This window comes from Lynx rufus, unplaced genomic scaffold (assembly GCF_022079265.1).
Source record: "Lynx rufus isolate CCGP_SWC_20201006 ecotype Redwood Valley unplaced genomic scaffold, mLynRuf1.p SCAF_22, whole genome shotgun sequence".
Taxonomy (NCBI): Eukaryota; Metazoa; Chordata; class Mammalia; order Carnivora; family Felidae; genus Lynx; species Lynx rufus.
This window is the reverse complement of record NW_025814837.1, coordinates 9,522,337-9,766,129: the sequence shown is the minus strand read 5'-3', so window position 1 is coordinate 9,766,129 and position 243,793 is coordinate 9,522,337. Positions and strand designations below refer to the sequence as shown.

The following is a 243,793-nucleotide window of genomic DNA, read 5'->3' as shown; positions in this document are numbered from 1 at the left end:
GGTGACTCAGTCAGTTAAACATCCAACTCTTGATTTTGGCTCAGGTCATGATCTCATGGTTCATGGGATAGGGCCTGGCGTCAGGCTCTGTGCTAAGCGTGGGGTTTACCTGGGGTTCTCTCTCTCCCTCTCTCCCTCTGCCCCTCACCCCTGCTTGTGCTCTCTCTTTCTAAAATTAAAAAACAAACAAACCCAAAAAACCCACAGTGTATCTCTAAAACACAGTGCAATATGAAAAAAAAGAAATAGGAGATTTAAGACAGTACAATTTATTTAAGTTTAAAATATTTGCACACAAAACATTGCAGTGTTGGAAGAACACATCCAAAGTTAAAAGGCACAATAAGGACATTTAAATAACTGCATATGGGAAGGTGGGAGGGTAATGCACTACCAGGATGAAACAGAATAAAATAAAATCCTCCCCCACACATTTATTTCTAAAGAGGAAACTCTTATCATGAGTATTTTAAACATTTATTTAATGTATCAGAAAGGGAAGAAAAATGAGTGAAGGAGGGTAAAAGGTAGGAAGAAGGGAAAATTTTGAGTTTTCTTATAGGCCAAGCATTGGGTTTGGCCAACAAGTTAAAATATTCTTTCTTGAAACAACAGCTGCCTTCCAGCGCTCTCTTCAAAATTCCAGACAGGCCCCCACAGGGATATACTCTGACATCACTACAGCCTCCCCTTTGAAGAGAATGGGAAATATCTCCCAACCTAACCAAGTGCTTTAGTTCACAAAAAGTCTATTATTTTATCATTTCCACCAAATTAATGCCATATAGAAAACTTTAGCTCCCGCCCCCCCCCCATTGTATTCCATTCACTTTGGGGGTAGAACATTTCTTCCTCACGTTTAAAAAGATGAAGAATGGTTTTGGAGTTAACCCTTCTTGTATTATAGTGTTCTCTATACCAACAGGAGCTTCTCAACTGGTTTCAGAAGCTGTGAAGAGTTTAACACCACTCTGCATTTACCATGGATTCCTCATCAAAACGAGAGATGACTAGTCCTGTGGAAGTAAGTGAAAATCGATTGGAACAGCTTTCAGGGATGCATCCAAATGTATATTACACAACACTGTGTAAAAATACAAATGTGGGCAAAATCGTGGATTTATAATCTCACTGTGGAAGCAAAATATTAATGTATGAAATAAGAAAATAGAGCAACACATCATTACATTCTAAAGGAGTCACATAAACTATTTGTTCTCCAATGGGTATGCATCCAAATCACCTGCAGGGCTTGATAAAACACGGAGTGCAGGGCCCCACCCCAGTCTTGGATTCAGTGGGTGTGCAGTGGGGATTAAGACTCAAGTTTCTAAGGACTTTCCAGCTGATAATGCTACTGCTGTGCCCACCCCGAGAATTCCGTAACGGCTTATAAGAGAACTGGCACAAACGAGGAGAAGAGACAGATCACAATGGCACTGTTGGGACAGAGGAGAAACTGGGACACGAGGGACACCCTGAAGGTGGGCTGGGCTGTGGACTATTAGAAAATGTGGAGGTGGGGGGCGCCTGGGTGGCTCAGTCGGTTGAGCATCCGACTTCAGCTCAGGTCATGATCTCACAGTTCGTGAGTTCGAGCCCCGCGTCGGGCTCTGTGCTGACAGCTCAGAGCCTGGAGCCTGCTTCTGCTTCTGTGTCTCCCTCTCTCTCTGACCCTCCCCTGTTCATGCTCTGTCTCTCTTTGTCTCAAAAATAAATAAACGTTAAAAAAAAATTAAAAAAAAAAAGAAAATGTGGAGGTGGGAGAGTGAGGAGGCAAAAAGGGAGGTGACGAGAGTACCTGAGTGCAGGTAGAGCCGTGGGAGGAAATGACAAGCAGCAGGGACAGCCTGATGGGCTTGGTGACAGGCAGGAAGGCAGGTGGGTGAACTCAGTCTACTGAAACATTGTGATCAGAGGACTGACACGAACAAACCATTGCCCTGGACAGCCCTCCTGCCCACTGGGTACCCACCGTGTCCAGCTGCTACCCTCAGATGTGAAGCTGGGGGACAGGACAGCTAAGAGCCCCCACCAGTGAGGGCTGCAGCCCGTGTGCAATGCTTTTGTAGCACTTACCACAATTCTGATCAAATAATTATAAACTTTTTTCATGTTTATTTATTATTTTTGTGAGAGACAGAACATTAGCAGGGAAGGGGCAGAAAAAAAGAGAGACACAGAATCTGAAGCAGGCTCCAGGATCCGAGCTGTCAGCACAGAGCCTGATGCGGGGCCTGAACCCATGAACTGCGAGGTCAAGACCTGAGCTGAAGTTGGATGCCCAACCGACTGAGCCATCCAGGCACCCTTCTAATTATTAATTCATAAAAGGAGTTGTATAAAGCATATTTCTCTCAATCATATGTGGGAGCTGCAGTATTTCTGGCATGTTACCCTGCACAGCTTTGCACAGTAAATACATATTGAATGAATGAACATGCATGCTGGACCTCAGACCCAAGCTAGTCAGGGCACAACAAACTCTTCCTGGCTCCCTCTATGGCTCTCCTTTAGAACTCAGTGCCAAAGCCTATGCTAAACCTTGTAATTCTCACCCCACCTTGGGCAGAGCCAAAGGTGCAGGGTGCAGGGAAGGCACACCAGAACCAAGTCTTACCACTCCAAAAAGGGGGAAGAAAAAAGCGAGGGAAGGAAGGTACTTGAGTCCCCAGTCATAAAATCCTCAAGGCGCCTGGGTGGCTCAGTCAGTTAAGTGTCCAACTCTTGATCTTGGCTCAGGTCACGATCTCAAGATTCATGAGATCAAGTCCCACATCAGGCTCTGTGCTGACAGTCTGGAGCCTGCCTGGGATTCTCTCTCTGCCCCTCCCCCGCTCGCACATGCACACTCTTTTTCTCTCTCAAAATAAGTAATATTAAACTTAAAAAAAAATCCCCAAGGGAGTTGCCCCCCATTACGCAACCTAGATGGCTAATCCATTCATTCCTCCATTCTGAAGTCTGCATCAGTCCTGTGATGTCTGGGAAGGAGGAGGGGAAAGAGTGACGGCTGTTCCTATCTCTGAATAGAGCACAGTTCTCTCTATGGGCCACCTGACGGGAAGCTGTGAGGAATAAGTGGCTGAGCGCAATACTTGGCACTCAATGCTTCACACACGGCCACTACTAAGTCTAAGCTCTTAATGCTGTCCACTTGTACCTGAGCCCTGGAAGGCTGTTTGGGCCTTTGTCTGAGAATACTGGAATGAAAGAGGATGAGTCATCAATATGGTGTAGGACATGGACTGAAATGACAATGTCAAAAACAGACACAGCAGGAGAAGGATCTGGATTAGAGGGTAAAAAATTGTTTTCTCTTTGAAGAATCTGTGGCTGAGATGATAATACGACAGCAGAAGTGCATTCAGGAGGCAGCTGAACTTGGCCATGGGAGAAGTCAAGAAGGGAAACCTACAGGAGGTACCAGCGCACGTTGCTAGAGTTAGGTTTTCTGCAGAGATGAGGAGACAGGACAGGCACTGACTCTTACGGTCAACATAAGTAGGGGTGAGCCAAAAGGACAAAGGACTGAGAAGATGGAGGGAAGTGGGCCATCAGGAAGCGTGGTTAGAGTTTCAAGGACAGCTCCCACTACTGCCTGCTGTTGCAGAGTCAAAGAGCAGAAATGGGAAAGACCGTGGTTCTGACAACTGGAAGTCACTGCGACTTCAGGAGCCAGGGTTCAAGGGGGAAGTGCCGAGTGAGAAGACCAATGCACCTACAGAAGGCTGTGATCCACTCTCTACGTTAGAACTTCTAGAGTTCTTGAGTAACTTACCTTATTTCTCAGTCTAGGTATACAAACTCCAATAAAGTGGAAACCTAGCCTACTCTTTTTCATTCGAAAGAGCCCGCAATACTGCAAGCCTATGTGATTTCCTGTGAAGAGGCAGCTGGCTCACGGCATTAGATCTCATCCTCTGCATCATTAGCTGCTCCGAATACTCTTCCTGGCTGGCAATAACACTTGACCTGGTGTTGATTTTTTTTTTTTTTAACTTTAGAAATTACTTCTAGGTGATCATCAATGGTGTAAATAATGTGGGGGGAGGGGGTGCACGGGGAACAGTGGTGCACTGGAAAAAGACTCCGATCTCTACGCAGGCTGTTGTGTGATTTGCAGACAGAAGAGCGAAGTCTATTTCTGTGCCACATGAGCATGAAGCCATAACCACACAGGCCAGCCCCTGCGGTGCTCAGGAGGATGATTCAGGGCAGGATTCATCAGGGATGCTAAGGACCATATTGTGCACTGAGCAGTTAAGAACATAGTGAAATTACAGTTAGAAAGAAGCAGGTGTCTGGAGACAGGGAGAAAGAGCAAAAACCCACACAGACTGTAACCAAGCCAAATACTTCAATTCCCAATCTAATTTAGCCACCTTCCCATCAGAAAAATCTATAAGAGAAGAGAGAGTTTTATAGAGGGTTTAGTCAGTCAGACCCCAGGGGGTGCAAATTTCCGAGGCAGCTCTGATGAGTGATGAGAAAGCCCAGTGGTATATTTAGACTCCACTGGGAACAGCTTTGAGACAGATGACACCCTGAGATGTCACAATTGTTATTTCTGTGGGAAAAAAAACCTGCTGCCAAGTTTTTATTTACCAAACTTCTCACCTTAAAGGAAAAATAAATGGAAAGTTGTAATTACACCAGAACAGTCCCATTTTGGCGGGAGAATGGAAAAGTGAAAGCAAGAATGGTCTTGATATTTTTCCAGCCTGATTAACATATGCAGAAGGAAGCTCCAACCTCATGAGGCAGGAGGCAGTTCCCCCTGAGTGAGGTTCCACTTGGAAAGAGGGTGACAAAGGAGGTAGGAAAATGGTAAACATGGAGTCGTTTCAAAGGGCACAGGCCGTCCTGACAGGGGATAATCTATTACTGGTATTTTTGGCTGGTATTCTGGTCTATCATCAATGTTAACTTTGACAAAAACTAACGATATCCCAATCTTGTCTTCGTCCCTCAGAATATCTCCCTTGAGCTAACCGGGGGAATATGATGTCTACTAGACTCACGTCTCTGCTCCTTCTCAGTGACAATCGTGTAATTCTATTTCCTTCCTCTCGGTGGAGGTGGGAACAGGATTGGGTAGGAGATATGTGGGAACTAGCCGGAGAACGACAGGGACACTGGAGACCATTGCAACAGGAGAGGGTGGCTGACAGCACCCTTTTGCCACTAATGCCCCCTCACACTGGGGAGCTTTTAGGAACGCCCTTTTCGCCCACTCCTTCCTCCCTCCTCAAATATAGCCACCTCCCCCCTACTGGCAATTTTCAAATTGGCACAATGATTAATGACCCAGGCAAGAACTTAATTTCCTGTCCAGTAGTACAAGGCTGATTTCCAATAAAAGAACTCACTCAAGACAACGATTTCCTCTCCACAGTTTCTAATCTTTTATTCAATTGTGGGCATTCTTCCCTCTCAGTGTGAAAGCAGAATCAATTTTTGAACTTCCATTTGGTGAATATTCCAAAGAATCACAGAATGCTAAAGCTGGAAGGGACCTTAGAGGCAATGTAATTCGACCTCCTCTTTTCTTGCTATTCAAGCAGGACTTAAGATGAAGGCTTTGACTCACATCTTCTGTGTGCACATGGTCAAGCTGCAAGCAGAGAGGGAATTACTATCATTAAAGCACACAGCTTGGGTCCTCATTGGTCTCATTATGGAGTTACCTTTAATGAAACAGTCTATTTTAAATTGGGAACTAATCACCATGGGAGAATATTTCTGCAATTATGGGCTCAGGCAAAACACAAACAAAAACAAGTGTCAGTGAAACCCTTCAGACACAGCAACACAATTACCATGTTCAATTATCTCAGGACTCCTTAAATACCCATTGCAGATGTAATGACTTGTCCTGATTTGAACTACATGTATCCATCTCTCGTCTTTATTTCTCAGAAATGCTTGATAGATAACTCCATTGCTTTCTGTGAAATTAATTCTGAAAAACAGAGGTTCCTAAACAAGATGCTAATGACGGCATAATATAGTACCTTCTTTAGATGCATGATTCCCCATAGACAAATCTAGTTGCAATTCAGGAAATGCTCTCTGGGTTTCTGCCTAAGTTATCTGAAATTCACAAGTGAGGGTATGCAAATGTCAAGGACTGGGTTGGGCTGGTGGTGGGTTGAGGGATAGCAGAGTGACCACAGTAGCAACAGAGCGTGTTGTAAGCAGGGAGCATTAACACTGGACAAACAGTAATGGACAGGAAGGTAAAAGATCTCAGTGCATATCCTGCTCTGCTTATAGCTGTGTACTCTTCCCTGAGGACTGTATTCTTTTTGAGGCTCAGTTTCCTTATCTGTAAATAAGCAATAATTGAGGCCTGCTGGAATGTTATAAAAATCATATTAAATAAGTATGTATGAAAGCACCAATCACATCACCTAGCAAATACTGGTGCTCTAAAAATAGTTGTTGAATTCAAATATTTTAATCTCCTCATGTTATACTTCCTTCTTAGCTGAAACATCTTCATCGCCATAAAAAATACACACACAGGGATTTATTGCACTTCATTATTAAAGTTAGCATATAGCAACCACAGGATCCGACAAATCAAATTCGCATTGGCTCTGATCGATTTTCCACTCAGATACTCTGATGAACTAAAAATCAAGTATGGGTCATACATGATCACAGAACTTAACGACATCACTGTGAACACTGTAATGAAGCGAAGCCTGAAGACTAGAAAAAGCGTGGGCTTTTTCTATAGGAGTTTCACTAGCCGGCAGCAAGACCCTGGATAGATGACTTAACTTCTCAGAAACTTACCTTCTTCATCTATAAAGTGAGAACCCTGCCAGCAACTTCACAGGTAGTTATGAGGATTAAATAGCATTAGCAGATGTATGCAATGCAGCCAGCTGGAATCAGTGCCCTGACTCAACGCAGGTGACTAAAAATGGAACTGCTAAAAATATACCGTCCAGGGGGTCTTTATGGGAATGCTGTTCCCCTGATTCTACTTCTTTTATAAAGCGGTAATGACACCAGCTGTTGCACCTACTATACAGACTTGTTATGAAAATCCAATGAGACAATCTAGGGGGAAGTTCAAACCTATGACACATTAAAAACCGACTCTATAGTCAAGGCAGAAATTTTTACATTTTGGTATTGTCTTTGGGAAATTAATCCCTGGAAAACATTTTTAATGGCCTGGTTTTTAGCTCCAAAAAGTTCAAAAAGGTGCCAAAATGAAACTAACGCAGCCACGTGTAATTTGTCGTGTAAGACCAAACGGAGCTCTGGCTATAAACTTAACCTTCATTCATACAAACCAAGGTAGATGATGTACACAAGGAAAATTTTTGAAAACTTACGACAGGAATGTAGGTATGGCCAATGAATACACATTTTGTACTACAACTCGGTATCTGGTTTACAAGCTTGAGAGGGGTAACTCAGGACAATTCTGTAGGCCTGTGTGCTAGGACTCAGCTTATCCACTTACGGGTGAGACTGCGGCCCGAGGCTCACTGCTTCCCATCGACATTAGTCATAGGAAAGAAAGACAACTTCGCTTTTATAACCTTTGAGATCCAGATGATCTAAGGTAGGAAGTTACATTTTCAAAACTAAAGTCTTTACCACACTTATTATGAGAATGAGCAGGGACATGAACCTTCAAAATGGCCAAGAGCTAGACAGCCAGAAGATATTTCCAAGGGTTATAGAATTTCTTAGCAGGATGTTATTTTCTATTGAAAACTCATTCTGTGTTCCAAGCGTCCCCGGCCTAAAATTAGTGGGTGGCTCAATCATCACCCAGAGAACTCAGCCAGTCTGCCACTCTTAAGTTGGACGGCACTTCTACCCTAGCTGGCTCTCTTAGAGGCAGTATTTTCAACTTCCTTGGTTGAATGCAAAACACATTAGCTAACTAAGCAAACAAACTGGAAGGAGGCATAACACGAGACTCAAACCTGGCGGACTCGAGGACTGTGAAAACACGCTCTGATGCTACGGGGCAGTGGGCAGGATGACCCAGAGAGTGAAGGAGGTGGTTTCTTTACAGTTTCAACCTTATTCATCCGCAAAGATAGTCACCAAAAATGCAGAATTAGAAAGAAATGAACTGCAAACCTAAACTCTTCTAAAGTGAAATACCCACAACCCCAGAGGGACCAAGTAAGGCATATAATCTGGTAAAATTGTTTTCCCTCCTACTGTGAATTCAGGTAAGAGTTCTGTCAATATTCATTCTCATACTCATTCATGTTCTCTGTGCTCACTTTTCTTTCCCCTTAGAAATAAGTTTTGGGGGTGGGAGGTGTGAGGGGGGAAACATTCAATTTTAAGTGAAATGGCCTGGGTTCAACCCAGCCACTTAATAGCCACCCATGTGGCAGGGAACCTAATGTCGCCAGTCTCAGTTTTCTTATCTGTAAAATGGAAAACCACATGAACTACTGATTTCTATGCATGAGTGTATGTGCTTTCCTTTCGAGAGGCAATGCAAACTGCAAAACAGAACAAGGAAACTTTGATGCTTAAATACCTCTAAAGCAACAGCAAAGCTCCTGAACTGGGATAAGTAACAAAAGGCCTCTGGTTCTTTAAGGATCTCAAAATGTTGAATGTTTTGGGCACTTCACATTTAAGCTCTGGGTGATCATGCTAAAGTCTGAACCTCCCACAAAGGGAGGATCTGCAGTATTCCACAGCTTTCCTGCAGCAGGTTAATGGCACAGGAAGGACAGCTTAATAGGTGTGATGGCCAATTTTGTGCCAACTTGGCTCAACCATGATTCCCAGTTATTTGGTCAAAGACCATTCTAAGTATTTCTGTGAAGGTATTTTCTGGGATACTATTAACATTGAAATCAGCAGACTAGGAGTAAAGCAGACTGCACCCCATCCCCAACACTGTGGTCAGGCCTCATCCAATCAGTTGAAGGCCTTAAGAAAAGATTGAGGTTCCTTGAGGAGATTCTCCCAACAGACTGTCTCTGGTCTTTTTTTAAAGTTTTGTGTTTTTTTTTTTTTATGTTTATTTATTTTTGAGAGCTAGAGACCGAGCACGAGTGGGGAAGGTGCAGAGAGGGAGACACAGAATCCGAAGCAGGCTCCAGGCTCTGAGCTGTCAGCACAGAGCCTGACATGGGGTTCGAACCCACAAACTATGAGATCATGACCTGAGCCGAAGTCAGATGCTTAACTGACCGAGCCACCCAGGGGCCCTGACTGCCTCTGGTCTTAAACTGCTTCTCTTCTCTGTATCTTCAGTCTGCTGGCCTACCCTGAAGGACTTGCCAGCCTCTGCAAATGTATGAGCCAATTCCTTGAAATCAATCTATCTGCCTCCCTCTCTCTCTCTACACACACATACACACCCCACTGCTGTTTCTCTGGAGAAGCCTAATATATTGAGTTTCACCCTTCTTGGTTTTAACACTAAACCATAAAAATTTATTTCAGACTGTCCTTTGCTTCCACTCCAATTGTTGAAGTAAATGCCCATGATGAACGGCTGAAGAAGCATGGCTACTATGTAGGATTCATGTACATCTATTCTGTGAAGCCACGGGCCCAGTGTTGCAGGGAGATCGCTGAGGGCAGAAACGGCATCGTTGTATATGACACATTCTCCACAGGCCTCTAAGAAAAGCTTCTGAAATGAAAAAGTCTTAAGGAGCTAGATTTGGGGCACATAAAACTTATGAAATATCTACAGCCCGAGTCAGTATTTCCTACACTACACAATTTAGGCAAAACAGGCAGAAGGACTGGAATCCCTGGAGACGGAAGTTTTCTTCACAGAAGACGATGGGCTTGGGCTTGGGCTTGGGCTGAGCCCATGCGGAGGGCTGCTGCTTGAACTACCCCATCTACACCTTCAGCATCTACCTGGTACAGACCTGTATCTTCTCAATCTCTCCCTCGAGCCCAGTCTGCCCTCAGCCTCCCCTGGACAATCCCTTGAGGATGCCTCACATACAATTAACATATACAAATCTCATTGTACAGAATTTCTCTCTAAATCTGATTTTTACCCCGTTTCTTCTCAAATGAAAGTCAAAATCCATAAAGGAGGGGCGCCTGGGTGGCGCAGTCGGTTAAGCGTCCGACTTCAGCCAGGTCACGATCTCGCGGTCCGGGAGTTCGAGCCCCGCGTCAGGCTCTGGGCTGATGGCTCAGAGCCTGGAGCCTGTTTCCGATTCTGTGTCTCCCTCTCTCTCTGCCCCTCCCCCGTTCATGCTCTGTCTCTCTCTGTCCCAAAAATAAATAAACGTTGAAAAAAAAAATCCATAAAGGAATACAAACCAGGAATCGAGAGGTCACCTTCGTCCATCACCACATGGCTCCACATCTACGCCATCACACAGTAGTATTACTTGTTCTTATGAATATTTCTTGAAGCCTCTCTCTGCTGCCTAAGTTCTGCCTCTCGATGATTTTCATCTCTAGTGACTCCAGACTCCACCCACGCATCCATCTACCACACTGATGCTGGAGTAAGAGCTCTAAAATGCAATCTAATGCTATAGTCATGGCTCTGGCTAAAATCCTTGACAAGCTCCTCAAAGATACCTGCATACAATTCAAAATCCTTGCCAGAAATGACACTATCCTCCAAAATGTAACAGCTCCCTCCTCTCCAGCATCACTTCTACCAAGTTTTGATAGAGCCCAGAGTCTCTCCACACCTGCCTGCAGTCTTGGTTCTGTGGACACCCTTTTCCTTCTCAGTTTGGCAAAATGCTGTGCTAAGTACTGGGGACAGAACGGTGAGTCATATAGACAGTGTTGGCCCTTTAGACGTTTTAGCCAAGTGATGCGGGTGGACAGGGTGTCGGTTTTTAAACAATGACCCAAAGAAATACAGAATTACAACTGGGATAAATGCTGTAAAGAAAAAGTGCTAGGAGGTCAGCGGCATCTGACCTTGTTTCGGGGGCTCAGAAAAAGGGTGCAGAGGAAGTGGAAGAAAAGTAGAACAAGATGGAAGTTACTAATACGCAAGTGCCTGTCACTCATAGCCTTGCAGGCAGAAATGTGAATTTCACCCAGATATTTTTGACCCTCTTCATTCCCCTTTTCTTTAAACCTTTAAAATTTTTAAATTCATTGTAAAAGCAAAGTACGTTTATTTGAACATCTCAACAATGGAGAGAAAAATAAATAACCGCAGCAAACACATAGTACTTACTAGTTGCTGGGCACTTTCCAAGCGCTTTCTTGCTCTTATCCATTACATAACACCCATAACAAGGTACAAAAAGGTTAAGTTTAAGTAACCAAGGTCATACACTTAGCACATGAGTGCTGGATAGGGATTCAAGTCGTCTAGACCCAGAGTCCAGCTCTTAGCCACTGTGCTAAGGGCACCACTTGGCCCATCTCCAATCCTACTCCCTTAAAGGATTGATGTAAAGTGTTTTACATACCCTTGCATAAGTTCTTTTGTGCACAAATACATAAAAGCAAGTAGATTAAAGAGAATCAACATATATTTGAATTTTTTTTTTCCTCCATAAAGGGAAATTTTGATCAGTTGCTTTAAGGGCAATAGGAAACCACTTGAGTTTGTTTCTTTCATCACAGAAGGAACGCCATTAGATTTGTGTTTTAAATTCTCTGGGCATACTGTTGCATATTGCAGGATTTCCTTTATCCACTTATCAATGGACATTTAGGCTGTTTCTATATCTTGTCTATTGTGAACAGTACTCCAACGAACACTGGAGTGCTAGTATCTCTTCAAGATCCTCACTTCAATTTTTTTGGATAAATACCCAGAAGTGGTACTGCTGGAGCATATGGTAATGCTATTTTTCACTTTTTGAGGAATCTCCACACTATTTTCCATAGTGGCTGCACCATCTGAGTTTCCACCAACAGTGTACAAGGGTTCTAAAAATTTCTCCACATCCTTACCAAGACTTGTTGTTTATTTATTTATTTGATAATGACCATCTGAACAGGTGTGAGGTGATTTCTCATCATGGATTTGATTTGTAGCTCTCTGATCTGTAACACCGTGTATGTTTTCATATACCTGTTGGACTTCTGTATGTCTCCTTTGGAGAAATGTCTATTCAAGTCTTTAGCTCATTTTTAATTGGGTGTTTTTGCTATTGAGTTGTAAGACTTCTTTGTATACTTTGGAAATGAATCCTTTATCTGATACATGGTTTGCAAATGTTTTCTCCCATTCTGTGGGCTGCCATTTCACTCTGTTGGCTTCCTTTGCCATGTAGAAGTTTTTAATTTGATATAGTCCCACTCGTCTATTTTTGCCTCTGTTATCTATGCTTTTGGTGTCGTATCCATGAAATCACTGCCCAGGAGCTTTGCCTCTGTATTCCTTCTAGGAGTTTTAGTTTCAGGTCTTGTGTTTAAATTAAGTCTTCAGTCCATTTTGAGTTGTGCTCTGGGTATGGTATAAGGGTACACTTTCATTATTTTGCTGGTATGCCTAGTTTTCCCAGCACTATTTGTTGAAGAGAGTGTCCTTCCTCCATTGTACTCTTGGTACCCTTGTCAAAGATCAACTGACTGTCTATGTGTGACTTTATTTCTGGGCTCTCTATTCTGTTCTACTGGTCTATATGTCTATCCTTGTGCCGGTACCAAACTATTTTAATTATTGTGGCTTTTTAGTGAAATCAGAAGTGTGATACACCTTCCGTTTTGTTGTTCCTTCTTAAGGCTTATTTGGCTATTGACTGTCCTCTGTGGTTCCATACGAAGTTCAGAATCTTTCACAAGAGTACTTTTAAACCAAGCTAGTTAAAAGAAAACCAAAGCAAACCTGTGCTTCATTATAATCAATGTCATAGGTTCCAGATTATTACATATTCTAGTGTAACGTATTACCATTTCCCGAACACGCATTTACATCATCTCCATAGGAAACAGTAGTTGCCAACTTCAGCGCTATCTAGATCCGTTTCCGCTTAGAATGACATCCAGTGTCAGCAAGCCACCCACCCCTCAGCAGCCTGCTGGGGGCAGCAGTCCAGGATATTCACGGGTACCTCCCACTCGTAGTTCTTCTGCCCAATGCCTGCATCCAGAGCTGTTGCCTGGTTCCCTTCCATTCCAAGCACTGGGCCAGGGGGTTTCTCCAATTCCTTCCTGGGCACAAAGGCAGTCTTTGGATCATCTCTCACTGTTTCTGGCAGGGTTCAGGTCACCAGGGGCCTGTGTGCATCCTGTTCTGGTCTTCTCACATCCTACCTTGGAGGAAGTCTTGGAAATGCCTTTTGGTAACTGGTATTAATATCACCTCTGTATTATAGTCACACGACTAGGCTGCCTCCCCCATCCCACCTCCAGACCCCATCTGTCAGGCTTTGTTTCTCTTGGATTTGATCTCTTTTTGGACCCAGATATCCAACTAGACTTAGGCTAGAAAGGCTACATTCTTGTTAAAACCTGGGCCTGTACTGCTGACGTCTTCACAGACATTATCAATAATTATGTCTAATCATGCTAAATGGAAAAAAAAGCAACCACTTTTCATTCTGAATAAACAGCAATTTACTATATCTAGAAATGTCTAATTACTTGAATAATTTTTTGGAAATTAAATTAAATGGGTAAAAATTAAGCTTAAAGATTTCTTTAAAAATTATTTTTTATTTGAGACAGAAAGCGATCAGGGGAGAGGGGCAAAGGAAGGGAAGGAGGGAGGGGAAGACAGAGAGAGAGAGGGAGACAGAGAGAGAATTTCAAGCAAGCTCTACATTTAGTGCTAAGCCCCATGCAAGGTTCCCTCCCATAACCCTGGGATCATGACCTGAGCCAAAATCAAGAATTGTATGCTCAACCAACTGAGCCACCCAGGCGCCTCTAAGCTCAAAGATTAAAAATAAATTTTTCTTTGAAGTTTATTTTTGAGAGAGAGAGAGAGAGAGAGAGCATGAGCAGGGGAGGGGCAGACAGAGGGAGACACAGAATCCAAAGCAGGCTCCAAGCTCTGAGCAGTCAGCACAGAGCCTGATGTGGGGCTAGAGCCCATGAACTGTGAAATCATGATCAAATGATAAAACACATGCACATATTTATGCATAAATCGTAGTAATGAAATGGCAGGTCAGAGAGCTAGTAAATGGTCTACAGTAAAATGATAATCTGTAGTCTTATAAGCAAACCAGACCAGAAAAATGTATAAGCAAATCAAATATATGCATGGAGGACAGTTAACTTTTGATTATCTAGGGACAAACCAAATGCAAAGTCATGGCATTTGTGAAAAGGTTAAAATGAAAACAAATTAGTGAAATGTCTGTGTACTAGAAGACCACTGCTGGGAATCCAGTATTACTACCATAGCACAGGGAGTCTTATCCATCAATAATATTTCATCTAATTAAATTGTTAAAATCTGAACCAACACTAAAATCTCACACGTTTTTAAACTGACAATTAGAAATAGCATTCAATGGTAAACCAGTAAAACAAAAAAAAAATCTTGATATGGAAAAGATAAAGGACAAATAATTTCATTTTAATCTATATGGAGTTCTTCAAGAGAATGGAAATAAGGAAACCTTTAAGAAGTCTCTCACTACAACCTTAATAAGGCAATGCTAATTTCGTTAAATTGGCAATGAGCACAGGAAATAGCAGTTTCTGGTTAAATTTGCTCAAATAAGCAAAGGCTTATTTAACTCTCAAGATGAAAAGTAATTGATGAATTTCTGGCTGGGATTTACTTGCCAAGTTGATGAAAATGACATTGGGGGCAACTTGACCTGGGTCTCAGATTCAGGTGATGATGGCACTGTTGACTTAGGTAGTCAGAGGAAGGGTCCAGCCAGCCAAAAGCAGACCACGTGTGGTCCAGTGGTTAATCTTCTCAAGGGTCTAAACATTGGATGTGCTTCCCACTAAGATTATATAAAGTTTACTACCCTCTAGGCTGGTTTTATTTGAACTCTGACTTAGGTTAAAGTCTGGGAGTCCCCACATAAATTGCCATGTTTATCGAACGTTGACAATATCAGCATCAACATATTGCTTAATCATAAACATAACTGAAAAAGCAAAGTCAGGCAAGTATAGAACTTTGTTTTATTTTATTTTTAATGTTTATTTCTTTGAAAGAGAGAGCGAGCAGGGAAGAGCCGAAAGAGAGAGAAAGAGAGAGAGAGAGAGAGAGAGAGAGAGAGCGCGCGCATGCATGAGTGGGGGAGGGGCAGAGAGAGAGAGGGAGAGAAAGAGAATCCCAAGCAGCTCCCACACAATGTTAGCACAAAGCCTGACATGGGGCTTGACCCACAAACTGAGATCATGACCTGCGCCAAAAATCAAGAGCCAGATGCTTAACCAACTGAGTCACCCAGGTGCCTCAAGTATAGAATTTTATTTTTTATTTTTTAATTTTTTTAATGTTTATTTTTGAGAGACAGAGAGACAGAACATGAGCAGGGGAGGGGCAGAGAGACAGGGAGACACAGAATCTGAAGCAGGCTCCAGGCTCTGAGCTGTCAGCACAGAGCCCAACATGGGGCTTGAGCCATGAGATCATGACCTGAGCCAAAGTCAGACGCTTAACCAACTGACCCACCCAGGTGCCCCTAGAATTTTAAATATAGCAATAAGATACCAACATTCCCACAAAACAAAATGACCGACTTAACTGGCTTAGATCTATCCATACAAACTCCCAATACAATTGGACCATTTTTTAATGAGAAATCATTTATGTATCCTGCAATGCTTCATCACTATAAAGCATCAATATAAAGCAAATCCTCTCATAAAAATGGATATCATTAGAGCTAACTCGCTATACGAAGAATGCGTCCAAGCCCTGGTTGATGGTTCTTTGTTTCAGACCATACACAGAAATAAAAGTCCAATAAAATCAAAGGAACTGGATTCTCCTTTGGTGGCAGGAGAACAAATGGTTTATTGTTCTGGTTATTTTGTTGTTGTTGTGTTAGTGTTATGGGAATCAGCAAAATGATCAACTTATTATTCCTGGTTGTTTTGGACAACCAGGTGAAAAGTGAAAGGACATGGCATCATTTGATCTTGGAGAACTTAACAGCATCTGATTCAAGAATAAGGTTCCCCAAACACAAACTTAACATCAGAAGAATGTTTATAAAGCAGAGTGGAACTGCAGGGGAGAAAAGGCCTCACAGAAGGCAGCAGATCTGAAAAGAACTTCCCACAACAGGGAAGGAGGTCATCACCAGGGTTAAAAAGAAGGGAGGAGACAGGGGGTCGGTGTCGGCAGCGTCTCAGTTCAATTTGATCTCAGTCTCCGCTTTGTTTACACTATATTTCTATTTGGAAATAGAATGTGGTGAAGTTTGAACATAAACCCGCCCTGAGAGAGCCGGGTCTGAAGCCTTCAATTTATAGCAATATGCATACCCTGTGTCTCCAGCTGCTGGCAATGTCCATACAATAATAAAAGATGAAGTGATTTTCAGACAGAGATAAAAAGAATAGGACAGTTGAGACAACATAGGATTAAAGGTTAGTAACAAGAACATTACAACAAACACGTGGTTGCAGCTTTGGTCTACGGAATGCATTGCTCTACAAAGAAGGAAGCCTCCTGTCCTTCTTGAGCAAGGATCTCCCAGGACTCCACTGGCTGCTTGTAAACAGCAGGAAGGAAAAAAGGAGCTCATATTGTAAATAAGGCAGCGAGAAATAGTAAATGGAACCAAGTTTAGCAGAACAATCTCTTCAAATGTGAACTGAGGGAACTGTACTAACTGGACAATAGAGAATGAGTTTGTATCAATTTGGGAAGACTTCTTGAGGAAGAAAGGGAATCTTTCTTCTTTAGGAAGTGCCTTGAGTGGTACAGAATAAACAACTGCTTTAACTCAAAATCACAGATAAACCAAATCAAGGTCAATGAAAAAAATTTATGTACTTTGTACAATATGTAAAAGTGGGAAAAGGGAGTATAATAGGGTTTACAAGACAGTTCTTGCCCGCAAACAATAGTAATATCTAACAAACAACAACCTGTGCATCTTAGTGGAGACAAACCCAGCTTTTTACGCCATGTAACTATCTCATTTGTTTAAAGACCTCTATGGTATTCCACTATTTAAATATACCTTAAGCGCGCACTAATTTTGAGCTGTCACTGTCATGAGTTAATTTCAGGGAAGGTAAGATCTGGAAGTCTGACATTGCTGGGCTTCAGGTCCCTTTCTCGCTCTGCAAATTCACTCTTGAAACTCCAAGATTCTAAGACAGGAGTAAAACATTGGTAGAGGCTTCCTTCCTAATTTGAAAACTACTTTTGGAATCTGCAACTATTTCTTAGAATAGAGATTTAAAAAATCTCTGAATTCATGCTAGATTTTAATTTATCTAGTTTAAGCCTCTTTTGAAACTTTTGTAAAAAGCCACAAGGGAATGCTGTACAAATAAATTATCAAAAGGATATATTCTATTGCTCAATGAGAACAGAGAGGAGAGAGCCAGGGTGGTAACTATGATTAACAATACCTGTCTTAGTTTTGGCTAGTAAATCTATCTCAAGAAGTTCTATTATTTTGAATGAATCAAAATTTGGTGACTGAAAGAAAACTATACCTCACACTGCCATAAGAGAGATGAGTGGTGGTTAATATCCAACATCAGCCTAGAACGTCAACCAAAACTCAATTTAAACATTAATATTCAAGGCCTTCTTCCTTCCCCAAGTGTAAATATGTAATTTACCAACTCACACGAGAGGCTATAAAAGAAATCAAATATGTGTATATCAATAACTATTAACTGGCATCTTATTTTTTAGGATAATTAGGTCATTAACTCTAAGAAAGTCATATAAACATCATCACTTTGGTATTTACAAAGAATTGTGTCTGAGGACAAACGTTATTTCACAGAATTGATCATATTTATTTCAGCTGTCCTAATGTAGAAACCAAGTAAGCTAACCAATAACAAAGACGTATCAGAAGATACCTGAAAATTCTGTACCATGAGCAACTTCTAAGTATTTGTTTCCAAAAATAGCTATAGATGCCATTGTTATTGATAAAACGTAAAATTCAATAAGTAACAATACAAAAATATATTATAAACATAGATATAAAATATTTGCTGAATGAGGGAATTCTATAAATTAATACAATTTCCATTTATTAGATTAACAAGTCTTGCTGGTTCTACCACCCAATAAACTTTTGGCCATTCTGTGTTTCCTTAATCAACAGATACAGAATGTATCGTATGGGCCTGTTAACTGTCATGTGGTTCAAAACGGATCCTTGATCTGAAAAAGGTAGAATCAAGTATTGCAAACAATGCATGCTTTTCAAATCTAACCCTAAAACTTCAATGAGCTCAAAAAGGACATTTGCTCCAGTCCAGGGAATGTGAGCACAGCATGAGAAATGTGAACATTCTTGGTAAGCTGACATCATCACGACAACTTTGGCAGGGCTCCAAGTGTCTGAAGCAGAACCCAACGAGTCTTGTTTATGAAGCGGGAGAAAGAAACTTGGACTTTCAGATTTACACCTTGGCAACAAGGAGAGATAGTTAAAAGAAAGGGAACACTTTTTATGTATGGTATCTGGCAACATTCAGTGAAGAAATGAAAAGAAAGAAAGCTATTTGAAAAGTTAAAGACTAGCCCCCCCCCAACCCCCGGCTGCCCCGTTCAGAATGAGTCATTCAGAGTCTCTCTCCTCCCTAAATATATATACACATGGAGACATAAAAAAAGTCTATTTATGAAAGTAATATAACCACTTTACAGTTTGGAAAGTAAGAAATAAAATAAACCCATAACAGCTCAAACTCAATAGAACTACTATTACATTATACTGATTAGGATTTTGGCTAATATTAGAACATTCTTGCCCCAAGTCCTTTAAAAATAGAGCCATGGTCTTTAAAGATATTAAAAAATGGACCCAAAGACATTTAAATTAGGTTTAAGGAAGGACAAACATTTCTACTCAAACTTGTGGATGTCAATATTTCTGACTATAGATGTGGTCCAGCTAAACACAAGACCCCTTCACTCTAGGAAATTTGAAAACAGCATTGAAATGCAGTTTTAAAAACAGCTTTATGTGTCAGATCAACTCTTGTAGGTTGTGGGATCACTTTTTAAAGTTCTTACTTGGACGTCTGTCCTTCATTATTTAGCAAACTATAACTTGAAGAGTTTTCATTTCTAATTTATGCAATAAAAGGATAACATGAGTTATAAAAACATCAAAATTCATACTGTAGAAACAAATCTAGCAAGGGCCTACTGGTTTCACAATCCACATGAAATCCAACTAGTCAAGGTTTTACATTTCTGTTCCACATTAAGTTTTATGGCACATCAGGAATGTAAAGCATGATGTTTTAATAAAATTACAATTTATTAGATAAGTTCCTACTTTCTGATAAACATACTATGTTTTTGAATGGTATGCCTAGTTTCAACTGGAAAGAGAGCAAACATCAGCAAAACAGTCAGTGAGGAAGTGAACACCAACATTTACATAGGTGTCTGTATCTTAAATTAATTTCTTTGTCTTTTGGCTAAACTTGTGGTACTCTGTCTTCTCAACTTTTAACTTTTATGGTGCACTGTTGTATTTCCATACATCATTAAAAAAAAAAAACACTGAAAGTAATCAATGATGCTATTTTAAACATAACTAAGAAGTAATTTTCATTCAGTTGCATTCAACTGGAAAGCAGCTCCCAAGCACCATGGGCGCCTTCGTCACATATCCTTTTAAATCACAATTATATATTCACTTTCTTGGCTCTCCAACGGTTTTAGAAAGGTTATCTTTAGATTTATTACTCATTAATCTGACTCAAATTTTTCAGTGGAGAAGACTTATGTAAAACTCTTGATGCAAGTAAGAGAACAACAATGACAGTTTTGGGGCCTAATTTACCCCAGATATAAATAATATGATAATAAAGGTTCAGATATTTTCCACAAAAAGCTTTACAGTGTGGATTAAAGGGCCTGTATGACACAAGTTTCATACAATTCAACCAAGTTGATGAAGACACCCTTCATTTAGCAAGTTTAAGCAAGAAAAGTGTGGAGATTACTTCAAGGATGACCGTGAACATTCAGTGGCCTAGAAACCTGGGTAATAAATATTTTAGTATCTTGAAAACTGAAAATGTAAGTGTTTCTGAAGCAATACTTTCCCTTTTTATCAGGCCTCTTACTTAAACAGAAAACATCAGTGACACAAAACCCCCAAATTCTGCTCAGCATGACTCAATAGATACCACAGTTGACGTCGCCCCAGCTACTCCATGTTAAAAGTCTCAGTACTTTCTTTGAAAAGATGGATTAAAATATTAGTTTCCATGCCATGAAGAAATGCCTGTGGAAAAGAATCTTTTCCTCAGTGTAGGTACACAGCTGTTGATATGTAGAGTTATGGAATTATATGTATCTGAAATAACATATTTTTCTCTGCAAATTGCATTATGTCTAAAATACCCAAGCTTCAATGGAGAAATAATATAAATTAAGATGATTCAAAAGTGCCTTTAGAGCTAAATATTCTCAATGTTAAAACCAACGACCCCCTTCTCCCTTTCGACCCCCACCCCGAACAAAGCCCTTTTGAGCAGCTGCAGGGTACACGCTTATCAGAAAACAGGCAGGCACCAATTTACAAACTTATGGTATGCCAAAAGTTCATTTATTAGTCAGTTCTTCAAAACTCTATCATTTTCCCAGGGAAACAAGATTACAATTGGGGATGAAGTCGCCAGATCAGCACACAACACCCGATTAAAGCTTGATAATACTAAGGCAGGGTCAAGAGTTCTAGGACACTGGGAAAATGCATTCCAGGACAATCCCACATGGGGTGGAAGGAGCCCATCTCCCCGTGTTGCCACACTGACCTGTCAGTAGGAATCCTGACCTCCTCACTGCCGGTCACTGTTGGAGGATTTGTGGGTGGAGGCTCCATAAGGCAGGGCTGGGGAGTGGCCTTAAGAGGGCCATAGTTTCAGGAGATGAGGGGCAGAGCTGGGGGTTTGGGATGACAAGCTGAATGGGAACATGGAGGGATGTAGAGAGGGGGAAAGCGGTGAGAAGTGGAAAGTGGAACAGAAAGAGTAGGGTGGGGTCTCAGGACAGGCCAGTGAGGACTGACGTGAGCCAAAGTTCACCTCCCTCCTTCTTTCTGTGGATCTACATCCTCCTTCTCCAGGATCAGATTAAACAGACCAGACCTGTGAACACCTGTGATTATGGGAGAAGGCAAGAATCTCCATGGAAAAAGGGTTTGGAAGGAGGGGTGTGAGAGAGACATCCAGGCTGAGCTGGGGTCTGTAGAAGCCAAAAACTCCCAGGTGTGGCTGTGGGATACAAGACTTCCCAACTACCTCCTTTCTGGAGCTGCTATTAATATAAAATGGTATAAACTGAGAACACAAAGGTAATTAAAATATTTTAAGTACCAAAGCGGTTCAATGAATTTTGTTGTTGTTGTTAGTAACAGACCAACTCACACTAATCTTTCAACAATACATTTCCAGAAGCCAACTAGATCATCTGTTGTTTTTGACAGAATACTGAGTATTTAGAAGAGTCAGATGTTAATACGGAAATAGAAGTTACTTCAGTTTCTATTTGGAATGAGAACCTATATGTCCATCTTTCTTCACTCACTTTTATTCCACTTATGTTGACTTAATATTTTTAAATGTCCCCACATAAAGAAATGGACAGGGGCACCTGGGTGGCTCAGTTGGTTAAGTGTCCAACTTTAGCTCAGGTCATAATCTCTCGGTTCATGGGTTCGAGCGCCGTGTTGGGCTCTGTGCTAACAGCTCAGAGCCTGAAGCCTGCTTCAGATTCTGTGTCTCCCTCTCCCTGCCCATCCCCTGCTTACACTCTCTCTCTTTCTCTCTCAAAAAACAAAAAACAAAAAAAAGAAATGGACAAAAAAAGTTCTAATCAGATACTGATAAAAGTCAGAAGATTCGTGTTTTTCAACAAATATCTTTTGAGGACCTACTGTATACCAGGTATTTTCTCAGTGTAGGGATAGAGCAGTGTTGGGTCAGAAAAGTTCTTTTTTTTTTTTCCTATTTAAATCCAAGTTAGTTAACATATAGTGCAATAATGGTTTCAGGAGTAGAATTTAGTGATTCCTCCCTTAACACCCAGTGCTCATCCCAACAAGCACCCTCCTTAATGCCCATCAGCCATTTAGCCCATCCCCCCACCCCCACCTCCTCCCCTCCAGCAACCCTCAGTTTGTTTGGGTCAGGGAAGTTGTAAGTGCTACTTTTATTTCTTAGTGACAATGCTGCCACAAAGGAGGTATCTCAACTTGCAGCTGGTCTTTGAGAACCACTATTTCTTTACATAATCGCCGTTTCATTCATGTATGGCCAACTTTTTTGACCTTGGCCCAACTATAAAGGTTGAAAGAATTTGTTATACTTTGGTAAGTTCTCAAGTCACTGGTACAGTTTACTGAATTTCTTTCTTTGATTACATCAGGATCTTCAACTCTCCTCTTTAACTTCGGAGTTACATTAGGTAAAAGTACATCAGAAGGAACAGAAAGTTTACCAACAGATTAGGAATAGGCAGACAAAGACGAGTCACGGAAGGAGAAAGTGACTCATCAACTTGACCACTTTACACTGAAATCGTATCACCTTTGGCAAGTGGATTCTGAAGTGTTTTCGTTTTTTATTTTAATGTTTATCTCAAAAAAAAACATTTTGAGAGGGAGTACGAGTGCATGCGTGTGCTAGCCTGAGTGGGGGGAGGGAGAGAGAGAATCCCAAGCGGGCTCCACGCTGTCAGTTGCAAAGCCCCAAACAGGGCTTGTTCTCACAAACCATGAGATCATGACTCGGGCGGAAATCAAGAGTCAGATGCTTAACCGGCTCTCTGATAGTGAATGGGTTCTATGCTGTTCTTTGAGTGTGTGATAATACTGGCCAGTGGAAACTGGACCTTTAGGATTTAGAACTGTTAGTAGGCTAGGGAGAGCTTAATAGAGGGAGAAGGGGGAGTAATGGAATTTGGGGAGGGGTGGGGAAGAAGGGACAACTAAAACTCTCCAAAGCCAAGGAAACAAAGTTCTAACCTTAGAAAGATTATACAATTTTTATTAATACATCGACTAGTTAGAAATAAATGATTACAGGGGCGCCTGGGTGGCGCAGTCGGTTAAGCGTCCAACTTCAGCCAGGTCACGATCTCGCGGTCCGTGAGTTCGAGCCCCGCGTCGGGCTCTGGGCTGATGGCTCAGAGCCTGGAGCCTGTTTCCGATTCTGTGTCTCCCTCTCTCTCTGCCCCTCCCCCGTTCATGCTCTGTCTCTCTCTGTCCCAAAAATAAATAAACGTTGAAAAAAAAAAAAAGAAAGAAATGATTACAAAGAGAAGATGTCCTGTATGAGTCTATGTTAAGAAATTGATAATTATCAGCGAAGCCAAAGGAACCACAGATAACAGGGTGTAAACCATCTTATAATCAAAACCGACAAATTCATCAGCATTATAAGGCTGCAGTAAAAAAGAATCATTTCATACCAGAGGTTATGCCTTTTCTGCTCCACATTTATATTGTATGCTCCCTATACTGAAATTCCTATTAGTGATGAAAATATTATTTGACAATATAAGCAAAACAAAATTAGCAAAGGATTATGTGAGTTTCATAGACTTTGTGCACCCCTCTAAATATGAATAGCATAGTCTGAAAGTATGAAAAAAAATCATTAAAATACATATATTTGCCAAGTTTAAAACACCTGTATTATATAATACATTCTATTTTGTATTAGAATGGCTGGCACATTAGGTCAATAAATATTTGTTACACGGCAATGAGTGTGAGACAAAGGCGAGATCGCTATAGCCAGAAAAATTGCAGTTTTCATCTGGGAGAGTCCAGAATTAACTAGAATTGCCATCAGCACTACCTCCACATGAAAACTTGTTTCTTTTCTACTTACTGCAAATTTAAGACTTTAATAACACATTGTAGCTAAGAGAGAAACAAGCTACAGTTCTCTCTAAACCTCCACAAAATCAGGATTGATATTCTAATCAATCCCAGAATGGGCTCTGAAGATACCTCAGTTAGCAAAGTCCAAGTCTTTCAATTCATTGCTCAGACTTGGCCCAGAGAGGTTAAATGATTTGCTTGAGGTCACACAGCAGAGCAGTAATTACAATTCTACTCCTGATGACTTCCATCCAGGATTTTGTCTCATGAATGTTTCATGAGACACCAGAAGTCACAGGCAAGATATGAGGGAATGAGAGAAGAAACTACTCTATTCGCCTGACGATAAATTTACCACAGCGATCACTGTTTCAAAAAAACTCGGTTCCAGAAAACTCCACAAACAAAATTGTCTTTATAGGCCATTAAAAGAATGAAAATTTGGCCTCAGAGATGGAAGAAAAAAATTTTAAGAGAAGACAGCGTCAGGATCTTTATATTGAAGGGCTCACGTCTAACCATGGTATTCTATGTTTTTTCCAAAACTACTGATCAGTTATCCAATTTTACAGATCTACATCGAATTCCTTTAAAAAAAAAACAAACTCTCAAAACAAGAAGCCTATGATGAAGGAAAAAATAGCGCAACTTAGAACTGTATCTCTGGATAAATAAAAATGCCTTATTTTGCATCTTTGGAATAGATAAACTTTAGGCATGGCTGTTTTATCTGGATTTCTGTGCATAATAATTATTCATAAATTCTGCTTTAAGAAATCAAGAATAGAGAGAAAAGTGGCCAAAATTACTAGCTTTACTCTCTTGTTTTGAAGCATTACACTCAACATTTCAAGTCACTAACAGTCAGAGGAAATAAATTTAAAAACCATACAAACATATTAGAAATTTTTTATTTCATGTTTACCTTTTTAAATACTAACAACTAAAAATCACTGATTTCATCCTGATACTTATAAATATGGGGGAACAAAGGACTTTTTTCCTAGTATCTTGTCACTCTTAAGTTTGATCTAAATTCACAGAAAGAAAAAGAGGGTGTTAACAGGTAAAAAATATTCCATAAAATGAATGGAGGATTTTTAAGCAAACAGAAGCACTTAAAAGGTTATAAGCCTACCAAACCGAATATGACTTAAGTCCACACAATTGTTGAAAAAAAAAAAGAACACTCAGAACAGTGAACAGGAAAATTCCACACCGACTTACTATTAGAGAAGGCTTATTTTTGAAAATGAATGTATCTGTAAGTGCTCTTTGTTGCTATGAGCAACATTCTTACAACAACCGCATTCTATTGAATCAGGTCATGATTACCTTTAAAGAGACCCTGCCATTCTAGAAAAGCCCTTTTTCTTTCATTCAGGATTTCTAAGGAAATGGTTTTCATCTTCGGCAACTAAACATCTGGCTTCTTGGTTTGTTTTAAGGAGCAGAATGGGAAAAGAATGAATCACCATGAAGCAGGCCAGGTTAGCAATTCTTTCCTATTTCAAAAAAAAAAAGTTATAGTCTCCAAAAATTTTTCCGTGAGAAAATGAGTAATTCAAAATGCACTGGTAATTACAGATCAGGGATTTTCAAATATGTCTAATGACCATTCACACAAAATCTCTCATGTTTGCTTTCTAACCTCTTACATACGAGCTGTTTAATTAACTATGATTCCACAAAGTAAAAATGCCAGGACGAGAACTAGTAGGAATTATTCAGGTTCCACCACCAGGCTTTCTGAGTTTTCCTATCACAAAGGCAATTAAATAAATGTTAATGTGTGTGGGGGGGGGTTCCTCTCTTTGATTCTTGGAACAGACTCTTCTATTTATCCCTATCCTACTTACTGGCCAAAGAGTTTAATTATTTATTCCTTTGCCCCTCTGCTCACTTACACTGGTTTCCTTAAATACATCCTAACAAGAAAGAAGACTACTATTAATTCCATTACCACTAGATATTGAGAGCTTATTAGAGGTCAGATACTGTACACATGCCTTGCATGTCTTTCAAACTCTACTATGGTATTTGGTATTATCATGTCAATTTTACAAGTGAGAAACTGAGGCCACAGAGCTAGCAAAGAGCAAACCCAGGATTTGAACCCAGGTTTATCTGACGAAGCCTAAAATCTCCACCAAGGTGTGAAAACTACCCTTATTTACCCTTTGGATGTATGATGATCCAAAACGTCTAGTTTCACCGTTCCCCATGTATTAATGGCTTCCATTGTATCTATAATTTTAAAACGAACACATTGCTGGAGCCTTTGGTCATGGCTGTGTGTGGCCCCTCCCTGCCTTCGCAGTTTGACCCTATGCTATTCTACGCCTTCCTTTCTGAGCTCTGGAGATACTGACCTTCTTTGGATTCATTTCACACAAAGGGCTTACTCCTGCTTCAAGCGCTTCGCACATTCTGTTCCCTGTGCTGGCAATACTCTTTCTCCTAACTCATCCTTTAGCTTACAAGTCATTGCCTGAACTCAACCTAAATTAGCTCTTCCTTTTCAGCTCTCAAGACATCCTGAACTTTTTATTTATAGGCTTTATCTCCATGTGTAATGATTAGCATCTCTCTCTCCCTGGACTGTGAACTCTCCCAAGACAGAGACTGACTTTATCCCATCCAACCTGCATCTCCTGCGTCTAGCACAGTGTCAGGCACGTGACCTAAACAGATATCCAGAAAAGCCCCTACAGACTGGGAAGAAGAAAGGCCTCTGATGATTTTGTCATCTTCACCTAATATTATTCCCAGGCGTGTCCGAGTGAATGTTACCTGCGTGGGAGCTGTCGCCCTTTAAAAAAACTGTTTTCCACAAAATGTAAAGAGAGATGATTTCAGCTAAGCCACAAGTCACAAACATCTCTTTATACTAAACACAGCTACCTCTAGAACACTGCAATTTTAAATAATTTTAACAATAAATAAGATACAACCGCAAATAAATCCTTTGAAGAAACACAGCAGAACACATATATCCAAATCAGCTGCCTTTCGAATACATCGTTCCGGGGGCTGTGCCATGGCTGCCTTAACACTACAACTGCTCTAGACATTGCCAAAGCTCCTCTCTGCTAACTGCCTTTAAAATCAATTTACTAACCAAACAAGAAATTCTGCCTCCTCACTTCATGGTGACAAGTCATTATCCCTTAGTTGGCACTGTCTGCCCCCTGCTCCCATGCAGGCGTGACACCCTCAGCTTAGCCCCCACCACTGAGCTTGAATGATTCCCATCCCCCAACGCATGGGCATTTGGCCAGGAGCATAAAGACTCGAGGCAGATCTGACAGGTTCGGTCGGCCTATGGAGGAAGGGGACAGAAGAGACCCTTTCAGAGACCGCACCAGACTGAGTTCTTCCCCAAACTGGCATTGTCAAGGACACAGGTGGGGCACACACGCTGCCATTAGTGACCAGCCAGGAAATGGGAACTGACTGCAGAGGGTGTTGCTCCTTACAGGAAGCCAAGTGAGGTCTCCGCATCGGCCAAAAGGGGCCAGATTTCAGTCCTCTCTGTGTCCTCCTTGCTTGGTGGGAGTCCTTTCACACCTCGGAGTTTCCATACATGTCTTTCTCCCCAAATGGAGCAAGCATAGCTTCTCACCGCTCTGCTGGGGGACACTGATTTTCTTTCCTACGAAACCCACTGTACTCAGTGCGTACTTCAGAATTAAAAATGATCGGGGCTGGGGGGAGGGAGGGAGGCACACAGAGAGCAAAAAGGATTCTTAGGACAGTGAGACTACTCTGTATGATTTATAATGATGGGTAGATGTCATTATAAAGTTGCCCAAACCCACAGCATGTACAATCTCCTATAGACTGAATGTCTGTGTTCCCCCAACATTCCTGTGTTGAGACAGAATCCCCAACGTGATGGTATTTGGAGGTGGGGGCTTTATGAAGTGCTTACATCATAATCCCTCACAAATGGGATTAGTGCCCGTATAAAAAAGACCCTAGAGACTTCCCTTACCCTCTCAGACATGTGGGGACACAGACCAATGCCTTGATCTTGGATTTCCCATCCTGAACCGTGAGAAATAAATTTCTGTTGTTGATAAGCCATTCAATCTATGGTATTGTTATAACAGGCAGAACTCACTAATACAATGACCAAAAGTGTGTCCTATTGTAAACTATGGACTCCAGAGGTAATAATAATATATCACTATAGGTTCATCAATTGTTATCACTCTGGTGGGGGATGTTGATAATTGGGTAGGCTATGCATATGCTGGGACAGGGGGTCCCAGGGGGTCCCTGGGAAGGGAAATCTTTATCCCTTCCTCTCAGCTTTGCTATAAACCTAGAAACATTCTAAAAAATAAGTTCTATTAGCAAAATCCCCTGTGTCAAAGGTCTTATTTAAAAGAACAAAGATGAGGACACCTGAGTGGCTCAGTTAGTTAAGTGTTCAACTCTTGGTTTTGGCTCAGGTCATGATCTCACGGTTCGTGCGTGTGAGCACCACATAGGAGCCTCCTTGAGATTCTGTCTCCCTCTCTCTGCCCCTTCCCCGCTTGTTCTCTCAAAATAAATAATAAAAGAACAAAAAATGAACTTAAAGATGACAGAAGAATTTTCTGGGGTGTCACGTAATATACGACTTCCAAATAACCTTGTGAGAAATGTCTATTTACTCCATTCCCTGTGGCCTGTCATGACTGGGTTCTGAAAACAACAGGCCCTAGAAGGTCAGGGTCAAAGGAAGTAGTTGCAACCTCAGTCAGTCGAGAATTCAAACAATGTATCTATTTGAAGCAGGTCTGGCTACACAATTTGTGCAAAACGAAAATGTGGGGCCCCCTGTCCCTAAATTACTAAGAATTTGAAACAGTGAGGGCAGAACCTTAAACCAAACGTGGGGCCTCTGTGACGGCACAGGATGCAAGTCCCCGAAGCCAGACCTGAGATGAACCAGATAAACATCCCCAAACTTCCCGCGTGCATTCGGTTCGCATTCTTCCTACTGAAACATTTATGTATTGTGTCAAAACTGTATGTGGTAGGCTGTTGCAAAAACAAACCAACCATCCCCTTTGCCTCTTTCTTTAATTTTTTAACCAAAGTAAAAACATGCTCATCGTTTTAACAGTCAGATGGTACGGAGTGTCGTTTAATGGAAAAAGAAACACAGCAGTCCCTCCTGCCCCACGTCTCCCAACTGGCTTCCTACTTCCCACCAGAGGTGTACGTTTTTAACTGAGCAGTTTCTTCTGACATTTGTCTCCGGGATTCTAAATACGTATGACTTGTGTGTATCATTTATTGATTTCCTGTTATGTGGGAGGCATATTACGCCACCTTTACTCATATCACATCCTCCCCTCGCCAATTTGGTTCCATGTCTGTTTGGGGATTGTAATCAATATTCAATGCATATATGATTCAGTCCACAGAGGAGCCAAATGGATCACATATCTTTTCCTATGCAACGTTTCATATCCCCCCCCCCCCCGGGGGATGACCGCCTCATTTCTACAGACGCTTTGGTTTTTAAGTAACTATCACTAGCTCTTGTTAATCCAAAGTATGAAAACTCTTCCCATATATGGTTAAACACATCAGGTAATCAATCAGTTCTCTCTTGAAAAAAAAAATGCTTAAGATCATGTCCACCCATTCCTTTTCTGTAACACCTGTTATTCAACCACTGAGTCTTGTGGAGGGAGACATTCTCTAATTTCTTTTCTGCTCTATCTTACACTCCTCTTCTTTAGATAATTTTACTTTTTCGGAAAATTCCTCATATTTAGTTATCCAATCATTCCACTACATTTCTTTATTTGAAGGATATTTTTATTTTATTATTTTCATTATTATTATTATTATTTTTGGTGTTTATTTTTGAGAGACAGAGCATGATCGAGGGAGGGGCAGAGAGACAGAGAGAGAGAGAGAGAGAGGGAGACACAGAATCTGAAGCAGACTCCAGGCTCTGAGCTGTCAGCACACAGGGCTCAAACTCATGAGCTGTGAGATCATGACCCGAGCTGAAGTCAGACACTTAACCAACTGAGCCATCAGGCGCCCCTATTTTATTTTTCTAAAGTAAGCTCTATGCCTAGTGTGGGGCCTGAACTCACGACCCTAAGATCAAGACTCACATGTTCTACTGACTGAGCCAGCCAGGTGCCCCTATTTTGGTATGTTTTTAATTTCCCAAAGAACTTGCTTATTCTGACTGCTTCTTAAAAAAATATATCCTGTTTTTTTCTTAATAAATCCCCTCTACATGCTCATCTCTTTGAGGCACTTAAGGAACTTTTCTTCTGATTCCTGGAAGGTATTTCTTCCAAGATTCTTTTTTCTCAAGATGGTCACGTTGCAGACATTCCTCACAGGCCTAATGCTACTGTTTGCCATTTGTACTTATGAGGGAGGCACTAAAACTCAAATGGGAAGTTTTGTGTGCAGCAAAGGGCTTGCTGACTGGTTAATTCCACTGACTGGTGATCAGCTCAAGACCTGTATTTCATTAGGGGACCAAATGTTAATATCCATAGACCCTTCTGGGGGAAATCACTTTCCAACAAAACAAAACAAAACAAAACAAAACAAAACAAAACAAAACAAAACAACAAACAAAGCAAAACTCTCCTGCCTGGAAGAATTATATCTGACCAGTAAACTGCAAAGCCAAGTGGCAGAGGGGTCTGCCTGGGAGTTACAGCGAGTGGTTTGACTTCAACAGAACTGTTTTTAGTACACTTCACTATGAGCCCATTCCACTGAAAATTTGGTAGGTTATGGGTGGAATTTCCTTAACTTATTCTAGAGATTTGTTAATGTCTCTCATTCTGTTACATCCTTTCCTTTTGTGTTTGTTCCTAAGGGTCTATATGTGTTCCTTTACTTCATTTTCCCGTGTTTGGGGAGAGAGCAAATACTAAATACCCATGCTGACTCTGCACCTTTCAACAGAGTTGTCCCTTTATTTCAGACTTTACTGTTTGCTTCTATATATATTTCCTTTGAGAGAGAGAGGGCGCAAGTGAGCAAGGGGCAGAGAGAGAGAGAGAGAGAGAGAGAATCCCAGGAAGGGAAGAGGAAAAGAGGTGTGGGAGGAGAGAGAGAGAAGCAGGGCTCACCCGATGTGGGACTTGAACTCATGAACTGTGAGATCATGACCTGAGCTGAAGTCAGATGCTTAACAACTGAGTCACCCAGGCGCCCTGAATATTACTTTTAAAATACTAAAATGCTCACAGATGACAGGCTTCTGATTTTTTAAATCTAATTGTTTGATCCTGCTGCGAAACCGTAAGAAAAAAAGGCACAGTCCTGTGAGGTCTTCTTGGGCAGGGGAGCTTTTCTTTCCTCTCTGTCACTGCCACCTTCATTAACTCATACAGTAATGTGTTCATACACAGATGACCTACTTTGAAGGTCACCTACAGATAATCTCAAAATCTCAAGATCCTAGATACCCCCATGACTGCATATAACTGGCCTACTTCCTCATTTACTTTTTGTTGGCACAAGTCTAAGGACTCTGGCTACTTTTCATGTTAGAACCATCCAACTGTGGTGAGAAAGGCAAATCTGTTGTAAAAATCAATCAAAAATATAAAAATATCCTCAAATTCAGTTAAAATATTTTCAGATATTTGTTTCCCTGCAATGAAATTAAGAAAGGAGAATCAACAAAAATACTACCTTCTGGGTGCACCTGGCAGGCTCAGTCAATGGGGAACACAACTCTTGATCTTGGGTTTATGAGCTTGAGCCCCACTCTGGGCATAGAGATGACTTAAAAATAAAATGTTAAAAAATAAAATAAAAAGTAAATAAAACAAAACAAAACACTACCTTTGAACAATTGGATCTTACAAACTTTAATAGTAATGATTACTTGAAAATTTATTTGGGTACACAGGAAACCTCTTTAGGTTCTGAGTTTAGATAGAAAATGATTTTCAAGCAAGAGTATTTGAAAATTTGACTCTCCTCTGCCCTCAACAAACGGGGAATGGAATTAAGACATTCTATGAAAGACTTTACATCCATATTTTATAACTTCCCAGTATCATGTTTAAGTCAATTAGTTTAGAAAAATTTATAAATTGTTTTTATTCTTCAGTAGAATTTATAAAATATACTATGTTTACCTCACATAAAATCAAGAAGTGGAATCAAAAGGTAGAAAATGGAATGGAATCATCTCTCTTTTGAGTCTATTCATCTGTCTTTTGAAGGCATGTGTCAGGTTAGTAATTAAGATGTTGAGTACAGTGCATATCTTTCCATTAGTGTATATCTCTCCATTTTAGGTATAATCACCTATTACATTAAAAAATGACTACTATCAAGCAATGGTACAAAAATGAAAGTTTATTAACCATTTCTACCACCTCAACACCTAATAGAAATGACTACAACTGGAATGGCAAGAGTGGGGGGAAAAAGGCAGAAGGCAGAGGTACAATAATTATGCAAATCCTCAATATTTGACTACGTAGCTATGATCTTCAGTATCTCCCAAACCTCCCAAATTCTTGGTTCCAAGAATTCCTATTGCAGGACACAGTCTTTCATTCATTCATCTTGGCATCAGTATTCACTATTCACACTTCCTTTCCGTTCTGGTACATTTACCCTTTGGGTACTCAAAAAGATCTCTCTGGAACCTGTCACTTTCTAAGTTAAGACATGTCCTTTGTAAAAAACCTTTTAAAGAATTTTAGTGGGTTAATGATCTAACATCCACTGCAATGTACTGTAAACTATTAATAATATTTGAAACTGTATTCTTTCACTTATAATATAAATATGTAATATAAATATATGTAGGGGAAATATATGTAGCTAATCAATAATTGAAAAACTGACTGTGTGATTTTCTCGGTTTTTCATAATCAGCTGATAAAGGCCAATTACAGAACAGAAAAATTACTTGGGAACATGAAACAGTCAAATATAAATCAACCGAAAGAGACCAATTTACATGGTTTGACCAAATGATGGCCAAGCTAGTGCTTACTGGCATAAAGCACACTGCCCAAGACATCACAAGGATAGCCTAACCATCTATTTATACTCTAATCCGCTCTTCCAGTGTCAATTTCAAAAGGCCAAATTCAAAATACTTTCAACTATCAAAACAAAAGTGTATTCTAATGAGTGAAGAGGTATTTATCAGCAGAGATTGCATTTTTAAAATAGTAATATCCCACTGATTGTACAGTTGCCCATTTGTGTACCTCTCTGTAACACTGTAAGGTTGTACCTATACTGAATCACTTTTATACTGACTAGCCAAGATTGCTCTTCCAGAGAATCCTTTGGCAAATATGTCACGTGTATAACCATTTAGTTTAAACACCTCTATATCTGGATTCACGTATTAAATTTGCTTAAATTGTGGAGGTAAACTGGAATCGTGGAATACAATTACTTTGTCAATAAAGTATATGAGGGGTTTGGTTTTGAATCAAAATTGATGGGCTTGTCTTAATAAATATAAATACTCCTGAAAAGTTGGATATACCACAATTTTCCTCATGATTATCACAACAATATACCTAAGCTGCTTCTATTTATTTATTTATTTATTTATTTATTTACTGTGTGTGTGTGTGTGTGTGTGTGTGTTTGTGTGTGTGTGTGTGTGTGTGTTTGTGTGTGTGTGTGTGTGTGTGTGTGTGTGTTTGCAAGCAGGAGAGGGACAGAGAGAGAGGGGGCGGGGGGAGAAAGAGTGAGAGAGAACCTCAAGTAGGCTCCATACTGCTAATGCAGAGCCCAATGCAGGGCTCTAACTCACAAACTAGGAGATCATGACCTGAGCCAAAATCAAGCCTTGGATGCTTAACCAGCTCAGCCACCCATGTGCCCCACAAAAGTATACCTATGTTTTTTAAGGAAAAAAAATAAATTCCTGTCTCTAGGCAAAACAATCTTACTTGAGGACATAGCAAATCTTTAAAACACCAATTATTTTAAGGTTATTAAAAACAATTGCCTAGGGGCGCCTGCGTGGCTCAGTCGGTTGGGCGGCCGACTTCGGCTCAGGTCATGATCTCGCGGTCTGCGAGTTCGAGCCCCGCGTCGGGCTCTGTGCTGACAGCTCAGAGCCTGTTTCAGATTCTGTGTCTCCCTCTCTCTGACCCTCCCCCGTTCATGCTCTGTCTCTGCCTCAAAAATAAATAAACGTTAAAAAAAATAAAAAAAAAAAAAACAATTGCCTAACCACTCGCCATTAACTTTTCATCCATGGCTCCATTCCTTTGCAAAGATAAATGTTACTTTTTGAACATTACTTTGCCAATTTTTTTAATGTTTATTTATTTTTTAAAGACAATGAGAGACAGAGCATGAGCAGGTGAGAAGAGAGACAGGGAGACAGAATCCGAAGCAGGCTCCAGGCTCTGAGTTGTTAGCACAGAGTCCGATGTGGGGCTCGAACCCATGAACTGTGAGATCATGACCTGAGCAAAAGTTTGATGCCCAACCGACTGAGCCACCCAGGTGCCCTGCCATTGTTTCTTTATAAAATGAACATGGTGCTAAAACTGCATAGTTAACCATCTTGGTTAGAATTATCAGTGATCATCTATATATTATTTGTAGGAGGTAAAAGTGACATAAGTAAAATTGTTTTAGAATTTCCTTGATTTAATAAGATTTTCAATTCTTGGTGGGAGATCCCTTTTGATTCAGGCACTGAAAGCCTGCGTCTCAGTCTTCATTCCTAACAAATCAGGCTTAAATAAAAGATTTGAAAATTTTGCATATTTTCAAGCACAAGTGTAAGAAAAAGCTTAAAGAGCTAACCCAATGCCCCTATTCCCACTCTAGGAACATTGGAACATCCTGAACTTTCAAAAGAGACAAAGCCTCACAGTGGGTGGATTTCCAGTCACAACATGTAGAAAGGAGGGTCATTTTAAAGAGGCTCAGGTATTCTTCCTGAAACTTTCTGAAATAACCAAAGGAGAAGCCCTTGCCAGATCTGACTTTAAGGTATACTCTGATCAAGGTTATCATTCTGGTACCACAAAAGTATAACTTCAACATTCCACTTCCATAAGCATTTATCCTAGGCCTCTCCTTCTCAACATAGAGCATGCAACACAGAAACAGTATGTGTGATAGAAAAACAAAATCTAAAAGCAAGAACATTATATTTATTGATTAAAAAATATTTATTTATTTTTGGGAGAGTACAGGTGGGGTAGGGGCAGAGAGAGGGGGACAGAGGATCCAAAGCAGGCTCTGTGCTGACAGGCTGATAGCAGCGAGCCCGATATGTACCGCGAGATCATGATCTGAGCCCAAGTCAGATGCTTAACTGACTGAGCCACCAAGGTGTCCCAATATTTATTGAATTTTTAAAAGTCTGGTATGCTAGTGTTACCAAACATTCTAGCTCACGAATACATTAATGTTAGTAAAATATATCTTAGCTCACAAGACTGATGTAAAGAAAACTACTTTATAAACACAAAGCAAATATTAACAGAAGCAGAAAAACATAAGTACACCGGGAGATGAAGAAAATCAGATCAAAATTTTTAAATGTGAAAATATACCATGTGCCAGTCACATATAGGAGCACAAAAAACATCAAGCCCTTTACATATATTATTTTTTTTGAAGAAAATTAAAGAGGAAACTGATTTCCAGAGCATTAACTTAATGAAACCACAGAGTAGTGAATGGCAAAGCAAAAACTCACACCCAAGACTACTTAAAATCTGTGTCCTTAAGTCGTTTATAGGAGTTTTTAAAAATAGGCAAAGGGCAATGAGATGGAATTGCTTTTACGTCCCAGCCTTCAGGAAGAATGTTGGTTCAAAACAATAATTTCAAATATAAACAGAATCTTTATAGATACAAAATTAATTTTATTTTCATTGGGAAACAACAAACATCATTTCAGTTGGCTTTAACTTTGATGTTCTACCATTTTGGCAATGAGAGATATTTTAGTTTATTCAACTGGAAAAAAAAATATGAGCCATTCACATCATCACAAAATACTGTCATTCCACACCCACAGCTACACTAAAGTAACAGAAACCATCTTGATTTCAAGTATTCTGGTCACTGTACAAACGTATCAATGGAGATTTTTCTGTAAATCCAGTAGTTAAGGATCCAAATCTCTTACAGGAGGTGGCACAAAATTTTGTTATAAGATCATGGTTTCAATTTTTAGTTCAAAAAATATGGACACTATACACAAATATTATATATAAGATAAATGTCCTTTATATATAATGATGGGGAAATGGGAAGTGTAAATGAGGAGGCAGGTTGATCAAAACCTCCCCAAATCTCATTGCTTCATACTCCAATTGCCTTTGGGCTATCTACCACCCATGCCACCAAAGTCCCTCATCCAAAGGTCTTCTTCTCAACATGAATCCTAAATTCCCTCAGGCTCATTTTGGAAGGAAAGCAACACCATTAAGATAATGCAAAAAGAAGTGTAATTTTTTTTTCAGTAGGAGTTAAACGTATGGATATAATGCAATTTCATAAGTAAAAGTTAAAAGAGGAATTTCAGTGTAAGGCAGGGAAGGATTTATGGAGGTGGCTGAAGACTTCCAGAATCCCTTCAAATAATATTCCTCAGATGTTGCTGAAAGTCTTAGTAAATCATGTATGGTCCTCCAGATCACCCTCCTGTTTACCAATTCAGCTCCACCTCCCCATTTTTCCATCTTTAAATTATTGACTCCAGTAATTTCAAATGTACAAGTTTATTTCATTGAAATATACCGCTATCTCTCCCTATCTGTAATAATCCTCTCCCCTTGCTATCCTGTGACCCAGCAGGAACATCACCCTGTAGTTACACCAATTCTACTCTAGTTTAGTTAGAAGCCTTTTCTAGATGGTCCTGTAACACCTGTGTTTGTCTCTCTAGTGCTCCGTATTACCTTACATTGTAATAGTATTTCAGGCAAGCTTAGGATTTCCTTGTGCTTCAGTGACTAGCACAGTGTTTGGCATAAAAGAGTCCTCGATAAATATTTGCTGCACAGATGAATTTATAAATAAAGTTATGGCAAGGGCTACTCCAAGAGAAGGCAAGAAAGAGATATGTCTTTATTTTATTTTATTTTTTAATGTTTATCTATTTTTGAGAGAAAAAGAGAGAGAGACAGAGACAGAGAGACAGAGGACCCGAAGCAGGCTCTGCACTGACAGCACAGAGCCCGATGCGGACTCAAACTCACAAACCACGGGATTGTGACCTGAGTTAAAATCAGATGCCAAAGATATGTCTTAAAAGTATACTATGTTTTTGGGGCGCCCGGGTGGCTCAGTCAGTCAAGTGTCTGACTTCGGCTCAGGTCATGACCTCACGGTTTATGAGTTTGAGCCCCACGCAGGGCTCTGTGCTGACAGCTCAGAGCCTACAGCGTGCTTCAGATTCTGTGTCTCCCTCTCTATCCCTCCCCTGTTTGCTCTCTCTTTCTCAAAAATAAACATTAAAAATTTTTAAATAAACATTTTTATATATTTATAGGAAGGGACTTGCATCTAACAGAGAAACATTCTTATTCACTGAGATCTATCCATTCAAAAACCTAAAGGGCTGGTAGACTAGAAAGCTGTGGCAATGAAGCTTTTCATCATCTTCCCTATCCATTTTTATAAGAAAGTCCATAAACTTTGGTTAAAACTATTAACTAAAACTAAGTACCAGAGTCAACTGGCAGTTATGCAACAAAGAAGAGTGATTGAAATTATATTTTGCTTCCGGCTAGCTGGGAGGTCTACATACCAAAACTGGGTTGGCAGCTTTTAGTTGTTGAGAAAGTCCTACAAATATTCTGGAAAAACCAGTGGGTGGAATTCAGGTCCTCGGTAACACAGCTTTTACTGTCAACAGGTGAAACGCAAAGTTGAGAAACCAAGTATCATCATACTGGAGTCATGTGCTTCACACTCAATACCCTGAATTTAAAAGAAGGAAAAAAAAAGCACGGAATCCTAATAGCCCTATTTAAACTTTTAAAAGGAAAAAAAAATGGAGTGAAGTTATTGATGTCAGTTAGGTTACATGGAAAGGGCAAGGCAGGAATCTACTTAACCATCTTAATCTCCCCTAAGCCTTCCCTACTCCTACAGCCATCTAGCAATGCTAATGTTCTTAATTTATAAACTTGCATTTCACATTTTCAAATGGATCCATGTCAAATAAAACCAGTAACAATAATAACAACAAAAAAAGCCGACTTTCTTTTATAATGTATCTATGTAAATCCCTTCATTTTCTGCAAAGCCCCAGGAAGTAGTCTCCATTTAAGTGAAACTGATCAACTACTGTTTTCAAACAGTATTTAAAAAAGAATACCATTAACCATTAACTAGCAGCAGAAACATCAGATACTGATTTCTGACTGGTAAAGGAACCTGCTTAGTAGATAAGCATATAATACCAGCTGATATGGGTAAAAGCATGTGTTTTCTTACTATAAATTCAGAGGCAATCAATTGGTTGTCTAAAACTAAGACTATAACTTTGAATCTAAGATGTAGACTATGCCTTTTTCTTCTCCTAAGATAGTTTCATAGTATCTAGAAATAACCCAAATTCCAAGGATTTACAGAAAACATACTCCTTTGAGAAATTTCTTACACTTCATCTAGTTTCGAAATTACCTGACAAGACAAAACAGGAAGACCAATCTATGAATAAGGTCCTCATGGCCAAAGTCCAAATTTTGTTTTGTTTTGTTATCAAGTATCTCCAAGCTGGGCACTCTTCCTAGGCGTGGGGGATACAAGGATGATGTTCAGGGTCCAGTCCCAATGCTGAGCAAGCCAGGAGGACACAAATGAAATGTAATAACCATATGAAGTAAAAGGCTAGGTGGCAGTAAGCAGAAGGAATTCACTTACCGGAGGGATAACCAACTGCTTAGGGGAGCCAGACAGCGTTCTGCATGGGAAGTGACATTAATTGGGGCTCAAGGATGCATAGCGAGAAGGGCATTTCTGGCAGAGCCACAGAGACTTGACATGTTTGAGGTGTTTTCTTCTACACTAATCTCCCACTCCACACAAATCACAGCCACTTACTTTTTACGTCTTTTAAGATTTTATTTTCTTAGAACAGTTTTAAGTTCATAGCAAAATTGAGAAGTACAGACAGTTCCCATATACCCTCTGCCCCCACACAAACATAGCCTCCCACGTTACCAACATCCCCCACCAGAGTGGGACATTTGTTAACCTACAATGACACATCATAATCACCCCAAGTCCACAGTTTGCACTAAGGTTCACTCTTAGTGTCGTACATTCCATGAGTCTGGACAAACATATGCTGACAAGTATGAACCACTATAGTATCACACAGGGTATTTTCACTGCCTCCCATCATCCTCCTCATATCACCACTGCTTGGCCCTCCACGGGAAAAAAATTGCTTAAGAAATGTATGCAGCCAATGAGGACCAATGATCAATACTGAGCTATTTATTATTTCAAAATTTGACCAAACTTCTATTAACCAATGGATCTTCATATCTGTTAGCAATGTGTCAGAGGTGGTCAAGTAATTTTCATGGACTATCAGGCAAAAAAAAAAAAAAAAAAAAAAAGCTACTTAGTAGAATTGAAAGAGAGGTCTCCATGAATTTCCTCGTTAGTAAAAACACCATTTTCCTTTTATATTCTGAGTCATTGTTCCCACTGCCTTACTGATAACCTCTAGATTGCAGGAACTCTGTCTTTTATATATTAAGGTCATAGAATCTCTACAGACCCTGATGCTAAGTACCAAGTGATTAAATTATTCATTTTAATGAATGGAAGTGGATCCATAAAGACCCTTCCCAACCCAGCCCTAGTTATTACCTTCCTAACTCATTCCTGGTCATTTCTTTTCTCCTCCTTTCACATACTTCTCTCCTCTTCCCCTCCTCCTTCCCCTTCCTTCCCTCTCTCCCACATATGCACACACAATATGCATGTGGCTTTTCAAAAACAGGCTGTGCATTTTGATCAAGAGTCTGAGAAACCTAGTTCCCCAGCAATAATAAAGAACAGTGAAATTACACAAACAAAAGGCATTGCTCAGCACTTTCATTTAAATATAGCCAACCAAGAAAAATCCACTTGGGGATTCAACATAAAATATAGTAACTGTCCTTCCAGAAGGTGACAATTAGTCTGCATGTGATCTGAATGGTATACCTATGCCACTGCTCTCAGTGAAGACAGATCGGCACAGGCATCTGAATGTTACTTTTATTACACTGCCTTTCCAACAAATAAGTTTTAGGGATGATTATATTCCAGCATAGCTCTAAGTTATCAGACATCCTGAGAATGAATGAGTGGAAGTCAAAACTAATTCCGAGAGTACATTCACATTTTAGGGCCATATGCTTCTTTACAAGATGCAGAATGGCTTTCACATCATCAATTTGGACAATGAACCAAATTAGTTAAAGTATGCATTTGTTAAGCAAATGACTGTATACTTTACATATATACTTTTTAAGTATTTTTATACTTTAAAGAAAAGATAGTTAGAAATTGGCCTTGTAGAGAATTTTTTTAAAGCCTACCAGTTTACAGATCTGGAACTCTTTCTTTCCACTTTCAGAACTAATAAAGAGAGGTACTTTGTTGACAATGTTATTTGTTGCAGGTTAAATATACATATACATATATATGATATATATGTATGATATATACATATATATGATACATATATATGATATATATGTATATATATGATACATATATATGGTATATATGTATGATATATATATATGATATATATATATACATATGACATATATATATCTCTTTTAAAATGACAGAATGGTTAAGTGTATGGCTGTTGATAAAACTTTCGGTTGAAAACAAAATTTTTTTGTGGGGTTGGGTGTTGGGTCAGGTATCATTTCAAATAAGGACTTCTTATTTAATTTCTTCCTGATTAACTACACCACATCACGGGGCACCTCGTGTGTTTTAAATACCAAGGACCTTTCTGGCTACTGTGTGGGTAGCAAATTTGGGGGAATAAAACTGGAGGCAGTTCAAAGGCCACTGTGAATGAAAAAGGAAGAGGGTTTGAATGAGGGCAGCAGGAATTTTTTTTTTTTTAAGGATACATTTGATATGCAGAGTAGATAGAATCAGTGGACTTTTAATCACAGGATGTGGGGGATGAAGTCGTGGGCAGACTACCAAATTTCTGGCTTGGGTGGTGGTGCTACCAAACAGGATACAGGAAGAAGAGCAGGTTGAAGGGCGAGTTGATGGAGATGCTCCTAAAGACAAATGTCAGGGAGGGAGAGGAGTGGGCCAGGATGGCACTCTGGGCGACACCAAATACCAGGTGTGGGGGCTGAGAGTGAGAGCTCGGAGAGGAGCCAGGAGTGGGTGGTGACGTCCCGGCAGCCTGGAGGTCCGGAATTCCAAGGAGCAAAACAAACAATAGTCTTCAATGTGGTAGAAACGTCCAGCCACCAAAGAACTGGAAAATGTCCGGTAAGTAGAAAGTAGGATGCACTAAGGATCTTTGTAAAGGCCACTTCAATAAAGTTATAAGAACAAAAGCCAGAGCACGAGTTATGAGGTAAATGAGAGATGAAGGGTAAAGATGCTTGGTGGAGGAGTATGAAACAGAGAAACAGAGTTAAAGAAGGGGTTTGGGTTGGTTGGTTTTTAAAATCGGGTGGTATCTTACCACGAGAGATGGCCAATATTGACATCTGGGTGACCATCCTTTCAAACATTCCTCTGTGTGTGTCTATAGGTGTGTGCATATGTGTATGTAAAATACATATAAAAATACATATAGACATACACATATATGCACAGAATGCAGACATAAAGAATATTTATTGTTGACAAGATTATTAGATACTGATAAAACAAATCATATCTTTATATTTAAACCACCTTTTAAGTTATGAGAATCACCAATACATACACAAAAGGAAGTACAGTCTCCTTGCTAAATCAAAACACAAGTCCTCTATGTGACGCACTCTACCCTTTGACAAAACAAATGTTCCTTACTTCTGAGAAACATAGGAAATGGACACACCCAATCCTATTGATTTTTAGAAGATAGGGAGCCATTACCCACTTGGAATGTTTCCAGGGGATTAAAGATACAATCTTAGAAGTAGAGCCCTAGGAGCTCTACCTCTGTGGGCAAACAACCTCCTAGCAAGGGGGTACTGATAATATACACCCAAAGAGTGACACCCAGTGAGTCATCAGAGAGGGGCAAGTTCCACCCTGTGAAGCTTCCACACCTGCCTCTGTCTCACCATGACAAAAAAGAATAACACACAGAGCTCTCTGCTGTGGTGTTGCAATGTCAACAAAGCTGGGAATACTGGTTAAACTGGCCCAGTTGGCTGAAGAGCCACTGGATTTGGCTTGGGTTCACTCTACCAGGAAATGGAACTAGAGGTCAGAATTAGAACATAAAAAAGGTAGCCCCCAAGGACATCCAGAGAAGAAAGCAGGACATGGGTTGTTACTGCAGAAAGCTGAGCGCTGTGCCAGTTTTTAGGACAGGACACGGCCTCCTAGCAGTTTCATTTTGGTTAGAGTTCTGTCCCCTCTCCCTTTCACTCCTACACTTACTGCTCGCATGCCAATTTCCCTCCTGTAGAAGTTTTCCTAGCGGTTATCAGAAGGAACAGGTCTGATAAAGCTTTCTGTATTACTTACTCTCTCTAGTCTGTATACAGCACAAAGACTTAAAAGCATTAATGAATGGTACATCTCCCTAAACAGTAGATAAATATCTGAATTTTTACTTTTAATTAGAGAATGAAAAACCAAACCATCAAATAGCTTAGCTGGAGGAGACATGCAAAATTGCTCTATCAACTTGGAAGATAATACTGTTTCTTACCTATAATGTCAAAACTCAACTCTTTCTGGACATGTTTTAATAAAAGGGCATTTTATCTACTTAGGTAAAAACTAGGTTCCATTTGTGCGGAGAGGGCATTTCTTTCTACCACCTTGGAACAGAGACAGGAATCAAGTCAATCGAACCCTGGGATACAGTAGACAAGACTGGGTGGAACTCAAAGCCCAAAACATGTTCTTGCGGGAGGGGGCATGAAGCGAAGGGGACAGTGAATCACAGGCACTTCCTGCTGGGCACATCACTTCCTATTCTCGCTGGCAGATCACAGAATTCAGGGAACAGCAGAACTCGCAGGTGCCCATGTCCCTCACCTACCTTCACTCACAGACACAAGTGGAAAATGGTGTAAAACATAAACTGAGCTTTCTCTCTTCAGGTAACAAGTACTTGATGTCATCTTCTGGTTTGGTCAGATTATTAAAAAAAAAGAAAGGAAGAAAAGGAAAAAAAAACACCTATATTTTTCTCTTCCTGCACATTTTCTGCAGGAAAAGACGACTCTGACAAGAAACAGTGATGACATGAAGTTTCAAGTCTTCAGGGTATATCCTTTACCTGAAGTAAAGCCACCTGAAACTAAGGCATCCAGAAGAAGACACCAAAATGCCACATAATACGTTTGCTGCCCACAAATATCCCCATAAGATTGCTAAGGTCGGTCACTGTGTGTTGTTCTGTTTTTCAACCCTCAGAGATAGAAGAACGTGGTAATTTTCCATCATGTGCTTTAAAGTGGATCAGATTTACTGTCCATGGTGTCCATTTATGGGAAGTCTCTTATAATTACTTTTGTAAATTAGTCTTCAAGGCCTTATAAAACTGCAGACAAGAATTTCGAGAAAAATAAACCTTAAAATGATACCACTGGGATTCACCCTAAATAAACTATGAAAACACAGTGTTCATGATTGATGGAGAATGTGCTCATGGATTTCATTTTGCCAATAAACTGATTTGCTTAAGCCAAGTGTGTGATTTCAGCTGTTCTCATTAATAACAGAGACAAGATTGGTTTGAGTTCTTATACGTGAAATGCTTCAGCTCCCGCTGAAGAATATGAACCCAGTGTTCACACTACTTATTTCCTATCAAATGTTTCAAACGTGATCTTAAAAGACATAAGACATAAGAGTCTTGATCTTGGCTCAGGTCATGATCTCACGGTTTGTGACACTAAGGCCTGAGGCCAGCATTGGGATTCTCTCTCTCTGTCCCTCCTCCACTCATGCTCACTCTCTCTTGCTCTCAAAATAAATAAATAAACTTAAAAAAAGGCATAGGAAACATTCAAGTCAATTTTAGAAAGATGACACTCTGCTGAAGGTAAAGGGAGGTCACACGGTCATCTTTTCTAGACAGTTGGCCAATTTCATACAGTGTATTCACTTATTACACACCACTCTACTTCTTGCTCTGTATGATAATTAGAGTGCTTCCTTTAATTTGCAGGTTGGTTTTCTAAATACAAGTTTATGTGTTCTTGGATCAATGACTTAACTCTCCACCTACCCTGCAAGTGATATTTCCCTTGTGTGCACATGCCCATACGATAACGTTCTACCTCCAAATACAAAGAACTAATAATACTCCCCTTATGCTAGACTCTTTCTTAATATTCAAGCAAAACAATATAGCTCCAACAAAAGTAAACTGAGCACTAGTTTTAAGCAGTACCTCTGGAGAAATATATATATATATATATATATGTATATATATATATATATATATTTATATATACAAATAAATCATATATCGTAAGGGAAGACAGAAAAGTAAAGGATGAAAGATGAAAAGAAAATACTTGGATGATTCTAAAAATAAAAATTTTTGTAAAACATTTGCCTTTGAGAACAACTCTAAATGGTAAATAAGACATGTAGCAATCTAATACTTGTTCACATATTCATTTGTTCAACCATTTAAACATCTACTATGTACCTAGCAAACTGCACGGGACTATGAAGAATGCAAAGAAAAACGAACTACCATATTCAAGAGCTTATAATAAAGTAGCCAGTACAGGTAAAAGGCATTGTATACCCTGGAGCACCAGACACGGTTTCAATAAAGTGCTATGAGACTTACAAGAAGAAACAGCTTTCCTCTCAAAAACAGCATTTGAGGTGAGGGCATTTAAAAGGGCTTAAAAATCAGGTACCATTTATTCTAAGCACAAAAGACACGCATTTTTCCTAAAGAAGGTGCTAAGTATATGGAAAACCAGGAAAATCTAGTTCTACAAAAAGTAATGCTTTACAAAAGTATGGTTCATTATAGTTTGCAGAACTTTTATATGTAATACGTTTAATATCATAAATATTATTATCATTCTTTAAAATTTGGGACCTGAGAAAGGATGAAGATACTTTTTTGATGTTACAGATCATTAATATAAATTACAGAGGTAAGCACTAGAAGGTATGGCTTCTGATTCCAACTTTAAAACCCACTGCACCTCACACAGTCACCCAAGTGTCTGCACACTTGAAAGAGCAATTCTATTTTCATTTATTTATTTATTTATTTATTTATTTATTTATTTATTTATAGCGAGTGAGTGGGAGGGGCAGAGAGAAGGAGAGAGAGAGAGAGAGAGAGAGAGAGAGAGAGAGAGAGAGAGAATCCTAAGCAGGCTTCACACTGTCAGTACAAAGCCAGATGCAGGGCTTGAACTCATGAACCATGAGATCTTGACCTGAGCCAAAACCAAGAGTTGGACCCTCAACTGACTCAGCCACCCAGGTGCCTGGAAAGAGCGATTCTAAACAATGGTGGAAATGCAAATCCTAAACTATATGGGTTTTTTCACAGATCTGTCTGACTTTGGGGAACCTCCCTATCTTACTCATTCAGACCAGTTAAACTGAGTCAAGAATCACTTGGGAAACTCAATCCATTCAAAAGCTGCCAAATGGAGTAATATTTTCCTTCAATTAGATTTCCTGTAGGCACAGCATAATCATGCTAAATATCCTGCCTATCCTTATAGGTGGTCAAACTGGAAATCATTTCATTAAAGGCAATAGTTAGATCCAGTGATTTAGAATTGATTCTAACAGTGAATAGATTTGTGGCACGAGTCTGGCTCGTCAATCCAATTTACATGTAGTTTTTGGGAAAATGATCAAATAGATTTTGTTAAGATTCAGTACTGACTTCATACAGCCATCCCAGAGTAAGGCCATAATCACTACTGTGTAGCCACATGTGGATTGTCAGGAACCTTAATTTCTACCTATACTTAATGGAATTAAAAAAAAATATGGCCAATGGGGCGCCTGAGTGGCTCAGTCGGTTAAGCGTCCGACTTCAGCTCAGGTCATGATCTCACAGTTCGTGAGATCGAGCCCCGCGTTAGGCTCTGTGCTGACAGCTCAGAGCCTGGAGCCCGCTTCGGATTCTGTGTCTCCCTCTGTCTGCCCCTCCGCTGCTTGCACTCTGTCTCTTGCATTGTCTCAAAAATAAATAAACATTAAAAAAAAAATCTGGCCAATAATCTAAAGAAGTGGTCTCATCATACCTCACCATGTTCAGACAAATGGCTGAATTAGAAGTATGGCACAAACTAATCAGGGTATCTAAAAATAGGTTATTTGGAAGAAATCTGTAAATAAGATCCTTCAGGTAAAGGTAGGAAGGATATTTTAAATATTAAAACAAATCTATACATAACATTTAACATGTTTTCACATGCCAACAAAGAATCACTTGTCTTAATAATGGATGTGTCGACATTTCAAGGCTTAACCTTAAATCTTCATTTAGATCAGGCAAAGATCTCTTACAATGGAAACAATAAGGTGTTCTGGATGCTGTTCTGTACTACTTTGCAAAAAAACACATTTTCCACTTGGTTATTTCTCGAATATTAGAAATGTTATGGATTTTTATAACTTAATCTTATACTTGACCACTAAATTCTGCTATTAATGATAATCTTTGGTTCAGTTGATTTACTGGGATTTCCTAGGAAGACAATCCTAAAATATCTTCCTCTTCCTTTCCAACGTTTGGAATCTTGTTTCCTTTGTGTCTAACAATATAAACTACAAAGTAACGGCAACAGCAGCAGAAACTAATCAGAGAGAGACACTCGGGATATGCCAGGTGCTCTTCTAAACTTGTTAGCTACATATATATATATATATATATATATATATATATATATGCTCAATTGGGCCTCACAGGAAGTAAATGAAATAGGTATTAGTATCCCTATTTTATAAATGATGAAATTGAGGCACAGAAAGTTTAGGTAACCTATATAAAAGATCGCATAGCCTCTAAGCAGTTGAACCAGGTCAATGAACCACCTTTCTACATTGTTATTTTGGTATGTACAGAACTACTCTAGTTGGGGGGAAAGTTACAAGTTGGTCAGGCCATGGCTATGAACTACCTTTCATACCTTGAAATCCTAAAGCCCAATGTGTTGGTACTAGAAAGTAGGGCCTTTGGGAGGTGCTTAGGCCATGAAATGCTCTTAGAAGAGACCCCAAGGAGCTCCCTAGCCCCTTCCACCATGTGCAGACACGGTGTGCCCAGCCAGCTGCAGCTCAGAAGAGGGCCTTTGCCACAACCTGGCACACAGATCTTAGCCTTCTCAGCCTCCAGAACTGTGAGAAGTAAATTCCTATTGTCTATAAGCCACACAATGTGTCGTATTTTGTTACAGCAGCCCCAAAAGACCAAGACAGCCACAAAAGTAGATGTGAAAGTGGGAACCCTCATCTCATTCCTGCTTCCATACTGCTGTTTTTGCTGCAAGGAAAGAAGCGATAAACTTGAGTCTGCCAGGAATCACAGAGCTGCTGATCCACAGGTGATCCACCTCAACACCTTGCAGCCCGCATCATTCAAGGTCTAGTGTGACTACTGAATCACAGTGTGGCACTGTCTGGCTGGTCAAGCGTGAAGACAGTGGTCCAGGGATGACTGGAGACCAGCAGCAAGTGGGTACTGTTTCTCCAAACAGCAACACGCTCATTGGGAATGACAAAACTCACCAGGAACACAGTATCAAAGAGAAGATCATTTCTGTTCTTTAAAAAAAAATTTTTCTTTAATATTCATTGATCTTTGAGAGAGAGAGAGAGAGAGAGAGAGAGAGAGAGAGTGTGAGTGGGTGAGGAGCAGAGAGAGAGGCAGACACAGAATCGGAAGCAGGCTCCAGACTCTGAACTGTCAAGCACAGAGCCCAACATGGGGCTCGAACTCATGAATTGTGAGATCATGACCTGAGCTGAAGTCGGACGCTCAACTGACTGAGCCACCCAGGCGCCCCAAAGAGAACATAATTTCTTAATAGTTCCAGCAACAGGTAAAACGCATCATCTGGCTTTCCCTCTATCACTTGACAAAAAAAGACTACTCAGTCGCTACGTAACAACATATGAATATATGTGAACTCAGGAAGAGAGCAGGACAGAGGTGAAGTGAAGTTATATGTGCCAGGAAGTCTGTAGTTCAGTTTAAATGTCTTTATTCTTTCAGTTTCTGTAGTTGTCTGCCCTATTAATCCAGACGTGGAGTTTTGCTCACACGAAAGGACTGCTCTTTCCCCAGGAGTTTACACCCTGGGAACACACAGAAGACGGTTCTGCGTGGTGCGCCAATGGGAGAGAGGAACAAAAAGTCCTCGAATCCATGAGCTTTTCCTGCTAGACAAGCAGAAGGAAGAGACTAGATGAGGGGAAGAACAGTGTGTAGGTCTGCTGGCTGACAAGAAGCTTTGTTAAAGGTAAAGGAAAGAGAAAAACACAAAAAGAACAATTACAGCCTCAATCAAAATGCTTTCTCATACCTGAGATTATATCCTCTTCATGATTCACCCAGCCTGCCCGAGAGACTTAGGAGCAGTCCCAAAGAACAATGGAACGTATTATTTGCTATTTCCACCTTCCTTATGCAATTTGCGAGTCACAATGGGCCACCCCCCACTTGCTGCCAAAGAGTTATCTCTAAAACACAAATATAATATCACGGGAGTGAGCTCACTGCTGACAAGACACAATCCAAACCCAGAAGGTTCAGAACTTTGTGATCTACCCACTGTGGCAGGAGGCAGGTTGAGTACTCAGGCTTCACAGGCTGATGGCTTTGGGTTTGAATCTCAACTTCACCTACTGAATGTAGGACCTTGGCTGAGATCCCAAAGCCTTGGTTTCCTCATCTAGAAAGGGACAGCTTTTATGATTAAATGTGTGATGCCCCGGCCCAGCAACCACACAGTGGGGGTCCCTGTGCGCTCACTGTTGTGGGTCTTAAGAGCCACAACGCTCCCTCCTTCCCAGTGGTCTCTCTTCTCTCTGCACCCATTGCCCAGTGGGTAATAGGTATTCAGTTATTCAGTCAATATCCAAAAATCTCCACAGACCTGCTCCAACAGCACTGCTTCAATGTCTCCCCCCTATATCTGAATTCTAAATGTGTTGCCGGGACGTAATAAGAAGATGCTGCTGTTAAAATGTAGAGAAGGGAGAAGATATAGCAATAAAAGAAAAATGGTGATACATTTCCATTTAGAGAGTTTGGGAGAGGGGCCCCCAGATCTTGACCCCACACAGATACACTGTATTAAATTCTTAATTTCAACAGCATTTATTCACTCTATTTTTTTTAAGTTTTACGTATTTATTTTGACAGAGAGAGAGAGAGAGCACGTCTATGAGTGAACACAAGTGGGGGAAGGGCAGAGAGAGAGAGAAAGAGAGAGAGAAAGAGAGAGAGAGAGAGAGAGAGAAAGAAGGAGAGAATCCCAAGCAGGCTCTGTGCTGTCAGCAAGGAGCCGAACACGGGGCTGGATCCCACGAACTGTGAGATCATGACCTGAGCCTAAATCAAGAGTCGGACACTTAGTCAACTGAGCCACGCAGGCACCCCAGTTTCAACATCATTTTAAGAACCATATGCTATAAGGATGTATACCGCAATCTAAAGCAGGAACATCAGGTTTTACAATGTTGTTTTATTTCTGTTTACTCCAGGCATTTACAGATATACCCATTTTTAATACAAAAGAAGGAAAGAGCCAGAGTAGTGTGGAGGATAAACAAAGCTTTGCAACTAATGAGATTGCGCCTTTGCTGCCCCCTGAATTTTTCTGCCATGACGCACACAGTTCCTGTTGGTCTGATGCACCGTATGCAGAAAGTAATGTCTATTCACAAAGCGTGTAACATGTTTGTTTGTTTTTTACATTTTACTCCGGGCAACGCTGTGTTAGGTTTTAGAAATTAACTCTGACACTGGCTTTCTAGACAACGTTTGTCTGGCGACCTCTGTACAAATAGTGAGAATTTTTGATACTGATTACCAGGAGAAAAATAATAGTAAGACTAATAATCTCTGGGTTTCTCCATCTTGACACCAGTGACATTTTGGGCTGAAAGCTTTGTTATGGCAGCTGTCCTGTGCATTACAGAATGTTCCGCAGCATCCTTAGTGTCTACCTACAGATGATAGCAGCTTCCCTCCCCTCAGTGCGACAACCAAACATGTCTCTAGACATTGTCAGATGTCCCAGAGATGAAGAGGTGCAAACTCTCCACTTGGTTGAGAACCACTGGTCTACCGTAAAGAAAGAAAACAATCATTTGTCTTCTTAAAGAAGTAACAGAGTCATTAAGAACTGTGATCAATTCCATAATAGAAGTTTTGATCTTAACAAGTCAACCTACAATTTGGAGTAAGACTCCAAACATACTTTGCTGTGGGATTATCTCTGCTGTACCTGGCATCAGAACGAAAAGGACAAGAGATTCTTCCCCATTAGGAGGAAGCTCAGCACCTGAGATGAGGAGAATCTTCTGCTAGAAAGTACCAAATCTTTACTTTCCTACTCTCTTTATTTTTAGAAAGAACATGAAAGATTTTTTTGTTGTTGCCAACACCTATTTTAAGGGAAAAGGGTTTTAGCAAAAAAGAGAACAATAGAAATAAATTAAACCCATTAAGAAAAAGTGTGCACAACCAAATGCCGATGCCTGGGAGGTCAAAAAATTTAAAAGGTCTGTTTCCTTAGAAATGGGACCCCCCCCAAACAAAATCTCAGAATTATGTGTCTCCTGTTATCTTGTTCCCTGCAACAAGGTATCAACTTCTAGCTCATCAGCATTTCCCCCAGCCTACTTCAGGGCTTCATTATCTTTCATCAGGTCTATTTCAACAACTTCCTTATCTGGTTTTCTCTCACCTTCTCATCCTTCTTTCTGGATCAGTGGGGTAGGTGGTGGAGTGTGGGGGAAGGCAGCCTCTCGGAATCTTTTAGAAACCGATTCTGTGAGTGCTCCCCAGGCACAGAGGTGACGGCTCCCAATATTCCAGAATTCAAACCCCTTCGCCACCTGTTCTAAACTTATTTCCCAAGTACTCCTTCTCTCTCTTCCCACAAAGTCCTGAGATCACTTTCACTCTTGCCCACAATCCAAACCTTTGTTCAAGCTGGTATGTCCAGAATGCACTTTTCTCCCAGGTTCACGTGAAGGCCCTCACCTGCCACTCCCAGACAGCATGGATATCCCCTTATTCAACAGCCCATCACCATTTGTTTGTGCCTCTAGTAGGGCAAATGCTTACTGTCTTCCTCTAACCATGTAGGGGCGTAGCGTTCTATCTGCCTGCTCCAAGGGAATATGAGACTAGACCAGTTCTTCAGCATCTTCTGTCAACCTGAAGAGAAAAGTTTGTCCTTTAAAGACGAATCCATTTCAGTTAGGTCAAAAATATTTAGTTCAGCCCTTGAAGTTTCAAGCTTGTGATATGACAGCCAGGATTGTCCTCAAGAAGCTGTCAGCAGAGAGGAGAGTAAGGGCAGGACAAAAACACTCTTGGGCACAAACTGTTAAAGATGGAAACACTATTTGGCATGAACTGTTACAGGGATTCCAAAGTGGAAGGAAGAGGAAGTCCCTTATCCAGATACCTGGTGTGGAAAATTAGGGAAAGCTTCTTGACGAAGGTGGTGTTTGAGGCAGGTTTTCACAGTTGGGTGGTGACTCTGATGGGCGAGCCCCCCACGTACTAGATACAGAAAGGGGGGCAAGGCCAGGCAGGTGGGGCCAGGGGAACAACGAACAGCACAGGGGAGTTGGTACCCAGTGTGGTGTCTAGTGGGTAGTAGGGTCCTTAGTCCAATGGACACCAGGCCTCAGAAAGGCTCTGTGTTACACAAGAGTCTGCACCCACGTGGGGACACCTCTGCCAAGTCCTAGCCAGCGAGCAACAGAGCCACGATGGAGGCACAAGAAGCTGGCAATAGCACCGAAGATTGACTGGAAGAGGAGAGGGGACTCTCGGGTCTTCAGAGCAGGTGAGACCCAGTGAGGATAGCTGGGAAGTGAGAGCAGCTTTGACAGGGACTGAAGAGATAGCATCCACAAGACGTGACACACACTAACTTCAGAGATAAGAGGTGGATGAGAACTAAAATTCCCACCCAAGATGACTAGCTTATTGAAGTAAGAAAGCCAAGATGATGAAAGGGTGTGAAGAGCTGTAAGGAAAAAAATAATTGCCACTGGGCATTAAACTCATGTAATATTTCAAGTGTTTATGTACCCACAGCATTTCATTTACCTACAATGATTTCTTTTTTTTAAATTTTTCGTTTATTTTTTTTGGGGGGAGGGGCAGAGAGAGAGGGAGACACAGAATCCGAAGCAGGCTCCAGGCTCTGAGCTGTCAGCACAGAGCCTGATGGCGGGGCTCAAACTCACGAGCTGTGAGATCATGACCTGAGCCGAAGTCGGACGCTTAACCGACTGAGCCCCCCAGGCACCCCTACCTACAATGATTTCTAACACCTAGAAAATAAAATCTCTGTGTTTATTTTCCTTGTCTCACGCTCACTCACTGGCTTGACTCACTCTTGGGGACAAACCCCATGATGTTCTATAAACCAGTCCCAACAAGTTGGAGGCCCTGCTAATGCAGACTTCACTAAAAACACACATGAATGCGTCTGAATCATCTCTCCTCTTGCCCTAATGTCAAAAAAGCCGGCCTGGACCCCGCGGTTCGTTGTTTTTCTGTGTCCAGGATGCCTGACAACAGATGGGGAAGCCGTTTACCAGAAGGCCAGCACTCAGCCTCATGGAGAGGGAGTCCAAAAGGTAAGTGATTCCAGTTCTAAGCAACAGAGTGGAGTGACTTCCGGAAGTTTTACCAGCACTGCAATCAGTTTTGGAACGTTAATATTATTAAGTCTGTTTTCTGTAAAGAAAAAAAAAAACTCAAAACAATTCCTAAAAGCTGAAAAGGAACCTTTCAAAAGGTCAATTTTTAAAAAAAGATCTGTACTCATTTAGAGGTACAAATCCAACATGGAAATCAAATTATGAAGTGAGACTAGTCCATCCCTAGTGCTATAAACACTCCATTAACAGTGTGGTTTGAGGCAACTTGTTCAAACTTTCCACCTGATGTTAATCGCATTATCTCATAGGTTAAGTTATACTTGAACTGGAGGTATCCCGTTCAAGTACCAACTTTCCACTCAGCACCAACATACAAGTAGAAAAAATGTAGAAAACAGCAGTCTAGAGTTGTAAACCCCAAAGCCCATCCCGGTTTTGCGCCTGAGTTTTTAATTTTTTTGATCCTAGATTTTCTGCTGGTAGAGTCAGTGTATGATTTATAAGGAGAGTCAACGGGCTGAAATGTGAAAATAGCAATCGAGGGATTCTCAAGGTTTTATTAAAGTCATTTTACTAGCATTTATAGATCAAGAGAAGCCACACCACATACCTCTCCATGAAGTTGCTCATACATTTCCCCTTTCCCTATCTCCCATAAGGCTCTTAAGAAGAAACTAATAAGATATTTTTCCTTTCTTCCCAAATCTTACACACATCCCTTTTGCCCCTTCCCTTAAATCACCACCATGAACTGGGGTACCCCCTGGAAGCTAGCCCATGCTGAGAGCAATCCTTTCCTCTTAGGAAGGCAGTCACTGGATGGTGCTACCATGCTATAAAGATGGAATCATTTCTTCCCGAGTTCATCTTTCACTGGGTTGTTTTGACAAACACTCAGCACTGGAACAAAACCACCCAGTGGACGGTGAACTCTCACTCCTAACAGAAATTACTTAAGACTATAAATAAGACTCAAGGATTGAGGCAGAGTGGTTTGGTGAGACCACCACTTAAGAGTTTTATATTACCATTAACTTTGCTGCTGGTTGGTAAGTCAAGGTTCCCCCCTTTTTTTTTCTTAATTACAAAAATTTCCAAACAGAAAATTAGGATAATGAACACCCCATCTATCCTTCACCAAAATTTAACAACTTTAAGAGCTTGTCTTACATTCATCTATTTTTATGTTTGTTTTTGCTGAAGCATTTTATAAACTATAATCACATTCCCCCCTAAGTAATTCAGTAAGCACCTCTAAGAAACAAAGATATTTTCTTCATAATTATAAAACTAGTATCACCCCTAACAAAAATCAAAATATTTCCCTAATATCATCTCATCACAAAGGTCACTCATATTCAAACTTCCTTGGGGTTATTGTTCTTAAGCGTTCAGAAGAGACACTAGAAAGCTATACCAAAGGATGGCGAAAATGCTTGAGTCATAGTTCTACCAAAGGTAGATGTTTACATGATTTCTTTATCCTTGCTTTGGATTAAAGTGTCAGGGTAAATGCTGAAGTGTAGAAGATACATCCTCCTAAACTTCCGACTATGAATCTAGGTTATAACAGCTACAGCGATGAGTTCCTGAAGTAAAGGAGGGGAGGGAAAGAGGGAACAGACAACTTTCAAGAGACAAAAATGGCAATGACAATTTTCCAGACACTAGGCTATGATATTACCTAAATAGTCTCCCCCTCTTTTCTCTTCTGATTCATTCCCCCTAGCCTAGAAAGATTCTTCAGACTCCATTATTCTTAAAAATGAGTATTAGAAACGTTCTGTTTTTATGTCCTCTCTCTTGGCTTCTTTGTAACCCATCTTGACAAGAGTAATCGCTCCAAGCTTACTCTTCCTTCCACTCATTTTTACTCCCCCTTTGTTATCTAATTGCCTTGCTCTTACTCACTGAGACCCACCTTGTAGAGACTGACAATTTCCTTATCCACATTTAAAACATGCTTTCCCCAGGCCTCAACTTGCCTATTCCCAGCAGGCTCCCCACACATCGCCCTCTCCACCCTCTCCAAGTCCAAGGGGCTCCCTGGGAAGCTCTTCTGTCTTTGCTTCTTCCTGGTAATTTATGAGAATGTCACTTGTTTGCGGATGACTTATAAATCTGGAAAAGGTCAAGATAAATATATATTTACTTAATTTCCCCCTAGAGTCAGAATACAGTTAGTGAACTGTGTGTGAAAGGCAAGGAAAGTGAAAGCATTCTTCACCTTACTGGCTGATTCTTTCTCTCTCTCCACTTTTTTAAGTTGATTTATTTATTTTGAGAGAGAGTGCGCGCACATGCAAAGGGGTTGCAGGGGGAAGGACAGAGACAGAGAGAAACACAGAATCCCAAGCAGGCTTGCGCTGTCAGTGCAGAGCCCGACATGGGGCTCAGTCTCACGAAGTGTGAGATCATGACCTGAGCTGAGATCAAGAGTCGGACACTTAACTGAGCCACTCAGGCACCCCCTTACTGGCTGATTCTAATAGATCTCTCTTCTGTACAATGGTTAGAATGCCTTATGTGTGGACAGTGCCTTCTAGCACTTTCCAGGCAATAATAGTGAGGAAGCATGCTCTGGAGTCACATATCCTGGGTTCAAATCACACTTAGGAGGTGTGATAAGATACTCAACATCTTTGAACTTCAATTTGTACTTGTGAAAAATGCAGATAATAATAGAACCCACTTCCTGGCTTTGTTGTGAAAGTTCCATGAAGAAATCAAAGTAAAATGTTGAGTTAACAAAGTGTCTAGAAAATAGCACTGAATGACTTTTAGTGATTTCAAACTGTGACCTAAAGATTCAAATATGAAAAGTGGTTACTCTTTAAGTATAAATAAATCTAGTATTTATTACTGGAAAAACTGGGGGGGGGGATAATGTTTCTTGTTATACTCTTATTAGTCCATAGGTCGTTTTGAAAGAAAGTTTGGTTATTCCCATTTTAACACATGAGCTATATCTCATGTAATACAGAAAGTACACAAAGTGTTGTTCAATGCTAGCATTTACTTTTGTAAATGGATGATTCATGCTAATTAAACTTGCAACCCGGGAGAATAAAATTAGCTTGTTTCGACATTTCCTTTTGTTCAGTAATTACACTCCAAGGTTATGTAGATACCACATTACTATAATTTTGCCTGAGAGACAGACTGCACACCCACATTTTTAAAAACAGGCATTGCTGATAGCAACCCAGGTGCTTGCTGAGTAAGAGCCCTGCAGACTTCCTAAGCAAATCTTACACTAACCTTATGCTCCAGTGTCACTTATTTCTGTGCATACTGTAGCTAGTAAGGAAGTAATGAGATCATTTTTGCTTGTTATAGATTCACCGGATTTGCAGGAGGATGAGAATTTAAAAATAGAAGCCAAACGTGGCTGCCGTTTATCTCTGATGCTTATGTTCAAGTAGCAATCTGTTCACCCATGATGACGGCAAGCATTCCATTAAATGATTTAAATTTTCACAAACCCTCTCAGAATCCTACTACTTCTCAAATTGGTAGACCAGAGACACACAGAGACGTCACATTCTGACCCATTTGGTTTCTCAAAGCTTTGTCTTTACAGACAGCTATTCTGGGTCGGTTTTCATGAGACAGGTGATAATGAGGAGGTAACATTTATTTAGTACTCATTACTGTGCCAGGCACAGCGTTGAGTCATTTACACACATTAGATCATAAAGAATCTTTGTGACATTTTCTAAGTAAATCTCCTTTCTACAGATTGGAAAGTCGGAGCCTTAGGAAGATAAATTAAATTCCAGAGGCAATGGCATATCCAGGTTTTTGTGGAGCCTGAAGTTTATATTAGTTTTAAAGGAAAAAAAAAGTCAAATTGTGAGTACTAAATTTGGTTTAATGCCCTAAAGGGGTCAGCATAAATAAGGAATCCTGATGTATGAGCTTCAGCAGTAACCAACTTGTGTCTGCTTGACTGACCACTCCAAGCTGTAGAGACAAAGGAATCTGATGAACAGAAACGTGAATTGTAAAATGAAAATCATTCACCTTTAGAAAATCTTGGCTATAATGCAGTTCACTAGGTTTAAAAAAAATTTTTTTGAATAGATTTGTTTTTCAGTTCAGTATGTCAGGAGAGACAGGGCAGCGAAAGGGGTGGGGGGGGTGGCACATGCAGGGTGAATGAGCGGGCTTTGATAAAGTGCCAAGCAGTAGCTTACATGGTCTGAGAATGCAGAAAAATTCTGAGTTCTGCATTGCATGTTCCTTAGGAAATCTTTGCCCTCTTGGGAGCAGTGAGAACTTAGAAAGTTTAGATACAATTTATTTGTGATGCCTTCTGAATAAAACTTGTGTGAAAGCAGCAATCGCTTTTCTAAACACTATGCCAATTTTTCTTGAGTGGTTTCTCCGCTGTTAGCAAAATATGTGATGCTGACTGAACACATTCTCTCTGTTGGAATCAATTATTTGTTATACCAAGAAAACTCTTTCTTATCCAAAATGAAAAACTTATTTTGCCAGAATGAGGGAGGTCTTTATTTTTTCTCCCCCAAAGCACATCTAATAATTTTAGAATTCAGAATAAGGCAACTCTCCTTACCATCCATAGTGCTGTTCTGAGGAGTTCAAGTCCTATTTATCTTTTCTCAATTTTATTAAATTATTTCTTTTCACATGAGGAATTTCATGAAAATTTCTGATGAAGGGTATGGGAAAGGCAGTCTGAATCGTGATTTCCTTAAAATGCTGAGTTTTACTATATTCTAGAATATATGTGAGTAGAGCTGCATACAGCTGCCCAGGCTGTGCACTACACAACTCCAAAGGACGCTATTTACACACAGTGAGGAGCAATGCCTAGAACATGACAGTGCAGTGGCCTCAAATGAAGAGCACACTGACTGAAATGAATGGTTGCTATATAGGCCAGAAAATAAGTACATGCTTGAAAAGACGAAGGGGGCACAGGTCACAGAAATACATGGGTTAGCTGTCCCCCAATGGCTAACTTTAGGACAATATGAACATCAAAATAAATAAGAAATGTATTATAACCCACTGAATGAAGTTAGAATCCATAATTCCATAATAGGTGAGTAAGTAAACAAATGGCAGAAAGACAACTAACAAGTAGAGCAAGTAACAGTGGGGTTCCAACTCGATTTTGGCTCAGATCATGATCCCAGAGTTGTGGAATCAAGCCCTATGTTGGGCTCTGCACTGAGCATGGAGTCTGCTTAAGATTCTCTCTCTCTGCCTCTCTCCATCTGCCCCTGTTCCCTGCTCGTGCTCTCCCTCTCTCTCTCAAAAAAAGAAGAAGAAGAAGAAGATGAAGAAGAAGACAAAGAAGAAGAAGAAGAAGAAGAAGAAGAAGAAGAAGAAGGAGGAGAAGGAGAAGGAGAAGGAGAAGAAGAAGAAGAAGAAGGAGAAGGAGACGATGAAGGAGAAGGAGAAGAAGGAGAAGAAGAAGAAGAAGAAGAAGACGACAAAGAAGAAGGAGAAGAAGAAAGAGGAGGAGGAACAGCGGAGTTAAATTAGAAATGTACCATTTTCTCACCTTCATGGTAACAACCAGATCAGACAGAAATCAATAGCTGCGCAAGTGGGGATGGGGTGATTTAGAGAAAGACCACTCCTCTTTTCAAATGTCCTAGTAATCACAAAGTAATCCTCATGAATGGGAATAGTGCCCTTAACAGAAGAGGCAGGAGAGAGATGGTGGAATTCTCACTCCACCAAGAGAGGACACAGCGAGAAGACCACCACCTACAAAGGACAAAACGACCCTCACCAGACACTGGATCTTTCCTGCCTCCAGAATTGGGAGAACTGAACTGTTCATAATCTACCCCAACTATCTGTTATAGCAGCCTGAACTAAGACAGTCCTATTTCAAGGTTTTTTTTCCTTTAATGTATTTTTTTTCCTTTTGTGTAAAGTGGTATGATCTTAGAGTCCATGGCACCTCAAATTTTCATTTAAAAAAAGTATCGTTTTGGGGCGCCTGGGTGGCGCAGTCGGTTAAGCGTCCGACTTCAGCCAGGTCACGATCTCGCGGTCCGTGAGTTCGAGCCCCGCATCAGGCTCTGGGCTGATGGCTCAGAGCCTGGAGCCTGTTTCCCATTCTGTGTCTCCCTCTCTCTCTGCCCCTCCCCCGTTCATGCTCTGTCTCTCTCTGTCCCAAAAATAAATAAATGTTGAAAAAAAAAATTAAAAAAAAAAAGTATCGTTTTCTTTTTTTTTATAAATTAGGTTTTTATTTAAATTAGGTTTACTGTAATTCCAGTACAGTTAACATACAGTATTATATTAGTTTCAGGTGTACAACAGAGTGATTTAACATACCCTGTGCTCATCGTGACAAGTGCACTCCTTAATTGATCCCCATCACCTATCTCATCCATCACCCACCTACCTTCCCTCCGGTGCCTGGATTCCCAGTTAAGTGTACTGTCATCTTCCTTATAGATAGAGAGTGGGCTATGGAACATACCATATCTTTCTTCCCAGTGGAAGCTGAATGGCTGTTAATTAATTAATTAATTTTTTTTAACGTTTATTCATTTTTGAGACAGAGAGAGACAGAGCATGAATGGGGGAAGGTCAGAGAGAGAGGGAGACACAGAATCTGAAACAGGCTCCAGGCTCTGAGCTGTCAGCACAGAGCCCGATGCGGGGCACGAACCCACAGACCGCGAGATGATGACCCTAGCCGAAGTCGGACGCCCAACCGACTGAACCACCCAGGCGCCCCGGCTGTTAATTTAAAAACAATGTTCAAAACAATAAAACATTTACAGATACTTGGGGAAATCTTTTCTTCTGACACTGTGAATGCCCATCCCAGAGCAATGGGTCCCAACCTTGGCTGCATAATTTAACCATAGAATTCAAAATTCTGATGCCCAACCCACACTCACAACCAACTGAAGCAGAACCTCTGGAGATGGGACCTGGGCACTGGTCATTTTTAAAGCTCTCCAGGTCATTCCATTGCGTAGGTAAGTATGAGATCCCTAGATCAAGCATCTACAGCCGTAAAGAACTGTATCTTTTATGTACGGATCCAAAGGATTCACAAAGGAGTTTCAGAACTGGTTTCACTGCCTTGGGGTGCTTGGGTGGCTTAGTCACTTAAAGCGTCCGACTCTTGATTTCCGCTCAGGTCATGATCTGGCGGTTTGTGAGTTTAAGCCCTACTTTGGGCTCTGTGCTGACAGTGCAGAGCCTGCTTGGGATCCTCTCTCTCCCTCTCTGTCCCTCCTCTGCTCACACTCTCTTTCTCTCAAAATAAATAAATAGACTTAAAAAAAAAAAGAATTGGTTTCACTGCCTTAACTATAGAGAATAAACAGATGGTTACCAGAGGGGAAGGGGGTGGGGGGAATGGGTAAAATGGGTGAAGGGAATTAAGACTACACTTATCTTGATGAGCACTGAGCAATGTATGGAATTGTTGAATCATTATATTGTACACCTGAAACTAATATAAGGCTATATATTAACTAGGCTGGAATTAAATTTTTTTTTTGAAGTTAAAAAAGAAGAATTGGTCTCACTTGTTGAGGAATATACAGTCTCAACTGGCAAATGAAGATATGTGTGTATCTATGAATGAAGACTGGGGGCATGTGCTTAATGAATGTCATACACAAGAAATGTGGAGGCCATATAGGCACAGTAGGGATGCCCATACCCTCCTGATGCACGGACAGGCTCTGATAAGAGCAAAGCTGAGGAAGCCTAACTCTGGCTGGGGAATGGTATAAATGGAAAAGTACCCGGTATGTCCAGGAAATAGTGAGGGGACCAATCTAGCTGGATGGAAGGTTCCCTCTTCCGAGTAGAAAAGGTTAAGTTTGGAGAAGCAGATTAGACCCAGCCCCTGAGGGCTTTGAGAAACAAGCCAAGAAGTCTGGTGGCAGTTTGGGGTCTCTAAGGAGATTTGAGTCAAGGACCAAATGCAAGCATTCCTTGGGGAAGACTGCTTTGATGGGCTACTCACAGTGCGGTCAGGGGAAAGACTAAAACTCAATCTACTATGAGAAGAACGTGTACATTAGACCAAACTGTATATGTGATGAAGCACAATCTTATACCTTCCTTTTCAGTTTTCCACAAGAGACCAGGAGTTTGGGCTTCCTAGAAACTGCACGGATCCCACCTGTAGTGGGACCCCTTGGCAGGAGAGAGTGGACAGGATGCAGGGTTGGTCTTGTCTCTGTCCCTTTGGCCTGGCTCCAAATTTCACAGTCGTAGTACTTTCTGCTGCTACGTATTCCTCCTTTTTTCATGAAGGCTACTCTTATGGCCAGGAAATAAAGTTCTAGGGGACAAAGTTTCAGGCTAGAGAAATTCTTTCTTATAATTTTTTTTTTAATAGGAGTATCTGAGAAGCTGAGTGATCCTGAGGTCATACGGGCAACTGGAAGACTCCTAGGAACAAAAGAAGGGGCCAAACTATTCATTTACTCAATAAATATTGAACACTTACCATTTGCTGCCATTCTAGACAATGGAACTACAGCAAGGTCCCTTTTCCTGATAGGCAACTCTCTGGGCATTGTAGAGGTTTCACTCAAAAACAAAAAGGCAGCCTTGTAAAGCCTTTGAAAGGCTTTTGTAAAGCCAGTCACAAAAGCAACATTTAAGTTGTACCCAGGGTTACTCAGAGACACCAGAGCTCAGAGGCTGTCTACACATATTGACTGCCATCCCAAGACCACGGAGACGTTCTTTGTATTTGTAAAGTTTTCATTTTATAAATAGCTGATAAGAATCCACATGTGACTACATGCGTTGATTAGAAGTACTTAGGACAAAATGAAACTGAGCTTTCACTGATAAAGTCACCACAAAAAGTGTTTGATTCTTCTTTTTCTATGTCATTATATTCCAGTTTATAGACAAGTCCTATTTTCTCACTGTGGAGGAAAAAGTTAGCATATGCAAGTCCCCTTCTTCTGCCTTTTCTTGCCCCTCGAGAGAAGTTTTACCTGCATAATGTACCGGAATCTCTATCTTTGGCCCAATGACGTAGTGCCCCTCCTCCAGGCTGTGGGCAGTGATAGTGGTCCACTGACGGCACGAATGAATCAGAAGGTAGTCATTTTCCCGCAGCCCTTCTATGCATTCTCCTAGAAAAGATAATTTTATAGGAGAAACTTAGAATTAGCATCTGCTTACTCCACACTCTGCAGTGAAATTTCATGGGTTAAAACTGCACTATTGAGGAACTTGGCAGTTCATCCTAATATGACATAAGTTTGCTTCTGAATTAGCAGTAAGAAGGCATTCCACAACAAGCTGACAGTTGTACACAGGATTCCATAAAAATGTTTCCCACTTATCTGCAAAGATATTTTCAAAACCTCATTTTATCTCAATGACTGTTCGCAAGGATACTAAAAGTTATTAAGTGCCAACAAAGCGTTAGGCACTATTTAGATGCTCTGCACATATTATTTCATGTGATACAATAATATTATGAGGTAGATATTGTCCCCTCTCTACAGGTGGGAAAAAAATCAAGATTCAGAATGTTAAGTGATATGTCTAAGCTCACAGATTTAATAAGCAGAAAAGTGAGGATTCGGGGCTAGGTCAGACTGATTCTAAAGCTTATGCTCTTAATCGCTAAAATACAACCACCAAAATACATAATAAACCTATCTCTCTGTTGAAATACTGGTTGAAATTAGATGCCAGAATCTCCTTGTAAATTTTGTGTGTTTTGCCAGTTCTCTCTGGCCCCCTACCAAATTTCCCAATCAATTAAAAATAATGAAGCTTTATAGAATGCAAATGAAATTATTTTTCATTTTGATATCTTCTGAGGTACATTTTTAGCATTTGAACCAATGACAAGTTATTTCAAAAGAAAAATCCATCCCCTGAAACTTAAAAGACATTTTTTAAGACGCTGAAATGATCCATCTCATGAATCCTGGTTTAGTAATTCTAAGTGCTCAGATAATGCCTGAAAAGGCTAATTTCTTTATTTTTTTTTTTTTTTTAAATTTTTTTTTTTTTTCAACGTCTTTATTTATTTTTGGGACAGAGAGAGACAGAGCATGAACGGGGGAGGGGCAGAGAGAGAGGGAGACACAGAATCGGAAACAGGCTCCAGGCTCTGAGCCATCAGCCCAGAGCCTGACGCGGGGCTCGAACTCACGGACCGTGAGATCGTGACCTGGCTGAAGTCTGACGCTTAACCGACTGCGCCACCCAGGCGCCCCAAGGCTAATTTCTTTATACAGAAAATAATTAGCCTTTTTTATTTTTGATGCTTATTATATTGTAATAATCAAGAGTCAGTGATATAATTGTATGTTTTGAAATGGAATTTATAGCTCACTTAAAAATTCTTAAAAGTTTCACAGCTTCTATAATAAAAAAAAAGTAGAGGAGGCTGTAATGATCAATTTGGTTACCACAATCATAAGCCATCAAATTTGTTTCCAATCCAGTAAGGCCACAGTCTTTAAAAAAAAGTCTTCATACAAGAATACTCTATTGTTGTTGCAGGAGATACAAATGGGATGGGAGAAGAAGAAACAGATCTGGAAACAGAGGTATCCTAGTAGGAATGAGAAGGCCCAATTCACCAGGGGGAACTTTCCAAACCAGATTCCCCTGCCCCTCTCACTTTGGGGGACCAGGTTCATAAAGACAGCTCTCGAGGAGACTGCTGGTACTTATGAGCCCGTTGTGTCCCCCTCAAGCATGTTAGGGCAGGAAAGAAAGATCTGGAATTGCTGCTCCATAGGAGCAATCGTACGGCCACCCTTAAGGCTCCCCACCAGGAGGCAGGCAGGTGGGAAAGGCACACAGACATCAGGCAGGCATTATAAGTACAGGCCTTGAAGCCCAACAGATCTGGTCTAGTCAAAGCTCTGCTCCTCACCACTCTGTGGTCTTGGGTAGAAACCCTCCTACTTCAGAGTGGTTGTGAAGATACACAGTGACAGACATGGAAAATGTGTAGCACCAAATCTATCACATTATGTTAGGAGTGGTTAGGAAACATCGGCTATTAATCTCATTTACTGTAAGCTTTTTCTCCCTAGAATTAACACTCTAATTCAGGTCGTGTTATCCCCTTACAGGTGAGGAAATGACCTTCAGAGCAAGTCAGGAAACTTGCCTATCACTTTGTAGCAGAAACGGACTTTGGGGTTCCTCTACCTCTCTCCCTGTTCTTTCCACACCACATGGACTTTTGCCTTGAAAACTGCCAACGATAATCCAAAAAACAGGGAGAAACTGACCCTCAGCTCCAAGTCTCACTCATTCACTCAATCAGTATGACAGGCACTGTTCCCAGCACCTGGGAAACATTTGTGAACAAACAGAGATCCCTGCCATCCAGGATGCTTACGATCCAAGGAAGAAGGGAGACGGTATCAGCAACAAAAATGAATAATTAAATTATGAATTCATTAGAAAGTGAAAGGTGCTATGGGAAATGGAAAAAGTGAAGGGTAAGAGAATCAGGACTACTGTATATAAGAAAGAAGAGTTTTGCACGGTTATCATTTTGAGATATTTTTCATTCATTTACCCAACAAACATGTCTCTGCTTATTTGTTTAGCTTTTTCTAAACACAGCTTGAGGAATAACTAATATACAAAGAACCGCACATATTTAATGTGTACGATCAGATGACTGTCAAACATTTATTTATGGAGGCTCTTTCATGCACAAAACACTGGAAGAGTGGGCCAAAATGTAAAGACAGGGTGGTCTGTGCATTTGAGAAGCTGACATTCTCTTGGTGAGATGTATTCACACGTAATTTTACGTAAGGTAGGACAGGCTGGGTGCTACGCAAGAGAAACAAGAAATCTGGAGTGGAGACGGGGACTTTAGCAGAGAAGACCAAGAAAATGTCAAGAGGAATATATAGTTTTGGGGCTCGTCCTTCCTTCATGGATGAGCTGGGCTCAGAAAGGAGGTGGGCAGTGGGGAGTCAGAGAAGGGGCTGGGATAAGAGAACGGCCAAAGCTCCGCTTTAGGAAAATTAACCTGGCAACACTACAAAAGCTGGATCGGAGAAGGGAGAAAACAGAGCCACGGGGTGTATGCAGGAAAGTCAGAGGGAAAACACACCACCATTCAGGGAAAAAAGAAAAATGTCGTTTTCCGCAACTAAACAGTTATATCATACAACTGTTTTAATTTTATTCCGCAGTGGGCTCTAAAGAGGCAGCCAAGAAACAATTGCAGTCAAGTTAATCAAAATGAAAATTTAATGTTAAATCCTACTGCTAGCTGCTAGTAAACAGTCTGTCAAGAGGATTCAGAATGATTTTCAAAGCTATAAAGTAGTAAGAAACCAGGGCCTGTTTTTGAGCTTATGTCTTTTTTGTTTTTTTTAACAACTGCCTGCTTCAGGCAAAATAAGTTTCACAAAAATTGTCTAGAAGTAAAACTTAATATAATCACTTAAAATGTCCTAGGGGAGGCCACTAATAGAGGCACTACATTAAATGAATTCATAAAGTAAACATTTTTGTGACATAATTAGCCTGTTGCTTAACTACTATATATAACATGCTAAAACTTATATATTTAGCTCAAAGATGTAGTGACAAGAAGTCTAAAAGCAATGTGTGTTAAATTCCAAAATATGTTACTGCCATCCTGAAACTTCCCCACATCTAGCATGCTTCTGGGATATGCTCTATTTGCCTGGTTTGACCTTGATCCCCTCAACATTAAGTCTTACACACCTATTTAAATTATTTTTAATGCTAGGAAAACTAGAATCCATGAATCCTTCTAAGTATGCTTTAAAGGGGCGCCTGGGTGGCGCAGTCGGTTAAGCGTCCGACTTCAGCCGGGTCACGATCTCGCGGTCCGTGAGTTCGAGCCCCGCGTCAGGCTCTGGGCTGATGGCTCAGAACCTGGAGCCTGTTTCCAATTCTGTGTCTCCCTCTCTCTCTGCCCCTCCCCCGTTCATGCTTTGTCTCTCTGTGTCCCAAAAATAAATAAAAATGTTAAAAAAAATAAATAAATAAAATAAAATTTGTAAGTATGCTTTAAAACAACCAAATTAAAAATTATAAATAAGTATTTATAAGCTGGAAACACACAAATTCTCCTCCTGTGGCTGGTGGCCTTTATAATCTCCTGATGCACCTTTCTGATTTCTCCTTGTTACCTTTTACACATTAGCTATAACTAATGGTCCCCCCCCCCCTTTTACACATTAGCTATAACTGTAGGAGTTAATCAAGTTCACCATTTCTCTTTCCTTCACAATCTTACACACCCCGCACGGACTCAATTAGTTACGGACAACTCGCAAATGCATGCTCTCAGTTACCAACTTGTATGCAGCGCTCTTTGTCCAGGCTTTATCTTCTACACTTTTCTACCTGGATGTCCCCATGCTAATTCATTCAGCCATCCTACATTCATCCAACAAACACGTACTGAGCACCAGCTATGTTCTAGAACCTGGAGATACAGTATTGAGCTAAGTACCTGCTCTCATGGAGTTGACCTCTTGGCTGGACTTTCAATCACCGTTTTTCACTCTTTCAATTCATTTAAATATTGCTGTAGATTAAACTTCCAAGAATACAGCACGGCTCATCAGACTGATTCTTCTACTTACATCTGCCTTTAGTGGTTCTCATTCATACAGAATGAGGCCTGAATTCCTTGGCTCAATACTCAAGGTCCTCATGATTGTAGATCATCAAAATATTGGGAGATCATCAGAATAGAAGACCTATATCCCCACACCATACGCTAGAGCCCAAAGGACCTGTTCTCTGTGCCACACACACAGTGCAGTCTCACTCACCTGGGCCCCCTCGCTTTCTTTCCTTGGTCTGAGCCTTATCTCCAATCCTCAGTTACTCGCTAGTCATGATATTCATTTTTGAAAGACCAGCTCAAATGCCACCTTCATGAAGGCATTCCTGATACGAATCCTAATATTTTCCATTTAAAATGCAGCGATTTTGTAATTTTGCTAATATTCTATGCCGAATTTATAAACTTATGACATTTTAATGTTTATGTATATTTAAATGGCATAATAAAAATAATTTAACTATATAGGAATTATAGGCATTTTTTTCCTTTTGAAATTGGTCTATATACATTTCGTCAATTTTGAGAACCACGGTTATAAGGACTAAGAACAAGGACAATTCAAGACTATAAAGACTGATAGACAAGATCCTCTCTTAACTTCCTGGTCTTACTAGCATCCACAGCAATGCCATGGAGTGGCCCAGATTCACTGCCCCACGGTTCTATTTTGCTTTTTATTTTTTTTTATTTTTTTTAATTTTTTTTTCAACGTTTATTTATTTTTGGGACAGAGAGAGACAGAGCACGAATGGGGGAGGGGCAGAGAGAGAGGGAGACACAGAATCGGAAACAGGCTCCAGGCTCCGAGCCATCAGCCCAGAGCCCGACGCGGGGCTCGAACTCACGGACCGCGAGATCGTGACCTGGCTGAAGTCGGATGCTTAACCGACTGCGCCACCCAGGCGCCCCAGTCTATTTTGCTTTTTAAACATTCAGATATAATGTTTAGATTTATTTAGAGTATTTTCCCCCACAGGGCGTCTGGGTGGCTCAGTCAGTTAAGTGTCCAACTTTTGCTCAGGTCACGATCTCACGGTTCACAGGTCCGAGCCCTGCATCAGGCTCTGCGCTGACAGCTCAGAGCCTGTAGCCTGCTTCAGATTTCTGTATCTCCCTCTCTCTCTGTCTCTCGCCCACTCACACTCTGTCTCTCTTGCTCTCAAAAATAAAGAACATTAAAAAAAATTTTAGAATATTTTCCCATAGACACTGAATCTTATGTTTTTATGAAGCTTGTACCTATTCTAGCATTGTTTAAATTGTAATTAAATTGATTATATTTGAATATGCTGAATCAGTATATGACTATAGTGCCTTTATATATGAATTACATAGAATATATCTCAATCAATTCAAACAGTTGTATAATGTCTATAACAGTAGAATCCAAATTTCTATTAAATGCTTTTTTATTTTTAAATATGAAGCACAGTGTACTTGGATGACAATGTATAATGTTTTAATATTAAATCTGTCAATTTGCTGCTGATGGGTTTTCTGTTAAAGTTGGGCTGAGAACAACACAGACACATACCCACGTTGGTTTGGTGTTTTGCTATCCTCATGGCACAAAGAACAAATGTGTGATTTTACACAATTCTCTAAGTTGTGTTGTGATTTTGGCAGCTCTTATATTAAAGTGTTTTTTTTTTTTTTTTTTTTTAATTTTCCACATTTGTCTCTCTTTTTCTTAGTGTTGGCATCTCACACCAGAGTAACACGTTTGGTCAGCAATTTGGGGCTGTATCTCCACAGAAGGCATGCACTTTTAATCCATTCAACTCTCAGAATACCCGACTTTCCAATTTGCATGGCAAATATATAATCTTATATTGCTGATTATCTTTCTTTTTGAACTATGGCTTTATCCTCATTTAGCATGGTCTTTTCTCAGCATGTGAGGAGAATCGTGTCTGTGGTGGATATTCATGTATTTGTTGACTGATTAATGAGGCCCCATTGAAATAATCTGATTTGTTAATACACGTGTAATGAGAATCAGATTTACTGAACTTGGGATCGTTTTTATCTGTTTGGACATAAACTGCTCCTTATGTTGTAGCTAAATCTATCAACAATGGGTAAATTAATAGGTTTTATGGTATCTGTTACTATTTACTACAAATCTAATTTAGCAGTGGTGCATTGTTTTATTTTACTAATGTTAAAAGAAAAGCTGGTCAAGTGACAACAGAGCACTTTACCTCCTCATTGTTAACAAATAGTGTTTAATTTTTTGTGTGTTTATTTTTGAGAGAGATGGAGACAGAGCGCAAGTGGGGGAGGGGCAGAGAGAAAGAGGGAGAGAGACAGAATCTGAAGAGGCTCTGGGCTCCGAGATGTCAGCACAGAGTCCAACCTGGGGCTCAAACTCACGGACCGCGAGATCATGACCTGAGCCGAAGTCAGACGCTTAACCGACTGAGCCACCCAGGCGCGCCCCGTACAGTGTTGTTTAATTTTAATTATGTGTTTACTTGATCTTATAATCCTTTTCATGTAGACAGGAACCCTACTGAGTCAGTCATACACTCAAACCACTACATTTCTCTTGCAACTTAAACTCTTTTTTTAAAGTTTTATTGAAAAATAATTGACACACATCACTATGTAAGTTTAAGGTGTACAGACTGATGTCTGATGTACATAAATTGTGAAATGACCGTTAACATCCATCATCTCATGTAGATACAATAAAAAGAAAAAACGTTTCTTCCTGTGTTAACAACTTCCCTGTTGTTAATGACATCCCTAGCACTGATTTTTCTTATAACTGGAAGTGTGTACCTTCTGACCACCTTCCTCCAATCCCCCCTCCCCATTCCATCAAAAAAAAAAAAATACCTTCAACAGCAGGGGCTGAGTACCAGCCAGGTTTCCTCTTCTTCTGACTCCTCCTGTAGTTAAGGGGTGCCATGTCCCTGTGTGAGCAGAAATGACATTTTCCACTTTCTGTCCCTACCCGTGAAAAATGCCTACAAACCATCCTCTATGCTCTTTTCTCAGGCAAGGGCTGACTATTGATTACAAGGAAGACCTCGGAGCGAGCTGAAGATAGCAGAGCTGCCGGCAGTATGGGCTCCTGAATTGACACACAGTGGAGCCAACCACCTGCCCGTGCCCTCACTGCACCCTGAGCCGGGATGTGAGAAATAAACTTCGACTGGGACGTCGTGGCAGTGATGTGTTGTAGTTCTCCTTTTTCGTTTCAGTGGTTAGACTACATTAACTAAAACATCTACATGCATGACCTTCGACACCAGCAAAGACTCCCGATTATAGTGATCACAAAGGTTTTGTTACAGAGGCTATTCCTTCTAAGTCCTCTTCAGAAATACAAACTTGAATTTGCCAAGGTGGCTTGGACGTAGACTAAAAATTCCTTTCCTCATTCTTTTAGTTACATCTTATCCCATAAGCTGAGGGATATAATTTAATGCTGCTTACTTAGCATCCTCAAACACTGTCAGTATGTAAAGTCTTAGGTGTTTTTTCCAAACAAGCAATATTTACTGTGAGAAGAGAACATGGCACTATGATAATGTTTCTTTGTCCCAGGGGCACCTGGGTGGCTCAGTCGGTTAAGCGTCCGACTTCGGCTCAGGTCACGATCTCACGGTTCATGAGTTCGAGCCCCACGTCGGGCTCTGTACTGACAGCTCAGAGCCTGGAGCCTGCTTCGGATTCTGTGACTCCCTCTCTCTGCGCCTCCCTTGCTCACACTCTGTCTCTCTCTCTCTCTCGAAAATAAACATTAAAAAAAAATTAAAAAAAGAATTCTTTGTCCCAAAGAACTACAATCCAAATGACATGACATGGTAAGTAAAAAAAGAATATGGGGGGTGGGGGTGGGGAGGTAAAGGAGGAAGAAGAGATGATGTCATAGCAAATTGCTTTAAGACAGTTAAAGAACAATCATGAAACCATGAAATTAAAATGTTGTCTGCAATGAAAAAGCAGTAAGGTGTTCCAAAGAGAAAGTAATAGAAGGGAAGGAAAATCCTAAAAGAATTAACTAATTAGTAACTAATCAAGAGACAGAAAATATAAAGGGGTCAGGGAGGATGTGGTTATTTTATGTGCTTTATTACTAAAGCACAGGTAATAATTTTGAAATCTGTGGAAAAGAAAGCTCTAGGAAGAAAAGAAACTGTTTTTAGCCTAATGGCTGAAGTATTTATAAGAAAGAGAAGGACAGGACAGGAAGGATCAGGCATAGGTATTAATCAAATACAGGTATCTGAAGTCACTTGATAAGAGCTTCTCAAAACTCATAGAAAAGAGTAAACAAAAATAAAGCTGGCACAGACACCAAGAACACAAAGGACAATGGGTGTCGTACCCCTGGGCAGGCACAATGAATAATTTTAGCCACCTGTAACCGTCCCCTACTCCAAATACTGAACAACAGAACGATCCTCCGATGACGGGCACACACCTGCATCTCCACATTCATCCGCTTCAACAGGACAGTCCTTTTCTAGGCGATGGCATCTTATGACCGCTAAGATGCATCTTGTGGAACAGAGAAAAGCCTTGTGGATGGATGTGGGGTGGGAACAGTAGACAACAGCATTACTTGAGCTTAGCTGCTGTCCAGTTCTAAACACTTCTCAACTGAGAGCATGTCTGCTTCTCTAGTCCTGCCTCTGTGTGTCAGGGGAGGAACCTGCAGCCCTGAGGAAGACATTGGCTCTGACCCTGGGCCACACAGCCCTTGTAATCTTCTGGGGACCTGTAAAAACTCTAGTGGCCGGGAGGGGAAGGGCAACACATCGACCACTGAAACCAGAATCTCTCAGTGAAGTCCAGAGACCTGCATGTCCTGAAATTTCCTTGGGTATCCTATTGTGCAGCCCAGGCTCAGAGCACAACCAAGGCAGTTAAGTGCACAGGCCCTGGGGAGACATCACCCACCGGGGACTCCTTTCTTGCACCTATTGTGAGAAGGGGGCAAGATAAAACTTATCAGGTGCTACAAAGCATTAGCCACATAGTAAGCTCTCCAAAAGTGTGATTACTATTATTATCCTCAGATACCTAACGTTACAGGATTTTCTCTGGCTATGACACTTGCATAGCATGTATTGTCTGCTTTTTTATATAGTTTTTGCATTTTGCAGTAATTAAAAAGTAGCCTGTGTTATTTAGCATTTTATGGATATACATTGTATTTCTCCAATTAGACTGTGACATTTTTGGGTGGCAAGGACTTTTCTTGTTTTCTTACCAGCCCAGGGTCATACACCCAGCTGGTATCAGTAAAAGCATCACTGATGATTATTTGACATGGTCATTTAACTATTAAGTTCCCACAAATTGACACATTGAGCTATCAGATGAAATTAAAGGTATTTTCCTCTTTGTCTTCATTTCACCATAAAGAATTAAGGGCAATTCTATTTTCTCAGACTTCATTTTGTATTTAAGCTTTTTTGAAAAACCAGGTTATTATTGGGGCGCCTGGGTGGCTCTGTCGATTGAGCATCTGACTTCGGCTCTGGTCAAATCCCATGTCGGGCTCTGTGCTGACAGCTCAGAGTCTGGAGCCTGCTTCGGATTCTGTGTCTCCCTCTCTCTCTGTCCCTCCCCTGCTTGCGTGCTGTCTCTCTCTCAAAAATAAGTAAACATTAAAAAATTTTTTTAAAAACCCAGGTTATTATTTCAGGCTACTAGGAAGCTTTTCATCAAGAATGTTGACTTAATGAGAAGAACTTGTAGCAGTTTTTCTGTCACGATTCAACTCTAATTAGAAAGTGGCAGAAATTACTAGATATCCACCAATATTTCACTCACTCCTTGTCCTTGGTAATAATCCCCTTATATTAGCTGGGCACATGGCTGCCTAGAATACAGAATACTGTTCCCACCTGCATAGCAAGTAGGTATAACACTGTTAACTAAGTAATAGTCAATAGGATATAGTGGAAATGTGCAACTTCCAAGATGTATTTTTTAAAAATCGCTTTCATATACCAGAAAATTCACTAACTAAAATTTATAATTCAATGGCTTCAGTATATTCACAGTTGTGCGAACACTACAATCTAATTATAGACTATGTCTATCACCCCAAAAGAAACCTCATATCCATTACGTCATTTCCTACTCCCCCAGCCCAGCCTGAGGCAACCACTAATCTATTCTTTGTCTATAAATTTACCCATTCTGGACATTTCATATAAATGGAATTATAAAACGTGACCTTTTGTGCCCAGCTTCTTAGCATAATGTTTCCAAGGTACATCTATGTTGTAGCATATATCAGCACTTCATTCCTTTTTGGCCAAATAGTATTTGATTGTATGGATGTATCATGTTTTATTTATCCGCTCATCAGATGATGGACATTTGGACAGTTTACAGTTTTGGTAGTTAGAGCATGCTGCTGATATGGACATGGGTGTACAAGTTTTTGTGTGGACGTGTTTTCATTTCTCTTGGAAATATACCTAGTGGTAGAACTGCTAGGTCACGTGGTAACTCTATATTTAACTTTTTTGAGAACTCCCAGACTGTTTTCCAAATTGGCTGCACCATTTTACATTCTCACCAGCAAAGAATGAGGATTCCAATTTCTCCACATACTCTCCCACACTTAATGGTATTACCCATCTTTTTATTATAGCCATCTTAGTGGTTGTGACGTATGTCTCACTGTCCTTTCGATTTGTGTTTACCAAATGATGAGCGATGCTGAGCCTCTTTTCACGTGCTTATTGGCCACTCCTCTATCTTTTTTGGAAAAAATGTTTATTCAAATCCTTCGCCCAAGTTTAAATTTGTTTATTTATCTTTACTGTTGAATTCTTAATAGTTTTCTGTATAATCTGCATACAAGTTCCTTATCAGATACATGATTTGCCAACATTTTCTCTCATTACAGGGACTGTCCTTTCACTTTCTTGCTAGTGTCCTTTGGACCACAACATTAAAAAATTTTTGAAGTCTTTTTCTTTTTTTTGGTCATTTGTGTTTTTGGTGTCTGATGTGAAAAAGTGTTGCCTTGAACTAAGGTCATGAAGATTTATGCCCACATTTTATGGGCTTTAGTTCTTACATATTTACGTTTGTGACCCATTTTGAGTTAATTTTTGTGCATGTTGTGAGTAGGCATCCATCTTCATTCCTTCGAATGTAGATACCCGGTTGTCTGAGCACCAATTGAAAACTTTCTTCATTGAACTGTCTTGTCTCCTTGTCGAAAAATCAATTGACCGTAAGTGTAAGGGTTTATTTCTAAATGTAAGGGTTTATTTCATCTTAAATGTAAGGGTATTTCTATCCTCATGCCAGTACCAGAATGTCTTAATTACTGTAGCTTTGTAATAAGTTTTAAAATTGGGAATGTGAGTCTTCCAACTTTGTTCTTCAAGACTGTTGTGGCTTTTCTGGGTCCTTTGTATTTCCATATGAACTTTATGGATCAGCCTGTCAAATTTTTGGCCCTAAAAAACCACGCTGGGATATTTTGATAGTAACTGTGTTCAACCTATCAATTTGGGGAGGATTATCATCTTAACAATATTAACTCTTTTGATCCATGAACATGGAATGTCTTTGCATTTATTTAGATCTTTATTTCAATGAGGTTTTGTAGTTTTCGGTGTGCAAGGCATGCATTTCTTTTGTTAAATTTATTCCTAAGTATTTCATTCTTTTTGATGGTATTACAAATAAAACTTTTTAAATTTCATTTTTGGAGTATTCATTGCTAGTGTCAAGAAGCACAATTAATTTCTGTATATTAATCCTTTATAACCTGAAATCTTACTGAACTTGTTCATTAGTTCTAATAGCTTTTGTTTGTTTATTTATTTATTGTAGATTCCTTAGGATTTTCTATATACAAGTTCATGTCATCTGCAAAGAAAGTTTACTTCTTCCTTTCCAATCTGGATGCTATGTTTTTTTTCTTTTGCTTACGTAATGACTTTGGCTAGAATCTCCAGCACAACGCTGAAGTGGCAACCATGATGTATGTTTGGAGAGGATGTGCCCTTCTCTTCCCTTTATTCTTCCTGATAGATGGACTGTGGATGTGATTACTGGAGCTGGAATGGTACGACCATTTGGGACTTTGAAGGGAACTTAGGACCAGAACTGAATCCATGACATAGCAACAATTGAAAAGAAACCTGGGTCCCTGCCACCCTGGGCAACATGCCAACCTATGGTTTTTGTTTTTGGGTCTCTGTGATTTACAGCCAAACCCAAGCCCAAATTGATACAGGGGTATTAGAATAAAGTAAGAATTGTGGTGCCTGCATTATTCAATCAAAATATATGGACTAGTTTCAAAAAAGAAAAGAATTTTTGATTTTTTAGAAAAAACCAATAGTATTAAAGGTGGCTATATAAGGAAGTACTGTCTAAGCCTGGCTCCTGGTTGTAAAATCTGAACAATGTCTGGTATCTTTTCTTGTTGTTGTTTTAACTTCAAAATAATGCCACAGAGTTTAGAGGAATAGCATTCCTCAATATTATGCTTCTGATAATTTCTTTCAAGCTTCCTAACTCTGTGATTGTAGGGGCTATATTACCAACCACTCAAGTTTACTTCATAATTATTACTCAAAAATCACTAAAAAGGGGCACCTGGGTGGCTCAGTTGGTTAGGCAACTGACTTCGGCTCAGGTCATGATCTCACAGTTCGTGAGTTCAAGCCCCGCGTCGGACTCTGTGCTGACGGCTCAGAGCCTGCAGCCTACTTCAGATTCTGTGTCTTCTCCTCTCTCTACCCCTCCCCTGCTCATGCTCTGTGTCTCTCTGTCTCTCAATAATAAATAAATGTTAAAAAAAATTAAAAAAAAACACTAAAAACATTATCACCCATTTAATAGACCTCTTTATTTGTATCTAATTACAGATAGGAATGATATATTAACTCACATTTGGATGGTTACATTAACATAGATTATGAGCTTTGGCTTTAAATTATTTATGAAACCAAATCAGGGACATGGCTCTAAGGTGAGCATCCCAGTGCAGAGAGAAAAATAACGTGTTTTTAGATTAATGGCAAAAAAAAAAAAGATTATGAGGAATACAGATGAAACAACTTCCCTGGAATTTACCATCAATAGGAGAATTAGCATCAGCATTAAGTACTTCAGTGATATCACAAGGAGAGTACCACAGAAAGGAAATCACTCCACAGCCTGCCAGTTTTGTATCCAGTTGACCATTACTACGAATAAAGATCCAGTAACTACCTCTCAACTCCTTCCCTTGCGTCTCACTTTGGCTATGAACCTGCAGCACAGAAACTCTAGTTATTTCTGCTAAGTAGCTGCTTGTCTTCTGAAAATGTGTACGAATGTAAAAGAAAGCAACTTAATTCTTTGAATCATAATCTACAATAATATGCCAACTCAATCAGAGAGGTTTTCTTTCCTTTGAAGCCTCCAGGATATTTTTATTTTGGGAAAATATTCTGATTAAGTTAAAACAAATATGTGCTGTCATACCATGTTGACTAATGCAAAAGGTTTCCAGTTCCTTTACTGACTAAAAGTATCAAAAGTTCAGAAAGATAAAACAAATGCTAAGTATTTAAATCCCCTTAGCAACTCTTTCCTTTCTCGCTCTCAGCCATTTTGGCAGCTGCTTTAGGTTGACGCTGTTTGGAACCTAAGGCAGGAAGGAACATGGTATGGTGACCACAAAGAAGGGGAAAAAGTTTCTAGAGTCGATCAACTCTAGCCTCCAACTCATTATGAAAAGTGGATAGCACAGACTTTGAAAATGAGCAAACACGGCAAAGCAAACCTAGTGTCCTCACCAACAACCATCCAGCCTTGAGGAAATCTTAAATAGAATACTACACCATGTCGGCCAAAACTGGTGTCCATTACTACAGTGTAACACTGAACAGGGCACAGCATGTGGGAAATACTGAAGAGTATGCACACATATAGAGTATGCTATCATTGATCCGGGTGATTCAGATATCATTAGAAGCATGCCAACACAGACTGGTGAAAAGTGAATCATGCAAAAGTTTTCTTTAATAAAACTGGCCGGAGCTGAATTTTTTAAAAAATAAATAAATCTCCATAACACCTGTCTTCACCTGAGTGCTATGCATGGAACAGCTAGGTCACCTTCTCGTCTCCCCAACTAGATCATGTTTACATTCCAAAGGACTGATGGGCATAGACCAGGTCTATAATAAGTGCTTTATGAATGAACAGTCTTGGGTAGAAAATGGAGAGCATTCACATCAAATACGTGTAAGTATAAATTAAGCATTCAGATTTTATTTAACATTTAAACACTTTGAGGAAAGCAGAGTATTTAGAAAAGACTATTTTTTTTAGTATCTCCTATTGATCTCTTCCTACCCTACACAAACATCCAGAAATCTACATTGCCTAAGATCCCATCTTTAGATGAATATTCTATTCGAAGGCCCAAAGACTGTAGTCTTGGGTTCTAAGCAAGTGAAGGAGTTGTTGTATTTTATGCTTTATGGTTTACTATGAAATCCCAACAAGAAGAAAAGGAACTAGAGATTAATTTAGACAAAGTACTAAGTGCTAATGATGTCAAAGAACTTCATGAGGAAATCTAAGCAAAAAGGAATGCATGAAACAAAAGAGAAAGATGTTTAAAACGAGAAAGAGAGATTAGGGATATATTATTACCTTTTTTTCCAATGAACCCTTGGACAAAGGATTCCTTTTTCAACAGATTGACCAGGAATAATAGACCCCTGCTGTATGAAACAGAAGTATGCCTACTTAGGTCAAATCTGAAATGTTATGCTCTGAAATGGTGAAACGAACCTAACACTTGAAAGATAAGAATTCTATGCCAAGTGATTTTTGGAAAAACAGGTGAGCAATTGTAGTATTTCCTCAAACGTTTAAAATACATGAAATCTAGCATGGTGCCTGGGCACATACCATGGAATCACATTTCTGGCAGGCAAGGAAGGGGACTCAGATTTACATCAGAAAGCCGACACGGGAGAACTACTGTTGGGCAATCCATAAAAGACGATAACTGACATTCCTCTCTCAATAAGTCTCACACATCCAGTGTGTCCTCCAGTGTTGGACAGTGAATGTAGGATGATGCATTTGGTTGGTGTGATGTATGTACTTATCGCGCTGTGTGTGTGAGGAGATGTTCACACCAAAAAAAGGCACTGAGAGAACCAGACAAGCAAGGCAAGCATTGTTTCGGGATCTCCCCAGACATCAAGCTACCTGAGAGGGCAAAGGCCAAATCACCAGGCACGTTTCTCCCCTTCACTGTCCCCAGCCTTCTGCTTCCACTTATTTAAATGAATTTATAATATGTTAAGTGGGAGGCAGTGTGAAATCTCAAAGACAGCCTCAAGTTTGGAACCAGATTTAGGTAATTGTGGTTCTAATACTCACGAACCGTATGACCATGAGCAAATTACCTTATTTCTTTGAGCAACGGTGTTCTCACATTTACGATGATAGCAATAATACTAAGTAAGTTGAAATGATTGAAGGGGAATAAATATAAAGAACTCGGGATAGTACCCTGTAGATAAAAGGCTCAGGAAAAATATGACTTTGGTTTTATTTTCTTCTTCAGTAAGTGTCCTTTCCCTCATTAGCCTCACTCAGGTACACAAATACAGTTTCTTTGTCCAATGAGAAAATACTCCGTGATGTACAATCATTTGTACTTTATGCTTCACTTCTACTTCAACAAAATAAAGGGATGGTATTCACCATGTAAATATAATGTTAAAGCTAACAATTTTATTTCAGAGGATAAACTGAGCCATGGGTCAACTTAATGGGATTTTCATTGTCATTTTTTAGTTTCAAATTTGATTTAGATCCCCTTGAATTTTATTATGTGACAAATAAAACATACAATATTAAAGAATCAAATTTAAAAATGATTCACTGCCATAGAAATTACACCAGAAGATATATTCTTTTTTTAAAAGTTTATTTTGAGAGAGAGAGAAACCTTGTGCACAGCATGGAACCTGACGCGGGGCTCAAACCCATGAACCATGAGATCATGACCTGAGCAGAAACCATAGTCAGACTTCCTAACTGACTGAGTCACTCAGGCACCACAGAAGATATATTCTTAAGAAAAAAATCTGAATGACGTATTTGGCAATTTTTAGAACTTTCTCATATTAAGGGATTTCCAAAAATCCCGCACAGCCTTAAAACAAAAAACCAAACAGGATTTTGGAAAAAGAGAAACAAAGATTTACACATATGCCACTGCTGATATTCTCATCATGTTTCTAGTATCAGTACACAAAAACAGTGAATTTTAATATTCTCTGTACAAATCAAAGAGAGTTAATAAGAAAAATACAGATAACACCCGAGGTTTTAGTTTTTCCAGGTAAGTTGCCCTGAAGGCAAGAGCCACACCATACTTTGCCTCTATCACTTCAATATACAAACAGAAAAAACTTCAATATGAAAGAACACTCCCATTAAAATACTAGACGTAAACAAAGACTTAAGAAAAATCAGCTGATAAGCAAGGTGCAACTTCTCAAAATAGAACTGGAAAACAAAATTTTAAAAATCTGTTCTTTCAAAAAATGTCAAGAAAACCTCAAAACCCCAAACACCAGTAGTTTACAGACACTGACCTGAAGACGTCATCAATTAAATTGGTACTGTGGTTACCTACATCCCCTAACCAACTATACTGCTTACAGATAAATTATTAATATAATTTTCCATGGGAAAATGTAACAAAGAAAACTACCTTGACATCGAATCCTCTGTATACAGGGCCATCTAAATACATAATGTGAGACATGGAATATTTAGCTGACTTGAACAGAGGCAAGATACAGTTGCAAGAGTTCAAGTGTATCACCTATACTTTTTAAAAATAAAAAATTTGGGGCGCCTGGGTGGCGCAGTCGGTTAAGCGTCCGACTTCAGCCAGGTCACGATCTCGCGGTCCATGAGTTCGAGCCCCGCGTCGGGCTCTGGGCTGATGGCTCAGAGCCTGGAGCCTGTTTCCGATTCTGTGTCTCCCTTTCTCTCTGCCCCTCCCCCGTTCATGCTCTGTCTCTCTCTGTCCCAAAAATAAATAAATGTTGAAAAAAAAAATTAAAAAAAAAAATAAATAAAAATAAAAAATAAAAAATTTTAGTGGACCAGAATTATGTTGGCAGTTATAGATTAAAAAAAGTCTGTGCTTGCAAAGTTTAAATTATGCAAATTTAATAACATCTTAAAAAGGTTTTCCCAGACATTGACAAGTAAGGGATAGAACAGCCTCAACACATGGGCAGGGGGCAGGGACAGGGTGTCCCTGACCAAGGTCTGACAGCGAGCCACTATGTGAAAGTGACCAAAATGAGTCAAAGTGTTATAAGCTTGCCCAGATAGACAGATAATTGGAATCCATTGCAGCGTATGTAAATATATTAGATTTTTCTCAGATAAGGGGAAACCTAATTAAAGAAATTTACCTCAATAATGTGGATACATTAAAAATGAATAAAAAAAGCCTGCTACTCCATCTCCTTCTCCCTTCAGGTCTAAGAAATTTAAAAAAACAAAACAAAACTTTTTTTGTTTTTGTTTTTGTTGTTGTTTTTTTACAAATTATCCAGTAGACCAGCACCCAGAATGTTATTTCATGACTTATTAAAACGAGAGACTATTTCCTTCCATTTCAATGTTTTTTTCTAGATGCAAGAGAAATACTAGGTAGAGGATCCAAATGTAACCAAAGAGACTAAAATAGAACTATCACACACATATAATCTGTTCTTTTCCCCAACGTGAGACTGTCACATTGAGATGCTTTCTTCTTGGCATGCTTACAGACTTCACTGGTGAGATTCCAATATCCATGACCAGTCAACTGTCCCTTGTTGCTGTGTACTACAAACACCCACCGGCACATTCCACACATCTCCTTCTATTCTAGGTCCCAATTCCACCTCTGCTATGGCAGAGCCACATACAGCTCTTTTGCTTACTTTCTATATGTGAAATGGGAACAGACCCAGTCCAATGGATAACACGAGAAACATCTACAGTATAACATCAGCAAGAATTACGTCATTAAAATGAAAAGGAGCAGAAACTTTAAGCATGATACTTGAACAGTATAAACATGGAGAGATTAAAGCCTTCCCTACTTCCCTCCCAGAGGATGAAATCTATACCAAGAATCCCAGTAAGACAGAACCAGTAAGACTGGGCTCAGGTTTTAAAAGAGAAAAGGAGAAAAGAAATTGGAGTCTCCTTAATTCAATGCAATATTGGCTATTAGGAGAACAAATGGAAAACATACCAATGCAAGCTTGAGAGACGGTAACGCTGCAACTCTGAAGACTAATAATTAGCATCAGTAGAGAGAAATGGAGCAAGGGAGAAGTATTAGTTTTCTATTGCTACATAACAAATTACCACAAATTTAGCAGCTTAAAAATTGCACAGAAATCTTGCATTGCATGGCTGGGTTCTCTGCTTAAGCTGAAATCAACTGTTGGCTGTCCAGGTTGTCATCTGGAGCCCAGGGTCCTCATCTAAGCTCATTCATGTTGTTGGCAGAATTCAGTTGCAGTTGTAAAACTGAAGTTGTGTTCTTGTTGGTTTTTGACTGGAGACTGACCTCAATTTCTAAGGGCACTCACAGGTCCTTGCCTACGGTTCCCTCCTTTTCTGAGCAATGGAGAACCTGTCTCACATTTGAATCCCTTTCATGCTTTGAAATATCTCTGACCTCACTTCTGTAACCAGCCAGAAAAAAACTCTCAGTTTTCAAGGGCTTGTCTGATTAGTTTGGGTTCACCAGGGATAATCAAGTCAACTGATTAGGGACCTTAATTACATCTGCAAATGCCCTTTGCCACATAACATGACATAAACTAGTATAACACCAGGGGGTGGCAATCAAGGGGCCATCTTAGAATCGTGTCTACCACAGAAGGGAATATAGAAAGGAAGCCAGTTATTCCAGGAGAGAACAGATACAGAATTTAAGTTGAGTGTTATGGGCAGACTTTGTGTTTAAACATTAAATTCCAAACAGATTTTATAGCTAAAAGCAATCAAAACTTACACTTTGAGATAACAGGTATGAAAACAGTTGTTACCTTGCCCCAAGCGAGTGGAAGAGCCAAATAAGAGTGCAATTCAGCTTTATTTTTAACATCTCAAGTAGGCCACAAGCACACAGTTCACTTAGACTTGAGATAAACAGAATCTTACAATCAGATAAGTTTCATTGAAAAAAAGAATATAGCAAAAACTTATCAGTCTATACATAAGAACAGAGTTTTAAGTAATTTCCAACAATTTTACTTGGCTTTTAATCTTTTTTAATTTATTTTATTATTGTTTTTTATGTTTTATTTTTCTATTTTTTTATTTTGAGAGAGAGAGACAGAGTGTGAGTGGGGAAGGGGCAGAGAGACAGGAAGACACAGAATCTGAAGTAGGCTCCAGGCTCTGAGCCCTCAGCACAGAGCCTGACCCGGGGCTCGAACTCACAGACCGTGAGATCATGACCTGAGCCAAAGCCGGATGCCCAACCGACCGAGCCACCCAGGTGCCCCTACTTGGCTTTTTAAAGTTAACTGAACATAACTGTCAGAGGTTTAAATAGTTTCAAAATTAATACTCTGTGTATGATGTTTAGGTCTCCACACTTCTTTGCTATGCTTCTTTGGCTGTATTTTTAAACCCTAGATTAGAGGGGGGAAAGAAGAGAGGGAGTTCTTTTTTCTGAAAAGGAAGTGCTTATTACTGACAAGAGGGGAAACATGTACTTCCATTTAAACTCCTGGGCCTCCCTACCTCTTAGGATGATGCCTCCTGCTACCAGTGGGCATGGGCTCCCAGTGACTCCTCTGTTCTTTGGATCCCATGTTCCTGATCATGTCACCCTGGCTAGGGTTGAAACCACCATCTTGTTCATCCAATTCAAAGGACCATCAGGCAACCACACTCTTGGAAAAGATAGGCAGAGAACATTTCTATTTTAATTGTAAATAAAATGGAATGCAAAGTTGGATGCAAGAGAGATGCTAGTATTTAATCACTCCCGTTTTGTAAACGTGGATGTTATATGCTGTGGAGCTGTCTTCATTACAAAAAATCCAACAACTTTGGGGTTCCTTGGACTATTCCCACTCACGCTGATAAAGGAGTTCCTTCCCCAATATATGTGCTGCATGTACCTATACAGAGATGCAGAATGGGTATAAAGTTCTACCCAGCCCTTCAGATAGAGGATGATGATGAAAGGGTCACTTGAAACAAATTCAGCTTTGCCAATTCACCAGTTTGTCCTAATAAAACTAGTTGTAGTTAGCGTTATACATCACTGCCAAGCACAGACCCATCCTGAGCTCCAAGTCCATAGTCGACCCTTGAAGGGTTAACTGATAGGGTCAGAGATGACCCTTGAAGAACACAGGTTTGAGCTGTGCGGGCCCATATATAGGTGGATTTTTTAACAGTATGGTACTATAAATGTATTTTCGTTATGATTTTCTTTTTTTTTAATGTTTTTATTTATTTTTGAGAGAGAGAGAGAGAGAGAGAGAGAGCGCGCATGAGCAGGGGAGGGCAAAGAGAGAGAGAGAGAGGCAGAAGATCTGAAGTGGGCTCTGCGCTGACAGCAGACACCCCAATGGGGGGCTCAAACTCACAAACCATGAGATCATGACCTGGGCCGAAGTCAGATGCTTCACTGACTTAGCTTTGTGATTTGAATAACATTTTTTCTTTAGGTTACTTTATTATAAAAATACAGTAAATAATACATATAACCCACAGAGTATGTGCTAGTCAACTATGTTATTGGTAAGGCTTCCAGTCAACAGTGGGCTATTAGCAGTTAAGTTTTTGAGGACTCAAAAGTTTTGAGGACTCAAAACTCAAGGTGTTTTGACTGCACGGTGAGGGATCAGTGCCCCTAACCCTCAGGTTGTTCAAGGATCAGTGGTATATCCAAATGCCTTCTGGATGCTACCAGCTGAATGCCCCACAAGAACCTGGAAACTTGGTATTTTCCCAAAATTATCATTCCACCAGATGCCTCTGGTCCTCCTATCTCAGTGAGTGGTATCTCCAACCTCCTGGTCAACCTAGCAGTCATCATCGATGGCTCTTCTCCCTTCATCACCTACATCCAACTCTTCACCACATCTTACAGATGCTTACTGATTCAGAGGCAAGACAATATGGCGATTACAAAGCATGGACTCTAGAAATAGATTGCCTTGGTTCACATTCCCAAACTGCCCTCACTGGCACCAGGTTATTTAATGTCTCTGTGCTTCAGTTCTCTCATCTATAAATACAGATAATAATAACAGTGCCCACTTCATGGGGCTGTTGTGAGGATTCAATGAGTTAGTAAATATAAGGAACTTAAACCAGACATCTGGTACCCTCAATAAATCTCAGCTAATATCATTGTTGTCATTATTGGAACTCAGTGACTCTCAGCTCCATCCCCTTCTCTACATCCCTTCTGCTCTGGGCTTAATATAGGTTCCCACAGTCCTCAGTAGTAGTATTGTGAGGGTCTCTGCCAAGATCCTGGGCCCTGTAATCTAGCTTCCATTCTGTTGCCATTAGAGTCTTACAGAAGCAAATCTGCTGTCATTATTATTCTGCTTGGAAACCTTAATGGTTCTTCACTGCTCAGAGAAAAAGACCAAACTCCATAGGATACAGTATGAAACCCTCCCTGGGCTTCCACAGCAATTACACAAGGAAAGTCTGAGGGCCAAAGAAGGGCCGACAAATGAAGAACAGCACAATCCCCTTTACTCTCTATCTTGGCTCTTCGTGGTTTTGTCCTCACTCTTGTCTTGTTGCCTACAACGCCCTTTCTCCATGGTGTTCAAACTAGAAATTTGAGAGTCTAACACTGCCTCTTCTGCCTCTTTGCAAGGGAGCTGCTCTTCCTTACTTTCTTAAAATGTCTCCTTAATGCTTAGGATGGTCTCAAGTCCATACAGACTTTCCCAAGCTAGATACACATTACTTCAGCGTGTCATCTGCCTCTAATAGGTGACATAAACAGAACTACCAGAGATTCTCTGCAGCAATCTCCTCAAGGTTTCTGTCCGTTCCTCGGTATATGCTTCCTTGTACATAAAATGGCCATACCATCATCCGATAAGTAGGAAGGACATAAATCCTACTCCTTCCCAGCCAATGAGCAGTTGGAGTAGGTTGTTAGCGGTAACTAAGATTATTATAGTAATTAGGAATATAAGGAGGTCTTTAAAAAATCGGTTAATGTATGGATCTGCGTGTATGTATCATATTGAAAATTCTATGACTGATCATGTAACGAAGAGTGCTGCGGGTACAAAAAGTCTTGAAGTCTTTCCTGGTGCATCTCTTCTATTTTCCATTCCACAGAGGCAACTGCTTCTGTTACCCTCTTGGCACTCTGCACACATCTTTCCCAGGGTCCTTCTAATTACAGTGACATTTCAATATTTGTGTGTCTGCCTTCCATGCTAAGCTGGGAGCTCAAGGTCTTGGCAGCCCAAGTACTTAATACTGATGCTCAGTTTACATTTGCTGAATGAACTCCTGTGTAACTGGCATTCTGTTGTCATTTTCCACTCTTCAAATTCAGGACGAGTGTCTTACCATGTGACACTATTTCTTACAGAACAGATTTTGGCATATAAAAAGTTTTCTCAGAGTCACAACAAAGGGATTCTGCTGCTACACTATCCAAATCTCAAAGCTTATCAATTCCTGGCACAGACTGTTAGGAGAAACTTAGTGCAAAAATATGGACTAATCATGTGAGGCAAACCACTTTTTTAAAACAACAATTTTGAGTGGAAGAGTAATAATTAAAATTGAAATCAAAGAATTTTAGAACTAAAAGGAGTCTGGAGAACCTAATAGCCAATTGCCTTCACTTTCTAATTGAGGAAATGTACACAGGGTCCCCAATCAGGTATCAACATAAGAGTAGAAGCAGACTTCCTGTTTTAGTCTTAAGCCACTCTACCCCTCTTGCCAGATGTAAAGGAAAACTGTGTTGCCTATTCTACAAATGTGATGCTCGGATTTCACACAAACACATATGCAGTTCACCTAAATTATGTGTCTCAGCATAGTTTTAAAGCAAACCCAGCTTAGACGAATTCTGTGAAACAACAGAAAGACAGACAGCTGGTTCACTCAGATCAATGGAACAGAATAGAGAATCCAGAAATGGACCCACAAATATATGGCCAACTAATCTTTGACAAAGCAGGAAAGAATATTCAATGGAATGAAGACAGTCTCTTCAGCAAGTGGTACTGGGAAAACTGGACAGCAACATGCAGAAAAAGGAACCTGAGACCACTTTCTTACACCATACACAAAAATAAACTCAAAATGGATGAAAGACCTAAATGTAAGACAGGAAGTCATCAAAATCCTCGAGGACAAAGCAGGCAAAAACCTTTTTGACTTTGGCGACAGCAACTTCTTACTCAACACATCTCTGGAGGCAAGGAAAACAAAAGCAAAAATGAAGTATTGGGACCTCATCAAAATAAAAAGCTTCGGCACAGTGAAGGAAACAATCTGTAAAACTAAAAGACAACCGACAGAATGGGAGAAGATATTTGCAAATGACGTATCAGATAAAGGGTTAGTATCCAAAATCTATGAAGAACTTACCAAACTCAACATCCAAAAAGCAAATAATCCAGTGAAGAAATGGGCAAAAGACATGAACAGACACTTCTCCAAGGAAGACATCCAGATGGCCAACCGACACATGAAAAAATGCTCAACATCACTCATCATCAGGGAAATACAAATCAAAACCACAATGAGATACCACCTCACACCTGTCAGTATGGCTAACATTAACAACTCAGGCAATGACAGATTATTGGTGAGGATGTGGAGAAAGAGGATCTCATTCGCACTGATGGTGGGAATGCAAGCTGGTGCAGCCACTCTAGAAAACAATACGGAAGTTCCTCAAAAAATTAAAAATAGAACCACTCTACACCCAGCAATTGCACTGCTAGGTATTTTCCCAAGCGATAGAGGTATGCTGTTTTGAAGGGGCACATGCACCCCATTGTTTATAGCAGCACTATCAACAATAGTCCAAGTATGGAAAGAGCCCAAATGTCCATCAGTGGATGAACGGATAAAGAAGATGTGGTATATATATACAATAGAGTATTACTCGGCAATCAAAAAGTATGAAATCTTGCTATTTGGAACTACATGGATGGAACTAGAGGGTTTTATGCTAAGCAAAATTAGTCAGTCAGAGAAAGACAAATATCACATGACTTCACTCATATGAGAACTTTAAGATACAAAACAGATGAACATAAGGGAAGGGAAGCAAAAGTAATATAAAAACAGGGATGGGACAAAATTATAAGAGACTCTTAAATATGGAGAACGAACTGAGGGTTACTGGAGGGGGTGTGGGAGGGGGGATGGGTTAAATGGGTAAGGGGCACTAAGGCATCTACTCCTGAAATCATTGTTGCACTATATGCTAACTTGGATGTAAATTTAAGAAATAAATTAAATAAAAATTTAAAAAAAAGAGGCAGACAGCTGGTTTTGAGGTCTGAATGCAGAGTGTGAATCCTGCCACAGCACAAGTTGTGTGATCCTAGTTAACTCACATTAATCTCGAAGGTAGTTTTCATACTCAAATGCGAACAATGGTGCCTGTTTCATAAATTGTTGTGAGGATTAAATTAGAACATCGATGAGTGCATTCCATGAATCATAAATGCCACACAATTGCTATATATTAATAAAATGAAAGGTTAGGTATTAGTTTACACTGCATTTGTTTTTTAGCACTGAAAACTCATCATGAGTTAATTATTGTTTATCCTTATGCCTTATATCCTCTCTTTTTTTTACTCTGGCACTTGCTCTGCTCCTTAGAACTGCACTAGCTCCTAAGTAAGAAAGGAAAGGTAGGTATTACCTGAATATGCAAAAATTCAGGTTTTTCCCTAGGCTCTACTGGCAGTGACAAAATACAAGTATCTTTTTAAAATAAAGCCACAAGTATATAAATAGTCAAAACTGTGTAACACAGATTGCTACTTATATTCAGACAGACTAAAGGTCTCACACAACTTCGATGTCAGTGAAGACTAGAATCATCAGGGTATCAATGCAAGGGGCATTAGGAAATCATCTAAACCCTATCTTTTCTTTAAAGCATATTTAAGTGAGAAGCCTAACTAGAATAAAAATCATAAATTACACTATTTTACATTTCAACACATGTTAATTATTTTATAGGTTGTACCTGACTATAGATTATATTTGTCTATTATTAAGTAGAACTATGTTTGGATGTCCCATGGAACATTCATATGCTAACTTCATAGGTTTCATATGCTAAAATCTATGACAAATTAAACTTGAGATAAATACTTAGCTTGTGACTTTGAAATAGTACTATAAAAGTTTTCGCCAGTTATTTTTCCCTTTGGACATTAAATCTCACTGACCTTTATTATATTTGCCTATGTATAGATACATAAACCTATAAACACACAGTATAACTTCCACTTGGATTCCATTTTTAGGGGGGGGAAAACATAGTTACTTAAGATTATAAACTAAGATAAGATACTGGGATAAGATCAAAGCCGAGAAAAGGAAGTAATTGTGAATGCGTCCCATGTTACATATCAGCATTGCATGAATTTGGTTAATATAAATCAAATTACCAGGGCCTGATACATTTCAAACCAACAAGGCAAAAAATTGGATTCTGAAATAGCACCCACGATATATGTATTTGAAACCAGATAACATTATTTTCTCTCAGAATACATATTCATACATACCGACTAAAATTTTAAAAATAAAGTTTTAAGCATGCCTTTATACTGCTATCAAGTTACATATAAATAGAACTTGTAAACATCAGATGTTTTACCCACTTTCCTTTGTGAAACATCCTTATAACATTCCCTTAATTCAGCATGTTGTCAAATAGTACTTATTAAGCACTATTCTCAGTAAATGAAACAGAACAGTCCCTTGTTCTGTGTCGTAATTTGGCACAGACAACGTCCACACAGGCCAGCCTTCCAAAGGGTATATCAGAACTGTTCTAAAGAAAGATCACAACAGTAAGGCCCAAGAAAAAGGCACTTAAAATTCTGTACCAGTCCCAATTTAGTGTTTGTGATTGAGTAAAGTGTCAACCAAATGATCACTCAGCTCCTCCACTCCCCTATTTTTACCCTACTGGATTGGCATACGTTAATTAGTTACTACTCACTTATACATTCCACTACAAATGTGCTTAGGAGTTTCTATATATTTCGCTTTTAAACTCTATCAACTCGGCAGCTCCTACCTTTTTTTAAAAAGAGAACTTTCCCCATATTTAGTGATAGGAAACAGTTACTATACCAATTTACTACACTATATCATGGCACAACATTTTTTTTGGAGACTTTTCCCATTAACAACTGTGAAAACTTCCCCAAGAAAAGAATTTCTATTTTTAAATGGAATTTTCTTCTGTTTGAAGCGATGATGATTCCAAGTGATGATGATTCTGATTAAACACTGGGGGGAAAAAAGTCTGCCTGAGTAGTCTGCTAATTGCTCAGGGCTAACAGTCTCTTTCAGTGGCTACAAGAGTTTGTTTTGTGTTCTGTACTACCTTATAATTTGGAGAAGAAAGAAGAGAGTTGGGGAAGCAAAAGAGAGAGACTAACACCCATCCATCCATCCATCCATCCATCCATCCATCCATTGTATCCAAGAAATAGAGAGTACCATGTAAAGTGCTACTTTAGGGCTGAGATTTTAAGTCAGAGATGTTCAGGGAAGGCATGTAGCCGACTTCATAAGGACACAGCGAGCCAAGAACCCCGGGCTGTCGAGTCCAGTCAAAGATGTATAGAACAGCAGGTCTGACCACAGATTTCGCGCCTTGCTCTCCTTTGCAAGAAGTACTTCTAAGTCTCTGTGAACCATTTCCCTTCAGTTCGCAGTGAGAAAGGACACAACTGCTCAGCATCCTCGTCAGTACAACCCTTCACATATTCGAAGACAGTTACTAAGTGGCCTCTTGAACTTCTCTTCAAATGAAAGATTCACAACTCCTTTACCCCTTCCTCATGGGCCTTAATTTTTAATAGTCCTTTGGTTCCTTCCATTGCTCTTCTCTGGATCCTTTCCAGTTTCTGTTCTTTAATGGTGGAGTTCAAAAGAGAAAATAAAATGTTCTACTAATGGCTTGGCCCACAAGGGGCAAAGCAGGATTATTTTACTATTCTTACCACACTGTATTCTTTTATTGATATTGAAATGTGAGTCCCAGGACCTAAGGTAGAACACACACGACTGCAATTCTCACTTCAACCTCTACTTCACTTTATTGTATGCAAGTTTGTTTTCTTGACTTCCTCCTATGTCATGGATAAATGCATCACTATTTTCTTTTTTTTTTATAAGGAATTTATCTTTTAATTCTACTTAGAGCTTTCACAATTTAATCAACTCAATTCAATAATACCTGAATAGCTATTGATCTTGCCACTTATTCAATCAGTTCACTTCTAAGTCTGTTACCCTCACTGACCCAACTTCCCAGGAGAGTTCCTGGGAACTACAAGTTTTGGAGAGCCATATACAATTGCCTCTGCAAAGCAACAAAGTAGGTATCAAATAAAGTAGGATAGGGGCTTTTCATTGGTGAAGAAATTAAAAATTTCTTTATTAAAAATTCCTTTATTAAAAATTAGTACTAATTACCATGTGAGCAATGATTATTTTCCAGGAACTATGATAAGTATCGTTTTTAAAGACCAGTAGCTCTATAAGCTCTTTTCTCTGAATATACAGAGGAGAAAGACTACAGCTCAAATTAGTGAAATAATTAGCCCAGGGTCACCTTGTTCGTAAATGACAGAGCTGGAGAGAGAATCAATAGTGCCTGCCTTCCAGAGTTGGACATGGAAATCAAGAGCTCAGTCCTCAGTTGGTGATATGGAAGGTAGCTGTGGTCTGGGTGTTAACACCAATACCACCAGAAGAATAAACAGAAAAACTGATAGAAGCAGCATGCTTTCCACTCATAACCACACATGGAAATTTCTACTCCAAAGCGCTGTAGTATTATATTCTGTCATGTCACAAAAATTAAAGTCAGGCATATGGAAGTAAGTGATACTCTGCATTTAAATGAAGCATCTAACCTTACAGAAAAACTGGCATTAAACTCACTTAGACAACTAAAATGACTCACAAATATTTCCGATTTTCTTTCCAACCATAAAAAATGTGACCTTTCAAAAATGCCACATCATTTACTGATACATTAAAGTTATATTTTCTAAATTTGAAAATTAAATTTCTTAGGTCTTAAAAAAATTTCAACACACAACAGCATGAGGAAAGGGAAGGAAAGGAGTCCAGTACAATTAAAAAAGTTACATGAAAGATTATGACTATACATGGAGGGAAAGTATATTAAAGAGTTCTAAAAATGGTGATGGATTATGTAAGAGGAAAAGGAAATCATCCCTTTAAAAAAAATAATATCATTAGAAATGCAGTGATCTCTGAGATACAGAGCAGTCACCGGGAGGAAAATTGTTAGAACAGTACGATAGCTTGAGAATGAAAACGGTTGAAAAACTTATCATACTTGCAATTTGATGAATTTTGTAACATTCCTAAAGGCCACACACCATTAGAGGTTTTAATTATAATAAGGAGGCAAATTTAAACATCGTTTTATAATAGATCACTTTGGGGGAGTTGTCTAGTTTAACCCCTCACCTTTAAATATCACTCTTCCTCCACAGAGGAAGAACCCTAGACGTGACATTTGGACTCCATGCCCAACTTCCCAGATACAGCTGATTGGCTCATGGGTGGATACATCACTCAAGATGAACCAATCAGAACATTTCCCATCTTTTCAATTCAGCCCTTTCCTGCATTCCTACCTTTGGATTCCATGAGACTCTTGTATTCTTTTCTGATAAAACATGTTGAATTTGTTTTTATCATTTGCAAAGCCTGGCAAAATTTTACATTTTCAAAACCATTTATACAACAAATTTTGTCTCTTTGTGCACTGCCCCATCCCCTGAAAAAAATAACTCTCAAAAAACGAAGACTGCAATGATCACTTCCTTTCATTAGAGGGGAAAAACAGAACAAGGTCAAGTTTGGGGATCTCGAATCTAGTGACCATATTGCCATTAACGATCTCCATGAAAGAATAAAGGGAAATGCCCCAGTTCAAATTTGTATTCACCATTAAGCTTTACGTACACAGTAACAATGAAGTTAATTAAAACAATATATCATTCTATACTAGCTATGAGAAATTTATTCCTCTTGGACCTCCCCAGTGATATTCCAAGTCATTTAGTGATTTTGACAGCAATGATCAACCACTTAGGATTATTTCTATCATGAGCACCATCATATAAATAACAACTTCAGCATTCTGGATAATAATGTTCACCTGCCCAGAATCACTGTTACCAGCACTCAATGACCAAGCCTAAACCTTTCTTCCTAACAAAACAAATCCTTTCATCAAAGGTAGACAGTCACCTCAAAAGGAGAGGTCGCATGCCATTCTGAATTCTGGTGCTGCCATGATATGTTTGAACCTTGCAACACAGTACTGTCAAATTCTAAAAGTGAATTCAAGCTGTAAAGATAGGAGTTGAGAGAAGCCAGAGAGTGCTTCAGCTCACCAGCTGTGTTTCCAGCCTGGGTTCTTGATAACATTTTAATCTATGCTGATAAAGGACAAGTTACATCTTTAATGAAAAGCACTGATCCAACCAGAGGTCAACTTTAATTCTAAACGAACATCCTTTCCAGTTCACCCTTTTTTGGTGTGAGGGAAGAATGATATTCTTTAATTTTTACTGCTGTTGGCCTAGAGTATGCATGGAAGAAAGCAAGAAAAAAAAAAAAGATACATACTTGGCCACTTTCTGCATACCAGGATTGGTTAAAATATTCATAAAAGACCCAAAATCATGGTTTGCCATGGATGTTCCAGTAACATCCAACTGAGGAACATGGTAAAGCAAGAATTTCATTCCAAAAACCGTGTCACAGTATATCTTCATCTGAACTCTGAGGTACAGTAGATGTCATATGAAATTTTAAAACGCCTGGTGCTCTTCTGTTGGCAAAAACATCATAGGCCAGATGTCACAGCGTAATCACCAATCGAGTCCTAGAATACCGTTTACATACCAGTACTACAGTACTCCCATCAGAATGGATAACAGTTGCTGCTGAGTGAGGTCAAACTCGAGAGGAGGGTAGTTAACTGGAAGAAACAAGGAACACTGAGGTATAACTTTCCATGCCTTCACACCCAGGACACAGACCCAAGACAGCCATGTTGGAGTGTGCTGGTATTTCAGGGTCTCTTAAAAATGTGAAATCCAACCTTTAAAATGTTGTCTTAACAAATGAATCTGACTATATTACAAATGAATGGTATATATAAATGCAGTGAAGGCATGTAAGGAGCTGACCCAGGTAGCTTTGGAGGCAGTGTTTCTGACTTGGTATTATAATGTTAAATAAAAAAAGACCTATACACAAATATTGTACTCTAACGGCAAAATCTGTTTCTCACAGGAATGTGGGCTTAGAAACTCCTCTTTCTCGCTTCTCCACACACACACACACACACACACACACACACACACACACACACAGGTTGAACAAGCAAGGGGGCCTTAGCCTCACTGGGACTCTCAGAAGAGCCACAGCCTTCCTGGATTCCAAGTAAGATAGAGTAAGAAATGCCACTCTGTATCTCCGCTGAATCCAATTACAAATCTTGGACAGAATACACAGAACAGGATTCTAAGGACTTTGAAAAATAAGTGATCAACAGGCGGACTGGAGAAGGGGACACGATTTTGACACAGCAGAACACCGAGGCTTCAAGCAGACTAACGGCAGTGGCAGTGGTAGCAGGAGCTGGGCAGGTCCCTGAAATTCTGAGGAGCGGAATCTTCTCCCACCAGAGAAGTGGTGATCCCAAGAGGATGGGCAAATCCTTGCTGCTTTTTTGTTTCCCTACCCTCTTGCAACATGGGCAACTGGGTACAGGTGCAATCCTGAGAAGTGCAGGGCTGACAGGAAACACTAGAGTTTGGAATTTTGGGGCTAGTAGACTGGGAAGAGTGCCCCCAGGAGCCAGAACATGGCAGTGGGATCACAGAGGGAAGGGGGCTCAAGAGAGCCATTCCATAAAGTTGTAAGAACTCACGGGCTTACCTCCCAGCTGCACGTGATCTGAATTTCAACAAACTACCAACGCCTTGAGAAATGAACTGGCTAAGGGGTGGGGCATAAGAGGTCAGATCCAATTATCACAGCAAAGGCTGTGAAAACTGAACTGACATTGGAACCACAGCCCACAAAGGCAGGTTGAAACCTGTTACCTGAACCCAATGTGTTGAATGCCTGCTAACACAGAGCGAAACAAAAATCCATTTTCTGCTTAAAATTTAAACAAGACCCTGAGTTTCAGAACAGAACACCTAACAAGTCCAGATTAAAACCAAAATTACTTGGCATACAAACAACCAGGAAAATTTCAACTTCCAAGGGAGAAGACAGATACCAATTCAAATACTGGAATTATGAGACAAAGACTTTTAAAGCAGCTGTTAAAACTATCGTTTAAGAAGTAACAGTGAACACTCATTAAACAAATAGGTAAAAAGTCTCTGCTCTCCCCCTAAAAAAAAATAGAAAGATGGAACAAACAGAAACCTTGGAACTGAAAACACAGTAACTAAAATCAAATATTAACTGGTAGATTCAATAGCAGAATGGAGATGACAGAAAAAAAAATCATGTAAATCTGTAGATAAATTAATAAAAACTATCCAACAGAAAAGGGAAAAAAAGACTGAAAAAAAAAGAACACATTCTCAATACCAAAATGTCTAATAACTTATGTCATCAGTCTCAGAAGGAGAGGAGAAAGAGAATGATGCCGAAAAAGAAATGTTTGAAAAATGGCTGAAAAGTTTCAAAATCTTGTAGATATAAATTTACAGATTCCAAAACCTCAGCAAATACCACACAGGATAAGCTCAAAAAAATCCATGCCCTGACACATACCAACTGCCAAACACTTAAGAGAGACAGAAATCCTGACAGCAGATCAATTATAATGACACACTACCTAAAAACACAATGGCTAAAATGGTTACTTACTTTTCATTAGAAATCATGGAGACCAGAAAGAGAGCAATATTTTTCAAGTCCTAAAAGAACTGCCACCCAATGAATTCTACATCCAGTGAAAATACTCTTGACAAATGAAGATGAAATAAAGACATTCTCAGAAAAACTAAGAGAAAATTTGTTGCCAGCAGATTTACTCTTAAAAAAAAAAAAAAAAGGTAAATAAAGTTCTAAACAGAAGGGAAATGGTACCAGAAGGAAACCTGGAACATCAGGAATGAAGGAAAGCAACAAAAATGGTAAAAATTAGGTAATTATAATAACTATTGTTCTCCTCTTAATTTTTGTAAAATATGTCTGATGGCTAAGTGAGCAAAAAATTATAACAATGTGTTTTGAAAATCTCACTGTATGTTGAGCTGCTACTACAGCAGTGATTAGTAACGGTAATTAAAAAGCAGAGTGAGATAAACCCAAAACAATCAGAAGGAAGGAAATAAGAACAGAAAATTTTAAAATGTTAAAAAGAGGAAGGAAATTAGAGCAGAAATCAGTGAAATTAAAAACAGAGAAACAGAGGGGGGAGAAACCAATGAAACCTAAACCTAGTTCTTTGAGAAAGATCAATAAAATTGATAAATTCTAGCCAGACTGACTGGAAAAAAGACAAAAATTATCAGTATCAGACAAGGACGTACCAATAAGACCCAGCAGACATGAAACGGAAAAAGTAACACTTAAAAACGATTCTACACGTGTAAATTCAACAACTTAGATGAAATGGACTAATTTCTCAAAAATCACAAACTACTGAAGGAAAACAGATGACCTGATTAGTCTTCTGTTAAATAAATTAAACTTGTAGTGAGAAAAATCTTTCTCGAAAATAAATCCCAAAGTCCGGATAGTTTCATTGCAAATTCTACCAAACATTTAAAGAAGAAATAACTCCAATTCTATAATTCCTTTGAGAAAACAGAGGAGAAGGATACTTCCTAACTCATTCTATGGGGCCAGAATTACCATGATACCAGAACAAGACAAAGAGAGTACAGGAAAAGAGAATTACACCAATATCCTTCATCGACCTAGAATTTAAAATCCTCAATAAAACATTAACATTAACATTAACAGAAACACACTACTTCCAACTGGAGTTTATGCTGAGAATACATGCCTAGGTTAATATTTGAAGTCAACAATAGGGCACCTGGGTGGTTCAGTGGGTTAAGCATCCAACAACTCTTGGTTTTGGCTCAGGTCATGATCTCACGGTTTGTGAGTTTGAGCTCCGCATCAGGCTCCATGCTGCCGGTGTGGAGCCTGCTTGGGATTCTCTCTCTCCCTTTCTCTCCGCCCCTCCCCAGCTTGCTCTGTTTCTCTCTCTTTCAAAATAAATAAATAAACTTTAAAAAGGTTAAAAAAATATTTGAAGTCAACTAATATAATTCAGCATATCAATACACTGTAAAAATATACAACCCACACGATTATTTTAACTGATATAAAAAAAGCATTTCACAAGATTCAACACTCATTCATGATAAAAACTTTCAGCAAACTAGGAAAAGAAGACAATCTTTCTAACCTGATAAAGGACATCTATAAAGAAAATCCAGAGCTAATATCATACGTCATAGTGAAAGAATACATGGTTTCCCTCTAAAATCCATTGAGTACAAGGTGAGGAATCAGTTCTACCTACTTTTATTCAACATAATATTGGAAGTTCTAACCACTGCAATTAAGGTATGAAAAAGAAATAAAAAGCATACAGATTGGAAAGGAAGAAATAAAATTGCTCCTAATTGCAGAGAACAAATAACTACACAGATAAAGAATCCACAAAGGTTCTTAGAATAAGAAAGGTTGAAGAATATTGTTAACTCAAAAGTCAATCACATTTCTGTATTGTAGCAATGGACACATTGGAAACAGAAATTTTAAAGTATAATATCACTTTCAATAGCTCCCCCCCCAAAAAAACTTCACTTAAATATAAATCTAATAAAACATGTACAGGATTTCTATATTGAAAGCTACAAAACCTTTGAAGGAAATAAAAAGAAGACGTAAATAAATGGAGAGACATAGCAGGTTCTTGGATTACAAGACTCATTATAGTTAAGAATATCAATTCCCCCCAAAATGATTTATAGACTTACAATTACAATCAAAATCCTGGCAAAAGTTTGGTTTTTGTTTGGTAAATACAGACAAGCCGATTCTAATATTTATAGGGGAAGACAAAGGAATTAGAACAGACAAAACAATTTGAAGTAAAAAAATATATTGGGAGTCTCACTACCTGATGTAAGACTTACTATCAATCATGACTGTGGTATTGGTGAATGGACAGATACAAAGATGAGTAGAACAGAACAGAAAACCCAAAAATAGACAGATATGGTCAACTGGTTCTTGATAATGAGAGGTAGTTTCTATATTGGAAAAACAAGCCACAAATAAGCAAAAGAGGGAGGTTAAAATGAACCTTGTGCTGGAGATCAAGCAGAGGTTATACAAATGGACTCCCCAGGTCATATGCAGATAGATATGGAAGTATGTAGAGATGTATGTGTGCACACATTTGTTTACATACAAATATTTCTAAACTCTATCTGCTGAGAGACGTGGAAGCAGCGACACTTCCAGCAGCAACACACATACCTTCATTAAAATGAACTAGGGCTCCTTGGAGAACTGGATTCCAAGGCTGAGGCAGAGAAAATAGAAAATGAGTCTGGAACATCTTGTAAGTGTCAGAAAGTAAGAAATGCCTTAAAAAAAACATGGAGGCACACTGAAGGACACAGAAGCCAACATGAGAACTCCCTATGGCCAAAGTTAGAAAAATTTGGGCAACAAAGTAAATAGCAACAATACGGGATCATAACACAAAGGATAAAACAAATATCTGAGTCCACGCTGATATAAATTAATGACCATATATAAATAAATGAGAGAAGAAGAATCCTTACAGAAGAATTCTAACTCATAAATGTAGAAGTGATGAGGGAAATAGGAAACCACCATTAAAACACCACTGTAACATTGCTGCTCACAAGATCCACAGATCTAAAATGAGTGCGTAATGTGGAGAAAAGGGAACCTTCTTGCACTATTGGTGGGAATATAAACTGGTGCAACCACTTTGGAAAAAAAAAACAATATGGAGAGTCCTCAAAAAATTAAAAATAAAAATGTTCTACAACCCAGTAATTCCACCAATGGATATTTACCCAAACAAAATGGAAACACTAATTCAGAAAGATACATGCACCTCTATGTTTACAGCAACATTATTTACAGTAACCATGGTATGGAAGCAAACCAAGTGTCCATTAGTAGATGAATGGTTAAAGAAGGTGTAGTGTGTGTGTGTGTGTGTGTGTGTGTGTGTGTGTGTGTATTTACAGTGGAATATTACTCAGCCATAAAACAGAATGAAATCTTGCCATTTGCAACAACATGGGTGGACCTAAATAGTATTATGCTAAGTGAAATGTCAGAGAAAAACACCATATGATTTCACTAACATGTGGAATCTAAAAAACAAAACAGAAGAACAAACAAAAAAACAGAATCAAGGGGCACCTGGGTGGCTCAGTTGGTTGAGCGTCTGACTTCAGCTCAGGTCATGATCTCACGGTTTGTGAGTTCAAGCCCCACATCAGGCTCACTGCTGTCAGTCAGCACAGAGCCTTCTTCGGATCCTCTATCCCCCTTTTCTTTCTGCCCTTTCCCCATTTATGCGTGCACTCTTTCTCTCTCTCTCTCAGAAATAAATAAACATTAAAAAAAAAAAAACAACAAACAGAGTCAAATACAGAAACCCAAACTATGGTTGCTAAAAGAAGGTGGATGGGGGCAAGGGCAAAATGGGTAAAGGGGATTAAGAGGTATACACTTCCAGTTACAAAATAAGTAAGTCACAGAGATAAAAAGTACAACACAGGGCATATACTCAATAACATTATAATAGCGTTGTTTGGTGACAGATTACTGAGTGATGCACAGAATTGTCCAATCACTATGCTGTCCACCTGAAACTAACACAACACAGTATGTGAACTATACTTCAATTTAAAAAAAATGAGTGGGCAAAAAGAGAAAGAAGATATATGCACAGTCTCAAAGCATTTCCACCCAAATATTTATTCATTACACAGGGAATGATAGTAACTTTATAATGCAGAACCCTGGGAAACACCACTTTCCCCAAGTGATGAAGGTTAGCATCACCTGTAATTAGCTATATCCACATCATGTACCTCTGACATAACATATTGAGAACACCATCTCCGCAATACACTCAACTAATCAATCTAATCAAAAGAAAATATCAGACAAACCCAAACCGAGAAGCATGCTACACAATAAATGACCAGTAGTCTTCCAAAGTGTTAAGGTCATGAAAGACAAGGAAAGACCAAGAAACTGTCACAAATCAGAGAAGCCAAGGGGACAGAACAACTGAATGTAATGTTTTAAAAAAAATTTTTTTTAAGTTTATTTATTTTTGAAAGAGACAGAGAGAGAGACAGAGTGCGAGTGGGGGAGGAGCAGAGAGAGGGAGACACAGAATCTGAAGCAGACTCCAGGCTTGAACTCACAAACCATGAGATCACGACTTGAGCCAAAGTCAGATACTTAACCAACTGAGGCACCCAGCCACCCCCACTGAATGTAACGTTGGATCCTAGATTAAATCTTGGAATGGAAAAAGGACAACAGTGAAAAAAAAACAGGTGAAATCCAAATGAAGGCTGTAGTTTAATTAATAGTATTGAACTAATGTTAATTCTGTAGTTTTGGTAATTGCACTATAATAATTAGGGGAAGATGAGCTAAGGGTATATGGGAACCCACAATACTATTTTTGTAATTCCTATGAATCTAAACTTACTTGAAAACACAAAGTTAAAAAACAAGGCAGCAGTTTTGTTTCTAACATTTGTAGAAACATTTCACAGGCTTACAGGATATCCCACAAAGTCTATTTAACCAATAATGGATTTTTTTTTTTAATATATGAGGAGAAATCAGTGTAGTTATAATGGGAGTAATTAAAGATAATGGTAACACAGGAGCACTTGGGTGGCTCAGTCAGTTGGGCGTCCGACTTCAGCTCAGATCATGATCTCACAGTTCGTGAGTTCAAGCCCCATGTCGGGCTCCGTGCTGATAGCTCAGAGCCTGGAGCCTGCTTCAGATTCTGTGTCTCCCTCTCTCTCTGCCCCTCCCCGCCGCTCACGTTCTGTCTATCTCTCAAAAATAAGTAAACATTAAAAAAATTTTTTTTAAAGATAATGGTGACACAAACTAAAAAACTGTTTAACATGTTGCTACATAATGAGAAGCAGTACATTTAAAGAGACAGATGTTGTTATAGATGTACAACTTCATGAAAGCATTTAAGAGTTAATGTGCCCTTGGAGCGCCTGAATGGCTCAGTTGGTTAAGCATCCTACTTCAGCCTAAGTCATGATGTCACAGTTCGTGGGTTCGAGCCCGGTGTTGGGCTCTGTGCTGACTGCTCAGTGCCTGGAGCCTGCTTCAGATTCTGTGTCTCTGTCTCTCTCTTTCCCTCCCCTGCTCATGCTCTGTCTCTCTCTCTCTCAAAAATAAATAAACATTAAAAAAATTTAAAAAAAGAAAGAGATAATGTGCCCAACTTCACAAAGGAACCTGGAAGGGAGAGAAAGACAGGGATGAGTGAGGAGTGTCAAGTCCGAATTCCTAGGGTGTACCAAGCCCAGTTTTACGTGCTTTTCATGCATGAGTTTAGACAATCTTTCTTACTACCTTGTGAGGAAGGTATTGCTGGCCCTGTTTCACACATTAAAAAAAAAAGGTCACTGAGGTCTTGTGGCTAAGGAAGTGGCAGAACCAAGTTTTGGTCTCAGGTCTGATAAATTTCAATGGCCCTTTCTCTGAATGTACTGCATCTAATGAAAACGTAGTAAGGCTCTTCCGATAAAGGGCACGTCTTCAGCGGCTGAGAAGGAAAGGCACCAAAGGAGCTGAGGATCATAAAAGAATCAAGACAGAACGAGTCAAGTGTTAACTGATAAAAGAAGGATGCTAGGAGTGGAAGAGGTTTTAGATTTGCACCACCCACATGAAAGCCACAGGTTTGGGGGACGGTAAGGGATGTCATAGATGCCGTGCAGAACAAGCCTGCAGAAGAGCTGTTCTCCAGAGAACCTCTGAAGGTCAAGGAAGTAGAGCAACATGGAACATGGAGCTTTACACTCTCGCAGTTCCTGTCGCTCTGCTTTCCTATTCATTCAGCGTATGCGTATGCGTGTGTGTGTGTGTGTGTGTGTGTGTGTGTAACTTTGATTGTTTTATACCCCAGTAAGAATATGCCATATATTTACTTACTTCTTTCTAACATAATACTTCAAATTAACAGCTGGAACATAAATTCTGAGTAAAGGTTTATAAAATTAAAGCAAGGTCTCTTTTTTTTTAGCCAAATATCCATGTCATTTCTTATCCAACCAGTTAACCTGATGAAGCAGCTAAAGTCCAGTGTGATTTCTGGAACTTCAAACTGCTTTCATTATTAGGACCATTTAAATGCATCACCTTAACACATTTCAACAGCTTCCCTTGAAATTTATTTTTAAATTAAAGCAGAGCAGGAAGATAACAGTTTAAGAAAAACCCATTATTCTGATGAGACACTTTCAGATTTATAATTGATGAAATCTCAGATGCGAGGACTTTTATTAGGCTGAATATGTAACTGTGGGGTACTGAAAGGGCAGAGATTTGGAAGACAGAGAAACAGTTTCAAATCCTAGCTGTGGGCCTTTAAGCAAGATGTCTTTTGAGCCAAGAGATGTGAAGCCTACTTTGAAGGTCCTCATGGAATTAACCAGAAATACCGTGTATATCTCAACCCTGCATCTGCATGTAGCAAGCCTTTGAAAGAAAAGTAACCGTATCACGTGCTTCTTCATTTCACACGTGGGCTTTAAACCATTATAATGATATACAATCATTCAAATGACAAAAGTGACAGCTGGGCAACAAACACGTTGAACCAACCAAAGCAATCCGTTCTGGTTAAAATAGCACCAGACAGAGGCGGGAGACATGGGCTTTAGTTATATTTCAACTACTGCTCAGCCAGTGACCTCGAGGTGAGTATGCAACCTCTTGCACCAGCCTCCTCTTGCTGTCTCCTCCATCATATGAAGGGGACAGGTTGGGACAGTCCTGGCACTTCCTCCTAGCATCAAAGTCCATGCAATACTCTACTGGCAGGCTTGGAAAAGAGTTGAGTGAGAGAAAGGGATAAAAACTGACAGATGTGAGTTCTATAGGGAAAGGAAGAAGGAGGAAGCAATTTGCCTGTCTGCAAGCATTCCACAGGTTACCCCACGCTCTTTGGGTCTAAAACTCCACAATCAAAGATGCTGGTGAAAATAGACTTTCCAGTAGTTATAGGCCAAGAAGAGAGCGAGCATCAGAGATCACGAAGGTTCATGATGATCTCACCTTCAAACAGGTTGCCGGGTGGAATGTTCCAGAAAAGTCGAGGCCATCCCACCTCTGTGGTGGGTGAGGACAGATTTACCGATAGTCAGACAGCAAATGGGGGTGGGGGTGGGGGTTACACAGGAAAGTAGGAAAAAGAATGATACTTCAGTTGCTATATTTGTTTCCATCTTAAAAATTAAATACAAATAATCAAACAGATGTTTTAAAGAACGTTTCAGTTTTAAATTTGGGAATGCACTTTTATTCAGTTCCTGTGCTCTTCGCATTCTTAAACTAGGCAAACTGAACTTACTTTTACCCAGTGTTTATTACCTTCATGCTTCATCTAAAATTGACTGGATTGGTCTCTTTAAAATAGTAAACTAAGGTCCAATAGATCGAAACAACCAAAATTCAGCAGTCTTAAAGCCTAGAATAAAACAGTTTATTGAACAAACTGCTGCTTCTACCAAAAATGTGAGGAACATGTACCGACCCCTTCCGTCCCCTATTTCTATATTCTTTCTTTCTTGCTTGGAAAGGAATGAACTTCAGCTGCCATTTCTACACACGAAAAAAAATAAGGAAGAAGGCCTATAACATACAATGAAATAAGAGACAAAAATAAACATGCTTTATCTGGCACAGAAAGTCTGTTTGCTCTGGTCTAGGCTCACGTGCAAGCCAGCAGTCTTGGGATGGCCACCTGCCCTGTGCATTTAAGGGCTCCATCAGTGAACTTCCTTCCACGGTCTAGCTATGCCCTCACACTCTCCTCACTTTGGCCCCCTGCCTGGCTCCCTGATGACTGCTGGCTAGTGCTCCTCCAAGAGGCCCCTTCTGCCCTAGAGGCAGCTGAACCCCTTAACAAACTCACTCTTCCCCTCAGGGAGCCTGACCTCCAGCTGAGAAAGAGGGTCTGAAACAGTGACAGCCCTCCATTCTTTACTGGACCTGGAACAAAAGAGTATCAGGAACAAAAGCCCATCAAATCCTCATCCTGATAAGTGACACTGAAACATGACAAGGAACTGACTGTGAAGGATTTGTACGTTTAAAATGGAAATTATCTTTTATCTTTGGGCAATTATCTAACTACTGAATCTTAGTTTTCTTATCTGTGAAGTGAAAACCAGAACAGGGCCATCTTACAAGATGGCTTTCGAGATCTATATGGCTACTAGTAAGAATCTAGAAGTAATTATCACTGGGGCGCCTGGGTGGCTCAGTGAGTTAAGCGGCCAACTTCGGCTCAGGTCATGATCTCATGGTTCATGAGTTCAGGTCCCGTGCTGGGCTCTGTGCTGACAGCGCAAAGCCTAGAGCCTACTTCAGAGTCTCTCTCTCTCTCTCTCTCTCTGCCCCTCCCCCTGCTCTTTCTCTCAAAAGTAAATAAACATTAAAAAAAAATTTAAGACATGAACAGACACTTCTCTAAAGAAGACATCCGGATGGCCAACAGGCACATGAAAAGATGCTCAACGTTGCTCCTTATCAGGGAAATACAAATCAAAACCACACTCAGATATCACCTCACGCCAGTCAGAGTGGCCAAAATGAACAAATCAGGAGACTATAGATGCTGGTGAGGATGTGGAGAAACGGGAACCCTCTTGCACTGTTGGTGGGAATGCAAATTGGTGCAGCCACTCTGGAAAACAGTGTGGAGGTTCCTCAGAAAATTAAAAATAGACCTACCCTATGACCCAGCAACAGCACTGCTAGGAATTTACCCAAGGGATACAGGAGTACTGATGCATAGGGGCACTCATACCCCAATGTTTATAGCAGCACTCTCAACAATAGCCAAATTATGGAAAGAGCCTAAATGTCCATCAACGGATGAATGGATAAAGAAATTGTGCTTTATATACACAATGGAGTACTACGTGGCAATGAGAAAGAATGAAATATGGCCCTTTGTAGCAACGTGGATGGAACTGGAGAGTGTGATGCTAAGTGAAATAAGCCATACAGAGGAAGACAGATACCATATGTTTTCACTCTTATGTGGATCCTGAGAAACTTAACAGAAACCCATGGGGGAGGGGAAGTAAAAAAAAAAAAAAGAGGTTAGAGTGGGAGAGCGCCAAAGCATAAGAGACTCTTAAAAATTGAGAACAAACTGAGGGTTGATGGGGGGTGGGAGGGAGGGGGGGTGGGTGATGGATATTGAGGAGGGCACCTTTTGGGATGAGCACTGGGTGTTGTATGGAAACCAATTTGACAATAATTTCATATATTGGAAAAAAAATAAAAAAATAAAAAAAAATTTAAGAAATTATCAATAAAGTAAGTGTTAAGCTTCACAAAGTGACTAATCTGGAGGCACAATGTCCCCCAAGCTTGAGCTTCAGGATGGAGGACAGAAAGAGAAAAAGCATGGCTCTGACTTTTGTCCCCCACCCAACACACTCCCATTACGTAAGGACTCTTGGTGGGGTGGGGATGGTGAGGATATATTGTGTGGGAAATGCCCCCAGCTGATCCCTAATCCCACACTCAACCCTGCTTTACACAAAGGTGGGATATCTAAATGTGACTAACTTTTGGCAACTTTATGGAACAGACACTATTATTTGCAAGACCACGAGTTTAAGCTACAGGACTGCCGAGAATCCTTCTACAGCTCTCTGGAGGAAATACCAGTACTCCTATTTGAGAGACAACAAAACAGGCTCTGGAAGATTGCCAGGCACTGGAAAGCAAGTCCACAGAATCCTAAAGCCCACTTTCTTTGCCCCATGGTGACAACTTCTGTTATTGAACATGAGGAGTTGTAGAGGAGTAGAGTTCTTCCTCCAAAAGGACACGGAAGAAGAATGTAGAATTATATGAAATAAGAGCCTTGGTTCTGCCCTAGGCTGATAGCAGATAAGCACGGAATTGGCTCACAGATCAAGAACCCAAAGAAGGAAAACCGCGAAAGGAGAAATTCCATGACTGTTGAGGTAAATTTACTTCTGATAAGGCGATGCATCAGGTTTCCCCAGTCCTATAAAACCTCTTCAGCTGCGAGGGCTCAGTAGGTTTACAAACCTGTGGTTGGCCCTGATCCTGGGCCAGATTTCTGAACCAGAAGATATTGGAAAAGCAATGACTTTGGTTGCAAAGTCACAGAGTGACCAAGCTATCTTCAGTTAAAAAACAAGACTTTAATTGGAGGGTTTTTTTTTTTAATTTTTAAAGTTTATTTATTCTTTTTGAGAGAGAGAGACAGAGACAGAGAGCGAGCAGGGGAGAGGCAGAGAAAGAGGGAGACACAGAATCTGAAGCAGGCCCCAGGCTCTGAGCTATCAGCACAGAGCCCGACACGGGGCTTGAACCCACCCAGGAATGGTGAGATCATGACCTGAGCTGAAGTCGGTCACTCAATCAACCGAGCCACCCAGGCACCCCGGAGGGGTTATTTTTGATAAGAATGTTCCCAGTCAGTGGTTGAGATGATTGAATGAGAGCAACACCCGGGGTTTCCATTGCTCCCCTACAGTCTCCGTCAGCCACCCACCTACATTTCTGACACACAGGTGACCTTTACACTCAGGGAATGTGCTGTGTAAACTAAGGTGTAAGTACTGCCTCCCACACCCTCGTCCCCAACCCTACCATGGGATTCCCATTGTTAGGCTCCTCCAGTAGGGAAGGAGGCCCCCATGGCCAGCATGGGCCCTCGCCTGCAGTTTCTGCACATCTGCTCCATTCTCTCTGTTGGCTGGCCTCTGCTTATACCTGGTTCCCAACTTCCTGATTATATCAGTCATTTATTTGTTTGTTCACTAATTTATTTAACACAAAATAGCACTTATCAATATATAGAGCGATGTTTTATTTTTTTATTTAAAAAAATTTTTTTTTCAACGTTTTTTATTTATTTTTGGGACAGAGAGAGACAGAGCATGAACGGGGGAGGGGCAGAGAGAGAGGGAGACACAGAATCGGAAACAGGCTCCAGGCTCTGAGCCATCAGCCCAGAGCCTGACGCGGGGCTCGAACTCCCGGACCGCAAGATCGTGACCTGGCTGAAGTCGGACGCTTAACCGACTGCGCCACCCAGGCGCCCCTAGAGCGATGTTTTAAAGGTAATACAGAAATCAACTTATTAAACCAAAAAAACTCTGAGGAGGCTGGGGTGCCTGGGTGGCTCAGTCCATTAAGCATCTGACTCTTGATTTTGGTTCCACTGAGTGTGGAGCCTGCTTGAGATTCTTTCTCTCTCTCTCTCTCTCTCTCTCTCTCTCTCTGCCCCTCTCTCCTGCTCATGTACTCTCTCTAAAGTAAAAAAAAGAAAAAAGAAAAAAGAAACACTCTGAGGTAGAAACTATCATCCTTATGGGTCTTTTACAGATTAAAAAAAAAAATGAGGCATGGAGAAGTTAAGCAACTTCCTTAAGATCACACAGCTTCTGCTTGGCTATAATGGGCCTCTGGCATCTCTCTACATCATGATATTTTAGTCCCAGATCCCAGTTTGAATTCCCAGCCAACATGCTTAATACTTGCCTTAATACTTAACACTTCTACTTACTTAATATTAATACTTAGCACATTGCCCTTATTCTTATCATGACTAATAATTAAAACACGCACATTCAAGAGACAAAATGAACCCCATTAAACATGATGAAGTTAAGATAGCTAAGCTTTTGATTTTGCATCTTCTTCTAATACTGCAATACTATATTTTAATTTTACAATCAATCTCCAAAGTTGGGCTAAATCTCACAGTCACTGCTGGCCAGTTGGTGGCTGTGATACATTCTCATTTCTTGTGCATACCTATTAGAACTTGTAGTTTGAAAGACAGTCCTGGAGACAACAGTAGAGCATTCCTAAGAAACGCTATCAAACCTCAACAATGCTCTTGCTGGCACAGAGGGCCATACGATATGGAAAAAACATGGGCATTTATGGATGGAAAAAATAAAGGGGGAGAGTTCAACGTGGAAGGCAAAGAAGACTTAGAAACACCTGAATTTAATTCCTGTATATTTTCTTGTTTATATGGCCCAAGAGTGAAAATCTACATCTAAGGAAGTCTCAAGGAGCATATTAACAAGTATAAAATAGAATTTTAGGTGGTAAAGAGCACTGCTGGAGTTTACTGGACATCTTTCTTTCTTTCTTTCTTTCTTTCTTTCTTTCTTTCTTTCTTTCTTTCTTTCTTTCTTTCTTTCTTTCTTTCTTAGCTATATATAAAATAATAGTGCCTCTGACAACTGATGCTTTTCTAAGATATAATAAAATACAGAACGATAAACCATAACTAGCGGAAGGTGCCTCAGAGTCTTAAGGGACTTCAGGATGCCAGCTCCTATATTTTGAGAGGGGAAAAGATCCTCTGAGGAAGCCCAGAAGTGCAGATACAAGTTCTCAAATCATATGAGTCAATATACGGAAAGCAGTATCTTTTGTAACTAAGAGTACCTAAAACTTTTTCCCAAAGTTCACCAAAGTATCTGGGCCCGGCAGCCCAAGTCCATGGACAACCTTCCTTTCCCATTCTCCTCTGGAAGACGGGGCTGACAACAGTCCTTCACCTGGTGCTGGTGCTGTGAGGATTAAATAAACCACCTAAATAAAGCATACCACTCGGTACAGATTAAGCACTCAATAAATGTTAGCTACTCCCCCTGGCCTTCAGTCAAGAAAAGACAGCTTTTCCAAAAACTAGAAGGTGCAGATGAAAAAATGCTGCTACCTGTTGTACTCAAGCACATGACTTAGGCTTCTTCCGTGATCACGTTCTCTATGTAACGACTGCTCACCCAGACACAAGCAATTCTTAAACAGACAGAGCCTTTCCTTATATCCAGAAACAAAAGCAGCCCCCGCTGCAGTCTTATTTCTGTTTCTATAATCACATCCAGATCTGAAAGGGTTCCTTCTTCGAACACAAGCCAACCCACATGGCAAACCTCTCCATGCACAGCCCCACCCTCCCAACCCCATACAGAAAGAAAAGTGCTCTTAAAGTCATCTGGAGAGACAATGTGCCAATATTTTTGCTTGCATTCCAAAATACAGCAAACTTCCTGTCCCTGGTGCAGCCTACCAAGTTCCTTGGAAAGGTCACTGTAATAGCACTGGAAGCAATTCACAACCAGCCCCAGAGCACAACCCCATGTGGCTGAACACTGCTTCGACCAGTTCTCCAGGCAGGCGCAAAGGGTAATTTCTTTCGGCAGAAGAGGTCCCTCTGAAGTGGCTCAAGCAGCTTTGCCAAATACTAAGTTACTGAATGGCTGAAAATTATTATTATTATTATTATCATTGATCTATCATTCAAAAGTAATAATCAGTATTGAAAATCTGTTGTTCTATTTCATACTAAGTAAACTATTCTACGATTTGTATGGTACCCATTACCCTTTATATCACAAGTATGACGGTATCAGACAACGCGAGAGCTTTCCATTTTTATATTCATTGCCGTAATGTGCGAAAGAAAGCTATTTATTACAACACAATTTTTTAACAACTTGAAAAGCTAAGTACACCAAAATAATAAGTAAAGAATACAAACCAATTAACATGAATTCAGTGCAAAAATTCCATTTCAGCTTTTCATTCAATGTGTGATATTTCAAGGAAGCTGAAGCTCTTTGAAACATAAAGTACATTTTAAGAGATACTGACACCCGGAAATTTAAAACATGTCCTTTATAAAAAGAGCAGTATCACTGAATGGCTGAACTAATAAGCAGTATCAAAGAACTAAAAGGCATCTTGGTTTAATGAAAAATAAAAATAACAGCTGACTCTATAAGAAACTTTTGAGGCATATTATTTGAGGAGCAGAATAGATGGTGAAGTTTCCCAAGCTCAACTTGGGTATGGATGTAAATTTCCTGCACTTAGAGCATATGGGATGTGGCAGTTTCCAAGTCACCTGCATGTCTTAAGCTTTTGCCCTCCACTCAGTAGCTTTGTTCATTGTGCAGATAAGAGGCTGATGGGAAGAGAGATGCTTTCATTAAAAGATCCCAAACAAATGTTCTCAGAAAATGAAGATATTGTTCTAGAACAGAGACCAACTGTTCAGGTTAACAGAGCAAGAGTCTCCAGTACTATACTGTCTTGTATTTGCTACTGTAAAAGAGAACATGGGTATTCTTCAGCTCACAATAGCATTAGGCTTAAAAAAACTGAAATTAATCACTGTATGTCAGTAAGCTGACTCCCCCAAAGGATCAACGTAAGACACAAAAGAGTGGAAAATGGAGTTTTTCTGAAAACTTTTTATGTAATTTCAGGTGGACTGAAACGCCAGAAATATTTTCAAAATAAAAGAGCTGGAAAACATGGGTAAGCCACCATTTAAAAGTAATCTATACAAAAATCAACTCAATGTGGAAAGACCCTAATGTAAAACTATGAAACTCTTAGAAAAACACAAAGGAGTAAATCTCTGTGACCCTGGATTAAGCAATAGTTTTTTATATGTGACGCCAAAAGTGTAAATGACAAAATAAACAGATAAACTAGAAATCATCAAAACTTAAAACTTCTGTGCTCCAAAGGACAGTATCAAGAAAGTGAAAAGATGACTCACATAATGCTAGAAAATATTTTCAAAACATATCTGAAGAGGGCATATATCCCCAATACACAAGGAACTTTCACAATTAAACCACAAAAAGACAAATATAACCCAAATAAAAAGGGGCAAGTAATTTCAATAAACAATTTCTCCAAAGAATATACACAAATGACCAAAGAGATAACTCAACATCATTAGTCGTGAGGGAAATGCAAAGCAAAACCACAATAAGATATCACTTCACACTCTAGAATGGCTAAAATCAAAAAGACAGACAATAAGAATGTGCAGAAATTAGGGGCACCTGGGTGGCGCAGTCGGTTAAGCATCCGACTTCAGCCAGGTCACGATCTCGCGGTCCATGAGTTCGAGCCCCGCGTCAGGCTCTGGGCTGATGGCTCAGAGCCTGGAGCCTGTTTCCGATTCTGTGTCTCCCTCTCTCTCTGCCCCTCCCCCGTTCATGCTCTGTCTCTCTCTGTCCCAAAAATAAATAAACGCTGAAGAATGTGCAGAAATTAGAACCTTCATACATTGTTGGTGGGGATGCAAAATAATACACACATTTTGGGAAAGAGTCTGGCAGTTGCTTAAATGATTAAATGCAGAGTTAGCACATGACCCAACAATTCCACTCCCAGGCATATATCCAAGAGAAAAGAACACATAAACACAAAAAATTGTACATGAATGTTCATTATCAGCAGTATCCATAAAAGCCAAAGGTGGAAACAACACAAATGTCTGTCAACGGATGAATGGACACATATAATGAGATGGACCCAAACAATGGACAATTATTCAGGCATGAACATGAATAGTACTGATGCACACTAAAACATGAATGAACCTTGAAGACATGATGCTGTGTGAAAGAAGCCAGTCACAAAAGGCCACATATCATATGATTCCATTTATACAAAAAGTCTAGGACAGGCAAATCCATACAGACAGAAAGTAGAGGGGTAGTTCCCGGAGGCTAGGGAGAGGAAGGTGAGAAGTGACTGCTAATGGATACAAGGTTTCTTCCGGGTAGCAATAAAAGTGTTCTGGAATTAGATAGTGGCGATGGTTATATAATTCTATGAACATACTAAAAACCACTGAATTGTACACTTTAAAGGAGTGAGTTTTATGGTTTGTGAATTATTCCTCGATAAAGCTGTTAGTAAATTTTTTTACAAGTCATCTACGCTGTGCAAATAGCATAGGCCTCCAAGGTAAGGGCCTCAAATCCTGCTCCGTGTATGTCCCCAGGCTTGCTAAATGCTAGTGGCTCTTTCAGCCTTGGTTTCTATATGTGTCAACTGCTTGACCTGCGCTCTAGGATAGAAGGCCCTCCCCAGTTTCAACCAGGTGATCTCTGATCATGCCAGGTCTCAAAACACAGCAACAATCCCACTGCCTTGTTGGGAGTCACTAGAGATTTCTCATTCTATCCTAATTAAGGTACAGTCATCACACGAGGCATAATTGTCAAAAGAATACTTCCAAAACCAAAAAAAAGATCAAAAAGGAAACAGTAAAATCAGCTGAACCAAGCCACCCCTGGAAAGCCCAACCACCCAATAGCTGCCAGCTGCCACCCCAGGTCTTTCCAACCTGCCCTGACAAATTAACCTAGCACTGGCAAGGGAAAAATTCCCTATATCCTTTTACCTAGATGGACTTGTTCAAAAAAATCTATACTGAATGTATATGTTCATATGGAACAAACATCTAAAAGGGTATAACTTCTGAAGACTAACAGAAGGCCACATCCAGGTAAGAGGTGTTCAAGAGACAGAGAAACACAGACCAGCCCTCTTCAGGGGGCTAATTCCTATGGCTTTCAAGACTCAGCAGGGGCAACAATTCCTCCTGGAAGCACATTCCCAACCTCTATTCCCAATTCCTCCCTTTATGCCATCCTGGAACATCTGTGCCGATGCACGGACGCAAGCAACAGTCTGGAGGACATCTCCACCTGGAGGTCTCCCCAACAACTCAGGATCAGCATGTCCAATCCCTGACCTTATCATCTGGTCTTCTCCACTACCCACCCCAAGGCTGTTTTCTTACTTTTCATTTTGGAGAATGGCGTCACCATCTATACAGACTAATGGACGCAGGTGGAAAAATCTATACACGTTAGTAAAAAGGATGCAGTAAAGAATTTTCTGAAAAGATATATAGCTTTCACTCAGGATCACACACACAAGGCCAAAAACCGTATTATAGATTTCCCTGAGCATCTTTCAGGAACCAAAGAGGATGCATTCAGAAGCAGCATACCTATTATTTATGTGTAAAATAATACATCAGAAATGCTTAATAGCAGTCTGCTCCTCAAATGGAGTTACAGTTAGTCCTGGAATAACACAGGGCTTGGGGCACTGACTCCCGCACAGTCGAAAATCTGCGTACAACTTTTGACTCGCCCAAAACTTAACTACCAATAGCCTACTACTGACCAAAAGGCTTACTGATAACATAAACAATCTATTAACACATATTTTGTACGTTATATCTTGTTGTATTCTTACAATGAGTTACTAGAAAATCTTAAGGAAGAGAAAATGTATTTGCAGTACTATATTGTATTTGTAAAAAATAATATGAATAAAATAAAAATCCACATAAGTGGACCCGAGCAGTTCGAGCCTGTGTTGTTTAAGAGTTAATTGTATATATTCCCCTAGTACATCACTCACATTGCTATTTGAAAAACAAGGAAGAAAAGGAAAAAGAATGGTATCAATAAAAAGTTTTGTCAAAATTATTGCATATGGTAATATTTAGAACTCATGAATCAATAATTTATTGCCTTTGAATATAAACCAGAAATTTCACGACAACAGATGACTAGGTCAAGCTGAATGGCTAAAGATACAGACTCCTAGTTAAAACTGTCCAAGTTCTGTGCACAAATACAATTTAGTCTGTTTTGTAGGATTCTAATGCACAATCATCTTACTATAGCATAACAAATGACATCCATCTCCTAAAAATGCCCTCCTCTGTGGGGTAAATCCCAAACATTTAATTAGCATATGTAATAATTCCAGAATCAAATCATATTCTCATTTGTCTAACAAAAAATATATTAAGACCATAGCAGATGACAGAAATTACTCTCACAAATTATTTCAGCAGCAAAACCATGTAGCCTGGGAAATGTACTGTTGAGGTAAAATGTATGGGGCTCATCGAAAGAACTGCTCTAAGGGGAGCCTGGGCGGCTCAGTTGGTTAAGCATCTGACTTCAGCTCAGGTCATGATCTCACAGTTCGTGGGTTCAGGCCCCGAGTCAGGGTCTGTGCTGACAGCTCAGAGCCTGAAGCCTGCTTCGGATTCTGTGACTCCCTCTCTCTGCCCCTCCCGGCTCTGTCTCTGTCTCTGTCTCTGTCTCTGTCTCTCAAAAGTAAATAAACATTAAAAAATTAAAAAAAAAAAAAAAAAGAACAGCTCTAAGTTTTAAATGATGCTTTGTCACAAGGGTACCGCAGCCTTCAAATTAATTCAGTAATAGATGGGAATACTGAAACAATGATACACAGGGCTGTGCACGAAAAATTTCTAATGACATTAATACAATAATTCCTTTCAAAATACAGAATGACTACATAATGATCACTCAAAATTGTCACCCAAATATTCTCTCCTTTTCTCAGACTTTCCATTTCTCACTTTCTCAGCAACTTCGCCATGGAATGTATGTATAACATATACATATAACATATAACATATGTAACATATAACATATGTATATGTAACATATGTATATGTATAGGTAACATATGTATATGTAACATATAACATACATATAACATATGTAAAATAAAATCAATCACCTTTATTTTAGAGTTCACTGTTACCTACTATAAACAGAGGTTTTATTTTTATAAACCAAAAGAACCATGCTCTTCATTTTCACTTAATTTCATATTATCATCACACATCACAACAAGGCCAGGAGGGGGGCATTATCTCTCTTCACCTAGAAACTGGTTTTCCATATAACATACTGTCCAAACAAGACACTTCTAAGAGTGAAGAGGGCACTATTAAGAGTTATGGTGCGGCAGGAGGTACAAACTGGGACTATCCTAGGCAAACCAGGATCGTTCACATAAGGAAACAGAATCAGAAATGTTCTTTAATTTCCCAAATTTACACACAGGGTCAACCCATGTCTGAGTGGGGTCCAAAAGAATAACAATTTCCAAAACAAAGCAAAAATCAGCAGGAAGTCAACTAACATAGTACCAGTGCTTCTGTTTCACATATTGCTATAATCGTGAGCTCTTCAACATGACTTATGCAGGCTTCTTGAGTTGATTATTATTGCTTCCACTAACACTTGCTCAGATCCCCTTGCAATTCCTATAATTATGCTAAGTAAGTTCATGTGGGAGTTAAATTTTCAAGACACCAGGGGGATGAAACATTACAAAGTGCAGAATGGAAACAGAAAAACCTAGCCCTGGCGAGTGTTACCGAGCACAATCTTCCAACAGTTAACAGGGTAGCAATATCCTATTAAGGGATGTTTACTGTGTACATCATCTCAGGAGGCTCAACTGCCACAAGATATCAATGGCTCTAGTTGTACTGTGTACACAGAGAGCACGGAGTCCAGGCAACTTTGCTGCTTTTACAACTATATAGGCTGTTCCAACCACAAGCATAAACCAACAACACTCACAACGGCTTCACACAGATTAACAGTATCTGTCACCATCGAGTTCACATTCAGTAGGAGGCTGTGAGTGGGTTTCTGATCATTCATTTACATTTGCAATACAAATTATCCCTCCACATTTTAAGCCACAGAATTCTTGAATATGCATTACCAAATTTAAGAGATTTTTTTTTTTCTGGTTGGAATTTAGTATGTATAACTCTAATAAGAAATCAGTTAATGTAGCTGTATCAAAACACTCAACTAAATTCTCTATTTTCAAATTTTAGTTTTGCATATTTAAAAGCTTGTTAAACAAAACTGTTCATCGGGGCACCTGGGTGGCTCAGTCGGTTTAGCGTCTGACTTCAGCTCAGGTCATGATCTCACAGTTCGTGAGTTCAAGCCCCTCGTCGGGCTCTGTGCTGACAGCTCAGAGCCTGGAGCCTACTTCAGATTCTGTGCCTCCTCTCTCTCTGCCCCTCCCCTGCTCATGCTCTATCTCTCAAAAATAAACATTAGGGGCACTTGGGTGGCTCAGCTGGTTAAGCGCTGACTTCGGCTCAGGTCATGATCTCAGTTTGTGAGTTCAAGCCCCACACTGGGCTCTGTGGTGACAGCTCAGAGCCTGGAGCCTGCTTTGGATTCTGTCTCCCTCTCTCTCTGCCCGTCCCTAGCTCATGCTCTCTCTGTCTCTCAAAAGTAAATGAACATTAAATAAATAAATAAATATCAAAAAAATTTTTTTAAAACGCTCATCATATAAATTTCTAAGTCATTAAGTCCTACTGATATTATGATATATACTTCTCTCTATATTACAAAAACTTTTCCTTGTCTTCATAGAAAAGTAACCTTTTTAAGAGGAAACATACATTAAAGCAACTTTTTCTTCTTTATCATATATCAATGTAGTGATGAAGTCCAGATAACTCTGTTTTTCAGGAATCAATGAACACTTTAATAACCACTTCTCAGGATTGGTAAAAAATGCAGTTCTCTTCTTAAATCTTCCAAATCTACTGGACTAGTTGTAAAAAAAAAAAATGATATACTGCTAGCACTAAAAGATAAAGTACTAAATTAAAAAATTTTTAAGGGCAGGGGACTTACACTTGTTTGTGCCTCCCATTTGCTTTACACATCACAGGCACATTCCCAAGGCTGTTATTTTTATTTCTATATGCGGTTCTTAGTGACATTAATGAAAAGAGGTACTGTGGATAATCCAGGAAACCATATGGTTTAGTATTTATGTTGCTGAAATTCATCATGTGTAATTACTAAGGTGGTTTTGCTTTCCTGATTCTATGCTGTGTAGTGTTATACTAAATAATTTCGTTTGTACTGATAAGTATACTCTGAGAGAGCACCAGAGAACCTGGCCTAAGATGGAAATTATGACACTTCACAAACAGCTAAGGATACAACCAATATAGAACTGTATACTGACTGCTAAGAGGGGTTTATTTGGGGATTTCTCTTGTCCCATTTTCAAAGAGATATCATACATTAAACCCACTGTTAAATGAGTGTACAGGACACTGATCTATGCCCACATTAGCTTCCCCAAATCTATAGACATCTCTTTTATTTACGTAAATAAACAATACTAATCTCAAAGAAAACAGAGGAAGAGTAGATGGCTTAGGACAAGGGTTGCCAACTTTCTTCTGTCAAGTGCCAGGGAGTAAAAATTTTAGGCTCTGTGAGCCATACAACCTGTGTCCTAACTACTCAACTCTACTGTGTAAGTGCAGAAACAACCAGAGACAATATATGATAACAAGGGCATGGCTGTCTTCTAATAACACTTCATGTACTTAAACAGGCAGCAGGCCAGATGTGGCCCAAGGCTTAGGTAAACTCATTGCTGTTTGGTCGGTGAAGGGAAGGGTGTATGGGGGGCTCAGGCAGAGCAAAATCAGACTTGTGTGCATAATGCAGATAGGTTTCCATTTTTGAGAAGCCTTCTCTACTACTTCTCACTCCAGGGCACTTCCCCGCCCCCGAGCCGGATAAAATCCCATCCTGAAAGCTGTCTAGTAAACTGAACATTTTAAGATAAAATAATACTTTGTTGGGTTGTGCCTGTCCCTTCCTAATGGCATCAGTGGCTGTACTGTGCTTGCCTATCTGCCCCACCGGAAGGGGGCAACCGCATACTATGCAGTGACTGAACACACTGGCTCAGGGTTCTGAGTCCCTGGCTTTGGGAAAGAGGAGGGGCGGGCAATAAACCCTCTACAATCATACGAAAAACTTCGTGTTTATACACATGTGTATTTGCAGTTTTCTTCAGATATCCAAAAAGTTAAGCAAGAATCACCACTAACGTTGTTCCAATCAATACACAATGTGAAAATGCTGTCCCGTCGAGATGGCACTGGGGGAGAAGGAGGTCGCCTGCTGGTGTTGGAGCCTGGGTATGACCACACGCCCTGATCATGTCTCTTGTGTTCTTGTCATTTCTGAGGGCACCAGCCTATCTTGGTTTCCACAGCATTTGCTTCGATTCCACAGCATCTGCTGTTTCGCTTCGTAATTGTAAAATATACTACTCTTCAGTTTGAGGATATAGACTGGACTACAAGTGTGGGCTTTGTGACTGATGTACATCAGAAGCAGAGCCTCTCTGGGAGGAAGGCTGGAGTTTTGCCAAGTCTCACACCAAGGTAAGTGAAGCATATTAGTATACATGAGCTTGTTTATAGAAATCCCACATATATGCACATATGACTGAAGGCAATTAAGGAACACACATTTTACATGTTCCATTCCACCCCAAGTCTGTCTTTTTCTTTTTTTTTAATTTTTTAATGTTTGTTTATTTTTGAGAGTGGGGGAAGGAGGGGCAGAGAGAGGGAGACACAGAATCTGAAGTAGGCTCCAGGCTCTGAGCTGCCAGCATAGAGCCCAATGCTGGGCTCAAACCCACGAACTGAGAGATCATGACCTGAGCCGAAGTCGGACACAACTGTCTGAGCCACCCAGGCGCCTGCCACTCCCAAGTATTTCTCATTGGGGAGGATGGGAGAGGAAGATGACAAACATTTAAAGTAGAAAACCTACCTCTGGAACTCCTAGTGTCTGGTTTAGTTCTCTCTTCTATTAACAGTTCTGTGGGGCCCCTGTGGCTCTCTTTACTTCAATTAATGCGATCAGGCCTATCCTTGGTACCTTGCCTATTAGTGATTCTTTATTTATTTATTTTTGTAATGTTTTTATTTATTTTTGAGAAAGAAAGAGCATGCACATGTGCGAGCAGGCATGGGCAGACAAGAGGCGGGGACAGAGAATTCTAAGTGGGTTCTATGCTGAGAGCAAAGAGTCCAAAATGGGGCTTGAACTCACGAACCACGAGATCACAACCTGAGCCGAGGTCGGACGCTTAACTGACTGAGCCACCCAGGTGCCCCAGTGGTTCAATTTTAAATTTTTTTTTTTTTCAACGTTTATTTATTTTTGGGACAGAAAGAGACAGAGCATGAATGGGGGAGGGGCAGAGAGAGAGGGAGACACGGAACCGGAAACAGGCTCCAGGCTCTGAGCCATCAGCCCAGAGCCCGACGCGGGGCTCGAACTCACAGACCGCGAGATCGTGACCTGGCTGAAGTCGGACGCTTAACCGACTGAGCCACCCAGGCGCCCCAGTGGTTCAATTTTAATAAAGATGGCTGACAAAAGGGTTTCTCATTCTGTAATGTGCAATATGAGTGGGAAAAGACTCCTGTTGGTCTGAGAATAGGGACAGGCAGGCTAGAGGAACCGTTAAAAGTTAGAACTGGCTGCTGGCTTCACTTTCCAGCTTGCGCTAATTATTCCCATTCTCTCAGCCTCTGTTCCCTGTAGGGAACTTATGCCAGAGTATTTGCAAAAATTAAATGAGATAATGTATATAATGTGTTGTACAATAACTAGCACCATAATTAGTCCTCAATAAATGCTAATTATAATCATCATCCAGGAGTAAACACCAATCAATGGCTTTGCTTATTTGGGGAATACAGAACAGTTACCTTTTAAAAAAAATTTTTTTAAAACATTTATTTATTTCTGAGAGGCAGAGAGAGACAGAGCAAGAGCAGGGGAGGGGCAGAGAGAGAGAGGGAGACACAGAATCCGAAGCAGGCTCCAAGCTGTCAGCACAGAGCCTGATTGCGGGGCTCGAACTCACAAACCGTGAGATCATGACCCGAGCCAAAGTCAGACGCTTAACCGACTGAGCCACCCAAGGGCCCCCAGAACAGTTACTTTTAATAGTTTTATGGGTCTGGGTCAAGAAGGTAAAAGCTATAGCTTCCTTTTCTTTTAATCCTTCATAGTTTAATGCTATCAGAAAGTAGGAAGCTCTACTATTGTAATTCTGCAAAATTTCCTTCAAAGAGATAATGGTGATATGCATTAAACCAAGTTTGATTTTTCATTTTCCTGAGAGGTACATAATTTTGAAAGGAGGGAAGTTTATTTTGGGTAATCACATACGTCTACATGAAAAGTTTAAAGAGGGAGCGATTCAGGTGTAGACCCCTGTGGAGGCCGGGCAGGGAAAAGCACAGGAACCTTTTAAGAGAATGGAGAACAGAAAAAGCATGTCTCTAGACACACTGGGCAATGGGGAAAAGTGCTATTTAACTACCTCCTTTGCCAGTAACTGGAACTATAAAAAGAGTATCATTACAGCAAAGTTAAGCCCGTATCTTTCAGTCTGAGGCACCGCAACCAGTTAGAAATTTTATAAGGATTCTAATTTTCTGAGTACTCAGCGATCTTAGTATCAATCAACTTGTAACTGGTCTTCAGATCAAACTACAATAGCTATCCTTTGCAATGCTTTTTCCTCCCTGCTGGGTCAGGAAATTGGCTGAAATCCTACTGCAAAATCTAAAGGCACCTTTTAAATTACTAAGTGCAAGTCAGCGATTTTGAAGTCTGAAAACGCTAAATTCTGTTTAAGTGATTAATTCAACTCCTATGCCAACAGTTACTTAAAATTATTTAAAAGTTGTAACAAACTGCTAAAAAAAATACCGCTTAGGGTTGCAATATTCATAACCACAAGCTTATTAACCTTGATCTTTACCATCATTGGCTCAGCTTCCATTCCTTCCTGATCAATGTCATTCACTCCTGTGGCTTGTTCTACAACCTTTACGTTGAAATATTCCACTACTACTTCTCTAGCCCTGAACTCCGTCAAGATGCAAGCCCAGATTTCCAATTCCTCCTGAACCGAATCTCCCTGAAATACATACCTCAAGTTTAACATTCCCACAAATTAGCATGCTGACTTTCCACACCTCCTACCACAATGATTACTGGAGTCACATTTCCGGTATAGGGACAGACTACACATCTCTACCCTCTCGAAAGTTAGGTGTGGCCATGAGACTTGCCACTAACAATGGAATGTGAGAGGGACACGAGGTACGTCACTTCTGGGCAGAAGCTTTAAGAGGTCAACACACGAGCTGCCATGTTCTCTTCTCTCTCCTGTCTCAACAGGTATAGAAACACAAACAAGAGTTTCTAGGCTGGGTCCTCCAGTGAGGATGAGGACACAGAGCAGAGCCCCACCCCCAACTTGTCATAAATGTGTAACACATGGAAGAAATAAGCCTTTGCATTTTAAACTACTGCCCTCGCAGCGTTGTTACCTCAGCCTAACCTGGCCCACCAGGACTAGTGCACCCACCTGCAACCTGCTGTTCTGATCTCTGATGAGAGCATCAGCAGCCAAGCCAGTAAACTCAGGACTACTGAACGTTTCCCTCTTCCTCACATCCCATATGCAAACATAACTCCTGGAAATCTTACCTTTGAAATATTTCCAACTCATCCCTTCCTCTTTATTCCCACTTAACTAGTTTTGGCTAGAGGCCATCTTTCTGCTTGATTATAACCCTACAGCTTCCAAATATTGCCATTCTACGATTCTAAACTTCTCCTGTTCTAAATGGTCTTCCAAAATGACACCACAACGATCCTTCTAGAAATGAAATATGATGGGGCACTTCCCATATTTAAAGCCCTTCGACATTTTCCCACTGTTACTATTAACAAGCACTTGAGGAACACTTTTGTAAACAGGCACTGTGCTTGGTACTCTGGGAACAAAGATGAGTCACTTGCCTAACACTGATCTTCCAATCGAGATATGGTGACAGAGCTGGTTGTAGAATGTGTTGCTCAATACTACCATTTAGTAAAATTGGGGCAACTCTGCATGGAGCACATCTACTGGCACCATTTTTCCAACAACATATGCTCACTTCGTGTCTCTGTGTCACATTTTTGTAATTTTCACAATATTTCAAACGTTTTCATTACTATATTTATTATGGTGATCAGTGATTATGACTCACTGAAAGCTCAGGTGATGGTCAGCATTTTTTAGCAATAAAGCACTTAAAAAATATTTATTTTTGAGAGAGAAAGAGAGGCAGAGCACGAGCAGGGAAGGGGCAGAGAGAGGAGACACAGAAACTGAAGCAGGCTCTAGGCCGTGAGCAGTCAGCACAGAGCCCGAGGCGAGGCTCGAACTCACCAACCAGGAGACGATGACCTGAGCCGATGACCTGAGCCGACGTCGGACGCTTAACCGACTGAGCCACCCAGGTGCCCCAATAAAGCACTTTTTGATCAAGGTATGTACATTGTTTGTTTAGACATGATGCTATTGTACACTGAACAGACTATAGCACAGTATAAATAGAACTTTTATACACACTGGGAAACCAGAATATTCATCTGACTTCATTTATGGTGATATTCTCTTTATTGCAGTGGTCTGGAACCAAACCTGCAGTATCTCCAAGCTATGCCTGTATTCTGTCCTAACACCCTCTGCTATCTGTGTCCTGGAAGCGGGGCAAAAGGCTAAGAGCCACCAGTTTAGCCACAAGATAAAGGTCAAACTTCAACATGTTACAGCTCTTCAAAATCTGCTTCCAACTTGCCTTTGGGGCCTCATCTCCTATCACCCTCCATCAGCGGCCCCTGCTCAGGACGTTCCTAACCTCTGTTAGAAAGAACACTCCCCCTCTTCCGAACCCACCAAAACTCTACTCGCTCTTCAGGGACTAATTCGCTGGTCAATTAACATTTTCTGTGAAACTTCCCTCAAGAGCTCTTGGCACTATTAAGCTGACCTTTAGAATGAAGCATTTCTATGCTTATTACGTGTTAATAGTTGTCTAAGAATAGACAATCTGCTAAGTCGAAGAACTGTCAATAAATATGCTCTCAGCAGGCCTCTGAAGTATCAGAACTACATTTATTCACCTTTGTGTTCCCACCACTTAGTACTATGCTCGTAAGACAACAAGCATGGGGTCCACAGCTATTAAACGAACACCATTATGAAAACCACATTCCATAATCCCACCTTATGCATCAGCCTATTGATGGGTCCTAGGGTAAACTCTATTATTTTGAAAATCTAGAAAAGAAGATTATTTATTTATAACTTCTAATTTTAAAAGATCTGTCATATTTAAAAATTACAGGCTAGCAAAACTTGTGCGTGTGTTCATATGTGTGTCCTTCCACGTACGTGTGTATTTACATACATGTAGTAGTTTCCTATGGCTGCCATAACAAATTCCCACAAACCGAGTGGCTTAAAACAACAGAAATTTATACTCTCACAGTTCTGGAAGCCTGAAATCCAAAATCAAGCTGTAGGCAGGGCTGCACTTCCTTGAAGGGCCCTCGGGGAGATTCTGTTCCCTGCCTCTTCCAGCTTCTTGTGAGCTCAGGCAAACCTTAGTTTGTGGCTGTTATCACTCCAGTCTCTGCCTTTCTCCTCTTGGAAAGACACTTGTCATTGGATTTAGAGCCCACTCAGGCAATCCAGGATGATCTCATCTTAACACTCTAATCTTAATTACATCTGCAAAGACTCCTTTTCCAACTAAGGCAATGAGTAAGTTACAGCTATTTAGACACAGACACATCTTTTTGGAAAGCCACCATTCAACCCACTACACTGTGGATATCTGTGTGTGTATATCTGTGTATTCAAGATTGTGCCAAAGAACGGTCCTTAAATCAGGCTCTACTGAACACTTACATGTTGCCAAGGTGACCATTTGGAAACTGCTGGGTGCTGGGAACACAACGATAAACACGAAACACAGTGCTTGCCCTCATGGAGGATGGTGGGAGATATATAAATCAAGTTATTCTTTAAAGTTGAAAAATGTACTATGAAGGAAAATTATATAGTTGTACAGAACAGAGAACTTTGCCTTATCTGTTATTAAATGTAACCCTGATATTTTCTCATTAGAGATGGATGACAGCTCAGAGAACGTTCTTTGATTTTCAGTTTAGATTATGTCCCACATTGTATTGGAACATCCACTAAAAAGTCCTTGTTTCACATGTGTGCTTTGCCCTTTAAATCCTCTGACTCAAATATACTGCATGGAACTACCATAGTTCACGTAATTTAGGATGCCATGACTCGTAATACAGTCATTACTTCACAAGAATCAAGAAAGAATAAACATGGCTGATTAAACTACAACATGCCATTAATTACAAGATGCATCCCAATTTCAGGGCTATTAAAATGCACACTTCAGAATTAGTGAAATATGTCCATTTCCATTTTCAAATACATCCACCCAACACATCAGGACAAATTAAACAGCTTTTGATTAAGTAGTTATCACCAAATCTCAGTGTTCTTCCAGCCAAATTTTAACGCTGAGTTGGCTTCACCCAGACTCAGAATATTTTTCACCTTCTTTCCACGAGGTTAATGTATGTAAATATAATTCAAGAAGTTCTAAAATAAGACATATCCTCATATATTGAGTCTCTTCTAAGCTGGAGATAACTTGAGAAGTCAGAGACTGGGGAAGAACTCTAAAATCCTTGAGCTGAAGCAGGATGGAATGGCTGCTGGAATTATTCTTCCCTTGCCCAGAACTTGCTAAAAGGTTGGAAGGTGAAGGACATAGGGCATGCACCTGTGTGTGTAGTGGGGCAGGGCTTGCAAATACTTTAGAAATAAACTGGAGTATCCCAAACGCCCTGTGCCAGATGCTGCTAGACCCTGTGAAATGTGCAATGGGAAGAGAAGCCAGGACAGCCTGCTATCTGATGGCTTAGAACGACATATCTAAAAAAGAGAAGTGATAAAACTTCTACACATACCCAGCTCCAACCTAATAAAGTTCCTCAAGGAGTTCATGACTGCGATTTTGTTATAGTTTTACTCAGAGATCATGCAGGAGAAAAGGCTTCACAGAATAATCTGTTAAGAGTTCTTTTCTCACACGACTTATTTTTCCTTTATTATGCAGTCTGGGTTTTGACATTGAGATACACAGGTTCCATGTTGCCCTGTTTTCCCCAAAAAAGATTAAATGTTAATCCTTACATGTGAAATTAAGAGGAATTGGGAAGGCAATGCCATCAAAGATTTTGTGGGAGGTAAGGACGTTGTAAGAGAAATTGAAGTCTTTAAATTTTTTTTTAATGTTTTATTTATTTTTGAGAGAGAGAGACAGAATGCAAGCAGGGGAGGGGCAGAGAGAGGGAGTCACAGAATCCAAAGCAGGCTCCAGGCTCTGAGCTGTCAGCACAGAGCCCAACGTGAGGCTCGAACTCACGAACTGTGAGATGATGACCTGAGCCAAAATCAGATGCTTAACCGACTGAGCCACCCAGGCACCCCACTTTGTCTTTAATAATAAACAGACACAGGTCATTATGAAACTCTTAAGCAACACACACACATGTACATTAAGAATGGTGTGTGAAAGGGGCACCTGGCTGGCTGAGTTGGTGGAGTGTGCAAATCTTGATCTTGGAGTTGTGGGTTCAAGCCCCATGCTGGATATAGATATAATTAAAAATAAAATCTTAAAAATAAAAAAAAAAAGAATGGTGAAAAGTGTGCCCTTCATCCAAAAAATAATGGAAGAAATATACTTTCAATTAACTAAGTAGTCTAAAGTTGAGCGCAATTTGCAAATGCTTCTTGAATTCTGTAAGGCATATTCTCTGCCTCTCTCTCTCTCTCTCTCTCTCTCTCTCTCTCTCTCACACACACACACACACACACACACACACACACACACACACACACACGAACAGCAGCTTAGTAAAGTATCATTTTAAAACAAATTCTTCCCTGGAGAAAACTTATTGCCAAAGCATCTGGACTATATTCCAGAAGGCATTTAACAAGTTACTATCATTTCCCAGACTCACCAGAGTGGTGCTGGCTTTAAAATGAATTAAAATTTTCTTTAGAAAAACAAATTTCAGGCCTCCCACAGCCTTTGGAAAAGAAGAGTAAGTCAAGATTGGGGTGGCCCTAGCCACAACTTCTCTTCTTTAAAAAATAAAGGATTGTTTTCAGATTTCATCAACTGTAAGTATTCTTAGATCACAGCCCAATGCATTCCCTGAAAGACAGGTGTGGTTGAAATGGATTTTTCTACTTTTAAAGAGCAAAATGAATTTGACAAAGATAGTTCAATTCAGTAGTTAAGCATACTTTTGAGTAAATGGGCTGGCACAACAACAGGCTAGAAGAAAATAAAAATCTTACATCATACGCAAAAATTAATTCCAGACAGATTAAAGACAACCAAAAAATTTTTAAATCTTCCTAGAATATCTAAGAAACTACATGTACAATCTCGAGGTCAGGAAGATCTTTCTTAGCCAAGAATGAAAACACAAGAAAGAGACTTGTCTGTGCATATAAAAATTAAAAACTCTGAATGGATAAACAGAATATAAACAAAGTCAACAGATAAATGTAAGTAAGGAAAACTTACATAATATATGTAACATACACACACACACACACACACACACACACACATATATATAAGGAAACATATGTAAGGAAAACTTACATAATATACAAACAGCATCTAGAAATTGGCAAGAATGAGTCAACAAAAACCAGCAAAAAAGTATGATTTCAATTTGCAGAAGAGCATTCTAAGCGGTAATCATATAAAAAGGGCACAAAATCACTAACAGGGAAATGTAAAATAACATAGCAACAAGATCTCATTTTGTATCTGTTAGGTTTACAAATATTTTTTAAAAACTCTATAATAGCTAATGTTGACATGGATTTGGAGAAATGGTATTCTTACACATCAATGATGGAAACGAGAATTGTTACGGACTTTTTGGATAGCAATTTGGCAACATCTATTATATCATTTCTAGTTCTGTGAATTGTGATACTGGGATGAAAGACCCCCTTTCCCTCATATATATATTTTTAATGTTTATTTATTCTGAAAGAGAAAGAGAGAGAGAGGGGCAGAGAGAGAAGGAGAGAATCCCAAGCAGGCTCCGTGCTGTCAGCATAGAGCCCAGTGAGGGGCTGGATCTCACAACTGTGAGATCATGACCTGTGATGAAATCAAGAGTTGGGCACTGAACCAACTGAGCCACCCAGGTGCCCCCCCCATATGTTTTCTATAAAGAGTTAATTTTGATCTTTGCATGTGAGGTTAAGAGAATCAGTAAGATAGTGGTATCAAAGTTATTTTGGGGAAGAAGTAAAAGATAGAAATCATGGACTTCTATAGAAACAATGAGCAAATTAATGACTTATATATATGGGGGTTTAGTGAAATTCAGAGGCCAATAATTAGAAACAAATTGAACACCAATCAATAGAAGTATTTCCACACTGTAGAATATTGTGCAGCTGTGAAAAAGGAATGAATTTGTTTTACATCCCATGATTCAGAAAAATTCTCATGAGTGATATAAGCAAAAGGCCAAAAGACATGTATAATGTAATCCCATTTTTATACAGCAATGATAGATTTCTGTTTCAGTATGTGCCTTTGTATGTGTATATAATGTTGATGTGGGATTATGTGAGTATGGAGAAAATAGAAAGGATATGTACTGTACTATGTGAGTAGGCAGGGTTGGATTGGAGGAATAGGGGTTGATGTGAAGGGAGAAGGCAAAAAAACCAAACAAACCTAAAATGCACGCTTACGTAAAATTGTAATGTGTGTCTATGTGTGAACAGAGGATACATGAAAAGGACAGTCACCAAATGCTGACGGTGGTTATCTCAGGGTGGAAGGACCTCAAATTATCTTTAGTTTTTAAATATTGTTATGTATTCAAATTCTTTGTAATGAATGTATTAAGTTCAAAATCAAGGGCAATAAAGTTTTGTTTCACTGTGACAATTTAAAAACTAGATAGGTTAGACTTAGTTCATATATTTCCCTCCTCTTCTCCCTGGTCTCTACTCATTAGCATAAAACTCTTATAGTATCTACTGCACAGTATTCAACTGCATACAGTCTACTCATTGATCTCTTCCCAACTGAGTCAAGAAAAAGAGAGAGAGAGAGAGAGAGAGAGAGAGAAAAGACTGTGGGAGGGGTGAGAACAATTCAAAAACTACTTGATCTACTGTAAAGTTAATTTGAGGCTTCTTCTTTGACAGTAGAAAAGAATCTCAAAGTCATCTCGTACTTCACTTTTAGCAACCGTCACCTCAACCCACTGATAGAACTATTCAGAGAGTTCTCTGTGCCTAGTTAGTAAAGGGATATATGTATATTATTCCCCATCAATCACTGCGTATACACAGAGAATTAAACTGGACTTTCCCTCTTATCTGTGGTTCCCTTCTTTTTTTAAAACAATATTTTAGGGGCGCCTGGGTGGCGCAGTCGGTTGGGCGTCCGACTTCAGCCAGGTCACGATCTCGCGGTCCGTGGGTTCGAGCCCCGCGTCGGGCTCTGGGCTGATGGCTCAGAGCCTGGAGCCTGTTTCCGATTCTGTGTCTCCCTCTCTCTCTGCCCCTCCCCCGTTCATGCTCTGTCTCTCTCTGTCCCAAAAATAAATAAACGTTGAAAAAAAAAATTTTAAAACAATATTTTAAATTAAATCCAAATTAGTTAACATATAGTGTAATAATGATTTCATGAATACAATTTAGTGATTCATCACTTACATATAACACCCTGTGCTCATTCCAACAACTGCCCTCCGTAATGCCCATTACCCATTTAGCCCATCCCCCCACCCAATACCCCTCCAGAGCCCTCAATTTGTTCTCTGTATTCAAGAGTCTATTATGGTTTGTCTCCCTCCCTGTTTTTATCTTATTTTTGTTTCCCTTCCCCTATGTTCATTGGTTGTGTTTCTCAAATTCCACATATGCATGAAATAATATGGTATGTGCCTTTCTCTGACTTATTTCGCTGAGCATAGTACACTCTAGTTCCATCCACATTTTGCAAATGGCAAGATTTCATTCTTTTTTATTGCTCAGTAATACTTCAGTGTGTGTGCGTGTGTGTGTGTGTGTGTGTGTGTATGGTTCCCTTTCTCTTAGACATTATAATGAAGTTGACATTTACACAGATGTTCAACAGAAGAAATGAAATGACATCCAAGCCATCATGTTTGCTTCTCTCCCTATCTGGAAGTTGTCTGTGAATTTCTAGTATTTCCTCTCTCACATCAGCATTTGGGTTCTAAGCTTCAAAAGGCTCTCAAACTGCCCAAATGTAGCACTTCAGGGCTCATTATGGATTACCTGTAAAAAGAATGAAATATTTTTATAAACTTGTCAACTTATTCTTAACCCTGAAAACCAAATAGTGACGAACTTATTTGTCAGCTCAATTTCATGCAAAGCACAGGAATTTTCAACAATGAAGTAGCTGTGGGAACCTCTCCATGACTTGAATTCAAACACAGTTGTGAATACACAGCATGGATTTACTAAGACTTTCACGAGATTATTTTATTTTATGCAATGGAAGAGGATTCCTTCTTTCAGAGGACTGGCCACAAGGCAACAATGAACATAACACTTAAAACCAATATCCAGGTTGATAAATAAAAGCAATCATAATTATCCAATTTCAGGAATAGAGGGAATACCTCTTTATGAACATCAACTGAGGAAAAATAGAAGGAAAGTTTTAAAAAGTGATTAAACCCCACATGAAACCTGGAGATTACTTATAAACACTGCAGAAAACCAAGGGAAAAAATACTAGCATTTTATTTTTTATTACAGCTTTGAAAAACTCTACCAAAAAATGGAACAAAGAACTCATAAAACTCACAAAAGAAATATGATAAAATTACTGATGCTATTCTAATAGTAATCAAAGAAACACAAATTAGAAAAAGTGCCAATTCTTAAATGATCTAAATTGGCAAAGACTAAGAAATAACTACAATTTCAATGATGCACAAAATAATTGGCTTACTCAGTCACTACTAATGTACAAACTTTCCTAGATACAATTTAGCAACACATATCAACAATCTAAAAATAATAAATTCTGAATAATAATCCCACTTCCAGGAACCCCAAATAACTAAATGTTAAAAACTGACCAATTCAGTTACAAAGATATCTTCAAAAACATGAGACTCAAAACAACCAAATGTTTAACAACTAAAAAATGGTCAAGTAAATAGTGGTTTATTGGTAACAATAGATTCCCACTTAGAACAATTTTATTTGCAAACATTAATAATGAAGGAAAATGCTCATGATCTCATGTAAAATCAAAAACATAGTTTTCTCTCTCTCTCTCTCTCAATATAAATAAACATCAAAAAAATTTTAAAAAGGGGGGGTGGCGCCTGGGTGGTTCAGTCAGTTAGGTGTCCAACTTCGGCTAAAGTCATGATCTCTCGGTTTGTGGGTTCGAGTCCCATGTCGGACTCTGTGCTGACAGCTCAGAGCCTGAAGCCTGTTTCAGATTGTGTCTCCCTCTCTCTCTGCCCCTCCCCCGCTCACACTGTCTCTCTCTCTCAAATATAAATAAACATTAAAAAATTTAAAAAGAAAGTTTTTTATATGGCTTGGTCCCACTTTTAGATACAGTCTCCATTTACATGCCATGCCTGCATAATAGGAAAAGGTTAATAATGATTACATAACAAGTTATATAACTTCTGGAATTAAAGCTGATACTCATTTTTGTCATTTTTTTGGTCTATGTTTTCCAAATTCTCAATAATAATGATATCTGCAGAAAAACAGTAAATATCTTTTTAAAACACAACTACCAAGCCTCTCTGTCAAAAAAAATAAAGTAGGGGGAAAAAGCACCTTTAAACAACTGGACAATTATTCCCATCGTGTGTATCAGATCAGAAAGAAAATCTGAAAAGTATGCATGCCAAAAAAGAAAGTGAGAAGTGTCTTATAATAATAATTTCCCACAAATACATAACTTTTCATGGCTTACTTATAAAGTGCTTTCACATATATAGAGGGCCTTTAAATAGAACTGCTTTAAGGTTTTAGCTCATGCTCAAGGATGAAAACAGAAAAGTTGGAGCAAGAGGTTCATACTATTTAAGCTAAAGAAAAACCTGAACAAGAAGGTGTCAAGAATTTAGGGCTGGGGGCGCCTGGGTGGCGCAGTCGGTTAAGCGTCCGACTTCAGCCAGGTCACGATCTCGCGGTCCGTGAGTTCGAGCCCCGCGTCGGGCTCTGGGCTGATGGCTCGGAGCCTGGAGCCTGTTTCCGATGCTGTGTCTCCCTCTCTCTCTGCCCCTCCCCCGTTCATGCTCTGTCTCTCTCTGTCCCAAAAATGAATAAACGTTGAAAAAAAAAAAAAAAAAAAAAAAAAAAAAAGAATTTAGGGCTGAACGCACGGTTAAGTTTTGTGAAGGAAAAAAAAAGTGAGGAAAAAGCATCAAAGCACAAATCTGAGTGGCAGAGACTGCTAAACAGCTTCTACCATCCAATGCTCCGCTCTCCGGTAGTAAGAACCCACGGGTACTGTGCCCAGTTCCTTACTTTCCCGTCTACAGAAGAGTGTGTAAGTCCTCACCAATGAGATGGAAAGTGAAGTGCTGTGTTAGGAGTGGTGGTGAGGCAATTAAACTTCAGCTAAGGTCATGATCTTCTGGTTTGAATTCAAGCCCTTTTACCTTTCCTGCCGTATAAGATGCAGGCATGATAGCTAGAGCTCCAGCAGCCATTAAGCGCCATGAAGTGAAAACCACCTCCTAAGGATGACAGAGCACAAAGACATGAGGAGCCTGGGTCCTTGATCTGGATCTGCCATATCTATCCTGGAGTATATACCTTTAGACTCCTTTTATACGAAATGAATGAAATCTCCATATTGTATAAATCACTATTTTTTTTTTTTGGTCCTATTATACACAACTAAAGTTAACCTTAACTGATATACCTGGCCATGAGGAGCTTGTGAAAATTTCTTCTGATCCTATCTATTCTCAGTGGCTCTCCTGTCTCCCAAAAAATGGGACCAAAATAAACATGAAAACAAGAAAGAAAAAAAAAAAAAACCCAAACAGAAGAGTATCTGTATAAAGCCTCATGTTATTTACTTATTTTTAAGTAGGTATTCTGAATCTTCTAGAGCTCTATTTAGAGATTAATTAAACTGTTTTTAACTTGGGTCTGGTGCTTGATTGATTTTGTGGGTCAGTGGTTCAAGGTAAAATGGATCTTGCATTATTTCAAACATTCACCTGAAACAGACTAAAAGTGAAGACCTTGAAGCCTAAGCTTCCCGAGGACCAGGAATGACAATGGAATGGATGTTAGTTCTTCAATTTCAACCATCCTTTGCTCATACATTGCTGCTAAAGGAAGAGTGAGGCAATTCAGGGTGTCAGTCATGAATAGAACATCCTTCACAGATGGATATCCTTAAGTTACCCACGTGGGCTTCCTCAGGCATTTCATTAACCTTTTTCTGAATGGATGACAGAATGTTATAACCAGTGAGTGCTTCCTAACTACCTACAAGGTTAACAGAATATTTAAAAATAGAAAAGTAAACACTTACCTTTTTTCAGTTACTTTTAGATATTTGAATCTAGTTCCTTGCCAAGAGGAAAACACTGTCAATGTGAACTAATTATCAAGAGCCTATTCTCACTTCTAACACCTTAAAGTCTGGTATATAGAAAACTCATATTTAAAAAATGTCTGAGCAAGGATGTTTTCCTCTACTGAGTGGAGAAAAACAGAACATAACTTATTTTAAATCTTTACAGGGAAACATCCTTCAGCACTGTTCATATTCCCTTCTACACTGTAACTAGCTTAATCGTAATAACTTACTGAAGATGTTAAATATTAACCTAAATAACAAATATCTTCATAAGACTTCGCATTGTACTTTAAATTCAATAACTTGGTATTTATTAAACAACCATTAAGTCATCAAAGCCCAACTGGTATTTAAATACTTCAAACTAGGCTTAAGAATTAGCAGAATCAATTAAAATGACTTGCCCTTTAATTATAAAGTAATTCATCCACAACACTGGAAAAAGGCTTGGGAACATTGTTTTTTCCTTCTTCTACCACCATGCAGTATCCCTACAAGGGCATAAAAGGAAACTCACTGTCTGGGATTAAGACACTAAGGTTTCAAGTCAATCTTGGGGCTATTCTAGGAAGATGACAACTGTACCAAATTAGCAGTTGTAGTTTCATAACACTATTTAAACCAAGTGGCTTACTTTGCTTAGAAGTAAAATCCCTGGTACCCTGGGAACATGAAACATTGAATAGTTAAATAGTTAGCTGACTATCCAATCAGTCCTATTCTTTATTATAGCATAAGAGTTGACCAATTCCAAAGATTTATGGTATTCTAGTCCATATAAGATTAGAAATTCAATGACAGCTACATGTTAATATGTAGAGGAGGCATCTGAATTCCAGAACAAAAGAACTAGCAAGAAGCCAAAGAATCTAAAATTGAGTTGAAATTTCTAGAAATAATTTAGCTAAAACATTAATAACTGGGGCACCTGGGTGGCATTAAACTTCAGCTAAGGTCATGATCTTCTGGTTTGAGTTCAAGCCCCATATTGGCCTTGCTGCTGTTAGCACAGAGCTCACTTTGGATCCGCAGTTCCCCTCTCTCTCTGCCCTTCCCCTGCTCATGCTCTCTTTCTCTCTCTCTCAAAAAATAAATGAAAAACATTTAAAAAAATTAAAAAATAAAATAAAATATTAACAACTAATGATCCTAAGAATCATTATTTCATCATGATGGTCAACTAAGTCTTTATTTTCCCTACTGCTAATTTTAGGACCTACCATCTTAGTTTCAAGTTATGTATTTACGCACATGTCTAGCTCAACTGAAACAAAAGTGAAATTCTATTTCAAACTTACAGAGGTCGCAGATGCTTTAATAATACAGACGTATTGGACCTGAAAATGTTTAATACTGAGATTTGCTCACTCATTTATTAACTGCTTATGGGATATCTCTTCTATGTCAGACATTGTGCTAGGAGCTGGCAAATAGCAAAAATAATTGTTAGATACCTTTAACCTGAAATTCAAGTAAACATTTTTGTGCCACTAGGAGTAGGGGTAGGGGCTGAGATGTGGGGGAGCATCATCATGTGGAAATGTCTTCTAAAAGGCTTAAATCTCATAAGATTTAAAATATTTTAGTATTTTCTATTTTGTTAAATATAACAAAATGATACATAAACCAGCAATAAAAGTTATTTTTCAAGTTGCATAGCATAGCTGGTGTTCTTAAGATTGATAATCCTGCTGAAGACCAGAGGAAGTTTATGAGTCTTCTTAGAACTGCAGCTCAGTGAGTAAAAAGACAGATACCTCAGGAATCTCAAACAAAAATAAACGAGTTTACAAGCTGGCCTACAAGGACTTGCCGCTTCAATAAGGCAGCCAAATGAGCAAAAGAGAGTCGAATGCTCTTTAAACTATGATATGGTTGATCAAATGGTCAAACCAGTTTTCCTTTTACAGATGACCAAATGTCTTAAGACTTCCAAAACGGCCATCTTACTTGAAAAACAAGAACACCGAAAGAGCGATATCCAAATCTTGTCTTGTGGGTCTAAGTGCTTATCACTGTTCATGGTCTTCTAAAAGGTCCTTTCCTATTCTTCCATAATTTGTAGGCATGGCCAATTAGAGGTGATAACTAGAGGAAAGTAAAATACTATGGTATACAAAAGAATACTCAAGGGACTTCCTTCATCACCCATTTGGTGCAGAACATTACACAAGGCATGTTTTTCCTAACAGTTATATAACTATAAGTGCTCAGAAAATCATCATCAACCCAGTAAAAGCAGTGATGAATATCTACTAGAAAGAGATTCAAGTGGGTTGGTAGCATTTGGTCAGACTTGCATGTGATTCTGGATTAAGTTAAAAGCTTCTTTCCTAACTTCCTGCTCTTTCCCAAATCCAATCTTGGGTTAGTTCACAACACTTTCTCTCTGATAAAAACCTTACATCACCTTTTTATAACCTGTGGATTACTAGATCTCAAATACTCTGAGGGAAATAGGCTAAAGTCACCCTTCCCTCAGTATCTTTAGCTTTACAAAAATAATAAAATACTATTTGGTGGACTTCAGTTGCCTAAATGATACACTCTGAAGCTTCTCTCTCAACTGGTCTGCACCTCCATTACTCCAATCTTATCTATGTGCACTCTTTTGCAATACACATGTATTTCACATATATTATGTGTTTAATTATCACAGTAAGCAGATACACAAGAATGCAGGTTGCATGAGCACAGAGGTGTCTGTTTTATTCAATGTTATTGTCCCCATATTTGTAACAGGGCTTCATACACAGCAGGGACTTAATAAATATTGATTGAACAAACTAATCAAAAACTATGAGATACATGGACCAGTATAATATATATTTTTTCTCCACGAGAAAACTACAAATCAAAGGGGTTAGACTTGACCAAGAACACATAACTATGAAATGGCAGCTCCTATAACTGAACAGAGGTTTCTAAGACCCAAATCTAGCATCCTTTAAACTACTGTCTCTCCTACCTGGGGCATGCATATGTATGCATGTATGCATATGTATGCCTCTTACAATATAGAATGTCAGGGAAAATGAAACCACAGATAAGCACATCTTCTGGGAACAAGATTCACACAAAGTTAATTTAGAAAAAATATATATATAAAACATCAATCATGGAGGTTTTGAGAACGTAATTTCAAAAATAAAACACAGATCTAGAAACACCTTTGATATCTGCAAAGAGCCACATGGAGCCTCCCTGAGTTCAGTGTCCATGTTTCTGCTCCTTCAGCCTTACAGGCACTTAAATGGTAGTTAGAGAAGCACTTCAGCACAAAGCCAGGACCAAGTTCCCACAGTGCCAACACACCTGGGGATTAGCATCAGCTCTGATTCCTCTGCACATCTGGAAAGGAGAAGTTGCTGTTGATCTATCAACTGCAGCTGCCTCCAACTCCTACTATCTTTTTCTGTCTCCCTGTCATTCCATGCAGGCTCAGTCTTCCTCTTCCTTTCAGTCAACAGGACCATAAACTCATCTTTCAGTGATCTAGGCAATCATTCTTCGAACAGGGGGTACACGTTTGATGCAAAGCCAATACTTCCCATCACAGCTGTCAGGGAATCAATTTCCAGAGCCACAACTTCCCAATATTCTCTGGTCTAAAAATTGACTTGCCTGGCATCACAGAGAGACGTCCAACCCAGGATGAATAGAAGCTGTCCTCCACCACCTCCCCTTCCCAAAGACCCTTCACCCACTTTACAGAAACAATGCATCTTTAGATCTTTCTTAACTGCATTACCCCAGGGTGTAAAGACCTCAGGGCAACTAACAAAGCAATAAATAAAAACCCTACTGCATGTAAAGGATTGAGTCTTTAGCATTTGGGTAGCAATGCCTTTTCTAAATCAGGGAATTTCCAATTCTTTGTTTCAAGCAACCAGAAATATTCAAATATGAAAAGGCTTAAGGTCAAAAGAAATCTAAAACACTGGGTTTCAATTTATATATATATATTTTATAACAGAAATAATGACAGAGTGATCCGTAAGACACTTTCAAACATAAAAATACATTTCATTAGGATAGAATTCTGTAGCAGAAGAAAATGGGAATATAAATTTAAGGAGAAAAAGGTATAAAAATTTTAACTGTTTAAGAAGAACTTATTCATGCATTTTAAAAAATGAAGGATACTGGGAATCACTTATAGACCTACTAGAGTTTTTTTTTTTTAATGACGTAACAATTTAAAAGGTCAAGATTTATAATATACTGAAAGATGACATCCTTTGCAACTGTTTTCACTTAAGATGAAAAGTTTCAGCAGTCAGCTTAAAAATATGCTGAGGGTACAAACTTCTACAGAATCGTTCAGGAGCTACAGGAACAAAAAAGTTGGAAGAACACTGTTCTAGACTAATCACTGGAGCCTTTCCAAGGTGAAATAATTGAAGAGACAGAGAATGTTCAATTTCCCTACCTAGTTTTGAGTTAGGATGGGTTGGAGATTAGCATTTGCTCCACCCTCTTCTTGGTCAAAAACAGATGTGTTGAACCTGGTTCTACAGCCAACAGTTTCCAAGATTGATGACCAGGTTAAATATCTGATCTCAGCTGTATTGCTGCTGACTGGGGTTAGCTAGCCTTTGCCTGTTGAGCATGTTTCTCACCCCCGTAAGAAGAATCACTACTTTTGAGTACTTTTCTTTGTGTTTTTCAGAAAAATTCATGAGGCAATACCATGAAGGCTCATTATTCTGTATTTCTCTTATCTTATGATGACAAATTTCACCCCTGGGGATGCAATGTTGACTGTGTGTATCTGACTGGCATTTCATAAGTAACATGCATAATGCAAAGAACTGGAGAGTTCTTTACTGTGGAGTTAATATTTTAAGTATGGCAAATGTACTGAGGAGTGATTTCAACAGGCACATCTAAATACATAAGCCCTCACCTCAAACACCACGTTTTTCCTTCTTTTTCTGATTTCATACTCTCTTCTTCCCCACTGCTCCTTTCGTCTTTTCAGCCACTCCTCTGGGAAGCAGAAAGTAGTCTAAATATGATGGATGAGGCCAGCACTTAATTCGGTGTCTACACTGTTTGAAAAATATTGACTTTCCGGTCCTCAAACTCTCAGAGAGACAGTGGGGCTATTTAGAGTAGACATTAGACCTACTCTAAACCTACTCCCATTTAGTATGAGGAGGTAAAGTTTGAGATAAAAGGTCTTTCTTTAGAGTCAGAAAGTTGGCTGAAAATCCCACTCCACACATTTACCAGGTATGTCACTCAATTTCTCTGAATCTCAGGTTCCCAAAGTCCTTAAAATGGGGTGCTGAGTATTTGAGACAATGCATCAAGCAATGAGAAATGTACAGCACGTAGTAGGCATTCAATAAACAACAGTTATAAAATTAGACGTTTAATGTTCTTTAATGACTGCTTCAAATTAGCCAATAGTTCTCTCTTGGCATAAGGTCAACTAGTGGCATGTTTTTCAGTTTCTTTCTGGTCTCTTTTAAAATCAGTGATTTGGAAAATGACTACTTTTCATGGCTAAGTATAGGGTGTGTGTGTGTGTGTGTGTGTGTGTGTGTGTGTAAAACATACCTGCAGTACTAAAACTGGCAAAAGGACAGACACAGAATGAGGACTGCACAAAACTGGAGATTTCACATACAGCTTTTATAAATATGGCGGCATATCCTTAATATGTTCTGGGTGCTGCTGTGGAACATGGTTAAAAATAAGCATGGAGTCAATGATCGACTCTTTGAAAGACTATCCAAATTTAATTGGTAAGCTAACACTTTTCCCTCATCATATTCATTTTTTTAAGGATATTTAACACTGTAAGGCTGTGGGGAGAGTGGTGCTCCCCCAATTCTCATGTGTATCAAACTCAAAAAAGGATTCACATATACTTATTCAGAAAGGCAGGAATATATACTAACCTGAACAAACAGATTTATGGGTAAGGGTATTCATGATATCACAATTTGTAACAGCAGCTCATGTCCACCATTGGGGACTAGACTGTTGGGTATAGCCATCCGCTTGGAATATTATGCAGCTATTAAAAACAAAAAAACATTTTAATAAGATGGGATTGTTAAGTGAAAAAACCAAGGTATAAAGCAGTATTTGGCTGGGATTCCAAATTTGTGTGAGTCATTGTGATTCTCAAGTGGTAATAAGCGAAAATTCACAATAAAGAATTGGAATTACAGTGATCAAAATCCATTCCACAGCTTGAAAGGGCACAGTGTTAAGACTTGCTACCCACGTCCTAATTTTAAAAAGAAGTGTGGGATGAGTACAGTGCTGATTCAGATCCTTCTTATGAATGACAGGGATAGGACAGCAGATAATAAAGCTAAAAGTTAGGTCTGCAACTGACATTCAGCCTCTTTAAACTTTCAGTTTAATGAAGCTTTTGGGTGACTTTTATACCACATGCATCAATGCTCTCTGCCTAGCTAAGGGTTTTGGCAGAGTGTGCAGTGATGAGAGAAGGTCGGAAAAGGTGAGGACTCCTAACCTTCCAATATACACATTTTTGCACAGTGGAAGAGGAAATGAAACTGTGAATACACATATACCCACACATACAAATTCAGACCTGCAGATATATAGTTATATAGTTAAAGCACCACTTTCCCACCCCCACTGTAAACAGGAATGCCTCAACATACCACCTGTCCTTCTTCCTGAGTTCATCTGCACTTCATTACTAGTTTGAAAACTCCTAGTTTATTCTCACCACTACCAAGACCAACCAAACAAGGATAGAAAGCATGCCATGCTTGTTTTCCAGGATTCATGAACTTTCCTGCATTGATTTCTCCCATCAGTACTTCAAATGTCTAATCTAACCCCACAGATTAAGAAACAGAATAAAAATGCCTTTGGACATTTACACATCTCACGTTACCCACTCTTGTTACTCCCTTTCTGGAGTAACCCGAACCCTTGTGACTTGAAATGACATCTTTCTGCTCAATGCTCTTCTGACTTGGCCTGTGTGACCACAGCTCTATCTGCTTGCCTGCCAGCCTGGGCCCAAGGGCTTCCCGCAGCCCTACAGCAGAGCAAGCATGTTTCTGTGAACAGTCTGAAATCACATGAAGCCCAAATCAACTGAAGTTATAGTGAAAATACAAAACAAAACACACCTGAATGGACACCTTACATGGTACAATTCAAACTGACAGGGGTCTACTTGCTTGACACTCTGCACTTGTTTGCAGAGGTCACACTGCAGAACAAACAGCTGGGGGACGTTTGGCTGGTTTCTGGTGGTCAGTTTCAGAAAATACAAGCATTTCTTAATTCTGTGCTCAGGTTCCAAATCAATATAGGTTTTGGTCACTTAATTTTTTTTGCCAGGCTGGAAATGTGCTAAGCTAATAATTAACCTTAAGCATACCATCACTTCTGCTAAAAACATTTTCTACACTCAGCCCCAAATTACTTTCAGTTCGGTTAAACAAAACAGACAAGCTGTAATAAAAAGTCTCTGAGAAATGTGATCCCTTTCGTTGGTCACCCAGGAGCTTTTCCTCTTAAATCTGCTGCTTCTTGTGGGGGTGGGAGGGGGGTGGGGGGTGGAGGAAGGAAGGAGAGCATCCAAAATAAAGATGCCACCCAAAGCACAATGATTTTGTAAGAAAGTTGCCTAAGATAACTCTTCAGGGTTTCCCAGGTTGAGTAATTCCTGCAGGAGGGTGGGGAGGGACAGCTCGCCTCCAAAATTACAATCTGCAGAGGTTTCCCCAATGTTGATTTTTTTTTTTTTTTTAAGGCGTCCTTTTTAATTACACTGCAAGGGCTCTGATTTTCCCATCTCTAGCTGTTGCTGGGGGTAGCTGAGAGCAACGCGCCAGGGCTGCGGCAGCCGCTCGGGCCAACTCCAGCGCCGGGGGTGGGGGTGGGGGTGGGCGGGCAGCCCACTCCCCACCCGGTCCCACCCTCCCCAGCACACGCGCGCACACCCGTGCCGAGACTGCGGTCCGCGCCGGTCTGCCCTGTGCCGGCGGCCGGGCCGAGACTCACCGCTGTCCAGCCGCGCGATCTGGGGCAGCCGGTAAGTGCTGACCAGCAGGTCGAGCGGAACGGCCACCGAGCTCCACTTCACATCCTTGAGGCTGCAGCCCAGCGAGGGCGCCGGGTCCATCTTCCCCGCCTCCTCTTGCCCCGCGCTCCCGCCGCCGCCGCCGCCGCCGGCACCACCCGCGCCTCGGCGGCGGCCGCTGCTCGCGCTCGCGGTCTAGGGCGCGCAGGAGGCGCCAGGCACTCCGGCCGCGGGCAGCTCGGGGGCACGGCGGCTGAGGCGGCCGGGAGGGATGGGGCCCGCGCCCGGCTCAGCTGTCGCTACGCGGCATGGCCGGGACGCCCCGCGTGCCCTCAAGCCGGGAGAGGACTCGCAGCAGCCCCGCGGCTGCGGGCGGCGGCGGCCGGGGTGGCTGCGGCGGCTCCCGCTCCGCCTCCTTCTCTGGCCCCGGGTCTGCAGCTGCGACGGCCGCCCGCTCGCCTCCTCCTCCTCTTACCCCTCCTTCCCTCCGCCTCGAGCGTGTGAGGAGGAGCCGCGGGTCTGAGAAACGCCATAGCAGCGCTCCCAGCACTGACCAACAAGGTGCGAGCAACGCCTGCGCAGCTCGGGGAGACGCCGCCTCCGCCTCCGCCTCCCCGGCGCAGCCCGCTCCGCCTCCCGCTCGGCCTCCGCCTCCCGCGGCCCGGCGGGCTCGGCTGGGCGTCAGCCTCTCGGCCGCGGCCGCCGACGCCTGCGGCTCGGCGAGCTCTGCAAGCTTTAGCTCTCGCTCCCCCGTCCGACCGCTCCGGCGCCCTGCAGCCTCGCCGGGCGCCACGGCGCGCCCGGACTCCTTCGCAGCCCAGGGCCCTTCCCGGAGCCCAGCAGGAGCGGAGCAAGCTCGGGAATCTTTCTCTCAGTCGTGGCGTCGGGCACGGCCCCCTGCTGCTCCTCACTCTGCCACCGGAGTTGCTAAGGCCACAGAAGAGACCTCTTTGGTGCTCACCTCTTGAGAGTGCCACAGACAGACCAGGCGGGGAAAGGCAGGCGTGGAGCAAGAGGCCGAGCCATTCTCCCCCAACCTCACAACTCTGTAAACGGAGCTGGAAGTTAATCCTACCAGTCTAGACTTTGCTAGGCAGCCTGGAAAAGGCCGAAGCACCCAGATGGAGAAAGGTGATTATGAATGATCAGTGCCCACAGAAGGGAAGGTGCCCATTGGGTTCAGTACCTTCGTTGTATGGAGACCGTGGGGGTATGAGGCCACTGACCCCCATAAACACGCCAAGGGAAAGAGCAAACGAGGTTACGGGGCCTTCTGCGGCCAGCTGTTTTCACATGCTTTTCTCAGTCAATTCCCTTCGATCTTTAAGGTTGGGATAATTCCAGTTTTCTAGACACTCGTACCTAGACATTAGGTAGTTTGGCAAGATTACACAGCTTGCAGATGGCAGTGCTAGGATTCAGACACACAGTTTACTTCCCAGGATAAATCGTCCTGTTTCCCCCAGTATTGAGCATGGCCTGCGCGCTGCGGGACATAGCTCAGAAAGTAGAGGTGGCTGTTCAATTCCTGTTTACTTAAGCCTATCCTGACTTTTATGTGCTAATCCTTTTTTTAGCATAGTTTTACACCTGGAGAGGTGAGTGGTTCTCAGGTGGAAGGCTTGCATATCAACTCTGTTTTCCAACACATATTCCATGTTCGGTGCATGATAAAACAGACCGAGCTGCTTCTGCGTCGCCCACCCAAGAGGTCTTGAAAACATCCTGCCGCCTCTCAGTGGGCGGACTTAGGTCTGTGTCAGTGAATAAACCACTCTGTTAGCAACTGAAGAAAACCCCCAGGTTTTCAGAAAACCACACCTCCTTTGTCCTCTCACTTTGAAACATTGGCAATACTTTTCACAAAAATTTTTTGCTGCAAGTTTTGACTTTTGTGTCATGCACATCATTTTTTTTTTAAGTCTTGGAGAAAAGTGGGAAATATTTTAATATATTACCCAGAATCACAGGTCCATTAAAGTTACACGATTTTGCTCATATAAAGAAGAATTTTTTAAAACCCTAAGGAGCTAGGGGCGCCTGGCTGGCTCAGTTGGTAGAGCATGTGACTCTTGATCTCTGTGTCATTAGTTCCAGCCCCACCTTGGGCATAGAGTTTACTTAGTAATGATTTTTTAAAAAGAAGAAGAAAAAGAGAAGGAGCTAAGTGCCAGCTATTTTTTTTTTTCTATCTAAATTATTTTTTAAAATACATTATATTTTGGGGGGGTTTAATTTTAATTCCAGTTGGTTAACATACAGCGTTATATTAGTGTCAGGTGTACAATACAGTGATTCAACAGTTTCAAACATCACCCAGTGCTCATCATGATCTAAATAATTATTTTTGGAAATAAAGTTCAAACTCTGAAAATGACATAGGAAACACTTAATAATGGGCAGGGTTGGGGTCCTTCACCCAGTAAGTAGATCCTTAAACCTCATATGATAGAATGAGTTTTTAAAAATCATTTTCTGCTGTTATGATATCCTCTTTAAAAGCTTCAGGGAATAGCATTACTGTAGTTCCCTCTCATGCAAGGGTTGGTGACTTAAGAACTGGAGACAAGATAAAAAGTGAAAAGATTAATGCAGTCAACTTTTTTTTTTAAATCAATAAAGGACTTACATTAGATTTGCTCTTATTGCTGACCTAGCAGAAAAGGTTGCATTTTAATCTTAAGTATTAAAGGGAAGACGCTTTAACGAGCCACAGATTCTTATGTAAGTCTCATGTCCTAAAGAATACTTACAGAAAGATCTTATTTGTGATATGGAGAGAGTTCTGGTTAAGCTGTGAGGAAGGTCAGCTAAGAAAGGTAGTCTTTCAGTCTGGCTGAACTGTACTTCGTGAGGAAGTATGTTTCTTAAGATTGTTGGACCAATGCAAACCGTGTATATAAAGGCATAACAACAGGATGCAGGAGCAAAACTTACAGGGTTTTGTAGTTTTTTAAAAAAGGGAGTACCCAGGAAGTTTTCTGTAAAGCAAAAGTCCATGTCCCTTGTGTCCTACTGGGCACTTTATAAAACTGAGATTTATGGGAGGCAACACATTATCATGACTAAAAATACCAACTCCAGAGCCTGATGGCATGGATATGATTAGTGCCTCTGTTTCTATGTAGGATCTTGGGCAACTTACTCTTTCCTCCTCTGAAAAATGAGGATAATTGCTATAGGCTGAATGTTAGTGTCCCTCCAAAAGTCTTATGTTAAAACCTAATCCCCCAAGTGATGGTGTTTGGAGGCAGGCCTTTGGGAGGAGATTAGGGCTATGAACCAGTACGTGGCCCTCTTAAAAAATTTTTTTTTAATGTTTATTTATTTTTTAGAAGGAGAGAGAGTGTGTAAGCAGGGGAGGGGCAGAGAGAGAGAGAGAGAGAGAGAGAGACAGAGGGAGACACCAAATCTGAAGCAGGCTCCAGGCTCTAAGCTGTCAGCACAGAGCCCGACCTGGGGCTCGAATTCACGAGCCTTGGAGCCGTGAGATCATGACCTGAGCTGAAGCCGGCCTAACCTACTGAACCACCCAGGCGCCCCAATAAGTGGTTCTCTTTAGACATGGAATCTTAGAGCACATTGATCTTGGACTTCCCAGCCTCAGAACTCCGAGCAATAAATTTCTGTTGCTCACAAGCCACCCAATCTGTGGTATTCTGTTATAGAACTTGAGTAAGGTAAGACGATAATAATAGTCATTGTTTCATAGGGCTGATATGAGAATTTAACCATTTAATATCTGTTGAGCATTTAGAATAGTGCCTGACACATGGAAGTGCTATGGAAGCATCCACTGATATTATTAAAAGAAGTATTGGCTTTGAATGGGGTAAATTTTAGAGAAAAGATGAGGCGACAAATGGAGCTGTGAGGTAATGATTAGATTTGGGAAGAACAGTTTATATTAGCAAGAAGAGGAACATTCCTCAAATGGGAAACCCAGGTGGTTGCTCCCAGCTGTGAGACCTCACCCCCCAAATCTAGAGTCTCCCACCATGAGCCAGCCCTGCTGCACAGCAGATCCACGCAGTGACCTTGATGACTCTTCATATTCTGATCTAATGATGTTGATAAAGCCAAGGGTGAATCAGGCACATGATACTGTAGAACTCATATGAGGGATGCTTCACAGCTTCCGAACTGTGAAACTACTATTTTGTTAATTCCCTGCATTATCAGCTTTGAAAAATAAAAATATTGCATGTTGGTTTTCCTCATATCAGCGTGTCCTGGGGCACATAATATGCTAGCAGTCAATTGTGATATCAAAGTTCACAGCCCCAGTGGTTTCTAGGTCTCTAAACTCTTTCCCTTTCAATTAATTTCCACGCCATTGCCAGAGTTGACTTAAAAGTTACTCCCTGACTAAAACCTTGTATGGTATCTGTATTCTCACTGTCTGTGGAATATAATGTAAAGCCTTCTGCATGGTATAAAATGTTCTTCCCGGGGTGCCTGGGTGGCTCATTCGGTTAAGAGTCCAATTCTTGATTTTGGCTCAGGTCATGACCTCATCGTTTGTGGGTTCGAGCCCCACATTGGGGTCTGCACTGACAACGCGGAGCCTGCTTGGGATTTTCTCTCCAGTCTCTGCCCCTCCCCTCTTCACGCTGTCTTGTCTCTCTCAAAATAAATAAATAAACTTTAATTTTAAAAAAGTCCCTCCCTTATGTGACTGAGTCTGCCTCCCCAGCCTCATTTTGGTTGACTACCTTCCGACAGCCTGGAATCTAGTAGCAGTATCTTTCTGTAATTACCCAAAGGTACCATGCTAATATACAGCCACAAGAAGTCGTTCTGTCAGTGTGGTACCCCTTTCTCTCTTTCTCTTCTGTGAAACTCCTATTCCATCTCCAACTACAGTAGTTCTCCCTTCATCTGCAGTTTTGCTTTCTATGGTTTCAGTAACCTGGTTAACTGCAGTCCAGAAGCAGATGATCCTTCTTCTGACCAAAGGTCAGAGGTCACAAGTAGCCTGTCTCAGTTCCTGCCTCTCTCACCTCACTTCATCTCATGCGGCCATTTTATTGTCTCCTGTCATCACAAGAAGAAGCGTGAGTACAGTACAATAAGATATTCTGAAACAGGCCACATTTACATAACTTATTACAGTACATTGTTATACTTGTTCTATTTTATTGTTATTATTGCTAATCTCTTACTGTGCCTAATTTATAAACTAAACTTTATCATAGGTGTGTACATACAGGAAAAAAAAATAGTAGAGCTAGGGTTCAGCGCTGTCCACAGTTTCAGACATCCCCTGGGGATCATGGAAATATCCTCTGTGGATAAGAAGAGAATATCATACTTGTATTTCGTGAAATGCTATGTCTCCTCCTGCAAAATGCTGACCACTTCTTTTCCTGTATTCCCATTGTACCTGGCAATACCCCCTTTTTAACTGTGTTAATTACACTGTGATTTATTATCTGTTGTTATGTGCGCTTTCCCTGCTAGACAGCAATTAACTGTGGCCACTGAAAGTGTATTTTAGTCACCTCTGTTTCTCCAGCTCCTGTCACCATGCCTGGCCCATGGAAAGTGCTCAATTAATGTTTGTCAGGTTGAGTAACAAGCTGAGTCATGAGTCGTCCTCTGGCTCTAGATTATTTCATAGGTCACTCCATCTCTGAATTATAAACAATTATTATTTATCAAGTCCAGAAAACAACAACATTTCCTATCAGTTTGGATCCGAATTTTTTTCATTCATCTGAAAATTTAAATTTCTTTGAAATTTAAATTTCTTTGAAATTTTGAAATCAAGATCTGCACTTTTGCCACTGAACTGGGAATGTACCTCTAGACTATCATTTACTAAAACTGTTAGTGTATTGTTAGCTTATTGTTTGTTAATTTGTGGTCTCCCTTACTAGGATTTTACCCTCAGAGGTGCTTGCTTTATTATCTTTGCATCCCTAGCACCTGGCATATAGAAGGCATGGTCTCTCAATAGATGTTGGATAGAGAGAGAGAGAGAGAAAGAGATGATAGATATAAACAGATAAATTGGTCTTTCTTTTATCTATCTATCTTATTGAGAAAATGGATAAATGAAATCCCATAAACATATCTGGGGCCCCTGGGTGGCTCAGTTGGTTGAGCGTCCAACTTTGGCTGAGGTCATGATCTTGTAGTTCATGAGTTTGAACCCCACATTGGGCTTGCTGCTGTCAGCCTGTCAGTGCAGAGCCTGCTTCAGATCCTCTGTCCACCTCTCTCTGCCCCTCACCCACTACTCTCTCTTTCTCTCTCTCAAAGTATAAATAAAACATTTAAAAAAAAGCGTATCCTATATGGGTATTTTTAGGAAGGATTCAAAAACATATTAGGAAATTTACTTTATCATCTTTTCCTTTCTTGCTTTTGATATAGGGTCTGACCTTCTTTAATAGATAAATAATACAGACATTACAGTGCCAAAATAGGAACATTAAGGAGAAGTATTCTATATTAAGGAAAAATATCCCTAGTTACAAATTGGGTATTATGGGGCACATTTGTTTTTCAAAACAATACACAACATGTTGTATCCCCGTTAAAAATTTTTTTTAACATTTATTTATTATTGAGAGACAGAGAGAGACAGAGCATGAGCACGGGAGGGGCTAAGAGAGAGGGAGACACAGAATCCGAAGCAGGCTCCAGGCTCCAAGCTGTCAGCACAGAGCCTGACACGGGCTGACTTGAGCTGAAATCAGACGCTTAACCGACTGAGCCACCCAGGTGCCCCTGTTGGATCCACATTTAAACGTACACATCACATTGTGACCCAGTACACACATACATATATAACTGAAACAAAAATTTTATAAAATAATACTTTTTTGTGTAATTCTAATGTGTACTGCATCCCGATCTTGTAATCTATTATTTTACATTTAGTTTTTTAATATTAGTCATGACCCACTAATTTTATAGGTCTATAACATGATCTATAGTGTTAAAAACACTATTTTAAGTAATATTGTTTTAATTTTTAAAATGTTCTATTTATTTTTGAGAGAGAGAGCACAAGCGGGGGAGGGTCAGAGAAAGAAAGGGTCCGAGGATCCAAGGCGGGCTCTGCGCTGATAGCAGTGAAGCCGATGTGGGGCTCAAACACATGAACCATGAGATCATGACCTGAGCTGAAGTTGGATGCTCAATCAACGGAGCCACCCACGTGCCCCCAAAACCACTGTTTTGTACATTAAGTATTTATAGTTCATCAAAACAGGGAATATTATGACTGAAATAGTAGGAACTTATGAAATTCAAGAATAATCTGAAATGAAAAAGGCAAATTATTGAAGTTACCAAAGTTATCATGGATATGTGTGCATATGTATAGAGCTTTATCGGTTAGAAGTTTGGGTTTATGAAGCATCTAAGTCTTTGTAAATGGTGTTTTTCCTCTCAACCAAGCACAAGACCTCAGTTTGAGAAGCTGCTGGTAACGAGTAGTGGTCCTGGGTCTGGTGTAGTTTTGTAAATTATGAGCGAGGCTTTCCAAAGGAGTGGTCAAGTGATTCATAGGTTAGCTATACAATTCTGCAGTTTCAGGAAATCCTTTACTAAAGTAAAGCACGGTTACTAACTAATCACTAATTATTCATTTCAAATACATTTTAATAAATTATTTTTAATGATACATTTAAAGAATTGTTTAAAGAAATAGGTAGCTTAATTGGCTATTATCACTTATGAAGTAGACAAGCTAAGGTTCTTTTACCTAGTAGAGTCTATAGTTCGTGACATAATTTAGATTTTTCTCAATAAACTTATATGATGTGACAAAGCACAGGTAGAAAAACTTTCATTTTATTTGTGCCAAAATAATAATTAATATTATTAAATATTTCTTAGTGCCAAAATCTTAGCAGGGTATGTAAAAGTTTATTGATGACATTCTGGTGATTTGAAGCTTCAAATGAGGTTTTTTAGAAAATTTTTGTAATGTTTATTTTTGAGAGACAGAACATGAGCATGGGAGGAGCAGAGAAAGGGAGACACAGAATCTGAAGGAGGCTCCAGGCTCTGAGTACAGAACCCATGAACTGTGAGATCATGACCTGAGCTGAAGCCAGATGCTTACCTGACTGAGCCATCCAGGCACCCTTAGTTTTAATGTCAGAGGCAGTTATAGATAGCTTCCATTTTTAAGGCTTTTTCAAGAAAGATAATGAGACTTTAGATTCCTACTGACAAATCCTCTAAAGAAAAGCCATCATATAGGTTTCTACCCCTCTTTTGTAGTAAGCAGTGAAAAAAAGACAGACAGGAAGATTGTGGTTATACTACACACCTCTCCTACAACCTGATCCAAACTGCACACACTTTTCCACTTTGATCGTTCTTATTATTCAGGTTCCTCGTCTATGAAGACTAGAACATGTCACTTTAACTTACTTAGAATTGCTTAAGATCAGGGCGCCTGGGTGGCTCAGTCAGTTAAGCATTCAACTCTTGATTTTGGCTCAGGTCATGATCTCCCAGTTTGTGGGTTCAAGCCTCGAGTCAGGCTCTGCACTGACAGTGCGGATCCTGCTTGGGATTCTTTTTCTCTCTCCCTCCTCTCTGCAGATTCCCTGTTTGTGCTCTGTCCCTCTCTCTCTCTCAAAATAAATAAACCTAAAATAAAGTATGAATCTTTTTAAAAGTTATTTTTTACATACTGCCAATTTACTTTCCAGAAATGTATAAATTTTCTCTTCTGTCGCTTCAAAACTAAAGATACTATGTTATCTTTTCATTTTACATAATTAGGCAAAAGCTTTAAAAATACTTGAACAAGTAATAAGTGACAAAAATTGAATGTTGTTAGTAATTAGTCCATATGAGCCTATGCATGAAGAAGATGCATGAACCTGGATAACATATTCTTCCTAAATTTAGTAAGAACGCCTATTAAAAGAAAAATAAGAAAAAATTTTGGAGATATTTGGGGAGGCCAAATTTAATAAGAAAATTATCAGACAAAGGACTGGAGTCCAGTAGGAGGCCATTGAATGTCAAGACATGAAATGTAAGAGGGAGCACCTAGGTGGCTCAGTCAGTTGAGCGTCCAACTCTTGATTTTGGCTCAGGTCATGATCCCCTGGTTTGTGAGTTCCAGTTCCATCCACATTGGGTTCTGTGCTGATGGTGCGGAAACTGCATGGCGTTCTCTGTCTCCCTCTCTCTCTACGCCTCCCCTGCTTGCTCTCTCTCTCTCTCTCCCTGTCTCTCAAATTAAATAAACATTTAAAAAAAAAAGAAATAGTAAGAGAATATTTATGTGTATCGTTATCCATTAAAAATTTATATGCACTTTGATTAAAATGCTATATAAAGATTATGCTTCTGTTCCAGATCTACATTTATAGATTAACAATATAGAAAGATAAAACATATATATCTTAAGTTGATTTACCCTCAGAATCCTATGACATTTAAATAAATGCTAGGGAGTCCTAGAGAAGGGAAAGACCAAGTTCCACGTTGCTCTACACTATCAAGCTAAAGTAGTGAAAGAAGGTACCATTAGAATGATTATGAAAACTCTAGGTGTCATCAGAGGTTCTGACTGTGTACTTGTAAAAAGTATCTCTGCTTTCCTTCTCTAACTCCCATCCACATTCTATTTTGAGATACATTTTTTTTTAATTTTTAAAAACATTTTTAAATTATTTTAGAGAGAGAGAGAGAGAGACAGAGCACAAGCAAGGGAGGGACAAAGAGAGGGAGATACAGAATTTGAAGCAGGGTCTAGGCTCTAAGCTGTCAGCACAGAGCCCAACGTGGGGCTCAAACTCATGAACCATGAGATCGTGACCTGAGCTGAAGTCGGAGGCCTAACCGGCTGAGTCACCCAAGCACCCCTATTTTGAGATACATTTATCTTGTACTATTGTTTATCTCAGATGATTAAAATATCTTTATTGTTTTCACTACTTCTTCTGCAGCAACAACTTGAATTCCTATGTACTATTTTCCAAATATTTTATCCCTTTATATCATCTATGCTCTGTACTTTCTTTTTCCTTCCCTGTTACATACTTTATAGTCACACTGGAACTAGTACCATCAGTCTTTTCCAAGGACACAAGTCATTTATTACATTTGTTTTTGAATTCATAAAAATGGGAATGAATCACTATGGAGAAAGAGAAGGAAAAGGAGGACAGCAAAGTAGGCAATATTAATATAAACTTGGCTTATTACATACTTTATTGTTATAAATGCTTTAAATTTACCATTTAAAAAGAGAGTAAAGATACCATTTTGAAAATAATGACTATGTTCCACTTTATCCATTATGTGTCTAATTTATCAGGAGTTTAGGGACACCTGGCTGACTCAGTCAGTAGAGCATATGACTCTTGATCTCCCAGTCCTGAGTTCAAGCCCCACGTTGTGGGTAGAGTTTACTTAAAAAAAAAAAAAAAAGAGAGAGAGAGATTAGCAGGAGAAAAAGAAAATATTTATAATAACTGTTGGAAGAGAAGCCATATCTATCCCATTGTTGATATGTTTATCATAGTAACTAATGTCCTTTCAGTAGAGCACCATACTGTAGTCTGTCCATTTCTCCATTCATTAAAATTTTAAATGTACTTTGATTAAATTTCTATATCAATATTCATAGCTTATCTCCAACTCTTCATTCATCCATCCACTCATCTATCTATCCATTCATTCAATAAATATTTATTGAATACTTATGTGCCAGATACTATTCAAGCCAATAGGAATGGAAGGATGAGTTTTTGCTCTCAAGTGTCTTAATCTAGTAGGCGAGCCAGAAGCACAGTAAATACATGTAATTACAATCCAATGTGTTAAGGTTAGAGGTAAGTAGTGGTATTTTGAGAGTGTAAGCAGAATCCTCTTACTTGGGAAGGAATTGGATGAAAATACCATGGACTTCTTTGAAGAGATGACTAAAGAAACATGCAATGAAACAAATTTGCTAACTCAAGACAGAACATGAAGAGAGGACTAGGAAGTGAACACTAGGAAAAAGGAACAGTGTGAGAAACAGCTTGGCTTGGAGATGAGAAGAAGCATATTATATGGGAAGAACTTAATCAGATTGGTTTTGCTGTATCTTGAGATTTCAAGTAGGAAGTGGCCAAGATGAGGCTGGAGAGTTAGACAGGATTTAGATCATGGAGAGATTTGTCTGTCCTATGAGGAAACTTGAACTTTATCTTAAAGGACCTATAATAACTGATCTGTGGTGTTAGTGGTGGGAGCTACTGGGCCAGGAGGGTCGTAAGCAGGGAGTTTGTTAGTCAAGTTTGAATTTTGGAAAGAAAGTTTGAAGAGAAAGAGTATATAAGCTAAATTTGAAGAGGTTAAAACTGAACAAACAGAAGCAAAGTAGGAAGCAGTAGAAGTTGGTCATAGATGACCAAGGGTTGAACCAGGATAATATATTCCCAGAGATGGAAATAAGGCAACAGATAGAAGATATTTATTAAGGAGATAAAATTCTATTAAATTTTATTAAGGAGGTAATAAACTTATTAAGAGTTTCTTAATTCACTTCATGGGGTGAAGGAACTCTCCCAAAGTCATGATGATTCCATTGGACCAAGCTGATCTGTGTGGAATCCAGTTTAAGTAGGCATATGGTTAGTGCACAGGGACAATTAGGAGGAACCAAGAAGAACGTTGAAATAATAATAGTATTGAACTATCAAGTCAACCAGTAATAGAGTAGAGATAAAGAAGTCACTCTGAAGGGACAGGACAGCTCCCAGGTCATAGTGTTTATAGACAATATCTACACTTAATGGGCTGCAGCAGCATAGTGTATTTCAGGCTGATACTATTAAACTAACTTTCTTTGCTCTGATGACGTGGATAACTTAGCAATGAGATTTTTTGCAAATTTCTTGCCTGAGGCTCTGGGAATCTTCCATTAACATTTATGGGGAGGAAGAGAAAACTGAGTATGTTAGGGAAAGAGAGAATGGGTTTAGTTTTGGACACCTTAAATTTGAGTCACCTGTAAAATACCCAGTTGTGAAGTAAGCAATTAGAAACAGGGAGCTGGAGCTTGGAAAGAAATTAGAGACAGACATGCATATTTGATAGCTGAACTCATATGAATGGATAAAATTTCTCAAGAAAGAACATACATTGCAAAGAGAAGTGGGACAATGACACTCCACTGGAGTGTTTGGGTGACTCCAAACAGAGGAGGAATCAGTAGAAGATATTGAGAAAGAATGGTCGGAGAAATAGGAATAGAAGGATAATTTATGCTTTCCTTTTCCTAGATGAGTTCCTTCTCTTAACTTCCTACATGAAACTTTCTCTTGGACAGAATTAGTTTTGTTCTTTTTTATAGTATTTTGGCTATTACCATAATGAAACCTAGTATGGTTATCTGTGTGCTTTTCTTTTTTTTAATTTTTTAATGTTGATTTTTGAGAGAGAGGGGGGTGGGGGAAGGGGCAGAGAGAGAGAGGGAGACACAGAATCTGAAACAGGCTCCAGGCTCTGAGCTGTCAGCACAGAGCCAGACATGGGTCTCGAACTCAGGAACAGCGAGATCGAAGTTGGACGCCTAACCAACTGAGCCACCCAGGCACCCCTGTGTGCTTTTCTTAAATGTTTATTAAATAGTAAATTTCTTGATGGCGTTGTCAAAAAGTGTGATGTTCTAAGAATTTACCTATTTGCAGGCTAACAAGTTAGCCTGCTACAGTTTCATGGGTGTTGGCAATAGACAGGAGATTCCTGGTTCAGAGACAAAGAATTACTCTTAGTATATCAGGCAGCATGAACTTCAGTTCTCCTTGTCCTAAGTCCCATGCAGTGACTCAGAGTGGCCCAGGTAGATGCTGCACACAGAGTGTGTTTATGTTATAGCAAAGAAACCCCGACATTAGGAAAGCAAATCTTTGACAAGCAAACCTGACATTCCTATTACCCAGAGAGAGATGTCCTTTTATTTATTTATTTTTTAAATTATTACATTAGACATTACAGAAACTGCCTTCTGCTCTAAAGGGAGACATTACTTTTACCTTCTAAGGCTGTTCACTATAGAAATATCCTTGAAAAGCTGATCCAAAACAAAATCTGTCAATGCCTCTGCTCACAAGATGTGTGGAAACGTCAGAGAACCCAAGGAGATTTGTATCCCTATAGGCACACTTAATGTCTCGTATATTTGTATATACCCCTTGCATCTCCCAAGTTAGTGCCTTGCATATGACAGGTGCTAATAAATATTTGTTGAAATAATGATTTAGAAATAACATCAACAATAGAAATAGTTTACAAGATGTTTCCCCAGAATTATTTACAATAGGCCGGTACAAAGATTGCTTTTAACTTCTGCCATATGCTATTTAGATAAGCAGTGCATTTATAACTGTAATGTTCTTGAGAATGACAATGCGTATTGTTTTTGCTTCCTATAATCTAAAACAGAGCTTAGAACATAACAATAGAGAAACAAAGATTTGTTAAATAAACTGAAATATGTGGGAGATGCCACAGATGCAAGTGATGCAGAATTCATAGTAGGTTGTTTGTCCTTCTTTGGCTTTGCTGCTACTCCTTGGTAACAGTGCTTGCAGTTTTTATGCTCTCCAAACCATCTGAAGAAAGGAAGGTGAAAACACCGATTCCTGGTAAATGTTAGTGACTTAATAGATTACTTCTAAACAAAGCTTTTGCCTTTTCTTTTCTTTCTTTCTTTTTTTACCTTGAGAGCAGTCTGGATGTTCAGGATATGATGAAATGAACTTTCTCATATCTCGTTGGTGGAAATGTAAATTGGTCTTTATTTACGTATTTGGCTATTTTCAATGAGGCTTTATTATTATTATTATTATTAATGTTTATTTACTTATTTTTTTAATTTTTTAAAATTTTATTTAATTATTTTGAGAGAGAGAGCACAAGTGGGGGAGGAGCAGAGAGAGAGAGGGAGAGAGAGAAAAAACCTCAAGCAGGCTCCACACGGTCAGTGCAGAACCCGATGTGGGGCTCGAACCCATGAACTGTGAGATTATGACCTGAGCCGACGTAGGATGCCCAACCTACTGAGCCACCCAGGTGCCCCTAATGCTTATTTATTTTTGAGAGAGAGAGAGCGAGAGCGAGAGAGAGAGAGACAGTGTGAATGGGGGAGGGGCAGAGAGAGAGGGAGACAGAATCCAAAGCAGTCTCCAGTCTCCATGCTGTCAGCACAGAGCCCAATGCAGGGCTCAAACCCACAAACTGTGAGATCATGACCTGAGCCGAAGTCAGAAGCTTAACTGACTGAGCCACCCAGGCGCCCCTCAATGAGGGTTTAAATGCCTACCCAGCAATTTAATTTTTGGAAAACCGCCCTAATAAAATTAACTACAGAAAAGTTTTTTTGCACAAATATATCAAATCCAAAACTGTATTTGTAATCGCATAAAATTTGAAGATTTTTATTCATCTTAAGAAGGGGTTCTACCCTGAAGTAGTGAATCTCTGTTTAGAGCATGGGAAGACACTGCCAGGTTTTCCTCCTTGGAGATCTTTAAGAAGAATAAATTATCACCATTCCTAGACAATTTAAATATTGGTGCCATGTGTCTTTCCCAAGATCTTTTCCATTTCATTTAGTCCAGGTTATACAATCTATATCTCTCTATAATGGAAGATAATGCGGTTTTCAATTGCTTCTCATATTTGAGGGTTGATCTTTACAGTGATACTCAGCTAGAAGGAAGGAATTGAACTCTCTGGGGATGCATATTCAATATTAAACATTTAACCTTTCTAATGGTGGGGGGGAAAGTATTGACCTCAAAATTGTTGCAGAGTCTAGAAAGTTGCTTTTTAAACTTTGTTTTAATATAGAATCATCCTGGGATGCCTGGCTGGCTCACCTGGTAGGGCATACCACTCTTGATCTCAGGTCTCACATCAGGGGTAGAATTTACTCAAAAAATATGGAATCATCCACTATTATTTGTGTTTACTCAAAGACATTAAGGAAATCAAATTAGATCTTAGCAACTTATGTTCTATTATTCTGCCCAAAAAAAGTGTCACCAATTCAGATCAAATCAGGAAACAGGAGGCAGAGGACAAGAATACTTACCTAGGGCTTATTTCATGTAAAAATATAAAATTCTCATGAAGTCTATTTAGTCCTTTCAGGAGTTTGTTAAATTAAGTGTTGCTACTAGGTTTGCGCAATGTCAAAAAGCAAATCCCACATCTGGAGGGAAGATGGAAGTAATTTAATAAAGCATTTGACCTTTTCGTATTAGTCATAATTCCATCCAAAAAAAAGGAATTAATAGAGTTCTTTTTATTAGTAAGTCTCATCGATGCCAAGATATTCATCGGTATATTTAACTTGCTATTATTTAAAGTATCCACTCTTGGGTCTCATTGATATACATGTGAGATTTGGTGTCTTTGATTTTCAGGGAGCACCCTCCCTCCCCAGTGAGCAATTTATACCACCTTTCTCAGGATTTTTATAAAAAGATTTTTATTTTTAAGTAATTTTGACACCCAACATGAGGCTCAAAGTCACAAGTCTGAGATCAAGGGTCACATGCTCCACCAACTGAGCCAGCCAGGAGCCCTTACACCACCTTTCTCAGGATTAAAAAAAACACAGTTTGTACAGTTGGCCAATATGGGCTTTTCTACTTTCTTTACATTTCTGTGGTCAATCTATAAGGTGAAAAGACAGGATTATTATCTTCTGGGTTAAATCCATCTCAGGCTCTCTAGGAAGTGAAGAGGGGAATGTCCGATTACTTTTCTGACAAAAGTGATAGAGAAGGTAAAAGATAGGGTAGGAACTGAGAGAAAACATGGAAATGGGAACATGGAAAATGAAGGTAAATGTGGAACAAAGGAGATGGAAAACTGTGGGGTGCTGAGGAAAAAGCCTCCTGGAGATGACAGAGCTATGGTATTGGAAAAGAACTGTGTAACTGGGGGTGGTGGGGACAATAAAGAATAAGTAGAAACCCTTGAGGGAAATGATGAGGAAGGGGGGTTTATGGGAGGGTGGGGGAGAAAGAGGAGAAGGGAAATCATGAGATAAAATCAAATTTGTGCCAGTAAGTTTTCTTTTCCTGGCATGGAAGGTATAGTAATGCAAAATTTCCTACATCCTGAGAAATCCATTATTGGTTTGTGAGACCCCCTGCCTAATTTATTTCAATCACCTGTAATACCTACCAGTGGGAATATTGCTTCAAACATATAGAGAAGCTAATTTAAGCCAACAAACATTCCATTTTAATTACTCAAGTACAAACATTCCACATTTTCCCCTTGATTATCAAATGGATGTGTTTACTGGTCCAAGAACATGGGCTATATTATACACCACCTGACAATACTGAGAAAGGTTGGGTTAGTATTTCATTACGAAACATCATTGAGATTTTCTTGGATTAATGTAAAAGTCATTTTAAAAATAGTTGTTCTTCTTTCTTTTTAACATAGTGAAATTCTAGAAATGCAATTTATTTAAGGTTTGATAAAGTAACATGAACAGCCACCATTTTGATACTCTTTAGCCTAAGTAGTCCTTTTGTATGCAAGTAGTATTCCTACCCATCCATCCACACCACTTACCTTTGGACTCCATTATGCTCTAAAGAGACACCATGTTATTGCCTTAAAATAGTTATAAAAAGCAACCTTTTTATAGTAGCTTAAGGATAGAGCCCTCACTCTCATTTTTTGCTTTGTTTTATGTTTTAGCATAGATTCAAGAAAGGAATAAAAGATAGCTGGCAATTAATATAGTAAAGTTATTGCCCTTAAGTATATTTATATAGCTATTAAGTACCTTACTCTATAAATGCAGTGTAAAGTAACTTTAATTCTCACCATGAACAATTTATGACCATTGTAGAAGTATGGGAATTTTAGTTGAAGTACTTGCAAAGAATTATTTAGTACCAGATTTTGTCATATTTTAAATGACTTGCTTCCAGTTGGGTAGAAGACAAATCCCCATTTATCATAGAAGAGAAACCTGTTTCTCAGGGGCTCTGGGGAGAGAGTATCTTCTACCTTTCTCACTTACCTGCAAGGCTGAGTTGGGTGAGGGTTGAGCTGGGCAGCTGCAGGCTGTGGGTGGGTGTGGCTCAGACAGCAGACTGGGTGGAAGCAGAATCAATGGCAGTGATCCCAGGGGAATTTGCTTGCGTTATGCCTTGAGTAGGGTGTGTTAAGAGAAAGAGTTTATCCGTTGGATGGTGTGTTGGTAGTTGAAGTGAAAGATACCTGTGATCATTTACTCATCATGATCCGAAATTACTTCCCACCTAAGGTAGCTTTGTGCCTTTCAGGTCCACCTCTTTTTGGTACCTTATAGAGCTGGGTATTCTGGCTAAGCCTCCCTCAAAAGGTTTGCGGCAGTGACTCGAAGAAAGGAGGCAAAATGTCCTCAGGAATTTCCTGAGAAACCCGAAGAAGATTTGATGTGTTTCAGATATTCAGGTGAGGGTGAGATATATTGATATTTGTATAACTTCATGGGTACGTAAGCTGATAAGCCTGGGACCTCTGTGTTAGCACTATGCGGTGGGAGAGGAGAAAGATAGGAGAGGAAATGTCAAAGGAACAAAAGATTAAATGATTGAACTGGTTTTTTATTTTTAAATTTTTATTATGAAGTGTTTCAAATAATATAAGCATATGGAGAATAATATAATGACTAACTGTATATCTACAACCCAGTGTTAACAAATATTAACTTTTTGCTTTATTTACTTCAGATGTATTTAAAGAAAAAATATTACAGAGACAAAGCCTCCCTCCCTGTTCCCATTTACAATCCCTTGTTCCCTCTTTTTCTTGTGGTGATCTTTACCCTGTTTGGGATTTCTGTTATCCCCATTAATGTTTCCATATTTTTACTACATGGGTATATGCCCATAAATAATATCATCCTGCTTTGCATGTTTTAAACATTTATATAAGTGACACATTTACACATATTCTGCAACTTCCTTTTTTGACTAACCATGTTTAAAAAACATTTTTAAAAAATGTTTATTTATTTTTGAGAGAGACAGAGCACAAGCAGGGAAAGGGTGGGGGCAGGGGAGACGGAATCCAAAGCAGGCTCCAGTCTCCGAGCTGACAGCAGAGAGCCCGATGCGGGGCTCAGACTCACAAATTATGAGATCATGAACTGACTGAGCCTCCCAGGTGCCCTGGCTAACCATGTTTTTAATATTTACCCATGCTAATCATTAATCTCTAATCTTCTAATTATTATATATTTCATTGCGTGAATAGTCCAGAATTCTCCACTGATAGACACTTTAGGTTGTTTCACATTTTATGGTAACCATTATTCTTTGTCTCCTTATATTAAATATATATTCTATCTAAACTTTTGTCCTTTTTTTGATTGCTAACATAGGTCAGTCATATCTTTCTCTTTTGTTCTTGATAAATCTTGCTAAAGAGTTATGGTTCTGAGTTGCTGATGTTTGAGAGAGCTAGTTTCTTTGGTTTGGTTGAATTATTTTTAAAAATTTTCTTTTTTATTAATTTCTGATATTTGCTTTACCTTTTACTCCCTTCAGGTTTACTCTGTTCTTCTAATCTCTTGAGTTGATTTCTTTTTTTTTAATGTTTATTTATTTTTGAGAGAGAGAGAGAGAGAGAGAGGAAGGGGCAGAGAGAGGAAGAACTTGAAGCAGGCTCCAGGATCTGAGCTGTCAGCACGGATCCTGACGCAGGGCTCAGACTCACGAACCATAAGATCATGACTTGAGCCAAAGTCAGACACTTAACCAACTGAGCCACCCAGGCACCCCCTCTTGAGTTGATTTCTTAACTCATGTGTTTTCAATCCTTTTTGTTTTTGTGGGTTTTTTTAAAATATATTTTTGATAGAGAAAGTGTGAGTGGGGAAGGGGAAGAGAGAGGGAGAGAGAGAGAATTCCAAGCAGGCTCCACACTATCAGTGCAGAACCCGATGTGGGGCTTGAACCCACAAACCATGAGATCATGACCTGAATGGAAACTGACTGAGCCACCCAGGTGCCCCTCAATGCTTTTTTTTTAATGAATATATATATATAGGCTTGAAATTTCACACTAAGATCAATTTTGGCTTCATCCCACACATTTTAACATATAGTACTTAATTACATTTAGGTCTAAATATTTTGTAAATTCTATTTTGAGTCTCTAACTGATGGCTTATAAGGAATATATTTAAAACATTATAAATATCTGTAGCTTGTTTTTATTTTTTTTAAGATTTTATTTTTTTTAATTTTTTAAAGTATTTTCTACCCCCAACATGGGGCTTGAACTCACAACCCCAAGATCAAGAGTCACATGCTCTACCAACTGAGCCAGTCAGCTGCCCCAAAGAACTTTCAATTATTTGATTTCTTTTGATAACTTTTTCAATTATTGATTTCTAACTTTGTTGCTTTGTAGTGAGGAAATGTGTTCAGTACATAATTCTTCAAAATTTATTGGACTTCTTTTGTGTCCTACTTGCAATCAATGCGTGTGAATGTTTCATGTATACTTGAAAATGTATATAGTCTTTTTTTTTAATGTGTGTTTATTTAGAGAGACAGAGAGAGCAGGGGAGGGGCACAGAGAGAGGGAAAGAGAGAGAATCCCAAGCAGGCTCCACACTGTCAGCACAGAGCCTAATACAGTGCTCTATCCCACAAACCCTGAGATCATGACCTGAGCTGAAATCAAGAGTCCGACACTTAACTGACTGAGTTACCCAGGTGCCTCCAAAATGTACATATTCTATTTGTTCGGTAGAGAGTATTACACCCATTCATTTGTGCAAGCTTGTTAATTCAACAGTGAAATACTTTCTATCCTAGTCACTTTTTTTTTGTTTGATAAGACTTTCTTTTTATTCTATTTTGTTTATTAAAATTTTTTTTAATGTTTATTTATTTTTGAGACAGAGAGAGAGAAAGACAGAGCATGAACAGGGGAGAGGGAGACAACAGAATCTGAAGCAGGCTCCAGGCTCTGAACTATCAGCACAGAGCCCAATGCTGGGCTCCAACAAGTTGTGAGATCATGACCTGAGCCAAAGTCAGATGCTTAACCAACTGAGCCACCCAGGTGCCCCTGTTTGATAAGACTTTCTGATAGAGATTTGTTAAAATTGCATACTATGATTTTCTACTCGCAACTGCATGTTTTTGTTTTTGTTTTGTTGTTAGGCTCATAAAAGTTTATGATTGTCATATCTCTTTGGTGGCTTGTTCCTTTTACTATCCTGTTGCCCATCTTTATCTATCTTACTTTCTATTTTCTCTGATATTTATATCCTTCACCAGATTTCTTTTCAGCAGTATTTGGCTAATATATCTTTTCCATTACTTTCTTTATATATTTCTGTGCTATCAAGTTTTAGGGGTATCTCTTAATAACGATGTATAGCTGGATTTTCAAAAAATACAATCCGATCTGAGAAACAGGAGAGTTGTCTTATTGTGGAAAAGTGCTAGGTTTACTTAAGGCATTCCAATTTGTTCATTGCTTTAATCTCCTTTGTCTCTTTGGTATAAAATTTCTTAGTGAGAAATACAAGATGCCTCTGTCCAACAGTTCCAAGGAAACAGAGAACTAAGTTTATACAGTAGTATATCAAGATGCCCAAAGCAGGCAATAAATCCAACACTTAATTTGGTTTTCTTGTGTGCCTGCGGAAATGAGGAGAGAAACGATTCTGCAGGTACACTAGAAGAACAATTTAATAAATTCTACTTTGCTATTATTTTCCCCTTTAGTTTTCATAGATGATAAATCTTGGGAAGGAATTTTGCCATAATCTACACAGATAGGTGATTTCATACCCTTACTAATTTGTAAACTCTTCAAAGGCAGATGTATCTTATACATGTTTATCTATTGCGTACAATTGAAGCTCAAGAGTTGACCTAAACTGAACTCTTAATTTTATGGAGGGAAGAAGAGAAAGAGAAAAAAAAACAGTGGAAATTTACAAGGCAATTTTTTCTTCAAACCATAAATTACTGTGAAAGAATGGGGGTGTTGCTAGAATTTTTGTTGTACTTTGTTACCGATCTGAGTTATGACCTCAATGACCATTTTTACAAATATGCCAAGTATATTATTAATACTTTGCAAAAGAATACATGATAGGAAATTTCAAAATAAATATATAAAATATCCCCCTGCATCAATCACTACACTGCTAGCTCCTTGAAGGAAGTACCATGTCTTCTCATTTTTGTGATCCTAGTATGTCGTAACAGTGCCTGGCATACAGCAGGCTTTCAATAAATGTTTGAGTGAATGGATGGATAGATGTCATGCAAATCAACATTATATAACCTTACCTGTACTGAAAATTTGTAAATTCAAATAATTTCTTTCCTTACCTTCAAATGCAGGTTGAAATGCTTTCCATTCTGCACAAGATTTCTGGCATCCCAAAGGGAGAATAAACTGTTCTTTTCTTTAGGATCCTATTTTGTCCATTATGTTCAGATAGCACTTTTTATATCACATTGCAGGTAGCTATTTACACATTTGTCCCCATTCTAGTTTATGGAGAATTGTTTCTTAATCGCTTTAGAAATCTGCTGTAAAGGCATGCCTGGGTGGCTCAGTTGGTTAAGCATCTGACTCTTGGTTTTGGCTCAGGTCATGATTTTACGGGTTTAAACCCCATGTTGGGCTCTGCACTGGCAGCACAGAGCCAGCTGGGGATTCTCTGTCTCCCTCTCTCTCCGCCCTTTCCTGCTCGCACTCTCTGTCTGTCTCTATCACTCAAAAATAAATGGATAAACATTAAAAAAATAATAATAAAACAAAATCTTCAAAAAAAAACCCACCTCCTGTATATTTGTTGCATGATCTATAATAGAAGCCTCAGCAAATCTTTATTGAATTAGATTTTAAAAGAGTAAAAATTAAGTGCCAATACTTGTTGAACATCTACTAACATCTATCCTATGCAAGAAAATTTAAAGAAGTTTTTCCTTTGGTTCTCATAATAATTCTATGAAGTATGTATTATTAATCCCTTTAAATGTATGAGGAAAGTAAGGACCGAGCAGTTAAGATAGTCATTGAGTTAAGACCTAGGTCTTAATCCCGGGCTAGCCATTCAGTAGGTGAAGAAGGTGGGACTAACCCACATGCTCCTTTTACCTAACCATGCTACCTCAGCTCACTCCCAAAACAAAACTGAGCTTACACCTGGAGACTTTGTCACTGGAGTCTTCTTTGGATCATACTATTTACCTCAGAATGTACACTATTTTTTTTATATGAAATTTATTGTCAAATTGGTTTCCATACAACACCCAGTGCTCATCCCAACAGGTACCCTCCTCAGTGCCCATCACCCACTTCACTGTTGTTTTTAGTTGAGGTATGTTCACCTCCAAAATCGAGTATTTCTCCTAGGATCCAAACACCTGGAAAGCAGGGATTATGTCTTGTTATACTAAATGATCAGCCAGTCAGTTGTCCAGAACATTCTTTGATGTGATACTTGGGCTATAGATCTGTCTTTTAGTTGCTTAAAATCTGTGGGAGAATTGAAATAAATTTCAAGCCTGGTAGTGAACCTTAATGTACTTGATGATTATGATAAAGAATTTTCTTCATGGCGCACCTGGGTGACTCAGTCAGTTGAGCGTCCAACTTCGGCTCAGGTCATGATCTTGTGGTTTGTGAGTTGAAGCCCCACATCTGGCTCACTGCTGTCAGCAAAGAGCCTGCTTTGGATCCTCTGTCTCCCCTCTCTCTGCCCCTACCCTTCTTACACTCTCTCAAAAATAAATAAACATTAAAAAAAAAAAGAATTTTCTTCACATTTTTTGGCTTTGTGGTCAGATATGCCTGTGCTGAAATCTTTATTCTGATTCCTTACTAGCTCAATGCTCTTGGGCAAGTTACTTAAGTAATCTAGGCCACAGTTTCCTCAACTGTAAAACAAGGATAAAGATGCCTGCCTCAGGGATTAAAGAAGATAATGTTCATCCTATAAATGGTAGTAGCCGTTGTTGTTATTATCACCCCCTTCCCCCAAAATATGTTATTCAAAAACAATGAGTAAGTTAGATTTGTCTATATAGGTTAAATGTCTAGCTAATACATATTTATTTAATACCACCTAGTGGTCTCAGGGCTACTCCCAAACCAATGCAGAGACAAATGAGTAGAGAAGTTCCCCAGACAGAGGTTAATGCCCCAGACAGAGACTGAAGAGAACACAAGTATCATTTCCTTCTATTCCTGTGCAGCAGTTTATAGGGGCATTAGAGTAGGATGTGACATAAATTTTATAAAGATATTGTACATTAAATATACATACTATTACACCCCATCTAGAATTACAGCAACATCAATTATGAGCATTACTTGTCAGTCACTATTACTGGTGTTCTCTCTATAAACAAGCTCAAAAGTCCTGTGGTGATCTATTAGAGGTTTTCTGTATCCTTCCTCCACCCCCTTCTGATCCTTTTAGGCTCTTATGAGCAAACTGTTGATCATGACTAAAAGCAGCTAAGTGCTTTCTTTCTTGGTGCTTAGCAGTTTCTCTGGAAGTCAGCAGACAATAATGTAGCCCTTAATACAGACTCAGGCCAAATTTAGTGAGTGGGGGAAAGAGCATGACATAAAGTTAAGGAAACATGGTCTTTCAAGAAGACAGAATGAAGAAAAATATTTTCAAGGTAACCTTTAAGTCACATGGCTGGGAATGTTTTCTTTTGCAAATTTCCTTTATAAATAAATCACTTTTGAACCTTTAGTCCTGTAGGAAAAAGTACTGGAAGAAATGAAATGGGCTAGTTGTAAATGACAGAAATAGATATTTGAAAGTTACATATACCAGATATCAGCTTGTAAAATGGTAGAAAAACTCCTCTAAATCTTGGGATAAAAATAAGGGTAAATGCTGAATTAGCATCCTCACTGTTCATTGTAGAAGAAAGATCCCTTCAGTAGAAAGAAACCCCATCTTCTGTGGGTACTCTATCAAACAGGAACTGCTTGGGCAGTGTTCTTGCCTTTGCCCTTGACCATCCACTCGGACGTCATAGTCACCAGTGACGTTTGGGATAAATTCGAAAGAGACACCTCTCTTCCTGGATCAGAGTCCACTGTTTTCCCCCCTGCTACCCAATACAATGGTATTGCCATCCTACCAATAATTTCACTTTGGATGTAGAATTATACAATTAGAAACATAAAGGATATGTCATATCAACATTAATATTTTTGTAGTAAACATTACACAGCTGATTTGTTTTATCAATAATATATATTAGGAATACAAAAATTACAGTAAGTCCTCAGGTGATGAATTTGTTTTGTAGAGATGCTATTGTACCATTTATCACTCATGCTTTGTGGTCCCCTTTGGGTTTTTGAGGCAACATAAACCACATTTAGGCATGCTGTACCAGCCCATTTACTGGGTAACTCCATAAGCTGAGTTTTTAGTGGGACTTGACATAAGAAAGAACTCTGAAGTAGTTCAGGCTTCTGTTCAGGCAGTCTTCCCATGTGGACCCCGTGGCCAAGCAAAACCGATGGGCTGCTCTATCTGCTGGTGGCAGATAGAGATGCTATATAGCATCTGGCAAGCCCCAATAACAGAATCACAACAGATACCCTAGATTTTTGGAATAAGGCTATAGTCTATTCCGCCAACAACTATTCATTAGAAAAGAAGATCCTTGACTGGCTGCTGGTCTTGGAACAGACTGAATGCTTGACCATAGGATATCCAAATTGCCACACTTGTGCTTTCTGATTCACTGAACCATAAAATTGGATGTGCACAGTGCATTCCATTATAAGATAGAAGTAGCATATATCAGGGGTCAGCAAATTTTATCTATAAAGGGCCAGATAGTAAATATTTTAGGCTTCGCAGGCCATATGGTTTCTGTTGCAACTATTCAGTTCTGCTGCTGTAGCTCACAAGTGGCCATAAGCAATTCATAAGTGCATGACTGTGGCTGTGTTCCAATAAAACTTTATTTATTGACACTGGAATTTTAATTTCATATCCTTTTAAGAGTCATGATATATTATTCTTTTGATTTTCTTCCCAATCATTCCATTCTTAGCTCACAAAGATGTAAGCTACAATACAGACAGTAGGCTGGATTTGGGCCATGGCAGTGGTTTGCCAACCCCTGGTATATATGAGACTACACCCAAGTAGGTCCAGAAGGCACAACAAACGGCCCAAGCAGAACCAGTGGTCCAGACTCCCTTGGTGCCTGCCTACAGGTTTTCCTTTTCTCCTTCAATCCTTTCTAGATTACATTAACAGAAAAGAAGATATGGGTTTGGCCTGTGAATGCGTCTGCATGGTATCCTGCAATAGGAAGACGTGAATGGCTACTGCATCACAATCCCGTGGCCAGTCAGCTCAACTCTGAGCAGTACCTACGTTCCCTTTGTGTAGAAGGAGAAATGACCTGAGAAGTAGTTCTGCGTTCACTCAAAAGCAGTTAATAAAAGATTTTTATACTCAGGACACTTGGAAAGAACCCTATTGGAATATCGATCACAATGTGAAAGTGGGGAGAGGTATGTGGATGAAGTTTTTGGAATGGAAAGAGCATGAAAATATTTGTGTCTCATGCAAATGCTCGTCAGAGGCCATTCATAGTGGAAGAGGCTCTCAATAATCAGGTGAACAAGATGACTCATTCTGGGGGCACCTGGGTGGCTCAGTCAGTTGAGCATCCGACTTCTGTTCAGGTCATGATCTCGCAGTCTATGGGTTCGAGCCCTGTGTCAGGCTTTGTGCTTGTCAGCTCAGAGCCTGGAGCCTGGTTCTGATTCTGTGCCTCCCTCTCTCTCTGCCCCTCCCCTGCTTGTTCTCTCTCTCTCTCTCTCTCTCTCTCTCTCTCTCTCTCTCAAAAATAAACAAACATTAAAAAAAAAAAGATGACTCTTCTGTCCATGTCAATTCGCGTCTTTCTCCAGACAGCCCAGTGCATGCTTAACGGGCGGTAGTGGCAGGGACAGTGGCTGCACAGGCTCACCAGCTTTGTCTAATCCTTATCAAAATTGATCTGACTAGCACTATTTGCAGAGTGGTGCAGAGTCTATCAGATTATGGTTATTGTGTTTGTCCATTAATAGTTAAAAATGGGGACGCCTGGGTGGCTCAGTTGGTTGGGTGTCTGACTTCAACTCAGGTCATGATCTCACAGTTCCTAAGTTTGAGCCCTGCATTGGGCTCTGTGCTGACAGCTCAGAGCCTGGAGCCTGCTTTGAATTCCGTGTCTCCCTCTATCTCTGCCTCTCTCCCACTCATGCTCTGTCTCTGTCTCTCTCTCAAAAATAAATAAACATTTAAAAAATTTAAATAGTTAAAAATGGCCAAGGAATAGCAAGAGATGCCACACTGGATCACTTGAGTGACAAACATATTATTCCATGCAGACTATATAGTAGCAACCCTATGTCCTTGTAGTGATTAGAGTCAATTATCCCTTCCAGTATTTTAACTTTTTGTGACTGCTGATCTACTGGCACAAAGATCCCAAAGTGACCAGGTGCCAGTGGTAGCATTAAATTTAATGGGACTCTTAATATGTGCTCTAGTGAAAAGTACACTCCCTTTGAGAATCAAACCTGTAGACACACACGTCCTGTTGTAATCTGTATATGCTGCTATAACAAAATGCCACAGACTAGCTTATAAATAACAGAGATTTATTTTTCACAGTTCAAGAAGCTGGAAGTATAAGATCATGGTGCCCTGTTTGGGTGAGAGCCCATCCCAGCTTCCAGACTTCTTGTATCCTCATGTGGCGGAAGACAGACAAGGAAGCTCTCTGAAGTCTCTTTTATAAAAGCATTAATGTCTCTTTTATAAAAGCAAATTAGGTTCTCTCATGACTTAATCACCTCTGGAAGTCCTCACCATCACATTGAGCATTAGGATTTGAACATATGAATTTGAGATGGGTGGTTAGGACACAAACATTCAGACCATAGAAGGGCCTAACATTGCAGAGATGGGAAGCATGCATTCTCCAAATGAGTCGTTAGGAGTAGTGGAGGACAAGGCCCCTCCTGTTTTTACTCCCTGATTCTCTAATCCATATATTTTACTGGAGATAGAATAATATAATGGCATTGATTTAAGGTACATAGCGTATCCTGAAGAATATTGCCTCTTCCTAAAGGAATGTCATCTCTAAGCTGGTACCTTAGCTTCACCTTTGAGAGACTGCTCTAATGTTTGATCAGGCTGGCAGGTGCTGGATAATGATGTATGTGACCAGAGCAATGGAATCCACGGTCATGTGCTCACTCATGGCTCCTGTGCCAAAAAGTGTCCCTTGATACAAAATAATAAAACAGGATAGGACAGGAAAAGACGGATGTGTCAGTTCTCAGCAGAGAAAGCAAATTTGCCCTTCCTCCACCTTTTTGTTCTTTTTGCCCTTAATGGATTGTATGACGCCAACCAACATTTGGGACAGTCATTTGCTTTACTCAGTTCACCAATTTAAATGCTAATATCTTACAGAAATCCCTCACAGACACACCTAGAAATAATATTTTACTCACTACCTGGGCATCCTTTAGTCCAGCCAAGCTGACACATAAAATTACCTATTACACAAGAGCTTCTAGAGTACTTATAGCTTCTTGCTCATCAGGTCTGATTAACATGATCTCAACAATATAGGGGACCAACGTGACTTTCTCTGGAATGTTGAAGTGGTCCAGGTCCCCTTAGATCATATCATGATAAAGGGCAGGACAGCTGTAGGATAAGACCATGAATATAATCTGTTATCCATCTCAGTTAAGTCTCAACTTCTGATTCTTCTCTTATGAAGAATCCCTTATAGAAGGGATGAATTCACTAGCATATTCAATATCAGAAGCTGACACTGGAGTTCCGCCTCGGTTAAGTTTGTGAAAGTCCATTTTTATTTGCCACGATCTATTGATTTTTTTCCAAGAGCCAAACTGGTAAAATAAATGGGGGTATAACAGTTGAACTAATCTCTCTATTCTCCCCAGGATGTGTCATGATTTTTAGGTTGTGTTGGCAGAAGCTAGGGAATAAGTTGGACCCAGAGACTTTCCCAGGATCTTTTTAGCCTCCTCATGCCACAGAATTGATAGGGGAAGAGGTAGTTATTGTCAGAGAGAGAGGGCTGCCAGATGTCAAGGTGGTTGATTAAGACAATGAGCCAAACTGAAAGTAATTAAGACTTTATTCACTTATTCTGATAGTATAAGCAAGAGGCTAAACAGGAAAGAATGACAAGGTCCAGTGTTCCATTTTCCCCATGGAGGGGCACTGGGCAACGGTCAGACATATCGGTGCAGAGGGGGTGACACTGTGTCACTCTAGGGAGCTGGAACAAAAAGCTCTTCGGGCTGGGGGCAGACAGGGAGGAGAGGGGAAGGGGCTCAGAGTGGGAAAGTATTGAATACTGGGCAAAGGGGAGAAAAGTGTTCAGGGCCCCCTAATAAGGAGGTCTTGGCAGAGTCTCCGGAAAAATTTCTCAGCCAAGACCTGCTGCAGTAAAAAGGCTTCCAGCTGGAGGCTCCTAGGCTAGGAGTACACGTCTGTGGAAAAGCATGGTGGGCTCAGGGAGGGGGGTGGGGCATGGCTCTGAGTCCCAGACTGCAGCTACCCCGAGAGGCTGCAGTGCCCTGCTGTGCACCACCTCTGGTGCCAGAGAGTAAGTAGTTCTTCCACCCACAGGCCTGCAGAGAGCATCCTTGTAATTGCCTTTGGTTCAGCCTGAAAGATCCCACCTAGGATTTTGGTCCTGTATGCCTGGGCAATTGATTACTGGAGAAAATTGGTTGCTACTGCATCATGGAATAGGACTACGTCTGGAATCCAGAGCATTTACTTTTAGGGGGTTTTCACTCCTTTTTTGCATAATATTCCATTTCCCAATAGTCTTACAGTGGAAAACTGAGACAAATGAATAAAGGCAAGACCTACAGAAATGAAGGTTTGGGTCACCCTACCAGGTCAAGATGCCCATCGGACTGAGGTGCTAACAGAGACATGGAATGAGTAGTGGAAGAAGGCAGTTACCATTACCAGGTTAAACCACGTGTGCCTCTGTGTGTGTGTGCGCGCACGCGCACACACACACACACACACACACACACACACACACTAGCAGCAGTTATGCTCCTGCAATGTAATTGGTTTTCTCTCTGCTACTTTACTTGAAAAACACCTAGTAGAGGCCAACATTTTTTTTAATGTTTATTTATTTTTGAGACAGAGACAGACAGAGCATGAACGGGGGAGGGTCAGAGAAAGAGGGAGACACAGAATCCAAAGCAGGCTCCAGGCTCTGAGCTGTCAGCACAGAGCGTGACGTGGGGCTCGAACCCACAGACTGTGAGATCATGACCTGAGCCGAAGTCGGAGGCTCAACGAACTGAGCCACCCAGGCGCCCCAAGGCCAACATTTTAAGTTCAGATGGCAGTATGAGAGAGTTGACTGCATCCTGCCACCATTTAGTAACTGACAGTACTCTGTGTGTACTGTTGCTTGAGGACATAAATTTTTCAAAAGGATGAGGGAGAAGATACTGAGGGGCCAAAAAAGTACATTTTGCTAGATATCTTCCATTTGTTCCTCTACATCCACTTTCCACATCTTTCTATCCTACTCTTTGCTCCTGGAGACAGCTCTGTATGGTCTACACAAAAAAATCCCTCCTACCTTCTGGTTTCTGATTGGGTTTGGCCAAGGAGGAAACCAGGCAGGAGATGGGCTCAAGGTAGAGGGGAGTGAGGTGAAGGTATTTATTTTTTCAGCTGTTTCCTGCAGGTTTGCTTAGGTTGGTGGTGACCCTTGACCCAAAGTCATTACTCCTGTCAAGGGCATAGCTCATTTCAAGGTGGTCTCTCTCCCACAATACTCCCCTTTGGCTTTCCAGTGGCTGCTCTCTCCCCTCACCCTTCAGCCCTACAAGTGGTAACAACTGTACTGTTATTATACTGTACTAGTAACAATACTGTTACTAGTCCCTGGGTACTGAGTGACTTGTGATATTTTCCAGTATCTTGCCCGTGACTTTGTAAACAGTCCTTTTGTTAAAACTTCCTTGAATTAACCTAGTGTGTGCCTTGTGTTTTGCGTTCAACTCCAATTCATAAAATCTACCCCCACCTCACCTTTTAAAAATTATTCTGAGCCTCGTGTTCTCAAGTCAAAACCTTTGAAGTTATTCCTTAATAGTGATAAATTAATAGTGATAAATTAACTGTGAATATTCCAAGTTGATATCATTTATGACTATTGTGCATTATTCACTAAGATATTTCCTGGCTCACTCCCTTTAATCAAGTGACCAGATGGCTCCGGGGGATATTTCTGAAAGGCAAATTGTAGCAAATCCCTGCTGTCCCTGAAATCCCTCATGGCCCACCTTCACATACAAAATGATGCTGATCCTCCTTGGCATGCTGCGTCAGGACCACTGTCCAGCCTATTCTGACTCAGTTTTCCCCTACCCACTCTACCTTCCGGTCAGAATGAACTCATAGTTCCCCCACTGGAGAGTCTCAGCACAAGTAGCTCACTCTGCTGCTTTGCAAGCCATTTCCCCTCTTTCAAGTCTCAGCTCAAGAGTCATCTCTCCCTGCAAACTTCCTTCCAGCACTCTGGCATGCTCCTTCAATGTCTATGGTCTCCTTCTTCCTTAGGCTTCAGAGAAGCTGGTCTTTTTATAAACCATCTTTCCTCTGAAGTAAAATCTTCCCTTCTCCACTTTGGTGCAGTCATTTCCTTTGAGTTGTTGTAATTCTTAGTTCTTTTCCCTATAGAAAATCTCCCTCATGAGAGGGAAGAGATCTTCCTCTGAAATTGTCATTGTACACTAGAGACCTGTAGTAACTTAATTCTCTGATTCCTGGCAAACCCTCAAGAAATCTTTGAGTAGATAAGTTACTAGGTTGGAGGTTTAAGCCACACACTTATTTTAATATGCAAAAAGTAAACAAAACATAATTTTATTCAATTCCAGAATCTATATAAGGTAAATAGAATTTTGCATACCATCACATATTTCCTATGAATTAAGACAGTCTGCTGTCTTTAAAGTTTTATTTTTTTATTAAGAAATTTTGGGGGGGCCTGGGTGACTCAGTTGGTTAAGTGTCCAACTTTGGCTGAGGTCATGATCTCACAGCTTGTGGGTTCAAGCCCTGCATCGGGCTCTGTGCTGACAGCTCAGAGCCTGGAGCCTGCCTCAGATTCTGTGTCTCCCTCTCTCTCTCTGCCCCTCCTCTGCTTACACTCTGTCTCTCTCTCCTTCAAAAATAAACATTAAAAAGAAAAGAAATTTTTTAATATATACTTTTTTTGATTTGAGAGAGAGAGAAAGCACAAGTGGGAGAGAGGGGCAGAGGGGGAGAGAGAGAGAATCTTAAGCAGGCTCCACACTCAGCATGGAGCCCAACACAGGGCTTGATCTCATGACCCTGGGATCTTGACCTGACCCGAAATTAGGAGTCAGAGGCTCAACTGACTGAACCAACCAGGTGCCCCCTAATCTGCTGTCTTTAAAACCTTAAAATTGGATAGAAAATAATAGTCAACTTAGGTCAAAATAAAGTCAGGTACTTGGTTTGATTTTGTAATCTCTTAAGTTATAATGTACAACATGCTTACAAAAACATGGAAATCGGTTTGATTTTTAATTCAGGTTTTTAGTAGGCAGCAGAGCTAGAGTTAAGGGTTAAATATTGCTTTTGGCCCAAGATGGCATCCCAACTGTAAAAAAAAAAAATTCAAAAGTATCTGCTGCAAATTATAATATATGTATTTGGATACAAAGAAAATTAGTGTATTCTCTCTTTTTACTCAAAAGACATAATAGGATCAAAAAAAAAGCAATAGGTACAGTGTGTGAGAGCTCTTTTGAAACATTATGTTTTAATTTTCTCTTCAAACAAGCTTCTGAGTACTTCCCTTGTATTTCCATGGACAAGATTAAGGAAAAAGCAAAACAGATGATTCATTATATGTGATTTGGAGTTTTTAGGCTTCACCATAAGATTAATTTGGCTTTTAGTCTAAATAGCTAATGCAAGGGCAAATCTAAATAAAGAAATGTACTTACATTAACATCTTTTCTTTTCTTTCCATGTGATTTGAAAAAGTGAAGGAGGCTGAATTACTTGCTGGAATTCAGGGGAAAAAATGTCAGTTTAACTCAGTGCAATCATTCAACATGATGTCTGTATTATAGAGAGAACAACATATCCTACCCTACCATTCTATTCCAAGTAATATTTAATTGCTTTCTGAACCTCTTCCAACTTCAATTAGTGTTAATTTAGTGTGTAACTAAATATATCACCCTAAAATAATTAGGAATGGTACGTTGTCCTCCATAACATACGTGGTTTGTATTAGCAGCCTTGGTTTGCAAGAGTCTTAAATAGGGAAATAGACAAAGAATCTATTTTCTCAATATGATCTATTCTCAGCCATCCATATACACACATGCACACACATACATGAGCTTAATTAGCAATTGATTCCTTTTGTCATTTTGGGAGCACAGGCTGTTATTGGTTATATAGATTATGGTTCAAGTGCCTTGGCATGATATAGCAGACCCTCCATGATCTGACTTCTGCTTCATCTCTGGCCTTGCACCCCACACTCCAATTCCAGTAATGTGACATGTTTTGTTTGGCTTTCTCGCACTTCTGTGTTTTTGTTTTTGTTGTGCTACCTGCTAAAGTACCTTCCAACTGAGCTACAGCTGCTCACATTTCCAGGCTCATTTTCAAGTGTTAGCCTGCTAGATATTTTCTATCTGCTCCTCCAATTCTTCTTCTTATCCTTTCTAACTCATCTGAGTGCCCCAGGGGCTGATGTGGGAAGTTTCTTCCATCACTGTGCTCCTCTGGGCTCCAGCTTGCAATTGAAGTTGGCCAGTGGGAGGCAGCTCTGACTGGAAGATTAGAGGGCAGGAGGAGGGGGAGGTCTGGATATTTACTCCCTCCACTTCTGCACACTCTCATCCCTGCTGGACTGTGGTTTGGCAATGGCTTTGCTCTTCTAACCAATGCCGTACCACCACAGCTCCGACTCTCACTTGTTATTGGAGACAAACCTTCCCATCCCTTCATGTCTATGGGTTTAATACTTCCTGACACTCTTGTTCACCCTCAGGACTTCATCCTTGTTGGTTCTCTTAACCTTGCCCTTACCTCTGTGAATAGTCCTTAGAGTGAACTGTTCTCATTTATACCTTTGAGTGTGCTACCTCTCCCTGGGACATTAATACAGTTGGCCTCTTTTTATGTTACAAAATTATTTTATTTTAGAGAAAGAGAGCATGCAAGCAGGAGAGAGGGGCAGAGGGAGAGAGAGACAGAGAGAGAGAGAGAGAGAGAGAGAGAGAGAGAGAATCTTAAGCAGGCTCCACACTCGGTGCAGAGCCTGATGCAGGGCTTAATAGCACAACCCTGGCATCATGACCTGAGTCGAAATCAAGAGTCCGACGCTCAACCAACTGAGCCACCCAGGAGCCCCCAGCTAGCCTCTTTATGATGCCATCTCCTGGGGTAGAAGTGAAGTTTTGTGCTTTCACTGAACCCATTGCAGACTTATATTACACAACCTGGCATACCTGATTGTACCGTTTCCTAGAAACTTTATTTCCTTCTATAGTCAGAGGAGTCCCTGTCAACATCACTAGGGTAAAATGCAGTGCCTTGCACATATTTGGTCCTCCTTAAACATTTTTTAAATAAATTGATAAATATTATGAGTGGTTGGTGTGATTGTTAATAAAGCATGTTTTTGAACATATATCATCTCATTTAGCCATTATAATAATTCTCCAAAGTGGGATTAACATCTTCCTTTTACAGATGACTAGACTGAACCCTAGAGAGTATAAATAGTGCAAGTAACAGTAAGTGAAACAGTAAGCCTAGGTCTTTTTTTATTCCAAAGCTTGTTCTTGTAACCTTTAGGCTATAATGCCTGAATAGTGGTGAGTTCCTATAGAAACCCATTAGAAAGCACTAGAAATATTTTTGAGTGGCTTCCTTATATTTTCCAAGATGTTCCAATCTTCATCTTGACCCTTGCTCAAAGGCAAATGCAATGTGTTAACTACATTAACAGAATTGTTCAGGCAGCTGTGGAATGTTAATTTTGTGGTATTATATGTGAATTTTGAAAAAATCCGTGGAAAAAGTTCAATACAACTTAAACATTTGACTCCTGATTTTTCAAACTTATTATTTAATTTTACTTGGAAATGCATAATTCTTTTGCCCTAGTGGGAAGGGTGAAATGGGATCGATCCATCAAGGACTAGGAGGGATTGGAGAATAGACATGATCTGGTTGGAACAGATTTCATTCATGGAGTCATAGTAGAAAACCACCCATTTTATACCCATGCCAAGATCTACCAAGACGACACCGCAAGGCTACTTCCTTGACCGTCAGGATCCACAACTAATAATCAGTCACTATATAATCATAAACAAGAGTCATTCTAAATACATCTATTTGTTCTTCAAAATGTGAGACAATTGGACACTTTAATTTATTTATTCAATACGTATTTATTGAGTGTCTACTAGACCTAGCTGTTTCTAATGCTTGGGAATCATCAGTGAACAAATAAAAGATCCTTACCCTTGTGGATCTTGTGTATTTTCATGCAAATGCATTCTGTATATATGGACAACTAAAGAGAGCAATTTTCAAAATTATAGCCTATCCCAGGGGCTCCTGGGTGGCTCATCTGGTTAAGCATCTGACTTCAGCCCAGATCATGATCTTGTGGTTCATGGGTTTGAGTCTCCATCCAGCCCCATTGTTAGGCTCCATGATGATAGTGTGGAGGCTGCTTGGGATTCTCTCTCTCACTCCTCTCCGACTTGTGCTTTCTCTCTCCCTTAAAAGAAATAAATGAACTTAAAAAAAAGAATTATAACCTATCCCAAATTTTATTTTTTATTTCCAGAAATATTTAAAAAACACAGAAGAAATCCATATAAAATAGCTAACACAAAATGCATGTGAGTTGTCAGGCATATTTTACACATATTAAATTATTTAATCTTTGTAAAAGTCCTGTGACACTACATTCATTCCCATTTTAAAAATGAGGAAAATGAGGTAGGGAGAGGGTGAAAAAACTTGCCAACATCACACATGTTTGCCTCTAGCACAGTTGGAACTTAAACCCAGGTTCTTTATCCTCATGGTCTTTGTTCCAACCCACCATATGATTCTGTTTTGCTGGGATTGACCTTCAGCCAAAGCCTCACAGAAGTTTTGATATGGATTTAGATTTTATAAACTCATTCGGTAGAGTATCTCGTTCATTTCAGGAATCCCCCAAATAAGTACTTTCAGAAGGGAATAACTTACTGCTTCTAAGACAGCCTGAATAGAAATATGTTTCTGGTAGCTTATTCTATCAGGTCCTGGTTCTATCTTGAAAACTCTATAGAAGAATATCATTCCTCTCTCACATGACAAACCCTTTCACTTATTGGGGGCAGACATCATTGCCCATCCCTTTCCTAGAGCCCAACCTTTTGACAACTTCCTCTTTTTTTTAGGTTAAACTTCTTGTTCTGCAATTATCTAGAAGCAAAAATGAAAATAAATTGAATGATGAAAACTTTCGGTCATTTCTTTCAATGTCGTTTCCAGTGTTGCATTAGAAACAGGGCGGGGGGAGGGAAGCAATCCACAAGCACAACAATAAATGAGGTATACGATTTAATTCTGGATATTACAGGGAGGCCTAATGAAGCAGAGAAGTGGATCTCTAGAAAGGAGAGATTAAAGTCTGGAAAAGAAGTATACCTGTCTGGGGATTAAAAAACAAACAACTTTAAAAGGTCAAGGAACTTAGAAAGGAAGCTCATAAAGGTAACATTTGGACTCCTAAAGTAGCCGAAGATGAGAACATTTAGCTGAGAATGGACTTATTGAAATAAAATGTTGCCATAAGAAATAATTTTCAATGAACAAATAATTGTCACAGAGGGAAGCCAAGGACTAATTACTACGGAAATTGTAGCAGAACTAGATTTGGTTTGTATTTCAGACCCTCCAGAGTATGGTTACTTCTGATAAAATAATAGGTGTGAAAATGCATTAAAAAGTTGGTAATAACTGTATAGCAATTTTATTTTTTTCATGCAAAATTTTAATTTAGGTAGAACAAAAATTACCTTTCATAGCACATAACAAGACTAATGAAATATTAAAGACTTTTGCTTTGAACTCAAGCTTGAAAGTTACTTGGATAAACCTGAAGGTATGGGTAAACATGAGACACGTCTGTGTGTCTAAATATTTTTCAAAGATTAAAAAAAAAAAACCACTCAGTAGCACAAGAAATCCCAAGGAGAAGATGAGGCAATCTAATGGTCATCTCGTTCTTCCAAATTGAACCTTAAAAAGTATGTTGTGGGGCGCCTGGGTGGCTCAGTTGATTACATGTCCAACTCTTGATCTCAGCTCAGGTCACTGTCTCATGGTTCATGTGTTCAAGCCCCAAGTCAGGCTGTATCTGTGCTGACAGTATGGAGCCTGCTTGGGATTCTGTCTCTCCCTCTCTCTGCCCCTCCCCTGCTTGCACCCTTTCTCTCTCTGTGTCTCTCAAATAGACACATAAACTTGAAAAAAAAAGTTATGTTGTGGCTGAAATAAAGTGAACTATGACTGCATATAATAAGGTGTGAAGCTTTGATCAGATATGAAAAAATTATTAAAAATTGAATGATTACTATACTGGATCATTTATTCACAAGTCTAGAGATGAATAAGGGAACAAAGAATTCTCTTCAGGTCCAGTTTGTTTTGCTACAACGTGTGTCTCTGAATGAGAATTAACAAAATTAACTCGTATGGGATGGGTAAATAGGGGAATGGTGTAACAAAATGCTGGGTTCTCCAGGGTTTATAGCTTTTCTGAGCACATTAATGCTTTGTACTTCCAAATAACAGCAGCTAAACACGAAGCAACAGGGTTGAAAGCAGCAAGCCATGGGAGGTGCCCAGTTTTGCAATTTCATACCAAGTTCTCTTGCTCATTGGCTGTGCGCTGTCTTAGGAGTGTTTTTTAAGAGTGATTCTTTCCAATTTTTGTGCAATTTATCTTGTCTCTACAATTTATATCAGCCTTAACCCTTCCCCATACCCATGTCCCTCAGTCTACAATCACTTTTTCTTAAGGTGGCATCTTATATATTCTGTAGCATTATTTTGTTTATCAAAAGCTTGGCATGTCTTTTCAATCGCGCGATGTTTTTAAAAGATTGTTACCGATCCCATTAGTTACCAGACTACCCAGTTTTGAGTTTTCTGCCTCTATTTACATCTCCTCCCTACACCTTGTTTTATTTAGTACGCCGTTTTGTTTCTGGTGGGAGAGTCTGTGTTGTGTGAATGGAGGGCTCCATCCTTGGATTCCCCAAGAGAAGATTGAAGTGGGGATTCGAGCTTGAATTAAGAATTAAGACAGCCATAAGGAAAGTAGCAAACACAAAGCAGTTTATTAAAGCGAAAGTACAAGCACAAGGTGGAAGATCAGATGCAGGTTTCACAAATGGAAACAGTCCCTAGGTTGTTCTGGGATTGGCTATTACTGGGTCTCTCTGGGCTGGGAGGAGATATGACACCCAATGGGGTGGTCTCCAATGGAGGCTGCTTCCAATCGTTTGAGGGAACTCCTCCCACAGGCTGGGAGGTGTAGTTTTTGACCTTACAGGGCTTGTACGGGAATCATCATGGCAGCCTTTCTCCATGACTGGGGGGTGGGGTGGGGTAGGATTTGACGTGTTAAAATGAGTCTAGATGTTACCCTATGGCAGCGGTGGAAGAGGAGAGCGCCTGCTCTGTACCTGTGGCTCTTGATCTGTCAACCCTGAAGTCTTGGAAGCCACAAGGTCAGAATGTCGTGCGCTGTGCCGCGGGGTTTTAATGTGTAGCGTATTTATCATCGTCCCTGCCCCCAGCTTATGTATCTGTCATTCTCCTTCAGGGACTTGGGACTCTGTGCCAGGGAGTTCCTTCCACTGCTAATGTTTAGTGTCACCTAACAGTTTTAGAGGATGTGAGGTTTTTCAGGAAATGCCTTTTAATTTTGTGTCTTCACATGGCCTCCCTCCTAAGATGTCTATGTACTAATCTCCTCTTCTTCTAAGGACACCAGTCTTGGTTTAGGTCCCACCCATATGACCTCATTTTACCTTAATTATCTCTTTAAAGGTCCTGTTCCCAAATATAGCCACATTTTGAGGTATTGAGGATTAGAATGTCAACATACGAATTTTGAAAGGAACACAAATCAGCCCATAACCATACACATATCTATAAATCTTTCTTTGTAGCCATCCATATCTATCTTAAACTGTTAAATGAACATGAGTTCATACTTAGGTCTTCAACTCAAGGAACTTTTAAAGAAAACTAATATTAAAATAATTATAAACTCACAGGGAACTGCAGAAATAGTACAGAGAGGGTCTAATTTGTGATTTCATCCAGTTGCTCCCAATGCTTATTTTATTTATTTATTTATTTATTTGAGAAAGAGAACGTGTGTGCGCAAGTTGGGGAGGGATAAGAAGGAAAGGGAGAGAGAGAATCTTAAGCAGGCTCCATGCCCGGCTCAGAGCCTGATGTGGGGCTCCAGCTCAGGACAATAAGATCCTGACCTGAGCTGAAATCAAGAGTCTGCGCTCAACTGATTGAGCCACCCAGGCGCATGCCCCCAATGGTTATATTTTAGATAACTATAGTATAATAATAAAATTTAAAAATTAACATTGGTAAAATTGGGGGTTGTAGCTGGACATGATTTTACCATATATACTGATTCATGTAAACACCACCCAATCAAGACATAGAACCATTCCATCAACACAAAGGGCTTCCTCCTGCTGCCTTTTATAGTCATACTCCTCACCCTGCCCCCCTCCCTCATGTGATCTCTAGTTAGTGGCAACCACTAATGGCTTTTCCATTTTTACAATTATGTTGTTTGGGGATGTTACATGAATAGACTCATACATTTTGTGACCTTTTGAGATTGATTTTTTTTTTTTTTTTTTACTCAGAGATCATCCAAGTTATTGGGTATATCAATAGTTCATTGTTTTTTATTCCTGTGTAATATTCCACAGTAAGGATGGGCCACGATTTGTTTAACCATTCAAGATTAAGGGACAGTTTGGTTGTTTCCAGTCTTGAAAAATTATAAATAAAGCTTTTTGAACATTAGTGTACAGGATTTTGTATGGACATAAATTTTTATTTCTCTGGGATAATTTCCAAGGAATGTGATACTATTTGAAATATAATACGTGGAAAGGAGTGCCTGGATGGCTCAGTTGGTTAAGTGTCCAACTCTTGATTTCCACTCAGGTCATGATCTCATGGTTCATGGGATCGAGCCCCATGTTGGCCTCTGTGCTTTCAGTGCAGAGCTTATTTGGGATTCTCTCTCTCCCTCTCTGCCCATCCCCTGCTCACACTCTTTCTTTCTCTCAAAATAAATAAATAAACTTAAAAAAAAAAAAAGACGTGGAGAGAAGTGATACCACATAACAGTGCAACCAGTAGAGTGATCGTCATATTCATGAGCTTGCTAATTACTCCATATGGCAATTACTCTGTACACTTCTGATTTCTGGCTCTACCCTCTAAGATATCTTTATTTTTACTTTTTGTGAAATTCACATTGTTCTCTTCCATCGTTCTTTCAAAGCTATGGCTAATGATGATGAATATGCTTGTGGGCTTACATCAGAGATTTTCAGGGTGGAGTCTGGGGACCCTTGAGAGTCTCAACAATCCTTTCAGGGAGTCTGTGAGGTCAAACAATTTTTATAATAATTTGAAGATGCTATTGATCTTTTCATTCCCTTTCTTTCCAGAGGCTACATGATGTGTGATGATGTTATTACTACCGGAATGTGTGCTTATGTATTAAAATTTTCTGTTTTAATTCTTATACTAGATTGATAGATGATACAGGTATAGATATAACCTACATAAACAAAAGCTTTTGCAGATCCTTAATAATGTTAAGAGTGTAACATAGTTCTAAGACCAGTTTGAGATTCACTAGTTTCCATTATTTGTATTAACATTTCTGGTTGTTCTGTATACCTCACCAGATCATAAGCTCTTCAATGGCAGAAAGTATATTTTTGCAATTCTTTATAACTGTCAATAGTGTCCCACTATTGTGGGAACACAAGAAGTGATTATAAATGGATGATAAAATGGAGATGTGATTATCAGGTAATAGTCTTGCTTTTCTGGGACATATTTATGAGATATAATTTAAGAAAGAACTGCCTACTTAAGCCACAAGACAACTTGCATCCTTAATTTTCAGAAATAGACTTCATGGTTCTATTTAAAACAGGGCCTTGGGCCACCTCTGAGATGGATCACAAGTAGATTTATTTGGATAGGGGTGATGGGAGAAAACTGAAGTGGTTTATCATTTGCCAAAATATCATCCTCTGTGGAGGAATAATAATAGTATAACTTTGAATAGTTTCCTGCCCCGCCACATACCCTTACACCAGAAAGAAGTCATTTTTCATAAAAATAGTAGATTAAAGGTTTTGCTGTGGTTTTCAAGGGTAGAATAACAACAACCCTTTCTTTCTCAAGATTCCCATAGGCTGCCCTTTTCATATGGAAGGACACAATTAGAATTGGTATATTGTACACCTGAAACTAATGTAACACTGTATGTTAACTACACTGGAATTTTTTTAAAAAAGAAAGCCACAATTAAACATATTGTAATTTAGCTCTTATTTTGCACTGGATACTGTTTTTTTTTTTAAATGTAAATGTGAAAGCCAAGATTCTTATCATAAATAGATACACAGTTTAATACTGATTTAATTTTTGAATCCCCAAAATGAAGCGTTAAGCCCCTTCATAGAACCCTTGATTCTACCCTCAAAGGAAGGTGTTTGCCCTGGGACACTCACTTTTTTCCTAATATGACTAAATAGGCTCCAGTCCTCTTATACTCCCAAACAATCTAATTTGTGAATAACAAAATGGCAGAACAACTCTAAATAAGAACATTTGGACAAACCTATCCTAGGTACTGAGAAAATGCTTATACCAACCAAAGATACATGAAGTGATAAGACATTTGTGATCTTGGTGTATTTGAAAGCTACAATTTGACAAAGCACTCTATTTACCATTATTTAAAGGGATTTTTTTACAAAGAGAAAAATACATTTGTGTATGGTTTTAAAAATGCTACATTTCCAATTCTGGAACTAGGAGTCCCAAGTGGAAAAGCTAGTATGACAATCTTCACTTGACCTCTATAATATAGAATGTCTCTTCTTTATTGTATGACTTAATTCTTTTTATTTCTCTGCAATCCATGTATGGCCCATCTCCTTTCTCCTGTTACAGTTCTTGCTTTTTAATTAGGCTAGTGCATGCTAATGCACAGCTGATTGTAGGGGAATATTTTAAGTTTTATTTTAACTACAATACAATAGTCTTGTGCTAAATATTTGCAAAGGTCAAAATTTTTTACATGGAAAAAGCACTTGCATGGAGAATGAAGGATATATTGAGTAGCTTTCCATATACCTAGCACCTGGTGTGTGTCTAGTGATTGAAATAGGAACATGTGTTGAAGTTCTCTTATGATACTATTATCAGTTTATTCAGTTATACATGTACTGTTTACATTACTTGTGCCAGGAACAGTGTAAAGGATAAAAAGTTAGTAGGATATTTTTGCCTTCAAATACCTCAGAGTTCAGAAGAGGGGACCTATTTCTAAGCACATCTTTTCAATATACTATGAAGGTAAGAATGATAGTGGCATGCATAAATACTCTGAGTACAAACATTTGGGGCTACCTAACCCAAACTCAGGGAGTCAGGGATGGCTTCAAACATGAATTAATCCCTAGCTGAGTAACAAAGGAATTCATGTCAACTGATGAAGAGAATGGGGAGGAAGGGCAGCACAGGCATAGAGAAAGCCAGACTAAAGGCTCAGAGAGGTAAACAGTTGAAGAGCATCAGTAGGACTGGGAAGGGGCCACCTGGAGATAGGAGGGCCAGTAAGGATCCTTGAGGGGCTGAAAGTCCATCTCACTGGTCCAGGATGGAAATGTAAGGATAATGACAAGAAAGGGACAGACAGGACTTACTTTCTTTGCTATTCTTCACCCTTGAGAAGGACCTCAACACCTGAAGTTGACCTTGGGGCTGACTGTTAATCCACTGGGGTCATGGAAGAAGGAACAGTATTCAAATGAAGTGTTAGTGATACACTTGAACCCCTTGGGGCATGGGCCTTTCCTCTTATCTATCTATGTACCTACCCCACATAGAAGCCATAGTTACATCAAGATCAAAGATCCCACTGGAATGCTCCTCTTGCATGGGGAGAGTGCCCTCTCTGGATCACTTTCTTTTTGGTTTGTCTTCTTCTGGTGGTTGCTTTTCTGCTGTTGCCTGCCATCATTCTGGTAATTCTCTCATGCTTCTGCTGCAACAAGGAACACTCAGACAAAGCATTTCCCCTAAATGTGGCAACATGGGTGGAGTTTAGGGGGGAAAAGTGTGGAATAATTTGTTTAAACTTGCTTTTGGGGTGCCTGGCCGGCTCAGTCAGTGGAGCATGCGACTCTTGATCTTGGAGTTGTAAGTTCAAACCTCATGTTGGGTGTAGAAATTACTTAAAAATAAAAATCTTAAAAAAAAAACACAACTTGCTTTTAATCTAGGACTAAATATAGATGGACAAACTGATTCTCCAATATGGTTTGGGCAAGATCCCCACATAAGAGAGTCAATGGGTGTTTGGGATCTCACTAGTAATAATGAATGTATAATAGAATCTTATTTCCCTGCCCTATGTTCCATACACTCTTGAAAGAAACAAAGCAAAATTTTCCCTTCTTTACCCATAAGAGGATTATCCAAGTGTTTGTTCATTAGAAGAACCAGAAAGGGGGTAAAGGAGGTCTTGCAATTTGCATAGTGACAAGGTCTAAGGAGTGGCTATGTGATTATGTGATTGAAGTGAAGGGAGAGTAAAGGTCATGGAGCTGAGAAGGTCAAGAAGCTCTATCACATCAGGATGCCAGGATGTAGGAACCAGGGTGGAGATGAAATATAAGTTCTAATTATCAGAGTCCTGAATATATTTGTTAGAATAATCTGGCATGGGTGCTCTGAAATGTTAGAGAATAGTAAATGGAAGGTGTGAACTTTAGAAGGAGAAGCTCTTTGTATTGCACAAATGTGGAAGAAGAATATTTGAAAGTGGATAGTTCACACTTGTTTGCTCACTTACTTCATCTAATGATAGTATACTGGGTCCTAGGTGGGTATTGGCTTGCTAGTCCTACCATCACAAAGTACCACTAACTGGGTGGCCTAAACATAGAAACTGCTGTCTCACAGTTCTGGAGGTTAGAAGTCCAAGATCAAGGTGTCAGTAGGTTGGTTCCTTCTGAGGGCTGTGAAGAAAGGTCTGTACCATGCCTCTTTAGCTTCCAAGTTTACTGGCAATCTTTGGTGTTCCTTGGCTTCTAGAAGCATCATTCTGATCTCTCTTTGGATCTTCACATGGCATGCTCTGTGTGTGTATGTGTATGTCCAAATTTCCCCAGGATACTGGTCATATTGAATTAGTGCTCACCTTAATGACCTCATCTTAACTAACTATATCTGCAATGACTATTTTTGAGTAAGGTCACATTCTGAAGTTCTCGGGGTTAGGACTTCAATATATCTTTTTGGGGTGACACAGTTCAACCATAAAACCATCTTGAATTTGAAAATCTTGATGTATTTAAAAACTTAACTATGACAGTAAAAACACTGTCATTGGCAGTTGTTAAAACGAATGACTTTTTCCTCCAGAGACACGACCAATAAATTCAATTATTTAAAAATTGACTTGCAGGCTGAATTAGCATCATTCATTTGTATTCCATCCATCCACCCACCCACCTATGTGTTCAGCCCATGTGTTTTGCCCACCTACAATGTAAGCTTGGGATAAATAAGATATGGTTCATATTCCTAAGAAATTCACAATCATAAGGAGGAAACAGATACATAAATAATCACAGGGTACCTTGTAATAAGTGCCGTGATAGATGTTTTTTCCTCATCAGTACTTCCATCTTTTAAGAAACTTGTTAAGTCTGCAGTGTGAAACTTACTGATGGAAGATGCAGCTCAATTAAAGCAGGGGCCATGGAGCAATTTCTATAAGACTGTTCACATTCTGTGTAACTAAATTTTCCTTTGTGGAGTTTTAAAACTTGAGAATCTGTTGAAAGAGAATATTCACTGGGCCTGAATACATGGCTGTTTTGTTGAACCAAGATAATTAAGATTTAGATATGATTATAAGCTGTCGTGAATGTATGTGTACTCAGTGTTTCTCAACTTTGGCATTATTGACACTTTGGGCTGAATACATTTTTTTTTGTAAGTGTAGAGGGCTGTCATGTGCATTTGTAGGATATCTCAGCAGCATCCCTGACCTCCACACACTAAATGCTAGATGCCAGCGGTGCCTCTCTCAACCCTGTTTGTGAAACTTCCCCCATCCCCATTTGTGACAACTGGACAATATTGCTGCAGTTGAGAACCACTAATGTATGCTTGAATGTCATGGACCCGTCCACATATCTTATCCAACTTAATGTGTGCAGTATTGACCTGGTTTCCCAGTCAATCTCACCTTTCACTTCAGTTTCAGCAGGTAAATTTACTTTAGTTGCTTATTAATTTTTTGGAGAGGGGGATTGGGAGGTTACCAGCTTAATCTAAGAGCTTAAGAAATTATACTAATACCTAGCAACTTGGGCTGGTAACTTGAACCTTGCTATTTGTATGATGGACTAACATTTTAGTACAGGGAATGGAAGCAATGAAGGAAAGCAAGAAAGGGAGGAGACAAAATAGACAAGAATGGCTTCAATGCTTGTCATATTAACTTTAGGGATGGATTTTGGAGCTGGTAGGAGGTGTATGAAATGAAGAAGAAGAGCTCAGTGCTTTGGCCAGTCGCTCCTCAGAGGCCATTTTCCTCCCCCCTTGTACCACTGCCAGTATTCTATCAGCTTAATCTTGAGTTTTTGAAGGGATGCTCTTGTACCCCTGCTGCTTCAAGTCATTCCACTTCCCACCATGTATTACTATGGTCAGGACATAAACATTAGACTATTAACCCTCCCTAGTCCCACTTGTGCATTCCTATAAAGATGCTAAGCATTGGGGTGCCTGGTCGGCTCCATCAGTAGAGCATGTGATTCTTGATCCCGGGGTCATGAGTTCAAGCCCCATATTGGGTGAGGAGCTCACTAAGAAAAAAGGATGCTAGGCATCTCTGGCTTTAGAATTGGAAAATCTAGCTTGACTATCAGAACTTGACTGATTTGCTGACGACAGCCCTGGCACAAATAGTTTTCAACAGCAGTTATTTTACTGAGCTGAACTTTCTTAACATATCAGATCATTACTCTTAAGTACAAATACGTAGTCTTAGTGAAGTAACGGGGCATAGCCTGTATTGGATTTTGATAGTTCTGGCATTTGGTTCAGCAGTAGCTTGACCCTGAGTTAATTAGACTGACAATTCCTGCTGGCTGTTTAATCAAAATACTGCAACTTTCAACTTCATCAGTAATTTAGTTCATTTGTCTTTATTATGATTCCATGATTATTTCTGGTTGGAAGACTAGTATTTTTGATAATTGTAATATTAGTGATGAATGGCAATATGTCTGTGTAAAGAAATACGCATTAGTATATCTACAATACCATGATGGGCTTTAAAAATAAATTCCTTTGAAGGAAAGAAGATAACAACTATTTCTCTAATACTCAAAGCATCTTTCCCATGTTTTGATAATTTAAATTACTATCAATTATAAGAAAACATTGAATCCAAGAGGAGAAAACACAGTTTCTTCCCTAAAATAATTTTAATGTTTTAAAAACTTGCAGAGATAACTTTGTAGGAAGTGTAAGAATAGGGCTGCCTGGCTGGCTCAGTCAGTAGAGCATGTGACTTGGTCTCAGGGTCATGAATTCAAGCCCCACATTGGGTGTAGAGTTTACTTAAAAAAAATCATAGGAATTTTTTAAAAAGATACTCCTCCAATCTACTTCCTTAACAAATCACTTATATTTTCCATGTTTTTTTCCAATCTTGTTTGCATGCATAACCAATTTTATACAGTTGCAATTACAGCGTAGATCCAATTTTGTATTCTGCTTTTTTCACTTAGCATTATTCTTCCATAATAATTTAAAGAGAGTTTTATTTACGGTTATTTCAAATGTAGAGAATATAATTTTCTAAACTGTACTTAAGTGCTCAATTTAAATATTTTAATGGCCAACCCAAATCATGAAATGTACTCTAGATAGGGGTGCATTATAGTTAATGCTTAATATTGCAGGAAGCAACTTACATATACATTAGATTAAAGTCCAATGTTATACACAAGTGGAAATGAGGACATTGAAGGCTGGTCGTCTTTATGTATTTGGACATTTTTCTACAGTCAGATGTACTTCTAGAATTGGTTAGCCTGGCTGCTAAATCTTCATGCCCTGAACTAATTCAGCCAGTTGTAAAATTGTACCTTTCTGCAGATGACTTAACATGTGCACCTCATTTATACTTGAACTTGGTATGATTCAGATAGCATTATCCTAAATGATGTTAAGAAATTGTTCATTTTCTGTGTCAGCGAAAAATGAGGAGAGGCCAACTACATTTCGCCTGAAGAGAGTCATGTCAGAACTGACATCTTGGCAGATACAAAAATGCAAGTAAGATATTTTAACAGGGCATACTAAAACTAATGAACTGAGGACCAATATACACTTCTACATTGTATTAAAGTGGCATTACTGAATTTACAAATGTTAAAAGACATGCTTTATTAGTTGCTGTAGGAGTCCTGTTTCATTTTAGTGTATCAGATAAAAAATAAATTTGCTTTCCTTTTGTGCATTTTTTAACCCTTATTCTAAAATGTGGGTTGAGAAGATGGATTGTAAAAGTTAATTGTTCTAGTATAAAACATTAAAAGGAAAATGGACTACTTATGTATCTCTATGTATTTATTAAAGAAACAAAATCTGAACAATGAATTTTTTTGCTTGACAAAGTGAGTAGCCTAGTGAGGTCTCCCATAAGTAATATTGTGCTTTAAGCTAAAAAGCTAATAGGATACTTGGATATTTTGAAATTAGTGAATTATTTGCAAGAGCTGGAGAAGATTGTTTCCACTTAATTCACTTTCTATTAGGCTCTTATTAATATGTGGTGTCCAATTTTAATTTCTTTATTTTCAGGGTGATTTTTTTCCCCCAGAGAATTTAGGAAAAAGGACTACAATTGATGAAAAGGGTATCAATTGGAAAGATTAAATCTGACCGGGTTGTTTTTCCTGGAGGAGAAACTAAGATGTTTAACTTAATACTCTCTTCAGGTAGATTGGCTATTATAAGGTCAACAAGACCAATTTCAGTTTGTCCCCTCAATTTTATTTAGAACAGAGGACCTCAGTGTATGGTCCCCACCCCAAAAGCATCAGTACCCCTGGGTATCTTGGGGCCCACCCCAACCCACTGTACAGATGAAGCCCAACAACTGATTTCAGTCAACCTTCCAGGTGATTCTGTTGTGCACTAAAGTTTGAGAGCTAACAGTTTAGAAATAGTTTAGGGAAAAGAACAAATATTAAAAATTGAGATAAATTAAAAGGAAATGGATAAATGAATTTCTTTGACCTCAAGAAGAACCTTTCTAGGGCACCTGGGTGGATCAGTCCGTTATGAGTCTGACTTTGATTTCGACTCAGGTAATGATCTCACAGTCATGAGATCAAGCCCCACATCAAGCCCTGTGTCTGGACATGGAGCCTGCTTAAGATTCTCTCTCCCTCTCCTTCTGCCCCCTCCCCTGCTCAAGCTTTCTCTCTCTCTCTCTCTCTCTCAAAATATTAAAAAGAAAAAAAGAAAAAGTCTTTCTAGGTATTGTGGTTATACTGTACCAGTATTTATAGGATGCTTCAGTATTTTTTTTAAAGTAAGCTCTAGGCCCAACGTGGGGCTCAAGCTCCCGATCCTGAGATCAAGTAACATGGTGTATTGACTGAGCCAGCCTGGTACCTCTCACAAGCTTATTCTTGAGGCTGCCTCAAGTGGAAGGGGCACGTCTTCGCAATAGAAGATGAAGAACATCTTCATGATGAAGAACAGAAGAACTTGGCTCCATTATTTTATTGAAATACTTAAAGATTTGTATATCGCTTTAGATATTCTTCTCAATTCCCTCCCTCAAGACACCCTGAGGATCTGTATACTTTCCATCCACTTGTTTTGGAAGAATAAGTCATATTTCATCTGGAGTTCAAATGAATCAGTTCCTTAAATTCTTCCCCTCTGCTCCATCCTGTAAAATAACATTTAGGAGAGCTTTCGGAGTGAAACAAAATACTCTTATTCAAATGTAAAATGAAAATGTAAGAAACATTATGAACCTCTTTGTCTCTCAACTGTTATTTTAAAACTTGGGAAAGTACTGGCCTGGAAGTGGGAAAGGAGTTGACGTTTCCTCCACTGGCTTTGCCAGGACCTCCCGGGGTTTACTCTTGGAGAATGGTTTGAGTTTGTCTGCAGCCATCTCTAGGTTCTTGGTAATTGGAAGGTAGGCACAGCAGGGCCAGCATTAAGCATTTCCATCCTTTCTATTGGGCCTTCTGGCTGTAAACTACTGGAAGACACAAGCCACATGTTATCGCTCTTTGCAGGATCTTGGTGTCCATCCTGCAGTGCTGCAGCCAGGAACTCAGGGAATGTATTCTCTTTCAACGAGTTTAGTAGGGCATGGTGAGAGCCAGGAAAGGCCCGCCCTGCCCACACTCTTTAAATTTATACCCTGCTCCCTAGCCCTGATACTCCTCCCTGTTTTATTATTTTTCCCAACAGCAAATCACTTTCTAACATTCTATGTCATTTACTGATTTGGTTTATTTTTATCTCGCTCAGTCCACCATGAGGAGAGAGATTCTTGCTTGCTTGATTCACTGCTGTACCTTCCCCAAAGACCCCATAAAACAATGCGGACAAAGGACAAAAGAGGCAGTCAATAGATACTAACTGAATGAATGAAGAATTGCTGTCACATTTATTGCACATTATATGTTGCACACCTAAAATGGAAATAATGTTATATGCCTATTATCTCCCAGTAATAATAATAAAAAAAGAACTATTCACCGAGCACTGTGTTCTGAGCTTAGTGCTAAGGTACTAAGTGCTAAGGTACTATATTGAATAAAAGAATTCACCCCCGTTCTCAGAGTTAACAGTTTGGTGTCACCCCTACCCACTCTAGGTCCTATTGCATTTTGTTCGCCTCTGGGATTGACATGTCTTATCATTGTAGTTTTCTCCTGTAACAAAGCATTCCCCAGCCAAGACTACAGCATTGCTTCTTGAGTCCCCAAACCAGCAGCATGAAGAAATGTTAGAAATACATTTCAGATCTCTTCCTAGAACAGTAAAATTAGAAACTCTGGGGGCGGGACTCAGTAATCTGTGTTTTAACAAAACCTCTGGGTGATTCTAATACACTCAGGTTTGAGAATAACTAGCAGAGGACTGAATTCTAAAACTGTCAGGTGAGTACTTTTGAGAAAGAAATTGGAGGCTACCGATACACTGTTCAGTTCATTTTGTGTTGCCTATAGATAGCATTTCCAGTAACAAGGTATCAATAACAGGAAAAGAATAAATGGTATTTAAATTAATTTCCCATTACTGCTGTATCAAATTACCACAAATTTATTATCTTATGGTTCTCAGTTTCCAAAATTTGCTTTCCAAAATATGCTTTACTGGGCCAAAATCAAGATGTCAGCATCATTGGGTTCCTTCAGAAGGCTCAAAGGAGCCTTGACTTTTCCAGGCTATAGAAGTTGTCTGCATTCCTTGGCTTGTAGCCCTTTCCTTTGTTTTCAAAGCCAACAGTTCTCTGAATCCTATTCTCTTGCTTCTAAAGACTCTTGTGACCACATTAAGTCCACCCAACTAATCCAAGATATGTCCCTACCGCAATATTCTTCATGTAATCACAGCTATAGAGTCTCTTTTGCTATGCAAGGTATCTGATTCACAGCTTTCAGGGATTAGGATGTATGTGTCTTTGGGGGACCATTATTTTACCCACTGTAACATTCATTATTAGGTGGCATAGAATACCAAGCAGCTCATGTCTTAAGTATGATGACTTTAGAATGTCAAAGCAACTGCTTGAGGAATAACAAAAAGCAGCCATTACTGAGAGCTAGACAAAAGAGAACTCTTTAAGACCTATTAAAAATCCATTAGAAATGAAACATTTTATGTGGTCAGTAGTAAAAGAAATAGATACTCTACCTATTATATTTATGGTGACTGAAACTGCAGAGTCAAGTGCAGTTCCATGGGTAGAAGGGGTGGACAGTTCTGCTTCTGGGCAACCATAACCAGGATTATTTGAGGTGGGCTAGGAAGACCCCTCTAATCTAAAACACCTCTACTAACAATGTTAGTGAGCTCTTGATCCGGAAATGTTTGTCTTTAAAGCGGAGAAACACGTAGAGAGGGCCATTCCTAATTAAGGCCTGAGCCAATTCTTTGCTTCAACATAATTTATATGTGAAAGTCAGTAAAAATGGACTTGATTGGTTGCCTGGAAGAAGTATAGCCACAAATAGGAAAGTCTGAGGCACTATTTACTAACAGTATGAGGCTTAGTTTTCTTTTCTGTAACATCTGGTTAATTATTCTTACATCATAAAATTATGATGTAAACTAAATCATATGATGCATCTGAAACATTTATCCCAAAGCTTGGAACACAGTGAATTGTTCAGTATGTGCCAGCTGCACTTATTAGTGTGTTGTCTTCATTATCATTATTTTTTATAAATCTAATCTTGTTTGAGGAAGATACATGGGAATGCTATTGCTTTCCTTTGTTGTTGGTGATGGCTTTCAGAGGCTGGATGTGTGCAAAAGTTTTTATTTAGCAGTACCTTGGGCATCTATATTTTTTCCTCCAAACTACTTCCTGAATCTCAGTGGGCCTTGAGGAGGTGAGGGAGAAGAGCTCCATGTATAGGGAAGGCAGAAGGTTCAGAAATGGAGGTAGGGATAGATACACTTGAGTTATAGTTTTCCTCCACAGTTTTGCTGAGGGTCAAAGAACATCCACTAGCATGTGAAGGAGTTCATGTCAGGCACTGCCTTTGCATGGTGCTTGCCATACACTAAGTACTCAATAAATGTTTAACAAATGAATGATTTCTGCCCCTTCCTGGGGAGTCCCCACTATATTCTCAGTTCATAGACTCCTTATTGCTAAACTGAAATCTGTGATGACCCCAACTGCTGCCTTCAAATCCCTGGGACTAAATATCATAGCTTATGCAACTTTCTTCGTGAAGTTTCCTAAGATCTCCAAGTTAGAATTTGCCACTACTACTCTACCCTTGATTTACACACTTCCTTTATATTACCAGCATTTCTTTTTACCACTTTAAACATGATTCTATGTATGCTCTATTGTAAGCTCATTGAAAACAAGTGCCATATTTTATTTACGTTCGTATTTCTAAATCCTAGCACAAAGCCTAGAGCAGAGTAGGTATTTAATAAGTGTTTGTTTACTTAACAAAAATGAATGATAAACAATTTAAGCAGGGTTTTAGTTTTATAAGTTTAGACTACAGTGTTGAAAGGATCATTATTACGGATGATAAAGTCCACAGAACCAGGGCTGTGTGTTTGTTGGTAGTGGTGACAAAGGTGAGAAGTAGAGAGAAGGGGTTTTAAAAGAAGAGAGGAAGAGAAATATAAATGAATTTGGAATGATCTTTCCTTCTATAAGGAATACATACAAAGAACATACAGTGAAAGGAGGGTAATGGAGGGATCATAAGAGAGACTGTTCAAGGCCATCCATCTTCTCAAAACCAAAATTTCTCTATTTTTACTTCCCTTCTCCTTTCTTCTTGTATCAAAGGAAAATGTGCTGCTCTTTCAATAGTGATTTCTCCACACCTGGTGTCACCTTGCTGTCTCCTGTCTTCTTGTTCCACTGATGATATACTTCTTTCTTCCTTGTCAATCTTCTTTCTTATCTTGCTCCTTCTGCTTCCAGCAAATATACCCAAGGCTTCCTTACTGTACAGTTAGCCCTTCCTTTGTCCTTGCTACCTCCTTTGAGCTTTGTTCTTAATTTCGGTTTCTTCTTCATTGTTAATCAGGTCATCCACATTCCTGCCTCCTTTTCCTCACCACTTACCTTACACAGTTTGGTGGTATTGCTGTGCTGAAACCTCTCACTGATCACCATCAGTGATCTCCTACTTTGAAAAACACATTATAATTTCTTAGCCTGCACTTCACTAAACCTCTCTGAGGCGTTTCATGTGGACTTTTTGCCAAAATATGACCGTCAGCATTTCTATCTAGAAATACTCTCTACATTAATTAGCTAATTGATTAAACAAACATTTGAGTGGCTACAGGGGACCAGCACCATCTTAAGGGAAAGAAAGTCATGGGCAAAAACAGACTAGATCCTTTACCCTGTTGGAGGTTAAAGTTTAACTGAAGTTTGAGACAGTTAATTGATCAATAGGTAACATAACATTGCAGTTGTGAAAAGGGCTATCAAGGAGATGTGACATCGTTAGGGAAATCAGGCAAGACTGCTCTGGTGGCAGGTCATTTAAGTTGGGATCTGAGGGGCGTGCAAGAATGAACCAGCCTAAGGGGAAAATGGAAGAGTGTTTATGCAAGGGGGGCAGCATAAACTACATATTGTAGGAGGAGGTGAAGAGTGTAAGTGACTGAAAAAAAGACCTGTTGGTTGGAGTGGAGAACACCAGGGGGTGCCTAAATGGGTGCGTGCAAGGGAATGTGACAGGACCCAGGAAACCACGTTAAGGAATGAAGCAGTAGGAAGCTACAGAAGAATTTTAAGCAGGTGAATGCCCAAATCTGATTCATGTTTTGGAAAGGTTGTTCTGGCTTCAGCATAATACCCTGGGGTGGGGGAAGAGTGGGTGGGGCTTAACAGCCAGTCGGGAGGCTACTACATAGTACAGGCAAGAGATGATGGTATTTCGTACCAAAAAAGTGGTGGTGAAGGATTAAGTAAAATAATTGATTTAACAGATCTTGGTATACAAAGACAATCAAGACAAATTAATGGTCCTTCCATTTATTGGTAAATATTTTCAATAGTCAGACTATACTGTGGCGTATTTGTGCACCCCTTGTGATACAGCTGCACAACTACATCCCCCACATGGAATTTCCATCCTGATCTGATTTGCTTACCTCAACGTGCTCCCCTGTCCTTATCTCTCTCACATCATGTATCATACTGCACTACATTTCTTCTCCTCCAATAAGATGTGGGCTCCTTATATATATGGATGATGTGTATCACCAGTTGTTCTCAAGCTTAATGTGCATAAAAGTCACATGGAGATTTTCTTTAAATGCATATTTGACTCATTAGATGTAGAGTGGGGTCTGAAATGATTAACTTTTAAATTTTTTATGTTTTATTTTCTTTTTGAGAGACAGAGAGAGAGAGAGGGAGGGAGAGGGAGAGAGAGAGTGGGAGTGGGGAAGGGGCAGAGAGAGAGGGAGACACAGAATGTGAAGCAGGCTCCAGGCTCCAGGCTCTGAGCCATCAGCACAGAGCCTGACACAGGGCTTGAACTCACAAACTGTGAGATCATAACCTGAGTCGAAGTCGGATGCTTAACCGACTGAGCCACCCAGACACCCCTGAAATGATTAATTTCTAATAAGACTCAGGTGATGCCAATGCCACCGGCTTAGAGGGACCACTTTGGGTAGGAAAGTCTTTATACACAATCTTATCCCCTGTACCTAGTAGAGTGCCTGGTACATAACAGATTCTTGGCAAATGCCTATTGACTGAATAGTCTATTTTTCCAAACTTATCTGCTGATATTTTCCTTTATGTACCTAAATCTCAAAGCACTGCCATAACATCACCCCACATTCAGTTTCCCATGTCACTTTCCTCATTCACTTGGAGAGCTAGCTCACTTTTATCTCAAGTGGAAAACAATTTTGCAAATCCATCTCAACTACCATATCCTCTAACGGTTTTCTCACTTATCCCCAAGTAAAATTTTTCTCCTTCACCTGATTTCACTTCCCTATAAAAAAAGATAGAAAACAGGCATATTTGTTTTTCTTTCTTACATACTGTCCTGTTACGTTTGCTTCGTTCAAATCTTGTTTCAATTGCCATCCCCAACCCAGATCCTCCAGACTATGTATGCCGTAGGGGGAAGCGAGTCTAAAGCTTTTATTTTCTAATTACCCTGCATGTAATAGTATCCAGTAAGTATTCATAGAACAAATGAATTGTGAACATGGGTATATGAGTCAAGGTATAACTTTGTAGAAAGAGATAGGACCTCAGCTTCCCTTCCTGAATTCTTATAAATGGGATGGCTTGGAGAAACTTTTAACTGGCACACATATCTTCCAGAATAGAGATAGGTCGGTGGGTAACTAGGCAATTTAGATAGAGAAGAGTGACTGACAAGTTTTACCAATGATGTGGAGGATATTTGCTGTTTGGATATTTAAGGAGTGAGGATGGAACAAGAATGTCATGGTGTCATACCTCTGTTTTGTTGACTGTCCCTCTTCCTACTCAGGAGATATAATCACCCTGAATCATCTTGACACCAGTTTTTGTGCAAGTATTTCATGTGAATGTAAAAACTAGTGTTCCAGAGGGTGGTTAAGTCTTTTGATCTGCAGTCATCTAACTGAAGGTCAGGGAATTTGAGAGTCTCCTGAATAAAGTGACTTTGTTCCTTGGATACAAGATAAGTGATGCTAAATACAAATTTAATCTCAGAACATAGCAGCATACATATTGTATATAAATTGAGAGTATACTTTTAAAATAACAATTCTATCTAACCTGACTTTTATTTTGCTTTGTAAATAAAAGATAGGTGGTCCAAATTTTAAAAAAGAAAAATAGTTTGGCTTATTTTATGACTGTGTGCATGAAAAATAGGCTACATTTTGCCCATTTGAAACATAGACATGTATAGTTGTTGAGATCTCAGCAGAACGAGGTATTGTTCGTTTTGGTAGACCAGTGTTTCTTCAACCCTTTTTTAGATTATTAATTTCACTGCCAGTTAAATAAATGAAAAGAAAATTTTTCTCAAGGTTAGATTTATCACATTTTCTGAATTAGTGGTGTCTAATTGAAAGGTTTTTCCACATTCATCTACCATCTACCTCTTCCAGTTTGGTTTTCTGTGCTCATGTCACTAACCAGATGAACTAGATGAGATTGGATCTGGGCACAAATAATATAATATATAAACACCTCATATGACTCCTTTGCCTTGGTCTCTAGACAGTATTCAAAGAAAAATTGAGAGTGGGTAAATAATCAGATCATTTATTTATTTTATTTGAGATTGAAAAGAGTATGTACTTCATCCTCTCCATTAAGACCAAAAAAAAAAAAAATGTTGAGTCATAGCAATCGAGACTTGCCAATGTTTTGAAAAATATATCTATCAAAACATTAAACGGAGTAGGGTTCAAAGCATTGAGAAATGCTCAGAGGCAGGCAGGCAGGCAGAAGGCTGGCTGGATGGCAAGAGCCTGGAGATTTATGTTGTGTTAAACCAAACAGGGTACTTTGGGCAGTTTCTTCTGAGAGTGTTATTTTAGGATTCCAGGTAAATCAATCTTTGCTACTGCTCTCTCTCCAGTTCACCGTGTCCTCCATCCCAAGTGCCCTTAATTTTTATGAGGTGCCATTTAACAAATTGTCATCAGAAGGATCTTCGATGTCTCTTGGCACACGCAGGCTTGTGGGTTTGTTTGCTCTCCGCAGCTCTCCTGTACCATTCCCTCTTGCTTCTCCACCCACCACTTCCTGCCCTCACTTTTCTTTGCTGGAAATCTCCATCTTTCCTGCTCTCTTCCCACCCACTTTCATCTCACACATCCTGTCTCTGCTCTCCACGGTGGCCTCATGAATGAGTCGAACCTTTATCAGCAGTCACTGATATGACAGGTGCCTTGTGCACATGACATTGGACCTCACGTGTCTTCCCCACCACCACATCACATAAAGGACTGTTCTTTCAAAAAGTTTGGGCGTTAAAAAATTGTTTTTACATGTTTATTTATTTTTGAGAGAGAGAGAGAGAGAGAGCGCATGGCCAGCGGAGGGGCAGAGAGAGAGGGAGACACAAAATGCAAAGCAGGCTCCAGGCTCTGAACTGTCAGCACAGAGCCTGACATGGGGCTTGAACTCACAAACTGTGAGATCATGACCTGAGCTCGGATGCTTAACCAACTGAGTCACCCAGGTGCCCCAGAGTTTCAGCATTTTTAAACATATTGAAAAAGTGCTGCTGTCACCAGCAAGGGAAAATTGCCATCTTAATTCTTATACAATTAGGAGTGTTTTTATCATAGAGAGAAAACTATCTATTAGTTGATCTCTTCTTTATTCTTTTCACCCCAACATCTCTGTTCGCCTTTTATAGATGTTCTTAGAGTCTTTTACCCACTTCTTACAAACTTTATGATTTGACTTTCAAAGTCTAGTTTTCAATAAGGGAAATAAATAAATAAGAAGCTTGTTTATTATTCTGTCATTATTGCTTTATCATCATGGCATGAAATACTGAATAATGAGGATGCAAACACCCATTTTATGGGCCTATTGCAATCTTCCCTGTATAATTAATATCTATCATTAGATGAAAGTCATATCATTTGCAATTTGATGCAGCTTTCTTTAGAATTTCTTGATGACTCTAAGGTAGTTTATATGCTAGTGCACCTGTTGCTTGTAATCAGCTTTTATTAGATAAATAGGCATCTAGCCCTTTGCATGCTCTCCTTCACTACTCATCTTCTCAAAGGGCCACTGCAGTGGCGAGAAGCAGCCTTTATTATAGCTCCTTTGCATAATAAGGCTGTCTCTCCCTTCTTCTGCCTCCTCGCCTCCCACCAGAAGGAAATATTGCCTCTGTCTCACTATGAGGGCATTCAGGCTGGATGGCCTTGTTATAAAGCACAGAAGTTGGAGGCATATAAATCTAACACATATCCAGAAAGAGAACTTGTCTCAGACTAGACTCAGGGCACTCTGCTTGAGCTCTCTGTTTTATCCCATTCCTGGAAACAAGAGCTGTTGCTGACATTAAAAACACAGCTTCTTATAATCATTTCTTATCTCTTCCCTTAACTGCACAGACAAAGCCAGACAGAAATTGGGTCATACATTCACAGGTTTTAAGTTTACATGGGAACCTGCCCTTTTCTCTTTGTCTTAGGCTACAAGGTAGCTAAGGTTGTTGCTAATCCCATATATCACAACAACGCAGCCCCTTGAATCCTGGTGCCCTTGGAGGTACCTGTCATCGTTCACAATGGTCCAGAGGAGCCCATGAGCGCACACAGAGATGAGTACCAATCCATCACCACTACTGAACTGGTAATTCCAATGTCATGCCCTCCTGATGGTGGGTCAATGGCCCCAGCCTCCAGTATGAAGGATGGTTCATTCCTTCATTTGGCACAGCTCTCCCCTGACCCAGAACACTGAGGATGAGTAAGCTCATCCCAAGATTCAGAAGGCCTGGATACTTAAAAGCCTTAGCACCACCCACACGGTTCATTGCACAATTTCCTTATTTATTACAACTCCAGAACCCTCCTCCTTTTCCTCTGAAGCCACAAGGTTCACTAGTGGAACAACTCAGAGGATGAGATGATATGCTAATAAACACTTGTGCAAATATCAATTTATAATGTCACAATGTATTTGTGGAGGAGTCGGAAATTCCAGTAACCAATCCTAGTTTAGCAGGTAATTTCTTTTTCCTTTCTCTCTCTCTCTCTCTCTTTTTAAAAAAGTACTTTTTTTTTTTACCTTGCATACCTAAAAAAAATTCTGCCTTGTTTTTGTCAGAACAGAGATTCTTTAAAAGTGTTTCTGGGGAGACAGTTCATTAAGTGGTTAAGAGTGCAGTCAGGCTGCCTTGGTCTTAATTTCTTCTTTTGCACACTTACTAGTCTTGTGAACAGGTTACTTAACTTCTCTAAACTGGATTTTTCTCATCTCTAAAATGGGAATGATCACGGTACCCATCTTGTAAAGTTGTTCTTGTGAATGACTCCATGTAAAACACTGCATATGATGCCACAGAAAAGCAAGAGACAGACAGACTTAGGGTTTAATCCTGGATCTTGAGCACGCCATGTGACGTTGAGCAAATATTTAACCTCTCTGAACCTCAGTTTTTTCACAAAGGTAGGGATAACGATTCGTACTGGAACAGCTTTTGGTTAAGAATTGTATGAGTTAGTATCTATAACACATCTGACATATTATAGCAGCCTAACAAATATTAGTTTTCTTTTGTATTAAATTGTTAGAAACAACATGGTAGAACTGACAAGCATGACCTTTGGGTGGAAATTGATTTGAAGCTTGACTCTACAATTTAATAGCATCATGGCCTCAACTTGGACAAATTACCTCTTTTTTTGAGCTTCAGTTTTCTCATCTATAGCATTATCAGATTGCTGTGAAAATTAAAAGGAAAATAAAACATACTATATTTATAGAAAGTTCATGGTTCAGAGTCGGCATGATGTCTCCCTCCTCCTTCCTTTAGGGCTATTAGACGTCAAGTATTTAAAAAAGTAAAGCAAAGCAAAACCAACAGCAGTGACAACATCTTGAACTCTGGTAGTAGGAGGGGAAAGTTTAATAAAAAGCACTAGCACTTATCTCAGATAAGAACATCAACCAAACCATATGCCTCACTGGTCTTCAGGTCTACGGTGTGTAGAGAGGATTGTTTGTAGAATGCAGCGGGTGAGTACTGAAGGCATAGTTAGGAATTGAAAGTCCCATTCTGACCAATTTTCGTGAGGAAGCCTCTAGGGACAGCTGCTGGCTTGACTCGGGCAGATTTTAAGATAGAAAACAACCAGCCCATCTTCTCTTGGGTGTGTGACAGTTTCACGGAAACCTGACTTACGAGGACAGACTGACATCTTCCCAGGCTTATAAATGGTCAAAGGGAATCAAACAGCCCCACCCTTTCTTGGCATGCTTTGGTACTGAAAATTTTCCACTTTATGTGGAACTTGAGACCTTATAGTGAAACCTTGCATTTGAGGCCCTATTCTTTTTTGAAAAATGTTACAAGAAATTATAGAGGGAGCTTGCACAGCTGGTGACTGTTAGCAAACAGACCAAACCAAGAAAAGCAGGCCAACATAAATTCTCACCAGAAAACAAGGGTGTGAGTGCCCTGTGGCCAAAAGAAATTCCATAAATCTAAAGCAAGGGATTTGGGGGCCGAGATTAATTTTGTTAAACTCTTACGGTTCCTCACTTCGACTTTATGAATGAAATGTAAGCAACAAAGACCCTCTACATTGTGTCCTGGATTCTCACCCTGAGGTTGAGAGTACAGCTGATCCCTGAACATAGGTTTGAACTGCATAAGTCCACTTATTCACAGATTTTTTTCCAATAAATACAGTAAATGTGAATTTACAGAGTATTGTAAATGTATTTCCTCTTTCTTATAATTTTAATATCATTTTGTTTTTTAGAACTTATTTTATTGTAAGAATACATTATGTAATACATGCAACATACAAAATATGTATTAATTAGCTGTTTATGTTATTGGTAAGGCTTCCAGTGGGCTATTAGTAGTTAAATTTTGGGAGAGTCAAATGTTATTTGCAGATTAAAAAAAATTTTTTTAACGTTTATTCATTTTTGAGAGACAGAGAGCACAAGTAGGGGTGGGGTAGAGAGACAGGGAGACACAGAATCCAAAGTAGGCTCCAGGCTCTGAGCTGTCAATACAGAGCCCAACACGGGACTCGAACTCAAGAGCCATGAGATCATGACCTGAGCCCTAGTCAGACGCTTAACTGACTGAGCCACCCAGGCGCCCCTATTTGTAGATTTTTGACTGCACCCCTAACTCCTGTGCTACTCAAAGGTCAATTGTACTCTTAACAATCATTATATAAAATCTTCCCAAGTCACAGACCAAACAGCCCATTGATACTCATTTCCTTATACTGTGTTCCTTACAAAAATAAAGGAGCCTCCAAGATGCTGTGTTACAAAGAGAAGGAAAGGCTCCAGATTTAACGGGCTTCTCAGAATCAAGACACACAGGTGTTGAACATGATTTTAGGATGGGACACACATATACTTTGTGTTATGATCTGTACTTATGGGGGGGGTGCAAAATGTTGGAAACCTATCTTAAATAAAAGCGTGATTGTGTACATGATAAAAGTAATCAGCTCATTTTCAAAAATGTAGAATGTGAAGAAATGAAACATCTAAAGTCTCACCATCCAGTCTATCTTTTTTTTTTTTCAACGTTTTTTATTTATTTTTGGGACACAGAGAGACAGAGCATGAATGGGGGAGGGGCAGAGAGAGAGGGAGACACAGAATCGGAAACAGGCTCCAGGCTCCGAGCCATCAGCCCAGAGCCCGACGCGGGGCTCGAACTCACGGACCGCGAGATCGTGACCTGGCTGAAGTCGGACGCCCAACCGACTGTGCCACCCAGGCGCCCCCCAGTCTATCTTTGTTAACATTTTGGTTTATGTTCCTCCAGGATCCTTTTGGAGGCTGAGGGAAGCCATTTATTTCTTTTTTTCTAGTTCTCATCCTACTAATTATACATCTTTGAATTCTCTACTTTTGTTATATATATTTCACCATATTAGAAATTCTCCAAAGCATAATTTTTAAAAGTTTTTTAAAGTTTATTTATTTATTTTTAGGAGAGCACATGCAGAGCAGAGGAGGGGCAGAGAGTGAGGGGGAGAAAGAGACTCTCAAGCAGGCTCCATGCTGTCAGTGCAAAGGCCCACGTGGGGCTTGATCTCACAAACCATCAGATCATGACCTGAGCTGAAATCAAGAGTCAGTCGCTTAAATGACTGAGCCATCCAGGTGCCCCCAAACATACTTTTGATGACTGCTTTTTATTTGGATAAGTCCTTAATTTCCTCTTTCATCCCCTATTTCTTCCCGTGCACTCTTCTCTGCATCTGCATCTTTGCGATCTCCAGACACTTGCTTTTACAGCATGCCAAGCGTAGAGGAAAAACGGGGGGTCTGAAAAGGAAGGGCTTGTTTCAAGTCAGTCATAAAGCAAGCATTGATATTAAGGATGAGTCTATTATGACTATCCTGTTCTGGAGCAGCTAAAATAAAAAAAATTCCTTATTATATTTTTTCTCCTTAATAATGCATGCTCGTTATAGGCAATAGTCAATCTAAATGAAAATATATCCTATAGAGAAAGAAAGCTTCTTTCTTCAAAATTCACTCCCTAGGAGCAACCTGCTTTGGTCATCCGCACAGCCTTCTAGACTTTAAAAAAATGTACTTAAAAACACCTATGTGAACATTTGATTCTTAACTACTATGAGATCATTCTAGACATTGTGCTTTGTAACTTATGGTTCTTATTTTGTATATCCAAGACCTCTTCTCACTCCATTTATATGGTTCTACCTCATGCTGTTTTGACAAGTGCATAGTACTCCACTGTATGGATGAGCCATAATTTATACAACCATCCTCTGATCAATGGACATTTAGGTTATCCATTTATTTTTGTTATCTTACAGTGCTACAGTTGACATCCTTACGGACATTTTTGCCCACATACATCTCTGAAAGAGACATTCCAGAAGTAGATGATTTTTGTTTTGTTGGAAGGTGGTGGATCACTCTCTGAAAAGGTCCTGTCAGTGCACCTGCTGCTGGCAACGCACGAGACTGCCCCCTTCCCACACCCCTATCTTGTCAAAAGGTGGGGATTGCCGAGTCTGATGCAAACCATGCCAAGATACAATTTCCTATTGTCTGGTATATCTCTACATGTTTACCCTTTCTCTGTTACACACCAAGTGAAAAAATTACTTTGGGAGAGGCAGAGAACAAATAGAGCAGGAAGATGAAGAAAGCGTCTGGTCACCTTCTGCCTAGTTTTTTGCAATTTCCATCACTGGCTAGGTAGATTAGAAGCTTGAGGGCAGCTAACGGAGGTTGTAATGTCTTGCCATCTGGATGTTTTTTTTTCCCCCACAAATTTTTTGTTGTTTGGGCGCCTGGGTGGTCTAGTTGATTAAGCGTTGGACTCCTGATCTCTGCTCTGGTCATGACCTCATAGTTCGTGAGTCTGAGCCGCACAATGGGCTCTGCGCTGATGGTGCGGAGCCTGCTTGGCATTCTGTCTCTTTCTCTTTGCCCCTCCCCCGCTTATGTTTGCTCTCTCTCGAAATAAATTTAAAAAATTTTTCTTGTGGTAAAATACATATTAATGTAAAATTTACTGTTTTCACCAGCTTTAAGTATGTAGTTCAGAGGTATTAAGTACACTAATATTGTTGTAAAACCATCATCACCATCCAAGACTTTTGTTCTGATAACACGAAACTCTATACACATTACACAATAAATCCCCATTTCCCCCTCTCTCCAGCCCCTGATAACAATCATTCTTCTTTCTATCTCTATGAACTTGACTATTCTAGATACCTCATACGAATGGGATCGTATAGTATTTGGGGTGTGTGTGTGTGTGTGCGCATGTATGTTTGTGTGACTGACTTATTTCACTTAAAATGTTGTCTTCAAGCTTCATCCATGCTTCATCCATATCTTTATGTCAGGGTTTTCCTCCTTTTTAAGACTGAGTAAAATTTCATTGTATGTATATACCACATTTTGCTTATCCATTCATCTATTGATGGGCAGTTGGATTGCTTCCACATTTTAGCTGTCTTGAATAATGCTGCTGTGAACATGGGTGTACAAATATCTCTGAGGCCCATTTTCCATTCTTTCTGGCGTATACTCAGAAATGGAATTGCTGGAGAATTTGGTAAACCCATTTTTATTGATTGATTGGGGAACTGCCACATAGTTTTCCACAGTGGCTGTGCTTTATATTCCCACCAATAGTAAGTATCCCAGGATTCCAGTTTCTCTACATACTTGCTAAACTTTGTAACTTTCTTTCTTTTTTTTTTTTTTTTTTGATCATAGTCATCCTAACAGGTATGAGGTGATCGAAGAAGCTTTCTGAACTGCAGCCCTTTCTCTGAGAGGCCCAGCTGAGGTCAGCACAAGTGTTAGCTTGGAGACACTCACAAGTAGTAATACTTCAGCTCTCTGGGGCTTTCACATGGTTGAGGGGTGGGCAGAGGAGGGGGTGAGGAACTGATACCGTTCCCCTAACTCAACTACTCAATGGCACTACTAGCTACTCAAGGGTCATGCTGTGTTGAAGAAGGAATGGGAATGAATGCCAAGGGCTGAGAAATAGCCCTTTCCAGCTGCCACCTCAGAAACCCTCTCATGGTACCTTCTTTGCATTTGCCATGGTGAAATTAAGTACTCAGTTGGGTGACTTAGTTTAATTTTTTTTCTTTTCTTTTTAACTGCAGGGTTCCTGAGGGCAGGAGCTGGCTGGTTGGTCTCGTTTCCTATGTTCCCCTAGCACAGCCACCAGCACAAAAGAAATCCTTAATACTGACCTAATAACCATATGCAAAAGATCATGCCTCCTGTTTCCTTCTTCATGGATGCCTAAGGATCTACATTACAAAGTAGAAACTGATACAACAATGACATTTAAAAAAAGACTTTACTTTTTGGAGCAGGTTTAGATTGAGAACAAAACTGAGTGCTCCCATGTCTCCTTGTTTGCACACACGCAAACCTCTCTCATGATCAACATCCCACACCAGAGTGGTACATGTTTATGATCGATGAACCTACATTGGCACAACATTATTACCCAAAGTTCACAGTTTACTTTAGGGTTCACTCTTGGCATACATTATATGGGTTAAACAAATGGACGGCATGTATGTACCATTAGCATATCATACAGAGTAGTTTCACTGCGCTGAAAACAATGAGGCCATTAAAAAAGGGGTTTTTAAAACATTTTTCATATTTAGCATTCAAAATTGTTTAAACATTTGAAAGGAGGAAAAGAACGTGCTTGATGTCTATAAACAGAGGGCTTGCATGGGCACCGGATGCCAGGAACCAGGGAGCACACAGCACCCCAAGCCTGACCCTGTGTGAGCACTCACCAGGAAGCAGAGGACTCTTGTAGAGCAGCATTGGTAGCGGGCACAGAGAACCAGGAGAATGTGCAGAAACCAGGGTAACTCTGGTAACCAGGTTTTGACTGGAAGTCAAGGGTTATGGGGCTTGGGGAATCCAGCAAGTGTTTTCTATTTCAGTGTGGACAAAGACAGGCAGCAGGAAGAGGGCCAAGCTCTGAAATGGCATCTAGAGGCCAAGATTTTCTTGTAAGTACTGGCTGAAGTGCTTTCCTAAGCCTCTTAATTAGGGGATTTAATCCCCCAGCAGGTGAAAAGGACCGAGGGCTTTTTCCATGCAGTGCTTTGCCAAATTCTAAGGTTAAGCACAGTCCAGAGGCTATTTGCCTTCTGCCAATATAAGAAAGAGTTGAAATTAATATTAGGGAGTTAAAATCAAGGTTAGATTAAGTTAAGAAATGATTAAAAGCAGTTTAAAGGAATCAGGAAGTTATGTGATGTGTATCTAAGTAGTTCTTTTCTACTACGTCTTGTTTCAAATAATATATATATATATATAGTATATAAATACATACTATATATATACTATATATATAATATCTATTATTGTTAAATGCACACATGGAATCATTTCTGTTTAATCCATAGAGATTGTTATTTCAGTAAGGGTATAGTGCCATGGAAAGAAACAAACAGGAAACAGAACTTGATGCTTAGGCACTGAGAAATTATCCTCTCTGATGTGAAGAACCCCTGACCTAGGGTCCCCTAAGAGGCACCACCACCACCTGGTGGCCCTTGATGACGTTGCAGGTCTACAAGGCTCAGAGGAAGCCTTGAACTTCTGGGGATCAGTTCTTGCAGATGCAAGTTCTTACCGTGAAAATGATTGTCAGAGTCACAATACTACCAAAGATTTAATATTTCCTGAGCATCCATTTTATGACAGCAAATACCGGGGGGGGGCGTGGTCCGTGTATCTCATTTTATCCAGCAGCCGTATACAGTGCATAATATCATAGTCACCCTTTTGCAGAGAGGAAGCTGAAGCATAGCAAGATTAAGTGACTTGCCCAGGGTTAAAGAGAGAGGCCTGTTGGACCCATGGATTGAAATCAGAGTTGCCTGACTGCAGAGAACATGCTTTTCCAATACTTTCTGTGTGAATTTTGCATAACAAAGGGTAGTGAGATGCTTTGTGATTTCCTTTAAAGGGGTGATCTAGAATTTAGACCTATATTAATGTGTTAATTTGGGGAGCATTTAAGAATTAATATTTTAGCAAACCAAATCAAGATATTGTTGGTCTTCTGTTTTGGAAAACTGGATGAGATCTGTTGCTAAGGTGGCCTGGGTACACAAGAGAAATAAGAGAAAGTTAAGTCTATTAAAACATCAATGTCTACAAATTAAGATTAATTTACCAAGTATTAGTTGAGGGACTGACTGTATTATTCCAGGCATGATGAAATACACATGAATTTGATATGATTTCTTGCCTGGAAAGGACTAGTTATAGACAGGTAACATCATACTTTTATACCTTTATTGTAGCACATAACTCTAAATAATATCATGGAAACAAAAGACAGCATTTATTAAAAAGTGGTACCACTCTTACTTGGCCTTCCTCCTACCTTAGAGACCCCTCATCCCCCATTTTTTCTTCCTCTTGTTCAACATTCAGTTTCTGATTTTTTCTTTCTGTTGTCTTTCTTTTTTCTACCTTTTTCCCCTGTTAACCCGCCTTATTCCTATTGCTTTAACCACCATCCACTTTAATAATTCCCAAACTGATACCAGACTTTCTTCCTGAGTTCTGCAACCTATATTTCTAACGGCCTCTTATATTTCTTACTCTGTATGTTCAAAATTCTTCCATTCTCAATTTCAATTAAAGTCACTATCATTTGCCCCATTCTCTAAGCCAGAAATCTGGGCATCATTTTAGATTTCACTTGCTCCTTTACATTGAGCTGGTCACTAGGTCTAGAAGGAATTCTTATTAAATATCTTAAATCTCTCCCTGTTCAAAATTCCTAGTCTTTAATCTGAACACATGTCACCTTTTATCTGGAATACTGCAACAATACTTCCTCCTCCAGTGTCCCACCACCTGCCCCTCCAATTCAACCTTTTTGCATCCACACAGGACCTTTCTGAAGTGCAAATTTGACTTCATTATTTCCAGTTGAAAAGCATTTAGTTGACTCACCCCCTTATAGAATAAGGCATGGTTAAGGGTAGGAATTTGGGAGCCAGAATGGCTCAATGGGAACCCCAGCTCCACCCTTGACAGGCTTAAGCTTGTATAAGGGTTAGTTATTTAATCTCTGTCAATTTCCTCATTGTAAATTGGAGGGGGTGGTGACAGTAGCATTTATTACATAAGGATTTATGCCAGGGTTAAATGAGTTAATATTCATAATACACTTAAAACAGTACTTGGCAGACATCAAGCTCTAAGGAAGTGTTTGTTAACTAAATAAGTTTCAAACATATATTACTATAGTATGTTAAGACCTGCAGCGAGTTTTCCGGTCTGTGTTCCCTTTTCCATTGTATTTATTTCCCTCCCTGCACTTATATCTTAGCCATTTTGAACCAAACATTCAGTGCTCTCATATACCTCCAGACCTTTACACATTTTATATAGTCTGCATAAGATTCCTTTTACTATGATCTCTTGAAGACTCCTACTTATACTGTAAAGTTCATTCATGGATCACCTCCTTCATGAAGACTGGAAAGCAGTTAGCTTCTTCTCTGTGCTTCCATAGCTGGTTTACACCCATTATAGCACTTGCCATATTGTTATGACTATTAGTTTACAACTATATATAACACCTAGAGTGTTAGGCCTGCAAATCCAGGGACTGACTTTGTTTTCTTTTTTCTTTCTTTCTTTCTTTCTTTCTTTCTTTCTTTCTTTCTTTCTTTCTTTCTTTCTTTTTTTTTCTCACCAGCACCTACCAAATCAGGCTCAGATATGTGCTGTATACATGTTTTTTATTGTTATTATCTTTTATTATAATGTTACGGTTGGAAGGGATTTAAAACATCTAGCCTGACTTCCTTAAATTGAATATGTAGAAACTGAGGAAAGGGAGATAAAGGTCGTTTTACTAGAGTCAAAAAAGGTGGGACTAGAACTGAAGTTACTTTCTTCTCTATCAATGCTTCCTTGTCTACATTATACCATGGAGCTCCTGTCCCCCACTGTCCACAGGTCTGCAAAGAGTTGTGAACCAAATGACCTATATATACCCTACTTTATGTTTGCCAGCTTAATACACTTGCAGGAATTTCGTATTCTGAGAAGAGACCACACTCCACCTGCTGGAAATTTACCTAAACTGCAAGTACTTCTTCCCTTGGTGTTGGTATTTCTGTTTTTTATGTTTCCTCTTTCTTGATTTCTTTTGTGGGTTTCTCTTCTTTTGCCTGTTCAGTATATATATAGGTTTCATTGGGTAATTGGCCCTCTTATTCTACAGTTTCTTCGACTCTTGAACTTCAAATACTATCTACATGCTGATAACCCTGAAGTCTTCATCTTCAGTGAGAATCTCCTTCCTGAGCCCCAGCCAGGGTCACCGGATTTTTTTGGACAGTTTGTGCACTGCCCTTCCATGGGAGGTCATTCTTATTGCAGCCTATGCGATTGGCACCCCGTGGTGTTGGGTAGTACCTGCAGCAGTATGCCCTAGGCTTTCTTTAGGAATTCCAAACATAACATGACCCAAACTCAACTCATTGTTACCCTTCTGAAAACAACTTGTTCTCCTGGATTCTCATATCAAGGAGGGTTACGCCCTACATTGCCTTTGTCATTGTTGGCTCTTCTATCCCTGATTACCACCCCATCTGCTCAGTTACCAAGTACTGTGGATCCTACTCTCTAAAAATGCTTGTAATCATTTGATTATCCACCCCGGCTTTCTCACCTTAGCTCGGGCTTTTGGTATTCCACTGACCTGCATTATTGCTACAGCCTTATAACTGCCATGCCTGAATCCACTTTTGCCCATCTTTAATCTTATCTCCACACTGTTGCCAGAATGAACTTTCTAGAATATAGATTTGACCGTGTCAGTTTTCTGTTGAAACCCTACAGTTGTTTTCCATTGCCTCCGGGTTAAGTTTGCTTTGTTTACAGTGGCTTACAAAGCCCTCCAAGACCTGAGCCTTGACTTTGCTAGTTCCCTTCTCCTTCTGCTCCCCTGTTTGCTCTGTTTTGGAAGTAGTTTTATTTATATATTTTTTCTTTTCTTTTCTTTCCTTTTCTTTTTTAATTTTATTTTTTTTTAATTTGCCTCCAAATTAGGTAGCATATAGTGCAACAATGATTTCAGGAGTAGATTCCTTAGTGCCCCTTACCCATTTAGCCCATCCCCCTCCCACAACCCCTCCAGTAACCCTCTGCTTGTTCTCCATATTTAAGAGTCTCTTATGATTTTGTCCCCATCCCTGTTTTTATATTATTTTTGTTTCCTTTCCCTTATGTTCATCTGTTTTGTCTCTTAAAGTTCTCATATGAGTCAAGTCATATGATGTCTTTCTCTGACTGACTAATTTCACTTAGCCTAATACCCTCCAGTTCCATCCACGTAGTTGCAAATGGCAAGATTTCCTTCTTTTTGATTGCCAAGTAATACTCCATTGTATGTGTATATATATACCACATCTTCTTTATCCATTCATCCACCGATGGACATTTGGGCTCTTTCCATACTTGGACTATTGTTGATAGTGCTGCTATAAACATGGGGGTGCATGTGCCTCTTCGAAACAGCACATTTGTATCCATTAGATAAATACCTAGTAGTGCAATTGCTGGGTCATAGGGTAGTTCTATTTTTAGTTTTTTGAGGAGCCTCCATACTGTTTTCCAGAGTGGCTGCACCAGCTTGCATTCCCACCAACAATGCAAAAGAGATCCTCTTTCTCCACATCCTGGCCAGCATCTGTTGTTGCCTGAGTTGTTAATGTTAGCCATTCTGGCAGGTGTAAAGTGGTATCTCATTGTGGTTTTGATTTGTATTTCCCTGATGATGAGTGATGTGGAGCATCTTTTCATGTGTTGGTTGGCCATCTGGATGTTTTCTTTGGAGAAATGTCTATTCATGTCTTTTGACCATTTCTTCACTGGATTATTTGTTTTTTGGGTATTGAGTTTGATAAGTTCTGTATAGATTTTGGATACTAACCCTTTATCCAATATGTCGTTTGCAAATATCTTCTCCCATTCTGTTGGTTGCCTTTTAGTTTTGCTGATTGTTTCCTTTGCTGTGCAGAAGCTTTTTATTTTGATGAGGTCCCAGTAGTTCATTATTGCTTTTGTTTCCCTTGGGAAGTAGTTTTCTAAAGTGAATAAGATCACTTGCAACCTCATAGCCTTTGCTCACCAACTCTTCTTAGTATACTATTCTTCCTCCTATTTGCCTGGTGAACCCTAATTTGTCTTTGGGGGGTCAGCTGAACTCTAACCTCCTTTGGAAAGCCCTCCTTGACCTCCTTGAGCTGGGTTAGGTGCTCTTCTGTGCTTCCAGAGAGGATACTGCTGTCCTGTCAACAAAGCCTTTATCTTATTGTATTGCAATTTAGCTGTTCATTTCTTACCTTCCACATTAGATTTATCTTCTTCAAGGGACTACTTCTTGTTCACAGTTGTATTGACAGCACTTAGTGTCCATCCAGGCACACAGTAGGTGGTCAGTAAATTTCTTCTGGAGTGAACAAATGAATGACAAGAAAAAAAGAAAGCCTCAGGGCGCCTGAGTGGCTCAGTTTTTTGGGCGTCTGACTTTTGATTTCGGCTCAGGTCATGATCTAGTGGTTCCTGAGATTAAGCTTCGAGTTGGGCTCTGCACTCACAGCTTCAGAGCCTGCTTGGGATTCTCTCTCTCCCTCTTGAAAGAAATAAATATAAAAAAAGAAAGAAAGCCTCATGTGTAGTTCCTTTGCAATTCCAAATCTTCAAGTGATGGCAAATATCAGCAGTTTTATCAGAAGGCACAAGGGTTTGTTGGGAAACAAGAATGTCCTATCCCCTTCAAGGTCCTTCTAGATGGATTAAGAATCACATTGACATAGGATAGAATAGCAAGAGAAAGTAAAATTTAATTTCATGTAAATTTCAAGTAAAATTTGCTAGATTCCTCTCTATCTACCATACCTAGTGCATAGTAAAATGTAGTTCTCTGTGGTGATAGCTCTCTTCCTGGAGCAGGTCCTCTATCTAAATTCTTTCCAGGCTGTTGTAGGGGAGGTAGAGAGCTTTTCCTGAATCTGCTGGGTTTTGATGGCTTTTTAACTCAAAATAATCTTCATGCCAACGTGACCCAAGGAAGCCTGGCCTTGGCCCCTGCAGTTTGCATACTGGGATCTTCTTCTAGAGAAGTGGCAGGATCCTATGCAGGGTAGAGTAGCCGGCACCATTGGCTAATGGACTAAAAAAATGCAGGTTGACTTTGACGATGGGAAACATCTTTTTCCACATGCACACATGAAATTTTTATGTAAAAAATCCAATCTTTTAGCTTAAAGATTAACTTTCAGTTCAACTGGAAGAGCCCACGTCCCCATGCCCACACCTTGAAAATAATCAATTATACTCTAATGTGAATTAGTCTCAAATATTCTCCCAATAGGCAATTATAACAGGGAGCAAGCATGAAGTTAGTGGGCACTTTGACAGGGGAAAGAGGGATCATTTTAAAGTTAGAAGAAATGTTCAAAACTATGAGACTAAGGCAATACAAATAAAATTTGAATATTTCATAATTTTATATGGATTGGCCTTTATGTGTGCATCATTGAAAATCCATCAGTCCTATTGAATGTCCTTGGCTTCTAGACAAATCAATTCTCCTAGTCCCCAAAGAGAAACAAATAGAATGAATTAGCAAGAGTGTTTAAGGTGGTATGATTCTTACTGTAAAAAAATGGTATGAGAAAAGAGAATAAGTCTAATCCTCTCAAAAATTGTCACTGTTAAAATGACATATTAGAATGACATGTTGGAGAGAATATTTAAAATTTTATAATTAAAATAATTTTAAAGATGTTAGAAATGTAACATAAATTAAAATGACCCAATTTCTTTCTTTGTCAAAAGCTAAATTCAGATTATAGTTTTCAATAATCTCCATGGAAGTTACTTTTGAAGTCATTGGTTTTTAAAAACAATATTTAAGTCAGCTGTGTATATAAGTAATGGGGTTTCAGATGTTGCAGCTTGATTGCTTCCATATCCCTAAAATAATTCTGGAAACTCAAGAAACCATTTTGTAGTATTGGCAAAGCCATGCAAAGCTTTATTCTTTATATACAGAACTGCAGCCTACTCTCGACCCCATGAAAGATGGACTTGCTTAGGGTAAAAGTAATAATTTTTAATATCCCCTTTCTATTAGTTCTAGTCTAATGCACAGGAAGGCATAACTCACTTCTGTAACAATAAGAAAGAGAGAAATATGTGTATGGATGGATGTCATCAGTAAGTGCCTTTGGCTAAGTAAAGCGCAATTGATTTGAAGGGCATACATCTGAATGGGCATTTGAGTGGCCCAAGGATGGAGAGGAATTCATAACTGTCAATGTTCATTATAGTTGGCTCCTCTCCTTTTCTCCCTCTCCCTCTTTCTCCTCCTCTTCCCTGCCATCTCTACCCACCCTCCCTTCCACCCTCTTCTTTCCCCTTTCCCTCCCTCTCTCCTTGCCTCCTTGAAGGGAATAATAGATAAATGAAAATATATATTGTAATTGGAGAGGAATGAAGTCACACTAGATGTTAGAGGAAATGTAGGTAGCGGTCCAATTAACTAAATTAATTAAATGGGATAAATATGTCAAAGCAAAGCATGATCAGAGGGCATGTGGGAGAAAAAGAAAACATTTGAGATAATAACAAAGGATAAAAAATTTGTTTTTTGAGGAATTTAAAAGAGAAAGGAAGCAGAATGTTCTTTCTAGTTGCCATGTGCTTAAAGAATTCTAGGATTTGGAATTTGTAGAGGCACAATCTCATTGGTCAACATCAAGTGATTCATATAAGAAGGCCAGTAAACAATTATGGGTGGAGCCTTAATCTGTTGTCAAGCAGACAGATTTGTGAAGCAGAACTTGAAATGTGGAAAAGTCGACTATTAATAGCAGATGAAATATGGACCCTTACAAGTTCCATAACATGTAGTTTTCTTAAAAACAACAGCAGCATGAAACTATAGCAGCTGAAATGTCAACATCATACCAGCCCTGTTTTAACTTTAACCTATCTTTTTGGAGTAGGATCAAAATACTGTTGTGTCATTTACAAATAAATGACAACAAAACAGGGGCACCTGGGTGGCTCAGTCGGTTGGGCGTCTGACTCTTGGTTTTGGCTCAGGTCATGATCTCGTGGTTCATGGGTTTGGGCCCCGCACTGGGCTCTGTGCTGATGGTGCAGATCCTGCTTGGGATTCTCTCCCTCTCTTGCTGTCCTCTCCCCTTCTCTCTCACTCCTGCTTTCTCTCTCAAAAATAAATTAATTAAAATAAATTTTAAAAAATGACAACAAAACAATGTTTAGAAGTTGGTTATAAGCAGATGCCCCTGGGAGAAGAAAAAAAAAGCATCACAGACTTGAGTCACGTGTATACCATTACCAGAGAAATATATACACATCTATGAAAAAATACATTTTGAAAAACATTACATTTTGTACCCTTCAGGTCTTGAGTTAAAGAATGAGTCACTTCTGAAAGCAAGGAGGTGCTTGTGACTTAGCATTTTAACTCTTGGAGAAGGGTTTTACTGAAAATAGCCATGGATTTAGCAAAATTGGCACCTTCTCTTTAGAGGAGCGAAGCTGTAGGATTCCTGGGAAAAGTGGGCACAGTCCATGCGTAAGCTTTTAGTCAATGAGTGTTGTGAAAGGGAAGAATAAAATCATAATGACCTTTCAAATTAAAATGACGTCAAGGCTATTAATAATCCAAATGTAGAGATGGCTATTATGTGTAGATGGAGCCTAGCTGCCAGGCTAGTTCAAGATTGCTTAAGTGTTTGGAGAAAGAAAGTAAAACACCAGGTGATATGAAGCTCATCCATGCCCTGCCTTAACTCCATGACCATCAACTCCCTTCCTCCCATCCTGTCTTCCAAATCTTTAAGACGTGTGGAACACTCACTAGTCTTTTTTTTTTTTTTAAGATTTTATTTTATTTTAAGTTTATTTTGAAAGAGACAGAGACTGCGTGAGTATGGGAGGGGCAGAGAGAGAGAGAGAGAGAGAGAGAGAGAGAGAGAATCCCTAGCAGGCTCTGCAGTGCCAGCACAGAACTCAAGAACCGTGAGATCATGACCTGAGCCGAAATCAACAGCTGGACACTTAACTGACTGAGCCACCCAGGTGCCCCAAGATTTTACTTTTAAGTAATTTCTACACCCAATGTGGGGCTTGAACTCACAACCCTGAGGTCAAGAGTCGCATGCTCCACTGACTGAACCAGCCCAGTGCCTCTTTTTACCTCTTTAGGAATCTACAGATGAGTATTATTTATCACTAGGATATGACAGAATTCATCTTCAAATTCCTCTCTCTCTGGTTGTCTCTCCTCTCCTTCCTTCCCTTCTTCTCCCCCCTTTTCCTTCTTCTCCTGTCCCTTCTTTCCTTTCTTAATCAGATGTAGGTACCAAAGAAACTTGCTGGCAAAAGTTGACTGGAATGGAAGGAGTTTTGCTATTGGAATATCATTTAATTATTCGAAGTTCTTTGGTGATGCATGCCAAAAGAATGTAATAATCTATAATAAAAAGTAATTATTTAGCAGCTGATGACTTCATAATGATCATTTAATTTGGTAAAAGGCAAGAATTGGAAACCATCTGATTGGCAAAGGGATTTGTTACCCAGTTATTAAAATCATTTGATTTTTCAATCTGTGAAATATATTAGAAAGACTATAATATAGGGCTGTCTGGCTGGCTCAGTCAGAAGAACATGGGACTCTTGATCTTGGGGTAGTGAGTTCGAGCCCCATGTTGGGTGTGGAGATTACTTAAAAAAATTATAAAATAATACATCAGATATTATTCTATTAGTCTTTAACTTAGAGTTCCCTTGTTTTTAGAGCCAAAAATACATAAAGGTGGGGTAAAAAATAACCCTGTAAAATTGGGCTTTTGTGTTTTAGCAATTTACCCATTGCTTCTGAACACAGATCTATATATTAATGCTCAATTTAAGTTATTGAGGAAGTCATCTCAAACTCTTTTAAAGTTAAAATACTTGAGAATTATTACTTACAAATATATTTTAATTTTATTTCATGATGTAAAATGATTTTTTATAACTATATATAACTATATATTTATAGTTATATTTATAACTATATATTTGTCAGAATTGGAACAGGTTTGAATCTGCAGAAGAGGAACTAATTCTAATTAAATGATGCTGGTTTTCTAGAATTTAAGGTAGTATATCCTAGGATACACTTTGGAAACATTTATCTCACATCTACATATAAGAGTGGTCTGTTTTTAAGAATGCAGGTTTATATTTTTATAAAAATTTTTATAAAAATCTCCGTGGCCACTATGAATTCTAGGGCATGTAAATGATGTGTTAAATTAAAAGATGCATCAAATTAAGAGATGAATTAAATATTACTGCTAAGTGCATGATTTATGGTATAAAGCTTTAACACAGTCTCTTTATTTTAACAGTAAACCCAAAAGTACATGGAATAAATGAACTCAGAAGTAGTTGACAGATGCAGGCATGTGAGAGAGTTGTGCCCACATTAAAAATGAATATCTATTTACAGTAGCTAGTGTTTGGGCAAAGGTTAATGAAGATGTTTCTTCTACCTGTGTGAATAATACCAGAAATTAGAAGACATTGACTTACCTATTACCCATAAATCCTTTCACTTAAAGATATACTGTCATTCTAGAGAAGTAATCACGGAAAATTTTCCCTCTTCTTCTGGAATCATAAAGTTTGCAAAATATGCAGTGGAGACACTCTGGCCTGGTTCCCTCCCACAACAGAGCCTGAGACACGGGCTTGCAGGCCAGTGGCTTGTTTTGAGATGTGATTCCAAGGAATGAAAGGATAGGAGATAGGAAGGATTGAAAGGGGGAAGAAGGAAAAGCCAATCCAAGGATGTGTTGTGGAGCTGAGTCAGTCACCACTGTGGGCAACTGCAGCTGATCCTGCTAAGGACCCTATGAAGTATCCTGTGAAATGCCTAAGAAGTATCCACCCAGAAGTATTCACCTTCTGGCTCTTGCTCTGTTGGTCAAAGGTCACCCTATGGAATATTAACTACCCCCCTTCCGGGTGTGTGTGGGTGTCAGATGTGGGTGTCCTACATGGCTGCAGCAGAGAGGCTGGGTAGAAAGTGAGAGGCATGAGGTGCCACTGAAGTTACACCTGTGTGTGCAACTTGTTGGCTAGAGTGCATGGGTGGGCCCGGAGGAGGACAGATGGGGGCGCAAGAAGTGGCTGATTGACATCTTGACACCAAATGCTGTTATTACTAAGAATGGTGAAAATACAGAGGGGCTGGATTTGCAGCAGATTGGTTTCCCAGCATACTCATTGTTTTGTTTCCTTTGGTTTTACAAATACTATTCTAAGATACCTTGATAAGACCTGGGAATCTTTCCATATGTTGTCATCTGGGTGGAATAAGGTAACAGACACTCTTTCAGGTTTTACTCACATCCTTTTCTTTGCCTTTCCAAGTGCTGCATCCTTTGGCACTAATTTAAGGGGCAGAAGAGGCGAGACTCTTCAAAGAACATTGTCTTCACTTCTGCCTCCCCATTCTACCATAGATTAGTATTATAATCAAAGAAGGCCTTGCTTATACTGATATTTGGAATTTATCTGTTCTTTGGCATTCTGGAGATTTTTACACCATAGTTCAATACACAGTGGGTGAGGGATAAGACTTCGATTCCTAATATGGGGACCCTGTCCGGTCTCTGTGAAAGGGTGGGGCGGGAAAGGCAACCAGGATAAACCTTCCTAGGTTCTCAGGCAGGTCAGCTTTAGGAAAAAACACAAAGGGAAGTTGAGGATATGGAAACTGAATTCCTTACAGCTATCCACCTCTGTGTTTACCCCAGAAAGTCTGTCTTTTCCAAGGGTCCTCTCACCTTAGTGGATATCTGCGGTATGTGATGTTATTGCCTACTTTGTGGTTGCTTGCTGCAACCTGGATAAAATCCTATGGCAAATACCTAGAGGGATGTATTCCACTGCCAGCATGAGCTTTCATGGGGGACTGGGCTGGGGAGAAGATCTGTGAAGTGTGGAGGTTATTAGTGCTCTGGAATTGGTGAGAGTATAAGCAGATATCCTTGTCTTCATGCTCAACAGAATGGCATTTGAATGCTTGTTCAGATTCTTTCTTAGAATTTGTTTCTCAAAGAATCACAGGAGGTTATTCACCAAAGTCAATGAAACTGAAATGTTCTTTGTCAGCAGGAGAATATAACTAGATGTGCTCTCATTATATCCATTGGAAGCATTTCCTCTGATCCTCAAAATATATTATTACATTTTGGATGACATTAAGAGATAAGTCTTTAGTCACGGAATTCTAGTAGGAGGGGGAAAAAAAGTAGTTTTGGTTATTTTCTTTATTATTGTTGTTAAAATGTGAATCATGCCCTTCAGTTGATGAATTCTCATTGAAGCTTCAATGGAAGGGGAAGATGAAATAACATAAATGATAGCTATAATTAATTTTATACTAAGCTTCCTTGATGAAATTAATATTGTCAGATGGAAATGTAATTTAAGCAAAATATGCTTATATGCTCATGTAAGCTGAGTTACACATTTGGACTTTAAGAAAAAAATCACTCTTGCATTTCATAGAACCGCTTACAAAATGATTTAGCTTAATTGTTTGTACAGCTTTCTAGACATTATAGCTCTTTAAAGGAAATAAGGGCACATGAGATGAAGGGGGAAAAGACAAAGGGTCATTTTAAATATGCTTCTATTATTTTGAAAAAAACCCCATAATAATGCAGGATACTTCTAATTCCCAAAGAAACTGGTTTTTAACATATATGTTAAGATAGACTAGCAGTAGTTTTGTATTTAAAAAAAAAAGGAAAAATTCTGGCGATTTAAAACAATTTAAATCTAAACTGAAATAAGTTACACTGGCTTGTTAAGTAAATTTCAAAACATATTGACCCAAAAGGTCAGCAAATGTTAGTGAAAAATACACAAGTCAATATCTATTGCATGCCTGAATTCCTTGTCTTTATGTGACATTTCAAGCAATTTTCGTAACTGGTCAGAAAAATGTAAAAAACAAGAAACATCAAGACAGCTCACTGATTTCAGATAAAATCTTCCATGGTCTCAAAAAAATACCCATAAGCATCATAAACTGAGATTGATTACTATTCTGAAAAAAACCCCAACATCCGCACCGTGTTCCTTAATATGAAACCAAACATTATGTAACATAATGAAAATTCGAAATATCAGTCAATTGTTAATATTTCTTCCCTAAAGAATCTACTCCCGGTAGACAGTCAATACAATACTTACTAAATTAGTTAATTACAAGAGTTAAGAGCTCATTCACGGGACTACAGAAACTCCAGTTGATGTGCCAGAAGAGAGGGTGGTTTTTTAAAATGTAGTGCAATTAAGATTTTTAAATCAGGTTTTATGTTATCTCAGGGATTATTTCTTGTATCTGTGATTGTTATGAACTCATCTCTTTAGTTACTGATCTTTGTCTTCTAGACTTGCTGGGTTTCTAATACCTCCAGTTCATGATGTCCCAAACATCATTCATTACCTTCCTTTTCAAACTTGCTCCTCTCTTGCACCCAGCCTCCAGAGAAAGAAATTTCAACTGCATCCCACTCTTATCCTTCTTGTCCATTAGGTGGAAATGTTCTTTAGGTCCATCCTGTGGAATCAAGTCCCTTTACATTTTGGATGAAGCATCTAGGTGACAGCTTATTGCAATCTTTTCAACAAAGTATGTTAAGCAATTCTCTTTTGACATCTGTTCCATAAACACAGAGCTCCAATGCAGCTAATTGGAGGCCCTGTTATACAGTAGGGGCATCTTTGTTGCCAAGCCTCTAAGTAGAAGCCCAAGTCTTGAAGTGTTTAGGAAAAGACAACCCAGCTTTGTTTCAGATACTGTTTGGGTAACCGGAGGCAAGCACTCACTTCCTGGAGCATTGCTTCTCAAAATGAAATTTGGCTGAAACATACATCCATTAATCTCCTGGTGTGCAGACTCCTGGGCCCCTGCACCAATCCCACTGTTCTTACCTAGTAAGTGCAGGAAACAGAAACCTCTGTAGGCATTCTAAACACCAAGAAATTTAATATAGGGACTTAAGTGCTCACAAATCACTGAGAGAGGTATTGGGGCTGGGACCGCAGAATGGTACAGAACTGACCCGCTAGGGAAGCCACTGCCTTCGAGCCTGCCTTGGGAGATGGGAGTCAACAACTCATTGTTGTAGGTGTGCCCAAAGTTCAAGAAGTTACCAGGGTCACTGCTATAACGGACTCTTGACACCCAGCAAGCTGGAAAGTGGACACCCGCAGCTGTGAGCCATGGGTCAGGAAGCCAGAATCAAGAATCCTCTACTGTGCCAGCTGCCCCACAACTGCATATCAACACCAGGAAGTGGGAATGTTTCTATGGAAAAAGCCTTTCTACAACCTTGCTTGCCAAAAGAAACAGCCCAGACAGACAGGGAAATTGCCTCTGCTTCACTTGCACTCCAAAATCTCTTAGAAGTCCTTCTAACAGGCTGAGCCTCATTCGTATGCAGAACCACAGTGGTTTTTATCTTTCCAACCTCTCCTACCAGAAGGAGGCTGGGAGGCCAGTTGAGAAGTCTAGTCTGTAGTGCCTTCCACACTTTGGTTGACAGTTTCAGTGGTATCCGTATACAGCTTTCCCTACATTATATCGCAGCATATAATTTATATAAAAAAAGTATGTTTAAACATACTATATTGTGGGTTGTCTTTTTTCTCCCCCCAAAATACATCTTAAAGCTCTTTCTTCATCAGTACGTGTTTTTGTAAAACATTATTTTGTAAAACAGTACCTGGCATGTGCGTATAAATTGTTTCTGGTTTTTGTTGGAACTAAATCGGCTGCAGTAACATACTTGGACTTACATCTTTGTGCACACGTGTGAGTGATTTTATAGTATAGATTCCTAGAACTCAAAATTTTGTGAGGTATTGTCAAATTGCAAGAGTGAAAATATTGTATCAAAGTATTCTCCCATGACTAGTTCAGGAGGTTATTGCTTTGATCATACCCTTGCCAATACTGGATTTTTATTTTCTGCCACTCTGAAGATAGAAAAATAATATATCATTGAAAACATTATCAAGTGTGGTCAGAGGGACCGATCATGAATAACAAGGCCACTTCAATCACTGGGAAAATTCTAGGAGTTTAGAGGTTACCTCCCAGGAGCTGAGACAAAGACCAGGTCTCTCTCTCTCTCTCTCTCTCTCTCTCTCTCTCTCTCTCTCGGTAAAATTTATTCTTTACTACACAGATATTTCATAATTAAAAATTTTTAAGCTTCTAATGTTTTTGGAATTATATGTTTATGGCTGATACAATATATAAATTCCAGTTTGTAAATGAGTAGCTAGCAGCCTCAACCACTTGACTATTATATCCTTTCCCCTTATTTTGAAATGCCATCTTTATCATATACTAAATCTTCTTATATATATGGCTGTGTTTCTGGATCTCTATTCTGGCTCACTTATCTTTTTAATATACCTGCTTCATTATCATACTGTATTACTCTAACCTTATACTATTTTTTTCATGGTAAGCTTTGATAACCAGCAGGTCAAATTCCAACTTAATTGTTCTTTTTTTTTTTCTCACTTCATTTTTCTTTCCCCCAAATATTTTGGCTCTTGTGCATTTTCTTTTCCAGATGAATTTTGTAATTTTGTCAGATACCACAAATCTCAAAGGGACTTTATTGACTTAATTAGTTGCTTTAAGGAAGTTGGTAACATTAGAATATGAAAATTTTTTACTCAGGATGATGGCATGCCACTCTATTTGCTCAGTTCCTTCCAAAATGCACTCCAGTAAAGTATTATTTCCTGTCTATATTTCTTGTATGCTTTAAAGATAATTTTTAGCAGTGGGGGGGGGGCGGGTACCTGGGTGGCTAAGCGACTGACCTTGGCTCAGGTCAGGATCGCACAGTTTGTGGGTTCGAGCCCTGTGTCAGACTCTGTGCTGATAGCTCAGAGCCTGGAGCCTGCTTCAAAATCTGTCTCCCTCTCTCTCTGTCCCTACCCTGCTCATGCTCTGTCTCTCAAAAAAGGAATAAACATTAAAAAAAAAGATAATTTTTAGGTATATTGCTTCTTTGTATGCAACTGTGAATGGAAATTTTTTTGTTCTTGTTTCTGATTATTGCTTTCATATAGGAAAGCTATGGATTTAGATCTTAAATCTCGTACCTTTACTAAATTGTATTTATTAGTTCTAATAGTTGCTCAGTTAATTATATTAGACATTTTTAGATAGATAATTGTATCATCTGCATAATGATACTATTGTCTCCTTATGAATAAATATTGGGATATGGAGGTGTAGCAAATAGTATGGAGTAGAAGTCTTACTAGTATTGTTCAGCTCAATTTTAATGTGAATGGTTCTAATGTTTCATTTTTAAGTAAGGCATTTGTGATATATTTCTATCTTATATCCTTTGCCAATTTTAGTAAGCGGCCCCTATTTCCAGCATACTGTAAGTTTTAATCAGGAGTAAAGGCCTTAATTTACAAAGTGCTTTGGAATTTAGCAAGATCATTTTATGTTATTTCATTTGCAATATATTATTATAGTGAATTAAATGAATACATTTCTAATATTGAATTACTATTCTATTCTTTAGTTAAATATAGGTAAATCATATATGGCATTTTTTATTTTTTATTTTTTTAAGAATATTTTTATTTTTAAAATTTATTTATTGTTTAATTTCCATCCAAGTTAGTTAACATATGGTGCAACAGTGATTTCAGGAGTAGATTCCTTAATGCCCCTTACCCACTTAGCCCATCCCTCCCTCCCACAACCCCTCCAGTAACCCTCTGTTTGTTCTCTATATTTGAGTCTTTTATGTTTTGTCCCCTTCTATGTTTTTATATTATTTTTTTTCCCTTCCCTTATGGTTTTTTTTGTTTTGTATCTTAAAGTCCTCATATGAGTGAAGTCATATGATATTTGTCTTTCTCTGACTAATTTCGCTTAGCATAATACTCTCCAGTTCCATCCATGTGGTTGCAAATGGCAATATTTCATTCTTTTTGATTGCTGAGTAATCCTCCATTGTATATATATACCACATCTTCTTTATCCATTCATCTGTCGATGGACATTTGGGCTCTTTCCATACTTTAGCTATTGTTAATAGTGCTACTGCTATAAACATTGGGGTGCCTGTGCCCCTTCAAAACAGCACATCTGTATCCGTTGGATAAATACCTAGTGGTGCAATTGCTGGGTCGTAGGGTGGTTCTATTTTTAATTTTTTGAGGAACCTCCATACTGTTTTCCAGAGTGGCTCCACCAGTTTGCATTCCCACCAACAGTGCCAAAGAGATCCTCTTTCTCTGCATCCTCGCCAATATTTATTTTTATTTTTTTTAAATGTATTTATTTTTGAGAGAGAGAGAGAGAGAGACAGAGAAACAGAACAAGAGTGGAGGCGGGGCAGAGACAGAGGGAGACACAGAGTCTTAAGCAGGCTCCAGGCTCCAAGCTGTCAGCACAGAGCCTGACATGGGACTTGAGCTCCCAAACCGTGAGATCATGACCTAGCTGAAGTCAGATGCTTAACCGACTGAGCCACCCAGACACCCCTACACAGCATTCTTTAATACACTGTGAAGGTTAATTCGCTGAAGCTTTCATTGGGATTTCATAAGTTGTTTTGAAAAATAGGATTTTTAGTATTTTCTTCACCTGGAATTGGTATCAGAATTATTCTGTCCTCAGGGAGTGAGGTTAGAAAGCTTCCCATGATTTTCTATGGAACAATTTAAATAATATAGGGATTATTTTTTTAAATTGGTAGAAATTACTGTAAAGCCACCCAAGGTTTATGCATTTTTCAAGAATAGACATCGGACCAATTTTTACATTTCAAATTTGGTGCACTGCTGTTTTTTGTAAATAAAGTTTTATTAGAACACTGCCATGCTCATTGCTTTATGTATTGTTTTGGTTACTTTTATACTATAATGGCAAAGTTGAGTAATTGCAATGGAGACAATATGAACCACAAAGCCTAAAGTATTTCTTAATCTGCTCTTTACAGAAAATCATTTGCTGACCCCTGCACTTAGTTCAGCATACAGCTTACTTCCTCTGAGACTGAAGTGTTCATTCTTCTGAATTCCTGTGGTATTCACAGGACACACACTCTGACTCTTTTAACACACACTCATCTGACACACTCATCTGACTCTTTTAATTCATTATCATGTGTTGTTATTTTTTTAAGTGAAGGTATCTTGCTTCCCAATTAGATTAAAACCTCTTCAAAGTCAGAAACTCTGTGCTATTTTTGTTTCTGTTACAGTGTTATGCACACACACACACTCACACATTAATTTATTTACATTATATAGTCACATGTTTCATTGCTTGCTCTGCCCACAACTTCTAGAAAACTTGCCCCACCTGGAAATTGCAAGGCTAAGTGTGGTGTGATTATAGTCCTGGTCAACAAACATTCAGATTCTTTCTTGAGAGTTTGAACTAAGACACTGAGTGAATGCTGCTGGCATCTATCAGAGAGAATTGTTTCAAATAAACATCTCTCTTTCTAGGGAATCTCACTTAATTGCTAAGACAATGGCCTTCAATTTAGACTAAGACTTCAGGAAGTTCATGTCTCAAGCAATTTCCAAGTCTGAACCAAATCTCCAAAATATATTATATCTATAAAGATAATTGCTAATGTGTTAGGGAAGTGGGAATCCTTGTCAGTGTCCTTCTCATTGAGCACCGGAGATGGGAAATCTTCCCAGTGGACAATCTTTCTCTTATGTCAAACTTAAAGTGGTTCTTTAGCTTGCTAAGGAACTATCCATAAGCTGATGTAGTTGGGGTTTGCTGCACTAGTCCTATAACTTACCTTAATGTGATCATCTCACCTCCAAAGTTGGTATGGGGCCCCAGTGCTACAAGATGTGTCCAGGGTGGGTAGGACAAAGAGGTGGTGTGTCTATTCTCCCTCCGACATATATGCTTTAACCTGGTTCCATCTTGTAAACCTTTTTCTTTTTTCCCTCGAAGTTTTCCTAAGTCCCGTCTGCCCTTTTAATATATATTTGGAGGTGGTGACTACCACTTAGTCCATAGGTTGCAAGACTGTGAGATGGAGCTAGAGAGGAAGAGACTTCACTTGGAGAAAAATATCCCCACGGCATCACCTCAGGACACAGTGGCTAGATATGACTTTGGATTGTGTCCTGCTGGGTGGAGGTAAATGTGAGTATGGCTTTAACAGGGATACTCTGAACATGTAGGTCTGCACGCACACTTTCAGGATTGCATATGCTAGGGCAAGGGAATGTGCCACATCCATGTGATCAATGATCTTGCTTTGGCCATTTGTAGTGAAACTGCTGTCCTCACAGCTGCTGGTTGGAGCAGCCCCGCCTCAAACATGTCACTTTCCTTATCCATTCCCCATTGTGGCTAACTAAACCAGAGATGGGCTTTCAGCCCAGACCCGTTGAGCCAATCCTGTGGCTGACCAGTCACCATTCAGATTCCCTCCTGAGAACTGGAATTAATAAAAAGAGAGATTTTTGTTGGGATTTGGTTCTGAACCCTGGAGCTTTGAGTTCATGTATACTCAGGGAATTAGTCTCTCCATCCACAAGGATAGGAAACCTGTTTGGAGAGAGAATGATGAATATGTTAAAAAAAAAAAAGAATAAAGAGATAATAAGGGTGCTAAGAGATGGGGAAAAAGGTGCAGAGATACCATGGGAGAACAAGACAGAAATGAAAAAAGACTGGAGAGAGGAGACTTTCCAGACTCAACTTTGTGCCTCACACTTCAATTCCCTTCTTCTGTCCCCATGAGACACACGTTTGACTTTGGCACCCATCTCAAATAACAAAGACCATCTCTGCTCTCTAGAAGCTTATACAAGAAAGAGCACTCAGATGAACTATCTTATGCAGAAGGCTGAGGCATTAAATGCACAAGGGTAAGTACAGCTAGAGCATAATAATACTTTAGAAATAATATTCTATTTTACTTGCTGCCCTTAGAGAGTGCGAGATTTCCTCACATTCTCCGAATAAGCTCCTCTTACTTTCTTGATCCAGCATGAGAGAATTTATGTTCCATGTAACGAAAAGAGCCTTGACTACAATACGTCAACTAATGAGAGACACTTTCCAAAGCTTGGCAGAACAGACTCATCAGGATTCTCGATCCTTGGGGAGCAGAATCAGAATCCACAGTGACCCTATTAATTTTGAAGAGAGATTGGAAATGTGGACAATGAAGGGCAGTGTTAATATGCAGGGGAAATAAAAACAACCTTTCAAAAAACTTCAGGAAGGCAAAAGCCAGGCTGTGTAAAATATGGCAGGAAAGGCAGAAATGGAATGAAGCCTGGATCTGGGCCAACCTTGTAGCCAGGTGGTTTCAAAGTACAGTTAGCTCAGTGGTAAACACAAGCTGAACATATTGACAGCGGAGAAAATGTTCCTTTTTTTACTGACTGTTGTTAAATTCAAACCAATAAAATGTAGGCAGCACATATTTGCCCCTGGCACCCTTCTAAAAAATATGATTTCTGCTTGCCAATGTCTTCTAGGCTAAAAGGGACAATATTCAGATTGGCTTCTCCATGGAGAAGACTTGAAATATTTAATGCAGAAGCTTAATTACAAATAAAGCATTGGAATACCTTAGAAAAAATGTTCTGTTAACTTAAAACAATTTTTTAATGTTTATTTATTTTTGAGAGAGATAGAGTGGGAGCAGGGGAGGGGCAGAGAGAGAGAGGGAGAGAGGATCCAAAGCAGGCTCTGTGCTGACAGCAGAGAGCTAGATGCGGGGCTTGAACCCATGAACCGCGAGGTCATGACCTGAGCCAGTGTTGGATGCTTAACTGACTGAGCCACCCAGGGGCCTGTTAACTTTTAAAAGCACTTTCAATATCTCCCTTGTCTTTAATGACAAACGGTGCAGAGTTGGGACCCAGAGCTGGACTCAGAAACTGGCTGTGCTGTTCACCTGCCACTTCCTCTCTTCACTGGCCCACGTTGTTCACGACTGGGAGCCTCTTTGTGCATTAGGGTTTGCGATCGTCTGGGTAAAGTTTGTTACTTAGGAGAGAACTTCAGAGTTTATTTGTAATTGAAAAATACCTGCTGAAATGTTAAAGGAACCAAGGAAATATGTGGTAAATACGTGGTAAAACTTGATGGACTCACTGTGTGTCCTTGGACAAAAGTCACCTCAACTCTGTGGGATTCAGTTCCTTCCTATTTGAAGTTGACGTGCTGGGGAGGGGGTGTGAAAATGGGAAGGTAGTCGCTTGAGATGATCTCTAATATCACTTTCAGCTGTGCATTTGATGATTCTCTAAGACCAGGAATAAATTTACTTTTTCTTTGACACTGAGGGTTCTTAAACAAAAGACAATGGCCAGCTTTAATATATCTTCCCTGAGGATAGAATTTCAGGAGACAGGCTGAAAAAGAACTTCTGTTGATTTAGGTTAGAGATAAGGATGACTTCCCAGAGTGGGAGAATTATTTCTTGGTGTGAATTAACAAGTGAGAATGGGACTCTCTGGTGGGATAGATTTCTATCTCTCTGGGGCAGAGGAGGATCCTGAAGACTAGGTTTCCAGTGAGTGAGGGAGAGTCGGGGGGTGGTGAGAGGGGTTGGTTGGGGGTTGGCGGGTGGGGGGGAGTGTGGGGTGGGGAAGAGGTATGAAAGATTACTACCAGCCCACAGCTCTATGTGTAACTTGCTCACTTGTAGTTTTGGCTCTCACAGAGTTAATGTAACCTAGGAATGTACAGCAAGCTGCACGCAGCTTGCTAACTCAGTGGCGGTGCGTTAACCACAACTCTCAGTGTGCTTTGCATCTGGGCCCAACAGGACAGTTAAGGAAGGCACTGACTGATTAGTGTACAGAATAGAATGAATCTGAGCATCACAATATCCAGTTAGTTGTTAGCGTTGTGCTTGAAAAGAGTAAAATTCTAGGAGATGTAATGCTCTGAAAGTGGTCAATCTGGGTGCTGACAAAACAAAGCAACCACTGCCCCCCCAAATTCCCAAATTGAGCAAGGAAAGCGCCTCGTAGGGTGACTCCACAGGGAAAAGGTTGTGCTGACCAGGAGCACCTAGCAATGCTATGACCCTCGGCATTACAGCTGTGCCATCAGCCCTTTGGGAGAGGACCCCCATCCCCTCTTTATGATGGCAGCCTTGCCAGCTATATTTAGACCAGATGGCCACTTTGATGTTGCTCTGCTAATCTTTCTTTTGTGTTTTAATCAACTTTAATTTTATTTTATTGCATACTGTCTCCATGTTCAGTTTCTCTGTATTCAGTCTCATTGTCTGAGCCTGTTTTTGTTGTTTGTAGGTTTTCTGCATTTTTGACTTTTTATAGGAAATATTTCATTACATCTGAAGACATTCTTATGTTCACCTACTATGATTTAGTATTTTGTCTGCACTTGGTCTCAGCCAGTGCAACTTGGAACTACTGTAGCCCCACTAGAGGGCCACAAGTGCCATGCCGTAGTCTGAGCCACCGTAGGCTGCTCTCCCCACAGTTCTAGAAAGTGAAGACTGGCACACACTTTAGAAAAGACAGTGTGGCCGTGACCATATTGAGGTACAGGTCCCTTTGTTTGGATACTGCAACCAATGGTACAGTCAGAAAAAGAGAAGACGTTTCAAAAACAAAAAACAAAAAAAAAACAAAACCAGATTTGCTCTTTTAAATGAGGCTGGGTAATTGGGAGCGTTGTTTTCTTTGAGAAGCAGACCAGGAATTTCAGGAAGAGACAATATGCCTCATCCGTGTGTGGCCTTGTGAGATGCTTGCAAAAAGTTGCTCAGGGGCTTTTGGGGTTGGCTTGTATGAATCTCTCCTGTCTCTGTTCTCTCCCCATTTCAATTCATCTGATCCACTACTGTCAGATTAATCTTCGAAAAACCTCTGAAGTCATCACATTATTGCCTATCTCACAAATCGTCAGAAATTCCACATTATCTAGACCCCAAATTCCAATCATTCAGAGTAATAAGTAAACTCCTTTTAATGTTAATAAAAAAGAGCCACATGGTATTTTTAGAATCATTTTGCTACACTTTCTGGTGAATTTGTGTTTTAGTATTTATGACAGCATCTATGGCCTTAAAAAAATGGTACAGGTGGGAGAAGGTATTTATTCAGTGAGCTTGCCTAACCTCTAGATTCCTGGACCCCTTGGAATGACCCCAGGGTTCAGTGACCCTCGGGCCAGGAGTATCTGGAGGACCATACTCTAAGCATTGCCAGGATGTTTCACCAGGCAGCATTCTCTGGTTCCATTGACTGAGAGTAGATGGCTTTCTGGGTGTCTCCTCCCTCCTGTCCTGTAACCCTTGGACCATTCTGCAGCCATTCTCCACCATTGTGTATTTTCCATCATTCCCTTTTCATCAATATTTTTCTTTGCAGCCCTAAATATGCTCAAGTATCAAGTAATTTAAAATGCCCACCCACCCCACCTCCAATCCTTAGTATCCTCCTTAATTCCTAGCTTGCCAGTGCTCTGTTTTCTTCCATGGGCCAGTAAATACTCACTCACACTTCATCCTCACAGCCGCTGCCTTGCTTTAGTCACTCATCATTTTACACTTATTGTCTCTAATTATGGAAGATTTAGACTGGTGCCTAAGTAACCCTCATAATATCCCTATAATAGATGCAACACATATGAACTATGTTAACGACAAGCTGGAAATAAAGATTCTTAAACAAACAAAAAGCTTTCACGATGACATCATTTTCAAGAGAAAAAAAATTTGAGGGGCACCTTGGTCGCTCAGTCAGTTGAGTGTCCAACTCTTGATTTCAGCTCAGGACATGGTTTCACGGTTCATGAGATCAAGTCCTGCATCGGGCTCTGTGCTGATAGTGCAGAGCCTGCTTTGGAACCTTTTTCTCCCTCTCTAGCTACCCCTCCCCCTCTTGTGCTCTCTGTATCTCTCTCTGAAAAAATAAATAAATTAAACCTTAAAAAACTGAGCTCACTTGATTTGTGGCTTCTCTCTGTTCTCTGCCCGGTGTCAGTGGGTAGCCTTGCCTGCATGGGGTTACTATACCTTATTTATTAAAAAAAATTTTTTTAACATTTATCTATCTTAGAGAGAGAGCGCACGCTTACACAAGTAGGGGAGGGGCAGAGAGAGAGGGAGACACAGAATCCAAAGCAGGCTCCAGGCTCTGAGCTGTCAGCACAGAGCCCGACAACAGAGCTCAAACTCACGAACCGTGAGATCATGACCTGAGCTGAAGTCAGATGCTTAACTGACTGAGCCACCCAGGCAATTCTACTCTACCTTATTTTAATCTATGTTTTCCAAATCACTTGGTCTTCAGCATTCCAAAGATGACCATACTGGGAAGACTGAAGCTGTTTACTACCTACTGACTATTAAAAACCACCATTTTCAATTATCAAAGCCACTTCATTTGGGTCAAAGAAAAACAGCAAAAACATGATTATCCTCATTGTCCTTTAAATAGTAAATTCAACCTTGTCATTGCTCTTGGCATATAGTTGGTGCTCTATCTATACTTATAAATTGTTGAGTGGTAACCAATCAACAGCTGTTCTTTGAGTTCCTATCTGTTTCTTCATTTGTTCTTTTGGTTATTCAGCTAAATGTGTCACTATGTGACAGCTATTGTACCAGGCATTTAGGGGATAATAAATAAACGTGGTAAACATAGTTATGACCCTCAGGGATCAACATTCTGGTGGGTGAGACAGATGAGTGGTAGACAATTTCCATATGGTGAGGTGAGGACTATGGAAGAGGAAGCACAGACACTATGCACACACTTGGGAAAGCTCATAACTGAGATGGGGCAAGAAGGAACTCAAGGAAGGCTTCCTGGAAGAAGTGATATCTAAGCTCAAATAGGAAGGAGTAGAAAATTCAATTAAGCTTAATTTGGAATGGCAGTCTCCAAAGAGTTACTATGGCCTTGAGTCTTCAGGCCATCTATTGAAAGCTTTAGAGATGTTGCTAGCTGTAGGAAGAAAAGATCGTATTACAAATGACTCAAGATTACATGTGATGAAGAATGTTGATTCTGACATTGGTACTTTGGAAACATAAGTAAATTTGTAAACCGTAATTTATAAGTTTAATTGCTGAGAATACCAAGAAGAAAATCACCTTCTTATAAATATCCCTGAAAAAAATTACCTTCTTTCTCCCTTATTCATGTAATTTGTGTAGAAGAAGAAGTTTCATCATCTTAATTTTAAAAGTTCAATAAATCTTTGTTGAATGAGCAAGTCCTGTCTTTTTCATTTCATTATTTCTCAAACATTTAAATCTTGCCTCTATGTAATCCTTTAAAATTTTTCTTTAGAACACCTCAGAGTCTACTAGGAGACACTGTCAAGTGGTCATGTGTGAAAGGAGCATAAATAATCATCATGACACAGCCCCACCAGATTTTTGTCTCACCACTCCATGCTCCTGTCCTGCATGCTTGTCGGGCTTCAAAGATTCCACGCTCTTTCTTGTCTCAGGATATTGCATTTACTCCCTCGGTCTGTAATGCCCTCCGCCCTAGTCCTCAGAGATCTTTTACTGCATATGGCCCATGTCTTCAAGGTGGGTTAGTTTTCCATGTATACAACTATGCCCATAAAACCCTGTGCAATCCCTTCACTATAGCACTTAACCCACTGCATCGCCATATGCCATATGTTTCTTTCCTTTATTAGACTGAAAGCTTATTAAAGTGGGGACCATGCCTTATTTATCATTGAACTCCCAGTGGACAGCATAGCACCCAGCAGATAGTAGGCACTCGATACATATTTAATGACTAAATAACAATTGCACAGCAAGTTACATTTTCATGAAATTTATTTACATGTATTGCCACACTGGCTTCTCAGTGCAACTCTAGAACCTAAGTATTATTTTCCTTATTTCACAGTGGGAACCTGGGCACAGATAGGTTAAGAGATTTAGCCAAATTGTCATAGTTGCTTTATCTACAGATTCATTCAGAAATAAGTGGTTATCATGGGTAATTTAGGAAACGATTGCTTTTGGATATCCGGCTGTCTGGACTGTGGCATCTTCCAGAAAGCAAGTGTCATTTCTTTTCCCGATTATTCTAAAAATGTCAAGCATGTTATGATTTTAATTCTCTTGAGAATACTCTTAAACTGTGTCTGCTGTCAAAAGGGGAAGGATAGGAAAATCTTCTAAAGTAAAAGTATATCTCCAGCAGGCTTGTTTAAACCAAACAGTCCCAAGGCAGTGAGAGTAAAACGGTGGCTAGATGTTGCCAGAAGTTGAATATTGCCTTGCCTGTGTGCCACCGGCTATGAGCAATGTTGAAAGATAAAGCAAATGCCTACCTACTAAGGTAAATAAATGCTCTAAATAGTAATAAAACAAAATAATCTGGAAAAATTATATATACTTAGTCAATCTTGTATTAGGTCCTGGATCTATTTAACTAAACCAGAAAAATTTTACTGTGCTTTAGCTAAACATATTTTGTGTCAGAAGTAGATTGACAGATGGTGGTAATTAACATAAAGGGAACTGATTTAAATTTGTCTTCAGAATTTGCCATTTTCCTTTCATACTCCCTTTGCTATTCTTTACTATCTCCTTGCCCCTACCTACGGACTGTGGACAATTGATAGTCACAAGTAGCTCTGGGACATCCTATTTCTAAGGAAGATGCTGTGGTTTATTTGTTTATTGTGGGTGTAAATGGCCCAATCTATTTCATTTTTTGAGGTATTTTTAAAAAAATTTTTTTAACGTTTTTATTTATTTTTGAGACAGAGAGAGACAGAGCATGTGCAGGGGAGGGACAGAGAGAGAGAGGGCGACACAGAATCCGAAGCAGGCTCCAGGCTCTGAGCTGTCAGCACAGAGCCCGACGCGGGGCTCAAACTCAGGGACTGTGAGATCATGACCTGAGCTGAAGTTGGACGCTCAACCGACTGAGCCACCCAGGCGCCCCATCATTTTTTGAGGTATTTTAAAGATGATTGCATAGAAAGGCCAATGTTTAACCCAGAAGAATAAATCTCACAAAAGTAGGAAGTTGATTTTCAAGCACTTGCTTTGATAGGTAAAGATATTTTGGGGTGAGGAAACTTTTTGTTGCTCTTTAATTCATACCATGTAAGTGACAGTCTATCCTGAGATAAGACAGGCCCTTTCTGGAGATATAAAATTAGGGCTAGGCCAAGGTGGGTCATAATCTGTGGAGCTGGAGGTGCCTGGGTGGCTTAGTTGGTTAAGCATTTAACTTCAGCTCATGTCATGATTTCACAGTTTGTAAGTTCAAGCCCCACATTAGGACCTCTGCTGTCAGCGCAGAGCCTGCTTCAGATCCTCTGCCTCTCTCTCTCTCTCAAAATAAATAAATAAAAATAAAATAAAATAAACATAAACATAAACATAAACATAATCTGTTGAGCTTCCAAAAAGCTGGAATACTTGGGGACTACATAGAATTAACTATATTGAGATTGATTCCAGTGTGGCTCAGGAGGTCTAAGATTAAATTGGTCAAGACAGAATCATTTAAATGGTTGTTGAATATGATAAGCTTTTCAGCAAAACAAGTCAGCTTGAATGGGATTGGGGGAGGGACTACCCTGGCCTTTCATTCCAGTACCATGAGCCCCTTTGAGCTGGAATTTACTTGTGGGCAAGTAAATGGTTAAGCAGCAAATCTGTAATCCATTCTCTCAAGTTATAGGGGAGATGATTTGGGGAAGAAATAGGCGACTTCATCTAAAGATAGACTTGTGCAAACAAAACAGTGGTATTTACTAGCAAGAGAGCCTTAATGTTTTTAGCAGAGTGAACCAGCTTGTCTGGAATATCTTATGGCAAACCAACCTAGAATTTATGGATTTGGGAGCATGGCTCCTGGAAAATGTTATGAGAATAATGTAACTAACATTACCATAGAAATGCTTTTTGGTCAAAATGACTCCTTCTGGGTAAGTGGTATGATAATATACATAGCTTAGAGACATCACTTGGTAAATCTGAGCCTAGAGGTCATCCAATGTGGCAAAAAATATAATCTGGGGAACTGAACTGATGTGCTGAACCTGTCCCTGCTTCACTTTTGTCTCACTTGTGTCCTTCAGATTATTAGGAAAGTTTTATATACATATATGTGGGTTATATATATTTCATATATGTGTGAGTCTGATTTGATAATCTGATTTTTTTGTGTTATCTCATCTTGTCACTTTTGCTGGTGTGTTACCAGCTGGTGATTTAAAAGAATTTTTTTGTTGTTTAATTGTTTTTGAGAGAGAGAGAAAGAGCGTGAGTTGGGGAGGGGCAGAGATAGAGGGAGACACAGAATCTGAAGCAGGCTCCAGGCTCTGAACTGTCAGCACAGAACCCAACATGGGGCTCGAACTCAAGAACAGTGAGATCATGACCCGAGCCAAAGTCGGATGCTTAACTGACTGAGCCACCCAGACACCCTGCCAGCTGGTGATTTTTAAATTAATTTTAGCTCCATTAAGTGATTCAGCTTTTTATATCAATTTAGTATACAACTTAACCTCTGTCTCAGTTTCTCTTTTTGTGAAATGGGATTAATAAATACCTGTACTGGATTCCTCTGACTTCCCCAGGAAAAATCTGTGAAATTGATCAAATAATTATCCTTCCAGTGTTGTTTTGGGGTGGATCCTTGAAAGGAAGGAGTAATAAAAAATGAATGGAGTCGTGTTTTACTAGTGCCTAAGATATCCCCAAGAGGAAGTTGTGCCCTAAGAACTAGATCTGACTCCATTTCATCTTTAATCTTCCATGCCGGAGCTCCGTTTTGGGAAATTTCATAAAAACTGCCTGTTATAGAATAATTCATTTCTAAGAATTAGATGTCCTGAAACATTTCATATACCATTTTCTTAGAAAAGTAGGACAATAGAATTAAAGAACTTTAATGGTACGAGAGTAACAGAGGTAATGTAGTTCAATATTCACCCTTTCTGGATGTTGGAGCTAAAGTTCCAAAAGGTTCTGGCACTTTCTCAAGCTTACCTAGCTATTAAAGTTATAGCTGGATTTTGAACCCTCTTTCTGATTATAGAACTCACCATCCTTTTCCCTTGAGGGAACTACCCACTTTCCATTCTCACTTTATGTGGTGCTGATGGGTTCCAAAGGTGGGTATGTGGCCAAAATCTAGCCAGTCAGAATATTTTATCATCCTGTGGGTTTAGGAACAGACTCATGACCAATGAGAGGCAGATTAGGACTTTTGCTGCAGCTGGTGTCGAAGAGGAGTTCTGTTTATGCAGGGGTTATTTGATGGGGTGGACAAGAGCCTGGAATTTCTTGATGCTGGTCCATGGGGAGGACAGGCTTGACCATGAATGAAGAGGGAGTGACTCAAGGAGAAAGAGAGAGGTACAGTCATTGTTAAAGCAGCTGAACTCTTTGATTTCTCAGTTACATAAGGCAATTGATCCTCTTTTTGATTTGAATTTGATTTGAGTTTCTTTTCCACGTAAAAGAAGAGTTCTAACTTACGCATCATGTATTATGATCTCAAGTTTTATTATAAACATTTCTACCCTTTTGGGGCACCTGGGTGACTCAGTCAGTTAAGTGTCTGACTGTGGCTCAGGTCATGGTCTCAAGGTTCCTGAGTTCGAGCCCCACATCGGGCTCCGTGCTGACAGCTCAGAGCCTGGAGCCTGCTTCAGATTCTGTGTCTCCCTCTCTCTCTCCCCTTCCCTATTTGTGCTCAGTCTCTCTCTCTCTCAAAAATAAATAAACATTAGAATTTTTTTTAAATTTCTACACTTGCTACTGGTGTGAAAATATTTCAGTTTTGCAAGGAGAAGACCCAATACAACAGCATATGTTTAACTGTAGATTCAGATATAACTGTGGAAGCACAAAATGGTTTCAGTTTTTTCAGCTGATCCTGGCAAGAGAAGGCTGCATCTCTACTCCATTATTATATAGCTTTCTCTTGTAGGAATTATGTGACTGATTTCCTCTGTTCATGTGTCCTCCTCACATTAGATTGTAAGCTTCTTGAGGACACGGGCTCTATATTTGTCTCATATCTCTAGTAACCAGTAAGAACAATATCGATAGAGCACAACACTTGTTGAGTCTTTACTGAGTGTGCCAGGCACAGATTCACAAATTTGACTCATTTAATCCTCACACCTTAGGAGGTGGGTACCATTTTATAGATGGAGAAACATACTCATGCGCATAACTCCTAAGTGGTGGAGCTGGGATTCGAACCTATACAGCGTGTTCCTTAACCGGTGCCCTGAACTGCTTCTCCTGATTTATAGTAGTGCTCAGTAAATACTTGTTACATGAAATGATATAGAGCTTTGACGTTGGGATGAAAAACTTTTATGATGCCCATTTTACATTTGGGCAAACTGAGTCACTATTGAGAGAAGTGAGAGCTTACAACTCTTGCCTCCTACTGGGGCACTCTTTCCATCAGCCAGTGCTTACCTGTGAATCAAAGAGATAGGCAAGTACTTTAACTGGAAGCTCCAGGTAATATTTTGGGTCCATTAGTATAAATCATATTTTCACAAAGGGCCATCTTCTACATGAAAACATTTAAAAGAAGTATCTTCTTATTTGGTAAACAATACAAAACTAATAATGAGAAAATCAACTAAAATACAAAAAAATTTCTAAGCATCTTCCCAAAGAACGAAGAAAAAAATGAATGTGGTTGAGGGGCGATCAGTTCTCCATAAATATAGCAGGTGGCATTACTTGTGTTGTTATATATCATGTTAATAACCTGAAGATAAGCTAAACTGAATATAAACTATTTCTTTTATTTGTAATTTCGAAAGCCTAGAATAAAGGGCTCTAAGACAAAGATAGGCCATGTTCTCCATGAAAGGTTCCTGGAAGCTGAAAAATAAGGTCTTTTAACATTTTGTGATATAACTGTTTTTCTTGGCTTAAGCGTAGGTTTTAAAAAATGGTGCTCATTGTTTTGCTTCTAGTTCTTTTATGCATGGACAACCGTGCTGATGATGCATTCAGTTTAGGAGAATTTTCCAATTGAAAAAGTGCTCTGGAGAAGTTTAAGCGCCATGAATCACCCAAACCTCATCTAAGTCTCGTGAAGGCAAAGGCTGTGAAAGGCAGTCACAGAGAGAAGACATATTGTAGTTGTGCTGCCTGATTCAACTAAATAGAAAAATATTTTGTAAAGACATGAGAATTTCAGGCCTCTGACAGAGTGGTAAGGATAAATGTCACATTCTGTCAGAAAGGCAAAAACGAGTGACCTGCCACTCACCCTCCTGCCTCTTCTTTTCCCCCTGGCGAGGGGCAGACCTGGAGTCCTGGTCTCACGCCTACGTAACCTACGAGAGAAACTCAAGTCTCTTAGTTGCGCTTAGGAAAGCGTTGCGAATGCAATGGGGCATTTCCCCTGAATTATTTCCTAATGGCTTTTGGACATCCAAAACGGTTTTGATCAGATGAATAAGTCAATACGTTTCTCCAGTGTGAAGGAAGGAAGTAGATTGCTCATAATAATAATAATTGTAGTAGCAGCAATAGCAGCAGCAAAGATCTTCTTTTCAGAGTGTTTAGCTGTCTCTATCCCCATTTGCCCAGTTAAGATAAGGAGCAGAGAGGGGCAGGGCTTTCCTATTGGCCTGCATCTTTAAACTGGCATTGAATTCTGAACAGAATACGTATCTTACTATTTCTCCATTACGAAAACATAGTAAAAATGCCTGATGTCCGGGCCCTCTTCTTCCCAACTTTGCTAGTGCCTAATTTTTCCTTAAAAAATATTCTCCTTTAGGGATTTGAAGCCTTTACCTTCTCATGCTTCTGAGTCTTAGCTCCATCAGATGGGAATTTTCAGCCCATAAAAATATCTATAATTCTGTGGGAGCATCGATGGCCTCTTGTGTCTGCATCTCTCAATGGGGAAATACGTAGCAAAGGGCTTCACTTGTTGGTCCAAATTTCTGTGTCCACTGTTCTCCCAGTTGTAAAGAAGGGAAATGTGGACAATGTGATCTCTTATGAAGGTGACCTGAGGACAGATTTGGGGGTCTTTTTTTTTTTTACATTTTTCTAAGACATTGCGTTCCCTGCCTCAGCAAGGAGGCTGATGTATCCTGGGGGATACTTTTCCAAAGTGTCCAGTACATTCCCCAGAATTTGAAATGTACTACTTTGAAGGGGTGTATGTATTACACGACTCTTCTGAGCACCAGATCACTGGTCAGGCTGAACTCCGGCCTTTTAAAATCCTGATATCTAGTAAAGCCTTATCTCTTTAGAGGCACCTTATTTGGGGGCTGGAACAGCCAATGGAGTGGCTAATGAGTGGAGGCTGTCATACTTGGCCTTCTTCAGTATGATAGGCATGAGCTCATGTCTTTGTTTATTCCATAGGGATGCTTTTTGTTTGTCATTAATAGCTATTTTTGTATTATCATCTCTTAATTCATAGCAAGTAATTTGATCGTTTCAGAAAGGATAAAAAAAATGGCATTGCTTTAAAAGCTAAAGTAGGGACTACAAGTTCAAATGCAGGTTTGGCTGGCTATAGACAATCACTGGTCAGGTAAATGTGGTCTTAAGTCCACTCAAGGTAACTTGGCTCCCTCGGCCTACTGGGGTACCTCACTAGAACAGTTCCAAGGCCTCCTGAGGTATCTAAATGTCCGTTGATAAAGCCCTGGTTGAGTAGTGATTGTAAGCTGTGGTCACAGGCAGTAAAAATGATATTGGGACTATTTCTTGATGAGGTCTCTACTGATTTCCTTAACCCCTCCATCTTTTGGACGATACGGTGCCATGGCTGTAGGGCATACTGATGTGCAGATGCACTCCAAACTAGAAGCTTCCTTTTCTTTTGCCAACAAACAAATCATAGCTCTCTCCAGGTTGCACTACCAGCATGCCCCAACTGAAATGATTTAAGTGGTGATGGTTTGATTACACATCAGAGTAACTAATGTCACTCAGTTTTATGTGTATGGATTTTGTTTTCCCAGATAAAATTTTCTTGACTTTCCTGTTCACGTTGTCTGGAGTTGGGCATACAACCTGCCCTTAGTAGATGCATATTGAACAACAACACGTTTCTAAGTCACTGTGTGTGCAGCCAAGACAAACACATTTTAGTTTTGGGGCTTGTTTTTTAACAATGATTTAGCCTAGGGGTGCCTGGGTGGCTCAGTAGGTTAAGCATCCGATTTTGGCTCAGGTCATGATCTGCGGTTCATGTGTTCGAGACCTGCGTCAGGCTCTGTGCTGACAGCTTGGAGCCTGGAGCCTGGAGCCTGCTTCAGATTCTGTGTCTCCCTCTCTCTCTGACGCTCCCTTGCTCACACTCTATCTCTCTCTGTCTCTCTCAAAAATAAACATTAAAAAAATTAAACATCAATAATTTAGCTTAATGGATTATGAAATTGAGGGTCAGGAATATGCACTAATAAAGGAAAGAGCAAAAATTGGGTAGGAGAACCTCAGCTTGCCTGGAAAGCTGTGGTATCTTAGCAAGAGCAAGATGCATCCAAAAGTCTGGTTCAACTCTCAGTTATGCCATGGATAAGTGGAGAGACCTGCTCCGTCTGCTTCCTGTTGAAGCTTTCAATTCTTCTTTAGGAATAAGGATAATCCCACTCCTTACTTATCTCATAGTGTGGCTATAAGTGCAAAGCAAATGAAATAATGCCCATGAAAATACTTCATAAAATGTAAAGTGCACCACAAGTGAGGTGGTTGTTAAGATGATTATTACTGGAATGTTCTTAATTGTTCTGTGACTCTCATTATGCTCTGGGAGCAATATTCTGTAGTTGTATTCAGAACTTGGAAAAATTCAAAGGTGATTTATAACCATAATTTTCCCCCATTCCTCTTCACTAATATCTATTCCTTTCCCCTTATATCTGACCTCTAAAAAAAAAAAAGAAAGAAAAAGAAAAGAAAAAAAGAAACCAATGTGAGCCTGTTTGTGTTCTCTGATAACAGATGAACAATGTACCAGCATGAAGAAGGACAGTCAATTCCCATTATTCACAATAGGTATGTTCTGTAAAGTTTCCAAGAACACTGAATTAATTAATACTGAAATCATTGCTCCTGGGGGAAATATAGGGTTAGGCTTCTGGGAGCTTCTGGTCAAAGCATATTTATCAACCAATCAACACATAACCTCATTTTATGTGTGTTTTTGTTAGACACCTTTTAAAATATATATTGTTGGGTTCATTAACATTGAACTCATGGCCAATAGTGCTATAACTCATTCCTGAACAAAGCTTCTCTAAAACACATGTTTTCTCTGTAAGGCATATCACAGCCTTCTTGCACTTTGGAACTCTGGACTGCAGTATGCTTAGGGGCCATTTTAAACAGTGACATCACCAACAAAAAGCACATAAAAATGCAAAAAAATGTGGCATCGATAGATTGCAAAAAGGACACTTGCATATTATATGACAGCTGAAACAAGAAGGCAGAGTGTCCCCTTGTTTGTCTTTAGCTGGGAATGTGTGTGTTGGGTTACTCAAAATTTTCACCCATCTGCATGTGACCACATGTCTGCAAGTGACCACAAAAGTGTTGGGAGTACTGATTTTGGGGATACATTTTAGCATGTAGGTGAATTTGCAAATATGAATCCACAAATCACAGGGATCTGCTGTATCTCTAGGGGCAGAGTTAAGATTATCTGGTGGAAATTAAGCTTTCAAATCACTTCCAAAACAGGTTTCTTGATAATTATAATTGTCCAGCAAGAGAACAGACTGGCCAGTGAGCATCTGTCAGTAGAAAGGCCATGATTTAGACCGACTTGGGAAAAGAATACAGGTCCTAACGGGAGGCCACAGTTCTGGGATGAGCAATGATTGAAGAAAGAATAGAAAAAAAAAACCCAAATATGGTTACCATTGTTATTGATTGTTCCCTAAAATCAATCTCCATTCTTTTATACCCCGAATGGGATTTCAACCAGACCAGTATCTAGTACTTTAGAAAAAGTAAAAAGCAACTCTTGATCTCAGGGTCATGAGTTCAAGCCCCAAATGGGCATAGAGCCTAATTGAAAAAAAAAAGAAAAAGTAAAAAGCAGAGCTATTTTAAATGCGGATTTGTGCATAAAGTAACCTTTATTCTTGCAAGCTGTCACATGTTAGAAGCTACAAGCAGCTTTTAGTAGATTACAGAACAGTGATGAGGCAAATGCTAAGAGATAAGGTAAGGTCATTGAACTGAAAGAATATGTTCTTCAGTAAGTCATCAGAATATAAAAGACAGATCTTGGTGAGAAGTCACTTTCAGAAATGCCTAATCCAAGCAGGAAGAGAGGGTGCATCTCCATGAAGGACTGAAAGATCCAGAGATCTACATTAATAGGAAGCAACCTGTGCCCCTTTGCTTATAAATAAAAAAAAATGGCATTACCCCTTCCAAATAACACTGATTGTTTAATAATCAGTAACTTGAAGGCCATGCAGAAAAATTCGATGCTTAGGGTTAGAATATATTTTCAGAGGCTGGGTTAGGGAGGAGAGGCCACAACCACTGTCAGGTGTCTTCCCCTCTTTAGTTCCTGCAAAGAAGCAAGGGAAATTCTAGGAACACTCAACTGGGAGCTGAGATTTTTTTTTTTTTAAGCAGAACCAAATAAAGTAGCAATAAATTCCCTTGTTTCTGCCACAGTCTGGCTTGTATTCTTGCATTGAATGGTGAAGGTTCTCCTGTGGGGCTCATTCCTAGTCCTAGTTTGCCTAGTTTGGGATTTTATAGATTCTGGACTAGTGGGGACTTGGGTCCTATGCACTCATGGGGCTGGGCTAGGGTTCTGCTTTCTTTCTCCCTTTCCCACTCACATCTCTAGACAGAGAGCTAGCAGCCATGTAGATTCTGTGAGGGTGAAGTGCTTTGTTGTTTTAATTTAAAAAATTCCACATATGGAGAGGTGCCTGGGTGGCTCCGTTGGCTAAGTGGCCAACTTCGGCTCAGGTCATGTTCTCATGGGTCGTGAGTTTGAGCCCGGCGTTGGGCTTTGCACTGACAGTGTGGAGCCTGCTTGGGATTCTCCCTCTCTGCCTCTGTCTGCCCCTTCCCTGCTTGGGAGCTCTCTGTCTCTCTCTCTTTCAGAAATAAACATAAAAAAAAATTCCACATATGAAGAGTCCTTCCTGGTTTCCCAGGAAGTTAGTTCAGCTACCCTCTTCACAGGAACGGGGGAATCATTCTCTTCAGCCTCCAACATCTATTCCTGGTTTGGATGTCCTCTGTTGTTCAGTTCGGCTTCTATTCAACATTACCCTTTAAGTTCTGTTCACTTCTGGAACGTGAGCTTCCTTTTTCTTACTTTCAAGCCTAAACTTGTATTCAGGGAAAAAAAATTATCCGGCATTTTTATATATTTAGAGTAGGGACTGGGAGGGCTTCTTGCTCCTGTCCCATTTGCCATTAATGAACAAAAGTCAGCAAATGGTACTTCTCAACCCAGATAAGTTAATTTTGAAAAAATGTCAAAGTTTCAAAATAGTTGAACAAATTGGTTGAATAACTACCCATCTACCTTTCACCTACATTCTCCAATCGTTAACATGTTGCCACATTTCTTCTTTCTCTGTGTTTGTATTTTGCTGAACTGTTTGAAAGTAATTTGTAAATATCACACCACAATTCATAAATACTTTAGCATATACCTACTTCATAACCACAATACTATTACCACCAATGTGACAATAATTCTATATATTCTTAGATACAATCCATCTTCTAATGTCCCCAATGATCACCCAAATATCTTTCCTTTTTAAAAGGAAATTTAGGATTCAATTAAAGTGCACATGTTGTGTTTAGTTATGCCACTGATCTAAGTCTCTACAACAATCCCTCCATCTTTTTCTATTTTTCACAACACTGCTGTTTTTGAACACACCAGGCCCATTGTATTGTAAAATGTTCCACATCTGAAATTTCCTAATTAATTCTTCATGATGAGATTTTTAAAATTGTCACGGAATATATATATAAAGATAAAAGCTAACATTTTAATCATTTGTGAGTTTACCACTGGGACTTTAGTGCATTAAGCACATTTACATTGCCATGAAACCGTCATCACTTTCTCCATAACTTTCTCCTCATCTTAAACTGAAGCTGGGTACCCATTAAATAATAACTCCTCATTTTGCCCCAACCCAGGCCCTGCTAACCAGCATTTTACTTTGTGCCTCCATGAATGTGATTATTCTAGCCACTTCATTTAAGTGGAAACACGTAATATTCAAACTTTTGTGTCTGACTTGTTTCACTTAGACAATGTCTTCAAGATTCATACATGCTGATGCATGTGTCAGAATTTCATTCTTACTAAAGGCTGAATAATATTCCATTGTTTATATATACCACATTCGGTTTATCCATTTCTCCACTGATGGACATCTGGGTTGTTTCCACCCTTTGGTTATTTTGAATATGCTGTTATGAACATTGGTCTGCAAATACCTGTGTGAGTCCTGGCTTCCAATTTCCATGACTTGATCTGTATATTTATGTATTTGTTTTTGTCACAGCAGGGTTTAGGTCAGGTTGTATAATTCTTACTGCATCACATTCATGTTGGGAGGCACATAATTTCAGTTTTCCTGTATTAGCAATGCTAGCTTTGACCATGTGTTGAGGGTGGTGACTCTCCACTGTAAATGTGCTTTTGTCTTTTTATAATTTGTTGGGAATTTATGGGGTAATACTGTGAGATGTGTCTATACTCTTCATTCACTAATTTTATCATTTACTAATGATTGTTACCAGAATTAATCAGTATAGCAGTGGTTACAAAAACAGTTATTTAAAAAAATTCAATCAATGGGGCGCCTGGGTGGCGTAGTCGGTTAAGCGTCCGACTTCAGCCAGGTCACGATCTCGCGGTCCGTGAGTTCGAGCCCCGCGTCGGGCTCTGGGCTGATGGCTCAGAGCCTGGAGCCTGTTTCCGATTCTGTGTCTCCCTCTCTCTCTGCCCCTCCCCCGTTCATGCTCTGTCTCTCTCTGTCCCAAAAATAAATAAATGTTGAAAAAAAAAATTAAAAAAAAAAAATTCAATCAAGTGTGCCTGGGTAGCTTGGTTAAGCATTCAACTCCAGCTCAGGTCATGATCTCATGGTTGGTAAGTTCGAGCCCTGCGTTGGGATCCTCTGTCCCCTTCTCTCTCTATCCCTCCTCTGCTCTCTTTCTCTTCCCAAAATAAATAAACATTAAAAAGAATTTTTTAATTAAAAAATATTCAGTCATTCCTTTTACATTTATTATTGATATTTTTCTATAGGGGGAAACCATTTGAATAAGTGTACTTCTCCTCCTAATCTATGGAGGCCAGAAAAAAAAGGGGTCATTTTGAAGTGCTGAAAGAAAAGAGCTGTCAACCTACATGAAAGGAAACTAAGAAAGTTGATCACCAACAGACTGACCTTAATAGAATGGCTGAAAGGAAATTTTCTAAGCAAAAGGAAATGATAAAAGAGAATTGGAACATCAGAAAGTAGGAAAGAACAACTGAAAGGGGATAAAAGGGGGCTGTAAAACAAACCTCAACAAATTTAAATTAACTGAAATCATGCAGATAATCTGCTCTCCAATAGTGGTGGAATCAAACTGGAAATCAGTAACTGGAAGATAACAGGAAACTTTCTAAACACTTGAACACTAAACAGGTCACTTCTAAATAATCCATGGATCAAAGAGGACATCTGTAGGGAAAGAAAAACATTAACTGAATAAAAATGAAAATGTAATATACCAAAATGTGAGGAGCACAGCTAAGGTAATGCTAAAATGGAAATTAAAGATAATAAATGCATGCCTTAGGAAAGAGGAAAAGATTCAAACCAATAATCTAGTTCCCAGTTTAAGAATTTTAAAAAGGAGAGCAAAATAATCTCAAAGCAGATAGAAAGAAGGAAGTAATAAAGATAGGAGTAAAAAAATCAATAAAACTGAAAATAGAAAGTGATAGAGAAAAATCAATGGAACAGAGTTCTGGTTTCCTGAAAGATCAGTAAAAGAGAAATCTCTAACAAGGTGAATGAAAGAAAGAAAACAAGAAAGCAAGAAAGCAAGCAAGCAAGCAAGAAAGAACGAACCAAGAGAAAAGATACAAATTATTAATATCAGGAACAAAACAGTGCATACCACTACAGACTCTGAAGATATGGAGAGGATAATAAACAAATACCACAAACAGCATGACGCACATAAACTTAACAACTTAAATGAAATGGACCAATTCCTTGAAAGCACAAACTACAATGAAATAGATTTTTGAGTAGCCTTGTAACTATTGGATAAATTGAATTTGTGATTTAAAAACTCCCAAAAAAATAAATCTATAGACCCAGATGGTTTCACTAGAGAATTTTATAAAATATTTAAAGAAGAATTAACACCAACTCTGTACAATCTCTCTGGAAAACAGAGCTAGTATTCATACTAATTCATTTTAAGAAGCTAGTATTACCTGACACCAAATTAAAGACAGTACAAAAAACATACAGAACAATATCCCTCATGAGCATAGATACAAAAATCTTTAAAATATTAGCCAACAAATTCTGCAGTGTAAAATAGATTGTACACCATGACCAGATGGGGTCTATTTCAGGGATACTAGGTTAGTTTAATATTCAAAAGTCAATAAGTGTAATACACTGTATTAGTAAGCTAAGGAGTAAAAGACACATTATCATACATGGATGCAGAAAAAGAACTTGACAAAATTCAATACCCATTCATGATAAAA

At 39.6% G+C, this 243,793-nt stretch overlaps 1 protein-coding gene, 1 long non-coding RNA gene and 1 pseudogene across 2 annotated transcripts; 2 read left to right on the top strand and 1 right to left on the bottom strand.

The window, feature by feature from the left end:
* Positions 1-964: 964 nt before the first annotated feature.
* Positions 965-139,424, bottom strand: LOC124517614 (uncharacterized). The gene is made up of 3 exons (XR_006963511.1): positions 139,349-139,424; positions 61,958-62,098; positions 965-1,016 (listed from the first exon to the last, which is right to left on the bottom strand). It is a non-coding gene; the product is annotated as an uncharacterized LOC124517614 (long non-coding RNA).
* LOC124517613 (60S ribosomal protein L30-like) lies at positions 76,230-76,565 on the top strand (annotated as a pseudogene).
* A 251-nt stretch (positions 139,425-139,675) lies between the features above and the next one.
* LOC124517534 (ethylene-responsive transcription factor ABI4-like) lies at positions 139,676-140,335 on the top strand. Its single transcript, XM_047086872.1, has one exon. It carries the CDS (start codon positions 139,676-139,678, stop codon positions 140,333-140,335), a length of 660 nt encoding a protein of 219 aa, XP_046942828.1.
* The last annotated feature ends 103,458 nt before the right edge of the window (positions 140,336-243,793 follow it).

What these genes read in the sequence shown, in the direction of transcription:
- LOC124517534 (XM_047086872.1), top strand. Translation starts at nt 139,676, where the DNA reads ATGGCCGGGACGCCCCGCGTGCCCTCAAGCCGGGAGAGGACTCGCAGC.